The following is a 277,286-nucleotide window of genomic DNA, read 5'->3' on the forward strand; positions in this document are numbered from 1 at the left end:
TTCTTACAGTGTTAGCACTTTAAACACGTCTTCCGGGGAGGGGGTGAGCAAGGGCCCCAGGGCCCTGTCTGGGGCTTCCCCAAGTCTAGCCTTTTCATGATTCACTGTGAGTGCCCTGAGCCCTCGGGGTTGACGGGTTCCTGCTCAAAGTTATCTACCCCGCTATGGGACCCCAGCCCTGACTACCCCATCAGCAGGACCCTGACTGCCCCATCAGCAGGAAGCTGTTCGTCCTGTCCCATCCTCTGTTCTTTAGGGGATGGCCATAGTGGCACGTAACTTGACAGTGCTGGAAACCTTAGGGGGACATGGAAAAAGGAGGGAGATCGCATATCCCAAAACAACCCAAGAACACTTTTGAAAAGCAACATGGAAAAGATTGCAAATTAACAGAGTGCAAAGTGTATTTCTCCCTTCTTGATATCTTGTTTTGTAATTTTTCTCACGTTACTGCCGAGGACAGTGCTGAGCACGTGGTAGATTCTCAATAAACTTGACTGAGTGAAAAAAAAAAAAAAAAGAACCAGCTCCCATACCCTATGCTACTGTAAATCTCCAGTTTATACATTCACCCATTCCATACACAAGCTGAGGTACCTATATAAGTGTGACTTCCATGGAAGGTGCTAGGGATGCAAAGCAGGAGAGGATATAATTCCTGCTGTCAAGAGCTCAAATTCTCTTGAGTTTTCAAGGGGAAATCATTCTCTCGAAATTGCAGGGGGCATTAAACTCAGAGAGGACAGTATGAACAGAAAAAAACGGGCACATGAGGAAGAGCAGGGTGTGTGCAGACAGGCGGGGGGGTGTTGCTAGAGCACAAGCTGTGAGAGAAAGATGCTGCTGGAGAGGCTGGATGGGGTCCAGTCATTAAGCATCTTTTGATCTCAGAGGCCATGGGAGTTTCATCAAGGGCAGTTTTGCATTTTTGAGCGGGGGCCAGAAAAATCAGGAAACTGTTGCAATAGCCTAGGCAAGGGGTACTGAAAGCTAGTATTACGACGTTGGTATCAGGGACACAGAGGAGGGCACAGGCTGCAAAAACCTTGAGGTAAATCCAGTCAGCAAGGCTTTACACTTGGATATGAGGGTAAGGGAGAGAGTGGTGCCAAGGGCATGCTCCTCAGCTGGATGCCAGGGTAGGTGGAGGTCCCATTTGCTGAGCTGGGAGAGAATAAGAGGTGGCACAGAACTTATTCAATGAAGTTCTTTTTTTGTTGTTGTGTTTGTTTGTTTTTGGCTGCGCTGTGAGGCTTGCGGGATCCTAGCTCCCCAACCAGGGACTGAACCTGGGCCCTCAGCAGTGAAAGCGAAGAGTCCTAATCACTGGACTGCCAGGGAATTCCCCAGTGAAGTTTTTACGGAACTTTTCTTTTTAATATAAATGTATTTATTTATTTTTGGCTGCGTTGGGTCTTTGTTGCTGCACATGGGCTTTCTCTAGCTGCAGCGAGCGGGGGCTACTCTTCGTTACGGTGTGCAGGCTTCTCATTGCAGTGGCTTCTCGTTGCGGAGCACGGGCTCTAGGTGCGCGGGCTTCAGTAGTTGTGGCACGCGGGCTCAGTAGTTGTGGCTCACGGGCTCTAGAGCGCAGGCTCAGTAGTTGTGGCACGCGGGCTTAGTTGCTCCACGGCATGTGGGATCTTTCCAGACCAGGGCTCAAACCCGTGTCCCCTGCTCTGGCAGGCGGATTCTTAACCACTGTGCCACCAGGCATGTCCCTTTATGGAACTTCTTATGTCTGCGGTGCTCATGGGACGTGCCCTGGGTCCAAGAGTTTATTATATTGGCTCTGCAGTCAATATTTGGACATATTTACGTGCAGTATCATGGAGACAGGTCTGCACTGAAGATTTGGGCATCATCAGCGTACAGGTGATAGCTCAGATCATGAGGGTGGATGACATCTCTCAGGAAGAATATGAAGAATGAGAGAGCTATGGGCCAAGGAAGGAGCACAGGGGAAGAGTCCTATTTCAAAGGCAGGGTAGAGTAAGAGGAGCCCCTACAAGGACCAGAGAAGCTGTCAGGGAGGAAGGAGAACCATGAATGTGCTATGTTATGGAAGCTGAGGTAGGCAGCCCCTAAGAGGCCCCCGGTGACCCCTGCCTCCTGATACTCATGTGCTTGTGTGATCCCTTCCCCATGAATGTGGGCTGGACCTAGTGACTCACTTCTAATAAACAGAATATGGCAGAAGTGATGGGATGTCACTTCCAAGATTAGGTTATAAAAAGGACCACACTGGGAATTCCCTGGCAATCCAGTGGTTAGGACTCCATGCTCTCACTGCCGAGGGCCCAGGGTTCAGTCCCTGGCTGGGGAACTAAGATCCTGCAAGCCAAAAAAACCCAAACCAAAACAAAACAAAAAACACCACAGCTTCCTTGCCTGTGTAGTGCATGTCTTTCTTTTCCCCCATCTCTCCCGTCTCTCTCCTTCCTCCCTCCCTCCCTCCCTCTCTCTCTCTCTCTCTCTCTCTCTCTCTCTCTCTCCCTCTACTGGATCACTCACACTGGGGGAAACTAGGTCATGCTATCCATCACACACACACAACCCAAGCCTTCAGAAGAGACCACAACCCCTCAGCTAGGCCGCTCATGGATTTCTGACCTGCAGAAACTATGAGATAATAAATGTTTGTTATTTTAAGGTGTTAAGTCTTGGGTTGATTTGTTATGCAGAAGCCAAGGGAGGAAAGATTTTCAAGAGAGGCACTGGTCAGTGGAGTTAAAAACTGCAGATGAAGACTGAAAAACGTCCTTGGATGTGGCAAGAGAAAGTCATTAACAAGCTCGGTGCAAATGGTTTCGGTGAGTTGAGGACTCAGATGGGAGATGAAGGCTGGGGCTGACTGACGAGCAGGCGTGCACGGACATCTGTTGTTTCTGCCTGCCCAGCATCCATTTCCCCACCGTCTACGACAGCTCCCTGATTTTTCTCTGAGTAACCACCCATGGCCTACTGGATACGTACGATTCCATGAGACTGCGTCCGCCAGGGTGCCCAGCTGTCCACAGGCCAAAGGGAGGTCACATGACTCAAACTGCACCAATCAGAAGCTCTCCCTGGAATTTGAATTGTGAGCTTACGTGACAGGACGCCAGAACCTGGTTGGAGCTGATTCATGCAGCAGCCAGGGCCCTGAGGAAACCGCCATTCCTTCCTGCTCTCTCGATTCCCGCCCCTGCCCTGGATCCAGTCTTTTCTGAAGCCAGGTTCTTCGGTCATTCCTTCCACTGTGTGTGCCACCTTTACTTCCTTCTAACAAATTCCTTGCTTGCTTAAGCTAGCAAGTCAGTCTCTGTTGCTTGCAGCCGAAGAACCCTAACTCATACTTATTTTCAAGAATTTTGGGTGGGATGAGGAGAAAGACAAAGGACAGGCGCTAGAGGGAGCACAGAGTAAAGGGAGGTGGAGGTTTTTTGTTAGTTTTTTGGTTTTGGTTTTGTTTTTTTATTTAGGCTGCGCCGGGTCTTAGTTGCAGCACGCGGGATCTTTAGCTGCAGCATGTGGGATCTAGTTCCCCAACCAGGGATGGAACCCAGGGCTCCTGTATTGGGAGCCCAGATCCTTACCCACTGGACCACCAGCAAAGTCCTTGTTAGTTGTTAAAGTGGTAGAAATTTGCATATATGTATAGGCTAAGAAGAAGGAGCGAGAAGGAAGGACTGTTGAAACAGAGAAGGGGGGCTTCCCTGGTGGCACAGTGGTTGAGAATCTGCCTGCTAATGCAGGGGACATGGGTTCGAGCCCTGGTCTGGGAAGATCTCACGTGCCGCGGAGCAACTAGGCCCGTGAGCCACAGCTACTGAGCTTGTGCGTCTGGAGCCTGTGCTCCGCAACAGGAGAGGCCGCGATAGTGAGAGGCCCGCGCACCGCGATGAAGAGTGGCCCCCGCTTGCCGCAACTAGAGAAAGCCCTCGCACAGAAACAAAGACCCAACACAGCCAAAAATAAATAAATAAATAAATATTAATTAATCAAAAAAAAAAAAGAAAGAAACAGAGAAGGGAAGAATGATGGAGTAATATTCTGGGAGTCATAATGATAGGCGATGCATGGGTGCAGAGGCTGGACTATGGAGAAGGGAAGTAAAGGTGGGTGTGAATTCCTATAGGTGTGTGTAGGAAGCTGAAAGAAATGAATGACTGATTAGCCTGAGTTTTATTTGTTGAGACTGAAAGGGTAGGGTTGGGGGATGTTCATGGGAGCGTGGTGACTGAGAGAGGGGGTTGACCAAGAAGTCGGAGTGGCACCTATATGTACCACTTTGCCACCATTCTTCTCTGAGCCGATCTCAACCACCTGAACCAGGGTTAGGGATGTGCTGATAGATGAGGCAGAGGCCAGGGTGCACAGGAATCCAGAGCGTGCTGCTCATTTTCCATTTGCCCCTCCAGGTCCACCTCCACCCTTCTCTGCCCGTATGAACAGCATCATCCAGGCTCCCTTGCCCTCTGGCTTCTAACTGGGTCATTCTGGATACTTCATCTCCTACTCCCAGCTCTGGATCAGTACCGTGGTTTGTTTGTTTGTTTGTTTGTTTCTTGGCCATGCCACGTGGCTTGCAGGATCTTAGTTCCCCAACTAGCGATCGAACCTGGGCCCCTGGCAGTGGAAGCACGGAATCCTAACCACTGGACCACCAAGGAATTCCCACTACCATGGTTTTTTGTCCCTTTTCTTTTTTTTGGGGGGGGGGAGCCACGTGGCACGTGGATCTTAAGTTCCCTGACCAGGGACAAAACCTGCGCTCCCTGCATTGGACGCGCGGAGTCTTAACCACTGGACCACCAGGGAAGTCAGAGTACCATAGTTCTGAGAGTGGCTGCACCCTCCACAACGCTGACACTGCTCAGGTATGTTCCACGGTCTCACCAGGCTCCAGTAATATCATTTCCTCTCCTGACCCCTGCAGACCTCAGAGTGGTCCCAACTTCCCGCTGCCTTCACCTCCCTTGTTGGTTCTCTCAACCTGACCCACACTCTCTGCAAAAAGTCCCTTCATTAAATGATCTTTGAAATGCCAGCTGTGGTGCCCTCTGTTTCCCGCTGGGACCCTGACTATTAGAGAGCTAGCCAGAGAGATCAGATGGTCCAATGTGAGGCTCTGGCTGGGCAGGGAAGGGAGAGGAGCCAGGAGGGGTCTGGCCAACTGGCAGAAAACAGAGGGGTCAAGGAAGTGGAGCTCTCTCTATGAGTTGATGCTACAGGTGTGATGGCAGCGGAGGCCTGCCAGGCCTGGAAGGAAAGTGCTGGGATCAGAGCAGAGGATACTGGATTTTGAACATGGCAGATAGTACGGGGTTGTGGTTAAAACCAGGGATTTTTAATTTGGGACCCAGAGAGTGCTCTGTTACAATCTTGGCTCTGCCCCTTTACTAAATGTGCCACCCAGGGAAGTGACTTCACCTTCCTGAGTGTGTATCCTCATCTTTAAAATACCAACCCTACAGGTTTTTGGGATGGGTAAACGTGTAAACCGTTTGGCACAGTGCCTGGCATGTGGTATAAGTGCTCAGTAAATGTTCACTATGTGCACTGCCCTTCCGGGTCATGACTAAGTCCAAGGTGTGGTCATGGGAGTGGATGGCTGGCGTGGGAGGAAGGTCACCAAGGATGAGGTGGAAAGAGACCAAGAGGCTAGATAACTAGAAGAATGGGTCACCACACGGAGGTTACGTACCCCAGCAGAACGGCAGGGGCTGGGGTGGAGAGGAAGTCTGTGAGGATGTGCTAGAGTCTTCAGGAATGAGGGGGAGTAAGCAAGGAGTCAACAGATGTCAGTGAGGAAGTGGAACAGAGGGTGACAGAACCCGAGGACCTAAGGCTCAAGGAAGTCTGGGTTCTGTGAAGCCAGATTAGAGTTGGTGTCTGCCTCATCTCAGTTCCCACAGCCCCTCATACGTCCCTTTGAGATGCCCTCAGAGATCACATCCCCCACAAAGCCAGAGCATGTCAAGAGAGGGATTGGATCTGACCCATCCTATAGTAGCTAGAAGTATACATTGGTAAATGATTGTTGAATGATTTGGGGGTGAGGGAAGGAGAAAAGTCATGGGTAACATTCAGTAAAGGGGCAGAGCCAGGATTGTAACACAGGACTCTCTGGGTCCCAAATTAAAAATCCCTGGTTTTACAGAAACAGACTCATAGACATAGAGAACAGACTTGTGGTTGCCAAGGGGGGCTTGGTGGGAGAGGGAAGGATTGGGAGTTTTGGGTTAGCAGATGCAAATTATTATGTATAGAATGGATAAACAACAAGGCCCTACTCTATAGAATATGGAACTATATTCAGTATCCTGTGATAAACTATAATGGAAAAGAATATAAAAAAGAATGTATATATATGTATAACTGAATCACTTTGCTGTACAGCAGAAATTAACACAACATTGTAAATCAACTGTACTTCAATTTAAAAAATAAATTAAAAAATTTAAAATCCATGGTTTAAACCACAACCCAGTACTGTCTTCCATGTTCAAAATCCAGTATCCTGCGCTCTGACCCCGGAACCTGCCTTCCAGGGCCGGCAGGCCTCCGCTGCCATCACACCTGTAGCATCAACTCATGGAGACAGCTCCACTCCCTTGATCCTTCTGTTTTCTGCCAGTTGGCCAGACCCCTTCCTGGCTCCTCTCCTTTCCCTGCCCAACCAGAGCCTCATATTGGACCATCTTATTTACCCTTGACTTTGTTTCATTTATCTCTCTGCATACTCTTTACTTTTAATAACTTAATTTTTAAAAAAAAAAAGCAACCTCTTACTCAGTTTAAACAAATGTTTCCTGAGACCTTTCAGACATGGTACTCCACCTGTCTGGAATACCCTTGCCCATTCTATCCACCCAAAGATCTCCTACTCCTCATTCAAGAATGAGCAGAAATTAATCATGAGGGAGAAGAAAGATAAACCACAATGATATCCTACCACAAAATTAAAAGTGTCTGACAATACCAGGTATTGGCAAGGATGTGAGGCAAAGAGAACTCTCACTCAGTGCTGGTGGGACAGTAAATCGGTATAAACAATTTAGAAAAGAAGTTTGTCAGTGTAGTAGGCTGAAAAACGTCCCCCAAGGAAATTCTCTGGCAGTGGTTAGGACTTTGCCCTTTCACTGCAGGGGGCACGGGTTCGATCCCTGGTCAGGGAACTAAGATCCCGCAAGCCATGCAGCACAGCCAAAAAAAAAAAAAAAAAAAAAAGTCCATGGCTTAATGTCTGGAATCTGTGAATGTTATTTTATGTGGCAAAAAGAACTTTGCAGATGTGATTAAAGATTTTGAGATAAGGAGACTATTCTGGATTATTCGAGTGAGCCCTAAGTGCAATCACAAGTATCCTTATAAGGAGGCAAAGGGAGATTTGACACTGACAGAGAGGAGGCAATGTAACTACAGAAGCAGAAATTGGAGTAATGCAGCCACAGACCAAGGAATACTGGCAGCCACCAGAAGCCGGAGTAGGCAAGGAACAAATTCTCACGTAGAGCCTCCAAGGGGAGTACGGGCCTGCCAACACCTTGACTTCGGCCCAGTGAAGCTAATTTTAGACTTCTGGCCTCCAGAACTGTGAGAGAATACATTTATGTTGTGTTAATCCACTAGGTTTGTGGTAATTTGTTACAGCACTCATAGGAAACTAATTAGGCAGTATTGACCAAACCTGAACATACTCTTGCCCATGTCCAGAAATTCTCCAATTCTCCTTCCAGGTATATCCCAACAGAAATGTAAGCATTGGGCTTCCCTGGTGGCGCAGTGGACAAGAATCTGCCTGCCAATGCAGGGGACACAGGTTCGATCCCTGGTCCGGGAAGATCCCACATGCCACGGAGCAACTAAGCCCGTGCACCACAACTACTGAGCCTGCGCTCTAGAGCCCGTGCTCCGCAACAAGAGAAGCCACCGCAGTGAGAAGCCCGCGCACCGCAGTGAAGAGAAGCCCCCGCTCGCCGCAACTAGAGAAAGCCCACGCGCAGCAACGAAGACCCAATGCAACCAAAAATAAATTAAAAAAAAAAAAAAGTAAGCATTTCTTCACACACACACACACACACACACAAACGTAAGAATGTTCACAGCAACTTTATACAGTACAGCTCCAAACTGCTAACAACCCATTGTCCATCAACAGTGCAATGCGTGAACTACCTGTGGGATGGTCATACAATGAATACTATGCAGCAATAAAAATGAGTCAACTACAAATAAACAGAACGTGGAAGAATCTCACAGACACAAGGTTGAACAAAAGAAACCAGACACAACAGAAAACATATTGTATGACTCCATTTATATCAAATTCAAAAAGAGATAAAATTAACTATTTCATTGAGTGACATAAAACTAGAAAGTTAAAGAAAAGCACGGAATTATTACTGTAAAAGAAAGAATAGTGTTCCTAGCTAGGGGAAGAGGAGAGTTGTGATCAGGAGGGCGCACATGACAGAAAGGGGGTGGGGGGAATTCTGGGGTGCTGCTAATGTATGTCTTATCATGGGAGGCACGGGTGTTTTACAACAGCTTATTAACTGTACATTTATGTTTTATGCACTTTTCTGAATGTTATATTTCACAATTATATGTTATATTGTGATATTTGTTATATTTCACAAAAGTATCTTGGCGGGACTTCCCCGGCGGTCCAGTGGTTATGACGCGGCGCTTCCACTGCAGGGGCCGCGGGTTCGATCCCTGGTCGGGGAACTAAGATCCCTCATGCCGCATGGCAAAAAAAAAAAAAAAAAGTACCTTGGTGGCGGCGGTGGTGGTGATAATTTTTAATAAAATGAACAGGGAGCTTCCCAATCCATGAAGCTTTCCTGGGTCCCTCCATCCAGGGTCATCTGAGCACCCCCAGCCTCTGCTGCTTGTTCAGTCACTGACCACTCTGGGCTGTGACCCACGGTGTCCCAGTCTGGCTCACCCACCAGAACAGGAGCTGTCCAGAGCCAGCGCCCAGGCTAGAGTCCTCTCAGGATCCCCAGCAGGGGCCAGCCAGCCCAGGGCCGGGCAACCGGGAGGCCGCTCGGAACATGTGCTGCTGTGCAGGCACACGGGGCCTGCCTCACTTACCACCTCACGTTGTCATCGTCAGGGCCCCTGTGTGTCTGCTAGCAGTGTGGTAGGAGATGACTGCTGACCGAAAGAGGGCGTGGCTGACTCTGCATTGCCACTTACCTTTGACTCAGTCCATCTGTCTCTCTACGTCCCATTCAGGAATGTTCCCTAAGGCCTCCTCGAGGAATGTTCTCTGCCTGGAATGGTCCCTCTCTGCCATTCTGCTGAACTCCTACGCATCCTTCAAGAGCCAGCTCCAGGCTCCTCTCCTCTGTGAAACCATGGCCCGCCTTCCTCTGAGCTCCCACAGGCCCCTATTTCCCTTGGCTGCAGCCTGTCCATGTCCTGCCCCATAGAATCTTTCTCGACTTCTGAAGCTCTCTGATCTCCCTGGGTTGTCCTCTTAGCCTGGGTCTGACCCACTTAATAGGCCTCCTCAGGACTCTGTCAAACACCCAACACGGGCTCTGGCAAGCCCAGGCGAGCTCCCTAGCGCATGCGCTCAGGGAGGTTCTGGAAGCGCAAGACACTGCCTCAAGGTTCCCGCCACCGCCGGCTCTTGGCATACACTGCGCCCGCGCAGGCTCCCGCGGCCTCAAGGGTAGGCTCCCTTACTTCCGGCATGCACTTGCCATGAAAGACACACCCCCCTCCCCACCCCCGGCTGAAAAGGGTGGAGCGGGCGGGGCCTAAGGCATGGGGCGGGGCTTGTAGGAGGGAGGGCCTAAGGAATAGGGCGGGGCTGAGGCAGGAGGCGGGGGGCTTCCGCAAGGAACTGAAGCGGGGATGGGAGTGGAAGTGGGGGAAGGGCCAGGGCCTGAATCTTGTCCGCTAAAGAGGCTGGGCCCACCATTCGCAACCTGGAGGTTGGTGGGGAGACGCCCCAGGGCCTGAGGGAGAGGCGGACGCTGAAGTTCAGCTCAGGGTAGGTGAGGACAAGCAGCAACCCCCACCCCACAAGCACGGGAAGCCCCAGGTAGAGGAAGGCCCCAGATGTTGACAGGTCGTGAAAAGCAAGCCTATGTCCCATACCAGCCAAGGAGACTCCCCTAGTTGAGGGAAGGAGAGAGCACGTGGAAGCCCCCACCTGCCTTCCCAACCTGACGGCATCCACCAGCGGAGAGCTGTTTGCCACCTCAGTGCTTCTCTACTCCTGAGGCAAGTCACTTCCAAAATCCCTACTTCACACAGCTGGCTAAGTATTAAATAGATCTTATCTAGGTGCCCAGCAGACATTACCTCCCTCCCAGAGAAGGTAAATGGAGACAGTCTGGGATCACACAGCAACTAGATGGGTCAGGTCTTGACTCCTGGACAGGATTCAACTCCTAGACTTGCCACTGTATCCCTGTTTATCAACACAGGTCAGGGGGCCAGGACAGGTTCCCAGGCGTGGATAGCTGCATCCTTTCCCCCAAGAAAAGCCAGCAGTTGGGAATCCCTGCCCCGCCCCTCCCCAACTCCCAGCCCAGGTCCCCTTCTCGCCCAGGAAGGAAAGCCCCCAGTATTGTGTAAGAAACTTGAGTTCCTACACTCTTAAAACAAGGAGTAGGGAAAGAGCAAGAGGCCACAACCTCAGCTGTAGCCATGGGGCAGCAGGAAGTAGCGTTTGGCCTCAGGAGGAGAAACAACAGAGATCCCGATTTAAGATAAGTAACTGTCCAGAAGCTGTGAGGGGGGTGAAGAGCACCTGGAGAGGCTTCTAGGCAGAGAGCACTGGCTGCTGGTCCATTTGGTTTCCAAACCCTTGGGCTCTGTCGGCCTTGGAGATAGACAGCTGGCCCACCTCACCGAACTAGTTAAAAAATACCAGCACTCCCAAGGACATACAGGAGCGAAGCACGTGTGAATGAGGTTGGGAGAGTCTATGACTCCAAGGCAGTATTTCCTCCTTCAACAGATGAGGAAACTGAAGCCAAAAGGAGGGCAAGCCCATGGCAGCAGCCAGCACATGATGGTCCAGCATCCTGCCCACCCTCCAGCCAGACACCAGGCGAGGAACTCCGGGATTGGTACGGGGCCCAAGCTCTGATCAGCTCCTTCCTCCAGCCCATAAAGAAAGAGTACAGCCTTGATGCCCACCTATGCCCTATCCAGGGCAGTTTTATTGGTGTCACTCGTAAAAGGCCTTTCCCATCAGCCCCAAGCCTTTGCCTTCCCTTTCTGAGAAAGAAGTTGGTTCCTGGTCCTGGCCTCCTGGGAAACAGCACACTTGGTCTGATGCCGCTGCAACACATGTGTGACACTCGGTGCAGATCCATGTGCAAATCTGTGTCCAGCTTCAGGGAGCAGAAGGGGGAGATCCAGGTCTGTGTGTGGAAGCTGGGCAGAGCCCGGCTGGCTGTAGAGATGTGCGGGCAAGGTGAGCAGGCCCCAGATGCACCCCAGCTCCAGTGCCCACTGGTGTGGCTGAAGCTCAGGGTTTAGGGGCGGTATAATCAGAGATCCTGAGAGAGAAGCCCTTAGGCCAAAGCAGTTAAGTGGAACAGGCCAGGGCAGGAGCCCAGGAGAGATTTCAGAGGGGGCAGCGTGCGTGCATGCACACAGCCCAGGGTCAGGAACATGATGTGAAAGGGGCCTTTGGTGTGTGGCTATGCCTCCCTTCCTTTCGGATCTGCAGGCCTGAGCCCCTGGCCTCCTGAACGGAACGCACCTAATGGGCGGGGGGGGGGGGGGGGGGGGTTGGAAAGGAAGCTCAGCTGGAAGTGGTTTAGGCCTCAAAGCCCACATCCTGTGGGAGGGTCTATCAAGGGGCCTGGCTGTCACAGTCCTCAGAGCTAGTGGAGTGACAGTCCTCTAGGAGTAGAGATGGTCGACAACCTCCAGGGGAGAAGGTGGCCCAGAGGCTAGGAGGTGGGGTCAGTCCTGCCAGATCCAGGATCAGGAGGCCTCAGGCGAGCGCCTTCCCCCCTCCTCCTCCATCAGAAGCAGGCGGCGCCGGCCAGCCTCGTAATCGGCCTCGTCCACACTGACCAGCAGGCGGACAGCCTCCCGGCCCACGGCTTCACGCAGAGCCTCAGTCAGGAACACGCCCCGCAGGGCCTGCAGCAGGGCACCACTCAGGTAGTCACCCCAGAAGGCGTCCAGATAGGAGAGCTCTGAGAACTTGATGTCACAGACCACAGAGCCCAGGTCCCGTGAGCGCAGCACCGCCGTGGCCTGCCCAAACACGTCCAGCTGCCGTGCCAGGGCCTGGGGCCGCCGGGATGCCACGCCCTGCTCCAAGGCCGGCCCATGCTCGCAGTACTCTGCTCGCACCCTGAGCCGGATGTCTGCGGAGAAGGAGGGACTGGTCAGGGAGGGGCCGACACCCGACACACGGCGCAGGGGGGCCAGGGGGAAGAGGGGGACCGCCACCCTCCCTCGCTCCCTCCAGCCTCCTCCTGCTGCCCCTCACTGTGGGTTGCACTGCACCAGCCCCACATCCTTCCCCCTTCTGGTAACCACACCCAAGTACAGGTGACACCCTCACTCGGCTTCTCTCGTGGTCTGACCTGTTACCTCCTGACCTGGTGGCCTTGCTCTTCCCCTCACGTGCCCCACTCCAGCCTCACCACCTCCTCGCTGCTCCCCCCACCAGCAGGCAGGTTCCGCCCGGCCCTGCCTCTCCTTCAGCCCGGGGTGTTCTCTCCCCAGCGTCCACAGGACTTACTCCCTCACTTCCTACAGGCCTTTGCTCAGAGGCCACCTCCCCAATGAGCCTACCTCGACCACCCTGTTTACCACCACCACCCGGCCCCAGGATTCCCAGCTCCCCTTTCCTTGCTCCATTTCTTCCCAAGGCACTTATCACCTTCTAACCTACTCTAAGCTCTCCCTTACCGTCAGGCTTATCACCTGTCTCCCGCAATGTGAGCTCCCTGAAGGAAGGGATTTTTGTCTGTCTTGTTCACTAGTGTAGCCCCGTCACATACAGTAGGTACTCAATACACATTTGTGAAAGAACCAATGCACGAATGAATGGACTTGCTTTTTAAGTAAGCAGCTTTACCCCTCTTGCGTCCTCGAACAGGGAGATTCACGTGGGGTCAGTCAGATCCTCAGCCCCCCAACCACCAAGCAAGCACCAGGCCCAGGAGGCTCAAGGCTGGACCTGGGCTGGCTCTACTGCAAGCAGCAGCTCTCTTTCCACAGAGGCTGCCAAGAAGGTGGGCTGTTAAGCCCATAGCTGCTGGGGGCCGTTTTGCCACCAGGAGGGGAGAGAATGAAACCTACACAAGGCCAAGGATAGAGAGGAAAAGACTCCTGAGGTTCATCACGTGTGCCTGGAGCACCTGGATCTTCAGCTATAATCAAGTTCCTTTTTGCTTAAGCCAGTCTGAGTTGTGTTTGTCACTTATAACCCTGCCTACATCCACCCAAATGTGGTGGCAGTTCTCTGCAGGGGATAGGACATGGAACTTCCAAGGCTATCCCTGTAAATGTGACCTCAGGCATATCACCCCCCTGTGGGATTACTGAATTCCCACCTGTGAATCGGGCTACTAACAGAACTTCCTCTCCACTCACAACAAAGGCTATCCTGAGGATCTGCTATAAGCTGGAAATGACAAGCAGTAGAATCACACGAACTCATTTAATTCACAAACGACCCTGTGAGGCAGGCCCTACTGTCACCCCAACTTACAGATGAGGAAATGGAAGCAAGGAGAAATGATTTGCCCAAGGTCGCACGGCCAGGGAGTAGCAAGGCATGACAGAGGGCACTGACCCTCCCACGCCCCACAGAGCAGCTTCAGGTCAGTGGAGCTGATTCTAATCCAGGAGCCTTCAGGCGCTAGCTATGTGACCTGGGACAAGTCACCACCTCTCTGAGCCCAGGTTCCTGCCTAAACCAGGGGACAATCCCTACTGGAAAGCCTGTTCAGATGATGGTCCACCGATGGGTGCTAAAAAATGGCAGCCACCAGCAGCTCTGCTGTGCCAAACGCTTTGCCCTTGGAGATTCAGCCTGATCAGCCCTGTGGGGCAGGGGCCACGATGAACCCATTTGACAGATGAGGTAACTGACGCTCTGGGAGGGGAAGTGTCATACCCCTGACTCCTTTCACCTTTCAAAGACTGTGTCACCACAGAGCAGAAAGTAGAAGGCAGGTCCCTGCTTCCCCAGGCGACTTCTCAGCACCACCCACTTCCTCCTCCCACCCCAAACCCCAAGTGCTTCCTTTTTCTGCCTTGAAGGGAAGCTCACCCTCTCTGCTTGAGGCCCAGGAAAACCTACCTGGCCTTAGCCCCCAGGACTTCCCACAACACTCAGACCTGGCTCCCCCCACCCTAAGGATCAGATAAGACCTCTGGGCCCCCACCCTGGGCTCCTCTGAGTGTCTAGCCGTGCCCTCCGTGAACATGAGCCAGGAGGCAGGGGGCTGGGAGGGGCAGCACCTGTCCAAGGCCGCACGGGGCTGCTCAGTGGCAGAGGCACAGAGCCTGGTGGCGGAGAACGACAGACCTTGAGGCGAGTCCCGGCTCCGCCACTCTCTAGCTGTGGGGCCTTGGGCATGTGACCTCACCTCTCTGAGCCTCAGTTTCCCCATCTGAAAAACAAACAGACAAACAAGAGGTCCCTGCTGCACGATGGGGTCATGAGGATTAAATTAGGCAACTCATGAAGCATTTGACCCAGGGCCTAGACGCCAAAGGCACCCCAAAACAGGAACTGTGATTTCAACACTCACCTCTCTACCGCCACAGCCCCTGCCTAGGCCTCGCCCTCTCTCACCTGGGCCCCTGAGCCAACCTCCTCCCCTCCCCTCCTTCTTCAATCCCAGCTACATGCTCCCATACCCTGCCCTCCAGTCACAAGGGAAGTGGTCCCAGTACAAGCCTTACTCACAAAATGACCTGTCCACCTCTTCTGCCCAGAATGCCCATCACCCACCAAGGCCCGGCTCACGGGACCTGTGGCCCGCCCAGGTGAATCCCCTCCCAGATGGCCTTTCTCCTCAGCACAGACTGCTACTAGACCTGAGGTGGAAACTGTCTATTCACCCAGAGCCCACCGGGCGTGGTGGGGGTGGAAGGAGGACAGGATCAGGGGGGACCCTCATGTGTCCCATTCATCCTTCCATTCAACAGACATTTACTAAGTGCCAGGGACGGTGGGGAGACACGAGCGCCCCGCCACAAGTGGGACTGGAAGACATGTGAGCCCCAGTCGAGGAGCACTTTGCATAGGCCGGGCCCTACCCCGGTGCTTTCCCCGTCTTAACCCCGGAGTCCTCACAGCACTTCCATTATCCCAAATACAGCTGAAGACATGGCCCAACCTCTGGTCTGGAACACAAGAGGACAGTACACAGAAGGGGAGGACAGGGAAGCCCCACTGGAGAAAAGGAGAGACGTGCGTTATCTGAGCCACCACTCCACCCCGGCCCTGAATCACGGGCATCACGCACAACCTCTCTTTATTCCTCGCCAAAATAACCGTAGGTGACACGTATATAGTACTTACTGCACTACCTTCACACATTTCACATCTATCACATACACCTTCACATCTATTGACCTTTTTGATCATGCCTACAACCTTATGAGGCAGTGCTATTGTCCCCTTTTTGTAGATGAGGAAACTAAGGCACAGAGGATGAGTCACCGGCCCAAGGCCACACAGGCAGGAAATGGCAGAGCCGGAATTCCAACCGAGATGCCTGGCCCCAGAGCCCAAGCTCTTTTACCTACCCCTATCCTGTTTGCTGCCTCTCATACAACCAGACACAGAAGTCCATAATTAAAAGACATTCCAAGGGTCAGGAGAGGAAATTATAGAGAACGATTTAGATCGAAACAATCAGAGAGGACCTCTCTGGGAAATGACATTGGAAGTAAAATGTGACACAGGACAAGTAAGTCGAGACAGGAAAGCAGTGAAAAGAGAAGAGCGACTTTCCCAGAAGAGATCGGTGTGTGTGAAAGTCCAGAGGCAAAAAATGAACTTGGGGCGTTCACAGGCTGGGGGCCAGCATGGTGGAAAAGAGTACAAGGGGACAACTGGAGGCGCGGGGCTGACCGCGCCCTGGCAGGCTGGGGCGGGGAGTCTGGGGCCTCCTGAGCTGACCACACCTCTCTGCACCTCAGTGGCCTCCTCCATAGAACCACCTCACCCCAGTACCTGTTCTCATGGGGCCACTGTGAGGATTACACGGCTGGATGCAGGTAAAGGGCTGAGGCCAGTGTCTGGCACTCCTCTGAGTGCAGCAGGAAGGAAGTGGCCTCAGGATACCAAGCCAACTCCAGCTGCTCTGCAGAAGCAGCAGGGCGGTCAGAAAAAGAGCCAGGGCAGCACTCAGGGAAGGCTGAAGGTGGCTGAATAGTTTCCTCCGGCCAGGAACACACCAAGCATTTGTCAACAGTCCCTCTCCAATGGTAGGGAGATGCTCCCTGCCCCCAGGGCGGAGGGTGGGGCCCCGTCTTCCTCGAGAGGAGAGCTGCTCCCGCTTCCTGCACTCAGGTGGGCCCCAACACTTTTTTTAAAAAAATAAATTTATTTAGTTATTTATTCTTGGCTGCGTGAGGTCCTCGTTGCTGCGCACGGGCTTTCTCTAGTTGCGGAGAGCGGGGGCTACTCTTCGTTGTGGTGCGCGGGCTTCTCACTGCGGTGGCTTCTCTTGTTGCAGAGCACGGGCTCTAGGCACGCGCGGGCTTCGGTAGTTGTGGCACGCGGGCTCAGCAGTTGTGGCTCGTGGGCTCCAGAGCACAGGCTCAGTAGTTGTGGTGCCCAGGCTTAGTTACTCACAGCATGTGGAATCTTCCTGGACCAGGGCTCGAACCCGTGTCCCCTGAATTGGCAGGCGGATTCTTAACCACTGCGCCACCAGGGAAGCCCCCCAACACTCTCTTGTCCCTCTACCCGACACCTCATCAGTCTCTCTTCTGGGACAGAATGGGCCGCAGAGGGAAATGGGAGGGGCTTTCCAGTGGGGGATCAGGAAAGGTATGAGGGACAGGCCCAGGTGAGCAGGTGAGCAGCCTTCCGTGCCAGACCCTGTGCTGGGTGTGGTTGGAGGCCAGGGATGATTCTCACTCAGGTCTCCCCTCCGGGAGTTACTAATAGGAAAGGCTGGGGACACAGAGGACCTGTGCCCAGCAGAGAGAATCAGCCAGTAAGCTCTAAGGCACAGACTCCGCCCTCCAACGCCACACCAATACCAGCACCTCCTCTGGACTAAAGCCGGCCTCCTCTCCTGCTCCAGTCTTTTCCCCAAGGCACAGCCAGAGTCACGGTGTCACTGTAAAGTTCTTCAACCTTTCCTGAACTAATGGATGGAGGCAGTGAGCAGCTGCTGACACCAAGGGCAGTAACAGACAAGCAGCGTCTGCCTGCTTCCTAAAGGAAGAGCACAATACCACCTAGGAGGTGAGCTTGAAAAAAAACAGAAGGGGGGCTTCCCTGGTGGCGCAGTGGTTAAGAATCCGCTTGTCAATGCAGCGGACACAGGTTCGATGCCTGGTCCAGGAAGATCCCACATGCCGCGGAGCACCTAAGCCCGTGCGCCACAAGTACTGAGCCTGTGCTCTAGAGCCCTCGAGCCACAACTACTGAGCCCGCGTGCCACAACTACTGAAGCCCATGCAACAAGAGAAGCCACCGCAATGAGAAGCCCACGCGCAGCAACGAAGACCCAATGCAGCCCCCAAAATTAATTAATTAATTAATTAAAATTATTTAAAAAAAAAAAGAAGGGCATTTCCTGGCGGTCCAGGGGTTAGGATGCTGCACTTTCGTTGCCAAGGGCGGGGGTTCGATCCCTGGTCAGGAAACTAAGATCCTGCAAGCCGCACAGCGTGGCCAAAATAAGAAAACAAAAAAACAAAACCATCAAACCAGAATCTGATCAATCCTCTCCAGGCCCAACTACCAATTTTCAGGAAATACAGACGACAGGGGAACATGTTCTGTCAATCCTACCACAGAATGCAATCTGTAAAATCCAGTCTTTGGGAAACACTACAGGACAACTACTTTCAACAAATACAATGCAAGGGTGGTGGGGGAGAAATAAGAGGTGGTGGGGGAATCCTATAAATTAGGAGAGACTTAAGAGAACCAATATTTATAAGAATTAGAAATTTAAGCACTGAGCAGACACATGAGAGTAAGAAGTTATTGTTATTTTTTTGGTGTGATTTTTTTTTTTTTTTTTTAAGAATTCTTATCCTTTTTTTTTGTCTGCGCAGGTTGCAGGATCTTAGTTTCCCAACCAGGAACTGAACCCGGGCCACGGCAGTGAAAGCGCCAAGTCCAAGTCCTAACCACTGGACCGTCAGGGAACTCCCCAATTCTTATCTTCTAGAAATACACAGTGAAAAATCTACCAGTGAAATAAAAGGACACCTGGAACTGACTCCAAAACAACGTGGCTAATGAAACAAGATCAGCCACGACCTGACAACTGCTGAGGTTGGGTGCCGGGGAGCCAGGATTCGTTATGCTAATCTGTCTGCTTCTATTTCTTCTCCACAGGAAACACTGAAGGGAAAAAACGCAAAGCTCAGCCTGTCATTCAAGTCCTCCAACTGCTTTCCATCATTTAAAAAAACGCAAAGCCTGGCCCGTGGCTCCCAGGCTCTGCAGGTTGGGCCCCTGGTCACCTCTCCTGCCCTCACCTCCTGGCAGCCTCCCGCACTCCCTCTGCTCCAGCCCTGCCAGCTTCCTCTCGATCCCAGCACCACCACTGCCGTGTCCCCACACAGGCCTCTGCTCCTGCTGTCCCCTCAATCTGAAACACCCTGCCTCAGCCATCCACACACTCCTACCTCTCTTCCTGTCTTCTGAGAGGCCTTCCTAGACCACTCTACCTTGAAAATCCACCTAGAACTGCATTTTCCATCATTCTCTACTTGTTTCTCCTCACAGCTGACATCTGAAGTTTCTCTTCCTTCCCTTAGCCTTCTCCTCCCACCAGAACACAAGCTCCATGAGGACAGGGGCCTCCAGTCCCTTCTGCTGGATGTAAGCAGGTAGTCAATGCTCTATAAACACATGTGGAACAACCAGATGAGCAAACCCGAGCTCCAGCCCAGCCCTGCCACTCCGCACAGTGGGGGACGGCACCCGTACCCCAAGGGCCGTCTTGAGAACTCAAGGTGAGGTGAGGAGCACGCTCAGCACAGAGCGCAGTGGACGGCCCTGAGAGGGGTGTGCAGACTCAGAGGTCCTGTGTCTGAGCCCAGGATCCCCCATGGCCCCTGCCTCACACTCTTGGGGCCTCAGGAGTTCAGTCTGGTTCTCTCCCTCAGTGGGAGGCAGCTGCCTGGGGGTCGACCCCCATACCTATCACAGGGGAGGAGGCGGCAAGAATGGCAGACCCGTTCCTCACTCAGGTCTGGAGGGACCTCCTTCCACCCCTGGGACTAGGCCATCGCCATCTTCAAGGCAGAAAACCAGGGCCCTACCGGGGAAAGCCTCCCTCCGGCCCCACCCTGCCTGGTGAGTCAGCAGTCAGACCTGCACAGCCATGCCCCACAGCAAGAGACCGCCACACCCGGGTTCACAACCTCCCCACCCTCAGAGAAGAGACGGAGGCCTCCAGCAGCAAGACCCTGCCGGCCTCAGCCTGGCCTGCTCCCTAGGGAGGCAGTGACTCTCTAGGCCACCCAGCCAGGGGGTGGCTCTGGTAATTAACTCCTGACTCTGGGGAGTGGCACGACCAAACAGCCACCCCCTCAAGTGCGGGCTGTCTGAGGACTCAGGCTGGCTCCACTGGCCTGTTCCTCCTGAAAGCAGCCAGCACAGGCGTCTACAGCCTCATCTAGGGAGCGGCTAGGACCACCAGGGCCCGGAAGACCGCAATGGGCACCGCGAGGAGGCAGGCTCATGCGCTCTGGGGGCTGGAGGCTCTGCAGATGGCAGGAGGAAGCGCCCCGAGGCCAAGGTCTCCTGGGGGATGCAGAGCTGCCGCCACCTGCCCCTCAACCGTCCCTCCTGTAATTCCACCCCCACCCAGCCAGCCTGAGCGGCTCACCAGCTGATACCCTCTGTGACCAGAGCCTTGCCCAACTCAGAGGAGGGGGTACCAGAGGGGCATGTGGGAGTGTGTGAGAGAGCGTGTGCCCTACCCGTGCCTGTGTCCTCCCCTCAGGACCAGTGAGAATTTCTCAAGGGCAAGGTCTGCATGAGTCTGCATAGCAGAGTCCCCTAACCCACCCAACCCACCTGTCTGCAGGTACAGTCAACCCTATATCCAAAATGTTTATTTCCTTAAGTCCACCTCCTTCTCACCCTCTCCAGTGCCACTACCCCAGGCCAGACCTCTGCCTCATCCTTGTTGGACTGTGAAGCCCCTCCACTCATTTCCCTGCTTCCACTTTGCTGGATTTATTTCATGTGCACCTACAGAGCATGTGCTACATGTCCAGCCCTGTTCTAAGCACTCTGCAAATTGTAACTCATTTATTAACTGATTTTCCAGATGAAATCGGAGTTCCTTTAAAAACTGGTATCAGATCACTTCACTCCCTTGCTAAAAACCCTTGGAAAGCACTTGACTCATAGAATAAAATCTAACTCCCATCTGCTCTGAGGCCTGCCAGGCCCAGCTGCTCAGCCCCTGCCTGGCTCCTCCAACAAAAAATGACATTGAGGGCAGGGGACTGTCAGGAAAGGCTTCCTGGAGGAGGCGGCACACAACACAATCCTTCAACTATGGGCAGGATGTAGACAAGCGAGTAGGCAACAGAAAGGACAGGGATTCCACTGTGCTGTACAGATGCATGGAGCTGCTGCCCACCCACTGGGTGTCACACTCCAGATGAGGGCCCACTTCTCCCACCCTTCAGCTCCACTGGCTGCCACAGGCACCGCACATGCACTCCCAAGGCACGCACAGACACCTACCACAGGTCACTTTGCCTTCTGAGGTGGGCCCGGCTGGCTCCTGCTGCTGCTGGGGGGTGGCTGGACCCCCTCTCTGCCGCCGTCTGGCACCACCACTGGGACGGCCTCGACTCCGCCGCTGCCGTTTAGTTGGGGGAGAACCTGAGGAGAGAAAGATGGTGTAGGTTGAAGACCAGATGATGGGTGGAGCGCCAAGGTGGGTGCCCAAGGAAGCGCTCAAGGCTGGACTCCATGCTGTCAGACCCTGGGTGAGCCCCTCTGCTTCCTGGGCCCTAAGATGGCGAATAAGTACAAGTTAGCATCATCTAGAAGGACAGATGAGCACATCCCACCACCTGGCAGTCCCACTCTCAGGTGTGACCCCAGAGAAACCCTGACTACTCACACCAGGAAACAGGCAGGACAACAGTAGCTGGAGCTTTGTTTATAGTTCCTAACCACATAAACCTGAAAACAATGTAAATGTCTGGCAAAAGGTACACAGAGTAATTTCCACAATAGATTGCTTAATGAAATAAAGCAAGTGAAAAACAAATATCTACAGTTTGCTATGTTTTGTATAAAAAAGGAGGGAAAACAAGAATATATATATTATTTGCTATTTTTGCAAGATGAAACACTGTAAGGCTATGTCAGAAACGAATAAAATTGATTATCTATTGGGAGAGAGAAAGACACCAATGGGAATGATACTTCTAAGAACATCTTTTTTACATACTTTAGTTTTGACTTTGGAATCATGTAACTGTTTTACAACATACTCAAAAAATTAAAAGAGACAAAAGAAACAAACCATAAAATTAAACAGAAACAGAAACAAATGGATCTAGCTACATATAAAATCAGTAACAAGCAGCAGGAAAAAGAAGGATCTTAAGTAACTAGCAAGAACATTCTGACTGTAAACTCTCAGTAGGATATACTCTGAAAACAATTAGAACCACAAAAATATATTATGTTTCATTCAGTAGACACAACAGTGGTACTGACATTATAAATTTGAAGCTATTTCTTTATTGTTGTAAAATAAAGCAAAATAAGTCCATGTCTTAATGTTACCAAGAACCAAGATTTTCAGTGTAAGACAAAAAAGTCCTCGTAGGACTACTGAGCCCGTGTGCCGCAACTACTGAAGCCCGCGCACCCTAGAGACAGGCTCCGCAACAAAGAGAAGCCACCACAATGAGAAGCCCGCGTACCACAACGAAGAACAGCCCCCGCTCGCCGCAACTAGAGAAAGCCCACACACAGCAACGAAGACCCAACGCAGCCAAATATAAATTAATTAAAAAAAAAAAAAAGTCCTTGTAGGGAATTCCCTGGTGGTCCAGTGGTTACGACCCCACAATTTCACTGCTGAGGGCGCAGGTTCAATCCCTGGTCAGGGAACTAACGTCCCCGCAAGCAGCGCAGCCAAAAAAAAAAAATCCTTATAATGTTATGTTTGAATTGAAAACGCTAATATGAACTTTTATGAAAAGCAGTTTCTAGTTCTGTTCACTGTAAGCGCCTAAAAACAATGCGCATACTCAGCACCCAGATCTTGGTCTCCAAATACCGCTGCCTCTAAGAGAAACCAGGCTTCTGGAAACAGCTGATTCCAGGGCTGGGGAAGGGAATATACAAGTGAATCCAGGACATCTTGCAGTCCATCTTGCAGTCCTACAAAGCAGGAAGCACCCAAAGAATGATGGAGACACATCAAAAGGACACAGGACCTAGCCCATTTGAACATCAGGAAGAATAACTAATTGATTATAACAATAAATAAATAAGAACTCATGAGTCTATGGTGACACCCCTCACTAAGTAAAAAGAGAGGGGGAGGGATGGAGGAAAAGAGAAAAGTAAAACTCCTCTTGAGAAAATGCCAGCTAATAGACATAGGAAAGAATTAGAAAAACACCATTTCATGAACACCAATGTAATAACTGGTTCAGGCAGAGATCACCAGTGGCTGCTAAACCCACTGGGGATGCTGTTGGGGAACACGACATGCCAAAGGGTCATCCCACAGATTATTTACTAACCACGAGGGGAAAAAATATCTCTATACGAAGGACAAATACAGCAGACACCACCTTAACCAAGTGATCAAACTTGCTCACTCACAACAGGAAAACCAGGCCTCCTGATGTGCTCTAATGTGAAGACCACGGCATCAACCAAGGAGAATTCCAGCCAAAAACACGTAGCCTGAATCTAACCAACTCTCCAAACCTGATTCCCAAACTACAGGGGACAGATGGATAAGTTAAATGATACCATCAGGAAATTATTAGGCATATCCGGAAACAATCAGGACATTGTACAAAACAAGTGGCCTAGTCAATGTCATGGGGGAAAAAAGAAAAAGGTACAGGGTGGGGGTGGGGGGGTTCCATAGTAAGAGATTAAGGAGACTAATAACTGAATGTACAGCAACACAACTGTGAGTGGGTCCTGAAAGTGCAGACAATATTGAGAAGATCTGAAAATGGACCATTAGGATATCAGAGAATTAGTACTTATGTCCTTTCTTAGGTATGACAGTAGTCTTGAAGTGGTATCAGACAATCTTCTGATTCTCAGGAGATGCCTGCCAATTTAGGGGTAGAGTGTTCTGATGCCTATAATTTACTTTCAAAGAGTTCAACAAAAAAAGACGGAATTAGGGACTTCCCTGGTGGTCCAGTGGTTGAGAATCCACCTTCCAATGCAGGGGACACAGGTCCGATCCCTGGTCGGGGAACTAAAATCTCACATGCCACGGGGCAATTGAGCCCGCAAGTGCCACAGCTAGAGAGAAGCCTGCACACTGCAACAAAAAATCCCAAGTGCCGAAACTAAGACCCGACGCAGCCAAAAACAAACGAATAAATATTTAAAAAAAAAAAACAGAATTACATATACACGCACATAAAGCAAAACTGGCAAAATGTTAAAATTACTGAGTCTAGGTGGAAGATACAAACACATTCACTGTACTAATCTTTCAACTTCTCGGTATATTTGAAATACGTTTGAATGATTAAAAACTACGGGGAGGGGAGGAGAGTGGATAAATTAATTGCCATGGCAATTAAACAAAACCAGTTAGAAACCTAACATGAATAAATCTCAGAAACATGTCCAACAAAGACAGCCATGTGAAGAATGACACCCATGATGTGGGGCCATTTAAATGACATATAAAACCACAAGAAACAATTCCATAAGTTGTTTCTGGACACGTGCTTTTGCAACAACATACACACACACAAACACACAAACACAAAGCAAAAATGAGACAGAATCACCCCACGGGCTCCTTCCTTGATGGGTCAGGATGGGGTAGGTTCATCAGGGTTCAGAAGGAAGAGAGAGAGACTGCTGGCACGCCCACAGGGCTGGGCTCACCTGTCTCCCACTGACCCTGCTCAGCATTTGAAGAACTCCTTGACTGCTGACTGCGACGGCAGCCGCCCTCCGTCCTCTTTGAAGAAGAGCTGGACGTGCCATAGCTGGAGCGTTCTGGAGACACTGTGGGGAGAGACGAATGGAAAGAAGTATTCAAAGCCTGCGACTTCTCCCAGGCCCAGCCTCCAATTCCCACCCCCTTACCCCCACCCCAGAAGAAAGCCTGCCCCACAGGGTGCCTGAGTTCCCCAGAACTCAAAGCCCAGATATCCACTCCCTCTCAAACACCTGCAGCCCAGTAATTGCTCGGTGCCTCCCGGGGTAAAAGACTCATCACCTTCTGGGGCCACCCAATCCATGTCTACAGCAGCTCCAATTGTCAGTTATCCTGTACGCTGAGTTATGGTCAGGATTCCTGTAATGCTGCCTGCCCCCATCCGTCAACTGCCCCCGGCTCTCCCTGAGGCCCCGAAGAGTAAGCAGGCCTCTGCAGGGTCCCCAAATCTTCTCTTCCAGAGCCTGACCTCCAGACATATTTTTCCAAAAATGCTGTCAGTTCTGCACAAGGGATGCCTTTCTCCTGGTTACCCAAATCCCATGGGCTTACCCTGGGCAGGGAAGCTCACAAAACCCCTCCCTAAACTAGCCACAGCACCTCTAGTAATCCCGCCAAGGGCTCAAAAGCTCAAAGCCTATGCACACAAGGAGCTCTTCACCTTCTCAGGACTGCTGTCCTATAGGAGCACTTCCCTTACAAGGATTAAGGGCATCAACTCTGGAGACAAACCAGCAAGGTTTAAATCCTAGCTCCCACTTTCTAGCTGTGTTATCTGCAAGCTCCTATGTGACATGGCTTCTCACCTACCTCTCTGCCCTTACTTTGACCTCTGCTCCTGCCACACTGGCCTCTGATAATGCCAAACTCAGTCCTACCTCAGGACTTAAAAGCTTGTCTTTCCCTCTGCCTGGAATTTCCTACTCTGAGATCTATGCACCAGAGTGGCAGTGCAGCCTCAGTTCAAACGCCACCTTCTCAGAAAGGTCTTGACTGGTTATGGAATCTTAAGGCGGCCTCCTTTCACTCTGAAGCATTCCACTCCCCACCCTCTCTCTCCACTCCATGACTCTGTTTTAATCCTTCCATAACTACATCTAAAAGTAAATCGTTCAAATAAAATCATCTTCACATACAGAATTAGAAAAAGTAAATCGTTCATCTGTCTTAGAGTCTTGATACTCCCCCCAAATGTTTGTTCCTCATGGAACACTTTGTCAGTCCCGTCAAGCTGTAACTCCTGTTCCCTATTCCCCGGGGAACACAGGATTCAGCTGTTATATGTGGGCAATCTGCCTAACTTCTCCAACCTACTGCTTTCCCTGTACAGTGGGGACGGTGAAAGGACTTCCTCTTAGGATTACCGGGAGGATATAGGGTGATAGTACATATGAAGAAGGGCTTACTGCTGTGCCTGGCAAGAAGTAAGCCCTCTGTAAACAGACGCCACAAACATGACTATTGATGTAGCCAGATTCCACAAGCTCACCCCTCCCAATGCCATGCCTCCTCCCTCTTGTGTTTCTCATTGATACCCTGGGAGGAGGAAAGAGTGTGATGGGACACATACTGAGATGGCACTCTCCATATCAGACACCGTGGAGGCCCAGCGAAAGCAAGGCCCTCTCCCCACCGGAAGTCTGTCACCCTCCCATTCCACCATACCTGGCCAGCGCCTCTTGCGCGCCAGGTGTGGCAGCAAATCGTGACGGGACAGCACGCGCAGGAGTTGCCCCAGCAGCCGCAGGTTGCTCTCGTCGCACTGCCCGCGGCGCTCCAGCTCCAGCAGCAGCTCCAGGCCGCTGCGGGCGCGGGCCAGGCCGCCGGCGGCGCCGGGGACCTCGTCCAGCAGGAAGGCTAGCAGCTCCAACTCGCACTCGGTCAGTTGCCCGCCCACCACCTCGAACATACGGTGAAGCGACAGCATCCCGTAGTAGTCCAGGCACTCATCCTCCTCCCAGCTCGGGGCCGGGGTCGACCCGGACAGCGCCATACCCGGGGGAAGGGGGCGGAATAAGCTCAGAACGAGGGCCTAGAACACACACAGCGGGGAGGAGGCAGTGGTCAGCGACGCGGGGACCCGGACCTCACCCCCGCCAGTGCGTCTCCCCCTCCGCGTGCCGCCGGGCAGGGCCACCCTCACGTCTCAGCCGTTTTAGCCTCCCCCTTCTCCCTCAAGAGAATGGTATCGCCCGAGGTCCCCTAGTAACAGGTCCAGACGCCAGACCCCGCTCGTCCTCCGACCAGTCGGGCAGGCCCAGCCCGAATGCCCCTCCCCAGGTGGTATGTTCCGAACAAACCTCCCACCCGACTAAGTGACTCAGTCCGAACAAGCCTGGGGGCCCAACGCGGGGCACCCCGCCAAGTACCCTTTGACTATGGGTACTACTATCCAGACATGTTCCCTGGCTGCATCCAGAGGTACTGTCCGATCAGCCCCACAGCTCCACCTAAGTGGTACAGTCCTAAAGTGACCCTCTGCCCCCTACAATGGGACCGACCAAAGCAGCCCTTTGCTCCACACAGGTGGCGCTGTGCGAATCCGACCCCCTCGCCCTGTAAGGGTGGTACCGCCCTCTCCCCAGCACCCAGGTGGTCCGGTCTACCCGCCACCAGTAGCTTGTAGGCCTCTCCACATCCTCACCGAATTCCGGCGCCTCACGACTCCTGGGCGACGGCCGCAGCCACTTGTTTTGGATCTTTCTGGCACCTTCTCTATTATTACGCCTGCGTCACCTCGCTCCTCCTCCTTCCCCCAACTCGCGCAGGTGCGACCGCCACGCCCCTTAGGCGCAAGCGCAGAGAGGCTTCCAAGCCCCTCCCTCCGGGCCCGCCCCCAACCGTGACGTCCGGCCGCCCTGTACTGCGCCTGCGCAGAGCGAGAGTGGTTCTGCGTCTGGGCTGGATCTGGTACCATTTTGCCGGATCGCTTCTGCCGGTGACATAAGCTACAGGGTCCTTGTTGCCCTCACGACCTGTTGAAACTACTCATGTCACGGACTACAGCCCCCTCCTAATCACGACCTAAACGCCCACATTACCACTGCTCCCAGCTGCTCATGGCAAAGGACCACAATCACGACCGTCCTAGCTCCGAGTAGCACCCAGGTCCCTTATGATCCGGACTTGGACTCCCCTCTGTTAGACTGCCCCTTACTTCTTTTGGCGACCTACATCCCATCTGTGCCATCTCATGATCTCGACTGCAATCCCTCCTCATCCAACAGAAATTCCCCCATCTATAAGTTCCTTCCCCGATCAAGACCAAGACTCCCTCATCTCATCTTAGAAATCAATACCTCCTTCCTGATTACAATAGGTCCCTCCATCTCCACTGTGCACCTCCTGATGGCGTCCATCATGACTCCCCCATTACAGTCAGACTCCCCCCTCAAGGAACTCTAATGCCCCCCCCATAACCCCTTCCAATCTCTGCCCTCCAAGGTCACGGGGACTCCCAATAGCCCTTCTTTAACCTGCACCTGCCAGTTTCACTCTGGCAAGAGCAGGTCTCTATCAGGAGATTTGGCATCTGAGACTGCATGTCTGAGCACCGCCACCCTGCCCCCCACTTAGGTGACTCAGGGTCAGGGCCCGCTCGTGCCTTGAGACAAGGCCCCTCCCCGGACCTGTTCCCACCCCCGGAATTATCACCCTTTGGGAGGCGGAAGGCCTGGGTCCCGCCTAGCACTGGTTCAGCACTAGCTCTGCTTGGGCTGAGGCAGTGACCTCCGAAGAGTCCCTTCCCCTCTCCCTGATGGCAGTTGTCACCTATTGAAACCCAATCCTGGGCCGGACACACAGTAGGAGCCCAATAAGTGAATATCATTAAATCAACCAAAGAGGGTGAGGGAAGGGAAGGCAATTTTACAAACAGGGAAGGACTATCTATGTCCATGTTAGATGCGTTAAAGTGAGCATCCACGGTGTATCAGGCCCTGTGCTGACTGCTTTTACCTGTTTGATTTCATCCAATCCCCTCAACAGCCTTTGAGGTGGATGTGATTCAAGCCCATTTTACGTAGGAGTAAAAGTGAGGCCGAGAGAGGGGAAGTACCCCAAGTGTGTTTGACTCCAAAGCTGTGCTCTCAGAGATGCTCTGTGTCTTTAGCTATGAAATGACAGTTCTGTCAAGGTCTCCCGCCACCCAGTCCACTCCATGATCCTTGCTTTCCAGTGATGTTCACTTCTCTCCACTTAACTTTCAGACTTGGCGGAGGAGCGGCCCGGGAGAACTGCGCAGGCGCTTCTCCGAGCCCGGAGCCCCGCCCACAGGGCGCAGTTGTGTGCGTGGAGAAACTCGCCGAGCCCCGCCTAAGCGTCCATACGCAGGCGCAGGAGAGCGTGCCCCCCGCTTTCGGCTCTGATTGGTCGCCGCGGGTAAGGGCGGCGCCCAATGGGAGGTGTGGATAGTGAGGGGTCTCACACGCCTGGAGCAGAGGGTCTGTGTCAAGAGCGGCGGGGGCTGCAGGAGGCAAGAGAGACGGGTGAGGGCGCCGCGGGGCGGGCCGGGGAAGAGAACGCTGGGCTTACGGAGAGGGCGGAGGGAGAACGAGGGGGACCCGACCCCGGGGGTCGAGGAGCTTTGGGGCCTGCGCTAGGGCGGGAGCGACGCGGAGTGGAAAGAGAGTGCTGCTTCCTCTGTGCCCTGGAGCGTTGAAAGAGCGCCTGAGGTGTGCAGGACCCTACGTTTGATTGAGCTCGCCCGGCCCCCACCGTTTGCAGGGAACTCTCAGGTTGCGTAGTTGATAAGTCTGGTCAGAGAAAAGGGATGTGTCTCAGGAAAGTTGAACTTCCAGGCCCCTGGTGGGCTCTTTCTTGGAAGGACTTTTATTGGTCTACTGTATAAAAAAAAACCCATCCTTCCCCCCAATAATTCACAGTCCAGGATTGGGAAATGGGGAATGCAGACTAGGAAAGTCCAAATATCAGGTCCTTCGGGCCATTTTCTAGACATTTACTGGGTGCCTACTGGGCCTCGCTGGAGGGGAGTTCTCTGTTGGGAGTGGGGCTGTAAACGATGCAAAGTTGAACTGTCAGGCCCCTGGTTGACTGTTTCCAGGAAGGTACGTTATTGAATGGCTTTTGTGTGTCAGGGCCCGGGCAACTCAAAAATTAGTGGGGGAGTTGGAAAGTTTAGCTCTTGGGCTTTTAGTGAATCATTTACTTAAGGAGCATTTATTGGAAAGCAGCTGATAGAGAGCCCTGTGCTGGGCCTTGTTACTGTGGGAATTCACAGTCTAATAGGAGGGCTGGTCTGGTGGGAAAAGTGGAATGTGCACAAGGACAGTTAAACTCTCGGGGCCACACTTCCTGGAGGGAGCTTAATTCGTTCACCAAATCTACTCAGTGCTTATTATGGTGAGACCTCTGGGAGCTTAACATGAGCAACTTTTGTGTGCAGAGCTGTAAGCTGAACTCCACCTGCCCTCTGGCACTAACAGATGAGTTGAAGAAGAAATGGAGATGGTGGGGATTATATTTGGAAAATTACTGCTTAGGCTTGCATGGGCGGCAGTCATTTGCTGTAGGGACTCTGAGCCCCTGTTGTGTGAAGGGGCCTGGGTTGGGTTGAGCCCACACCTGTAGAGGGAGAGATGGGGCACGTAGAGGGAAGTTCAAAAGTTAAAATCCCTGTCCTTGGTCAGTGGCTCTGTTGGCGACAGCAGCCCCTACAATAAATCAGACCTGCCCTGCCGGCAAGCTCAGTCTGGTGAGGAGCACAGACTCTATCCCAAGTTCATGATATTTGCTATGATGGAGGTGGCACAGGATACCATAAGAACCCCAAGGAGGAGGGAGTGGCCACCACCCTGTGGATGTAGAGTTTGCTAGAAAAGAAGAGAGAACTTTGTTGGCAGAAGGAATAGCAGCATCAAAGACTTAGGGTCCAAAAACAACATTTCTGGAGAATTACAAGTAATGGTTCTATCTAAGCTTTACAAAGTACCAGGGACTTTGTGGTCAGTACTACTTTTAGTCCATTTCACAAATGAGAAAACAGTCTCTGAGAGATGAAGTAAGTGGTGGAGCTCAGATTCAAGCCAAGGGCAGTCTGGTCCAGAGCCTATGCTCTTAAACACCTTGCTACATCTCTCTGTGTGTAAGTAGATAGAGGGAAGATGCTGCACAGAGAGGAAACTGCACAGGCCAAGGCCAAGAGACCCCAAAAGACACATTCTGTGCTTGCAAAGGGTGTGACCAGTCCTCTGGGTAAGGAGGGTAGCATCAGAGGCCAGACTGAGAAGGGCTGTCTCTTTTCTGCAGATACCTGACCGCCATGGGGTGCAGTTCAGCTATAGGGTCGCAGGCTCACTGAAGACTGAGATATAAATATTGGATCCAGACTTGCTGATTGTTAGAGGCTGGTCAGTGATGGGATGGGCAAGGGAACTCCTGAGACATCCCCCCTCCCCTTGAGTTCCTGGTCTCACTAGGCACCCCCTTCTTTCTCCAGGTACTGCCTTCCACACAATGGCAGAGGTGGTGGCTGAGGCAGCTGAAGTGGCTGAGATGCCAACACAGATGTCACCAGGGGCAGTGGAAGTGTCAACACCGATGTTAGGGGAGAAAATGGAGATGTTAACGGAGGTGACTGAGATGACACCTGGGGAGGCCCTTGCCTCATCCCTCTTCTTCCAGTTCATGTGCTCTGAATGTGGCAGCCTCTACAACACACTGGAAGAAGTCCTCTCACACCAGGAGCAGCATGTGCCCACTGTCACAGAGGAGGAGGCGCTGACCACCCAGGACACTGGCCTGGAGCCGGAGCTGGTGCCAGGCACTGAGGATGGGCCTTTCCAGTGCGGTGAGTGCAGCCAGCTCATCCTCTCCCCCAGCGAGCTCCTGGCCCACCAGGATGCCCACCTGCGGGAGTCTGCAAGCCAGATCCAGTACCAGTGTGGAGACTGCCAGGAGCTGTTTCCCTCACCTGAGCTGTGGGTGGCTCATCGGAAGGCCCAGCACCTTTCTGCTGCTGCAGCAGCTAAACCTCCGGTGCCGCCTCCTCTGCCTCCCCTCCCCTCCCCACCTCCACCCCCTGCTCCACCCGAAGTCAGGATGGAGCCCTATGAGTGTCCTGAGTGCTCTGCCCTGTGTACCACCCCTGAGGAGTTCTTGGAGCACCAGGGCACCCACTTTGACTCCCTAGAGAAAGAAGAGCGCAACGGGCTAGAGGAGGAGGAGGAGGGTGAGGATGAAGAAGATGACGACGAAGAGACAGAGGACGAGGAAGAGGCAGCAGCAGAGGTTGGTGATGATGCTAAGGGAGCTGACAAGTCCACAGCCGGCCAGGCCCAGTGCTGTGGGGATTGTCCTCAACGCTGCACCTCAGCAGGGGCACGCCGGCGACACCGGCGGGCGTCCCGTGGCCCAGCGTCAGCGGCTCACCCCTTCCACTGTAGCCAGTGCCAGCGCAGCTTCAGCTCGGCAAACCGGCTTCTGGCTCACGGGCGGGCCCATGTTGGTGGCACACACGAATGTACGACCTGCTCCAAGGTCTTCAAGAAAGCAGCCTCACTGGAGCAGCACCTGCGGCTGCACCGTGGCGAAGCCCGCTACCTCTGCGTGGACTGCGGCCGTGGCTTCAGCACAGAGCTCACGTTGGTGGCCCACCGGCGGGCCCACACCGCCAACCCACTGCACCGCTGCCGCTGCGGCAAAACGTTCAGCAACATGACCAAGTTCCTCTACCACCGGCGCACTCACGCCGGCAAGAGCGGGGCACCTCCCACGGCGGCGGCGGTGGCGGCCGCCTCCCCGGCTCCTGCCGAGCCCACGCCCCCGCCGCTGCCCCCTGCCCCACCCGCCCAGCTGCCCTGCCCGCAGTGCTCCAAGTCCTTTGCCTCCGCCTCCCGGCTCTCCCGGCACCGGCGCGCGGTCCACGGGCCCCCTGAGCGGCGACACCGCTGCGGTGTCTGTGGCAAGGGCTTCAAGAAGCTGGTTCACGTGCGCAACCATCTGCGGACGCACACGGGCGAGAGGCCCTTCCAGTGCCATTCCTGTGGCAAGACTTTTGCTTCTCTGGCCAACCTCAGCCGCCACCAGCTGACCCACACGGGTGTGCGTCCCTACCAGTGCCTGGACTGTGGCAAGCGCTTCACGCAGAGCTCCAACCTGCAGCAGCACCGGAGGCTGCACCTGCGGCCAGTCGCCTTTGCCCGTGCGCCCCGCCTCCCCATCACCGGTCTCTACAACAAGAGCCCCTACTACTGCGGGACCTGCGGCCGCTGGTTCCGTGCCATGGCGGGCCTGCGACTGCATCAGCGGGTCCACGCCCAAGCTCGGACGATGACACTGCAGCCTCCCAGATCACCCCCTCCTGCCCCGCCCCCGCCCCCCGAGCCTCAGCAGACTATCATGTGCACCGAGCTCGGGGAGACCATTGCCATCATCGAGACGTCCCAGCCACTGGCACTTGTGGACACGCTGCAGCTGTGCCAGGCGGCACTGGGGGCCACTGAAGCGAGCGGGCTGTTGCAGTTGGACACGGCCTTTGTGTGACACAGCTGAAGAGCAACAATAAAAGAGTTTGGTTGCAGAATCAAGTGTGGGCACCTCTGGGGAGAAAGGGGGCCACGCCTTGGCAAGCCACTCTGGCGCCCACCGGGTGCCAGCATTCACCCTGGCCTCTTACCCACTGACTCCTCAGAATGGCCCCACCAGGCGTCACCTTTCTCTGCCTGAGGGGACGCTGAAGCTCTGAGACACGATATGATCTGTCCCGGTCACCCCACTGCGTTGCAAAGCGGGGTTCTCCAAGGCTCTTTGCTCTGCATCACCCTGGTGCCCAGCAACATCAGGTAACCTTTCGTGAGCCCCAGCCGTGTGCCAGCTCTGTGCTGGGCCCTGTCACATACCTCTTCACGTCCTCTGCTTTTCCCCCCGGCCCTAGCCTTCTCTGGACTCTGGGCTCCCAGGATTTGGCTCTGCCTGTTGGAAGAAGGCACCTGACTTCTCTGGGCTTCCTTGATCTCACTTTTGACAACGTGGAGGGCAATCTATAGGTACCCCGGTATTCAGCTGCAGGTGGGTGATGTTGGAAACCCAGGAATGAGTCAGACATGGGCTCTGCCCCAGGAGCCACGCAGTGTGGTAGGAGGAACACCCACAAATACAGATGGCCTTGCTCTCTGAATGTCTTGTTGATTTATTCAGCCTGAGTGTCCTAAGGCCTCCCTCCCGTGTGCTGGGGGCCAGAGACGAATCAGGCCTCTTCCCTGCCCAGGTGGGATCCCAGGGCTCAGCCCTGGGATATCAGCCCCAGGACCCTCAGGGTTGCAGCGGGGATGTGCAGGGACAGTAGGATCCCAGAGCAGGGAACAAACCTACGTGGTAGATCAGGAGTCAGAGGCTTCCTAGAGGAGTTAATCTTTGAAGAAAAAGTAGAAATCTGCTAGTGGAAGACGAGGAAAATATTCCAGGCAGGCAGCACCGCAAGGAGGGTGAGTTCTTGGTATACTTGGAGGTTGTCCAGTTATTGACGGACGACCAATAACAGCAAACATTTGACTGCCCGGCCATGGCAGGCACTGCGGTTAGCACTATACACGTATAATGATCTCAGCAGGCCTGTGAGGTGATCTCAGTATTATCCCAAGTGAGAAAACAGGGACAGAGACTCGCCCAAGATCTCATAGCTGGGCAGAGGCATTGGCCAAGACCTTTTAGCCCATATCTGTAAGTGATACAGCTGTGGACTGATTGTGACCTGAAACAGCTGCAGGGGCGGGCGCTCAGAGGAGGAGTCATGGTAACTGGAGGAAAAGTGAGCCATTGTCACAGAGCAATTGGAGTTTAAGGGGCCTCAAAAGATAAAACGTCTTGGGAACAGGAAGGAATCCCCAACCTTTTCAAAGGTTACCTGGGCTGACAATCCTTCCCTCTCCAAATGAAAGTAGATGATTTATGGCAGGTCCATCGGGAAGGCTTGTCTCAGGCCTCTGCAGACCAGGGTATTCAGACAGGTGCAGCAGGACATGGCTGCGGCTGAGCTGTCTGGGAGGGAGGCTGGGCAGAGGAGGGGCGGCAAGGCAGGGAAGGAGGGAAGCCTAGACCTGGGAAGGCCTTGAAAGCCAGGCTAAGAAGTTGGGGCACTGTGGGGGATGGGATGGAGTGAGGGTCATAGGTGGGGTTAGGGCTCCCTGGCATCAGGGTGGGGCAGGGGAAACTGGAGATGGTCCAGGAAGTAGAGGATGGGGCCAGACCTGGGCAGAGGCCATGGGGGTGGGAGGAGGGTGTAGGACACCCTCAGTGACCTCATAGCCCACTGGGTGTGAGCAGCCGAAAGGGGTCCCCAGGAGCCCGAGGTTAGCCCCTTGTCCAGACCAGCCCTCCTTCTCTTACCCAGTCCACTTGCTCTATGTGTTCATCCTACAAACAAGGTGACATCTGGATGGTGTTGAGCAGGGAGGGCCAGGGATTGCTCTGGGCAGTATACAGATGCCCCTGGGGCTCGCCTAAGCAGACAGCGGAGCCCAGATGCTACAGGAACAGTCCCTGAACACCCTCTGGGATATGTTCAAAACTCTTCTCCCTTTTTCTTCACAAATGGAGTCCAGTGGAGGACATGTCAGTTGCTCCTGTCCAGGCTCCCTTTTACCTCTAGGGCCTCCTGCCCTCGCCTACCATTGGCACCATGTGGAGGAGATGCCATTTTCCTCTGCCCATGGCCCCACCACCTGGCCCCAGCATGTTTTCAAAGCAAGGGAAAAAGCCACACTCTCTGCGACAGCCTTCCCAGGGTTGTCACTTCCCAGCATCCCTAAAGAGGTGGGCCAGGTGGGGCCCTGTTTAAGGCGGAAATGAAGGCTTGGGGAACTGCTAGGGTTTGGGCAGCTCCTCTGCCCCCATCCATGCCCACTAAGAGTCTATACCAAGGTTGTCTTGGCCTGAGTGACCCACCCCCCCATCATCCTGTGTCCCCCTGAAGTAGCAGGTAGCTCAGGCTATGAGATAGGGAGCCCTCTGTTCAAACCTTGACTTTGCCACCTGTACTCTGTGGCCTTGACCTATCTGATGGCCAGTTCTCTCACCAGTCACCTGGGAATGACAGTGCTTCCCTCCCTCAGTGGAAGCAGATGATTTGTGCTGCAGCGGATAAGCCAGAGCCAGCTCATCACATGTGCAGAGGAGGGCTGGAGCACAGGAAGCTTGGGCGCCGGAGCCAGGGCCAGCCTGGGTTCATCCCACCGTTCCCCTGCCTGAGATGCAGCCCACTCCTGTCCCAGGACAGCCCCCCAGGCACCTCCCTCACCTCTGTGAAAACAGGTGTCCAGACAGCAAGCAGGTTTTCATGCCAATAATTTATTGAACGGAGGTCTGTACACAGGCAAACCTTACTGTGAAAACTAAGACATCAGGAGCTCCCCCACTGCCCCTGCCCTCCAGGATGGGGAGAGGAGGGAGGAGGCCTTAGGGGCAGAGAACAGGAGGGGGGGACACAGCTGTTGGAGGGGAAAGGGCCAGGTTGGACGGTGCGAATCGACATTTTCTTTAAGAAAAAAATTATAACAATCTATTTACACCCGGGGGCCAGGGAAGGGAAGAGGAGGAGAAGGGCTGGTCTGGTTCTATTTACAAGGGATACAGGAGGGGAGGGGGGTTGGAGGAGGTGGAGACCTGGGGGGAGGGGAGGGAGCTGAGGGGGTAGGAGGTCCTCCTCCTCCGCCCGCCCCCTCCCCCCAATCCCCGGTCCTTCCTTCTCTTCCCTCCCCACAACCAGTTAAAATCCTCTTAAAAAGCCCACCACAGGGGTGAGGCTGGTGAGGGAGGGACTGGAGGTGGGGATAGGGACTCATTTACCTCTGCCCTCTAGTCTAGGGGCCCGGTCAGGGCAGGAGCTTGACAGGCTATGGCCCCCCTTCCCAGCCCCACCAGGGGCTCCCAGATGGAAGGGCAGTTGGTGGCGCCCTCAGGAAGAGTTAGTGAGGGGAGCTGTGGCATCGGTCGACTGCCAGTCCGGGCCGGTCTGAGCCTCACTTAAAGCTGAGGGGGAAGGAAGGAGCAGACAGTTAGCCTTTGCCTTTTAGCCCCCCACCCCCACCCCCAAGAGCAGGAAGCTGGTGTGAGATGCTACATTAGAAATGGAAAGCTGTCACTTTAGGTCTAGGGTTGCAAACTCAAATGCCAAAGGGCCAGGTTGGTCATTGAGTGACTCACCAGAAAGCCAGGCCCCACAGAACAGGGGGCAGCTGGAACTCAGCTCCAGCTGGTAATACTGCCCTGAGCAGAGGCAGGCCCACTGCTGCCCAGTCTTATTTTCTTCCCCAAGAGAAACAGGAAATCTGGATTTGTACATAAAATGGCCCCAGTTTTTTAATGTGAGCAACAAATTTAACTTTTTGTTTGTTTGTGCAGGCTAAACTTATGTCTTTGGTTTTCCAGTTTGCACTTAAACACAGATACAGGCAATAATGCCTCACAAAGGTGGCCATTCACATGTAAAATATGCTTTCTGTCAGAATGTCAACTATTTTGCAGGAAACGAAGGGGTTGTGAGAACAGAGAACAGACCCGTCCCCACCCCGGGCTGAGAAATGCAGCTTTAATGCTCAGAAGATGGCCCCCAACTTACCTTGTGAGGATGGGGTGAGGGAGGCAGTGCCCGCCGGGGACCTCAAGTGAGGAGGGATGAGAATGGCGTTGAGAGATGGTTGGATGGTGAGTTCTAGAGACAGGAATGGACATGCCTAGTCAGGGGACAGGGCACCTGGAGACCCAGTTGGGGATAGAAAGGGGCACCAAATAGGGACCCAGCTCTGAGCAAGGCCAGTTGCCTGGGGACACACGTAGCCACTGAACACTTTAAATGAAAAACTGGCAAGAGCCTAACACAGGAGATTGCAGAGTGCAGATGAAGTCGGTTTGGGTCTCCCGGAATCAGGGGCATTTCCTGAGCCCCAGGACTGCCTTGCAGCCCACCCTCAGCTCCCCACTCCTGTCTTCAACACCAGGCTCTTCACAATCTTTGGCTGCCCCTCCAACAACCCAGATCCCAGGCTGTGCCCTCACCGCCAGGACTGAAATTGAAGAGGGGGGGAAGTGGGCGGTTGTTGGGGAGCTGGGTTCCAGGACATCGCAGTTCATCAAAGAAGCTGTGGGCACAGGCTTCCAGCGGGGAGAGCCTCGAGGACGGTGTGTACTCCAGCAGGCTAGAGCAGAGCGCGATGGCCTCAGGTGGCGTTCGGGATTTGAACACCTTGGGGGGCGGAGGGGGCAGAGGTGACAAGGGTGAGACGCCCTGGGCCCTGGTATACTCCTGCCCACCTCCCACAAGCCCACTTTCCGCATGAGGCAACTGAGGCCCGGTCTCTGAGGGGAGGTCAGTTTGTATCAGATGAGCAACCCGCTCAGGTCCCATGACTGTGTGGGCCCTGCTGTGAGCGTGTTTCCCCACCAGAAAAACAGGACTCTTGTATTTACTGTGGGTCCTCAACTTTTAGAGTATGGGAGATTCCATAAACTTTGAAATGTGATGAAAGTTACTGACCCACCACTGAGCCATGACTCTAGCCAGGTCCCCAGACCGGTTGGCCTCCAATGGGGACCTCAGCCATGCTGCCTGAGCCCCTAGCCCTGCCCCACCTTTGTCCAGGGGTGAGCTTTAATCTGGGGGAACTTGAACTCCGTGTAGTTGGGGTTCATCTCTCGAATCTGTTCCCGGGTTGGTGTTCCCAGCACCTGTAGGGAAAGGGAGGGGTCTGAGCCAAGGCCCTTAGCGCTTAGCCCAATCCCTGCCCACCCTGGCCCTGCCCTCACCTTGATGATCTCCACCAGCTGGTCTACCCCACTGTCCCCAGGGAAGATGGGCTGGCCCAGGAGGAGCTCGGCCAGTACGCAGCCAGCTGACCACACATCTGAAGAGGAATGGGGCAGGGTCAGAACTACCATGCCCATCCCCTGGCATACATTCCTATCCTCATGGTCATCCTGAGAGATGCCAGGGAGCCCCATTTTCTCGGCTCAGAGAGGATGTGCCTTGCTCAAGGTCATACACAGCTTAGGAACATAGGAGCCTGACTTTGAACCTCCAAGTCTACCTGACTGCACTGTACTCTCCAACCTAGATGTTTCCATTGCCTCTCTCCACTTTGTGACCCCAATAAGCCTTTTCTCTGCCTCTAGCTTCAGAGGACAGATCAACAGGCCAAGAACAGGTACCTGTGTTCTTTGGGCCTCAACAAGGTAAAGCATTAAGTGGGCTGCCTTACTCACTTCTGGCCTCTATCCTGCCCTTGGGAATAGCTATAGGCCGGTAGTCACCCCTCCCTGGTCTGAACCTTGACCGCCACAGCACAAGTTCACATCTAGGGACCATGAAGTTTCCTCACACTGCTGATGACTGTTCTCTTCCAAACACTTTCACACCCTCTCCTAATGCCTGGAAGTTGGCGCTGTCATCCCCAGCAACAGGAAAGGACATGGAGGCCCTGTGAGCAGGTCACACCCTCATGATGGCAAAGCCTTACCTCCCGATTCCCCCAAGGTCACCGTCAGCCCCTCCCCCTGCCTGAGAAGAGAGGACTGACTGGGAGGTTCCAGAGCTGGTATGGACTCTGGAGTCAGGTCAGCTTTCAAAGCCCAGCCCTGCCCAGTCCCAGCAGTGTGACTGCGGGCAGGTGGCCTCACCACTCTAAGCTTCAGACTGCTCAACTGTAAGATGCACATGTGACAGCATCACCTTCCTAAATCTGAGGACTGGCTAAAAGAACAGATGTTAAGCTTTTATCACCGAGCCTGGCAGACGCACAGGAAGAACTCAAAAACTGCCATGACTGCTATTCCCACCCCCACCCTCCCTCAAATCTGACCGATGGATGAGGTGTAATCAGTGGCTCCGAAGATCAGCTCTGGGGCCCGGTAGTAGCGAGAACAGATGTAGGAGACATTGGGCTCTCCTCGGACCAGCTGCTTTGCACTGTGGGAAGACATGGGTAGGCAGGAGTCAACACAAGCCAAGGCTCGGGATCCCTCCTCGCCCCTTCAGCCACCCAGCACACCCCGGGTCAGGCCCACCTGCCAAAATCGCAGAGCTTGAGGACAGCAGTGTCGGGGTCCACCAGCAGGTTCTGGGGCTTGATGTCGCGGTGACACACACCCTGGGAGTGGATGTAGGCCAAGCTCCGGAAGAGCTGGTACATGTACACCTGGGGCAGGCAGGGGACAGCAGAACTCCAGCCCAGCTCTCCCCGCAGAGCACACCCCTGCTCCACCATCTTGGCCTGAAGAGCCCTTCCACCCACTCTCCCTGACTTGAAAACAGTTCGCTGCCCCTTGGTTCTCGAACTTTAGTGAGCACCAGAATCACTTGGCGGCCTTGTTAAAACAGGGACTGCGGACTGCTGGGCCCCACGCTCAAGAGTTTCTGATTCAGTAGTTCAGGATGAGGCATTTGCAACAAGCCCCCTAGTGCTGGTGCTGGTCCATACTTTGGAAACCATTGCTTCAAGCACACACTTCAGCAGAAGCCTGATGAATAAGACAGATACATCAGGAAGGCCTTCTTTTAAAACAGGCTGGGGAGCCTCACCAAAACCACTGGCTATAGGAAAGGCTCAGCCTCCTTTGCCCACCAGTCAAAACCACCCACGAGCCAGGCCCTCTCCAGCTGGATTTTCCTGCCACCCTCTTCCCTACTGACTAGGATGTAAGTGCCAAAAGAGCAGAGATCTTTGTGGTTCCATCACTGCTGCATCCCCCAGGGCCTAGACCAGTGCCTGGCACATAATATCTGCTCAGGGATGCTTCCTGGGCCCCCTCCTCCTCTGTTACCAGTGCCCTCGGCCAGAGATGCCACTTTCTTGCCCTGTGCCTGGTCTCCTCCCAAAATACTTCCTTGATCCTTCTCACTCCCAAAGCAGGCAGGACCTCCTGTTTCCAGAATCCCCTGTGCTCCTTCCAGTATGGCAGTTGCTAGTAGTTTTATAGTTCTCTGTGATGACACCTGTCTACCCTGTTAAACTGAGAGCTCTTCAGGAGCAAGGCCTGGGTCTCAGTCAACTGGGCCTCTAGAACTGCTCAGTGCTGGCCCCGGAACACAGGCAGCCACAGGACGCATTCAACAAACCACACCACTGCCTCCCAGGAAGCGAGGTCCCACAGCTCCCACCACTGGTAGAGCCCCAGGGCTCACCTAGGCCTGGGGTACTTAAAGCCAGCGGGAGGAAAAACGGGGCCCCATGCAACCTCCAACAAACTCGCACCCAACCTCCGCCTCCCAATGCAGCTGGCTGCTCCAGCCTTGTTCTCCACAGCATCCCTAGGCCCATTCACTCATCCATTCGTTCAAACACCTCCTTACGGATAGTAACATACAGGGCACGGCACCAAGCACTGGGGAATAAGCCTGCACAGGCGATGAATGAAGACTCTTGCGTTCTTGGCTCTGTGAACACTAACCTTCCCGCAACCCTGCCTCCTTCCCATCACCCCTCTGCCAAGGCTCCAAAGGCCAGGACTCTGACCTCATCGTCTCCCCTCTGCATTCTAGCTCCCCACCTCGATTCTGAGCTAACTCCACCAACACTAACCGGTACCAGTGAGCTCCCAGTATGGACCCAAGCGGCCTCCCCAGCCTGGTCAGCCTGCCTCCCTGATTGAGTCAGGCCTTGGGTTGGGCTGCCCTGCCTTTGGCGCGCTCCATCTCTGGGGGTATAGGGACAAGGGCAGGGAACGTGAGGCCTCCAGAGACCAATGTAAAACTTGGAGATGAGGGAAACCACAGAGGCAGGAGTGTCTGTCCGGAGCTCCTGGCTTTGTGGGCCTGGGCCCCAGCAGCCTGCCTGCCTGCCTACCTTGACATAGATGATAGGGATGGTCAACTTGGCCTTGGTAAAATGGCGGGCCACCCGGTACACCGTCTCGGGCACATATTCCAGCACCAGATTTAGATAAAGCTCGTCTTTCTGCAGAGAGCAAAGGAGAGGTGTGGGGCATTGTGAGAAAAGAGCAAGGAAGGGGGGGAGGGAGGGTCTGTGAGGAATAACGGGAGAAGAGACCAGCAGTCACGAGGAAGGCAGGCAGGCAAACGGGTGGAGTCAAAGTGGAGGACTCCTCCACACACTGAGGTCTCACCTTCTCCCCACTGGAGTAGAAAAAGTATCTCAGCCTCACGATATTGCAGTGGTCCAGCTTACGCATAATCTGCAGCTCTCGGTTCTTGGGGGCAAAAGAAGGCAGCCTCAGAAAACCACCAGCTCTCCCTGCCTCCCCTCCCTAGCACCCCTCACCACAGCTCTACTCCCCCACTCCTGCCAACAGAGCCAAGCAGCTACTCCCTGTGTCCCAGCTCCAAGGCCCCATGGCGCAGCCCCTAATTCCTCACCCCCAGCCCACTCCCCTCTCACACAAGCTGTGGGCTAAACTCAGACCACTTCTACGTGCTTTCTGCAGCCTACTTTTTAAAGATGTTTGATTTTTTTGCTGAGACTTACAAATCAAATGCCTTCACATATAATCTAAGTTTTCCAGCTTCTCTTGAAAAGTCAGATGACGTGGCCACACGAGGCCCACCTCCCTGCCTGGCGCAAGCAACGGCAGACAGGAAGTGGCCGTCCAGTTCACCCTGGTCCCCACTCCTCCCCACTGCTTCCTCTAGAGGCATCTGAGCCCTTGGACCCCGGCTTGGTTCCAGAGTCCCAGACTCCAGGCTTCCAATCCTCATCTTCCCAGGGGAATCCAGCCTCAACCTCTTCCCAGGAGACCCAGTCTCAGCATTCTTCTCTATTCTCTGTTCCCCTCAGGGCCTCAGAGCTCCCTATCCTCAGATCCCTCTCACTCCTGGGACTCAACTATCATCAAATTCTGAGCAGCACCCTGGAGCTCCCCTGAGAGTCCTCACTGCCCAGGACCTAGGCTCTGACCTGGTTCCCTTCAGCCTAGGCTCAGTTCTCCTACATCCAGAGTAGCCTAGGATCCAAAGGGCCTCTATTAGCTCACAGGGCACCTCTGTATGAATGAGGAAAGGGCCTCAGACCCTGTCCCTTCCTCAGACGGGACAGAGCCCCAAACCAAGGCATGTGCAGCACAGGCAGGATGTCTCCCTGCACCTGTCAAACCCTTGGGGCAGAGCTTGACCATCGCAAATATACTCATTAGCCCCACCAGCTTCCTTTCTCCTCTGGGCAGGGGTGTAACTTAGTGGTTAAGGTGAAGGGCTTGGGAATCAGATTCTAGTCTTGACCTTGGGCAATTCTCTCATCTGCGTCTCAGTTTCCAGTTTCCGCTTACTTAGAATGGGAATAACAACAGTACCTACTCTCAGACAATCTTTCCACAAGTTAAACTCACCTATAAAGCACTTACGGCAAAAGCCCAATAAAAGTCAGCTCTGGGCTCTCCTGGAATCCACATTCCCATCTTCCACACAACTTGCTCCCTTCTCCTCTGGCCCATGCTCAGATCCCCCGTGGAAGCCCAAGCCCAGCACTCTTGCTGGAGTTCTCTCACCAGTCATGTGCAGTCAAACCTCCTTGTCCCCGTTCCCCCCAAGCTACCTTGAACCTCTTGTCCTGGAGAACCTTCTTGATGGCCACCAATTCCCTCGTGTCTGCCAGCCGTGCCTGGTACACGACCCCAAATGAGCCACTGCCAATCACTTTGATGTCTGTGTAAGCCACCTCCTGGGAGCGCTCTGGGCCTTGGCCTAGAGTGGCTACCACTGTGGTCACCTTCCCACTGTCACCTGGGGAGCAAAGGGAACACAAGATCTACTGACCTTTCCCCTCTGGCCACCACCCCATCCTGGGGCTGTGAGAGGGAGGGGAGTCACTACAGGAAGCTCACTGGGGGGGTTCTTTGTCCCTTCCCCAATCTTCAAAGATGGCTACTGGATGCCTCCCAGTGCCCTTTCCCCTCTACCCTTCATGGAACCCCAAATCCTGACTCCTCCCATAGGAGAGGATACCGACACATAAAACCTCTTGCTGTTCAAGGGTTGGTGACCCCTAATTTCCACTTCTAGTAAGCAGCAAATCACTGGTCCCTCCTGATTTGAGGAGGCACCAACACTGCCAGATGTTGAATCCATCCACTATGAGCTAACTGCCTTCTGGTCCCTCCTCACTGGGGAAAGCCTGACCTAACCTCTTCTGCTTGAGAGCGGTAACCCTGAGGTAATTCTACTTTAGGAAAGCACTAACCTTTCTCACAGCTCAGGGTATAGTGATCTCTTAAGTCCTCCCTAAGTGGAACTGGTAACTTCACCACTGGTTTCTGGTGACAGAAATGAATGACTCCTCCAGTAATGAGTGCTAGTGCCCTAACTCTCACGTTGGGGGGACAATTAGCTCTTACCCAAATACTTTGGGGCTAGAAAAAAGCACTGGCCTGACCTCATCTGTGAGGTCCAAAGCCCCAGACCCCATCCTGTGTGTAACTGGTCTCTAATGAACAAGCACTTAATAGTGAGAATGGTGAACCTGATCTCTATCATCAGGGAGCTATCCCAGCCTCAGTGCTTTAAAGGAAAGCTATAATTTCCAATTCCATTCTGTAAACGGCAACAAAATTTGGCAGCATTCTTGGGGGATAGTGATCCCTCTTCTTTGGGTAACTGATGAAAGGTTCCCCAAAGAAAAGGGATCAATGATGAATCAGATCCATTCTGAGGGGCCAGTGACACCATCTTTTGGAGGGAGATGATCCTACATAGCTATTTTTCCAGAGCCAGTGACATCATTCCTCAGAATAATGAGATAGGTATAACTTCACATCTCTATTCTATGGGGTGGAACTGGGACCCTCCCCTGCCCTCATTCCATTTCTGTGAAAGGAGACCCACTGACCCATCTTTTTTGAATAATACTGACTATGGACTTGGTCTGAAAAGTATGCTGACTTCCAATCTATCCTCAAGAAGCAGCAATCATTAATTTCTACCATTGGGGGCACAATTCTACATATTACGGACAGGTAATGATAGTAGGCCTATTCTTTTAAAACGGAAGGTGACTATGTACCAGGTTTGGAAAGCCCTGGCCCTGTTCTTAGGGGACACAGCAAACGCAAATCCCTGCTTCTAAGTGATATTCACTCCAAATCCCCATGCTCTGAAGGGAAGCACATTCAGATCCCTCCTTCTGGATGATGATGATCTTATTCTTGTTCTCTTGGGAAACAATAACCCTTGAGCCCCATTTGCAAGCGACAATGACCCCTGATCCTGTTCTCGAATGGATGGCAACATCGGATCCCTGTTTTGAAGGCTCTCGGACCCAAGACTTCGGTACTGGAAGAACAGGAACCTGTGACCCCTGTCTCTTAGAGAATTACTAAATCTAATTCTAAACTCCAAGTGATGGTAACCCCCCCAAATCCCTTTCTCTGGGATGGGGGAGAGCTCAGATCCCAGTTTGGGGAGGCACAGTGACCTCGAGCTCCTCTCTAAGCATAAAGAAAAACCTGATCGACGTCTAAGTGACTTCAGGAATCCGATCTCCACCCGCCACGGGCGACGCTAGTACTCACGGCCCAGCTTCACTCCGGGCGGCGGGAAGCTGGTGCCCGCGCCGGGGCCGCCGCTGCCTCCTCCGCCGCTGCCGCTGGGGCCACCCCCGGAGCTCGAGGCCCCCACGCCCCCGCCCATGGCTCCGACTGACGTCTTCCCGCCGCCACTGCCGCCTGGGCCAGAAGCCGAACCCCCGGGGCCGCCGCCGCCGCCGCCGCCGCCGCCGCCTGGCTCCGCGAATGAGCTGGTCCGCGCCCGGCCCGAGCCCCCAGGGCCGCCCCCTGAAGGCGCGCCACCGCTCATGGCGCCGAGCGCAGGCCCAGGTCGCGGGGCTCGGGCTGCCCGGGTTGCCCCCGCCGCTGCCGCTGCCGCCGCCTCCCCCGGGCTCCGGCCTCTTCCAGGCCGCGCCGCTCGGGCTCCGGCTCCGGCTCCGGCCCAGCGCCCGCCGCGGGGCACGCTGGGAGATGCAGTCCGCCGACCCTGCGCGCCGCCGTCGCCGCTGTCGGCCCTCACAGAGAGCCGCGCGGCACGCCGGGAAATGGAGTCCGCAAAGACCTCAGAGTGGACCGCGGGGATGATAGGTCGCTCTGCACCTCGGGAAACACAGTCCTGGGCAATAAGTTGGCCGACTGTGCCCACAGCGGACCCTGAAGCACTTTCGGAAGTAGGATCAGAGTCGCACACTCACTCCATTGCGGCAACCGCGCGTCCCTAGGTGTGGCTCAGAAATGTAGTACTCCATCAATGAGCTGTGTAGACCTGATGCAATCCGGGAAACGGAGTTCAGTCGCTCACTTAGTATATTGGCTGTATGCCGACCAGCGCCAGGTGCACTCTGGGAAATTGAGTCGGAACCCGTGGACCCGCCGCAATCGGGCCGTGAGGCAAGCCGGGAAATGGAGTCATCGCCACGCCCTCACCGCATTGCAGGTGTGAAGCTACTCCCAAAGCACGCCGGGAAATGGAGTCCCATGTGATCCCTAAACCCCAAGTGGATACTGCAGTTCCGGAGATAGGCTAGGAAATGGAATAGCATTCCTCCTCCCTCGTTCGCTAGGCCGCAGTCCCCGCTGGAAAATGTAGTCAACACCGAGGCTTCGGAGCAGTTGCTACAGCGAGCCCTTTTGTCTTCTGGGAAATGGAGTTCAAGGCAGCCTTCCCACTGACTGAAGGGGAGGGATCTACCATGATCCTGAAGCATGCTGGGGAATAGTCCAGACCGGATTCCGACCGTTTGTGAGGCGAGACTGCAGAGGCTTGCCGGGAAGTGTAGTCTAATAGGTACCTTCGGGAGAGCGTGAGCGACAGGTGAAAGACAGTAGTCGCCTAGGGGAGACTGAAGAAAGTTTCAACGCCTCCTGCCCCGCCGCCAGGTCCCAAGAAAGAGCCGAAGTCTATCAGGGGCTGCTGGAAAATGGAGTGCAAACACTCCAAGTTCCAAGTTTCCACAAATCCGGAAGGAAAACCCTCCCCGCAAACGATTTAGGAAACAAAGTTTCCGGTGGTTTATCAGGACAATACAGTCTTCGGATACTGTCTAGCTTTTTCTAGCAATGTAGGTTGCACCAGCAGGCTGAGCCGAAGTTTGAAAGAAATGAAAATAGAATTTTTCTTGAACCCCCATTAAGCATTTTGCATCCTCACGCTTCCTAAATCACAGGATCCTGAAAGGCCCAAAAGAAGGAAGCCGGCTGCTAGGAGTATCCTTGGGTTTTGTGCACGCATTATATCGCCCCACTTATCGATTCATACCCGGAAGGACAGTAGCCCCAAAGCGCGCTGGGAAACAGAGTTCGTGTGTGTGTGTGTGTGTGTGTGTGTGTGAGTGAGAGAGAGAGAGAGAGAGAGAGAGAGAGAGAGAGAGAGAGAGAGAGTGTGTGTGTGTGTGTGTGTGTGTGTGTGTGTGTGTGTGTGTGTGTGTGTGTGTCCCGGAAGTACTTGGAACTAGAATGAAATCACCCTCCGCCCCTCCTGCCTTGTGGAATGATGGGAAATGGAGTCTCTAGACTTCACTTTAATCAGATCCTGTGATCACACTAATTGTCCTGTCTTTTCTGAAGCCTGAAGAAAGTCTCGTCCACTCGGTCTGTAACTGACCGCAATTCCCAGCGGACACAAACCCCTGGGGTAGGACAGACGGTAGCGCTAAAGCCTTTTCAAACTGCATTAACCAGAAGGCAAAGCGCAGTCACACGTCCGCTCTCTTCTCAATGAAGGAGGCTGCATCACGCACAGCCCAGAGCGGGTACTTCTGGGAATTGTAGTAGTTTCTCAGTCAAACAGTGTCTGCTGCCCTCTGGCGGCGGCTCGGAGTCCACAAGCAAAAATCCGAGTCAAGCCCCAAAGCCTAGGGAATCCTAAACTGGACCAAGAAGGTCTGCAAGGGCAGAAGAGCAGGGCGGAATAGCGGCGGTTACTTAACGGCCAGAACCCGTGGGACATGCGCAGTGGGCCGCGCGTGGGCAACCGCCAGAGGGGATTGGGGTCCGTCGGAGTCTGAGGGTGTCAGTCTGAGGGAATCTTACCTGAGTGTCTGTACGAGCTGAGAACGTTTGTTGAGGGGTGCTAGAGCGGGTTGTAAGTGGCTATGAGGGGCCTATGGGTGTCTGGAGGTGCTCAGGGGAGTCTTTGAAGAGGTGAACTGGTCTTCCTGGAGACCAGTGAAGTCAGAGAGGACTTGGGGTGTCTGTAAAAGGTCTGTGGGAAACTGTGAGAAACTACTGGTGACTGAGGGGATCTCTGAGGGATGGTTGAGAAGCATAAGGAAGGACCTTTGGGGGACTGTGGGAGTACTGGAGATTATCGGTAAGAAGAGGGTCTCTCATGGGATGAATTAATTGATTAAGTGTCTTGAGATCTATAAAGGGCTTTATACTTGGTTATCAGAGATCCCGGAGGATGTGGAAGGGAGCAAGGGTATGGTCTTGCGGAAACTGTGAATAGATTTAGGTGGGTCATTAAAGATTAGAGGAGCCTCTGGAATTTTCAAGACCAGATGCCACCTGTGACATCCCACTCAGCCAGAATTTGGGGCAGGAAGTCTGCTTGGGCTGTGGAATAACCTGGAGAGCAGTTCTGGAGCTGAGTGCTTTTGAGTCCACGATAGACCCGGTTTAGAGGTGCTTTGAAGGCGCTAGAATCAGGTGCTGAGACTACTAGTCAGGGTCCTCCCTCCTGCCTCCAATGATGACAGCCCTCTTTCTCCATCACGCCACCACCACCACCAACTCAGCTGCATCTATGTTGCCAGGAGACAGGCCTCATCCCAACTTCCAGAAATAGCCCAGTGGCCCCCACCCTAAGGGAGTGACTTACATCACCCAGGAGAGGGAGCAGTTGCCCATAGGCTGCCACGAGAGCCTCAGTTTCCTGCCAGTACCCCAGCCCTGGATCCTCTCTTCGCTGCCAGTGGGCATCATTTGGGACCACCCACCTTGGGCTGGCATGAAATGAGGATGAAATGAGAGTGGGTAGGAGTTTCCAGCTCCTTCCCCCTCAGAGTTACACAGGGTGATGTTTCACGGGGAAGCCAGTCCAACAGGCCCTGAGCCCTCAATTCTCACTCTATCTCTTAGCAGCTCTGTGGCCTTGGGGAACTCCTTCCCCTCTCTGGGCCTCCAGCACCTCACCTGCACTGAACGGGTTGCGCTGTCTCTAAGGGCACCTCCAGCCTGGATTCCTCCTCCTGATTCTTTCATCTCTGATTCAAGCTCTCCAACTTGGGCTTCTAGCCTTATGAGCTCACCTCTTAGATCCTATGATCTTGAGATCCTGGTCTAGGTCCAACGTCCTGGCTTTAGGAGGAGAACTCAGTTGTTGAAAGAACATGGGCTTCAGAGACAGACTTCACTTAAAGTCCTAGCTGGGCTTAAGGTCTTGGGCAAGTGATTTAAGTGAGCCGCTTGCCCCTACCTTGCTGGATGTTGGAGATAAAGCGCTGCACCTCCCAACTAGGTACCTGGCATACAGTAGGTCAATCAATAGCAACTATGATGAAGCCAGTCCCTTCTTAACTTGCTGGCGGAGAGTGTTTCCATGGTTTGATGAGAAGATCACTAAGGTACCTTGCAAGGTCTACATTTCAACAGCCAGCAAGCCTGTTGCCAAAGGACTCCCAGATTAGCTCATAAGCGCATCTAAGGAGAGTGACGTGTGGGAGAACATAAGAGGTGCGCAAAAGGAGCTCCATGGAGGCATGGCTAGGAATTCACAGAGAGGAAAGACATTGTAGGCAGGAGAGCAAGGGCCATGGCGTGGTGTTGAAGAGCCTAAGGGGCTCCCAAGGAGGAGCAGATCCCCCATGGAAGAGGGGAGCAGTCAGAGGGCCAGGGCATGCCTGAGACCTTCATCATCAGGCCCAGGGGTTAAGTGCCACCCAAGGTCAGGAGTTCATTTCCCAGGCCTGGATTTGCCCCGTTCAGATGGGGTTAGGCCCTCTGGCCATAGGTCCATTTGGGGGTCCAGTCTAGGTCCCTGTCCTTAAGAACCAAGCAAAGGCTGTTGCCCTGCAGTGGCTGCACCCAGCACCCAGGACAGATCACTGCATCCAAAGGTCCAAAGTTTTATTGTTTTGAATACATTCTCCAGCAGCCCCCAACTTCCCTCCCCCCAACCCTCCATCCCCAATACAGAATAAGGCTTGACCACAGACCCCCAGCCCAGGGGCCCCAGCTGGGAGGCAGAGGGGGCTTCCAGTTTGGTTTCAGGGCACCCCCTTCCCACCTGCCTGCCTACGGGCTAGTTCCTAGGAGCAGCTGGGGGTGAAGGGGTTGGACTGGCGCTGGGGTGGGAAGTAGGAGAGGGATAGCAGGCACTTGTAGAGATTTGTGGCCTATGGGCGGCACCCCTCACCCTCCTCCACCCCCAACCCCCCCCCAACAGAATTTTTGGTTCAGGTTCATCATAAAACGTTCCTCCCTCCTCTGCTGCAACCCTGTGGGGGGGTATGAGAAACCCAGGCACTCATGGCCCCTGGAGGGGCAGGGAAGGCAGGATCGGGGCTGAGGATGGCCGGGGGTGGAGAGGCAGAGAGGTACAGAGAACAGGGAGGGAGACAAGGCTTTACTTCCTAAGCGATTGTAATAAAAAAGTTCCTGGGCTTTGAGGCCAGAGCCTCAGTTCAAATATAAATTCCCCAGAATGGAGGTGGCCCCCTTAACTCCCCCCTCCCCCCTACCACTCTGCCCGGAGCTTAGAAACCCATAGAGACAGGGGACAGCCCCCAGCCCTGGGCACCCACCCACCCTCACCGAAAAAAAAAAAAAAAAAAGAAATTAAGTTTCATACAAAACATGAGGGAGGGGAAAGGGAGGAGGCAGGGAAGAGACGAGAAAGCTGCCCTCACCTCCAGGGAATGGGGGGGGGGTTAAGGCAGCAAAAGAGGCGGGGGGGGGGGTGGAGGGAACAGGGGTCCCCTGCCCACAGCCCTCAGGAATCTCGATGCTCCAGAGAGAGCTGGGCGGTAGCGTGCTGGAGGTCAGAACTCACCCGCCTTGGGGTGAGGGGCCCCCCGGCCTCCCCAGGCCCCTCCCCACGCACCTTCTTGTCCTCTCCCTCATCCTCGAGGCCCCCAGTGGGGCCCCCACCCCCACCCCCACCCCCCTCCAGGCGACAGTCTTCACTCCAGCGCCGTTTAAAGCGCAACTTGAGGGGCATGCATTGGGCTGCCCCGGGTGCCTCGCCGGGGTCGGGCTTTGGGGGTGCAGGGGGGGCACGAGGCGTCTTGAACACTTCCCCGTCTTCCTCATCCTCGTCGCTGATGTCAGTCACCTCCACCTCCTCTGACTCGCCTTCTGAGATAGGCTCCACCTTGATCTGGGGAGGGGGCGGTGGGGGGGGCGGGGGAGGCCAGCGCCCCGGCCCCCTCGGCCAGCCCGCCTGCGCTGCCACCGCCACCGAGGGCACCGCCACTGCCCTTGTCAGCGCCCGCCAGAGCCTTCTCCCCAGCCGCCCGCTGCCGGCGTCCCAGTGGGGGCGGCTGGAGCTTAAACTTGAATGGAGAGGAGGAGGAAGAAGAGGAGGACGAGGCTGAGGAGGGGACTGGCGGGGTCTCAGGTGCCATGGGCGGCAGCGGGCACTTGTCAGCGCGCTGGGGCTGCGGCACCACCAGCCCAGGGTAGTGCAGGAAGGCGCGGGGGCTGAGGTGGTAGTTGTAGACGCTTTGGGTGTGGGCCTGCAGGTACCGTTTCATGTCCTCAGGGCTGAAGGAGAAGTGGGAGCCTCCCCCCGAGCCGCTGGGGCCCCCGCCACCACTGGGGTACATAGGGCTCAGCGTGGGTGAGGGAGTGTAGGCCAGGTGGGTGGGTGTCATGGGCAGAGCCGGTGAGAGCTGAGGGGGCAGCAGGGAGCCAGGCCCGGCTAGAGGCGACACAGGGAAAGGGCTGAGGGGCTCAGGGCCACCCCGGGGCCGGGGGTAGACACGGAAGACACCAGGGTCATGGGGCAGGCGGGCCAGCGGGGGCCCGCGGAAGGCACCCAGCTCCGGGGGGCCAGGCGGTCGGGCCCGGGGGTCCTCTCCCAGTGGCTCTTCCAGCTCTGACGTGCCATCGCTACAGTCACTGACAGAGCCTCGGCCCAGGCGTCGGGCCACCACAGCCGAGAAGAGGGAGGATGAGGACGAAGAGCAGGCCGGTGGTGAGCGGGGGTCCTCGGTGGGAGACAGCACCTCGGAGGGCGTCGAGGGAGGGAAGCGGAAGTGGCTGCCGCCTGTCGGCACTGGCGGGGCGCTCTGGGGCACTGCACCCCCTGGCGGGAGAGGGGAGACACGATGTCAAGGCCCCCAGCCTCGCCTGGACATTCAGACAGACCCTGTCCTCCCTCTGAGGCCATGCTTACCAGCCCTTGTACTCACCAGCCAACCCCACATCGATGAAAGGGTAATTAACCAGCACCAGTTTGTTGAAGTTGAACTTGTAGGTGAACCGTTTCCCCTTAGTCTTATGCAGAATACGTTTGTTGTAATAATAGCTGTGGATGTAGAAACACCATCGGACGGTCAGTCACACGGGACCCAAGTCCAGACCCCGTACCTTGACACGTGTGAGAGCTGCTCGCAAAGGGCGACCAAGAAACATGGGCCACCCGAGAGAAATCAAGGTCCAGAGGGTGGAGACCAGCTCTCCCCTCAGTTCTGGGGCCAGACTAGAGGCCACGTCCCTGGCTGTATTCTCTCCTCAGGACACCTCGGTGTGACAAATGGTCTCAGAGAGGGGCTGGGACTTGCCCAAGGTTACACAGCTGCGATTTGGACCCGGAAGGCAAACCCAAAGCCTATTCCCATGGGCCAGGGGCTCCCAACCAGTGGGGGGCTGTCCACATCTGCCCAGGGGCATCTGCCCTCCTCACCGCAGGGCCCGGCTCAGCTTGTCATAATTCATCTGGGGCTTGCACTTGCGGACACCCCAGAGCCGAGCCACCTCGTCGGGGTCCTTGATGACGAATTCCCCGTAGTCCCCCTGCCAGGCGATGACACCCTGGTACTCCTCCTTCCGCAGCAGCTCCAGGATAAAGTGCCACAGCTGGATCTGCCTCGAGCCGGGGGATGACTCCGGCTTGTAGGCCCAATCCGGGAAGGCAAACCCTGGGGACAGGAGGCAGGGGTGCGGCCCCGGGTCAGGGCGCCAAGTCTGGGGCCCTGGGGCCCATCCCAGGGTCCACCCCCTACCCCGCCCTTAACGTGGGGAAATCCGTCTCCCCCTGCCAAGCCAGGACCTGGTTAGAGGGAGACAGTGTGTGTCTGTCTGTGTGTGAGGGGGGCTAGACAGGAGCTGGGGGGAGGGGAAGCTGGAGCCTGCTCCAGCGACACCGGGAGAAACAGGAAACCGTCGGCGGCGGGTCCCGGGGCCAGTGCCAGGGGGCCAGGCACCAAGCCAGGCCGGCGGGCAAGGCTGCCAGTGGGGGAGGGGCAGGAAGGGGCACACGTGGCCAGACGGGTTGGGGCTAGCCCCCCCCAGCCCACCCGCACTCCCGTTCAGGGTCAGTCACTACCACGCCGCCCCCCCCCCTGCCCCCCCGACCTTCTCTGTTCCCCTCCTAGGAACGTACACTGTCTCCCTCCCAAGACCTACCGGAGCCCTTACTCCCACCCTAGGCCCCGAGAGGAGGATTTTTTTTTTTCTTAAAAGGACCAGGAGGGGTGGGGTGGCTGGTTGACGATGAGGTCAGCGCTTGCACACACAGAGGCTTCTGTCTTCCCTGGAGAGTGAAACCCAGACTGTCTGAGAGAGCGCCCCCCCGCCCCCCCATCAAGCCCTGGACCCTCTGTGCTGCACTGCCCTACCCAGACCCGGGCGCACGGACCCAACCTGGCTGGAGGGCCTCAAGACTGAACAGGCACCGCTCACTGTAGCCTGCTCCCCCTCCTGCCTTCTCATCCTCAGCTTCTTCCCTGCCCACCTACCTACCCGCCCCCAGCATTAACCTTGGGTAGAGGTTGGTGGTGGGCTGGCTGGTCCCTAGAGGTGGTGGGCAGCCTGGGGGGGAGAGTTGGGGGGGCTGCGGTTGTTGTCATTTCCCAAACCCCCGGGTAATCAGGGGTCATCAATAATTCAGTACTAGGCAGCCGGTAATGGAGGGGCGGGAGGAGGGAAAGGGAGGAAGAGAAGGGGGGAGGCAAGACAGAAGTCCTGGTGCCACTAGAGGGAGAAGGCCAAGGTGGACAGCTAAGGATGGGCGGGGTCCCAAGTCCCAATCAGGCTGCAAGGGTCAGCCTCCCTCCCCTGGCCCTGCTCACACCCCAGCTCAAGCAGGTACCAACCAGGCCTGGGGCAACATGGAACCTCCCCCAAAGACTCCACCCAAGTCTGGAATCCAACAGGGGATCCTTCCCCATGGGGACCCAGGGGATCAGCAGTTCCTATTCCCACAGGGGCCACTCCCTCTAAATCAGAGCCGACTCTAACCTCTACTGGGACCCAGCTCCCTGACCCCTGGCCTTGGGGAGACTAGGATGGCCGGCATTCCCCACCTGGTCCCTGCCTCATTCAGAAATTCCAGCCTCAAACCAGCCCCTCAGGGCTCCAGGGATATGACCATATGACCTCCAGCTGGTCACAGACCCAGGGTACTGTACCAGCAGCCCCTGCTCCATTCAGAAGTGACAGCCCCTGACAACACCTTCCATGGACCCCAGCATCCACAGCCCCATCCCTCTCTTGGGAATCCAGGCGTTCACCCCTTTACGCTCACCCTGCCAGAGAACCCAGGTCCCAGGGTCTTGCTGAGGGCCCAGAGGTCCCTGGGAACCCAAGAGTCCACCCGCTCCATGTACCCTCCAACCTCCTCCAAACTCCTGTCTCCCTTCAGGGCACCAAGCTTTGCGCTCCCCCCCACCTAAACCCCAATCTGGCTCTCCGACTCGGGGTGGGGGCCGAAGCCCCTGAGACATCAGTCTAGAGCTGGGGTGTATACTGATTTCCACCCTCCCCCCAAAATTAAAGCCACCCTTCCCAGCCCACCCGCCCCAGCCTCCTTGTCCCGGTAACCAGGCAACGTGTGTGCAGCGACAGTCCTGGGAGCGGGGGAGCAGGAGGCTAAAAATAAACTTTGCAGAAGAGAAGGAGTGAGAGAGACTACATGCAACACAAAGGGAAGGGAGGTGGGGGGCTCTGGAAAGGCCTCAAGCTGCATTCCGGGGGCTGACCCAGGCCCCCTAGTTAAGCCCCCTCCCTGAACAAACCACCTCCCAGGCCAGAACCCTGGCTCCCACTCGTGGCAAGGGCCCTCCCTATTCCCAGGCCCACCCCAAAGCCAGCTTTCCTCATCGGACATGGCATACATGAGGGCCTGTTCCCAGCTTTGGGGGGAGAAGGAAGATGAGGGGTGACGTCAGGGTGTCTCAATGGGGCTCTGTTCCCCAGGCTTTGGAGCCAGGAGCCAGGCACGGGCAAGGGGAGCATGTGTGAGTGTGTGTTGTGTATGGGTCCACGTGCTTAAAACAGGGAACCACCCGGCCCGCACCAAGAAAGCTTGGGGGTGCAGGACCTCTGGAGCATGGGGGTACAGCGAGGCAGAGACAGAGCAGCTGACACTGAGAGAAGAGCTGAGGACATTGCCAGACAGGGTGGAGAAGAGGCAGCAGACAGGAAGGGCTGGGATGGCGGGGTCCCAGAAGGCACACCTGGGTCCCACGGAGGCGGGGTAGGGAATCTCCCAGACAGACTGTGGAAACCTGGGAGGGGGGGTTTGCAGAATTATTGGGCGCCCCTCAAATTCACATAACTGCCCAAACTTTTTTTAAAAGGACTCTGGGGGTCGGAAGGGAGGGGTAGTGGTAGAGGAAGAACACGCCGGCCTCCTGGGGGGCCCCACCACCTCCCCCAGTCCAGGCAGCCTTCGGTGGCGCCAGAGCCGGGAAGAAAACAGGAAGTGGGAAGCAGCCGCGGCAGAGGAGAGAGGGGCCGGGATGGAGGATCGGATGGAGGGGCGCGCAGCGGCCAGCCAGGAGGCAGATGGACCCATGGACCGACTGGGAGACCAGTACAGGCCCCCGCCCCTTCCCCCAGCCAGAGAACCCACACGGCGCGGCCCCAAGACTGGGTTGGGGGAGCGGCCCAGCTGGTCCCACCAGGCGAAGGCCCGTAGCAGGGAGGGAAGACGAGGCGGGGTTGTCTGGGTGCCTCGGCCCCCTCCTCCGGCGAGGGGAGGCTCCTGATGCCCCCAAGGCCCAGCGGCCCTGGAGCCTTTGGGAGCCAGAGAGTATGTGGGACGCACGTGACTGACCCTACTGCACTCCGAACCCCTGCCCCACGCCCAGCCCCCTCCTAGGCCCCAATCCCCAGGCGCCGGAGCCCGGCTCGGAGCCCTTTAAGAGCCGCCCCCACCCGCCGAACGACGGGGGGGCGGGGTGGGTGGGCCGGTCGGGGCACACACCCTCACACAGGAGCCCTAGCCGCGGCCGCCGCCGGGGGAAGGAAACAAGTTTGAACAGCGGCGCCCGGCCCCCTTCCCCCTCCCCCGTCCCCGCCCCGGGCCGGATTCCGACGGGGTAGACGGGCAGGGGGCGGCTGGGACCCCTCCCCCAGCGCGCTCGGGCGCAAAGTCCAGCCAGCGAGAGCCCGGGGGCGGCGGGGGAGGGGAAGGGGGAAAGTCCGAGGGGGGGGGTTAATCCTGCTGCCCCCCGCCCGCCGACCGGGGCGGGGGAGGGGAACCTTGGCCCCTTAAGGAGGAGCAAGTTGGCGGGGAAGAGGGGGGAGGAGGGAAGAGACGGCCGGTTGAAAGAGAAGAGCTGGATGAGGGAGGGGGGCGGGGGGGGGGAGCCTCCGCGTCCACCCCCACCTTCCCCACCCTCCCCAACCCCGGGTCCCCGGAGGCGAGGGAGGAGGGTTCCCAGGTCTCTCCCGAGCGACCTTAAAGCCGCGCGTTCTAAGGTCGGAAACAAAAAGTTCCTTTTTCGAACGTTCGGGCTGCGCTTTGGAACTTTGCGACTCGGCGCGGGCGGGGGAGCGAGGAGCCGGCGGAGACGGGCGGGGGAGGGGCGGTGCAGCCCGGTCCCCGAGTCCCGGGCTCCCCACTCACGCCCTCCTCCTAGAGGCCATCCTGTATCCCCCTCTAAGCCGGTGCGGGGCACGCATCGCGGTGAAGGTCACGGGCCGGACCGCGCAGCGCGGAACCTGGGATAGCGGGCCCTGTGGACAGCCCCCCCCGCACACACACACCCCGCACACGTCCCGGCCCCCAGAGTGCAACGTGACAGAGCGGCGGGGAGGAACCCAGCCACCCCCGTGATCCCGGGAGTAAGGGAGAGCCCAGCTTTCGGGGTCCAGGCAAGGAGAGAACCAGGACTCGCAGCACCCATACCACTGCGCCCAGAGGCAGGAATTGGGGGTCCGGTGCACACCCCCGCTCGCGCCGCAAGAAGCAACAGGTCTGGAGTGATTGGGGGTCCCCCGGAACTGGGGATCACTCGGGCTCCCCCAGAACCCTTCAGCCCCCCCAAAGTTTCTCCGCCTGGTTTCCCGGGGCAACAAGTCTCCCCCACACGTGCTGCCCCCGCCCCCACCTGTGTCCGCCGGGGTCTTCATGCTGGGGGGCCCGGGGCGAGGCGCCCCGACTCCGGGCCGCAGCTCCCGGCGCCCGCGCTGCCCCGTCCCGTCCCGAGCCCGTCGGGCCGCCCTCGCCGATTCACCCGGCCTCGCCTCTCAGAGCCTCTCCCCTCCCCGCCGCCGCCTCCCGGGTTAATATCGCACTCCGGGGCCGGGACGCCCACGCCCCCCGGCCGGCGACGTCACCGCCGCGTCGCCATGGAGACACTGCGCCCGCCCCCTCCCCGCGCACTCTCTCACACACACACACACACACACACACGCACGCGCGCGCACACACACACACACACACACACACACTCGTCGGCGCGCAGCCACTGAGGACCGGCCGGCTCTAGGCTTAAAGGGGCCGCGCGACGGGGGAGGAGGGATGGAGGGGGTTGGGGTGGGATGGGGTCCGGGGGGTCATGACCCTTCTCTGAGGCTCCAAGTCTGAAGATAACTTAAGTCCTCAGGACTCGCGACCTGCCGCCCCTCCTCCTCTCCTGCCCACTGCGGGGTCCAGATTTTCTTTGGAAGCCTGTAAGAGGGGTTGGGGGGTACCTTCTGATAAGTGTCAGAAACTTTTGTGAGGAGGAGTATGGACCTTTTGGGAGGAGGCAGAATTTTCTCTGCAGGGGGGCCGGGTCAGGACCTTGGAGGATGATCCAGACCACAGCATTTCCCAGGCTGGGCTCACCATGTCCCCCCACCAACAACCCTGAGCCTGAATGGGGGCAGCTGTCCAGGGGTGGGGTGGAATGGGTGGGAGGCATTTCCCAGCATCGGAAATAGGGAGGCGGCTGTGCCCTCCGTTCCTCCAGGGATGGGGTCTTGGCCTTCCAGATAGCCCCAGTCCCAACTGGGGAGGAAGTGACCAGAGAGAATGCACACGGGAGCCCGCCCCCCCATCCCCAGACTGCAGCTGTCCTGGGGACACGGCTGGCGCCGGAGGTACCCCCACCTCCACCTCCAGGGCAGGGGGTTCCGGGGATGGGGTCAGGATGCGAGGGGGTGAGCAAAGTCGGAACAAATGTGCTCCCAAAGGGGCACTGGGGGGTCGCCAGCACAGAGGAAGGCAGGGCTTAAGGATGAAGGCCAGCGCATAGGGCAGTGTTAAGTCTGTTCTCTGCAGCTGGGAGGAATGGATGGAGCCTGAGGCTTTGGGAAACAGGAAATCAGCAATGATCAGATGGCCAACAGTCGAGGGCAAATAGAAGCTATATTCACAGGCTGATCCTGGAAACAGAGTCTCAGAAAAGACTCTGAGGTACCAAAGGAAACGAAGTGGGGAGGGTGGGGGGAGATGCTCAGAGAGAGTGAAATCAAGAAGACAGGGAGAGACGAACAGGCCACAGAGAGGGAAGGCCTGAAGGGTCCGGCTCTGGGTGCTTAGGGCTTCAAGCCCAGCCTCTGTTGCTGGGTTCCTAGCGGCGTTAGAGCAGAACCTCACCAGTGCCTCAGAAGTCTCAGGCCTCTTCCTCAGGGAGACCAAGGCCTCCCGGGAAGCATCACCCTCCTGGGGAATTATGTAACCTTGCCTACGGACAGTGCAGCTCCCCCACGGATATTGTAACCCTCTGGGAGCAGTGTGGTCCAGCCATGATAATCATCATCATTGTTATTATAACAGCTCCCTCCCCAATTGCTAACGCTCATGATGTGCCAGGCACTAGGCCAAGCATTGTCGGGACATCTTCTCATTCAATCCTCACAAAACCCCAAAGAAGGGAATTACTATTGTTAGCCCCATTTACAGATTAAGAAAATGAGGCTCAGGAAGTGTTGGAGCCAGGATTCAAACCCAACCTACCCAATTCAAAATCACCACCCTTAACCACTATATTTTACTACCTCTTTTACTGCCCCCCCCCTCAGAAAAAGATGATGCAAAGTTTAAAAGATAATAGGTCTATAACAGCCTCAGTGACCTCCATACTCCCACCAGCAAGACAGAGACTGGGGTGGCAACCCAAACTCTGCTATTTCCTGTACGCGACATAGAGCAAGTGAATTTATCTCTTTGAGCCTCAGCTTCCTCATCTGTAAAATGGAGATAATAATAGGCCCTACATGATTAGGTTGTTGTGAGAAATCAGAGATTTGAGGTAAGTACGCAATAAATACTGGTAATAATTATTAGCAGAGTGAACGATATACCCTGTGAATGAGGTAAGCACCCCTCACCCTATAGACTCCAACTGTTGGCAATAAACACACAGCATTGACAGTGAAATTTCCTGTTAATGGCATAATCCTACCCTGACCCAGCTGGATAACTCAATCCCACAGTTTCTGTGAAACACAATCATAGATGGTGGCTATGCCTCACGGGAGACTCCCAGCCATCCACAGAGAATGGGAGTGCCTGGTGAAAATGGCGTGTCCACAGATATTATAACCCCTCAGGGGTCTGTGTGACTCCACCATAGAAGTGTGGACTGTCTCGGATACTTCAGTTGTCTTGTGAACACTGAAAACCACCCCCATGGATGGTGAACCCCACCATTCCTATGTGAAACACCTAGATGTTGTGAGCTTGTGATGGAAACTGTCCATCACCACTGGTCATTCCTTGAAGATATACCATTCAACCAAGGCCATGTGAACTCCAATGAGCAAGGACCACCCCCCCTTTCCTCAGTTCACTATGGAAAGCCTCCACAAATGCCCCTGGGGCTGGTAAAAAGCACAGCCTCTCACAGACCTAGGATGTGCCTGGGATGAATAGTGTAACACTCCATGGAGAAAACAACTCTGGACAGTGAGGACACCCCGACTCCTATGGACCTAGTAGTTCTTGTTCCAGTTTACTGTCCTGACACAGATAACATTTATCCTATTGTTGTCAGGCAAAGGCATGGACAGAACCTATCCCCACAGAAGTCACAACTCTTCACAGACTTCACACTTAGAAAGGAAACTGTGTGGACGATAAAAATCATAATTGCAACCCACCCATTACCCATATAAGCAATAATGAACCACTACTACTCTATTGTCATTCCCTTAGAAATAGTAGGACCCACCCACACTGTTTAGAGAGCAGAGCCACCTCAACAGTGTAACCATTGTCAAACAGAAAATGTAACCCCTTTATAGTATCACCCTTCCTCATCTCCCTGACTTGAAATGCTGAAGGGCCCCAGAGCTCAGTCCCAGGTCCTCTTCTTTTCTCGATCTACACCCATTCCTTTGACAATCTCCACCAGGACCACGGTTTCATATACCATCTCTATGCCGATTACACCCGAATTTCTATCTCCATCTCAGGACTCTACCCTGAACTCCAATCTCACATGTTGAACTGCCTCATCAGTGTTTCCATTTGGATTTCTTGAGTTTGCCAAGTCATAATGGTCTTCCGGAGCTCCCCCAAACTGTCCCCCCACCTCCAGTCTTCCCCATCTCAGGAAACTGCAACTCCATTTTGCTGGTTGCTCAAGCTGAATACCTTGGAATCATCCTTAATTCCTTTCTCTCATCCTACATCCAATCTGAAGGGAACTTCCATCAGCTAGCTCTTCCTTCAGCTGTTTCAGAATCAGCCACCCTCCCCTGCCACCACCATCCTGGTCTAGGGTCTCCTCACTGGTCTCCCTGCTGCCACTGGTCCCTATAGTTTGTGCTCTACGAGCAGCCAGAATGGTTTTAGTCAACCACATGACATCCCTTTGCTGCCCCAAACCCTCCAATAGCCCCTCTGCTCACTGGGAGTAAAAGCCAACCCCTTGCTTTTACAGCTCCTTGCCTGCAAGGCCCTTCCTTCCTGACCTCACTTCCCACCTTTCCCCTTCATTTCTTTTCCAACTACGCTCCAGCCTCTTTGCTGTTTCTTGAATATGCCAGGCATATTCCTCCCTCAGGGATTTTGCCCATGCTATTCCATCTGCCTTGAAGACTTTTCCCCCAGAGGTCTACATAGCTCTGTCCCTCATCCCTTCCAGGTTTTTACTTAAAAATCACCTTCCCAGGAATTCCCTGGTGGTCCAGTGGTTAGGACTCCATGCTTTCACTGCTGAGGGCACGTTGGGGAACTGTGATCCTGCAAGCCACGCAGTGTGTGGTCAAAAATTTAAAAATAAAATAAACAAACCACCTTCCCAATATGACTATGTCTGACCACTATATATACATATACATATACATATATATATATATATATATATATATATTTTTTTTTTTTTGGCACACCACGTGGCATGTGGGAATCTCAGTTCCCTGACAAGGGATCAGACCCCTGCCCCCTGCAGTGGAAACGTGGAGTCTCAACCACTGGACCACCATGGAAGTCCCTGACCACTATATTTTAAATTGGAGCCCCCTTCCTAGATCCCTGTGTCCCTTCTATGCACTATTTTTCTCCATAGCACTTAGCATCATTTGACATATATATTTCCATAATGTATTTGCTTGTCATTTGAATCCCTCCTCCATAATATCAGCTCTAAGAGGGCACGGATTTTTGTCTGTTTTGTTGCCTATAGCATCCCCAAGAGCATGGCAATCAATAATGAATGGATAAGCTCATCTTTGGACAGTGAACTCCCTTATGCCCAATGTAATGCCAATAACATGTAGCTCCATACACACAGAGAAACCCTCCTGGACAGTCGATGCCAGTGCAACCCCCTAAAGAGTATGAATCCCGATGTGAATCTCATAAACAGGGAAACCTCCATAAAAGGTGAACTTGTCCTACTCAATGTCAGTTCCACAAAGACAGGGACTTGATCCGTATTCTTCACATTCTTCATTGCTTTATCACCAGTGCCTAGACCAGGGTCTGTCATAAGAGTAGGCTGGTAATATGTATTTGCTGAAGTGAACTGAGTCTGCATACAGCTGGTATAACCCCACAACCAGATCCCATACAGACAGTGTCCGTAACTGATGTAAACCCCATATACAGTGTGACTCTCACATGGACAGTGTAAACCCCCAATAGACAGTGTAATGTTCAAAAACAGTGTGAACCCCAATATAGGCAGCATGGCCCTCATAAACCTTGTCCAGATAGGCTAGCTCTCATAAATGATCTGAGCCTCATCCAAAAGTACTTCATAAACCGTGTGGACCCATATAACAGGGCAACCCACATAAACGGTGTAAACCCCACATAGGCAGTGTAACCCTCATAAACAGTGTGAGCCTCATATAGATGGTGAGAAAGCAAATGAACAACGTGCACCCCCCCATACAATGGCTTGTCCCCTCCTTTTTTTAAAATAAATTTTTTTATTTTTGGCTGCATTGGGTCTTCGTTGCTGCACACGGTCTTTCTCTAGTCGTGGTGAGCAGGGGCTACTCTTCGTTGCCGTGCATGGGTTTCTCATTGCGGTGGCTTCTCTTGTTGCGGAGCACGGGCTCTAGGCACGCAGGCTTCAGTAGTTGTGGCTCGCGGGCTCAGTAGTTGTGGCTCACGGGCTCTAGAGCACAGGCTCAGTAGTTGTGGTGCATGGGCTTAGTTGCTCCACGGCATGTGGGATCTTCCCAGACCAGGGCTCGAACCCGTGTCCCCTGCATTGGCAGGCAGGTTCTCAACCACTGCGCCACCAGGGAAGCCCTTGTCCTCTCCTTAGTGTGCGCTACCACAGAGGCGGCATAACTTGTTTAACGTTGTGTGAATTCCTCTAGCAGTAGGGTCAATTCCCACAACTGGATAAACCTCAAATGCATAGTGTAGATAAGCATATAAACAGGATTACCTCGATAAGCAGTGTGAGCCTTCATGGGAATAATGTAGCCCCATAGTCAGCATGGCCTCATGCAGGACACTGTGTCCCCGCGTGGACAGTGCCACCTGCCTGGGTGGACCACTCTGTGAATAGTGTAGACTCAACCAAAGGGTGTAATAAGCCCCAATGTCACTGTCAGTTTTATTAAGTCATGGATAATGTAGCCCTTTCCCGTAGACAGGAAGAAACTCCCTGTCCCAGTTAAACCCTCTGGGCTCAAATAGAGGTGGCCAAATAACACACCTGGCAAATAAGATGTAAGAAGTACGGATCGAGTGGGGCTTCCACAAGGCTTCTAAAAGGTAAAAGATTCAAAGTGTCAAACCCTTACATCCCATATCCCTGCTTGGAACTTGGAGCGGATGGCAAGAGCTCCAGCAGCCACTGAGGCAGAGGAGCTAAGTATGACTGAAAAGACCAGAAGGTGATTCAATCTCTTCAGAGGTAAGAGAAAAATACATCTCTATTTTATTTAAGCCACTGTTGTTTGGATTTCTATTACTTGTGTCTGAAGTGAAATCTAACTGATAATGGTTATAAAAAAATTCACTAAAGTTGAAAGACTGTTAACATTAAAAAAACAACAACCCTCTGGGCTTTTGTAATTTTCATACAATTATACTAATCCCCCCAACCTGGAAAGTCTTCACTCTCCAATAAAAAGTTACCCAACTCCCCTTCAACACACACACGTATTAGGATAGTATGACTCCCTGAAGGGTGGTGTAACCCATCATCAACAATAGGCCCCAAATAAAGGCCAAGAAATGGTGACTTCTTGAATGGCAGGGATTTCCCAGAGTCCAATGCAGGATAAGGCATACAAAAATCACTGCTCCCATTTATTGAGCACATACTATGTGCAAGGCCCTAGATTCAGCATCTCATTTCATCCTCACCTCAACTTTATGAGATAGATATTCTAATGATCCCCATTTTTCAGATGAGGAGAGTGAGACTGAGAGAGGGTACAGGCCCAAGGCTACACAGCTAAAAACTGTTACAGCTGGGACATCAAGCAGTAGACCATAATGCCTCCTGATGGATTGATAAATGCCCCACAGATATGCTGAACCCTGGAATCCTTTCAAAAAGCACCACCACCAGCACGACTACAACACATACAAACTATGGACAGGTTACCAGTAAGGTTGTGACAGCATAGACTCTTCGGGTAGTGATAAGCTCCTTCTGAATAATAATAATCACAGCAATAGTTAACATTTTTGAGGATTTACCCTGCTAGAGACACAGACCTAATTGCTTTGCACATCTTAACTCATTACATCTTCATAACAACCCTATGCCATAGGATTAAAAAAAAAAATTATCCCATTACAGATGTAGAAATGGAGGCATAGAGGGATTAAGTGATTTGCCCAAGGTCACACAACTGGGAAGAAGCCCAGCTCAGTTTGACCCTGAGCAACCTGGCTAAGCCTGTGTTATTCTTCTTCCTGCAACATCACCCCCGCTCCACATGAAAGTGTAATTTCAATGAACTGTGTAAGTTAACTGTGTTTTATGTAATTCTTCCAGGGACAGGTGAAATAGGCCTTGGACAGTGTGGACTCCCACAGATGGGTCTCCTTTATGCATGGTGTAACTCGAATAAGCAGTGGGGGTTCCTCTGTGGACATTAAAAACACACCACGGCCAGAGACAATCCTGAACAGACAGTAGAGACCCCCTTTTACCCCCTGTGCTTCCTAGGCAGGGTGAATTCCTTCATGGAGAGTCCAGATCTCCCCATTGAGTCTAATTCTCCCTCACACCTGATGTGAACTGACTGTGGAACATGAAACACCATCCCAATCAATGGAAATCCTCCCCTCCCCACCCCGCCACCAACACAATGTAAGCTGTCACGGGCAATGTGAACTTTCACGCAGTATGAGGCTCCCCATGGCCGGTGTAATTAATCTCTTTCATATCTGTGACAGAGTTAACATGGACAGTGAATATCTCCACGCGTGGGGAACTTTCTGTGGCTGCTGTGAACCCCTTGTGGGACAGCACGAACCATTCTCCAAGGGTCTACCTAAGTGGGCTGTGGGAACTCTCTGACGAACATAAACTTTGCTCACACCCAACCCTTACCTAATGGGCACAGTATAAACAGCCCTGTAAAATTTCCCTCAACTCAGGGCCCACTCAACATGGACGTGCAAACTCTCTTTTAGAAGGATATTAAAATAGTAGTTATGACAGTATAAGATAGTATGTCATAACATAATAGCATAAGTAACAGTGTAAGATTCCTCTCCAGTGTGAACTTGTACAAGACAGTGAAATTTCCCCCCCCTCAAGGCAAACCTTCTGTGGACAGTGCATAATGTGAATCTCATGGATAACGTGAATCTCCTTCATACTCAGTGAATCCCATTGGACAAGGGATATTTCCCTCTAGCCCAGAGTGAACTGGCCACGTCACAGTATACTCTGTCACCGGTAGTGCGAATGTTACAGGCATTAAGAACCTGCAATAGGCTGGCGGCATTTTCCTCACACCTGGTGTGAATCCCTTGTGGATACTGCGAACCCATTAGACGCAGCAGGAGACGACGGCCCATTACCGGCTAGCCAGGGCAAATGCCATGTGCAGAGTACGGATGCACTGCCAACAGGTTCACAGCTGGTGTGAATCCCGTATCTGGGCAGGAGTAATCTACTACTGACAGGGCATATTCCTCTCCTCCCAACCCCCAGTGTGATCACCCCACCGTAAAAAAAAAAAAAAAATCTTGCTCCCGCCAGGTGTGAACACCTACAAAGCGTAGCTCTTCACGGAATGCAGTGTGACGCCCCATGAAGAGCTGTACTTCCCCATCTCGTGCCTCCCCCCACCCCATGTCTAGGGGGGCTGTCAGAAAACTGCGCCGCCCTAAATGTCAAAGTCTTGGAGGAGGTGGCCTGTCCTCAAGGCCACCAAGCCCCAGGCCACGCGCGGAGACTACTCTGCAGCGCGCGCCACACCGCAAGTGCTCGTTCTCTCCCCTCCCGGTGGCAACAGGGCTTTCCGCGGGGCCGCGCCAGACTTTCCGAGACTGTTGATTGGTTGTAGTCCCGGCCACCCGGCAGCCAATCAAGCGGGGGAAAGGTGACATCACTTATTCTCCTCCCCTCCCCCCCAACTTCCCTACTCCCGGCTACCGGCAGCAACAACCACGTGGGGGAGGGGTAAGAGAGTAGAACCCGGTGAGGTCATTGCACCGCCCCGACCGCTGCTGATTGGCTGCGGGCCTCGCGGGTGGCGGTTGGCTGCTCCTCGCACCTCCCCCTTGTGCCGCTACCGCCGCCACCGAGAGGAGCCAGCAGCGACGCCAGAGCCGGGAATCCGGGTGAGTCGGGGCCCTGGGTCTAAGATGCTTCTGGCGCCCAGTGAGACTCACGAGGAACTGCCCTTTCGACTTTTTCTCCTAGCACGGGTTCTTCGGAGCTCCAGGCACTCTGTCACATGGGAGTTGTAGTCTGCCATGTACTGTCGACTATGGGCCGGAGACGTAAGAAGACTACCATTCCCAGCAGGAATTGCGACTAGCCGGTCAACAAACGCTGAGGCCACGCCTTCTGAGCTTGCTCATTGGAGAGCCTGTCCCTTAGCCCCTCCTTCTTGCATTTCATTGGCTACTGTCCCTCGCAGAGGCTGGGTTCCGGCCTAGAGTGCAAGACGACTGGGTACTGTATTCGTCATTCTGCACTAAAGCGGACTGCGATTGGTCAATGCTGGTGTCCATTACTTATTGCGGGGCAGGACCCTAGGCTGATCAGGCGGTCGTAGGCTCAGGTTGGTGTCGGTCCCAGAGGGAGGCCGATCTTGGACTTTGGCCCCGCCCCCCAGCGCTGCCGAGTGGGCGCGATTGGTTGTGGCAAGCGTCGCTCGTCGTTGAGAGGCGGAGCCGACGAGGCTGCGAATATCTATTGGTCTAGGACGGCGCCGGTCAGCGGGGTTGTGGCCGCTGATTGGCTGGCTGCTCCAGCTGTTGCAGGTCCATTCACCATTTTGTGTGTTGGAGTAAAAAAAAAAGGGAGAAACGAGAGGGAGAGCCGGAGGGGGGCGGGGAGGGACCGGACCGGACCGAGCCGGGGCCACGGCCCCCCGCCCCGTAACCCCGCTGAGTCCGAGGTGAGGGGCGGGGCCAGGGTTGACACGGGAAGGGGGGATTTGGGGTGCTGGGGGCCGAGAGGGGACAGGTGGCAGGGACGGGGAGGGGGTACAGGGGAAAAGGGGTGAGTGGGGTGGTGGGAAGCGGGGACAGAGTGGAGGAAGTGGTGGGGAGGAGGAGTGACAGAAAAAGGGTGACAAGGAGGGGGTGGTGGGCAGAGAATGGGTAACAGGAATGGAGGGGTGACAGGACTAGATTAGGGTGACAGGGAGAGGGAGGGGACAGAGTTGGAGGGGGTGACAAGGAGAGGTGATGGGGAGAGAAGGTGACAGGTCCAGAGATGGCTGACATGAGAGTGACTGGGAGGAGGAGGTGACAGAGATAGATGAGGGTGACAAGGAGGGGGTGACTGAGGAGGGGGCCTAGGGCCTGTGAAGAGAGAGCTAGAGATAGAGATGGTGACAGGATGGGAGAGAGAGTGGCAGAGAAGCTGGTGCCAGGAGGCCTGTTGGGAACAGAGGACATGAGACCCTGAAAAGCCTGGGCCAGCCTGGGCTTCAGGAGTTACTGCTCAGATTCTGAGGGAGGTGAGGGCCCACAGGGCCTTGGGTGGGAGTTATCCAAAGAGGTGTGGACAGGAAGAGAGTAGGCCCCAGGGGAAAGAAAGAGGCTTGGCTTCTGGTGTGAAGAGGCTGGGCCAGGCAGCAGGGTCCAGGGGTGCCAGGCAGTGTGGTTGTAGGCCCTGGGTGGGGTATGCCCAGGATGGTGGCCCAGCAGGTCAGTGGGGAGAAGATGGTGGCGGCTGCCCAACTCCCGGGTACTTGGGTGCCTGCCCCAGTGTGAGAAGCCCCGGGCCCTCCAGCCTCTGCCTATGAGGACCCCAGGATTGGCTCAGAGAAGGGGCATCCTGGGACTGCAGGATCCTAAGGAGCAGCAGGCCCCAAGTGGGATAGGTCACTCTCCCATGAGGTCAGGGGTACCATGGGAGCCTGAAGACTGAGTCGGGGTGCCTCTGATTGTGTTTGGCTTATGGTCCTGGATCCCCCAACCCTCCCAGAGGCCCCTTTTTTGTCCTCTCAGGTTCTCTTAGTCACTTCACAGTAAAGTTTTTTCCCTTCTCTTTTCTCAGGGCAGCTTGAAAGGGGGCGGGCAGTAATGACTGTTCAGGAAGTGGGTGAGGTTGGCCCGCTGGGCTTGTCCTGCTTTCTTTGACCTTCTCCCACTTACCCCCACCTGGAGTCCGAGGGCATATTTGGGGGCCAGGGGGGCCCAGTCGGCTCAGCCACCCTGTCAGAGCCAGCCCAGTCAGGGCGGGGATGCAAGCAGACCAGAAGGGGGGTGGCTGGGCTTTTGGGTATCATGCTGGGTGCTGTGGGGGGAGGGGCAGGCTCCCATCCAGTGGGACAGCGAAACCCTGCGGTGTAGCGCTGTGTCCCACTGTGTGATGACGTGTGTGTGTGCCGTGTGTGTGTGTGTGTGTGTGCGCGCGCGCGCGTGTGTGTGCTTATGCACGGCCCTGTGGTAGCACTAGGTATGAGCTATTGCCCCAGACGTGCCCCTGCCTGTTCCCTGCCAGGATCTGGGGAGATGGCTATACCTGGCAGGCCTGGGGTGCAGAGCAGAGTGGGCAGCTGTCCCTTGGGACTCTTAGCTGCCCACTCCTTCCCACAATGCCTGGCCATGCCAGGCTGCCCGGGCAGGGGTGGGGGGTGGTAGAGAGAGGCTCACATCACAGCCCAGTCGCCTCCCTTTCTGTGACTGTGTGCCTGTGCGCGTGTGTGTGTGTGAGTGTGTGTGCTCTCTGGACAGTGACAGTGCGAGGATCATGTGACAGGCGGCACGCTGAAACGGTTAGGAGCACAGACTCTGGAGCCAGATTGCCTGGGTTCAGATCTTAGCTCTGCCATTTCCTAGCTGGATGAATTTGGACAAGTTGCTTGATCTCTCTGTGCCCCAGTTTCCTCTAGTGTAAATGGGACTGATAGTAGCATCTGCCTCTTAGGGCTGTTGTGAGGATGACATGGGTTAATAAAGGCAAGTTTAGCCCAGGGCTCGGCTCAAAGTGAGTGCTCCATAGACGTGAACCGTTAGTGCTTCTCACGTCCCCTTGGGGCAGTCAGAGTGTGTGCATGCACCTACTGTCCTCTGCAGAGGAAGCAGATTATGTGAGGGTCCCCAAGGAACCAGAGTGTATAGCTCAGGGGACATGAGTGCCAGTCTGTGTCTGGGTGCTGGCCAGGGGCCTACATGAGTTGAAGACAGCCAGGAAGGAGACCTTGGGGACCATGGAGTTGGGGCAGTGACCTCAGCAAGTAGGAAGTCTTGGGGGACAGTGGGTGTAGAGGTGTTCCTGAGTCGCTCCCAGTGAGCCTCGTCTGTCCTCTCACCCTGCAGGTGGACGAAAGATGAAACCAATGAAGAAGGCGTGCGCCGGCCTCCCAGGTTCTGGCAGCGGTGGCAAGTCCCCACCAGCCACCAGGGCCAAGGCCCTGAGGCGGCGAGGGGCTGGGGAGGGTGACAAGCCAGAGGAGGAAGATGACGAGGCGCAGCAGCAGCAGCCGGGGCCAGAAGAGGCTGAGGAGGGTGAGGAGGAGGAGGCCGAGCGGGGCACTGGGGCGGAAGGGCTGCCCCCAGAGCTGCACCCTGACGACCCGGCCCCAGGCCCAGCCGAGGAACCCAAGGTGGAGGGCGAGGCAGGCCGCTGGGAGCCCTCACTCAGCCGAAAGACGGCCACGTTCAAGTCACGAGCGCCCAAGAAGAAGTATGTGGAGGAGCATGGGGCTGGCAGTGGCAGCAGTGGGGCGGCTGGTGCCCCTGAAGAGCGGGCACGGACCCCCGAGGAGGCGGGCACCCCGGGGGTGCCTCCGCAGCCACCCACCTCTGCCCGCTCCTCCTCCACCGACACAGCCAGCGAGCACTCGGCTGACCTGGAAGATGAGCCGGCCGAAGCTGGTGGTTTAGGCCCCTGGCCCCCTGGCAGCACCAGCAGTGGCTATGACCTGCGGCAGCTGCGCTCCCAGCGGGTGCTGGCTCGGCGTGGGGACGGTCTCTTCCTGCCGGCTGTGGTGCGCCAGGTGCGCCGAAGCCAGGACCTGGGTGTGCAGTTCCCTGGGGACCGGGCCCTGACTTTCTACGAGGGGGCACCTGGCAGTGGTGTGGATGTGGTTTTGGATGCCACGCCACCGCCGGCTGCGCTGGTGGTGGGCACAGCGGTCTGTACCTGTGTGGAGCCCGGTGTGGCTGCCTACCGTGCGGGGGTGGTGGTGGAGGTGGCCGCCAAGCCGGCTGCCTACAAGGTCCGCTTCAGCCCTGGCCCCGGCTCCCAGCCGGGCCCGGCGGCCACCCCGCCGCAGCCGCCGCAGCGTGAGCCCGAGGACGCGGTGTGGGTGGCCCGCTCCAGCCTGCGCCTGCTGCGGCCCCCGTGGGAGCCCGAAGCCCTGCCGAGGAAGCCCCCGGCGGGTCCTGAGGAGGAGCAGGCCGAGCCGGGGGCCGCCCTTCCCCCCTGCCCTGCTGCCCTGGACCTCAAGCAGCCCGAGGATGCCGAGGTCTCCAAGATCAGCTTTGGTGGCCACCTGGGGGCTTGCGAGGAGGGTGAGGAGAAGCACCCGCCAGCCCTGGGCACCCCGGCCTTGCTCCCACTGCCCCCGCCCCAGCTCCTGTCACCGCCACCCAAGTCCCCAGCCTTCGCCGGCCCAGGCCGCCCTGGTGAGCAGCCCTCGCCCTGCCAGGAGGGGAGCCAGGGCGGCAGCCGCAGCAGCAGCGTGGCCTCCCTGGAGAAGGGGGCTGCACCGGCTGCCCGGGCCCGCACGCCACTGACAGCAGCCCAGCAGAAATACAAGAAGGGCGACGTGGTCTGCACACCCAATGGAATTCGAAAGAAATTCAACGGCAAGCAGTGGCGACGGCTGTGCTCGAGAGATGGCTGCATGAAGGAGTCCCAGCGGCGGGGCTACTGCTCCCGCCACCTGTCCATGAGAACCAAGGAGATGGAGGGCCTGGCGGACAGTGGCCCAGGTGGGGCTGGGCGGCCAGCTGGGGTGGCGGCCCGTGAGGGCAGCACCGAGTTCGACTGGGGTGACGAGACGTCTCGGGACAGTGAGGCCAGCAGTGTGGCAGCCCGGGGAGACTCACGCCCACGCCTGGTGGCCCCCGCGGACCTGTCACGCTTTGAGTTCGATGAGTGTGAAGCGGCTGTGATGCTGGTGTCACTGGGCAGCTCTCGCTCGGGCACACCCTCCTTCTCCCCCGTCTCTACGCAGTCACCTTTCTCGCCAGCCCCGTCACCCTCACCCTCACCACTCTTCGGCTTCCGCCCTGCCAACTTCAGCCCCATCAACGCTTCGCCAGTCATCCAACGCACTGCTGTTCGCAGTCGCCACCTCAGCGCCAGCACCCCTAAGGCAGGCGTGCTGACGCCACCAGACCTGGGCCCTCACCCACCCCCGCCTGCCCCCCGAGAGCGCCATTCCTCTGGCATCCTACCCACCTTCCAGACCAACCTGACCTTTACTGTGCCCATCAGCCCTGGGCGACGGAAGACAGAGCTGCTGCCCCACCCAGGGGCGTTGGGGGCCCCTGGTGCAGCGGGCGGAGGAGCCGCCCCAGACTTCCCCAAGAGCGACAGCTTAGACTCTGGTGTGGATTCGGTGTCCCACACACCTACCCCCTCCACACCGGCTGGCTTCCGTGCCGTGTCGCCCGCCGTGCCCTTCTCCCGCTCCCGCCAGCCCTCGCCGTTGCTGCTGTTGCCTCCACCTGCCGGCCTCACCTCGGATCCTGGGCCTTCCGTGCGCAGGGTGCCTGCCGTGCAGCGGGACTCACCTGTCATCGTCCGCAACCCGGACGTGCCGCTGCCCTCCAAATTCCCTGGGGAGGTGGGCGCTGGCAGTGAGGCACGGGCCGGGGGGCCTGGGCGGGGCTGCCGAGAGACTCCGGTGCCGCCCGGGATGGCCAGTGGGAAGCCTGGCCTGCCCCCACCTCTGCCGGCCCCTGTGCCCATCACTGTGCCTCCAGCTGCGCCGACGGCTGTGGCCCAGCCGATGCCCACCTTTGGCCTGGCTTCCTCGCCCTTCCAGCCGGTGGCCTTCCACCCCTCACCTGCTGCCCTGTTGCCCGTCCTGGTGCCCAGCAGCTACACCAGCCATCCTGCCCCCAAAAAGGAAGTCATCATGGGCCGGCCTGGGACAGGTAAGAGGTTCGGGTGGATGGGCTGGGCGAGGGCTCATTTTGCACAGGGCCCCTTGCTAACTGGCTCTCAAGAGAGGTGAGCTCCCCACCTTGGGTGGGATTCAAGTGGAGGCTGGCCTCCTTTCTGCACAGATGTTCCGGTGGGAGTTCACCTGTCAGGCAAGGGCGTGGAGTTTTTCTTTTTTTTTTTTTCCGGCCGCACTGTGCGGCAATCAGGATCTTAGTTCCCCGACCAGGGATCGAACCCGTGTCCTCTACAGTGGAAGCGCGGATTCTTAACCACTGGACCGCCAGGGAAGTCCCCAGGCGTGGACTTTGAAGGCTCAGTGCAGTGTTTCCAGAAGCCTCCTGTTGGGAATGTACTCTGAAGGGGTCCATCAGTCAGCAAACCTTTCCTGAGTGCAGGCTCAAAGCCAGGCCCCCACAGAGCTGATGGGGTAACAGAGATGATAATCATGATGACAGCTCGCACGTCTGGAGGACTGGCAGGGGTATCACCGTGACAAGCACTGCAAGTGGGTTATCGCACCTAATCCTCACACCCACCCCTTAACGTAGCACTCACAACATTCTGAACTCTGCTATGATTATGCTCATTTAGAGGAAACTGGGAATTTCCTGGTGGTCCAGTGGTTGGGACTCCATACTTCCACTGCAGGGATCCGGGTTCGATCCCCGGTCGGGGAACTAAGATCCCACAAGCCGCGCAGTGCGGCCAAAAAAAAAAAAAAAAAAAAAAAAATAGAGGAAACTGAGGCCAGGTTAGTAACTTGCCCAGGGTCACATGGCTAGTAAATCCTAGAGCCAGCCTTCAAACCCAGGCAGGTTGGCTCGTGACCAACCTGCCTGGGTTACTGATGGGAAGACTGAGGCTCCAACAGGTCCTTCGGCCAGGTAGTGGCAGGACCAGGACTGGAGCCCTCATCTTCACCGCTGCACCTGGGAAATAGCACAGGTGTGGTCAGTGCCATGGCGGGGAGCTGGGCGTGTGCTGGGCATGCTTCCAGATTTGAACCTAGTCTGGCTGCCCTCAGGAAAGGGTGTGTAAGCCGAGAGTTGAAGGATGAGTTGGAACCAGCAACCGTGGGACAGGAGAACCTCCTAGGAGGCCGTTGGGAAGGCTCCGAGGCCAGAAGGAGCACAGCTGAGGACAGCCAGAGTGGCTAGAGGGCTAAGGCCAGCGGTGGGGGGAGAGGCATTTCTGAGATGGTGCTGGAGAGCCAGCTGGCCTGGGCCTTGTCAGAGCAACTTTCATGGAGGGTGACAGACCCATCACTAGCCCCTTCCCTAGCATTTTTTTCTTATTTACTTACGAATTCACTGTTGACTGAGGCCCCCTCTCTGTGTCTGGCCCTATGCTGGCTGATGCTAAGGACACAGCCCTGTCCTCACAGGGCTCATGGTCCCTGGAGCAGACAGACCTGTCCCCAGATAGTAGCTGTCCAGAGTGGTCAGGGCTGGGATGGAGGAAGCCCAGGAGGCCATGTGAAGTCAGGGAGGACTTCTTGGAGAAGGGGCCAGTGAGACCTGCAGGGTCTAAAGTGAGACCTGCAGGGTCTAAAGTGAGACCTGCAGAGTCTAAAGTGAGACCTGAAGGGTGTGCAGAAGGGAGCCTGGCACGGCCGGCAGGAGGACCTTCAGGCAGAGGGAAGAGTGTGCAAAGGCCTTGAGGCAAAAGCAAGAATTTGAAGGAAGTTGAATCTGCAAAGTCAGGGGCTCTAGACAGTGGGTGAGTGTTGGGATGTGTGGCTGTGTTGGTGAGCAATACAAGGGTCAGATCATAGAGGGTCCTTCTAAGACTTGGGCACTTTATCCTGAGGGCACTAGGGAGCCATGCAAGGTTTTGAGCCGACCCAACCACGGCTGTACCATGAAGGGTGAGTTCCAGCCCCTGAGACCAGAGGCAGGGAGACCAGGGAGGAAGGAGTCTGGGCTGTGGATCTGGGTAGGAGCCGCTGTGTCTTGGTCTGGTGCAAAGACCAATATAGGAAGGGGCCCAGACCCTGCCCTCACTGAGCTCCAGCCCAGACCCGGGCAGAGGGACACAAAGGCTACGCTTGCCCCTCATGCTCATATACTGAGGTTGTGAGCTGTGTTTTTTGCCCCACCCCCAACATTTTTTACATTTGTTATCGTAGTTGATATGAGCAAAATTCCACAAAGTGGGCACAGCGGGGATTCCTATCCTTAGGCAGATGAAGAAACTGAAGCAGAAGGACTCCTACCATCCCCCTCAGCCCCCACCCCCGCATGCCTACAGCCCCCGACATTGCCCTCATACATAGCATCGGTCAGTCATGACCCTCACTGCTGCTGTGTGGGGAGGGATGGCATGATGCAGGTGACCTGAGACCTACCAGGGTGGTCCGGCGGGGGTGGGGGTGGGGTTCCTGCCACCATTTTCCAGATGCGGAAAATGAGGCCCTGACAGAAAAAGAGTCCTGATTAAGGTCACCCAGCCAGGGAGGGGCAGGACTGGGCCTTGAACCAGGTCTCTTGATCTCTAGATCACAGGAGTCTTCCTACTAGAAGTAACAGTAATAATAATTTATTGAGTACCACCCATGCATGTGCTTGGCACACTGCTCAGTAAGCGCTGACTGAGCCTTTACTCACCGAATCCTCACAACAACCCAGGAGATCAGCACGATTATTAGTTCCAGTAGACAGAGGAGGAAACTGTAGCCCGAGAGGCAAAGTGACTTGCCCAAGGTCACCCAGCTAGGAAGAGGGAGAGCCAGAGTGTGAATCCAGGCTGTCTGGCTCCAGAGCCCAGGCTCTTAAGCACTCTCAATTAGAATAATGAAAACAATAATAGTAGCCCACTTTACCGAGCATTTACCATGTGCCCAGCCTCAAGCGTGGGGCCATCTCATCGAAACCTCCTGATACTATGAAACAGGGATTACCAGCCCTGTTGTCAGGGGGAGGGGGGGAACTGCGGTTCAGGGAGGGGAGGCCCCTTGCTGGAAGCCACCTGGTCGTCAGAACTTGTCCAGTGCCTGTCCTGGCGGTTCTGAGCAGCGCCTCCCTGACTACACCCATGCTGAGGTATCCAGGCTGCCCTCAGGTTCCCAGCCAGCAGGCCCTTTTGTTCTTCTCTCAGAGGCCTCCCTAAACCCTTGGGAGGTAGGCACCTTGGGGCCTTCTCCCTCTGAGGCCCAGATAGGGCAGACTGTGCCCAGTGGAAGAGTGAGGCTGTAGTCCTGGCCCCTTCTGCCCGCCCATGCCAGGGCCTGACCCTCAGTCAGGACAGCAGGTGTGAGGGGGTGGCCCGGGGCAGCCTGCCTGCTTCTGCCCCCCGCCAGGCATTTGCTTCCGCTGGGGGACTTGCCGGAGCAGGCGGGCCTGCATTCTCTACATTCTATGCATGGCCGGGCCAGCCAGCTGCCATTGCCACCTCCCTCTGACTCTTCCCGCCTGCTCCCCAGGAGAGGAAGCCGCCCCAGGGCCTGCAGCCCTGACCCAGGAGGCCAGATGTCTCAGCCCTGTTTCTGGCATGGCCTGCCTTCCAGCTCCCAGCTCCCGCCTGGTTTCCCCATATTCACAGGCAGTGCCCCTTCTCCTGGGCCTGTCTGCCCATCTGCCTGTTTGAGCCACTGTATGTCTGTCTCTCTCGGGTTCCTATGTCTGTCTCTTGTCTAGGTCTCTGTTTCTGGCCCCGAGTCTCTCTCTCTCTGGACTTCTGTCTGACTTTCTCTGAGTCTGGCTCGCTATGCCTTTCCAGGTTTGTACCTCCTTAGACATCAGTTCTGGTCTGAGGCTTCATTCCACCTTCTTTCTGTTTGATTCCCCCATCTTGGAATCCTGTCTCTGGTCCAGCCTTGGCCTCTCCTCTGGCCCTCCTTCTCCCATTCTTTAGACAGACATGTTTCCCCCATCCTAGCCCCCACCCACACTCTGTGCACATCAGGTACTCTGTTCCTTTAAGTCAGTGGGTAGTTGCTAAGCACCAGATCTCCTGCTCCTTGGGGAACAGGTGGGAGAATGGGGAGTGTTGGGAGAATGTCTAGGCCTGGGAGCCCCCGCTTGTCCCTTGACAAATTAAATGCCCACTAATGTCCCTGAAACCTGCTGAGAGGTGTTGGGAGCCATCCTGCAGACCCATCACACCCAAGCACCTGTTCCCAAGACAGGCAGGAAGGCGGGGGCTTTTTGGGCCAAGCGAGGAGATCCGGCTGTGGGGGAGAAGCAGGAAAGCAGCTCCTGTGCCCACCCACCTGCTCGAGGGCATGACCCAGATCACCCTTACCACCACCACCCCCATCGCCTTTCAAGAGACACTTTGGTGCCAGCTCCATTTAATTGAGTCCCACGTGTAGTCCACCCCAACCAGTAGGACCTCAGAGACCAGGCAACATCCACCAACTATGCTTGGGTGTGTCGGGAAAATGAGGCCCAAAGAGGAGCCAAGAGTGTCCTGACTCCCCATATCCAGATCCAGATTCTGCTCACCAGAATTTGTTTTGTCTCAAACAGTGAACCCCTTCTCTCTCACCGGAAGTCACTCCTCATCCCTCTACCAGGTCCAGGCTGAGCAGCCCTGGGATAAGTGGGTGGGGGAGGCAGATGTGGATGCAGGCACCGGCAAGGATGAGCAGAGGGAGATACAGAGCCTGGGGAGGCCAGAGGAGAGAGAAAACTCTGGCTTAATGCGAGGCGATGAGGAAGGTTCAGGTAGGCTTCTCGCTGGAGGTGACATTTGAGCTGAAGCAGGAATGAGGATTTCAGGGTAGTGAAAGAAAGGGAAGGGCCATCCAGGCTTAGGCAGCCACAGGAGCAAAGGCCAGGAGGGGTGAAAGTGCATGACCTCTGAGTGGCCAGTTGAGGCTGGAGCTGACACGAGCCTAGTCTTGGCAGAAGGGTGCCAAGGAGGACAGGTCCAGCCAGGCCATGCTTGAATGTCAGCCTGTGGAGAGCCGAGAAAGGGTTTAGAGCAGAGGGAAAGGGTTGGATCAGGGTGTCAAAGATCCCTGGAAAGGAAGGAGACCTAGACTGGGAAGAAGAGGATGATTTGCGGGAGAGAGAAGAGGCTTTTTTGAGGTAGCAGGAGTGAGTCTTGGAAGAGCCCCCGGCGCCAGGCACTGCAAGGGGTCAGGCTGCCTCCTGCTGGCGGCGGGTGGCGGGGCTGCTGGCGCGCGCATGCGCAGCGGCGGGGTGGTGTGTGTGGCCCGCAGCCCCCGGCGCCCGGGCATTAATGGCTCCATTAGTGGCCGAGAGGGAGGCGCGTTAGCGGCGACGACGGCGTCTGGCTCCCATTACCACCGGCGGCAGCGGCTGCACCGCAGGCGGCTGGACCCTAGCCTGCCGCGCCGCCGCCTCCGCCCGCACCCCGTCCCCTGCCTGTTCCCGCTCCGCTTGGGGGCCTGGGACTGGGAACCCCCGTCTCCCCATTTCGGTGGAAAAGCTGATTTGTGAAGCCAGGCAGACCTGGGCTCGAATCTTGACCGTGCCACCTCCTGACTGCGAGATCCTACGCCCTTCTGAGCCTGTTTTTTGCGAAGCAGCCCGGGAAACGGTGCATCGGGGGCTTTGTGGATCCAGACGGGCACCCAGTCAGGGCCGCGCCCATTCCCGCGCCCCAGGGGGTAGGCCCGGGGCGTCGGGCCTCCGGCCTTCCCATTGGCCGCTGTCGCGCCCGCCGACGCCGATTGGCCGAGACTTGCTACCCTGGCCTCTGCGTCATTAACCCTTGCGCGGCCGCGTCCTCGGGCTGGGTGGGGGGACCCCACCCCCCCGCAGCAGACAGTTCGGGTGCCAGCTGACCCGCGCACCGCCGCTGCCCGCGTGGGTGTCAGCCCGGCCGGGTGCCCGCCCGCCCTCCCAGCACAAAGCGGCTTTGTGGGGCCCGCCGGGGGCTGGCTGGGGGCCAGGCGGCGAGTGGAAAATCTCGTGAGCTCGGGGCTGGGGAGGAGAGCGCAGGGCGGCGCCCCCTCCTCCGCCCAGGCAGTGGCCCCTCCCTCAGCCCGCGCGGACCAGCCCTCGCAGCCCCGGCGCCTGTACACTCCCCCTCAACCCCCTCTTCTACCCCCAAATCCACATCCCGCCCTCCATCCTATCCCGCCCATCTTCCAATCCCTGGGGAGCCTCCCCCGCACCTCTCGCTTGCCTCTCTTTCCCTTCTGGTCCCCCTGCCTACCCCAGCCCCACTCACTGACTCACCCTGGCGCTATTTTTAGGCCCCCATCCCTCCCGAGCAGCACCAGTCCAATCCTGGGCTCGTTCCCCAGGCAACCCTGGCCGTCTCCGACGCCGCCCGGGGTGGGTGGGTGGGTGTGTATGTGGGGAGCGGGTGAGGGGAGCTGGGGACACTGGGGTGGTGAGCCGAGGCGGGGACCCGGGCCTGGAGAGCAGGGTGGGGAGCCGCAGGCGGCAGGGCGCGGTGCCTCTCGGGCTCAGTAAACGGGGGCCCGTGAGTTCAGAGCATGTCTGCCTGTCCCTCAGCCTGTCAGCATCCCTGGCTGTGCGCCGCAGGCCTTTGGGCAGGCCTCAGCCTGTGCCACCCTGGGTGGCACTTGCTGTCTCCATCTGGGCTCCCTGTCCCCAGGCTGGGGTGGGGTGGGGCTGTGCGGGCTGTTTGGGGCCAAACCTTTTGTGGAGTTGGCTATGGGGTAGTGCAGGGGGTGGTTGCACCGTAGTTCTGCCTAGTACCTGCTTTGAGTGAAGGATGGCGATGCACCCCCCTCTCTGATGGGGCTGGGGCCCTGGTTTGGGGGAACTCCCTCAGACTTTTCCAACTAGGGAGGCCCCAGTTAGGGTTGGGGATGGCTAGAGAGATGGAGCTGTCTGGGGACAGGACCTGCTCCCTCTTCTCCACTCCTAATCACCCCCACTCAGGGTTCCTCCATTCCAAACAATGGAAGCTAAGTATAGGGCTGGCCCAGTGCCCAGGGCAGGGGGGGCCCTTCCCGCCCGGATTCCGGCCCCTCCCTGCTAGGCTGGGCCCCCACTTGGCTGTACCCTACCCTGTAAGGGGCCTCTTCCCATCCCTCCTATGTGGGCACTGTCTTCTACCAGATGTGCAACCCTCCCAGATGTATGGGGCCCTCTTTCCCTACTGTGCCAGGCTTAGCTCTTTTTCTCACCCAACAGAAGTGGGGGAGCTGGCAGCAGGGTTCCTCTGAGCTCAGTCCCTGGGCTTCATTGCAGTCGGGAAGGGGTTAACTTGCCAGTAGGTGACTCACCGGTGGGGAGAGGAGGGGGCAGCGGTAGGGAGATAGAGCAGGCCACATTGATTTCAGCCTTGATTTCTGCTTCACATTGCAGTCCCTGGGGCAGTGAGGTAATGGAGGGTCTGAGTCTGGGGCTGCATAGGGAGGAGGGGGCAGTCACCTAATAGTCCCTCTGTTGGTTTCTCCAGGCCCACAGCCAAGTGTCTGGCCCTGTAGTCTCTGGAGGTCAGAGGGCTACAGACCTCCCCTTCCCCTCTGGGCCCAGGTTACCCGGTTTTTGCCCCCTCTCCATGCCTTCATCTCTGTCTGTAGCTGCAGAAGGCTGGGAAAAGGGTTTGTCTGTGCCCGTCACTGATCCCACCTGTGTGGGAGCCCAGTCTTGGTGCATCTGAGCCTGTGCAATCTTTACCTGCCCAGGTACGACCCCACGCCTCTGCCTTTACTGGATGTGGCCTCAGGGCCCTTCTTGGGTGATCCAAGGCCTCTGCCTCTCTGCCTGGTGGGCCCCAGACCTTGCCTGTGTCTCGGTGTGTACCCTCTGACCTTTCTATAGTTCACCAGTCTCTCCGATACCATTGTCTGAACATATTCCCAGGCCTCTGTTGGGAGTCTCTGCCTGTGTCCACCCTGAGGTGAAATTTTCAGTAGTGGAAAGAGCACTTGAGTTGGAGTGCTGGGCTGTTACGTCCTGGCTGCATGATCTTGCACAATTTATTCAATTTCTCTGAGCCTCATTTTCTCATCTGAACAATAGGCATAATAAAGTGTACTTCCCTAGTGGCTGTGAGGATTCAATGCACAGGGTTATACATACAAGCTCCCAGCATGTAGCAGCCCCAGTGTTAGTTTCCTTTCTTCCTCTTGGCCGTCTTTTGGAAAGGGTGGCTCCCAGCCCAGAGTGGTGGCCCCCTGCCTTCCACTGTGAGGTAGAGGGTCCCAGGTGGCTGCTAAGTGTCAGGCAGGGTAGCTGAATCAATGGGAATGGCCATGGCACTTTGTATACCTGATGAGCCAGGGTACTGAAGTAGTTAGTGCTCACCAGGGTAAGTTTACATAGTGTTTGGGGTCAGTATGATGGCATTTGTGAGAGTTACCTGTGTTGGGGTTGGGGGGTGCCAGGAAGGCCATATGAGTGTGTGGTTGTGTTGGAGGGATGTAGGATGTGTGCTGTGGACAAGCAGTGGCTGTGATGAGGTGTATGAGATAATTCTGCCTGTTTGATATGTTTGTGTTTGTATGAGTCACATGGGCTGGTGGATGTGTATGAGGATATGCTTTGATGAAACACATATGACAGGGCATGTATGAAATGGGTGATGTGAAGAAGATGGGTGAGAACAAGTGTGTGTGATGGTGGGTGGGGAGTGATGGACGTTTAGTGTGGGAGGTAGTACATTTATGTGAGGTGTTCCGGGTGTGTGACTTCGTGTGTAAGACCGAGGGTACATGTGACCCTGGACTGTGTATGAGATAATGGGTGTGGTAGGAAAGTCTGTCTATGAGGAGTGTGTGTGTGTGTGTTTGTGACTGCTGTTGTGAGAGTTGGTGAGGGCTCAGGGGTGGCTCGCCCAATCCTACACGCAGTTTGTCTGCCCTGCGGGGCCGCGCGTGCCCAGGTGGGCGTGAGGGAGGTGGGCCGAGCCGCGCGTGAGCGTGTTCCTCGCGCGGACTGGACACACAAGCACCACCCACAGCCCCGGGCCTCTGCAGCGCGGCGCCCCGAACCGCCCCCCTGGCTCAGTGCCTTTACTGCAGTGCGCCCTCCCTGCCGCCCTCCTCCCACGGTCCCGCCCCGGGCCGGCTTGGGTCCAACCGGAGCCCGCCCCGCCCTGCCCTTATTTGCATATGACTGACGTTCCCCTGGGGCGGCCAATGGGGGCAGGCGCGGCGGGGCCTGACCCGCGCGCGGCGGCGGCAGCCAATGGGCTCGCGCGCGGTGGGCCGGGCTTGCGCGGAAGGCCGCGGGGGAAGCGGGGAAGGGGCGGGGGGAGGTGCGGCGGGGGGAGGGGAGCGCGTAGTAGTGGCGGGGCGGGGAGGCAGCGGCGGTTCGGCGCGGGGCTCGCTCGGAGCGCACGGACGCACGCACGCTCGTCCGTCTGCCCGCCCGGGGCCGGAGGCCGACCCGGCGCTGAGCCGCGGGCCCCAGGCCCGGAAAGGCGGGGCGCGGCGCCGGCAACCGGGGCGCTCGGGGCCAGAGCCGTTACCCGCCAGAGCTGCGAGGGAGGGAGGGAGGGAGCCAGCGAACGGGGAAGGGAGGGGGCCGCCCCCGCGCACGCGCGCCGCGCCCCGCCCCACCTGCCCCGCCCGCCCGGCTCCGCGCGGGAGGAGGGAGAAGGAGGGGGCGGCGCCGATGGCCTGGGTGCCGCGCGCCCCGTGACGGCCCCCGCGCGCGCCGGGGGGCGGGGCGGGGCCGGCGCGCTCTGACCTCCCCCCGCCCCCCGGGCGGCGGGAGGCAGGCGGCGTTGTGCGCAGGCGCGCCCGGCTGAGACCCCCCGCGTGGGGCGGCCGGAGGGGGGGCGGTGGGGGGGGCATGCGGCGACGGCCTCCAGCTCCCCCCGGGCCCGAGCGGTGGCGGCCGAGGAGCCGGCGGCGGGCGGAACGGCGGCGGCCGCTGAGGAGGCGCGAGCCCCGGCCGGGCCACCCCGTGCCGGACCATGTACTCAGCCCACAGGCCCCTGGTGCCCGCGTCCGGCGCGGCCTCCCGTGGCCTCGGCATGTTCGGTCAGTAGCGCCTGGGCCCTGGGACTCCAGGGGTCAAGGTGTCGGGGTGCTGAGTGCGGAGTAATGGTGATGGGGTTATAGTAAGAGAACGGTGGAGGCAGAGTAGAGGGGAAAGTTATAGAGCTCGGCTGGGCTCAGTGGTTAGTGACGGCAGGTGGGAGTGTAGTGGAGGGATGGGAGTGCAGAGTGGGGAGTAGCTGAGAACAGCTGTGGTGTTTAGGTGTAGGGTGGAAAAGGTATGTTGTCATGGGAGGTGAGAAGGGGTGCAGAGTACCTGGCTTCGGGACATGGATTAGAATAGGAGCAGCGTGAGACCTGCTGGTGCCAGGTGTGGAATAGAGGGAGAAGGGACTAGGGGCTGTGATTGAGTAGTGGGGCTAAGGACAGGTCTTGGGAAGGGAGTGAGGCACTGTTTGCTCAGAACAGAGTGACGTGTTGGTGGTTTGCTTTTCAGAGAGAGGAAGAGACTCAGGAACCTGGAGGGTAGTGCACTAGGGAGGAGTTCAGGAGGGACAGGACCAAAGGACTGTTCTCCCATTGTATACTGGGCCCTTTCTTTCCCACCCAGCAGAAGATGAGGGGGCCTGATGGGAAAGATCCTTGTGAAGAGAGGGACAGGTCCAGGTCTCTGAAGGCTGTCATGGGTTTGGAGGGCCCAGCAGGCTTTTGGGGCTCCAGTGCCCCCGTGCTAGTGGATGGAATCTTCACAGTGTTTTGAGTCCTTTTCTAGTGTGGGCTTCTTTGTTCGTCTCCTGTTGCCTTGATGTCTACTTTTTTGTTTTGTCAGCACCTCACAGAATCAGGTCTTGAGGTCAGTGCCTCACATAGGGGCTCCCCTAGGCCAGCCTTCTGAAGGCATTGGCGGGGGTGGGGGGGGATCAGCCTAGGTCAGATTGATCTAGATCAGGGGGAGCCTGGAATGATGGGGACCAGGGCTAGGGCGTTTCCCTCTTCTCTTCTTGGTCTTCCCCTAGCAGGGGCCTCCTCTGCTGCTTCCACTTCCCCCAGGGAGCTGGCAGTGAGTAGGAAGCCCACTCCCAGCCTGGGCCAGCCCCAGGAGTCCAGCCAGGGGTGGGACTCAGCCGTAAGGGGTGGGCTGGCTCCTCTACCACTCAGCTCCTGGAGCAGAAGGTTGGACCTCTAGGAGCAGCGCCCTGGTGAGGGAAGTACCTTCCTGTGCGTAGCCTTAAGGAAACACCTGGCCCCTTTGCCTTGCCTGGGCAGAGTCTTGTAATAATTCTCTCGTCTGTCCCATTGTCTGTGCCTTTTTGTCTGAAGAGTTTACCACACCCTTCCATCTTTTGGGGTAAGGGGGCTGGACACTACACTAGAGATAAGCTCAGGGGTATAGAGTGAGGGAGGCTGGGAGGTCTCTTCATGGGCAGTAGGTTCTCTTTGAGGAGGAAGGAGATGCTGGAGTCACCTGTGCCCAGCCTGGGAAAGGCAGGTCTGGCTTCCTGGGGTCTGTGGTAGGGGGGAGGGAGGCAAGGAGAAAGGCCTGAGACCCCATGTCCTGTGAGTAGTGGGGAGGGGAGGGGAAGGTGGGGAGGAGAGGGGAGGGTGGGGAGACTGGGCCATCTGCCTCAGGAAAGGAAAAAGGGAGTATGAGGCCAAGGTGAGGGGCTGTGTCAGACGGCAACACGGTGATAGTAATTGACTGAGGGAGGGTCTGCAGCCTTGCTAAGGTCTAGGGGCCTTGAGAGAGTGAGTTGGCAAGTGAACATGGCCTGGTTGGCGACAGGAGCCAGTCGTTTCTCTGGCCTGGTCCCTGGTGGCAAGGCTGGTGGAGGTGGAGGTGGGGGTGGAAGTGGGGGAGGGAGTGGGGTGTGAAGACCGTTTCCCTGCTTCTGTTTTCTTTCTTAAAAATCTAGAAATCTTTCAGGGAGGAGTTTTTTCTGAGTGATGTCGCATGCACGAGCCCAGGGGGCTCTGGGATTGAGGAAGGGGGTGTAAAGAAGGGGTGGAGCCACCTTGTCCAGGGTGGAGAAGAGTTTGAGTTGGGGGTCAAGGCCAAGCTCTCCTGCCGCACAGCTCAGCTGAGTCCTTCCCACAGTGTGGACGAACGTGGAACCTCGCTCTGTGGCCGTGTTCCCCTGGCATTCCTTAGTCCCCTTCCTGGCCCCCAGCCAGCCTGACCCCTCCGTGCAGCCAAGTGAGGCCCAGCAACCTGCTAGCCACCTAGTGGCCTCCAACCAGAGCAAAGGTGAGGGTTGGGAGGCTGTGGGAAGGCATGGGGATGGGGTCGAGATGGCCCAGGAGCTCTCTGATCTGCCTGCCGCTCTGTCCCCAGAACCTGCTGAGTCGGCGGCTGTTGCTCACGAGCAGCCACCAGGCGGGACGGGGAATGCTGACCCCGGGCGGCCCCCTGGAGCTACATGCCCTGAGAGCCCAGGGCCCGGACCCCCCCACACTCTGGGGGTGGTGGAACCTGGAAAGGGCCCCCTTCCCACCGCGGAGGAGGAGGCCCCTGGTCCTCCAGGAGAGCCCAGGCTGGACAGTGAGACAGAGAGTGACCACGACGATGCGTGAGTGCCCTGAGGCTTGGGACTGGGGAGGAGGGTGGAGTGGCCAGAGACGTGGCTCTCACTGCCCTGCCGCTCCCGCCACAGCTTCCTCTCCATCATGTCTCCTGAGATCCAGTTGCCTCTGCCGCCTGGGAAACGCCGGACGCAGTCTCTCAGCGCCCTGCCCAAGGAACGAGACTCATCTTCAGAGAAGGATGGACGCAGCCCCAACAAGGTGCCTCATCTCCACCTGTCCCCAGCTCACCCTGTGGCCGCCCAAGCCCGTCTCCCCAGTCCTAACCTTCCTGCTCGGGCCTGTGTCTGCTGCAGAGGGAGAAGGACCATATCCGGCGGCCCATGAATGCCTTCATGATCTTCAGCAAGCGGCACCGGGCCCTGGTCCACCAGCGTCACCCCAACCAGGACAACCGGACCGTCAGTAAGATCCTGGGCGAGTGGTGGTACGCTCTGGGGCCCAAGGAGAAGCAGAAGTACCACGACCTGGCCTTCCAGGTAACTCCGCCTCCTTTTGGCTCCTCCGCTTCCTCTGGCAGCGTGGGTGAGTGAAGGGTCTCCCTGCCCTCTCCTGCCAGGTGAAAGAGGCCCACTTTAAGGCCCACCCAGACTGGAAGTGGTGCAACAAGGACCGGAAGAAGTCCAGCTCAGAGGCCAAGCCTACAAGCCTGGGGCTGGCAGGAGGGCACAAGGAGCCAAGGGAGCGGAGCATGTCGGAGACAGGCACCGCCGCTGCCCCTGGAGGTTAGTGAGCCCTTTGGCTTTTCTGCCCTGACACCGACCTCCCCTTTGCTTGCTCACCCCCTTCCCCAGAAGCTCCTCTCAGCTTTATCTCTTTTATCTGAGGACCCTTATTCACAAAGGAACTGGTATTTATCTCTTGTGAGGGGGTCAGAGAGATCCAAATAGATTAGATTTCTGAACAGAAATCTTACTGTGAAGTGCCATTTGCTGAGCATTTACTATGTGACAGGCATCAAGAGGGGCATAATCTCTAGTATTCAAAAGCAAACCTAATATTCCAGATGAAGAAACGGCTTAGAGAGACAAAAGCACTTGCTTGAAGTCACTAAAAAACTAGTAAGTAGCAAAGCTTGAATTTAAACCCCAGCTCATCTGGCTCTCAAGACCACAGTTGGAAGCCCCTCGTTGGCTGCTTCTACCGACTGAGGGTGTTTAGTGTGCCCGGCACCATTCTGAGGCGCTTCTCTGGAGTGATCCTGTGGGTTTGGGCCCACGACTCTGTGAGGGAGGAGACGTTCCTTTTTCTCCGAGATGAGGGAGTAGAGGCTCAGACAGTCCACTGGTTATTAGCTAGGCAACGCCACACGTACCTGGCTCCAGGCTTTCATGCTCTCAGAAAGGCTGCCTCCCAGGGAGCAGTGGGCTTGCTCCTCGCAGCCCAAGAGGGCAGGAACCAGGGGAAATGCTGGCCTGGTAGGTGGTATCTCTTTTCTGCCAGGTGGCCCAGGAAGTCCAACCTGCTTCTGCCTGGTATCTAGAAATATCTGTGGATGGCTTGGCCAGCCTGGGTACTGGGAGGAGGCTTCCTGACTGCGACACTTTTTTCTTTCCACCCTACAGTGTCCTCGGAGCTCCTGTCCGTCACAGCCCAGACGCTCTTGAGCTCGGACACCAAGGCTCCGGGGAGCAGCTCCTGTGGGGCAGAACGTCTGCACGCAGTCGGCGGACCTGCCTCAGCCCGGCCCCGAGCCTTCTCCCACAGCGGGGTCCACAGCCTGGATGGCGGGGAAGTAGACAGCCAGGCACTACAGGAACTGACTCAGGTCTGGAGTGCAGGCCATGGGGGTAGGGGCGACGTGCAGGGAGGGCTGCCCACGGTGACAGCACTGGCTGAACTCTCCCTGCACTTCCCCTGCAGATGGTGTCTGGCCCTGCATCCTACTCTGGCCCAAAGCCTTCCACCCAATATGGGGCTCCAGGCCCCTTTGCGGCCCCCGGTGAGGGAGGCACTCTGGCAGCCAGTGGGCGGCCCCCACTGCTGCCCACCCGGGCCTCCCGTTCCCAGCGTGCAGCCAGTGAGGACATGACCAGTGACGAGGAACGCATGGTCATCTGTGAGGAGGAAGGGGATGATGATGTCATTGGTAAGCAGTTGCAGGGCCCAGAATCCTGTCCAGGGAGCAGCTGGCTAAGGTTTGGAGGGTGGGTGAAGATTTGGTCCAGGCCCTTAGGCCCCTTCTTTTTCTTCCCTTCCACGTTCGTTTGTGATTGCGGGCATGTTCAGTTCAGGCCCTACTGAGTAAGCCCAGCCCTACCCTCAAGAAGCCCCAAGCCTGACAGGAAGCCGGGAGGACACGGGCATGGCCGGGCCAATGGACACAGTATTAGATGCTATTACCAGTGTGCTCTTAGGGTCTGCTGGCGGGCAGGTGGGCAGAGCATTCTTGGACAACACTTGGAACAACACTTGTTCCTGGTGAGGAACAGCATTCCTGGACAGCACTTAACTGCTAACTCGGGGCAGAGCCGAGGCCAGAGCCAGGCTCCACACTGTCCCTCCTGGCAGCCCTGCACCCAGCCCTTTACCAGCCCTGTTCCCTCTGCTCTCTCAGCTGACGATGGCTTCAGCACCACTGACATTGACCTCAAGTGCAAGGAGCGGGTGACCGACAGCGAGAGCGGAGACAGCTCTGGGGAGGACCCAGAGGGCAGCAAGGTGAGGGCTTGGGACTTGCTGCTGTCTGGTCTCATGCATCCTGGGAATGGGGGGGAATGTTACTTCTCTGTACCTTGACAGAGGGGGAGATTAAGGCGCAGAGAAGGTGAGCTACTTGCTCCATGGGGAACTGGGTCTCAGTCTGGATGAGTGGAGGCCTTCGGCTGGCCTGGTTGCCAGGCGGGACGGGGAGGTTGGGATGGGCGGGATGGGCAGGGTGTGGGTATCCAGGCTCCCCTGACATGCTCGTGTCTCCCTTCTCCTGCCACTCAGGGCTTTGGTCGGAAGGTGTTCTCGCCTGTGATCCGTTCCTCCTTTACTCACTGCCGTCCATCGCTGGACCCTGAGCCCCCAGGGCCCCCAGATCCACCTGCAGGCTTCGGCAAAGGCTACGGGCCCACCCCATCCTCCTCATCCTCGCCTGCCTCCTCCTCAGCCTCAGCAGCCACCTCCTTCCCGCTGGGCTCAGGGACCTTCAAGGCCCAGGAGTCAGGTCAGGGCAGCACAACAGGTCCCCTACGGCCCCCACCCCCTGGAACTGGGGGCCCAGCAACACCTAAGGCCACCCGGTTTCTCCCCACGGATCCTGCCACCTTCCGGCGCAAGAGACCTGAAAGCGTGGGGGGCCTGGAGCCACCAGGCCCCTCAGTCATTGCGGCACCTCCCAGCGGGGGAGGAAGTGTTCTGCAGACACTGGTCCTGCCCTCAAACAAGGAGGAACGGGAGGGCAGTGGAGCTCGCATGCCCTCGGCCCCAGCCCCATCGCTGGCCTATGGGGCCCCAGCAGCCCCCCTGTCCCGCCCGGCCGCCACCATGGTCACCAATGTGGTGCGGCCTGTCAGCAGCACTCCTGTGCCCATCGCCTCTAAGCCTTTCCCCACTTCTGGCCGGGCAGAAGCGTCTCCAAATGACACAGCCGGTGCCAGGACTGAGACAGTCGCTGGGTCCCGGGCACCTGGGGGCTCCCCACTGGGCGTCAGCTTAGTGTATTCGGACAAGAAGTCGGGAGCAGCCACCTCAACAGCCCCACATCTGGTGGCTGGACCCCTACTGGGCACTGTGGGGAAGGCGCCTGCCACTGTCACCAACCTGCTGGTGGGCGCCCCGGGCTATGGGGCCCCAGCGCCCCCCGCTGTCCAGTTCATTGCCCAGGGGGGCCCTGGCAGCGGGACGGCTGCGGGCTCAGGAGCAGGTGCTGGGAGTGGGCCCAATGGGCCAATGCCCCTGGGCATCCTGCAGCCAGGTCCCCTGGGCAAGGCTGGGGGAATCACCCAGGTGCAGTACATTCTGCCCACGCTGCCCCAGCAACTTCAAGTGGCGCCTGCCCCAGCACCAGCCCCTGGGACCAAGGCAGCGGCTCCCAGCGGCCCTGCACCCACCACCAGCATCCGTTTCACCCTCCCGCCGGGCACCTCCACCAACGGCAAAGTCCTGGCTGCCACCGCACCCACTCCTGGCATCCCCATCCTGCAGTCCGTACCCTCCGCCCCGCCCCCCAAAGGTGAGGCCTGGGCTGCGCAGCACACGGAGAGGGACCACAGGCTTATTCAACTCCCTTGTAACTACCTGCTCCCTTGTCTCTCCACTTGCAGCCCAGTCAGTTTCTCCTGTGCAGGCCCCACCCCCGGGTGGCTCAGCCCAGCTGCTACCTGGGAAGGTACTAGTGCCCTTGGCCACCCCTAGCATGTCAGTGCGGGGAGGAGGGGCCGGCCAGCCGCTGCCCCTGGTGAGCCCACCCTTCTCAGTACCTGTGCAGAATGGTGCTCAGCCACCCAGCAAGGTAAGGGCACCTCGGTGGTGGCCCCGCCTGTTTCTTATTCTTCTCTTCCTGGGTGTTAGCCTCTGTGTCCCACGGTTTCTGTGTTTGCCTTTTGTTCAGTCTTTTCCTTTTCTCCCTTTTTGTCTCTTGGCCCCTGTCTTGCTCGACATCTGTTCGCTATCTTGATTCTGCTCTCCGTGTTTGTACCTTGTCCCTTCTCTGTGTTTCCTATCTCTCGCTGTCTTCTTTGCCTTTGTTTCTCCCTTCCCGTCCCCATCCCGATTTCTCTGTTCTGTGTCTCTGCTGAGGTCCAGCCTCCGAGGTCTTGGTCCTCCCCTGCCCCATTCTGGGTCCCCAGCTCACCTCAGCCTGTGGTGTCCTTGCCCACAGATCATCCAGCTGACTCCAGTGCCTGTGAGCACACCCAGCGGCCTGGTGCCGCCCCTCAGCCCGGCTACGCTCCCCGGACCCGCCTCTCAGCCTCAGAAGGTTCTGCTGCCCTCCTCCACCAGGTAATGGCAGTTGAGCCCTCATCTGGAGGTGAGTGCAGGGAAGGGGTTAGGTGGGGCCAGCTCACCTACACCTTCCTCTTTCCTCTCCCTGCGGCAGAATCACCTACGTGCAGTCAGCAGGCGGGCATGCGCTGCCCCTGGGCACCGGTCCTGCGTCCAGTCAGGCTGGAACAGTCACCTCGTACGGACCCACGAGCTCAGTAGCCCTAGGCTTCACCTCGCTGGGGCCCAGCGGCCCCGCCTTCGTGCAGCCCCTGCTTTCAGGTGAGGGGTGGCCTGGCAGGCAGCTGGGGACCAAGGGTGGGGCTGAGGCAGCTCCGGCCCTAACTCGGCCCCCTGCCTCTCCTCTGTCTCTCTCTCGCTGCAGGCCAAGCCCCATTGCTGGCTCCTGGCCAGGTGGGCGTGTCACCCGTGCCCAGCCCCCAGCTGCCTCCCACCTGCGCAGCCCCCAGTGGTCCCGTCATCACAGCGTTTTACCCTGGCAGCCCCGTACCCACCTCCTCAGCACCCCTGGCCCAGCCATCCCAGGCCCCCCCCGGCCTGGTCTACACCGTGGCCACCAACACCACCCCACCTGCTGCCACCATCCTGCCCAAGGGCCCACCGGCCCCCGCCACTGCCACCCCGGCCCCTACCAGCCCTTTCCCTAGTGCCACAGGTGGGTGTCGGGCCAACCGAGGGTGGGGTGAGTGGGGAGACCCAGGGGATGGGCTCCAGTCAGGCCTGGCTCAGCGAATACTCTCTTTACCAGCAGGCTCCATGACCTACAGTTTAGTGGCCCCCAAGGCCCAGCGGCCCACCCCCAAGGCCCCCCAGAAAGTGAAGGCGGCCATCGCCAGCATTCCCGTGGGCTCCTTTGAGGCAGGTGCCCCTGGGCGGCCAGGCCCTGCGCCCCGGCAGCCGTTGGAGCCTGGCCCAGCTCGTGAGCCCCCTGCATCCGAGTCAGAGCTTGAGGGACGGCCAACAACACCAGCCCCTCCACTGCCCCCAGAGACCTGGGCTCCCCCGGCCCGGAGCAGTCCCCCGCCGCCCCCACCTGCTGAGGAGCGGACCAGTGCCAAGGGCCCTGAGACCATGGTGAGTGCCCAGCAGGCCTGGGGGTTCCCTGCTGCTGGGCTCGGCCCCTCAGTCCCCTGCCTGCCCTTCTGTTCCACCCCTCTTCTGCCTCTGTCTGAACCGTGCCCTTGTGGGTCCTCCTCTGTCCTCCTGCCTGTCTGTCTGCATGACTGGGTCTTCCCCGTGGCTCTGTGTCTTGGCCGTCAGTGTTCATCTTTTGTATTTCTGGGTCTTGCCCAGGTGAGTCTGAACCCAGTGTCCTCCATCTCCCTGCCATCCTCACCCCAGGCCAGCAAATTCCCCAGCTCATCTTCAGACTGGCGTGTCCCCGGGCTGGGCCTGGAGAGCCGAGGGGAGCCTCCCACCCCTCCCAGCCCGGCCCCAGCTCCGGCCCCAGCCCCTGGTAGCAGCGGCAGCAGCAGTGAGGGCAGCAGTGGGAGGGCAGCTGGGGACACCCCCGAGCGCAAGGAGGCGGCTAGTGCTGGCAAGAAGGTCAAGGTGCGGCCCCCGCCCCTGAAGAAGACCTTTGACTCTGTGGACAAGTGAGCATGGGCTGGGGGACTTGGAGTGTGTGGGTTGGTGGCAGAGGGGGCAGCTGCAGGCTGGGGCAGAGGAGGTGACCCTGCCTGCTCTCCAGCAGGGTCCTGTCAGAGGTGGACTTCGAAGAGCGCTTTGCTGAGCTGCCCGAGTTTCGGCCTGAGGAGGTCTTGCCCTCGCCCACCCTGCAGTCTCTGGCCACCTCACCCCGGGCCATCCTGGGCTCCTACCGCAAGAAGAGGAAGAACTCCACTGGTAGGCGAGCGTAAAGCACCCAGGGTAGGTGGGGGACAGACCGGGGCCATCTCCACTGAGCCTGCTTCCATTTGACCAGACCTGGACTCAGCCCCCGAGGACCCCACCTCGCCCAAGCGTAAGATGAGGAGACGCTCCAGTTGCAGCTCGGAGCCCAACACCCCCAAGAGTGCCAAGTGCGAGGGGGACATCTTCACTTTTGACCGTACAGGTGCCGGTGTGGTGGCAGGCAGAGCTACGGGGGTCCTTGGGCCTCCAAGAGGGGTGGGGGTCTCAGGAACGGGGTTAAAGATGGGAGAGGTGGGGTGGGTGTTGCTGAGAGGAGGGACAGCAGGTCAAGGGTGGGTTCTGATATTCAACAGGCCCCTAAGTTGGTACGTGACCTTGGGTGGGTTCCGTCTCTAAACCCCGCTGTGAAATAGAATTCAGTGAGGGCGGAGTGGCCCCCCGGACAGTGGTGGAGGGCCAGGCTGCTGCGGAGGCTCGACTGTGCTCCCTGTGCTGCTCCCAGGTACAGAAGCTGAGGATGTGCTCGGGGAGCTGGAATATGAGAAGGTGCCATACTCGTCGCTGCGGCGCACCCTGGACCAGCGCCGGGCCCTCGTCATGCAGCTCTTCCAGGACCATGGCTTCTTCCCATCAGGTGAGCAGGTGTCGGAGTCTTGGGGGGCACTTGGAGGGGGCCTACCCACTCATCTCACCCTGCCCTCCCCACCACCCTTCTGTCCACAGCCCAGGCCACGGCAGCCTTCCAGGCCCGCTACGCAGACATCTTCCCCTCTAAGGTCTGTCTGCAGCTGAAGATCCGTGAGGTGCGCCAGAAGATCATGCAGGCGGCCACTCCCACGGAGCAGCCCCCGGGAGCCGAGGCCCCCCTCCCTGGACCGCCCCCCACTGTCACTGCTGCTGCCCCTGTCCCCACTCCCAGCCCTGCTGGGGGCCCTGACCCCACCTCACCTGGCTCGGACTCTGGCACGGCCCCGGCTGCCCCGCCATTGCCTCCGCCCCCAGAGCCGGGGCCCGGACAGCCTGGCTGGGAGGGGCCCCCCCAACCCTCACCACCCCCCTCTGGTCCCTCCACAGCTGCCACAGGCAGGTGAGGGGCTCCTGAGAAGACCCCAGACCCACAGTACTCCCCTCAGGACACGGACAGTATGTAGGTGGCAGGAATGGGGGGGCAGGATGGTTACCTCCTCCCCAGCAAAGCCATTGCGTCCTTTCCAGTTTGGGACGGAATGAGGCCTGCTCCTCTTGTCTATCCCCCTCCCCCCACAGCTCCCTCCCTGTGATGGGGGGCAGCTGAGGGGAAGCAGGGGGCACAGTCTCCCTCCACCGAGCCCCTGTACATAACCTGGAGTGTGTTACCTTCAGACCTTTTCACTTGTACTTTATGCAAAATGGCTCGTGTGAGGGCTGCAAGCTGGAGGGTAGTGTGGGCCTCGGGCCACAGGGAGGCGCCTGTGGAGTAGGGGGAGTTCATGTACCCCTTTTTTCCCCAGAGGGGCTGGACTCAGGTTAGTTTGGGGGTGGGGGCTCCTGCACTTTGCCACAGGCACGGGGAGGGTTCTCTCCCCACCCCCTCTGCCCTCCCAGCTTGGGTTGTACTTTCTAAGAAGGTGATTCCCCGACCCTGTCCCCATCCCCAGAACAAAACATGTTGATCATGTGCAATATTTCTTACTGTGCTGAGAAGCCGCAATGACCGAGATTAAAGCTGTTTAACACACCTGTGTGGCTGCCTGCTCGGAAGGGAGAAGGGATGTTGGTCGTACCAGTCCGACCCCCAGCTGGCCGTGGAGCTGGACTTCTCCCCCTAACCACCGTGAGGTGGGGGGTGCGATTCCAGGACCGTCCCTTCCCTACATCAGGGGGACGTGGTGGGCAGAGTCAAGATGCCTGTTCACCCGTCCAACACGCACGAGTTGGGGGAGGCCTGTGATGTGGTACTGCAGGAAGGGCAGTTCACCTCTGACGTTCCAGTTGAACGAGAGAGGTCTGAGCCAGGGGTGGCACTGGGTGGGGAGGCCAGTCAGCCCAGAGTACCATGCTGTCTCCAGTGACCCCTGCTGCCCTTGTGTGGCCTGAGCCAGCACTGCAGCCAGGCCAGAAGGAACCTCTCCTGGTTTACGCTTCTGTCACAGCCTGTGGACAGTGCTTCTCTGGAGAGAAAAATACCCATACGCTGTGTGGAGGGATGACTGCTAGGGGTGGGAAGGTCAGGAAGCTTCCACAGGAAGTCACACTTAAGCTAGGACCAGAGCACCAGAAGTTCCAGTCAGGGGGAAGAGCATGTGCAGATTGGAGGGCAGCTTTGGGTGGGCTTTGACTGTTGGGTCACCCAGAATTCTTGCTTGACCATAATCCTATAGGGTCATGTTAGCAAACCAGTTTCACTTCGTGTCTTACTGATTGGTCATGCCTGCCTGGAGCACCACTGTGATGACAGAAATCTGCCTGACTCTACAAGAGCCAGAGTATCTTGATGGATTGGTGTGGCCTGCCTTGGGTAGAGCTGCAGGGTCACAGACATTGGAGTTGAGATTCAGGTACCCAGAAGGGCTTGGCCATAAAGCAGAGAATGGGAGACTGAAGAATGAAAATTTAATGTTGCAGGGAGGCAGATGCTTAGGGTGTGGGTTCTGGCGGGGGAGCACCACCCTGTCCCTGGTCTTGGGCCAGCAGACGCAGAAGCAGGGAGTGCAGGGTCCGGCAAACAGGTGTGTACCCCAGCCGGCTGAGATGCAGGTAATCATACATGTCATGGTGGCTTATGGTACCATCTGAGTGCACAAAGCCAGGGTCTGCGTCCAGGAAGTGCGCCCGTGGGTGGCCAGCCAGTGCTGCCCGTACCAGCTCATTCACCTGTCGGTTTTTCTCGCGAAGTGGGTTGGGGTGCTGGCCCCGAGGAAGCAGGCCCTGAGGAAGGCAAGAAAAGTTGTGAGGAGGCATCCTACCAGCCTCTGGGTATCCTGTTCCCTGTGCCAAACTGTCCTCCACCCCCCACCAGTAAGTCCCCAGCTGCAGAATACACTAGGGATGGGAAGATGATGGTCTGAGACCTTATTCTAGAAGTGAGACCTTCTGGAAGTAACGGAAGCAAGATTAACCCTGGGAATGCCTGACAACTTTTGGTTCTTTAAGTGTCTTGAATTTCTCAACACCCCAGGAATCTCTAGCAGTCCCTTGGGCAAAAGGGGCTAATTGGTCCCTGAACATGTCCTTAACCACAGCCCCTCTGATGGGTGTAGCAAGCTTCAACATGAGATTTTGCCTTCAACCACTGCTCTGTGCTAAGCTGCCCAGGGGTCCCAGAACACTGCCGTTCTTCCCTTCCCATCCTCCCACTCTCTCACCAGCACCACGACCCGGGCCTGGGGCTGCCGCTGGTTCACCAGTTGCACGATGGCCTTGATGCCTCCAGCCACCTGCTCTGCGGTGTGCCCGTGGTTATTGGTACCCACCCAGACCACCACAATCTGTGGAAAGAGAGGCATGAAGCAGTGGTGAGGGGGCAGGCTAAGGGTGCTCGAGCTGCCCACCCAAGCCCTGCTCACCTTGGGCCGGATGTGTTCCAGCTCCCCGTTCTCCAGACGCCACAGCACGTGCTGCGTGTTGTCACCGCCAATGCCAAAGTTAAGTGCATGAAGAGGGGAAAAGAGCTCCCGCCAGATCTGTGGGCAAGAAGTGGTGTGGGCACAGGGGCACTGTCAGCATGGACCACCGCTCCCTATCCAAAGGTTAACCAAATGTCATCATGGAAGAGCCTTGCTTTACGGAAGCAGTCTGGTTAAATCTCACCTTGAGCAAACCCCAATATGGTCAAACCTCATTTTATGCAAACCCATTATAGTCTCACTTTCACAAAACCCCATGGAAGCAGGACTCCCTTCACGGAAACCCATTCTACTTGAGCCAGGCATGGAAACCCATTCCACTTGAGCCAGGCATCGAACCAACAGCATTCCAGTTGAACCTCACTTTGAGGAAAGCCATGGTTTAACATCGCTTAATGGAAAGATATAATTGAGCTCCCTTAGTAGAGACCTATTACCGTTGACCTTCACTTTGTGGAAATAACTATAGCTTTGTGGAAATCCATTAGGGCTGGGCACTAGTTTAAGCAAACAAAGAGCCTCATCCTAGGCAATCTTGCACGAAGCCTCATTTTAAGTCTCACTATACACAAACCCAGTATGACAAAGCCAGGACACACACTTCCTTCTCAGTAGAATGTGGCACATTATACTGAGATTCTGGGTGCCCGGCGCTACCTGAGGCTATTTCGGGTACCCCATACACCGCCTGGCCTGGGCTCTGGTCCAGGTCTGTCTGTGAGGGCACAGGCGGGGGTGGGGCAGGAGGAGAGGGACGGGCCTCACCTCGCACTGGTGCATTAGCTGGACTAAGGAGTCCCCGATGAAGACGACTTCGGGTTCTTTATCTTTGCTGTCGGCTACGAACCGATGGTGCTTTGGGGACGTAAAGGGGGAGTGAATGGCACGCGCGCTGCTGGGCCCGCCCCGCCCCGCTTCCTTAGGCGGCACCACGCCAAGTGCCCTCAGTTTCCCAATCTCGTAATGAGAGCGGCGCAAACCAGCTACTCTCTCAGAGCCTTCCCCCCTCCCCCGCCCCCAGCCCCCAGTCCCCAGCCCCCAGCCCCGGACTCCAAAGTATCGCGGGCGGGGTCGCTCACCAGGGACATCCAGCGCCCGTCGCCCTGCACGTCCTGCACCGGCGTGGGCTTGCTGGCTGGGTTCTCTTCTCCACTCATCTTGGCGCCGCGTCTCCAGCAGGATGAGCGAGCGCGGTCAGCCGGGGAGTGTTCCCGGAGGAGGCGGCGCCGCCACGCCCACCCCTACCCCTCAGGCAACAATGGACTGTCCCGAAGCCCGCACTCCAGCGGAGGGCGCGGCCGATCCCGGGCGCCACCTCCTCTCCGGGGCGGAAACCTTCACTTAGAGGAATTGCTTCCCCCACGGCGGCCGCGCAGTGGGCTCGTCCGGCGCTTCCTGCCCGGGCCGCTCACTCTCCGGCAGCGGCGGCGGCACGGGGCGTGGGGGGAGGCGAGACCATCCAGCACCCGTGGAGGGGAGGAGAGAGAAACCACCCTACCGTGAAAGCAGAGTGGGGAAAATCTAGCGCCCTTCCTCGGGGGAAGAAACCATTTGCTGTAGGGCGAGAAATGTGGGGAAGGAACCACCTACTGTGTGTGGGGGTGTGTGTCTGTATCTGTCTGTGTGTCTCATTCACGTGGTGGTAGGGGAGTGAGTGGACGAGTCCATGCTGGATCCTTGAGGGGGTGGCTCAAATGCACCTGGCAAGGAAGGGACGCTCCCATTTTCTTCTGACGTGGGGGAGAGAAAAGGAGGATGGAAATGTGAAAATTAGAGGCTCAGCTGTAAGGAGACACTCACGCTAAGGCAGTGCCAGGACTTTAGTGAGCCTATCTGCTCATGGGCCTCCCCTGCTCAAATTATGCCAGTTTTTGTGGCATGATTTCTAAACTATATGTCTTTGCATTACAGACATTACCCTGCCAAGAGGGTAGTGGAAGACGCAGAAAGATAAAGGAAATTAGAGATGCTGCAAGGCCCAAATCCAGCCTGGAGCCCCTCCCGCGCAGCTCGTCTTACAGATCTGTGGCCTCTGCTCCCCTCCCTAAACCTATGGCTGACCAACAATTTCAGCTGGGTGTGTCTGAGCTCCAAAACTTACATCCACAGCCAAGGCCATCTAAGGTCGCTGCCCCCCACCTCCTGCCCCAAATTAATCTCAGACCTCAAGTCTTCCCAGATCTCCCTGTTCTGGGGGACCAGGTGGGGGTCCCACACCACCCTCAAAGTCCTGGTCATATTCCTGTAGCTCCACTCCCAGATGGGATCTTCCTATCTATTCATTCCTTCTAGGTAGGTTGATACTGAGATATAGAGATGAATCTTATTTATTGTGTTTGTGTTTTGCCTCAATCCACTTGCCTGGAACAGGGCCTGACTCCCAGTATTAATACCAAGTACTATCTATGGCTGTTCACAAGTACTTGCTGAATGAGTATTAAAGGAATGGGTCAGATCCTGGCCTTGTCCCCGTGTGTTGGGGGAGGCAGATCCAGACACAAAGCTGAGGGAGGGATCAAGGTTGTGATTAAGGAATGCACAGAGGACCTCTGTGGGAGGAGAAAGAGAAGGACTCAGGGTGAGGGATTTCCTAGAAGGAGTAGTATCTAAGGAGTTAGGCTTTGAAAGATAGTGAAGGTTGGGCAAGCAATATTACCAGGTAATATAGAATATAGCTTATTAGGGTATGGGGAATACCCTGGCATAGCTTGATTTGAAACTCTGAGGGGGGAGCTCACTGGTGGCCTAGTGGTTAGGATTCCGGGCTTTCACTGCTGTGGCCGGTGTCCAATCCCTGGTCAGGAAACTGAGATCCCTCAAGCCACACGGCCAAAAAAAAAGAAGTCTGAGGGGACAAGTGTAGTGAGAAACAAAATTTACAGGCATCCATTCACCAAGCGCTGTTTTCAAATTGTATGTTGGCTCATTTCATACTTAACAGCAGTTATAAGAAGGAGAAGATACCAACTCCATTTTACAGATTAGGAAACTGAATCTCTGAGCAGTTACATGCTTTTCCGAGGTCACAGAGCTCAAATGTGCCTGGGCATTTGAACCTAGGTAGTGTAGCTCTAGAGCCTAGCTCTAAATGACGACACTATACTGACTCTCTAGGGATAAAGCCTGTGACTGCTTGGAGACTGGCTGTGTGTAGAGGCTACCATAGCCCTTCTCCCCCTTGGCTTCGCCTACATCTCCGCGCTCCAGAGAGAAAGTCCGCGGTAGATGTCTAAACCAATCAGCATTGAGGAAGGGGGCGGGCCTAGTTGACCTCACAGCCAATTGGTGGATAGGAGGTGCCTAAGGACAAATGAAAGAGGTTTCCGAATGTGAGGTCAGGAGGGGCGGGGCTATAACCTGCACTCAGGGCAGCTGGCACGTGCCCCTGGGCCTGTGCCTCTTGGCGTGGGGGTGGGGAGCCAAAGGGCGTGGGAGGGGCACGCGCATGCGTGCTTGCACGAGGCCCTGTGTGAGGCCCGGAAGAGCATCAGGCGCTTCCGGAGCTAGGGTCACCGCGGAAAAGAAGCCATTGTACCACACAGCCACGTGGAGTGGGCGGGGAGGGGGGGTTCGTTGGAGTCAGGAGAAGGTGAGGTGCCCTTTTCCTGCCTTGCCCCGTCCCCACCAACTGTACCCCCTTCCCTACCTCATCTGCCTCACGCAGCCTTGTTTCCTACCCCCTTCCATGACCAGGCCCCAGTCCCTGATAGCTCCTCTGTTGCCCTTTGTGTCCTCCCGAGTTATTCTCTGTTTCTCCAACTTCCATTCTCTTTCCTGCCTTTTTCTCTCTACCATCTCTCTCCACTTTCTGCAATCTCCAGTACCTCCTCTACCCCTGGATTTCTCCTCTGTCCAAAGTCCCTTTCTGGTTCACCAGATCCCTCCAATATAATGATCCCTTTCCCATCCCCCATTTTTTAGCTATTTCTTCATATCCCTGTTCTCTCTAACCCTTTCTCTATCCCCTGATAAATCTTCCCATTCAGCATGACTCCCTTGACCTCATCCTACTCCTATGACCCTGCCTTTTTTTCTGACCTTACCCTGACCAAGCCTTTTCCAGTTGCTCTCTACCAATCGCTTTGTCCATCTTGTGTCTCTAAATAGTACTCCCAGCTCATCCCAAACCATCTCTTCTCACTACTCACTTCTAGGTCTTTGACTTTTCTGCATGCTGATGACCACCCTGTCTTTATCTTCCAGGGCACCATGGACCCCAGGGGGCCAGCCCCCAAGCCTTTCCAGCGGCCTGAGAAACCTGGTCGTGTCCGCCGTCGGAAGACCAGGCGGGAGCTTAACGAGGCCCTGGCGGGCAGTCGCCGGCCATTGGCCCATCACGATCCTCCCGTGGCCAGTCGGGATCCTCATGTGGTCCTCCGGAATTCTGTGGTGCCTGCTGCCCCCAAGCTCGTGGTCATAACCCAGGGGCGCCTGAGCCGGGAGCACCGGGGTCTCTTCAACCACGAGGTGAAATCTCTGGACGTGGCACGGCTGCTTAGCAGTGGGTCCCTGGAGTCAGGCACCCCTGCACTCCCCACCAAGTCCTCCCCAAGCCCAGGCAGGGCCCAAGAACCAGCCCCACCGTCAAGGGGCAAGGAAAACCAGGTGCCTGGAGCCTCGGGCCCAGGCCCACCTAGTCCCCCCCAGCTCCCTGGCTTGGGGCAGCTGCTGAGGGAGCTGCAATGCCAGCTGATTCTGCCACAGGCCTTCCCCAGGAGGAACCTAGTACAAGAGGCCAGGGATGCCATCGTGGGCACCTTACAGGCCTGCCATGGCTGCGTGCCTGACCTTACTCTGGTGCTCCGGGGCTGCCAGCCACACTTGCCAGGTGAGCTCACCTCCTGCCCCCTGAGCTTCCTTTTCTTTTGTCTGCTCTAGCTCAGCTGTGCCCCATGCTTCTTTCCTCTGTGCCAGGGACCAAGCCTAGGGGCCCTGAGAGACAAAGGATGACACCCTCCTGGATCAACAGCCCTGAGGAGGCCCCAGGGGAGGGGAGGCAGAGGAGGCGAGAGGGGACAAAGGAGCTCACCTTCGCCATGTCTCACACCGCCAGCACTTCTACTGTGTACCGGGTGAACCTGGCACCACCTAAAGGTCCCTGGCCACCCCCATTGTCCCCATTGCCTTCGCCATCTGGGGCGGCCTGCGGCCCCCCAACAGCCTTTGATCTGCTGAAAAGCATCTGGCTGGTAGACACACCTCCCCCTCCCCGGCCCTGGGGGATTGGCCCACCACAACCCCTGCCTCAGCCACCATCACCCTTGTTGCCCCGAACCTCTGCCCTGGACTGGAGCCCCAGCCCCCCTGCCCCACTGCCCAGCCTCTCCTGGGTGGTGGCCCAGAGCAGCCCAGGGGCCTGGTGCTTTCCACCCATGAGACTGTACTGAGCAGGCTGAGGCTGGGTTGGGGGAAGGAATCCCATACTCTGATCACTTCAATAAAGTACCTTCCTCGTGATCCTCTTGGTTTTTAGTGAGTGGCTGGCCCAGGAGAGCAGCTTTTCCTAGCTCTGAGTTCTGGGTCCAGGGTGGAGGGGAAGGTACTGTCACTTGTTGCCTTCCTAGGGCCCAGGGGCCTTCAGTCAGTCTAACACATCCACCCACTGCAACTATGTGCTCGACTCTGAGCTCTGGTAATGCTGGGGCTCCAGAGTGAGTGAGACTGAGGCTGTGTCCCCAGGGGACTCCCAGTACAGTGGTGAACACAGACAGTTTCAGCCCTAGTGGTTGCATCTGGGAGAGAGAGAGGTGCAGGGGCTGAGAGTCCAAGGAGGGAGTCATGACTCTGCCCTGCTGATGAGGGAGTTGACATAAGACCCTTGTATTTTTTAAGTTTGGTAGAAACTTGCTAGTAGAGTAGGAAAAGAATATTTCAGGCAATCTAGAAATGCTCTTCTGTGGAACAACATGTGTAAGGCCTGGAGGAGGGCAAATAGGGGATGTGGGACCATTTTCATTCAGCCTATATCCCTAGGCCATGCTGGGATCTAGAGTGAGTCACGTCTGGGTTCTGCCTGTGAGAGGCTTCTGGTCTGGTGGGCACAGGAACAGTGTGTGTGCAGGATCCGGGCAGGAATGGCACATGAAGCCTGGATATGGCGATAGACTTTTTTCTTTGGGCTACAGTATATTTAACATTTTAGAATCAGTTATCTACTGTTACAAACCAGTGTGCTTGATTTGAAAAAAAAAGAAATTCTGGCTTCTCTCTCAAAAGAAAAAAAGAAAGAAAGAAAAGAAGGAGAGAAGGAAGGAGGGAGGGAGGGAGGGGAGGGGGGAGGGGAGGGAAGGGAGGGAGGGAGGGAGGAAGGAAACCTGGCAGCAGACCTACTATCCCTCCTGTCAACAACTGGCTGAAGCCAAGTAGCAGAGGCTCCTTTTTTGTGGGGTCCACACTCTCCTTTGAAAGCATTTCACACACTTACGTTTCCTGCTTGGCCTCCTGACTTAGAAAGTTTTTTAAAATGATATTTTGAGGAGCAGCAGATTTTCTGCAGTGGAGGGGGAGGGATGAAGCTGGAAATGTGTTGGAATCTGATCAGGAAAATGAAGCTGAGGGGCTTGGACTGTACTCTGTAAAGCTTTTCCAGGCCTCCCCATTGCCCACAGGGAAACCATAAAGTAAGTACCAGGGTGTAGGAGACTGGACTGGGAGGTCACACAGCTGTGACTTGGCTGAGGTTTTATGGGAAGGAAGTGGCAATGCTGGGATCTGAGCCCAAGCAATTGATTTCAGGGTCTGCTTGTGGGTTTCTCACAATACCACCTCTTCTGCCTCACAGCAGCTGGTTTCAGACCCTGGTAAGCAGTGACAGGGCAGGGTCAGGCAGCAGGGTGTAGTGGTTGTGGCTGAGGGCTCTCTGCCACCTTGGAGCTGTGTGACCCAGAACAAGTGGTTTGCCTACTCTGTGCCTCTGTGTCTCTGTAGGAACTTCACAGAGTGCATGGGATTTGTGGTGTTCACAGCTGGTGATGGCTGTTATGGGGGCGGGGATGGGCAGTCAAAGAGCAGTTTGGGGACTAAACTGGGGGGAGGTCAGGACAGAGCTGGGGCCTGGGGGTTGTGGGCCATCCTGAGATGGCAGTCTGGAGGAGGATACTCGGCTTGGGGGAATGTGAGTTCACTTTAGGACACAGGGAGCTGGAGGTACCAAGGAGATTCCCAGAGGGGAGGACTGAGGCTGCGGAGGCGTGGAGAGGATGGGAAAGGGGCGTCCCCTCCCACGGGGATTGGGAAGGGTCCAGGCCGGGTCATCCTGTGGAGGAGGGGGCAGGGAACGCGGCGCCCGGCGGCCCCTTTAATCGGGGGCGCGCGCCAGCCGGCCCGCGCGCTCTCGCCGCCGTCGCCGGGCCGGAGTGGGAGCCGGAGCGGAGCCCGAGCTGGGGCCGGAGCGGGTGGAATGGAGCCCCCGCGCGCGCCCGCTCTGCGCCGCCTGCTGCTGCCGCCGCTGCTACTCCTGCTGCTGCCACTGCACCCCCGCGCCCGCGCCAAGTATGTGAGGGGCAACCTCAGTTCCAAGGAGGTGAGCGCGCCGGGCCCTCCCCTGCCACCCGCCAGGCCCTCGAGGGACGAGAGGGAGGGGAGTGGGCAGGTGCCGCCCCGCCCCCTGCCGCCTCCCCCGGGCGGTCCCTGAGTGCTGCGCGGGGGCTGGGGTGGGGGGTGGGCAGGCACAGTGCGGGACTGGGTCTGGGTTGAGGCTGAGGGGGGCCATTGGGTCGAGAGGAGACTCGGGGATTGTAGGAGGGACATTGAGGTCAGAGTTGGGCGAGGAGGGGGACCGGGTTGGGAGAGTCGGAGTTTGGGGTGGGGGTGGGGGACGCCGAGGTGGTGCTGAAGGGACAGCACTTTTCACTGCGCATTGAGCCTGAGTCCACACTCCTGTTCAGGACCAGGAGAGGGCCGTTTGGAATACTCCCCAGCACCTAATGGTCTCTGGGACCACCGTGAGGGCATGTGTGGATAATTAGGGCAAAGCCGGTGGGATGGTATCCCTGATAAAAGGTGTCCAGGATGGGGATCTGGCCCTCCAGGGTCTTTCTCAGGCGCCTGGCAAATGGGAGAAGTGTTTGAAAGGAGGGGAAGAAACTTGGGGCGGCGGGGGGGGGCATCTGAAGGAGGAATCCTGGAACCAAGGTGAAAGGATTGCAGAAGAATTTTGGAGGTGACTTGGTCCCCTTACGCTTCTTGGGAAAGCAGGTATTCCAGGGTAGGGAAGAAAAGTTGGGGGGTTGTCTGTGGAGTCGAGGAGAGTTCTCAAGGGACTCAGAAGAGGGTCTGAGTGGGCCCTTTTTCCAGGACTGGGTGTTCCTGACGAGATTTTGCTTCCTCTCGGATTACGGCCGACTGGACTTCCGTTTCCGATACCCTGAGGTGAGCCTTCCCCAAGCACTCACCATGCTAAGGCTGGATGCTCCCTTGGCTTCCCAAGGCAAGGGTTACCCCAGCTCCCTATGCTCCCCCAACCCCCCAAATCTTTGGGTCTGCAGGCCAAGTGCTGTCAGAACATCCTCCTCTATTTCGACGACCCATCCCAGTGGCCAGCCGTGTACAAGACAGGGGACAAGGTGAAGTCTGTGAGGAGGGTGTAGGGGAGGGGCGATAAGGTTGAGGCTAGCCAAGGAGTGACCATGGCCCTGCCTCCCCTAGGACTGCCTGGCCAAGGAGTCGGTGATCAGGCCAGAGAACAACCAGGTCATCAACCTCACCACCCAGTATGCCTGGTCAGGCTGTCAGGTATGGGCCCAGCTTGCGGGGAATGGGCAGGTGCTGGAGGTCAAGGGCCAGGGGGAGGCACAGGCAGGCTTCAGCCTTCTTGCTCCTCCCCAGGTGGTGTCAGAGGAGGGAATGCGCTACCTGAGCTGCTCTAGCGGCCGCAGCTTCCGCTCAGTGCGTGAAAGGTGGTGGTACATTGCACTCAGCAAGTGTGGGGTAAGGGGCTGGGCCGGCCACCGGGGCCTGCCTTCTCCTCCTTGCCTTCCTGCCGACCCCCTCCCTGCCCAGGGCCCCCCTTAGGCCTCCACACTCCCCACAGGGAGATGGGCTGCAGCTGGAGTATGAGATGGTCCTCACCAATGGCAAGTCCTTCTGGACACGGCATTTCTCTGCTGATGAGTTTGGTGAGCATACGGGGACCCCAGATCTTTTGTGGGAGCCTGGAGCTGGGAGCCTGTTGAGGGACACCCATCCTGACTGCACGGTTTCCTCCTTCCACCAAATTGGCAGGGATCCTGGAGACGGATGTGACTTTTCTTCTCGTCTTCATCCTCATCTTCTTCCTCTCCTGTTACTTTGGATGTGAGTCCAGCACATGGGGTGGGGGGGAGAGATGGGAGAGGGGAAACAAGGTTGGAGGAGATGAGCTGCTCTCCCCTCCTGTCTGTGTACAGCCTTCCCCACCCTCCTTCCAGATTTGCTGAAGGGTCGTCAGTTGCTCCACACGACTTATAAAATGTTCATGGCTGCAGCAGGAGTGGAGGGTGAGGTGTAGAGTATTCCAACTTTTGAGTTCTGTGAGAGGAGGGCCTTAGGGCTCATGTACCTGGGCCTAAGCAAGGAGGGGCTGGGGGCCTGGACTCCTGGGTCCTGGGAGAGGAGGGGCTGGGGGCCTGGACTCCTGGGTCAGAGGGAGGAGGGGTCTGGGGCCTGGACTCCAGAGTTTCCTAGGAGGTCAGTGGGAATAAAGGGTCTAGAATCCTGACGGGGCTGAAGAAAGGGTTTTGGTCATCTGGATCATAGTGTTAGGGAACAGTGATGCCCTAAAGCTGCTTTCTGTCCTTTCCTCTCTCTGCCCATCCTCCCCTCAGTCCTGAGCCTCCTGTTCTTCTGCATCTACTGGGGCCAATATGCCACTGATGGCATTGGCAATGAGAGTCTGAAGATCTTGGGTGAGAATGAAGTGGGTCCAGGAGGGTGCTGGGGCTCCTCTCCAATTTGAGCCTGTGTCTGAGCTGCCCTCTCCTCCCTCCTACCAGCCAAGCTGCTCTTCTCCTCCAGCTTCCTCATCTTCCTGCTGATGCTCATCCTTCTGGGGAAGGGATTCACGGTGACACGGTGCCCGGGCTGAGGCGGGAGGGACCACTGTGGGGGGGTGGTGGCTGGGCTAGGGAGCAGGGCAGAGATTGGGCTGGGGGGGTGGCTGCCCCCTCCTCTCTTGACGGCCCCCACCCCTGCTGTCCCCCCTCACGGCATGCCGCCAGGGGCCGCATCAGCCACTCGGGCTCGGTGAAGCTGTCTGTCTACATGACCCTGTACACCCTCACCCACGTGGCGCTGCTCATCTACGAGGCTGAGGTGAGTCCTGCCTGCCACTGCTCAGGCTCTGCCCCGTCCTCCTCGCCCTTCAAAGCTTTTGGTGGCCTCTTCCACCTGTCTGCTAGCCCTTCCCCACATCGCGCTCTTCCTGGCTCCCTCTCTCCCACTCTGTGGTTTTCCGCCTTCCCATCTGTCTAAGTGCATTCCTCCCCTCTTCACCATCTCTGAGTAGCTCTCTTCCTCCTCCCTCTGTCTCTCACTGTCTGTCACATTTAATGCTCAGTGTCGTGATTAAGTTCAGGAGTCACACAGACCTGGATTCTGCTCTGGTTCTCCCACTTCCCAGCTGGCTAACCTTGGCTGATGGCCCCCATCTCTGGGCCTGTTTCCTCTTCTGTAAAATTAGGAGGATCTTACCTACCCCAGGGGACTTCTCTAAGGCTTTATATCACCTTGACTTTGGCCGAAAGTCTTCCTGCTTAGCCTCAGTTTCCCCTTCTGTGAAGTGGGGTGAAAATAAGAACTACTTCATCAAGTTGATGCCAATGGAAAAGCTTACACATGGTGCTGTTTAGCCCCCAGTGTTGGGCCCATGGTAGCAGACATATTCTCTATCTTTTCGCCCTCTCTGTCTACTTCTATATGCTTTCATCTCTATCTCTCATTCTCCTGCTGCTTCTGTCCTGACCAAGTACCTCTGCCCCCTGGGTACCTGAGGGTGGGGTCTGGGGTCCCTGTGTGGAGGGCTGGAGGCCAGGGCTATGACCAGCCTTCTCCCTTGGGTCCAGTTCTTTGACCCGGGCCAGGTACTGTACACGTATGAGTCGCCAGCGGGCTACGGGCTCATCGGGCTACAGGTGGCAGCTTACGTGTGGTTCTGCTATGCCGTGCTCATCTCCTTGCGCCACTTCCCAGAGAAGCAGCCCTTTTATGTGCCCTTCTTTGCTGCCTACACCCTCTGGTGAGACGTGCTGGGCCCCCAACCTGCCCCTGCCTTCCCCGGCTTCTCAGAAATGGCTGTTCCCAACTCAAACCCTCCTCTTGGAGGCAGATGGGCTTTCAAGTTAGGCAGCTGTCACCAGAGTCTGCCACTTACTCACTTTGTAACCTGGAAAGAATTACTTTCCCTAAGTGAAAAAAAGAGTGCCTCAGGTTACTTACCCATAAAGAAAGGCTGTCAGGGGTGTCTCCTGCAAAGGGTTATCTTGAGCATGCATAGGGCAACAGATGAGGGCTTCGAGTCTGGCACATAGTAAATGTCCAATAAAAGCCAGTTGTGATATTTTTTATTCAACATAACACAGCAGTAAAGTAGATGGATTCTAAGCCAGATTGCCTGGGTTTAGACCCAGTTCTAAAGCTTGTAAACTGTGTGACCTTATACAAGTCAATTAAATTCTCTCTGCCTCGGTTTCCTCACCTGTTTAATGGGGATGGAAGTTGTACCTGCCTCATAGAGTCACTGTGAGAGTTAGATGACCGTATATATGTGAAATGCTTAGAAACAGGTCTGGCATGCAGTAAGTCCTTAATTGTTTTTATCATATGTTAATTCATTCATCAAACATCTATTGATTTCCTATCAGGTGCCAGGATTGGGATGGGATAGAACTGAGTTAAATTCAACCTACTCCTTGCCCCACCCCCCAAATTTCCCATGCCAGTGGGATTCCTGTCTCCTTTTAACCTCTGGCTTTTGAAGGTCACACTGGCTTCCCTCCAGTTTGGGACCCACTTGGGACCTATGTGTGTGCATAGCAGGGTATTTGGGGCCATGGGGTGGGGTGGAAGGCAGGGACAGTGTCTCTACAGACCCAATACCTCCCCTTCAGGTTCTTTGCAGTTCCGGTCATGGCCCTGATCGCCAACTTTGGGATCCCCAAGTGGGCCCGGGAGAAGATTGTCAATGGCATCCAGCTGGGGATCCATTTGTATGCCCACGGCGTGTTCCTGGTGAGGCTGGGCATCCAGTTGGGGATGGGAAACCAATGGGTGGAGGATACATGAGGCTCTCCACGCCTGAGCTGCCTGAACCTTCTGTTCTGAGCTCTTGATCCATTTCCTTCACTTCATCCCTTTAGGCATTCAATAGACACTTATTGAGAGCCGGCTGGGTTCTGGCAGGCTATTCCACTGTATCCCCCAGAGTCCACCCTCTTCTATTCCTCTCTCCCACTTTTGTGTCCTGGCCTCTTCCCCCAACCCCACCCTCTTTCTTTGCCCCCCTCCCCATTTCCATCCTGACCCTGTGTCCCTAGACTCTCACTCGTCCCTTTTTATCCCCACTGCCTTCCCTAAGCCCCTTGGTCTCTCCTCCCCCCTCCCCCCCACACTCTTCCATCTCTGCTGCTCTATCACAGGAAGAAGCAACTGGGGTGGGTAAGGCTGGGGCTTCAGGGGGCCTAAGTCTGAATGGCAGCAGAGGGTTCGAGCACCAAACCTCTTCTTTGCCTTGGTTTACATCCTATCTGGCCTCCTGGCTGACAGTTCTTCTATCCATCCATCCATCCATCCATCCATCCATCCATCCATCCATCCACCATTCAACGGACACCTGTCTCGAACCAGCCTCTGTTTCATGCTGGGAACACTCACGTGCATTTATTTCGTCCTCTTGTTTAATTGGCAGAGCAACCCCAGACAGGATGGATAACCATCACTGAACCCACTATACAGAGAGGGGAAGCTAAAGCCCAGAGAAGGGAGGTGACCTGCCAGGCTCCATGGCCTTTGGTGGCGGGGGGCAGGGGGACTTTGAACCCAATCCTTCTCCAGCAGACCACAAGATCTGGCATAAGAAGGAATCACACAGGGAAATAGGCATTGCTGAAGACCCCGGCTCCTGACTCAAGGGGTCCACCATGTATTCTTTGCAGGGAATATACTGAGCCACTGAGGGAGGGGGCCAGGTCCCACATGTTCTACCCTAGAACCTTACGTACAGACTCACTTTCCCGGGACAGTCCCTCTTGAGGCTCTGTTCCAGGAAGTCACAAAGGGACAGAGAGAGGAGAAATGCTGAGAACCCACCACGTGCCAGGCTCTGCACCAGTGGTTTTCATTTCCACCCTCTCTTCATCTTTCCAAGTAGGCACTGTAACCCCTTTTCTGCAGTGAGGCTCTGGGAGTTTAATCAATGTGCCCCAGATCCCACACTCAGTGAGCTGTGGGGCTGGGAGGTGGGGTGCCCTTTCTGTTATACTTCACCTTCAACCAGTCTCCTTCCTAAAAATGCTCATGTTAGCTCAGCACAGCTCCACCTCTGGCACTCTACAGTTCTTTGGTTTCAGCTCCTTGTTCACTTATTCAGCAACTACCTTAGATGGACTGTGCTGGGCTCCCGTGTTGCAGTGCTAGGGTCACACCCGGTCTCTGCCCTCATGGCCTGCCAGCTAATTCAGGAGACATCTCTGCATTCAACCAATATTTATTGAGAGCTTGTATGTGTCAGGCACTGTTCTAAAGGTATTGGGGATTCAGCAGGGAAGAGAACAGTCAAGTACCTGCCCTCATGGAGCTAACATTCTAGAGTCTGTCAGTTGCTGTCCAATTGAACTTTCTGTGTTTATGAAAATATTCTACAATCTGTGCTGTCCCATACAATAGCTACTAACCACATGTGGCTATTGAGCACTTAAATGTGGCTAGTGTGACTGAGAAATGAAAGTTTTAGTTTAATTTTGATTAATTTAAATTTAAATAGCCACATATAGCTAGTAGCTATCATACTAGACAGAGTAGGACGCTGAAGCTTAACCATTCAGTGATAACTGGCTGATCAGGGCTCTGATGGAGGAAGCATCGGCAGAGTAGTAAGAGTTGTGATGGACGGGAAAGGTTAGAGGCCAGGGCACTGCGAGAGCTCAGGGGAGGCGCCTAATCCAGTTGAAGGGTTTCAGGGAAGCGGGGGATGTCAAGTGAAGGGGAATCCTCAGGGCCTCATGTTTATGGAGGCAGCTTGAGGCCTGGACAGTCCTTCTCCAACCTGCGCCTGCCCTTCGCCCCAGATCATGACACGCCCTTCGGCGGCCAACAAGAACTTCCCGTACCACGTGCGCACATCGCAGATCGCCTCGGCCGGAGCCCCAGGCCCCGGAGGAAGCCAATCCGCAGACAAGGCCTTCCCGCAACACGTCTACGGGAACGTGACGTTCATCAGCGACTCGGTGCCCAACTTCACGGAGCTCTTCTCCATCCCCCCGCCCACCTCCTGCGTAAGCCCCGCGGCCCCGGCGCCGGAGGAGCTGCTGGCGCCGCCCCTGGAGTACTTGACCCCGCTCCCGGCCCCTCCACCGCCCTCCACGTCCAGGCGCCTGAGCCCACCCCCTGCCTTTCGCACCCCCAGCACCCCAACGCCGCGCCGCGACCGTCCCCCGGCGCCCGCGCCCACCTTGCCGGACTGGGTCCTGGCGCTGTTGCGTACGCCCCCTCAGACACCCCGCGCGGTGCCCCCGCCGCCGCCGCCGCCGCCGCCCTTCCGCGGTTCTCCCCCACCTCCCCGGCCGCCGCCGGAGTTCGCCAGGCGCACCCCGACGCCGCCCCTTGAGTACCTGGCCCCACTGTCCAGGCGCCCCTGACTGACACCTGCGCCCACACCTCGGGAGGGGGGATCATCGGGGGAAGAGGGACGGGCCTTCGGGGCCGCATTTGCCCCCTGTGGGTCCTGGACGGCCTCTGACCCTGACCCCCCTCTCAGGCCGGGAAGCAGGTGGAGGAGACAGCGGTGGCGGCGGCGGTGGCCCCGAGGGGCCGCGTGGTGACCATGGCCGAGCCGGGCGCGGCCTCCCCGTCCCCTTCCTCTCGGTTCCCCAAGGCGGCCGACCCGAGCTGGGATGGCCCGACGCCGCCCTACCAGCCGCTCGTGCCCCAGACAGCGGCGCCGCACACCGGCTTCACCGAATACTTCAGCATGCACACGGCCGGGGGAACCGCACCCCCGGTCTGAGCACCCCTGCCCGCCCCTGCCCCATGGGCCGCGCGCCGGGCCCCGGCCGGACTCCGGCCGGGCTCCGGATCCCCGCTCTATCCCGGCCCCAGGGCTCTGCCAACCCCGGCCTTCCCAAACCTCCCCACCCCGCGCGCCCAGGTAGGGGTGCGTAGTGTCCCGCTCCCGCCCCTTCCCCCGACTCTTGTGCCAAACGGTCCCGCGGGAGCCGCTCTCCCCGTCCCCTCCCTCAGCCCCTGCCCCGAGCGGCACCGGATTCTGGGCTCCCGCTGTTCCGTGACCTCCGGCCCCCTGGCCCTCTCCGAGACCTCTGACCCCGCCGGACCCCGGAACACCAGTGACGATCGCCGGGACCCTGCCTGTTGACTCTCCAGGACTCCGCGACCCCGAGCCACCGCTCCCGGGACGGATGTTGTGAAGCTAGTCTCGACTCATACCTTCCCTTGGGATCTCTGTGACCTAGGACCCGTACTCTGTCCACCCTATCTCCATCCCGGAGGCCCTCCCTCAGGTCCTTGGCAGAAAGACTTTTTTCCCCTTCTTGCCAAAATAAAGAGGATTCGTTGAGTTTTTATGTTTAAGATGGGCTCTTTTACATCTTGAGAGTGCTCAGAGACGGGGCTGAGCAAGAACCGTTCCAGGCTCGGGACCTCAGTGCGCCCAACTGTGAAATGGTATCTTGGGAGGGGCCTGCATAACCTGACCTTTTGTTGACCCAGAATCTGGGAGCCCTGAAAATATGAATCATCATCTAGCAGAGTCCTCTTACTGTACGGCTTCTTTATTTTTACCTTCTCTTCCCCAGTTAGAGGCAGACGCGCCCTCCAGTGGCCGAAGCTTCGCTCAGCCACCTGCGCCGGGAGTTCGCGTTACGATTTTAGCACCGCGCATGTGTGATTCTCACTTCGCCAGCCAAGGAGGTCACTGCTGCGCATGCGTTTAGGGACAAATGGGCGGGGAAGTTTCCGGAAGTCTCCCTTTGTGGAGGGGTGGGATTGGATGCTCCGCAGTCCTCCCAGGGCCGCTCTGACCTGCGTCTCCGCGACTCTCGCCTCCTCTCCGTCCTCCCTCCCATCGCGGCCACTCGGCCCCCGCCCTCTCGCCCTCCAAGCGGGTCTTCCCGGGGCCGCTCTGGCCCGAGCGTCCCTTCATCTTTCTGATCTGGCTCATCCGGCTCGGAAGGGAGGCGCGGGTGGGTGAGCAAGGGAGTTCGTCTGTGGTGTCCAGGCCTGAGCCCCTGAAGACTGACTCTGCCCTGGGCACCCGCTCGCGCCCCGCCCCTGGCTGGAGGTGGGTCTCTCCCGGAGGACCATCCGGGCCAGGCCCGGCCCGCACTCTATGTAGGCCCCCGCCGAGCTGTAGAGCCCTTCGCCCACTGGGGACCCAGTGGTCTACAAGGTCCATTTCGGCCTGCAGCGGCCCGTTTATGAGGTCAGCCAGCGTATGGGGGCCCATGTCTATAAGGGACACCCATGGCCCCTAGGGGTCTGCCCCGTACGTAACGACCCCATTTACGGGGTTTTCCGTGGGTCTATAGGGCCCACCCCTCGGTTTCCAGAGCCCATCAACAGCGGAGGTTTCCGTCGCGGGGACAGCGACTCCTGGACCTCCCTGGTCTTCAAGGCCATGTCCCATCTATAGAGGTCGCATTTGCAGGTCTTCAAACCGGGTGGAGGGGCTTCTCCGGGTCTTTAGGACCCGTCCCTCTGTAAGGGTCAGTGCTGGAGACAGCGATGGCCCTGGGCCGGGCTCTGGCTGCGGCGCTGGCTCTATCTTTGGCCGTGCTGGGGCCACTGTCCCCTGGGGCCCGGGCAGGGGACTGCAAGGGACAGCGGCAAGTGCTGCGGGAGGCGCCAGGCTTCGTGACAGATGGTGCGGGCAACTACAGCGTCAATGGCAATTGCGAGTGGCTCATCGAGGGTGAGTGGGGCCGTGTGGGTCACACACTGGCTGGTGTGCTAATTCATCCATTTGTGCAATCTTGCATCCACTCACCATGTTCCCAGAACCGGTTCTGGTGCAGGCCCTTTGCTCTAAAATGCAGCCAGCCTAGGCCTTGCCTTGGAAGGCCTTGAAGTCTGATGGGGGAGTTGCACCCAGGCCCAGATGGACAATTACAAGCCAGAAGCATCAGTGAGGGGTATTCTGAGTAACTGTTAGAAACTCAGGCTCTGAGCCCAACCACCTGGCTTCAAATTTGGGTTCCACTTCTTACCAGCTTTGTGAATTTGGGCAGGTGGCTTCCTTCCTTTGAGGTTCAGCTTTCCCTTCCTGCAAGTGTGGATAGTAATAGTACTCCCCTCATAGGGCTGTTGGACTTAAATGAGAACAGGTATTTACTGTGCCTGGCACATAATAAATGCCCAGTAAATGGTCTTAGGATTATTAGTGTTGTTCTTTTTAAAGTACTTCAATAAAAGCATTTCTTTCAGTCATTCATGTGCCAGGCATTGTCTTTGCCTCTGGGACATAGCAGAGACCTCCACAGCCCCAGCAATCCCCGATGACTTGGGGCTTGGAATCCAGTGGGGGAGGCAAACATGTTAACAGACAGTCCAGTCCAGAGTGGTAGGGGCTGTGATGGAGGAACCCCACGGGTCTGGGGAGCCCAGAGGAGGTGCCTGACCTGTTGGGTGGGAGAGAGCAGAGAAGGCTTCCTGGAGGAGATGTCTGAGCTGAGACCTGAAGAACCAATAGGAATTAGCCAGGAGGAGGAGAAAGTCATTCCAGGAAGCGGGAACAGCCTGTGCAAAGGCGCCATCTCTACCCTCCTGGGCTCCCAGTCTAGTGGGGGAAACAAACCCACCCCCAGGGAGTGGGAATCCCAGAGATGACATCTGACTTAGCCTGGGCTATACCTGAGACCAGAGGCATGTGCAGGAGAGAGCAAAAGGGCATTCCAGGTAAGAAGAATAGCCTGTGCAAAGGCCTGGAAACAGGAGGATATGATGCTTTTGAGGAACTAGAAATCTGTGTGCTGGGACACAGAATCCAAGAAGACAAACAATGAGCCAGAGGTTGAAGGGTTGGGAGGAAGCAGGCGGTGTAGGACGTCGTGATTTTTGAGCTGTGTCCTGAGGGCAGTAGGGAGGTGGAAGAGAAATCCAAGACAGTGGCTGGAGAGGTCCAGGAAGGCTCCCTTGGCAGTGGATGAGGAGCTGGCCTCCAGGGAGAGGTGGGAGTCCCCCAGAGGAGGTCCTGGGCAAAGGCCAGAGGTGTGACAGGGTCTGGATCGTGCAGGGCCTCCTTTTGCAGCCTTTGGAGCTTGGTCTTTGTCTGGGGACACTGGGCATCTATGGAAGGTTTTGAGCAGGGGAAAGACATGATTTAATTTACGTTTTAGAAGATCTCTATGGCTGTTGTGTGGGGTATGGATGAAGCATGTTTTTTGGGGCGAAGTGTGTTGTCCCCAGCTTGGGGGCCATTCCTGTCTAGGGGATGAGAAGAGAATGGGAAGTGTGTGTATGTGTTAGGGGTATAAATCATTCTCTGGCTTTGAAGAGCTCCAGCCTGGTTGGGGATGGACACAGACATTTAGCCCCCGGTGTGCTCAGGGCTGAGACCGAAGGAGGTGCAGGGTTGGGTAGACGGGCCTAGGGGAGTGAGAAGACTCTGCTGGGAGTCACAGAGGAGGAGCCACCAGAGCAGGGTTCTGAAACATACAAAGGAGTTTACCTGGTGAGAAAAGGGAACAGCCTCTAGGAAGACAAAAGAGGGCCTGGTGGGTCTCAGGAGCCATGTCTAGGCTTGTCTGGTCTGGCTAAACTGTTGGCTGGGAGGAGCAGAGGGCACCAGAAGGAGGGGAAGAGGGGCCTTGAATGCCATGCTGAGCAGCTTTTCTCTTGGGATTGATGGGGAGCCAAAGGGGGATTTTGAGCAGGAGTGGGGCATGGCTCTCAGGCTGGGTCGGGGGTGGACTGGAGACTTGGTGTGCTCGTCTTGTGGGAGAGGATGAGTTCTGAACTGGGGCAGGAACTAAGGGGGTGGAGAGGCACAGAGAACACTGAGAGATTTGTGAAGTTTCACCAGTGAGACTTGGGGGACCGATTGGCTGGATGTTGGGGTAAGAAGGAGTCCAGGAGACTTCTGGACCCCCCTTGAGCTCCCATCCTTCCCAATGTCCGTCACCTCTAAGAACCAACATGCTCCCCCATCTATTAAAAAATAAGCAACTGACCCACTTACTTTTGTACCGTGTTCACACTTCATTGTGGCCAGTCCTCATAACATCCTCGTGAATAAGAGGCATATGCTTTTGAAAAGCAGGGGCATTTAGGGTCAGATCTCTGTCCAGGATGGTCTGGGGGTTAGGCCCATGTTGGGCAGAAACAGGAGGACTTGAACTTAAGGTGGAACGTGAGGAAGGCAGATGGTGAGCCGGCCCCTGGTGGGCACTTGGCAAAGATGTGCTTGTGATTCTAGGATCAGAGCTTTATAGTTTGGTTGTGGCTGGTAAGATTCTGGGAGGTCTGGCTGCCTGGCCTGACTGAATTGTTCTTCTGCGTTCTCCAGACCACAGCTCAGGGTCTATGTGTGATGTTCTTGGGGGCTCTGGCCAGAGCCTGAGGGAGAGCTGCCAACTTCAGTATTCTGTCTTGTGCATCTCTTCCTTCCTTCATCCAGTATCCAGAGCCCTTTCTCAATACCAAGCCCTGTTCTGGGCAATGTCGGGGAGGGATCCCCAAGATGAGTAGGCCCAGGCCCTGTCCTGTGGGCCTCCTAGGCTGCAGGAGAGACACACCTGGACACAGATGGTCCTGGCCCAGAGGAATGAAGGTCGTATTGGAAAGTGAGAACCTAGAGGGGCACCTAACCCAGCCAGGGGGCATCAGGGAAGGCTTCTTGGAGAAGGTGGGGAAGTTTGCTGGCAGGAAGGGAGAATGTGCTCTAGACAGAGAGAGGAACTTCTGCACAGGCCCAGCTCCTGATAGAGCTGTAAGCCGTGGGGTGATGTGAGACAAGTTGAGACTCCAAACACCAGGTTAGGGAGCTGGACTTTCTCCTGGAGATGGTGGGGAGCCATGGAGGGCTTTTGAGCGGGGGAGGGTAAGGGCCAGATGTCGAGCTGGGGAGATCCCTCAGGGACCCATGTCAGCGCAGGCCAGGAGGCCAGGAAGGAGGCTGGATCACTGGTCCTGGTGAGGGAGGACAAGGCCTGGGCTGGCATGTTAGAGTCACCATCTAGGGTCTTCATACCAGCCTTGGTGGCTGAGGAGAATTATCCCCATTTTACATCAAGGAAACTGAGGCCCAGAGAGCCCATGGAACTGGCCCAAGATCACACAGCTCGTGAATAGTGGACGAGCATCTCCAGTATGCAGATGGGTGTACTGAGGAGCATGGGTAAAGGGGCTGGCCTAGGGTCAGGAGCAGAGCTGGAACCCAGGTCTCCTAGTCTCCTCAGCCCACAAGCCTTCCCTGAGCCCCTAGTGGGAGATGTGGGCTGAGAGAACCTTCTGCAACCAGGACCTGGCAGAGAGCAAGAAGCACGACAGTGCTAGGAGTAGTAGCATTCTGAAGTGCTAGGCCGTATCATAAGGGCTTTAGGTGCATTATCCGTTCTGGCCTCCCATGTGGTCGCAGTGAGACCAGCGGGGACTGCAGTCATCTGAACGCTCACCTGGGCCGGGCTTCCGAGAAGGCTCCGTCACAGGGCTGGCAGTTGATGCGGGCTGTCAGCTGGAAGCTCAGCTGGGGTGACAGCTGGGACGCCTGCACACGGCCCCTCCACGTGACTTTGGCTTTTCATAGCATGACAGCTGGGTTCTGCGAAGGAGTATTCTACGAGGCCCAGGTAAAAATTGCAGGCTTCCTCTGATCTAGCCTTGGAAGTCCCAGAGCATCACTTCTTCTGGTTTGTATTGGCCAAGCTAGTCTCTGAGGCTCTTCCCAGATACAAGGGGCCGGGAGTCAGCCATCATCTCTTGATGGGATTAGTGGCCAAGAAGTTTGAATCGACCAGAGTGATTATATCCCCGTTTTAGGGATGAAGAAACAGATCCAGAGAGGTTAGCTGACTTGCCCAAGGTCACACAGCTAGTGGCTAGTAAGTGGCAGAGCCAAGATTGGAGCCCAGGCAGTCTGGCTCCAGAGTTTGTGCCCGTAGCTACTATTCAATACAGTAAACAGAGAGAAGAGACCCTGGGTGGGGACAGAGGGGAGCTGTGGTGCTCCAAGCTTCAGTCTTTGGCCAGGGGGAAGCAAGGGACCTCTTCCCTGAGAGCTCTTTTGAGCCCGGAACAGAGGACCCTCACAGAGGCCCTTTTCCAGCTGGGAGTATGCCTCTCTGCTCACGCCTGGACCGACCCTCAGGCTTGGGCATGTCTGAGGCTCAAGAATAAATGGGAAGTTCTGTGTGACCACTGGGATGGGGTTCCTCTCTCTGCACTTCAGTTTCCGCATCTGAATAGGAGGCGGTGTTCAGCCTGATCTCAGGGGTCCTTTCCAGGGATGATACTGTGATTTCTTCTTTGAGCTTCTGTCCCTCTTGCTGTCCCAGCTCTGACCTCCCTGGGCTGTGAGCCTGGGAGCCCCTTGAAGGCAAGGCCCAGGTCTGACTCATCTTTGGGCCCCCATCCCAGCGTTACGAGGAGCAGGGCTCGGTGTTTGTGGGGGGGGCTGCATGGAGGCATGGGGAGAGGGTCCACATCTGAGCCTGGCCCACCTGTTCTCACTGCTCAGCCCCGAGCTCCCAGTACCGGATCCTGCTGGACTTCCTTTTCCTGGACACAGAATGCACGTATGACTACCTGTTCGTGTATGATGGGGACTCCCCCCGCGGGCCCCTGCTTGCCAGTCTGAGTGGGAGCACCCGGCCTCCGCCCATTGAGGCTTCCTCAGGCAAGGTTGGTGGGGCCAGGCTGCGGGGCTGTGGCTGGAGGATCCGAGTGGAGTGTGCAGGGCAGGCGGGTGGATACACAGAGGGAAGCAGAAGGCGGGGGGCTTGACATCAGTCAGAAGGATACAGGGACAAAGAAAGGTGGAGAGAGACAAAGAAAGGAGATGGGGACCCCAGGGTGGGGTGGGGGCAGGAGTGGACCCCCTCCCAGTCCAGCCCCAGAGCCCTACCCACCTTGTGCCTGCAGATGCTGCTGCACCTCTTCAGCGATGCCAACTACAACCTGCTGGGCTTCAACGCCTCGTTCCGCTTCTCCCTGTGCCCGGGGGGCTGCTACAGCCATGGGCAGTGCCAGCCCCCGGGTGTGTGTGTCTGTGAGCCGGGCTGGGGGGGCCCTGACTGCGGCCTGCAGGAGTGCCCAGCCTACTGTGGCAGCCATGGCACCTGCGCCTCGGTGAGCCTGCCCCCGGCTGTGTCCCCCTGGGGCCCTGCCCTGTGATCACAGCTACCGCTCCCGTGTCCTAGACCTGACTCTGCCCCTGCCTGAAACAACCCCTGCCGTCCCATCCTCTCCCATGACGCTGACCCCGCCAGGGGCCCTGCTCCCTCCTACGTTCTCCTCCCTCTCCTTCCAGATCCCACTCCCCCCACCCGTTACTCCACTTCCACTCCACCTTCCCTGGGGGCCCCTCCTCTGCCTGAGCTCACTCCCAGCCTCACCTGTAGCCCGCTTCTCACCTGTGAACCTGCCTGCCTTCCTCGTGCCAGGCCTGACTCCACCCTCCCACCCAGCCACTCTGTCTGGCCTTGGGCCCCCAGCCACGACTTCTGACTTTTGACCACTGACCTTGGGCCTAAGCCATGCATATCCAGCTTCGGGACTGGATCACGCCTTGAGCCCTCCCTGCCTTGACCTCCGCGGATCTGAGCTCTTCCAGCCCAGGCCGACATTGACTTCATCAGTTTTTTTTTCTCCAACCTGTCTATCTGTCCTCATTTTCCTTTCTGGGTCTTTTTCTTTTTCCTTTCCCTTTTTCTGTTGGTCTGTCTTCTTTTCTCCTCTCCTCTGCCTCCCTCTGATTGTGTCTCTGTGTCCATCTCTTCCTGTCTGTTGGCCTGTCTCCTTCCTGTCTCTTTCTTTGCCTCTCTATCTTTATTTTTCCATCCTCTCCTTTCCTGTTCATCTCTCTCCTTCTCCGTTTTGCTCCATCTGTCTCACTCTGGCTCTCTCTCTGCTCCCTGTCTGTTTCTTTCTCTCTCTCTCTGTCCCTGCCTTTGTGCCCCCTTCCCCCCAGCCCCTGGGACCGTGCCGCTGTGAGCCTGGTTTCCTGGGACGCGCCTGTGACCTGCACCTATGGGAGAACCAGGGGGCTGGCTGGTGGCACAACGTGAGTGCCGGGGACCCCGCCTTCTCCGCCCGTATCGGGGCGGCTGGTGCCTTCCTGTCCCCACCGGGGCTGCTGGCTGTTTTCGGAGGTGAGCAGATGGGATATGAGTCTGGGGTCTAGAGGCCTGGCAGCCTGTGGCCAGGGCCTGAGACTGTCCACCTCTCCACAGGCCAGGACCTCAACAGCGCCCTGGGTGACCTCGTCCTGTACAACTTCTCTGCCAACACCTGGGAGCGCTGGGACCTGAGTCCTGCCCCGGTATGGACCCCACCTCTGCCCTGCCTGGAGGTGCCTGTCTACTCTGTCAGACCCAGCCAGGGCGCCCCAGAGTGACCCCATCACCCTGCACACCCCCAGCTCCTGCAGCGTGATACATGACCACCTACACCTCCCGCTTCTGCTTTTGTGTCTTTGATTTTCTTTCTTCTTCGTTTATCTTCCTTTCTGCATCTTACCTTTCTGTGTGTCTCCTGTCTCTCTTGGTCCATCTTTCGGTTTTTGTTTCTGACTCTTGGTCGTCTGCTCTCTCTCGGTCTCTCTGTCTCCTCTGTGGGTTATACCTCTTACTCTCTCTACTGGTCTCTGTCATTTCTCCCTGACTCCGCCTTCTCTTATTGTGTTTCTCTGTCACACCTCTCTTTTTATTCGCATGTGTCTGTCTTTCTGGGTCCGTCTCTCTTCTTTTCTCTCTTTGCATGTCTCTGTCTGTCTTTATCTCTGCCCCTCTCTCACCTTCTCTTTCTCTGTATCTCTGTCTCTCCATCTTGCCCTGTCTCTGCATCTCTCTCTGTCTTTCTCTTCCTCTGGGTCACCGTCTGTTTCCCTCTCCATCTCTGTCTCCTGGTCTCTTCCTCACAGGCTGCCCGTCACTCCCACGTGGCTGTGGCTTGGGCCGGCTCCCTGGTGCTGATGGGTGGTGAGTTGGCTGACGGCTCCCTCACCAGTGACGTTTGGGCCTTTAGTCCGCTGGGCGGTGGCCACTGGGAGCTTCTGGCACCAGCTGCTTCCAGTTCCTCAGGGCCGCCAGGCCTGGCAGGTCACGCAGCAGCCCTAGTGGACAGCATCTGGCTCTACGTGTCTGGTGGCCGCACCCAGCACGACCTCTTCTCCTCTGGCCTCTTCCGTTTCCGCCTCGACAGCACCAGTGGGGGCTATTGGGAGCAGGTGATTCCGGCAGGTGGGCGGCCCCCTGCCGCCACTGGCCATTCCATGGTGTTCCATGCCCCGTCGCGTGCCCTGCTGGTTCACGGTGGACACCGGCCCTCCACTGCCCGGTGAGTGACCTGCCCCACAACCCATGCCTTGCGGGGCCGGGCCTGGCCTAACGCCCTGGGCCTTTATGCTTCAACGGTCTTCGCCCGCTGATAGACCCCTGCAGTCATTCAGTCACCCCGTCTGTCACTCATTCACTCACTTGTTTATTCACTCATTTACTCCCCGACTCACACATTCTCTAGTCTGTCATTCAATCTCTTGGTCACTTGCTTCCCCACGCACTCCCACTCATCCAGTCATTTAACCAACCCCTGCTTGGTGTCTAGCCCTGGCTAGATTATGCAGGGAACCCAGAGATCAATCAAACCTGGGTCCTGCCCATGAGGAGCTTCTAGTTTCTAGTTCTGAGGGGATATAAATCCAGTAAAGCCAGTCTCAACTATGGGTGATCACACAACTCGTAAGAGCCCAGAGGAGGGAGAGAGGCCCTTCCTGCCTCAAGCTCCTCCTCTACCCCTCCCCTACAGGTTCTCTGTGCGGGTGAACTCCACCGAGCTCTTCCACGTGTATCGGCGCGTGTGGACCACCCTGAAGGGCCGGGATGGGCTTCAGGGCCCACGGGAGCGGGCCTTTCACACAGCCAGTGTCCTGGGCAACTACATGGTGGTCTATGGTGAGGAGGCGCCCCAATCCCACCTACCTGCCTGCCTGCCTGCCAGGGGCCCAAGGCTGAGCTGAGGCTCCCTGCAGGGGTGTCCTCACCTCCCCCAGGCTTGCCAGCTGTGCTCCTTTCCTCCTTTCCCAGGGGGCAACGTGCACACCCATTACCAGGAGGAAAAGTGCTATGAAGATGGCATCTTCTTCTACCACCTTGGCTGCCATCAGTGGGTGTCGGGGGCCGAGCTTGCCCCTCCAGGAACTCCTGAGGGTGAGTGGCCCCTCTGTTTCCATGAGGGGCTCCTGAGGGTCACGCTTGCTCCCACAGTGATACTGGGCTTTGGGCAGGAGCCACCCCGGTCCTTGTTGGGGTGAGCCCAATATCCTATCGGAGCTGGCCTCAGGAGGCACACCTGCACTAGAGCTAGGACCAGGGCATTGTTGCTATGGAGATGGGAGACATTTTCAGAAGCATCAGATCTAGGTTCCAATCCAGGTTTTGCCAATTATCAGCTGTCCCAGGGGACTGCCTACAAAGAAGCAACTTCTTCAAGGTCACACAGTGGGCAAGTGGCAGAACCAGGATGGCCATTCCTAAACAACCTTTTGTACAAAAACCATCATTTAATCTCTCTGCACCTCAGCTTCCCCCTCTGTAAAATGTAATAACACTTAAACCACTGGGCTGTTGTGAGAATAAATTGAGTAAAATGAAGTGAAGAAAGAAGACAGTCCAGTGAAGGGCCCAACACATTGTCCTAATAGCGCAAGGCCAGAGGGCTCACCTGGAGGGGGTGTGGAGAAGCCTTTCAAGCTCATTAGATCAGAGACTGCTTTGTGAATGGGAAGAAAGTCACAGGCCCTCTCCTCAGAAAGACACTTGTGTGCACAAACTGGGCATATCCTTTCAGGGGACTGTGGACTTCCCAGAGGCCCATCTGTTCTCCCCAGCCTTCTGAACAGAAGAGTGAGGACAAAGGACAAACATAAAAGAAGGGACAGTAACATTAAAGGGTTGGGCAAGAGGAAGGGTCCCCAAGGAGTCCTGTTTGACCATCAGGAATGGGGCTTCCCTGGTGGTGCAGTGGTTAAGACTCCGTGCTCCCAATGCTGGGGGCCCGGGTTTGATCCCTGGTCAGAGAACCAGATCCCACGTGCATGCTGCAACTAGGAGTTTGCATGCCACAATTAAGGAGCCAGCAAGCCGCAACTAAGGAACTGGCGAGCCGCAGCTAAGGAGCCCGCCTGCTGCAACTGAGACCCAGTGCAACCAAATAAATAAATAAATAAATATTTAAAAAAAAAAAAAAAGGAATAAAGCCTTAGCCTAGCTTTGGAGGCCTCCAATCCAGGGCTCCAGTGCTTCTCCTGTCCCTCCTTCAGGCCCCTTCACTGGGTAGGCCGGAGTGTGAGGTTTCTGGAGGCCTCTTCCTTCTTTGTAGATTTTGATCCCCTGGGCCAAGTCCCATACACTTACAGAGCATACAGGTCAGTAAGAGTGTGAGGGAGTCACCAATCACTGACCGCTTACCCGTCAGTCAGGACTCTTGGTTGTAAGTGACAGAAACCCCACCCAACCAGCTTAAGCAAAAAGAAGAATTTCTTGACTCACTTGAGTGAAAACTGGCTGCAGGCCGGCCTGGGTCCAGGTGCTCACATAATGGCATGAGCCATTTCTCTCCCCAGTTCTCAGCTGGATTTCCTTCAGTCTGTAGCAGGTTTGCCTTTTGTAGATGGTCACCAGCAGCCCTGGGATTATATCCTACCCCTTGAAAATGCCCAGAGGGAAGACAGTGCCTTTTTCCCAAGAATTGTAGCAATTGGGTCCCCTCCCTGAACTAGTCACTGACTCTGTCTTATAGGCCTGGGCTCAAGCCCGGCTGCTGCTAGAGGCAGGGACAGCTCGACTTGAGCCTTGTGGACTGTGGGTGGGAGGGGTGGTTTTCCAGAGGAAAGTCAGCGGCTGTCACCAGAAGGGAGGCTGTTGTCAGACAGACAACAATGGGTGAGAGCCAGGCAGCCTGCCCCACCGCTCCCCCAGGGCAAGGTTCCATGCACGGAGGAGGAGACCAAGACTCAGAGAAATCGGGTCTCCTGCCCAAGCCCACACAGCTAGTCAGTAGTTGATCCATGATTTGAAACCAAGGAAATGGTAGATCCAGGATTTGACCCCAAAGATCATGGTCTGTCTGGAAGGTGACTTGGGCAGCAGTGTGGGAGCTCCAGGAGGTGAGAGAACTAAGACTAGAGCAGGGCCAGGCAGGCTGGGAGGGTTTCCTTGGGCAAGTGGGGTTGAGGCACAGGAGAGTCAGGGGTGGTCCTCAAGGTGGGAGCCATGAAGGGGGGATGGGGGGGTCACATGTCCTCTGGGGGTCTGTATTCTCCTAGGCCGAGCAGCACCTCCCAGTGGTCGGTACTCACATGTGGCGGCTGTGCTTGGTGGCAGTGTCCTGTTGGTGGCAGGGGGGTACAGTGGCCGGCCCCGTGGGGACTTGATGGCCTACAAGGTGCCTCCTTTTGTGTTCCAGGCGCCTGCTCCAGATGTGAGCACTGGGGTGATAGGGAGAGGGTGGCTGGGGAGGAGGCAGCATGTTTCCCATGGTTAAGGGAGGAAGTTGGGGGGGGTCCCTGGGAGAAGGAGAGGAGGTCCCTAGGGCCATGAGAGGAGGGAGGTCAGTCCCCAGGTCCAAGGGAGGAGGAATGGTGGGTGGTCCCTGGAGCTGAGGGCAGAGGGGCAGTGGTCCCTGGGGCTGGGGGAGAAGTGGATAGGGGTCCTCGAGGTTCTGAGCAGTTGGGGTTCCCTGGGCTCATCAAAGCGAGCGAGGATGTGGGAGCAGGCCCCAGGTCTGAGGCGCCCCCTCCTCCCTGCCCATCTCTCTACAGTACCACCTGGACTATTGCTCCATGTACACGGACCACAGCGTCTGCTCCCGAGACCCGGAATGCAGCTGGTGTCAGGGAGCCTGCCAGGCTGCACCGCCTCCTGGGACTCCCTCGGGGGCTGTGAGTGACTGTCCTAGTACTCTGCCCCTTAGCACGGAGACCTGGTCCGCAGTGTCTTCTTCTGCCCAGACCTGCGCTTGGGAGACTCGATTTCACACCTAAGATCAGCATTCCTGACTACTGACCCTTGAACCTATGACCCTCTTCCCGATCCTTTTGAACTTACGTCTCTGTCCCTGGATCCCCCACCCCTGTCCTCTTGATCTTTCTCGTTCCAACTCAGCTTTCAATTCCCTTCTCCAATCCCCTGACCTTTCCGCCCCAAGCCTCCTGAATCCACAGCTTTTCCCAGTTCCCTTAAACCCCAGTGGATAGTGACCCCTGTCTTTCCCTTCTCTGCAGTGTCCGGCTGCCAGCTGCCTGGGCCTGGGCCGCCTCCTGGGTGACTGCCAGGCCTGCCTGGCGTTCAGCAGCACCGCCGCTCCTCCCCGGGGGCCCGGCGCCCTGGGCTGGTGCGTACACAACGAGAGCTGCCTCCCTCGGCCTGGTGAGTGTCCAGTGGCAGTGTGGGAGGGGGCAGCATAGCACCCCACACCAACCCCCATCTCCCGACCCTCCTGTCCTCACAGAGCAGGCCCGCTGCCGAGGGGAGCAGATCTCAGGCACCGTGGGCTGGTGGGGGCCCGTACCTGTCTTCGTTACCTCCCTGGAGGCCTGTGTCACCCAGAGCTTCCTGCCTGGCCTGCACCTGCTCACCTTCCAGCAGCCGCCCAACGCCTCCCAGCCTGACAAGGTGGGGAGCCAGGGGATGGGGCCCAGTGTGGAGTGTTGAAGGGCTTGGTCTTAGAGTTTTCATTTTTCAAATGGATCTTTATCACTCTTGCGTTCACCCCTTAAGTCTTTACGTGCAAGGGTCTGATTTTCCTTATTGACTTAAGAGAAGTTTTAACTGGTGAAATGCACATAACATAAAACTTACCATTAGTGACATTTATCACCTTCACAATACTGTGCAACTATCACCACTCTCTACTTCAAGAACTTTTTTTTTTTTTTTTTTTGGCTGCACTGCGCGGCATCCAGGATCCTAGTTCCCCAACCAGGGATCAAACCCGCGCCTGTGTGGTGGAAGCGCGGAGCCCTAACCACTGGACAACCAGGGAAGTCCCCAGAACATTTTTTTTTTTTTCTTAAGCTGCGCCGGGTCTTAATTGCGGCCCGCGGGATCTTCGTTGAGGCATGTTTTTTTGTTTGTTTTGTTTTAAATGTATTTATTTTATTTTTATTTAAAAAAATTTTTTTGGCTGCGTTGGGTCTTTGTTGCTGTGCGTGGGCTTCCTCTAGTTGAGGCGAGCGGGGGCTACTCTTTGTTGCGGTGCTCGGGCTTCTCACTGCGGTGGCTTCTGTTGTTGCGGAGCACGGGCTCTAGGCGCACAGGCTTCAGTAGTTGTGGCACGCGGGCTCAGTAGTTGTGGCACATGGGCTCAGTAGTTGTGGCTCGCGGGCTCTAGAGCACAGGCTCAGTAGTTGTGGCACACAGGCTTATTTGCTCCGTGGCATGTGGGACCTTCCCGGACCAGGGCTTGAACCCATGTCCCTTGCATTGGCAGGCAGATTCTTAACCACTGCACCACCAGGGAAGCCCTGTTTTTTTGTTTTTTTGTTTTTAGTTGTGGAATGTGAACTCTTAGTTGCGGCATGCATGTGGGATCTAGTTCTCCGACCAGGGATTGAACCCGGGCCCCCTGCACTGGGACCATGGAGTCTTACTCACTAGACCACTGGGGATGTGCCCCCCCAGAACATTTTTATAACCCCAAAAGGAAACCCCAGGTCCATTAAGTAATCACTCTCCATTCCCCTCTCCCCTTGGCCCCTGGCAACCACTAACCTTTTCCTTTTTCTGTATCTGGATTTGTTAATTCTGGATAGGTCATATAAATGGCACCATACAATACGTGGCCTTTTGTGTGTGACTCCATTCACTCAGCATAACGTTTTCAAGGCTCATCCGTGTTGTGGCATGTGTCAGAACTTTCTTCATTTTTTTTTTTTAAATTTTATTTATTTATTTAGCTGTGTCAGGTCTTAGTTGTGGCACATGGGATCTTTAGTTGCAGCATGAGGGATCTTTAGTTGCAGCATGCAAACTCTTAGTTGTGACCTGTGGGATCTAGTTCCCTGACCAGGAGTCAAACCCGGGCCCTCTCCATTGGGAGCACAGAGTCTTAGCTACTGGACCACCAGGGAAGTCCCAGAACTTCGTTCCTTTCTATGGCTGAATAACATTCCATTGTATGGCCAAGCCATGTCCATTCATCAGCTGATAACATTTGGGTTGTTTACACCTGTTGGCAAATTTATCCTTTTTAAAAAAATATTTTATTTATTTATTTATTTATTTATTGGCTCTGTCGGGTCTTAGTTGTGGCACGCGGAATCTTTCGTAGTGGCGTGGGGGCTCTTTGTTGCAGTGTGCAGGCTTCTCTCTAGTTGTGGCATACAGGCTCCATAGCACGTGGGCTCTATAGTTGTGGCATGAGGGCTCTCTAGTTGTGGCGCACGGGATTAGTTGCCCTGCGGCATGTGGAATCTTAGTTCCCCAGCCAGGGATTGAACTGGTGTCCCCTGCATTGCAAGGTGGATTCTTAACCACTGGACCACCAGGGAAGTCCCTCTTTTTTTTTTTTTTTTTTTTAATTGAGGTATAATTGACAAACAACCTTATATTAGTATTAAGCGTACAACATAATGAATTGATATTTGCAAATATTTCAATGAAAACCTATTTTCAATATGAGCGGAATTGCTGGGGTAATCCTATGTTTAACTTATTGCGGAATCATCAAAGTGTTTTCCACAGTGGTTCCTTATTAATTTTAAAAATAAGTATTATAGTCACATGGTTCAAAAACCATAACAATGGGGACTTCCCTGGCATCCAGTGGTTAAGACTCTGAGCTTCCAATGCAGGGGACAAGGGTTCGACCCCTGGTCGGGGAGCTAAGATCCCACATGCCGTGCACAGTGTGGCTAAAAAAAATAAAATAAAATAGAATAAATGAATCCTAGATAGTTAAGAACAAAAACAACAACACAATAAAACCCCACAACAATGTAAAAATTTGTTAAGTGAAAAGTCTCTTCCATCTACCCCAGTCCTCACCCCTCAGTGTGGGAAGCTGGCCTCAGCATCCCCCTAACTCAAGACCACCCTAACTCTCCCCAGGAGATCTATTTGGATTTCTTATATATCCCGCTGTTTACAACTATTCAAATACAAGTAAATGTGACATTTAATTATTTTTCTTTCTTGCACCAAAAGTAATATATTATCTACACTGTACTACCACTTCCCTTTTTTTCTTTTTTTTTTGTCTTTTTTTTGTTGTTGTTGTTTTTTCATTCTCTTTTTTTTTCTTAATGTATCCCGGCAAGCTTCCCATTAACAGAACTTAGGAAACACCCTCTTTTTTTTTTCTTTTTTAACAGCTTCATAATACTCTATTTACATTCTGATGCTGTAGTGTTACAGTTTATTTAAACAGTCTCCCATGATGAACACTTGGGTTGTTCACTCATTTACAATTACAAGAACACATACTAGCAGTAAATCACATAGTATGTGCGTCGCTTCAAACTTTGGAATTGGATCTGGACTCTTTTTTTTTTTAAACATATATACTGGTTCATTATATAACAAAGAATGTGATACATAGGATGAGGTCCAGAAGGGGCCTGAGCTTCTGTCCCTGGGGAGTTGGGGTGTGACACCCTCCTGGCACATGAATGTGTTTACTAACCTGGAAGTTCTCCAAACCCACTAGTTAAGGGATCTGGACTCTTAAGGGCTTAGGTGGAAAGATGGGGTGTTGAGGAAGAAGATGCTGAAAGGTCCAGGGTCTTGGAGTTTAATGAGAGGTGGAGATGAGCAGGGGCTGGGACCCTGTTGTCTGCTGTCTGAGTCGGAGTCCCAACTCTTCTCCCAGAGTAACCGTGGGCGAGCTATCCCCCCTGCTTCTGGCCTCAGTCTCCCATTTAGTAAACTAGGGAAGGAGATTGGGTTGCCCGGTCTTTTCTAGCTCTGATGTGGCTGGAGAGGTGTGAGGACCGTGGGGCGATGCAGAGAGGTCCTCATGCACGCCTCCCTCCTTGGCTGGCACAGGTCTTGATTGTCCGCAGTACGACCATCACCCTGACACCTAGCTCAGAGACCGACGTGTCCTTGGTCTACCGTGGCTTCATCCACCCACTGCTGCCAGGAGGGCCTGGAGGGCCAGGGGCTGAGGACGTGGCCGTGTGGGCCCGGGCCCAGCGCCTGCACGTACTGGCCCGGATGGCCCGTGGCCCTGACACGGAAAACATGGTGAGGGTGCCTGGGACATGCAGGGGGCTGTTTATGGTAAATATGGGGGCTTGGATGTGTGGTGGGGAGGAGGAATGGGGAGAAATCAGAGGCATGGGATCTATCCTTAGTGGCGGGAGGGCCCTGGGGTTTTCAGTTGTGAACAGAACGGGGTGGGGGGGGGTTTGAAGAAAGGGGAAGGTCTGAGTTACCAAGTCAGACTCCCCTGAGGAGGAGGTGGGTTGCTGGGAGGTTTAGGGGCGCTTGGAGGTTTTGGGGGTCTAAGAAACTCTGAGGCCCTCCTGGGAAGAGGAGGAGGTGGGTGCTAGGTGGTTTTGGGGCTCTTGGGGGTTTCAGGGGGTCAGTGTGGGTGGAAAGTTCTGAGGCCCCTGTCTGCCCCTCACCCCTACTTCAGGAGGAGGTAGGGCGCTGGGTGGCTCAGCAGGAGAAGGAGACGAGGCGCCTGCAGCGTCCAGGGTCTGCTCGCCTCTTCCCACTGCCTGGCCGGGGCCACAAGTACGCGGTAGAGATCCGGGGCCAGCTCAACGGCTCAGCGGGCCCTGGACACAGCGAGCTCACCCTGCTGTGGGACCGGACTGGCGTGCCAGGTGGCAGCGTGAGTACCAAGGTCCCCGCCTCTGACCCTACCCCAGCCCCTGGCCTCAGATGCCCTGGGCCACAAACTAACTCCCTTGACCCTGACCTCTTACTCCTTGGCTCTTGAACTGTGGGCCTCACCATGAACCCCCCCTAGACCCCAACATCCGACCCCCAGAGTCTGACCTGATCTCATATTCTGACCCCTGCCCACGTCTCTGACTCCTCCTGCCCTGATCTTGCTGACCCTGACTTCTGCCCTCCATACTTTGACCTCTAATCTCTGGATTTTCTCAAACCCTGATCCCCTTTTGTCTGGTGATGTCCTAAATCCTGACTTTCTACAGGCCCGAGTTCTCAACCTTGTCTCCAAACACTTAAGTCTTTAGCTCTAAACTCTAATCCCTATCCCAAACCTTGACTTGGAGCATGGGCCCCTGACCCTCGTATGACCCCCTCCCCCAGGAGATCTCCTTCTTCTTCCTGGAGCCCTATCGCTCGTCGGCCTGCACCTCCTACTCCTCCTGCCTGGGCTGCTTGGCAGACCAGGGCTGTGGCTGGTGCCTGGCCAGCGCGACCTGCCACCTGCGCCAGAGCGGGGCCCACTGCGGGGACCGCGGGGCCGGCGGGTCCCTGCTGGTGCTGGTGCCTGCCCTCTGCCCACTCTGTGAAGAGCATCGAGACTGCCACGCCTGCACCCAGGTGCCCACCAGGCCACAGTGGGGAGGTCTCGGCACGGAGTCAGCCAAAGCAGGCGACTGAGCAAGGGGGTGGGCCCCCCAGAGCTGGCATGGGCAGCCGAGGGGCCCTGTGGGCGGTGGTGGGGTAGACAGTTGGGGCCCTTGTCGTTTGTGAGCTGCGGAGAGGGGCTTGAGAGTCAGCTCCTGGCAGTCATGACTCTGCATATTGCAGGGGTCAGAAAACCCAACTCAGCACCTCTGCACCAGAGGGGCATTTATCCCCTTAGACACCAGAGTCCAAGAGTAGGGCTTTAGGCCTGCTAGGTCCAGAGGTTCAAACCGTGTAGTCAGCTGTTCACCTCCCTCCATTCCACGTTCTCGTTTTCCCTGGAGGTTCATTCCTTGGGAGTGGCAAGGGAGCCTCAGGGGCTCCAGACTTTTATCCCCCCACCCAGCCACTGGAGCCCCAAGGGGAAGGAGAGCACTTTCTGTCCCCACCTCACTCTCACCCCTCAGTTCAACAGAAGTCTCAAAAGTGCCTTCATTTGCTCTAGTTGGGGCTTGTGCCAGCTCCTGGACCAATCAATGAGGCTGGGAGGAAGGAGAGTATCCCCCTGCCCACCTCTGGACCCCAGGGATTGAATCAGCCCCACCTGGACCACATAAAGTGGTGCTACTGCCCAAAAAGGGAGTGGGTGCTGGTCAGGCAGAACCCATGGATGTCAGTGGCTGTAGCAAGGAGCTGGGCTTGGAACAGGGGTCTGTGGGCCCTGGCAGGCAAGGGAGGCAGCTGCCTGTTGAACTGGTGCTGGGAGACTGGCGCTGGGAGCCCCAGGGAGAAGGCTAAGCCGGGCTCTTCTTCCTCCGACCTCCCAGGACCCCTTCTGCGAGTGGCATCAGAGCACCAGCCGCAAGGGGGACGCAGCGTGCAGCCGGCGGGGCCGGGGTCGGGGTGCCCTGAAGAGCCTGCAAGAGTGTCCCCCGCTCTGCAGCCAGTGAGCGCAGCTGGGCCCAGGGAGGGGGTGCGTGATGGTGTGTGGGGGCCAGGCCGTGGGGTGACCGTGCCGCCGCTCCCCGCGCCAGGCGCCTGACCTGCGACGACTGCCTGGCCAACTCCAGCCAGTGCGCCTGGTGCCAGTCCACCCACGCCTGCTTCATGTTCGCCGCCTACCTGGCCCGGTACCCGCACGGGGGCTGCCGCGGCTGGGACGACAGGTGCAGTCCGGGGGGCAGGGTTCCAGGAGGGGAGGGCGGGGACCAGGGTAGCGGGGTGGCTCTGACAGCCCCACGCCCATCACCCTGCAGCGTGCACTCAGAGCCGCGGTGCCGGAGCTGTGACCGCTTCCTGACCTGCCACGAGTGTCTGCAGAGCCACGAGTGTGGCTGGTGTGGCAATGAGGACAACCCCACGCTGGGACGGTGAGGCAGGGCAGGGGCCTGGGGGGCGGGGCCGGGTGGGGGCTCTCCGCCCACCCTAATTCTAACGGCCTCTTTGTTTCTCTGCCCCTTTGCCTTTTTCCTACCGTCATCTCTGTTTTTCTCCCCCCTCTTCTCCTTCTCTCTGTTTCTCTCTCTCTTTTCTCCCTGCCATCTCTTTCCCTGTCTCTGTGACTTGTTTTCTCTCATCTTTCCTTCTGTTTTCTTTCTTCTTGTCTGTTTCTGTTTCTCTTCTGGCTCCCATTCACTGTATCCCTCTCTCTCTCCTGTCTTTTAAAATCTTTTTTTGTCTGGCTTCTCTGGGTTTTTCTCTGCCTCTCTTCCATTTCGCTTTCTGTCTTTCTCCGTATTCATATTTCTTTCTCTCTCTCTGATTGATCGCCCCTCTCTCTGTTACTGTTTTGCTGTCTCTGTCTCTTGTTTCTTTATCATCCCCGCACTCCGGCCCCGACCGAACCACCTTCTTCAACCTCCCCCCCCTCCCCAGTTGCCTCCAGGGGGACTTCTCCGGGCCTCTGGGTGGGGGTAACTGCTCCCTGTGGGTCGGGGAGGGCCTGGGGCTGTCTGTGGCCCTCCCTGCCCGCTGGGCATATGCCCGCTGTCCAGACGTGGACGAGTGTCGCTTGGGCCTGGCACGGTGCCACCTGCGGGCGACCTGCCTGAACACACCCCTCAGCTATGAGTGTCACTGCCAGAGGGGCTACCAGGGTGATGGCATCACATACTGCAACCGCACGTGAGTGGGGCATGAGTTTCCATGGAGATGTCGCCCCAGGGCTGGTGCATGCGGAGATGTTGGGAGGAAGTGATCATGGTGCTGGGCTGCCTCCCCAGTGAGCCTTGGGTTTTTGCCTTGCAGAGCAGGCCCTTATTAGAGTGATAGGGTCCTCGACGTAACACTAGTTACTGTGGAGACAGGTCACCCATGGACTGCAGGCCACAGGCTTCAGCGTTGCCATAGAGATAGAGGAGGACCAAGTTGAAAGGGGTTTTCACAGGGAACAGATCACCAGTGGTGATATTTGGTTACTATAGAGACAGGAGTTACTACATGTGATGGGGTTGCCTTGGAGACACGGCCACCCATGTAGTCCAGGATCTGTGGAACAGGCAGTAGCTTATGATGGTGTTGCCATGGAGATAATGGGGGTGGAGTGGGGTGAGGGGTGGATGCCTTGGGGGGCTCCAGGCCTGCCCAGTCCTTCCGCCACCCCTGCCACACCCCCTCAGGTGCCTGGAGGACTGTGGCCATGGCGTGTGCAGTGGCCCCCCAGACTTCACCTGCGTGTGTGACCTGGGCTGGACATCGGACCTGCCCCCTCCCACGCCTGCCCCAGGACCCCCCGCCCCCCGCTGTTCCCGGGACTGTGGCTGCAACTTCCACAGCCACTGCCACAAGCGGGGGCCTGGCTTCTGCGATGAGTGCCAGGGTGAGCAGCCCTCATCCTGAGCTCCTCGGGACTGGCCTCAAGGGAGCCTCCTTGGGGCTTCTGTTTTCTTTTGTCTGTGTGGGGTTCGGCGTCCCCTCACCCAGCTCTGAGTCCCTCTGTCCCATTGCCTGCTCCTTACCCCCAGACAGGTTTCGGTGCCACCCACCTCTCTGGCGGGCCTCAGCACTCCCTCTTGGGATTTGCAGTTGCTCCCCAGTCGGGGTTCCAGTTACCCTCCTTTGAGCCAGGTGGGGTTGGGGAGGGTCGGGCTCCTTCTCACCCTTGCCCTGACTCTGCATCCTGGCTGCTGGGGCCTCCACAGACTGGACCTGGGGGGAACACTGCGAACGGTGCCGGCCGGGCAGCTTTGGTAACGCCACAGGCTCGGGAGGCTGCCGGCCCTGCCAGTGCAACGGGCATGGGGACCCACGCCGAGGCCACTGCGACAACCTCAGCGGGCTCTGCTTCTGCCAGGACCACACTGAGGGCGCCCACTGCCAGCTCTGCTCCCCTGGCTACTATGGGGACCCCCGGTGAGCCAGGGGCCAGCCAGGCGGGGCAGGGTGGGGTTAGGGACGTGGTGGGATAGGGCAGGACTGGTCTGACGCTGGCTCTCCTCCATCTCCCCAGGGCTGGTGGCTCCTGCTTCCGGGAGTGTGGGGGTCGTGCCCTCCTCACCAACGTGTCCTCCGTGGCACTGGGCTCACGCCGGGTTGGGGGGCTACTGCCTCCAGGTGGTGGGGCAGCGAGAGCTGGGCCAGGCCTGTCCTACTGTGTGTGGGTTGTCTCAGCCACTGAGGTGCTACAGCCCTGTGCCCCTGGGACCCTCTGCCCCCCACTTACCCTCACCTTCTCCCCCGACAGCAGCACCCCCTGCACGGTGAGCACCAAGGGCACTGATTACAGGCCCACGTCTCCCCCACCCAGTCTGAATCTTCAGATGGACCCTGGCCCCCATGTCCCTGTTTTTTCATCCATCCAACTCCCAGCTCTATTCCTCCGACCCCTACCCATTTGTTCCTAAGCCCACAGACCCTCCCATTTCCCAGATTGCCTCCTGTTTCCTGGACTCCAGTTTCCCATTCCCCAGTCCAGGTATGGTAAATATTGGTACCTTGTGTGCCAACTCTGATCGATTGGTAGTGGCTGCCAGGATCTGTGTATTGAGAAAGAGGCTCCCTGCAAGAGTGCCTGATTGATTAACCATGTCTGTTATGAACACAGGAGTGGGAATGGTGGCCTCCATGCCACAGTTTGACAGTCTGCCCAGGTGGTTCAAGCAGCCTTTTCCCCAGTCTCAGATTGCCCTCTCTTCTTGAGCTGCACCTCCTCCCAGACCCCAAGCATTCCTCTTTCTCATCGTCATCATCCCCTGATCCTACTCTACACCTCTCCAGCTGAGCTATGTCCTGGCCTTTGATGGATTCCCACGCTTCCTGGACACTGGTGTCGTCCAGTCGGACCGTAGCCTCATTGCTGCCTTCTGCGGCCAGCGGCGGGACAGGCCCCTCACTGTGCAGGCCCTGTCTGGTATGGGGACTGGGGGAAGTGGGACCTCTGTCCTGGGCCGTCCTTTGTCCCTGTACCTTGCTACCTGAGTGGGCTCAAAACCCAGCCTGACTCTGCCAGCTGACCTGCTGGGAGACTTGCTGACAGTCCCTTGCCACCACCGGGTCTCAGTTTCTTCAGCTGAGAGGCAAATAGAGAGGGTTGTACCGGCTGGGTTGTGTCTCTGGGAAGAAGGTCCACGTGGGACATGTTTTAGGGACACACAGAACGTAGCTGGTGCGAGGGCCCCTGAGCATCTATCTCCTCAGCCCGCTGGTTCTCAACCAGGAGTGACTTTGCCCCTTGGGTCATTTGGCTATGTCTGGAGACATTCTGATTGTCATGACTGGGGCTGCTACTGGCATCCCGTGGGCGGAGGTGAGAGATGCTACTCTGCATCCTGCAGTGCACAGGCTATAGCCCCCACAACCAAGAATTACCAGGCCCCGTTACCTCAGCTGTGCTTAGTTGATGGAGGTGCACTAGAAATAATTTGTTACCCATGGCAGTTAAAGGGCCTAGGTTTGGAAATGCTTCTCTTCATATTGTAAATCAGAGTGGCTCCAAGGCTGTGAGAGAGAGGGCAGAGTTGTAGTCGGCCTGACGGCGATTGCACACAAGCCCAGACCCTTCACAGTGAGCAACTAGAGCTGAGGGGCCCTCGATTTCATTTCACTCAGCAAATGTTTACCTGCAGTAAGCTGGGCCTGAGCTAAATTCTGTGCACGTAGCAGTGAACAAGGGACACAGGCGCTGCCTTCACGGACTCACAGCAGAGGTGGGGAGTGACGAAGACCAGGGAACAAACTGTAGTCAGAATAGTGACACTTTTGGTAAGGGACGGGAGGAAATGGAAAGGAGTGGGGAGCCTGGCTTGTCTGGGGAGCTGGGGAGGGAGTCTTTGCAGAAGGGGGATTTCACGGTGTGGGCAAGGGGCAACTAGTTCAGGTGGAGGAATAGCAGATGCCCAGGCTCTGAGAACAGGAAGCGGGTCGGTGGTGCTGGAGCGAAGAGGGCCGGGAGAGTGGGAGGTGATGAGGTCAGAGGGCCTGCAGGCCACCCCTCTCTCTTTTTTTTAATAAATTTATTTATTTTTATTTTTATTTTTATTTATTTTTGGCTGCGTTGGGTCTTTGTTGCTGCACGCGGGCTTTCCCTAGTTGCGGCGAGCGGGGGCTACTCTTCGTTGCGGTGCGTGGGCTTGCCATTGCGGTGGCTTCTCTTGTTGTGGAGCCCGGGCTCTAGGCGCGTGGGCTTCAGTAGTTGTGGCACGCGGGCTCCGTAGTTGTGGCTCGTGGCTCTAGAGCACAGGCTCAGTAGTTGTGGCACACGGGCTTATTTGCTCCACGGCATGTGGGATCTTCCCGGACCAGGGCTCGAACCCGTGTCCCCTGCATTGGCAGGTGGGTCCTTAACCACTGTGCCACCGGGGAAGCCCCACCCCACCCCCCCTTTTTAAATATCACTTTACTGAGGCCTTGTGACAAGCCTCTGGACTCTCTCCAACAGGGCTGCTGGTGCTGCACTGGGAGGCCAATGGCTCCTCGTCCTGGGGCTTCAATGCCTCCGTGGGCTCTGCCCGCTGTGGGTCAGGGGGCCCCGGGAGTTGCCCTGTCCCCCAGGAGTGTGTGCCCCAGGACGGGGCCGCAGATGCTGGACTCTGCCGATGTCCCCAGGGCTGGGCTGGCCCACACTGCCGCATGGCTCTGTGTCCTGAGAACTGTAATGCCCACAACGGGGCAGGGACCTGTAACCAGGTACAGGTGAAAGAGGGCAAGCTGGGTGGGACAGGGAGCCGGGTGGGGGTAGTCAGGGCTCCTCCCCAGCTTCCTTCTGCTGTTCCCCAGAGCCTGGGCGTGTGCATCTGTGCTGAGGGCTTCGGAGGCCCTGACTGTGCCACAAAGCTGGACGGTGGGCAGCTGGTCTGGGAGACCCTCATGGACAGCCGCCTCTCAGCCGTGAGTTGTGGACGCCACTCTCCGGGGAGGTGCCGTGCAGCCCGTCTCCTGGATCATCTCCCCATTCCACTCCTGACACTACCCCGTAGACCCTAGACCCAGCCTGACGCTCTGTAATGACCTTACCTGAGCCCTCATATCCGCACTCCACCCACAGGACACCGCTAGCCGCTTCCTGCACCGCCTGGGGCACACTATGGTGGAGGGACCTGAGGCCACCTTGTGGATGTTTGGGGGCCTGGGTCTGCCCCAGGGGCTGCTGGGAAACCTGTACAGGTGAGGACTGCCCTGGGGAGGTGGGATACCTGAATGAGAAAAGGTTACCTCAGGGGACACTGAGATGTCTCTCACATAAGAGTCCCCTCGGGGGGGGGTGGTGCAGAAAAACCTCTACAGGTGAAGGATACCCCAAAGGATGCTGGGACACTTGTCGCAGGAGGCTGACCTCAGGGACTGGGATACTTATTTGGGTGGTGCTACCCCAGGGGATGGTAAGGTGATTGTCATAGGAGGGTCACCTTAGGGGTTTTGGGATACCTGCCAAGTGTGGGGGTGATCCCAGGGGATGCTGGGATACCAGTGTGTAGGGGGGGTCACCCAAGAGGATGCTGGTATGACTGTATAGTGAGGCTGCTTTTTTGCATCTTGGCCCCAGGTACTCAGTGAGCGAACGGCGGTGGACACAGATGTTGGCAGGAGCTGAGGATGGGGGCCCAGGCCCCTCACCCCGCTCCTTCCATGCAGCTGCCTATGTGCCTGCTGGCCGTGGTGCCATGTACCTGTTGGGGGGGCTCACGGCTGGGGGCGTCGCCCGGGATTTCTGGGTCCTCAACCTCACCACCCTGCAGTGGCGGCAGGAGAAGGTGAGCATCTCTCCCCTCCCCTAGTCCCCACAACCAGGCTCTAGCAAAGATGACCAAAGCAGCTCCTGCCAGCTTTGCCCCCAGAGGAAGAGGCTTCCTCCCGGGGCTCCAGCACAAGTCCCAGCATTGAATTTCATTGGCCACTCTGGGTCACATTTAATTCCTGAGTCAATCCCTAGCCAAGGGGACGTGAGGCTCTGGTCTCCAGGCTGGGGCACAGCCCGCTGTGGAGCCGGTACAGTCAGCCCCATGCAGCCAGAGTGAGAGCAGAGGAGCAAGGGCTTCTCAAAGGATCCCCAGGCTACTCCTACCTGAAGAAGTGACACTGAGCAGGCAGAAACAGCAAGAGGTCTGCTGCTCACCTGCCGGGACCATGGCTGGCGGGAAGGCCTGGGGTCTGACCGGCCCCAGGCAGCTCACTACCACCTTAGTGGTTCAAGGGGAGTTCGGGGAACTCTGAGCCTTGCTTCTACCCACAAAATGACCCCTGACCTCTGCCCCCCCACCCCCGTGACCTCCACCCTTCATCCCCGAGGCCCCGCAGACCGTGGAGCTGCCAGCAGTTGCTGGTCACACCCTTACTGCCCGCCGAGGCCTGTCTCTGCTCCTGGTGGGTGGTTACTCCCCTGAAAACGGCTTCAGCCAGCAGCTGCTTGAGTACCAGCTGGCGACCGGCACCTGGGTGTCCGGAGCCCAGAGCGGGACACCTCCCACAGGTGGGCCTGGGGACGGGGCGTGGCGGGGAGGGGGCGCTGCGCTTTTGACTCCCAGCCGTCCTCTCTGTCCACTCCTGTAGTCTGCAGTCACTGCCCCCACTACCTGTTGTCTCCCTGTCTACCCCCATCAGCCACCCACATTCTCAGGATACCGCCTTTTGAGAAGTTCAGTTTCTCTATATACCCCTCCCAGACTTCATGAGAAGCTGCCCACCTCCTGCCCAGTAGCAGTGGGTCACTTTTTCCCTCTTCCAGGTCCTAGATCAGTGCCCCTCAGGTATTTTCCTTTCTCTCTCTCTCCTTCTACATTCTTTGATCACCGTCCACAAGGTCATTCTGGTCACCGTCTCCCTCTCTTCTCTTTCCCAGAGTCTCTTTAATGGTTGTCCTTTAGAACCGAAGGGAGAGGGAGGGGTTGAGAAAGGCTTCCAGGTCTCTGGCCTCAGGGCCTGGTAGGGTGGTGGTGTGGTCTTGAGAGGGGGAGCCCAGGAAGATGGGGAGCATTCCTGATCACCAGCCCTTCCCCCAGCCTCTGTGCTCACTCATCCTCCGCCCCCAGGTCTCTATGGTCATTCCGCTGTGTATCACGAGGCCACTGACTCCCTCTACGTGTTTGGGGGCTTCCGCTTCCACGTGGAGCTGGCGGCCCCATCCCCTGAGCTCTACTCCCTGCACTGTCCTGACCGCACCTGGAGCCTGCTGGCCCCTTCTCAGGGGGCAAAGGTCAGGAAAGAAGGTCCAGACAGATGAGTGTAGGGGGCAGGAGGGAGGGGCCCCCCTTTCCCAGTGCCCCAGGGACTGGCTGAACCTTGGATTCCTAGTCTGCCTCCTTTCCAGTACCCCAAGTCTCCCCTTCTTCCCTCTGTGACTTGGAGGTAAGAATCCTAGACCAGGAGGTCAGAGGCCTGGGTTCTGTCCCAGCTCTGCCACACTCTGGGCGTGGCCGTGACAGGTCCCTCCCCTTCCTGGCCTCTCCAGCTGTGAAACGGGACACTGAGGCTCCTTGTGCTTCTGCCTTCAAGGCCAAAGGAGACAGTGTGTGGGAGAGCATGAAACCCCGGGTATGCTGATTAGAGACAATTGCATTTGCCATCCACAAACATATTCCCAAGCCCTTCTTGGGGCTGGACCGCAAGGGAGATGGAAGTAAGAGCCCCAGCAGGATACGCCCCGGCCCAGCTGGCGAGGTCACACAGGAAATGTGGGGCTCATCTCAAGCATCTGAGGCTGGGTTCCTGAGGAACTGCATGGGGTTTGGGGGTTCTGGGAGTTCAGGGAAAGGAGATGGCTGTGGAGACGGCTCTGAGGAGTGAGGGAGGCTTCCCGGAAGGAAGGAGGTGAGATTTGAGGAAGGTTAGGATTGGGTGGGCTGGAAGGGGCTGGGGCGTGGGGAGGTTCGGAGTGGCGGGTGAGCTGAGAGGGAGCACGAAGAGCGGACGACTGTGGGCTCTGACAGCCCGTCCTGCCGTGTGTCTCCCCATCAGCCCCGCCCCCGACTTTTCCACGCCTCAGCCTTGCTAGGGGACACCATGGTGGTCCTCGGGGGGCGCTCGGACCCTGACGAGTTCAGCAGCGATGTTCTGCTCTACCAGGTCAACTGCAACACCTGGCTCCTGCCCGACCTCATCCGTAAGTCCGCCACTCTCCCTGGGAGGCCCCGGGACGACCAGGGGGAGCCCTGGCCCTGTCCTGCAACTCTCACTCATTAGGGGTCATTTGGGCCCCTTCAGGCCCACAAGCGAAGCTCCTGTCCTCTCCACATTATCTAAGCACCCACGGAGACACCCTCCTTCTTTTTTCTTAGAAAATTTTAAATTCTGTTTATGAAGTAATGATAGTCATTGTAGATAATTTGTAAACTAGGAAGGAAAAAATCCCCCATAATCCCATTCTCTGGAGACAACGACTGTCATATGTGAGGGTGCTTCCTTCCAGTTCATAGGCTGGAAAGGGATTGTATCTTGCAGTTTTATTTCATTTGACAGTCATTGTAAGTGACTGACTCTGTGTGTGTGTGTGTGTGTGTGTGTGTGTGTGTGTGTCTGGGCCTGTCTCCTTTGCTTTTTGTTTCTCTCTCTGACCCTCTGTCTCCTACTCTCTTTTGCTCTTAATCTATTTTTTCCACTATTCTGTGGCTCTTTTTTTTTTTTTTTGAGGATTTAAAAAAATTTAGGTGAAATTCACATAACAAAATTAGTCATCGTAAAACGAACAATTCAGCGACATTTAGTACCTTCACAGTGTGGTTCAACCACCACCTTGGTCTTGTTCCAAAGCATTTTTTTTTTTTGGCCGTGCCACGCGGCATGTAGGATCTTAGCTCCCCGACCAGGGATGGAACCCACGCCCCCGGCAGTGGAAGCGCGGAGTCTTAACCACTGGTCCGCCAGGGAAGTCCCCGGGTTCCACAACATTTGTCTCTGTTCTTATTCCACTCTTTTCTGTTTGTGTGTCTCTCTCCCTCTCTTTTGTCTTGCTGTCTGTGTCTGATGCTCTTGTCCTATTTGGCCTTATCTACCTTCTCTCTGTCTTTCGTTGTCTGTCTCTGCTCTCCTTAGACTGTCTCTCCTCTCAGCATCCCTGTCTGACTGGTACCTTTGTGTGAATCTCTTCCTCGAGTCTCCTGCTCTCTCTCTCTGAACTTTCTGTCTCTCCCCAGGCCCAGCCTCTGTGGGACCGCCAATGGAGGAGTCTGTGGCCCACGCTGTGGCGGCGGTAGGGGGTCGCCTGTATATCTCAGGAGGCTTTGGGGGAGTGGCCCTGGGCCGCCTGCTGGCCCTGACCCTGCCCCTTGACCCCTGCCACCTGCTGCCCTCGCCCGAAGCTTGTAACCAGTCTGGGGCCTGTGCCTGGTGCCATGGGGCCTGCCTGTCCGGGGACCAGGCCCATAGGTAACCATGGAGACTGACAGCACGTGGGTGGGGGGGTGGTACTGGTGCCCTCCAAAGTGGGTTCTGTGCCAGGCCAGGCCTGTGGGGGAGGCCTCAGCAGGGTATGGTCTGGTTAGGAGACCAGCTCACATGGGAAAATGGGCAGCTTATCACAGGCAGGGGCAGGCTCGGGGACCTCACCGAGTGGGGAGCCCTGTTTGTGGGCTGGGGTTAGCTGAGTCTGACCTGGGCCCTAAATGACCCAGTCAAGTTTGTAGACCATGAGGGTTCAGAGGTGGGGCTGTATCTGGTGTATTTTAGAAACCATGTGAGTTGGGGAAGAACGAGATTGGAAAGGTGGGTGGGTCGGCTCAGACAGGGCTTCCAGTGCCTGTGGCTGAACTGGGCTCCGTCCAGCTCCAGAGACTCCTCGTCTGGAGTCTGGGAATCCAAACACATCAGGAGGCTGAAGGCGCCGTCCTAGGTTTAGCACAAACTAACTTGACTGCGCAGTTATCTTGCACTGGTATGAGGCTACTAACGGGCTTTGTTTTGTCCCATTGTATGTGTCACCATGTTTACTAGAGAATATTAAAGGGTGGGTGTGATTTTTAAGGTGCTCCCCCAGACTCTGCTAGGGGTATTATGTCACAGCGGGTGCACCCACTGCTTTTCTAAAACCTGGAAAGTTCTGAAACAGGTGTGCCTTCAAGGATTTTGAGTAAGGGATTATGGCCCTCCACTGTGGGTGATGGGGAGCCCCAGAAGGTTTAAGCAGGAGAGGGCAGGGGCAGGCTTGTGAAGGAGGGGGTGGTGAGGGGAGGCTGCAGGTGGAGGCCTGGAAGGGGGAGGCTTGAACTGGGCGGGGGGCTGCAGGGGTGGAGGAGGAGGGGATGGTCAGAGGAGAATTCAGGAGGCAGAGGCCTCGATGGCTGGAGGGCCAGGAGGACATGGGGTATCGTCCCGTGTCTCTGGCCTGGGTGATAGGTGGACGTGGGACCATCACCAAGTGAGGTGGGGAGGAGCAGCTTTGGGAGGCCTGTGCTGAGAGCAGTTTGGGATGCATATGTGGGGCCTGCAGGACGGTGTCCACGAGGCACCAGGAAGAGGCGAGGGTGAGGAGGAAGGGTGGGGCCTGGCTGAATGTGATGAGCCAGACCTCATGCCCCCCCAGGCTGGGCTGTGGTGGTCCCGCCTGCTCTCCAATGCCCCACTCCCCCGAGGAATGTCGACGTCTGCGGACCTGCAGTGAGTGCCTGGCCCGCCATCCCCGGACCCTGCAGCCTGGAGATGGAGAGGTGAATGATGGGGGTGGGGGTGGGGAAGGGGGCATGGCTCAGACACCACTGAGCTCTTCAGCTGGGATTGGGTGGCAAGAGCTGAGGCTGGAGGGATGCTGGGGGCCCCGACAACCCCGCTGAGCCCGTATCCCCCCGCCAGGCATCTGCCCCCCGCTGTAAGTGGTGTACCAACTGCCCTGAGGGTGCCTGCATCGGGCGCAGTGGGTCCTGCACCTCGGAGAACGACTGTCGCATCAACCAGCGCGAGGTCTTCTGGGCTGGGAACTGCTCGGAGGCCGTGTGTGGGGCGGCCGACTGCGAGCAGTGCACGAGGGAGGGCAAGTGCATGTGGACGCGGCAGTTCAAGAGGACTGGTGAGCGCTGAGGCCTGCTCCCCGAGAGGAGAGTCTGGGGGCCTGGATTCCTGCTCCAAGGACGCGAGGGTCTCAGGGGCCTGGTTTGAGGGAGGAGGAGGGGAGGGGGCTGGGGGCCCGGACCTGCTTCTAACCCGTGTGCCCCCAACCCCAGGGGAGACCCGCCGCATCCTCTCAGTGCAGCCCACCTATGACTGGACGTGCTTCAGCCACTCTCTGCTGAACGTGTCCCCGATGCCGGTGGAATCATCGCCCCCGCTGCCCTGCCCCACGCCCTGTCACCTCCTGCCCAACTGCACCTCCTGCCTGGACTCCAAGGGTGCAGACGGGGGCTGGCAGCACTGTGTCTGGAGCAGCAGCCTCCAACAGGTACTGACTGCCCCCAGCGGGGTGCGCGGTGGCCCTCCTCCCTGCTGCGCACTGACCTTTCTCCAGCCCCGCCGCCGCCGTCCTACGTCCGCCTCCATTTCCTTAGGGCTGGTCCCACCCGCACACTTTCTCTTTCTTCCCACTTTCTGTTCTCTCTCCCCTTCCAACATCTCTTTCTTCCCTCTTTGCCTTGTTCTTGTTGTGTTTTTTTTTGGCCACGTCGCACGGCCTGGGGGATCTTAGTTCCCTGACCAGAGATTGAACCCGTGCCCCCAGTGGAAGCATGGAGTCTTAACCACTGGACCACCAGGGAAGTCCCTCTCCTTGCCTTGTGAGTCTCCCCGTCATGTCCCAGCGCCCCCTTCCTGACTCCTCAGCCCTGGTGTCTCTCCAACTCTCAATTAAGCTCTCCTCGCCCCATCCTTCCCATGAGTCAATACCATCTCCCTTCTCCCTCCCACACCTTTCCACTTTCCTCCTCCATCTCTTTCTCTCTCTACTTTTAGAAGTTTTGGTTGTAAGAAACAGAAACCCACTCGAGCTGGTGGTATTATAAGGAACCGGGGGTATTTGATGTTGTCTGAAGGTAGGAAGTACTGTTGCTTCATCCTTCTCGGGCCGCCTGGTCTCTGATCTCAGCTGTTTTCTGCGCGTCTCCATCCTCTGGTTTCTCTCGGCTTGATCATCAACACACACCGCCTCAAGTGGCAGACCTTGACCCTCAGTCTATGTGACTTTCTTTTTTTTTTTTTGAAATATTTATTTATTTACTTATTTACTTGGCTGCATTGGGTCTTAGTTGCGGCCTGCGGGCTCTTTGTTGCGGCGCGCAGGCTTCTCTGTAGTTGTGGCACACGGGCTCAGTAATTGCGGCACGCAGGCTTAGTTGCCCCACGGCATGTGGGATCTTAGTTCCCCGACCAAGGGTCGAACCCGCGTCCCCTGCATTGGAAGGCGGATTCTTAACCACTGTGCCACCAGGGGAGTCTCTATGTGACTTTCTGATTCCAGAGACCACAGTCATCTCTGTGTTCTTCTGTTAGTTCACGTTCTCGGGGAAGACTTCAGCTCAGCTCACGAGTTAGATGTCCAGCCGTGGTCCAGTGAGATGTGGCCAGGGAAGGGAAGGAGCACTGCTTCTGACACGGCCATTCAGACCCACCCCTCACCCATGGCTGTGGTCTAGAGATGATTCTTGAACATGGGCATGGTCTGGGGAGGTACAGTCCACCCCTTGGCTGCCCAGGGCGTGCTGTCTCATAAAGTCCATCCAGAGATGCCTCTGGGAGGAATTCCCTGGTGGTCCAGTGGTTAGGACTCCGCACTTTCACTGCCGAGGACCCGGGTTCAATCCCTGGTCGGGGAACTAAGATCCCACAAGCTGTGCGGCACGGCCGAAAAACAAAACAAAACAAAAAAACCAAAGATGCCTCTGCCTGGCATGATTTAGCTGTCCCAGTGGCAGACACAGGCAGTCAACCCCAGCCCCACCCCAGCAGGAGATAAGAAAGCTTCAGCTACTGCTGTCATATCCAGAAACAGTGTCACTGGGCCAGAGTTGTGAGTCTGTCTACTCCTCATTCATCTTTATTGTGCAAGACTGTGCAAGACCCAACTGAGGTGTGATTACTCACCAGCTCACAACCCAAGAGCCTACACGAGTCTTTGGTAAAATAGGAGTGCTATCAACAGACCCTGTCTGGGGTGTTTTCCAACACCAACAACCAGTTCTCCAGTTCTCTGGACGCCAACTATGTGTTCAACAATTCAGTTAATTTCTGACACTATCTACCTGAGATCAGAGTCAGATCCCACAGGTTAAAGTGTTCAGTTCCACCAGACTGCTCCCACTTCAGATACCAGTCACAAATCCAGGCTAACTGGCTGTAAATTGGGGGTTCCTACCACCCCCTCTGCAGGTTTGATAATTTGCTAGAATGGCTCACAGAACTCAGAGAAACATTTACTTACTGATACTGGTTTATTATAAAGGATACAACTCAGGAAGAGCCAAATAGAAGAGATGAATAGGGCAAGGCATGCAGAGTTTCCATGTCTTCTCTGGACATGCCACCCTCCCAGAAGATGCATTCATCAGCATGGAAGCTCTCTGAATCTCACTGTTGTTGTTGTTTTTTTTTTTGGCCATGCCGCGCGGCTTACGGGATCTTATTTCCCCGACCAGGGATTGAACCCCAGCCCACAGCAGTGAAAGCAGAGTCCTAACCACCGGACCGCCAGGGAAGTCCCCTGAATCTCATTGTTCAAGTGTTTTTATAGAGCTCAATCTTTCCCCTGACCCCGGGTGAGTGGGTGGGGCTCTAATCACTTGGTTTTTCTTCTGACTCCCCTAAGTCACCCCGTTAGCATAAACTCAGGTGTAAAAGGGGTTCCTTACGAAACAGCAAAAGACATCCCCACTGCTCAGGAACCCCTTTTTGTGTTTTAGTAGCTCAGTACCAGGAACCGGGGACAAAGGCCAGATACATTTTTGTATCATACCACACCGTCCCATAGGAAGGTCGTCCAAATTAGATGGGAGAATGTACGTAGAGCGTGGAGCCCGGCCTGCTATTCAGTAAAAACTCAGTAACGTCCCCACGTTTGGCCCACTGGGAGGATTCCCAGCCTCCGCTGTCTGGGACACACCAAGAGGGTCAGTGCAGCGGCTGGGAGTGGGGGGTGCTCCCCGTGGGGCTCTCAGGGTGGCTGCAAGGGCAGAGGCCCCCTGCGGTGGCACCTCTAACAAGCAGAGGCCTCTCGTCCTCAGGCCTGGGGTCCTTCCGGTGATACACGTCCTCCCTAAATATTATTGAGATTTCCATTGTTTGTCTTTATCGGGATCCCAGGGACTGGGACCAGACACCAGAGAGCCTGCAGGCAGCTCAGGAGGTGTGAGGCGGGAGGGAGTGGTGGGGCGGCCGAATGGGGAGCGCGGAGCTGATGCTGCATGGGAGTGTCAGACGGCTGCTGCCAGATCTTCTGATTTCTGGGAAAATCAGTTAAAACTGTTGGCTCAGGTGTGTTAAAAACACAGATCAGTCGTAACAGGTGCGCAGACCAGACCTGTTGTGATTCCGCTCAAGGGCAGCCTTATTTTAAGTCAGGCATTGTTCTTCTGAATGCCTTTGGCCTCAGAGCCTGGGGCAGACAACAAGGTGCTCTCTTCCCCGCCTGGCTGGCTGGCTGGCTGGCTGGCTGGCTGGCTGGCTGGCGGCTTCCCTCCTTCCCTTTGTCCTTTTCCCAAATTCTTCATTGAGCGCCTTCCTTGTGCCGGGCACTTTGCTAGGCTGTGGGCATATGTCAGCAGACGAGCTAGGATCCTGCATCTCTTCCAGGAACACAGGAAATGCAGTTTATGGTATTGGGCAGAATCACATTTGGCCACTATGGGGGGTCCCAGCAGAAAGTGCTGAGCAGACTGGAGCCTCGGGCTTCTCTTGGCCCCCTTCCAGATTGCCCCGCTGTTTGCCAAGGGGTGCACTAAATTCAGATCTGGAAGCCTAACCTGGAGGAGAATTTGGCTCTGGCAGTTCAGCCAGGCTCGGCTCATCACCGGCGTAACCCGTAGGGACTCAGAGCTCCGGCCACAGCTGTCGGGGTTTTCTATTTCAGGACTGCATGGTAGCTTTGTTTCTTCCTAAGTGCTTCCAGACAGCCAGCCTAGACTAATCTCTTTCCTCTTATACTTTACTTAAGGCCCAAGCCGTAAATAAAATGCCCTCATACACTGAGGTAAGTTAGGAGTGCGAACCTCGTTGAGCACCGTGTCTGGGTCCCAGGACACGATAAGTGACGGTGTGTGTGAGCTGCTGTGCAGCCCCTGACCACGGACTCCTCAGCTTCCCAGCCCAGGGCGGGAGGATCCTGTTGCCCCGGCAGCTGGGTCCGTGTTCTTTCTAAGAGGCTGTGGCTGGCGCCCCGCCCCTGATGGCTCGTTTCCTTTTCCACCTGGGATCATTGCCTTTCTTTGATTGTAAGAAACAGCTGCATCCCAAGCCAGGTGGGTAAAGGGGCTCATCATGCCGACACAGTGGTGCCTCTTGTAACCCAGGTGGAGAGTGCAGCCAGGCCCTACCAGGGGCTGGAGATGGAGCCCGGAAAGCTGCCTGTCCGCCTGTCTTTGGGGTGTGTGATTCTCATCTCTGCTTCCTTCTGTCTCTGCTCTTTTCTTGCCTCTCTCTGCTCTCTTCGTTTGCTGTCATTTGTTCATTCAAACGGCCCAGCCAGCCCTAGTCTACACAGTCTAGTTTCAAGGATGTCCCTAGCCTGACTTCTGGTCTGAACTTGCAGTTACAAACGCCGAGGAGGGAGAATGTGATGACCCCAGCTGATGTCCATTTTGGTCCACCCGGTTGTGGCCAGCAGGGGTGAGATCTCTGAGAAGAGGGTGCAATCCAGGAAGATACCCAGGGGGTGTCTGTTTGATCTTCTTTCTCTGCCATTTCCCCTCCCCTGTAGTGTCTGAGCCCCTCCTACCTGCCCCTGCGGTGTGTGGCCGGAGGCTGCGGGCGGCTGCTCCGAGGACCCGAGAGCTGCTCCCTGGGCTGTGCTCAGGCAACCCAGTGCGCCCTGTGCCTGCGGCGGCCCCACTGCGGCTGGTGTGCCTGGGGGCGCCAGGATGGGGGCGGCCGCTGCCTGGAGGGAGGACTCAGCGGCCCCCGCGATGGTGAGACGGGTTTGCGGATGGGGTGAGTGGGGCTGGCCCCTGTCTGCGTTCTGACGTGGGGCCTGGTGCAGGGAACGTGGAGGGGCGCTGGGGGCCCTCCCAGGTGGCGCTCAGGGGAAGGGGGAGCAGGGGCCCGGGTGGCTAGGCGGGTGGTTCGGAGGCCTCCACAGTGAAGCCCTGTATCCTCGTGCCAGGGCTGACATGTGGGCGACCTGGGGCCTCCTGGGCCTTCCTGTCCTGCCCCCCTGAGGACGAGTGTGCAAACGGGCACCACGACTGCAACGAAACACAGAACTGCCATGACCGGCCCCACGGTTACGAGTGCAGCTGCAAGACGGGCTACACCATGGACAAGTGAGGCAGGCTACAGGCCAGACGGGGGGGCTTGGGTGGGGTTGAGGGGGGCGGGGCCAGGCAGACCGTGGGGTGGGAGAGTCTGTGGGGAGCGGTCAAGGACGGGGCATGGATCAAAGTGGGACGCAAGAAAACATAGTCCAAGGTGCGGAGGAGGGTGTGAGGGCGGGGGCTGGGTCGTGGAGGGCAAGGTTGGCCAGTTAGTTTAACAGGGTACCCTGGGGAGGGGGTCGTCGCCCCTGGAGGAGGCGCTGGGCTGGACCTGGGGCAGGGGAGTGATGCAGCAGACCGGGCGGTGGACTAGTTGTGAAGAGGGTGGGCTGGCCGGTGGTGGCCTCAGAGGCGAGGTGAGGACCGTGCGGACGGCTGGGTGTGCCTTTGGGAGGGAGCGGCCCGCTGCCCTGCGCTGACTCCTGCCCCACCCCTGCAGCGTGACGGGGCTGTGCCGCCCCGTGTGCGCCCAGGGCTGCGTGAACGGCTCGTGTGTGGAGCCCGACCACTGCCGCTGCCACTTCGGCTTTGTCGGCCACAACTGCTCCACGGAGTGTCGCTGCAACCGCCACAGCGAGTGCGCCGGCGTGGGGGCCCGCGACCACTGCCTGCTCTGCCACAATCACACCAAGGTGTCCGTCCGGGACCTCAGGCCCTCGCCCCGGGCCTCTGTGCCTTCAGCCGACACTCAGGCATCTTGAGCCTCCTTCCAAGCCCCAGTGAGCTAGGCACAGGGAGGAGGGGGCCTGGCCCTATCCCAGGGGAGTACGAGAGGACCCTGGGGACACCGTCTGGGTCTGTATCACAGAGGAGCCGCTATCCAGGGCCCTGGATAGCAGGACAGAATTAGTACTGGACCAGGGAGGGGGGATCATGTGGAGGAGCATCTGGAATCCTGTGGGGAAGGGCTTTCTGAGCTCAACACTTGGGGCTGAAGGGAGTGAAAGCCCCATCACTGGAGGTGTGCAAGTGAAGGCGGAGGGCTAAATGGCAGCTGGGCTTGGGACTGCCCAAGCCAAATGCCTGCGCCGTTGCTGCCCTCCCCTGGTGCTCTCAGAGCCTTCCCCCACTCTCACACCCGCTGTGACTCTTCACCCCCTCTGACCGCCCTGTCCCTGGTTTCCAGGGCAGCCACTGTGAGCAGTGCCTCCCCCTGTTCGTGGGTTCAGCCGTGGGGGGCGGGACCTGCCGGCCCTGCCACGCCTTTTGTCGGGGCAACAGCCAGGTCTGCGTCTCCAGGAAGGAGCTTGAAATGGCCAGGAGGGAGCCGGAGAAGTACTCGCTGGATCCAGATGAGGTGAAAGAGGCTGGGGTCCTGAACTCCTGGGTCTGAAGGAGGAGGGGGCCGGGGGCTTGGACTCCTAGTCTGAGGGAGGAGGAGGCTGCTGGGGTCTGGACTCCTGGCTCTGAGGGAGGAGGGGCTGGTCCATGCCTTTTTGTGATCACCCTGTCCTTCCTTGGCCAGATCGAAAACTGGGTGACAGAGGGTCCTAGTGAAGACGAGGCCGTGTGTGTGAACTGCCAGAATAATAGCTATGGGGACAAATGTGAGAGCTGCCTCCATGGCTACTTCCTCCTCGATGGGAAGTGCACCAAGTAAGTGGAAGGGGGGCCAGGAACCCTTAGCCCCGCTCAGTAGGAATAGCTCTGGGAGCCAGGCTCCTCTCCCCGGTCCTCTGCCCTCAGTCGGGAAAGGATGAGATCCCCTGAGGCGGGGGTTGGGGGCGATGAACTAGACTGAGGTGGGAGACCCTCTCCCTCAGGCCAGTGCTGAAACGCAGGCTACCGAGCAGCCCTGGTGGAGACTCTTGGGCAAAGAGAGAGGGCCCTGAGGGAGAGGCCTCAAGACAGGCTCCCCATTCCACCCCCTTCCTTCTGAATGGTCAGTAAGCCCTGGAGTCCGTCCATCCTGGGTTCTAATCCTGACTCTGCCACTGAACAACACTGTGGCCTTGGGGTCAACGGCTTGACCTCTGTGAGCCTCAGTTTCCTCTTCTGGCCTCATGGATTGGAGCTCATGTTTGCAGCATCCAGCCTGGGCGCCCTGTAGGTCATGGGAGCTCTATAACCCCTGTCTTCTTCCCTCTCTTCAGATGTCAGTGTAATGGCCATGCGGACACATGTAACGAGCAGGACGGGACAGGCTGCCCGTGTCAGAACAACACAGAGACGGGCACGTGCCAGGGCAGCTCCCCCAATGACCGCCGAGACTGCTACAAGTACCAGGTGCGGCTGGAGAAGCAAGTTATGGGCCAAGGGCCCCATGCCCAGAGGAGGTCAGAGCTGGGATGAGGTAGCCTGGCCCTGGCAGGACTGACAGCGTGGTTCCGATATCTGTGGTCATGGGGATCAAGGTCAACTTGATAGACTGTTCCTGAGCCCTAGTCAGTTTCAGGACCCGGGCGGTGATGCTGGGAACCCAGAAATGAGCCTCTTGTGGGCGGTGGGGGTGAGGAGACGGACTCCATTACAGATAGTCACAACTTAAAGATTACAGATGCCAGAAAACTCATCTCATAGTGGCCTAAGCAAAAAAGAAAATGTGTTGGCTCTCAAAACTGAGGTCTGGAGTCCACTTCAGGAATGGCCAGATCTGGGTGCTCACACAATGCAGTCAGGAGTCCTTCTTTCCCTGGATCTTGACTCTGCTTTCCTCTGGGTTGGCTTCATTCTCAGGCAAGTTTTTGCTCAAGTGGTGGCCCTCACCTGATCACTTGGGGCCAGTAGGGGATCTCATATTATTACTAATACCCATATGCAAATTCCCCTTGAGTCCATATCCCTTTTCTTCAGCTGGGGGGCTCCTGGAGCCCCCGTACTGACTGCCTGGTTGGTTACTGTGTTGCAGGCTCACCTCCCACAGAGGGGATATTCCATGTTCCTTCCTTGGAATACGGCTCCTACCACCCCACCCACCTACCTTCTCTCTAGTTCCAGAAGGAAGAGAGAATCCCTTGCTTGCCTCAGTCTCCCTACCCATCTATTGGCAAAGATGCGACTACACCCAAAATGACGACAGAGCTTCACAAGCCTTACTGACCCCTAACGTTTCCATCCAAGACCAGAATTTTTGCTTTCTTTCTTTTTTTTTTTTTTTTCAGCCTTGCCGTGCGGCATGCGTGATCTTAGTTCCCCAGCCAGGGATCGAACCCGTGCCCCCTGCATTGGGAGCTCGGGGCCTTAACCACTGGACCGCCAGGGAAGTCCCCAGAATTTTTGCTTGCTTGATGCATAATCAAAAGGCCCATTGGTCTTTGTCAAAACAGACAGCTTCAGAGCTTCATTCAGACCTCCTCCTCCAGCAGCTCTGTTGGTAGCTCTGAAACAGCAGTTTCTTTAGCTTCTAATGATAGCAGTAGTGGTTAGTATGTAAGGAGTGCCTGCCATAGATACAGTGGAGACAGCACAGACATGGAAGGCTCATGAAGGCCGTGCTAGGGCCTCGGTGAGCTGTGGGCATAAGAGCAAAAGGAGGCTCAGAGACTTGTCCCAGGTCAGACAGCTGGCTGGGTTTGGAGCTTGGACTGACCCTGGTCAATCCCAGAGATTGAGTGGTTTCCACTGGACTACAGGAATCAAAATAGCTATTATCCAGCCAACTCATTCACTCAACACCTGTTTACTGAGCACCTAATATATTCCAGGCACTGTGCAAGGCACTGGGACACAGTAGGGAACAAAACAGGCGAAATGTTGTGTCCTCAGGGAATTCATGGAGGAGTCCAGCAACCAACAAATGAATATGTCAGACATGCAGCGTGTGAGTGATGAGCAGTAAGGAGGAAAATTAAGCAGAAAGGAGGGCTAGGAAATGTTGGGAAAGGAAATGGTAGATACAGTGGCCAAGGAAGGCCTCAGTGAGAATATGACACTTGAGTAAAGACATTCAAACATGGGGGGCGGGGGGCGGGGGGCGGGGAAGGCAGGAGGGCGATCCAGGCAGAGACTCAACCAGTGCAAAGGCCCTGAGGCAGGACCTACCCAATATAGTCCAGAAACAGCAAGGCTAGCAGGCAAGGCTGGCTCGCCTGTGCTGGGCCTGTGATCTCAGTAGTGTTTACTATCCGTGTACAGAGGAAGAATCTCCAGTTCAGCAAGGTTAAGTCACTATTCCAAGGCCACACAGCTAGCGAGGAGGTAGAGCCAGGATTCAACAGAGCTCTTCATTGCTGTGCCTCAGAGTTCCAGGGGCCTTGCCGTTAGGGTGCTGTGGTCACTGGGGTGACACCAGGAACAGCAGTGCTGGAGCGTAGGATGCTGTTAGTGTCCACACTGTGTCAGGGAAATCCAGGGGGGTCACAAGGAAGCTGCTGGGACACTGTGGAAACCCAGGGCACGGGCTACTTAGCAGTAGGTACAAAATACCCGTCCTCCTTGGAGGAGAGCTGGACACGGAGTTCAGCTCTGATGCCCACCTCCACTCCCTCCCCTGCCCGCAGTGTGCCAAGTGCCGGGAGTCATTCCACGGGAGCCCGCTGGGTGGCCAGCAGTGCTACCGCCTCATCTCCGTGGAGCAGGAGTACTGCCTGGACCCCACGTCCCAGACCAACTGCTTCCACGAGCCAAAGCGCCGCGCTCTGGGCCCCGGCCGCACGGTCCTCTTCGGCGTGCAGCCCAAGTTCACCAATGTGGACATCCGCCTGACGCTGGACGTGACCTTTGGCGCCGTGGACCTCTACGTCTCCACCTCCTATGACACCTTCGTGGTCCGTGTGGCCCCCGACACTGGCGTCCACACCGTACACATCCAGCCACCACCGCCTCCCCCAGCCCCCCCACCCCCTGCTGACGGTGGGCCCCGGGGGGCTGGGGATCTGGGGGGACCCGGGGCCGGAGGTGGGCCGGCCACCCCAATGGAGCCACGAGTGCGGGAGGTGTGGCCACGGGGCCTGATCACCTACGTGACGGTGACGGAGCCATCCGTGGTGCTGGTGGTCCGTGGCGTGCGGGACCGGCTGGTCATCACCTACCCGCACGAGCACCACACTCTCAAGTCCAGCCGTTTCTACCTGCTCCTGCTGGGCGTGGGAGACCCAAGTGGACCCAGTGCCAATGGCTCGGCCGACTCGCAGGGCCTGCTCTTCTTCCGGCAGGACCAGGCCCACATCGACCTGTTTGTCTTCTTCTCTGTCTTCTTCTCCTGCTTCTTCCTCTTCCTCTCACTCTGCGTGCTGCTCTGGAAGGCCAAGCAGGCCCTGGATCAGCGGCAGGAACAGCGCCGGCACCTGCAAGAAATGACCAAGATGGCCAGCCGCCCCTTCGCCAAGGTCACCGTCTGCTTCCCGCCCGACCCTGCTGCCCCGGCCCCCGCCTGGAAGCCGGCCGGGCTCCCACCACCCGCCTTCCGCCGCTCTGAGCCCTTCTTGGCACCCTTGCTGCTGACGGGGGCCGGTGGGCCCTGGGGACCTGTGGGAGGGAGCTGCTGCCCACCAGCCATCCCTGCCACGACTGCCGGCCTGCGAGCCGGGCCTATCACCCTCGAGCCCACTGAAGATGGCATGGCCGGCGTGGCCACCCTGTTGCTCCAGCTGCCTGGCGGGCCCCACGCACCCAACGGCGCCTGCCTGGGGTCAGCCCTTGTCACTCTGCGGCACAGGCTGCATGAGTACTGTGGGGGGAGCGGGGGTGCTGGGGGCGGTGGGCACGGGGCTGGTGCAGGCCGGAAGGGACTGCTGAGCCAGGACAACCTCACCAGCATGTCCCTCTGACCCGTGGTGGGACCCTCAGCCACAGCAGTGGAGTCCCCTGAGGGGGCCGCCCTGGACTTGGGGCCCCTCCACCTGGGACACTGTGTCCTCAGAGACCTCTGGTTTCCTTCCCCTGGGCGGGGGTGGGGGTGTGGGGGTGTGGGGTGGGGTCCCCAGACAGGGCATTCTTTGTTCTGCATTCAACAATTATTTATTGAATACCTACTATGTGCCAGGCACTGTTGAAGGCACTGGGCAGAGCGGGAACCAAGACAGCCAAGGTTCCCTGATCTCGTGGGATTTAGGTTCTAGCGAAGGGAGACCGTCGGCATGCGCGCACACGCGCGCGCACACACAGATGAGTCAGGCCACTGCGAATGGGACGAGTGCCGTGAGGTGGCAACGGGACGTGGCTGTGAGGAACCTCGGGGCAGTCAGTTGGTCATTGTGCGAAGCTAGACTTTAAGAAGGAAACTGGCTGTGGGAAGAGCTGTGGGAAGTGGGATCCAGGCAGAGGGAACTGCAAGGACAAAGGCCCTGAGGCGGGAACCAGCTTCTGTTATTGGAAGGATCGGAAAGCTGGCCAGTGTGACCCAGACCAGGTGTGAAGAGGAGATGAGGTCAGGGGTCAGGCAGGGGGCGGATCACCCAGGGCCTGTGGGCCACACATAGGGTTTGGGGTTTTATTCTCAGGGCATTGGGCGGCCATCAGACAGTTTTAGGAGGGAGAATGACAGGACCCGATGTATTTAAGAGGTCATGCAGCTGTGTGGAGAGTGGACTGGAGACGGTGAGAGAGCGGCAGCGGGGGGACAAGAGATGGGCCAGATCAGGGAAGTGGCCGTGAGAAGAGGAGTCGGGAACAGGTGCAGGCTGTGGGTGGAAGGATGTGACGATGGTGTGGACGTCGGAGCGAGGGAGGGAAGGAATCCAGGCTGACCCCAACTTTGTGGCCCAAACTGTGGGTGGAAGGTGGGTTTATAAAGACCGGGCAGACTGGAGCTGTTGGGGGGAGACCAGGAGTCCAGCTTTAGACCTAAGATCCCCTTTAGAGACATCTCTTAGGGTAGGTCCAACCAGGGAAACAGAGTCACCCGGAGTATTTCAGCAAAGGGAGCTGAGTGCGGGGATTGGCCGTACTGGTGAGGGACGCTGCCGAGAAGAGATGGGACAGTGAGGCAGCCCAGGGGCGAGCCAGAGCAGGGTGCTGCTGCCGCCACCGCTAGGCTGGGGGGACGAGGCTCAGGCGGTGTTACCTGACCCCAGGACCAGGGTCACTGTGCTCAGAGGGGGCATAAGGAGACAAAGCCCCTGCCTGAGATGCCGCCCCAGGAAAGGCAGGGTTGGGTGGGGGACACCAGGGTTGGGAATAGAAATGGCAGAGTTTTCAACATACAGCTCTCTTCCCAGACAACGCTGCCTTGAAGCAGCATCTGGCCTTTCCCCAGGGCCTACCCTCACCCCAGCCACCACCTTGGACTTCTGAGCCCTTCTGCCCCTTGAGGACCGCCTCTGCCCCCCACCCCATCCTAACCATCTTGAACTTGGGACTCCTCCTTTCCCAAGACTCCATCCCTCAGCTGTTTTTTTGGACCCTGGGGAGCTGGGCCCTGTGTCTTCCTCTCCGTCTGAGACCATGTGTGCCATCAGAGGCCGTCTGAAAGAGGGGGAGCAATTAAAGCAACAAATAGTGTGGGGAAGATCCAGTGTCCAAGTGCTGTCTGTATGCAGCAGGTGGGCCGTCTTGGCTCTCTGACCCAGCACCTGAGAGCTGGTTAAATCAGATAAATGTCCTTATCTTGGTGCCCCCTCCAAGCCACGTGGCCTGAGCCTGGCTCTTCACTGTCTCTCCTGGCGGGGGTGGTGCCACTACAGAAGCTCTTGTTCCCCAGGAGGGATGAACTGAGGGGACATGAGGGCAGTGAGGCCTTTGACCCTTGCCCAGATCCCTGTCACAAGGAGACCCCTGCTCGTCTCAGGAAGGAAAACAGACTGCCTTGGTCCCAGGTTTGGGTTTTATTCTGGCCCCTGACGTAAGAGAATTCAGGCAGCGCAAAGACTGAGATGAGGCCCTAGCATGGTGATTCTTCTCTAATTCAAGTAGATTCTCAGCCCAAACCAAAAGCATCCTGGGAACCTTTATCCGCCAGTCCCCCGGCCAAGCAAGAGGCCTGTTGTGAGGGAAGGTGGGAGTGGGAGATCTCCATCCCATCAGTGGGCCTCGCTCAGTGTGGGAGTCTTGCTGGGAGCATTCCACAGTGTACTTACAACCCAGCCCCTAGGTACAGGCCGGCTGCTTCATCTGATACTGAGCCAAGGACATGACGATGTGTTGGATTTAGGGGGCCCGTGGGTCTCCAGTGTGGCCTGTGGATATCATAGTATTTTCAGACTTTATGAGCAATTTAAGGAATTTTCAGGGATTACTCTGCCCACACACGTTTTGCCTTTATGAGCTGATAGTCGTACCTAACCTCCAAGACGTGACTGTGAGCTTACATTTTACTGAATACTAATGCCAGATGGCTCGCTTGATATTTTCATGATCTTTCCAACAATCAACTCTATGAGGTAGGTACCATGTAATCCCCATCTTGCAGATGAGAAGACAGAAGTTGATAGACATTATTTAGCTGTTGAGTGACAGCTGCCATTTGAACCCAGACCTGACTCTCACATCCACGTTCCTGACCACCAGGCTCTTCCACCTCCCAAGGAAGGACTGCTTTATTTAGCATAAGTTGACCTAGCTGTCTCAGCGCAGAGTGGACACTAGGAGTAGGTGTTCCAAATGACCAATTTCTGCTCCGGACAAGGCAGAATTTCCCAACTGGGGAGCTAACTAGCAGTGGGACATGCTGCCTCAGGGAGTCCTGAGGCCAGTGGGGTCATCCCGCATAACCAGAAAAGAGTTAAGGTGGTTCTTCAAGACTCCTCCATGGGGGCTTCTCTGGTGGCGCAGTGGTTAAGAACCCACCTGCCAATGCAGGGGACACGGGTTCGAGCCCCGGTCCGGGAGGATCCCACATGCCACGGAGCAACTAAGCCCGGGCGCCACAACTACTGAGCCTGTGCTCTAGAGCCCGTGAGCCACAACTACTGAAGCCTGCGCGCCTAGAGCCCGTGTTCCACGACAAGAGAAGCCACCGCAATGAGAAGCCGGCTCACCGCAACGAGGAGTAGCCCCCGCTTGCCGCAACTAGAGAAAGCCCGCACACGGCAACGAAGACCCAACACAGCCAAAAATAAATAAAATAAACAAAAGTGCTGGCCCTCTGCCAGGTCCTGCTAAATGCTTAGGGAAAAAAAAAAGACTCCTCCATGTTGTGTTTGGACCCTTTGGTAAGGTCTCTTATTAGCAGTCACCCTGTGGCTTTGCCTTGCTGAGCAGAGCGTTTGCAATGACTGGACTTTTGCTCTGGGGCACAGAGCCACCTTCACTCCAGCTCCTATCACTGCTATGCAGATGCCCCACAGCACGTGTTCCTCCTTTTCCATGTCAGCCCCTCAGCGGTTGCCTCTCCCTGGTACCCGCACACCCGAATGCAAGGGGCTTGTGGTGAAGTGAGAGAAAGCCTGGACACGGGATGCTAGGGACCTGGATTCTAGCCCATGTGTGGCCACTGATGCCCTAGGGACTTCAGGAAAAGGGGAGAAATTTTACCAAGGGCCTACAGAACTCCAGCACTGTGCTGGGTGCTTGGCATGAGTCTTTTAATCTTCCCAACATCACAGCTGGGAGGTATGGGCATGTTCCCCCATTCTGCAGATTCGGAAGTTAAGTCCCTTGCCTAAAGCTCAGGGCAGATTAGTAGACGAGTCCAGATTCCGACACAAGCCTGTCTGACTTTCCATTGCCCCCATGTATTACCTCTAAAATCTCTTGCCTTTTCTAAGCCAACGTCTCCCACCTGTGATCACACATTGTCTCCACCTCTATTGGGCTCCACACTGTTCTGGACATATAGCCGTCAACAAGGTCCCTGCTCTCATGGAGCTGACAAGCCAGTGGGGAGCCAAATAATAAAAGATTCGGTATGTTGGAAAATGACTGGAAAAACAAGGCAGTGAAGGAGGGGGATGGGGAGGTAGGTACTTGCCATTTAATGTAAGGTGGAAGCGGGGGCCTCACTCTTTTTTTCAAAATTTATTTTTGGCTGCGTTGGGTCTTTGTCAGTGCGTGCAGGCTTTCTCTAGTTGCAGCAAGCTGGGGGTACTCTTCGTTGCGGTGCAGGGGCTTCTCATTGCAGTGGCTTCTCTTGTTGCGGAGCCCTGGCTCTAGGAGCATGGTTTTCAGTAGTTGCAGCACATCGGCTCAGTAGTTGTGGCTCGCGGGCTCTAGAGTGCAGGCTCAGTAGTTGTGGAGCACAGGCTTAGTTGCTCCGCGGCATGTGGGATCTTCCAGGACCAGGGATCGAACCCATGTCCCCTGTATTGGCAGGCAGATTCTTAACCACTGTGCCACCAGGGAAGTCCCGGGCGGGCCTCACTCTTAAGATGACATGTGAGCAGAAGTGAAAGAGTGAGCCATAGGGACATCTGAGGAAAGAGAATTCCAAGTTGAGGGAACAGCCAGTGCAAGGATCCTGACGTGGGAGCGTGCCTAACATCTTAAGGGAAACAACAAAGAGACTCGTGGAGTAGAGAGAATAAAGAGGAGGTAAGGTCACAGAGGGAATAAGAGGCAGATTTTGCAGGTCCTTGAGCCACCGTGAGGACTCTGGCTTTTACGACGTGCAGGAGGAGCCGTCAGAGGGTTCTGAGCACAGGAGGCATGTGATCTATTTCAGATGGCCACAGGGCTTCTCCGTGTGGAAGAGACTAAAAGGGTGGAGTTAGGGCAGGAAGCCCAGTGAGGAGGCACTGCATTTGTTTAGGCCAAAGAGGAGGGTGGTTGGAACAAGGAGGCGCAGTAGAATGGGGTGGAGGGAGATTCTGGATCTGTTCTGAAAGTAGAACCAACAGAATTTGTTGACAGTTTGGACACTGGGTGAGAGAGAAAGTGGGCAACAGAAGAGATGGGGATTGCCATTTCCTGAGATGAGGAAGACTGTGGGAAGAGCAGACTTGGGGGCGGTGGGGAATCAGGGGTCAGGTCTTAGACACGTTAAACTTAAGATGCTTATTAGACATTCCAAGTGAAGAATGTCACTCGATGGTTGAATACACACAGAAGAATAGCAAATAATACAAATAATATATTAATATTAGAATAGTTATAAATTATTACATAATCTAATAATATTAACAACAGTTTGTTAAATTGACTCTGGCCTTTCCATCTGTTCCATCTCTTGCTCTCACGGTAGCCATATGACATATTAGGGATTATCCTCAGAGGGAGAAACAGACTCAGAAAGGTTTATTAATTTACTAAGAGAACACAGCTGGTAAGTGGCAAGAGTCAAGATTGAATCCCAGGTCTGTCCAACTTTGAGACCCAAACATTTTCTAATCTGCTAGTTGCTTTTCAGTAAAGGGGGTGGATTGAATTGTATGATCTTTGAGTCTGCCTTTCAGCTCTAGAGAGTTTTAAACCTGACAGTTGTGTGCTTTGAAGACAGAGAGCCTCCACATCTGTTAGGATTGTATGCAGGCCAAGAGTCCATGGGTATTGAATGATCAGGGGGACTCTCCTAATTTTTTCTTTGAATGGTTATTACCTGGACAGTCCCCAGACAGCCTTTCTGGTTTTGCTTATTTTCAGGCTCTGCGCGGAGCTTCAGGTAGGCAGCTAGGGAGTTGGTGGTTTTACTTTGTTAGTGAGGACTCCCTGGCTTAGTGAGGGAAGAGACTTGCCAATGTCGTACGGAGCAGATCCGGGTCAAGCATCTGACTCGACTCTGGAACTCCTTCCACACCTAGGCATGTTCCCTGTGTCCCCGCCTCCCTCACCAAACCTCCTTCTCCACCCAGATTCCTTCCCTAGGACAAAAAGGATGTAGGCGGAATTGGTTTTTAGGTTTTTTTTTTTATTGTGGGTGCATTTCTGGTGGCGGGATAGGGCGGAGGGTTAGAACCTCCCAAGAGAAGGCGGAGGAGGGCAGGCGTGACGGGTGGAAAAGGAGAAGGGTGAGGGGAACGTCTTTACTCTCGGATCTTCAGTTCCCGCGCCATCTGACAGAGGGCGCAGGGCAAACAAAAGGTGAGGGCCGCCCAGTCTTTCCCGATAGAGCCCTGGAGGGTGGGAGAAAGAGGTTAGCAGCCCTAACTTGCATCCCAGGAGGCCCGCCCCCAGCCCTCGGCTCCTGCGGGTCGCGGGGCCGGCGCGCACCTGGATGTGGTAGCGCTCGCGCATGCCGGTGCGCAGGGAGTTCAGGCTTCCGGGCAGGCAGGGAGTGCCGCAGCACTCGCCGAAGTCGTCGGCGATGCGGCAGGCGAGGCACAGAGGGACGAAAGTGCCGCACAGACCTGGAGGGGACGCGGGGCTCTAAGGGCGGGGCCCACAGGGTGCCACCGGCCGGCTCCGCCTCGGGGAGGGGCGAGGCGGGGTCCGCGGCGCGCGGTTGAGGGGCCCAGAGGCAGCTGAGTGTTGGTGGAAGTGAGGGTCCCAGAGGGAATTAGGGGTCCGAAGAGTGGGGTTTCAAGACTGGGAAATAGGGTTTGAAGGGGGAGTTGGGGCCCTAAGGAAGACAAGTGAGGGTGCAAGGGGGACGTTGAGGGTCCCAGTGGAAGTTGGAAGGTGTGAGGCCGGGATCCTAGGGAGTGTCGGGCGTCCCAGGAAGGCATGAGGGTTAGAGACTGGGAATTCAGGGCCCAAGGAAGGAAACGGGGAGTGGGGTTAGTAGGGCGAGGAAGGGGCTGGGGGTGACCTTCGCTCCCCTCCCGCTCTTTCCCCGGGCTTGGGGAGGGAGCGGCGGGCACTCACAGATGGGCATGTCATTGCAGCAGTCCATGAGAGTGGTGTTCCAGTCACAGGGCTGGGTCTGGTAGCAGCTGCTGGCACCCTGGGGCTGGCTGGTCACTGGGTAGGACATGGCTGCGGAGGGGGGAGACGGGGGTCAGCGGGCAGCTTCGCAGCACCTCCTGGGCCCTTGCACCTATGCAGTCCGGGCGAGGCCACCAGGCCGCCCACTGAGGGGACACCACTGTGCCTCCCCCGTTCTTTATGCCACATCTGGGCATCGACACCCCAGTCTGTCCCTGTTGTTGGTGCCTCCTGCACAACTGGTTCATCTGGGGGTGGGGTGGGCGGGGAGCCTGCAAGTCTAGGGAAGGTTGGTGCCACATGTGGGCGTGGCAGAGACGTGCCGCCGCTTCCTCCACGCCTGGGCCTGGGGAGCTGGGTCCCTGCATGTCGGGGCTTCTGGGGTGCAAGTAGGCGCTGTCTGTCTTCGAAGCCAGGGTGCCCAGGGGAAGGAAGTGGCCACGTTCCGGGGGCTGGAAGGTTTGTGGTTCCATCCAGCAATCCCACCTTTGCCTTTCACGTTGTCGTGCATCTCAAATTGCATCTTGCTGGCCCTGAGGAGGTGGCCGTTGGGGACAGTAGAGGTGGCAGTGGTGACAGCGTCAGAATCTGTCCAAGGGATGCTGGATACTGGGGGAGGTCAGGGCAAGGGGCAGGGGCACTGGGGGCTGGGTTCTCAGGGGTAAGGAAGCTGGGGAGAAAGAGGCCAAATCAGCTTGCCGGCTAGGAGAGACGTGGGATAGGGTTGTATGGGGTTGGGGGCGAGAAACTCGCCCATCTCTGTGCAGCTGCCCACAGACCCCAGAGAAACCTCCTCATACCAGAGGCAGAGCTGGAGAGAAAGACCAAGAGACAGAGACAGGCAGAGTCAGAGACAAGGGGAGAAAGAGATCAGAGGTAGGTGCCTATAGAGATGCCACCAGTAACAGTCACACCTGCCCAGTACTCTTTTTCTGCAAGCCCATTTCACAGACAGCACACTGAGGCTCAGTGAGCTGAAGAGAAATGCCTCACATCTGATGGCCCAGCCAAGAGGGTTAGTAGAGGGGGTACTGGCCCCCAGAACTTCCAACTTCAACTCACAGCGGGTATTGAGAAAGACAGGGATGTCCAGAGAGGTAAACAGACACTTGTAAGGGGACAGAGAGATGTGAGTGGAGTTGGGTGGGGGGAGAACAGAGCAGAGGCACCAACCTTTGTGCAGAAGGCTGTGGGCAGATGCTCCTACCTGCAGGACTGCTACGGCGATGATGGAGACAGAGGTGTGGGTGACAACTGGGAACTGAGTTGCTTATATCTGGGCGGGCCACGTGGCCCTGGGTGGGGCTCTGACAGAGATGCCCAGGGAGCCAAGCCGGTCTGTCTGACCCGCTTCCCCACACTGGGACTTCCCCTTCCTCCTTCTCCATCCCTCATCCCCCTCTCCTGCCTCCTGCCTGGCCTCAGAGGACCAAGGAAATCGTGGGGGAAGGGGTCCAAGGATGAGGAGCTGGGAGTAGAGGTCTAAAGGGAAGTGGGCAGAGAGACCGAGAGATGGAGAGAGAAGGCTGAGGGGAGGTGCAAGGGGCACAGCTGTACAGACACCAAAAGAGAGGGAGAGACAAGAGAGATAGGGAGGGAATGGGAGACAGGGAGAGAAGGAGAGGCCCAGAGGGGAGAGAGAGACAAGGAAATTCAGAGAGATGGAGAGAGATAAGATGAGAAGACATGGAGAGAGAAAGAGATGCCGAGACAGACAGGCACAAAGATCTGGGGAGAAATAACAAGGGGGAGAAGAGATTCAGAAAAAAGACACAAAGATAGAAAGGTGGAGGGTCAGGTGACTGGAGGCGCCAGCCACTGGCCACACCAAGGCTTAGAGGGAAGGGAAACAGGCAGAGGAGAAAGGCCGGTGGTGCAGGAGAGTGCGGAGTGGGCTCCCATTGGGCCCCCTCCCACCATCCTTAGTGAGGTCCCGACTTCCCAGGGAGAAGGGGCTTTGTGCCCCCATTCAGGGCCACCGGGCACATGGGGGGCAGTGTGTTTTGGGGGTGACCCATGCTGGAACCAAAGTAAATAAACCCACCTCACCCAACTCCAAATTGGGAAGGGAGGAGGCTGGGGACTGAGAAACTTCTGGTTCCTGAGGGAGGTGGATGTGGTCTAGGACACTTCAGTCCTAACAGAGCAGAGGACTGGGGCCCCGGACGCCTGGGTCTGAGGGAGGAGGGGGCTGGGCATCCAGACTCTTGGGGTTAAGCTAGGCTGCATCCCTGCGTGGGGTAGGGGTCTTGGGATACCCAGACTGCTGGCTTCCTGGGAGATGAAAGAGCTGGGGGCCTGGAGACCTGAGTCACCAAAGTCTCCCCTCAACAGGTCTGGCAGGGTTGGAGGTGACTCAGTGAATGAAGCAGAATTAGAGCTGGGTGGGGTTCCCACCACAGGTGTCATTCCAAAAATGTAGGAGGCACCAGAAAATTGGGGTGTCGGCTGCAGAGAAGGTGGTGCTGTCACCACACTGGGTATGAGTATGGGATGATGAGGTGGATCACCCTGCTGGTCTGGGATCCCAGCTTTCCCCCCGCAATCCTTGATTTCCTGACACCACCCAGATGGCTTGCTGTCCTTGTCCCCAGACGTAAGGGCAGCACTCAGCGTCTTGTCTGTCAGTGTCCATCACTTGGTCCGGGAGCCTGCATGTCTGGGAAACATCTTCTGCCCCCTTCTGTTCTAGGGTCCCTGTCCCCCACCCCTCCCCCTCCCCCGTCTCCGCATCTTTGTCTCTCTGGCTCTGAATCTCTCCTTTCCTTCTTTCCTCATCTCTGCAGATCTGTTTCCAAATTTCTCCTGGTTCCCTGTCTCCTCATCTCTGAGTCTCTCTTCCCAAGCTCTGTGTCTCAGTGTCCTTATCCTGAAGTCTCTGCGTCCTATCTCAGCATCTCTCCCCATCCTGAGGCTTGCTCTATGGAGGCAGCCACAGAGCCCCATCCCCCAGCTGTCCAGACCATGGGCTGCAGGTGACTCAGGGTCAGACCCTAGGGCTCCCAAGATGACAACCTGAGTTGTCCTCAAGTTTCCTCTCCCAACTCTGACACAGCCTGAGGGCCCCAATTAGATAGATACAGAAACTCATGTACGTGAGGAAATCAGGACTGGGAAATCTGTGAGGTGGCCTGCTTGGGGGTGAGGAGGAGGGCAGTGGCAGGAAGAGGAGAGCTGGGGGCTGAGGAGTGAGCATGGCAGCGTCTCCAGGCTTCTGGCCTGCATCCGCCTCAAATAGGGTTGCCAGATAAAATGCAGGATGTCCAGTTCAATTAGAATTTCAGATAAACAACAAATACTTTTTTAGTATAAGTATGTCCCAAGTATTGGATGGAACATACTTATACTTAAAAAGTATTTGCTGTTTATCTGAAATTCCAATTTAACTTGGAGTCCAGTATTTTTATTTGCTAAATCTGGAAACTTACCTTCAAAGAGGGGAATCCACGTCCCTGGGTCTTTTCCCAGAACCCAGGAATCCCTCCTCAGACTCCAGGTCCCACTCCCACTCCTCTCCTCCCCTAGAATCCATGAATGAGGTACCCAGCCCCTACTCCCTCAGAACCCAGGAGTCCAGGCTCCCAGCCTCTTTCTCCCCAGAATTCAGGTGTCCAGGCCAGTTCAGGGTACAGTTGCCCAACGTGGGTTTCACAAGGCGGGTGGTGCCATCTATGGCACTGGCGGAACCGGTCTGGCTGAGCAGGCAAGTGAGGTGGCCCCCTTCCCATTGTAAGCCTGCTGCATCCTCCAGGGCCAGCCCAGCGGGGCTGGGAGCGGAACAGGAGGGACTCGGAGCTCTGGATGCGTCACCGTGTCTGGGTTTGGGTGTGTTGTATCCCTTTTGTGTGGTGTGTGCTTCTCTGGGTGCTGTGCATCTGTGTGGGGTTTGTCACAATGTGTCTCTCTTTGCGTGTTCCCGCATTCTGGGGTATGACATGTGAGGAGGTCTTTTCTATTTGCGTGTCTGTATTGCCCTCCTGTGATTCTCCTTACTGTGCATCTGTGTTTGGGTGTGGTCTCAGTTGTGAAAGTTCCCTAATTCTGACTAGATTAAGGCAGGAATTATTTTTTGAGTGGTAGCTTTGTATGCTGGACTCCAGAGCCAGAAAACCTTAGTTCAAATCTTGATGGCCTCTGAATGGCTGTGAAACCCTGGGCAAACCACTAAACTTCTGTGGACCTCAATTTTTCCATCTACAAGATGGGTTGCTGGGAATAGAGTTGCTGAGAGGATTAAACGAGTTAATCCATGTAAAGAATTGCACCTGGCCCATGGGAAACATTTTTGTGTTTATGGGGATGACGACGGTGCTCTAGTTGCTGGAGATACAATAGTGAATAAAACCAGGTCTTTGCTCATGGACCTAGTAGGGATTAGATGAATGGCCTGTCTATGGCTGGGCATATAACTGCATAACTGGGGTGTCTGTTTTGCATGAGGAATGGGATATTTCTTTGTGTTGTCAGTGCGAGCGATTCCACGATTGTGTGCCTATGTGTGTGTTTGTAGGTAATTGCACATGCCGTGTGTGGATTCTCTGCTTGTGTGGGTGTAAATGCAAGATCACACCAAGCGGGTGTTGTGAGGACACATGTTTGCTGTGATCTTACACTTCTGACTCTGAGGTGCCAGGGATGTGCCTGTATTTGGGGTCTTGAGAACTCATCTCTCAGCCACTCCTTTACATGCCCCGTAGGACAAGCTCATTTCAAAATGAGCTGCAGTTTCTCCCTAATGGGGATGGTGGGCCCAGTGGCTTCAGGAGAGACACCAGGGTGAAAGGGAAGGTGGGAGGAGACAGGTCAGGCCTGGGCGAGGATGAGAAAGAACATGATGGGAAAACAGAGAGAGATGGCGGATGGGGACAGAGGAAGAGCCACACAGAGAGATGTGGATGTTCGTCCGTCCATTCCATAAGCATTTGCTGAGCCCCTGCAATGTGCCAGGACCTCTGGCAGGCATTGGTTCAAGGTAGAGAGACCTAGAGGGACGAAGACCCACCAAGAAAGCTTTTGCTGCCCCAGGGTGGCCCACCTGCGTCCACAGTGGGCCTCAGTGACAGTTCTGAGTGATGGGGATGCAGCAATGGGGAGGGACAGAGAGGGACCTGCCCCTCTCCGATCCTCCCTGAGGCTGATCTGTCCAGATCAAAGAACATAGGCCATGGGGGAAAGGATCCTCCCAGGCCAGGGGCACCCCTGTGAATCATTTTCTTATCATCTCCTAATAGGATAATGACCCACCTGTACCCTCCTAATCACTATTTTCGACCTCAGTCAGGCCCAGCACCCACAGTGAGAAGGGTTGAACAAGCCTGGTATCTTGCGGTCGAGGAGGACATACCTGGGAGTCCCCATCCCTGGTCCTTCCTCCCCCAGGCCCCAGGAGTCCCAGACCTCAAGCCCCCACCCTCACCCCCTGGGAGTCCCAGCTCTCAGTCCTTCTTTTTTTGCTGTGTACCTTCTCTTCTCTCTCTGGGCCTGTCTGTCTTTATCTGTTTATCTCCATCTGTGTGTTGTGTCTCTCCTGTCTCTTTACATCTGTATCTTGATTCTCTCTCACTGGGCCTCAATTTTCTCACTTGTAAAATGGGATTAATAATAATAATAATCCAATCTCTTAGAGCTGGTAGGAGGAAGACATGAGATAGTTATGTAAAATGCTTAGCACAGAACCTGGGCCACAGTAAATCCCATACAAGTGAGTGTTATTATTTTTTATATATATATATTTTAATTAATTTATTTTATTTATTTACTTTTGGCTGCATTGGGTCTTCGTTGCTGCATGCGGACTTTCTCTAGTTGTGGTGAGCAGGGGCTACTCTTTGTTGCGGTGCCCGGGCTTCTCATTGCGATGGCCTCTCTTGTTGCAGAGCACGGGCTCTAGGCACGCGGGCTCAGTAGTTGTGGCGCACGGGCTTAGTTGCTCCGAGGCATGTGGGATCTTCCCAGACCAGGGCTCGAACCTATGTCCCCTGCATTGGCAGGCGGATTCTTAACCACTGTGCCACTGGGGAAGCCCCTATTATTTTTATTGTTTTCAGTATTTTAATCTCTCAGTTGGTATGTTTTTCTCTTTGTTTCCACATGAGTCTCAAGTCTCCTCCTGCTCTGGGTTCCTTTTGCACACAGCACCCGCCCCTGGGTTCCCTTTCAGGGATGAGGAAAGGGCATTATCGAGGCCAAAGCTTCCCCTAAGCCTTTTCCTCTTCATCTCTACTCCAAGCCCCACCTCAGGACCCAGAACTCTGGCCTGGGGACAAGGCCTGGCTCCAGTACAATACAGAGCCACATAAAGCCCCGAACCCCAAATCTGTCTTCCTTGGTCAGGCCAGTGACTCTTGGGATCCAGGAATCCCTGTCCCTAGAGCGTGACCCTTCAGGTTCCCAGCTCCTCCCTCCCTCAAGATCCAGGAATCCGGACGCTCAGCCTCTTCCTCAATCAGACTCAGAAGTCTAGGCTCCTCAGTCCCTCCTCCCTCAGGACCAAGGAATCCGGACTCTCATCCTCCCTCAGGACAGGATCAGTCCGTCGAACAGTCCAGCTTCGTGCAGCCGGAAACCTCGTTCTTGGTCCTTCTGCAGTCGACCACGCCCTCAGCTATCTCCCATTTCTGTCTTTCTAGAGGCGTGTCTGACACGCGAGCACTCCGCGGCAGTCGAGCTGTGATAAGCTACCCACGACGTCAGTCACTATCTTCCAGCCAATAGATACTCCGCCTCCTAACTCCCTGGGCCACTCAGGGCAGGGCGAGTTCCTTGGTAGGCGGGGCCCACAGCTCGAGTCTGACAGCGATAGACCCAGTCTCCCCGCCTGTCCTGCCAGGGTGTCAGGAGGCCGGGCCTTTGCCGGTTGGTGTTGGGGTTTGCTTCTTAGACGCTGGAGCGGCTCTTGAGTGGACAGGTTCTGCGAGGCTGTCCTGGTAAGCCCTTCACAGCACACCCAGTATTGGGGTTCTGGACATAGCTCGGACGGGAAACGGTGAGCCTTGGTGAGGCTTGAGGCGGAGCGGGGAGCTGGGTGCACAATCTAAGAAATTCATCCATCCATTCCCTTCCTCCCACCCTAAACTTGATTCTCGTCTGCCCCTACCCATCCTGCTCACCCATGCGTTCAGTCCTTCCTGCCCTCATTAAGTACCTCACTCACTGATTTCCTCATATAGCCACTCACTGGCACCCGCTCATTCACACACTCAGCCACCCATTACTTAAACATTTCCTGAGGCTTCCAATGTGCTAAGCCTCGTGCTGGGCGATGGTGGTAACCAAGATGAATCAGGCCTGGGCTGTGTCCTCAAGGAGGCCAGGTCAGATGGGAGGACAGACCCACATATTGATATGCAGGGGTGGGCAGAGGCAGGGGAGTCCAAGAGAGTCTTTTTTGGGTTTAGTGGGTCAGGAAAGGTTTCAGAGGAGGGAACCTCCCTCTTCTGACTCCTCCTGCCCTGCCTCCTTGATGTACCCCTGGAATGTCTCATGAAGACTTTTTTTTTTAATTGAAGTATAGTTGATTTACAATGTGTTAATTTCTGCTGTACAGCAAAGTGATTCAGTATATATATATATATGTTCTTTTCCATTACGGTTTATCATAGGATACTGAATATAGTTCTCTGTGCTATATAGTAGGACCTTGTTTATCCATTCCATATAGAATAGCTTACATCTGCTAACCCCAACCTCCCACTCCATCCCACCCCAATCTCTTCCCCCTTGGCAACCGTAAGTCTGTTCTCTATGTCCCTGAGCCTGTTTGTGTTCATGAAGACCTTTTGATCTGTGTGCAAAACAACCCTCAGTACCTCACCCACCTCTCACACGCCTGAGTCTCCTCCTAGTAAAGAGTCTCACTGTCCACCTGCTCCCTCATCCAGACCTGAGTGTCCCCTTCATCCCCCTGCCTTCCTGTAACCTCTGCTCCACCCTCAATAAGTCCCATTTATCCAGCCTCAGTTATGGCTCTGGGATCTGCTCCGCCCCTACTTCTACTCCTTACCTTCATGGCCTCTGCCCCAGCTCAGGGCTTGTCTTCCCTGTCCCCAGCCTCCTCTTTTGCTTCCAGGGCTCTAGTCTTGCCCTTTTCAGTCCGTTCCCCAGTTTCCCACTAGGCTCTTTCAGTGCCTGAGCTGATCCTGTCCCTCCCCTGCTCAAAGCCCTTCTGTGGCTCCCACTGCCCTTCATTTATAGTCCAAATTGCACTCCAGGCCCTTCACGATCTGCTGCTGACCACTCCCCACTTTGCACCTGAACTTCTGGCCAGGCAGAAGCCTTGACCACTGCCTGTTGGCTCCCACAACGTTGCGTGTTTCTTCTTCTTAGCAAACTTTTGCTCATCCTTGGATCACCTCCTCTGTGAAGGACTCCCTGACTACCACAGATGGAGCCTGCGGGGACTGCGACAGCCTGTGTCTGGGTCTCTCCCCACACCCTCCCTGAGTCCAGGGTCGGAAATTTCTTGAAGGCTGGCCCTGGATGGAAATCTCTGCTCCAAACTTAGGGCCTACAAAGGGTGAGGGACTGAGTGACTGTCACAGCTGGGTAGAGCTTGGGTTCCAGTATTTTGGGTGACCAGTTTGTTTCTGGTTTCCTGTTGGCTTTGCCCCAGTTCTCTACGGAGTTCTGGTTTTCTTTTCCTGGTGTATGCTGGGGCTGGGTTTGTAGAGAGGAGTAGCTGAGAAGCCAGAGTCCTGTGGCACTGTACCTGAATTAGGTCTGAGGGGAAGGTGGGTCTGTGTTAGTAGGGGGCGGTCCTGTCCTTCCTCACTAGAGAATACAGGCCCGGAGACCCCTCCTTCCTCAGGATCCAGACCTTGAGCCTCTGCTCTCCGGTGCCAAGTTTCTCGGTTTCCGATGCTGCCCCCTGGTGGGCGACCCCCCACCCACTCTATTTGCGAGAGGGCAAACTAATTAAATACTTTTATTTACAAAATACAAACAAAGCAAACCTTTCTGCAAAGTAGGGTCAGGCCCCGCCCCTGCGGCGGTCGCGGCAGCAGAAGGCAGTGGTGGAGTGCAGGTCTAGCTGTCTCGGAGACTGGTTTGTGGGCGCCCCCCTCCCGCAGGCCAGGGTCTTAGCTTTCGGGGGCCCTCGCCCCGCCCCCACCCTTGCCGCACCCTCGATTTAAGGCACAGCCCGCCCCCTTCCGGATGGGCCGGGAGCCGCGGGCAGGGGTCCCCGCCGCCCTTTCCGAGGCGCATTCACTACGGAGCCCTGCGCAGATGGGTACAAGAGGCCTTTAGTGTCGCCCCTCGCAGCCCCCCTCTCCCCACGTGGCCTGGCTCCGTCCCACGGCTCAGACCGGCGGGCCCGGCGGATTGAGGACGAGGCGGATGTGCTCCACACACAGCGCCGCGGCCTGCCGCGTCTCATGGCACAGCGCCGCCAGGCTCAGGAAGCCGTGCGGCAGGTCCTCCACCACGCGCAGCGTCACGGGCTGGCCCAGGCTGCGCAGCCGCCGCGCGAACATGACTGAGTCGTCCAGCATGGGGTCCAGCGCGCACGCCTGCGGGACGACGGGAGTGGGGCACAGGGGCAGGGTAGATGAACGCGGGGAAATACGTGGCCGTGGGGGTGGATAGAGGCAGGAGACATGGGGAGGGGGGCGGAGAGTCGGAGAATGAGTTTAATTGGCCTCTGCCTAGCTTCTCCCTTCCCCCAGAGACCCACCCTCTCTTTTCCCCTTCCCCGACTCTCCAAGCCCAGCGCCTGCCCCAGGTACTCAACACGACTCCCTTAGTCCACCCGTTGCCGGGCCTTCCCTCCTCTTCAGCCAGGCTTAGGCAGGCTTCCTCCATTCCCCCCACTCTGCCCCCGCTGGGGGCTCCCTTCCCCAGGTGCACCATTGCCCCGCCCTCCTCGCTCCTTGCCAGCTCCACCTTCCCTGTCTGGCACTCACCACGATGTGCACAGGTGGCAGGGTCTGCAGCATGCTGTCAGGTGCCAGCAGCGGTGACATGAAGGGATTCTTGACGATGGGCGACGAGTAGGGGGTCATCCGTTTGGCACCGTGGCTGGAGCGCCTGGGGTGGAAACCCTCAGGGAAGGCAGCACACACACCTTGAACTCTGTCCTTCGTGCTCAGCTCAGCCCCGGCCTCAGATTCTTCAGATGCAACCTCAGGCCGAAGTAAGAAGTTGATGGCTGAGGGTGTGGAGTGGCCACGTGCCTCCGCTGACAGTGACAGCTCTGGGGTGTCCGGTGTCTCAGAGCTGCCCCTTAGGCTCAGGTCATGCAGCATCAGGGCTTTGAGGGAGTCTGTTCCCAGTGGGCCCTCAGGCTGGGCCAGTGCTGTTTCAGACACACTGCACCGCATCGGCTCTGCGAGAGGAGCAGGGTTGGGGGGCCAGCCAGGGACACAGATAAGCCTGGCTCTGTTGGCTGTGTGTATGGTTGGCTGGCCGGGAAGATCATGGGAAGAGCAGTGGCCGGTGGAGGAGTTGCACCCTAGGGCTGTGGAGGCCTAGAGTGTTCCCCCAGACTCCTTCCCTGGGGGTGGGCGGGGAACTCCAGGATGCCCCAGGCTGCAACTCCAAGGGGGAGGTGGAAGGAGTCGCAGGTCTTGGAGGTGGAGCTGTGTGCTAATAGAGGGGTGTTTGTTTACTTCTGGGAGCCTGTTTCCTTCTCTGTACAAAGGGGATAAAAATAGCCCTTACCTCATAGGAGATGGTGAGAACTCAGTGGGATAATAAGATTTGGGATTAGGTAGTGCTACCCCTGGGGAGGTCACAATGTATCAATATTTATGTTTTATTACCAGGTGCCCAGTTCCAGCTGCCTCCCTGGCCCGAGCACGAGGCCCAGTCAACTTTTTATTGTCACTTGACACAGAGGGTATGAATGGATCAAAGTGGAGTAGTCAGCAGGCCCACACGGCTTGAAAGGAGGCTCTGTTCACAGGGAGCTAAAAAGAATCTTGAGGACATATCAGGTTCCTAGAGATCCCACATCTTTAGCCACGTACATATGCTCCCAAAAGTTCCTTCATGTTCACTTCATCTCTTCCCTTTGTTTCGTTTCTTTCGGCCACACTGGGCGGCATGCGGGATCTTAGTTCCCTGATCAGGGATCAAACCCGTGCCCCCCGCATTGGGAGCGTGGAGTGTTAACCACTGGATCCCCAGGGAATTCCCCATCCATTCCTTTTGAATGACCAGACAAGCAAGTGCCCAAATGATGCTAAAGGTATGCTTCAGGCCTGCCTGGTATACCCACCTTGGCCTCAGCTCCACTGATTTTATCAGACTCATGCTGCTTACCACTAGGGCCAGGACCTTACATTTTTCAGTTTTTTTTCCACTTGCCTTTATAAATCCATAAAGGTAAAACGCAAGACGATATGAAAATAACTGCATAGGTGCCCTGTGCCCCAGAGGGTCACTGGAACAGAACTGTTGGCTAGAGTCACAGGGCACCAGTCAGGGGACCAGCATCTTCAAGGAGCACCTACTGTGTGCCAGGTATTGTGCTGGGTGCTTGGCACAAATAGGTGTATGCAGTCCTTACAACAACTTTATGAGGCAGGTATTCTTATTGTACCCATTTCACAGAGGAGCAAAGCAAGGCTCACAGATACTGTGACCTGCCCACGTCAGCCAGCAACCAGCCAGTACCTGGTACAGTAGGGAGCTAGACTGGCGTGTGCGCCTCTAGACTGGCGTGTGCGCCTCTAGGGTTTGCTCTTGTCACCTTTCTCCTACAAGGAAACCGCCTATGCCCAATGGTCCATGTGCCTAAAATTCAAAATCTCTTTTAATTGTTTTTGGGTATATTTATTTGCAACCATTGGAATATCCTAATATTAAAAACTGAATTTAAAATAAAGCACATTCAACTGGAATGTTTTTCTGAATAACAGAAACTGTATCTACTTTTTTTTTGGCCGCGGCTTGCGGGATCCTACTTCCCTGACCAGGGATTGAAACTGCGCCCTCGGCTGTGAAAGCGCAGAGTCCTAACCACTGGACCACCAGGGAATTCTGTGGCAACTGTATCTGGTATTTTTTTTTTTTAATGTATCTACTTTTGAACATGCAATTTCTATTACCCAGAAAATACTATTGAAAGTGATTTGAATTGGTTGTGCTTTAAAATCCTTAAAATGTTAGGAAATGGTGGGAAAAAATGGATCCCTGGATGGAAGTGATTTTTGGCTGCCTGAGGGTCCTTCTACCCACCCAGGGCTGGGAATCTCCTCCCCTTCCTGAGGTCTGTCCAATCTTCTGATCTCCTCATGCCAGGGCCAGCCCCTGGAGGGGGTATATCCCCATGCACTTCTGTTAAAAGTCTGGAAAGAATCTAGGAGGGTTGGACTCCCACCGAAGGCCCAAGGGATTTGGGTGGGTTTCTTGGGACTGACAATCAGGACCCTCGGCAGGCCTTCTGAGTCATTCCCCAGGGTGCCTTTCTGAGAGAGGCTGTTTAGAAAGCTAAATCTTACAGTTCCTGGGATTCTGAGTTGACCCGGGGGACCAGAGTCCTGGAATTTCTAGGATGTGGGCTGTCGTGGACAATCAAGGCTTTGTGGTAGGGACTTGGCACAGATATGGGGCAGAGCCAGGAAGGTGATCTCTGCTTCCCTGAGGGCCCAGGGCACAGCCTCTTGCCTCCCCCAGGACTTTTGGTGTGCCAGGCTGTCCCTCCTGGCCACGCTGGATGGGTGTGTGAGGAAAGGGCGTCACTCACCTGCTATGGGCACCGAGTTCGGGTGGGACTTATGCCCGCTCAGCTCCAGAAAGGAGTTGAGCCACGAGGAGGCGCCCAGGCGGAGGTCTCGGAAGAGCAGGGCTGTGTCCCGCTGCACCAGCCCCATCATGCCCAGCGCCTTCTGGCCCGAGTCAGAGTGGTCCTCAGTCTCCCCACCTGGGAGTGTACGTGGGGGGCTGAGTTGGTCTCTTCTCTTTCTGGGCCCAGTCTCAACACCCAGAACCTCAGGCATCTGTGCCCCCAGGGACCCAGAATATCTGATGGCTTCAGCAGGAACAAGGAGTCTCAGATTCCCTCTCCTTCATACCCAACGAGACAGGGCTCTAGTCTCTGACCCCAAAGGACCCAGGTATCCAAGCACCCGCAGGGCCCCAGTCGAGTGGGTGTGGGACTAACCAGCATAGGCACTGACACACTTGGAGAGTATGCTGAGGGGCAGCAGGGGGTCCATGAGGCTCAGAAGGCGGGAAGGAGAGGCGGTCGCCTGCAGCATTGTGGCCGGGTAGGCTGCCATGATGCCATCTGGCAGCCGCACGCCATAGGCCGCTGCCCGAAGGGACACGGTGAAGCAGAGATTCCCTCCTGCGCTGTCTCCTGCGAGGCATATCCGCTCGCCCGTTGAGCCTGGTTTGGAGGGGGCTTGGTCAAGCCTGGCAGGGAGGAACTGGAGCTCTGGGCCAGGAGCACTGGGCTCTCAGAGGTCGGGTGTCAGGGGCCCAACCCCAGGGTCTAGCCAATTGCAATTTTAGACACTGGTAAAACTAAGGCAGGGATTTGGACCCATGTGGGGGATAGCGGTCAGAGGATAAGGCAGCCTTGGGACACGGAGAGGCCTGGAGAGCAGGAAGCTCTGGGAAGCTTGGGAGGCTGGAGGTCAGAAGCAAGGAGGGAGGGTGGTGGAAAGGGGAGAGCAAGGGCACATTTCAGGAGGGAGGGGCATCGAGGCCAGCAGATGGAAGCCAGGGTTCAGGCTGACTGCACGCGAGGGCCACGGGCCCTGTGCCCTGACGCACGGCCTCATCCTGTGCTTCCCAAGCTGTGGGAAGTGGGAGGTCGGAGGAGCTGGGAGAATGGGCTGGAGCGAGGCCAGGTGGCTGCCAGCACAGGACAGCAGTGGGTAGAGAAACGGGAGGAGGGAAGGAAAGGTCGGAGGCCATGGGGAGGTGGGGGACTAGAGTGGGCGGAAGCCGGAGGCAGGAGGAGGAAGTGGTTGAGATGGAAGGTGGGAGCACTGCGGCGGAGCTGGAGGAGTGGGCCGGGGGGACAAGCGGGGCGAACAGGCGGCAGAGGGCCGGGTGGCAGGAGATGGAAGGGGAGGCGGGGCGTGCAAGACTGAGGCCTGAGCAACTAATGGCTCATTCCCCCTGCAGCAGGCCGGGGCGGGCCCGGGGAGCCGGTGGCAGTGAGGGGCTCAGGCTCACCGAGGAGGGCACAGTGCTTGACGGCCCAGCAGTAGGCGTAGAAGCACTCCTCCAGCGCCCGGGGGAAGGGGGCCTCGGGGGCCAGGGAGTAGTCGATGGAGAGGATGGGGGCGCCCAGCTCCTGGGCCCAGCTCTTGAGGTAAGGCTCGTGGGATTTGGAGGTCTGGGCCACGAAGCCGCCGCCATGGATGTGCACCACCAGGCACCTGGAACGGGGTGCCTGCTGGGGCCGTGATCGCAGCTCCAGGCTCCTGGGGCCCTCGGACCTCACCAGCCTGCTGAGCTCCTCGCTGTCCTGGGGGTGAGGAACGAGGAGGTGGGTCAGGCCGGTGTGCTCTTCCTGGGCCTCACCCCACCAAGGGTATGTGCTCAGAGACAGGAGTCGGGGCAGGTGTGGGCAGTGAGAGGCAGGAGGACGTCTGGGGAAGGTGCGCCCGTGCTCCTCAGCTCTGTACCTGTTCTGGCTGAGGCAGGGACCCTACCTGTCCTTCACGCAGGTCATAGGAGATGAGCCTGACGAGGACGGGCCCGGGGCCTGTGTGGGCCAGTGGGGGTGAGATGGTGACCGTGACCTTGGGGTCAGCAGTCAGCGGCATTTCAAAGGCGGTGGGTGGCAGGCTGAGCAGGCGGCTTACCCTCACGGTGGCTGATGCCATGTTTGCTAGAGACTGGTGGGCGGGAAGAGAAGGCGCGCTGGGAGGGGCTGCTGGCAGGGGTTCCCCTCACACCTCCCCCCCGACCCCCAGTCTTTTTCCTCCCGTGCTATCCCTGGACCTGGAACACTGCAGAGGCCCGGGACGTGTCTCTGGGCCTCAGTTTCCCCATCATGCACCAGGTTGGGGCCCTCACCGTGCCCCGTGCTCACCGATAGCACCTGGATCTCTGTGATATTCCAGAAGGCTTTCCAGAAGTGCACGTCCAGGTTCTGTACGATCCGCTCAAACTCGGCCCCACGCAGCTCTGGGTCGATGGCAAAGCGGCCGCCGGTGAAGAGGGAGCTGGCTGTCACACCTGGGGGTCAGGAGGGGTGTCAGGGAGCCCCTGGCAGCCTCGCTGGGACAGCGGTGCGGAGGAGGGACAGGAGGGGAGGGGAGGCTGCAGGCAGGTCCCTGCAGGGACTCACTCAGGCCCGTCTCGTTGCGTTTGTAGTGCTCCCCGAAGGACACCAGCCCGATGGAGATGGTCTGCAGGAATGGCCGGATAGCAGGCGTGAACTGTGGAGACACGCCTCCAAGTCAGGGACCAGGGGTGGGCAGGAGTGGGGTGGGGCAGAGACATGGGGGGTAGATGTGGTCATTCAGCAAATATTTAGTGAGCTCTGGCTGCGTGCCAGGCACTGCTCTAGGCGCCTTCACGGAGCTGATGTTGTCGAAAAGACAGACAATACTCAAATAAAGGCATGCCATATAATGTGAAGTAACGATCGATGTTTGAAAAGACGGCAGGTGGAGGGGCCAGACTGATGATTAGGGGTCTGACTCCTCATACGGGTCTCCAGGAGGGGACCTGAGGAGGGACGGGAATGAAGCGAGGGAAGGCTGTTCCCTGCAGGGGGCGGGACACATGCAAAGGCTCTGAGGTGGCTCTGTGCTTGGTGTGATGATGCGTGTGGCGGGAGCAGAGTGAGCCAGGGGAGGGGGCAGGGGCTGAGATCAGAGAAGCAAAGGCAGCTCACGTGGGGCCTGAGGATTTGGATTTGTTCTAGATGTGGATGGAGCCATAGAGGGTGGTGAGCTGGGAGAAGGATGATGCAGGGATCCCTGAAACTCAGCGAGGACAGAGATGAGGTGACGCAGGCAGTGGGGGCCAGTTAAGGGGCAGCAGGGAGACAGAAATGGGAAAGGTCAGAGACAGGGCCCGAGATCCTGAGGCAGAAAGAGTCAGATGGGGAGACCCAGCATCTGAGAGGAGCCAGGCAGCTCAGAAAAGACAATAGAGAGACCAGATCAGAGGAAAAAGAAAGCCACAGAAGGCTGGGCAAGGGGCCAGCAGGGTTCTTCTGTTCATTCAGCAAATACTGGCCTGGGTCCTACTGCGTGCTAGGCACTGGGCTGGAGCAGGGGCTGAACGAGACCTAGACAGAGAGGGCCTCTGCCTCCTGGGGCTGGCATTTTACAGGCGCAGGCTGTCCTGCAACATGGCACAGCTGGGCCCTCAGAGAGGAGCTGTCAGGCATGGCCCTGCCCCTGGCCGGGGGCCCAGTGGGCCAGAGAGCACAGCCGGGCTCAGGTGGCCCTGGGTTCTCACTCCTGAGCCTCGAGGGGTCGGCCGGGACACAGGGAGGAGCAGGCTGGCCCAGCTGGGCCGATCAGTATTTGTGGATTCAGCTTGGGCGAGGGGAAGTTCCCGGGAAAGCCCAGGCTGGATTGGTGAGGACGGGCTGCCCCGCATGGAAGCAGAGAAAGGTGGGGTGTGGTTGGGAAGAGGCTGAGACTGCCAAGCTCAGCTACACTGAGGCTGGGGAAGGCCCAGAGAGGGTCTGAAGGGGTGCAGGGTTACACAGCTCCATATACTCCTGTTGGGGGTCCCAGATGTGGCTGGGGACTGTGGACCCAGCACTGACCCCAGATGGGGGCAAGTTGGGCCTTGGCTCTGAGCCTGGTGCTCCAAGTGCTTCCCAATTCTGAGTCCCCGAAATACTCTTCCTGTGAGTCCAAAGGCCTCAGGGCTGCTTCCCTGTCAGTTCTGAGATAAGCTGTGTCTCCCTGAGGGTGGTTTGGGGTGGGCAGAGGACAGGAGAAGGCCTGCAGCTGGGCGTCAGGGCCCCGGTTCAGGGAGGAGAGGGGCCACAACCAGGTCTTCCTCACTGCCACCAACTTGGATATGCTCCCTGGCTCTCCCTGAAACCTGAACATCTGGATTCTACTGTGCCTTAGGTGAGTCGATATGCCCAGGCTGACGTGGGTCCAGTTGAGAAGCTTGGGGCCCCTCCCCTTGAACCTCTGTAAAATGGGGCTGGCACCTTTCCTCCCTGCCTGCCAGGCCTCCGGTGGGGATGACTAAGTGGGACGTGCTCTTACAAACTGGCCTTGAGAACAGTACTGGCTACTCTCCTAGAGGGTCTCCAATGAATTCAGGTGCCAGACAGGTCACATAAAAGAGTGAATGGGGCTTCCCTGGTGGCGCAGTGGTTGGGAGTCTGCCTGCCAATGCAGGGGACATGGGTTCGAGCCCTGGTCTGGGAAGATCCCACATGCCGCAGAGCGGCTGGGCCCGTGAGCCACAATTACTGAGCCTGCGCGTCTGGAGCCTGTGCTCCACAACAAGAGAGGCCGCGATAGTTGAGAGGCCCGCACACCGCGATGAAGAGTGGCCCCAGCTTGCCGCAATTAGAGAAAGCCCTCGCACAGAAGCGAAGACCCAACACAGCCATAAATAAATAAATAAATAAAAAAAAAAAAAAAAAAGAGTGAATGAATCTCCTGAGTGTAGGACGATAGGGAGCAGTGGAGATCCTGGTGCAAGAAGCCATGCAAGTTAAAGATTTCTTCCTCCACGTTAGATTCGGCCAAAGGGCCACAAGTTTGAGACCCTTCGTGCAGTGCTGTCTGAGCGCCAGACGGCTTCCCCTTCCTGCATCTGCTGTTTGCTGAATCCAGTAACACAGACCATTGTGGTTCCTCTACTATGCTACTGGGCCTGGTTGGGGCCCACCGTGTGCCTTCACCATGGGCCCGGAGGGGCAGGGCAGGGGGCTCACCTGGAAGCCCAGGCAGCGGCCGTAGAAGCAGCCCTTGTGCAGAGTGACATACTCGTGCAGGAAGTCGGCAATGAACCTCTCATCACCCTCGAAGAAGAGCCTCCCGGGCTGGTTGGTGGCCAGCAGGTGCTGAGCGTAGTAGGCCAGAGCACGGAGCTGGGTGAGAGCGGCCAGGTAGGCCTCGAGTTCGGCCAGGTTGTGGCTGGTACGGAAGAAGATGCTGCGGCGGTTAGAGGCCACGTAGCGGGACTTGTGCAGCAGGTGCCCCAGGCAGCAGCGGGCTGTGTGCACCAGGCTGCGGTACCCGTTGGCCGGCGTCTCTGCGTCCAGGTCAAAGAGGTGTGCCACGCTCAGCAGGCGGCCCAGGGTTGGCTCCAGCCCCAGTGCCTGTTCCCGAACACCTGCAAAGACGCCTGACAGCCGCCGTGCTGTCTCCCCAGGGCCCTGGCTGGAGAAGAAGGCCATGTTGTCCTCTGCCAGGGTCACCAGCGACTGTGTCATTGTGCGCAGGTCCATGCTGTGCGAGAGCCGTGAGGCTGCGGGCAGGTCGGGAGGCACATTAAGGCAGGGCTGGATCAGCTGGGCCCTGGCGTCCAGGAGTCCAGGCTCTACCCCCTCCTCCCGCAGACTCACGTCAGACCACAGCCCCTCCTTCAGACCGAAGGATGGAGTCTAGGGCTCCAGTTCCTTCCTTCCTTGGGACCCATGAGTCCAGGTACCCACCTTCTCCCTCCTCAAGAGCCAAGTTTGATCCCTCAGCCCCCACCATCCTAAGACCCAGGAGTCCAGGCCCCAGAACCCTCTTCTTCAGGCCCCAGGAGTCCCTGTCCTCTCTTATTTGGGACACTGATTGATTCCTTAGCTCCAGCATCTGTCCTACAGCCCAGGAGTCTATGTAACCCTTTCTCCCTTCTAGGGACCCAAGTTCAGGCATCTGTCTCCATTTACTCTCCCGGGGCCCAGGACTCCCTCTAGGTTCTGAGCAGTCTGGACCCCCCGTTGGTCCCCTCTCTCAGGACCAGGAGTTCAAGCCCCCATCCTACCTCCTTCTCAGGTCCCAGGGGTCGCCCACAGGCCCTTGCCTTCTGCAATATTTGGGAGAGTTCAGCCCTCAACCCACCGATTCCCATCCACCTGGTGGTGTCCCAGGACCCTGGTCCCAAGCCCAATTCTCTTCCTGAACCCAGGAGTTCATATTTCTAGCCTTACGTACAGCTGAGGGGTCACTCCTGCCCCCTCCTGGTCCCTCCAGTCTGGCTGTGGAATCCCCTCCAATCTTCTCTGGGGGTCCCCAAACCTTGGTTCCACTCCTCCCCCAGCTGGATCCCTGGCCTTCAGGCCTGGCTTAGCTTGCACGGGCCGGCCCTGCTCCCTGCCTAGGATGGCATTCATCCCTGCCATTAACCTTGAACTCACTCTGCATCAGACTCTGTGCTAAGAGCTTTCTCTGTTTGCTCCTTTAGGTTCTCACTAACCCTCTGAGGCCCAGACTGCCTCGGTTCATGTTTCAGCTGTTATTAGGAGCATTCCCATCTTACAAGAGAGGAAACTTGAGGCTCAGAGGTGTTAAGTAAGGAGATGAAAGTTGCATTGAAAGCGGCAGAGCAGAAGTCAGACCCAGATCTCTGGGGCCAGAGCCGTTACTTTTGCTGGTCTCCGTCCCAGGGCTCTGGAGACTGGGCCTCTAGCTCTGGCCCTCAAAAACTTGCCCTGGACTAGGCCTGACTCCCCACACTTCAGGGTCCCCGGTTAGTCTTCCCTTCGGGATCCCTGTCCTGTCACCCAGGTCCTGGACAAGCTGTTCTCGCGCCCCTTGGCGGGGATGCTGCCCTCTGCTTCAGATACTCTTCCCTCCTGAAGCCCATCCAGCACCTTGCCTGACTCCCAAGTCGAGGGTCCCCTGATCCCCCAGAAAAAGGTGTCTCTTTTCCCTTCTAGGCCCTGGGGTTTGGCAGCGGCCACTCCTGTCTGTCAGCTGGCAGTGAACTCACCCCTCCCAGGCCTCTTCAGAGCTCCCCAGGGCTGGGACTGCTGACTGTGGCTAGTGCCAGTTGCAGCCTGGGGTGATAATCCCGGGGAGGGGCCCAGCCTGCCCGGGGTGTGGCCACCAGCTCCACCTCCCACCCAGAAAGGACAGTGAGAGCCCAGTGCTGTAAACAGAGCCTGGGGCCCGACTCCCAGGCTCCTCCTCTGGCTTTGAACCCTGGAGTTTGGGCCACCAAGGCCCTCTTCCCTCAGTCCCAGGAGTCCAGACCCCTAGTCCCCTCAACAGTTAGAAACTGAGGCATGCAGTTCCCCTGTCCCCTCCTCCCTTAGACCCAGAAGTCTCACCCTAGTCCTGAACAAAGTGTGCCCTCTCACCCAGCCTGGCTGCCCTCCTTCTCCCCAGGGTGGATTCAGGGAGCAAAAACCACCATGACTGATCGCAGCTCCTGCCCCCAGACTGGCCGTGGCACAGCTGGCCCCAGCTGGTGGGGAGAGAGAAGGCAGCCAGCCTTGCCTGTCCCTCCCAGGAGGACAACAGCTGATTAAGGGCAGTGCCAAGCTCAGCTAGGGACCCAAGCCACAGGTCCTGCCGTGTGGTGTTCCCACCCTGGGCACCCTGCACCTGCCACATACCCTTCCAGCCCATCCTGCTGTGACTGTCATTCCCACCTCACACATGGGAAACTGAAGCTCAGACACACTTCACCTTCGTTATGCCACGTGCTCCTTGCCTGGCCAGCTCCTTCTCACCCTCAGGACTCAGCTTCTCACCTCCTCCAGGAGGGCGTTCCCTAACTGCTTCTCCCCATCTAAGATGCACCCCCTACCACTGCTTTCTGCCATCATCTTTAAGCTGTTCTTCTTCCTAGAATTTTACATATTTTCAGTTTTCCATTTATTTGTTTCCATGTTTGTTGTTTGTGTCCCCCCAGGGGCAGAACCAGGCTTCATGGAGCTGTGACGCTTTTACAAGTGGAGGTGGGGCTCTTTAGGAAAAAGAATAGAAAACCACAAGTATGATATTAGGTACAGGGCCTTGGAAGAGGCCTGTGCAAATGAGAGGTCTCAGTGTCATGTGCTTGGCTGTAGGTGAATCCTCCCCTGTCACTCTGCCTGGGATATCATCCCCATGGGGGCATGGGGTGGCCCCAGGGTCCATCATGGGGCCTAGCACATAGCAGGTGCTCAACAAATATTTGAAGAAGGAAGGAAAGGGAACAGTCAGAGTGGGGGCAGGAGGGACTGGATGGGAGTTTGGGACAGGCCCACCCCTCCCCAGGACAAACAAACGGATGGACAGACAGAGGCCTCTGGAGGCAGCTCTGAGCTTGGTGGCTGTGACAACAGAACACCGGCCTAAGCCACTGGCCAGGTGATCCTAGATGAGCTCGCTCTCCTCATCTGGAAACTGCGCTTGGCCATCCTGCCCACTGAGGGCTGGAAATGATCTTCGTAAGCAGGACCCCACGGCGGCATTTCTGCTCGTGGTTTGCTTTGTGGTTCTCACTCAGCCTCACTGAGATGTGTATCGGGTCATTTTTCCATCTAACATACTGTACAATTTACTGTTGTGCTGTTTGCTTTCTGTGTCTGACACTAGATTATAGGCTCCCTATGGGCAGGGACTTTGTTTTGTTCACTGCTGTACCCCCATCCCTTGCTCATGCCCGGCACAGGGCTAGCGTGGTATTTATTGCATGGCTGCGGTTTCCCATTTTATAAAGCAGCTGTCATTTACTTCCTGTCTCTGGGGTAGGGCTCCTTATCGAACATGAGGGCACAGGAGACCTGGACAGAAGAAGTAACCTGCACAAAGCAGTGAGGAAGAGGCTGGATCCCAGGCGCTGCCCTTTGCCCTGTTCCAGGCGGCTCCCTGGGGGCTGGGCCGGATGGAGCAGGGAGGGTGGGATGCTGAGGTTGCCAGAGGCTTGCCAAGAATCTGAGGCAGAGGGCACTGGGGCAGGGGCAGGCCATCAGGGCCTTGGGTGAGGACTGGGGCAGAGGGAAGGGTGAGGGTCCTGCAGCCTGGGCACTAGCCCTTTGCCCTAAACGGTCACAGGACAACTGGACCCGGCCTGGATTTTGATCCCTGGGGACTGAGCAGGAGAGAGAAGGGTGGTAGGGAAGTAAGTGGGGGGAAGATGGAGGAAGGGCCAGGTATGGGGCCTGGGAGGGGCAAGGCCTTCTGAAGGGGAGAGGCCTGGGGGCAGATGCAGGCGAGGGGGCAGTGACCGTGGCTCTATCCCTGACTGTGTCTGCACGAAAGAGCAGACACTGCTCTAAGACAGCTGTGTGCCAGGCACTGCTCTCTTTCTGTGCTTTAGGCCAGGTAACTTGTTTCATCCTTTCCACAACCCGTGAGGTAGGAACCATCATGACCCATTTTGGCAGATGAGAAAACTGAGATGCAGAGAGGTGACATACCGCCCAGGGTCACCGAGCCAGCAAGGATGGCACAGCTTCTCTGCTGTGTTTCTGTGTGTATCCGTGTTGCTCCTTCTGTCATGTCTCAGCTCTGTGCTTTCTGGGTGGGCAGGTGTGAGTATGTCTTTGAGGTTCACATGGAGGTACATACATATGTAGGTTCCTGTCATGCCTAGCATTGGTCCCGGCCTGTGTTTGTGGGTGAGTGTGTCCACATTTTTTCTCAGTCTGTGTGTTTTCGTCGCTCAGTATGTCTGCAAGCATATTTGTATGCATGTGTCACGGCCTATCTGTGTTGCTCAGCCTGTGAGGGTTTCTGTGTCTCTATTTCTCTTGGCCTGTGAGATTGTGTGGCCATGTGTTTGTATGTGTATGGACGTATATCTTGTGTGTGTGTGTGTGTGTGTGTGTGTGTGTGTGTGTGTATGGTACCCATCTCTTCCCATTTGCTCCAGTTCGAACCCAGGGCATCAACATGGCCACCTCCCAGTCCCATCCAATCCATCATGAAGTCCTGTTTCCCCTGCCTCCCCTAGAAAGCACTGGAACCTGGCCCTTCTCCCACCTCCACTGCCCCTTTCTCTAGATGACTGTAACAACTCTTTCTGTGTCTCTGTTTTTGCCCCCTCCATGTCTTTTCCACATAGCAGCCAGAAGATTTTTCTAAAACTTAATCTGGTCACACACTCCCAACCCTTCAACACCTCCACCCTTGCTCTCAGGATAAAGAGAGTCTGAGCTCTGAGCCTGTCTGAGCCTTCCTGTGTGCGTCTGGAGCCAACTCCAGTTCTATCCTTGGCTAATGATGATGTCTATGGCAGGGAGGATGATGAGTCTGGGGGTCTCTGGGCCCGGGGGCTATGTCAGTTTCTTTTCTGCTCAGGAAATTCCCATAGGTCCTCACTTGGACTGACACATACTCCTAATCCAGCAAGGAGTTCATGTGTGCCTCTGCCCGAGGCTTGCAGCATCTCTGTTGGTCTGTCAGTGTTTCTCCAGCCCGCTGAGACCTGTAAATAATGTGACCCCCTAGGGAACCCAGGTGACAGCACTTCCTTCTCCCAAGTGAAGGTTAGGCTGTCCAAAGCCAACCCAGGGCCCCTTAGTCCTAGGAGTAGGAGTCAGGAATTTAGGTCCTAGGGCAGCCAGGCTGAGGCAGGCGGACTGACAACGAATGGATGATCGGATTGAATGAAGGATGGTGGGACAGGACAGTCTGAAGCTGTACTGCACCCCTCCTCCAGGCATTCCCCACTATAGGGCACCCCTTCCTCCTACCTGACTCACCCCTAAACTTCCTCTTTGGGCCACAGCTTCTATATCTCTTCTCCATTACCGTCTCAAGAGTGTCAGAGACCTGAAAATCGGCGTTTGAACCATCTCCCACGTTGAAATCACAAGGCAAGAGCTGCCACGGTCACACAGCGAATACGGAGCTAGAGCGGGAACCCTGGTTCGGGACACTAACATTCTGGACTCTACTCCCAAGACGGTACTGGGGCGTCCGAGAGTTTCTATGCTGGAGATGATATTTCCCTCTCACATCACCCGCTTCTCACAGTGAATTATCCCCGCACCCCCGCCCCGCAGGGCAGCAATGAGCCAGTCCACGGGCCCCCCCACTTCTTGTGGCAGGAGGTCAGTCCATTCAGTCCCCAGTTTCCCACAGGATGTCTAAGGTTCCTTCCGGCCTCCTCTCACTCACCTTTGGCTTTGCCTTTTCGCCACCGCCCGCGCCTTTGACTTTTGGACCCCTCTTGAACCTTCTTCGAGCCCGGAGCCCCAGCGGCCACCGGGAACCTCATTTCCCTGGCCAACTCCATCAATTTTCCGCGGTCCGGGCCCCGGGGCCAATTCCACCCACCTGGGCCAATTCCAGCCGCCAGTCACCGCCCCGAGGATCAATCCTCGCTACGTACCACCGTCGGGCCCCCACACCACCCAATCTTGGACTTGCTTCTCTCTGGGTCCCGCCCTCTGAGCAAGGAGAGCCGCCCTCCACAGTCGGGTCCCGCCCCCCACCGCTAGTGCCTACAACCTGGCCCCGCCCCCTCGCACGCATTAAAGGGCCCGCGACCAACAAAAAAGCATCCCTGGAGGCGGCTAAAAGCGTATTCGGTCAGAACTAGTGGGGAGTCCCACGGGGGTCACCCCAGTAAGTAAGCCCCGATGTTGTCACGTGTTGGCTGTCATCCTTGTCTTCCCACTCACCTTCCCACGTAGGGATTGTCTAGAACGCACCGGGTCTGCCCGCCGAGAGGTGAGCCGGGTGCCACTTATCCTCCGCCTAGCGGCGGGGAGCGGGCCAGGTCCTCGGGCAATTCAAAGCCGAGGCGGGACTGCAGTGCAGGAGGCGTGGCTCTGCCAGGGAGCCTTTGGAGGAGGAAGCCCCGCCTTTCCCCCCTGTCCTCTGTCTTTTAGTTCTCCTATTGCTCGGTTTCTTGGGATTCTCCTCTCTGCCCTGTCCCTGCCCGCGAGAATGGAAGGGAGGGGGCTGTAGGGTGCTCGGCGCCTGCGCACTAGCTCCAAGCCGTGCACTGGCCCGCAGGGAGGAGAGGCGAACGCGGGAACTGCGCGAACCTGGGAAAAGGCGGGAAACAGAGGAGGCTCGAGGCTCGCGCGTGCGCACACACTCAATTGTCTTTCTGAGGGTCCCGGAGAGGCGGCTTTGTCTGTGGCGGCGCTGTGGTGAAGGCGTACCTTGAGACTGGGTTCGGGAGGCCCAGGGAAACCGCTGTTTAGCACCAGAAGCACCATCCCGTCCCTCCTCCCCGCCGTCCCAAATCACACGAGCAGCTGTGGCACTGAGAGACACCGATGACCCTCTTCTCCTCAGTCCTGAGAGAGGCGGCCCAGCCCTTCCGGGGGACACAGGCCTCTGGGCTGAGACCCCCATTACCAGCCTTCGGACTAACCGTCCTCACAGCGCCCTCAGCTTCCGGATTGGGGCCGCCTTGTTTCCCCCCCTCTGGCTGTTTCACCGAGTCTCCCCACGTTCCCCGGAGAGAACTTGCGGGCCCCCCTTGTGCAGGGCAGGGCTTCTGAGCGCAGAGAAGGAGCTCAGGGCCCGAGCCTGCTCCCCGGGGGCACCATGGCCGGCTTCGGAGGAGGGGCGGGGATGCTGCCGCCAGCGGAGTCTTGTGCCCACGACCCGCCCACACCGCTCCCCCAGCTCTCCCTCCCGTCAGCGCCGACCTTGCCTGGGACTTGGGCGGAGCCCCAGCGCCTCTCTCAGGCGCCCCCTTCCTGAGATCACAACCCACGAGGCCATGGGCCCGGCGAGCCTGGGACTCCCTGGGGACGAGTGTCTTCCTGCCCACTGGACAACCCAGAGAGCTCAAGGGTCGCTCCTGCCCGGTTTTCGGCCTGGCCTGCGTGGACACTCGGCGAGGGTAAGGGTCCACGTTCAGCAGGGTGCCGCGGTGGCCCACTTGGTGCCCGCCCCAGAGCGGTGCTCGGAGTTGGGGGCCCAAGGGATGAGTACGGGGCCCTCGCCCAGGGCCTTTTTTAGTTTCTGTTCGATTTCCCCCAGATCCCCGCGGGGAGGCAGCCTGGAGCAGGGGAAGGAGTCAGAGGCTAGCTGAGGATCCTGGCTTGGCCAGCCCCTAACTGCCCAGCCTCCTGCAGGATCCCTCTCTTCTCTAGGGCTCAGCTTCCTCCTCCGTCAAATGGGGCTGTTGATCAGTGTCTGCCGGGACCGTTGCGGGGTCACCTGAGCTCACCTGACATTCTGGCAGGTCTAAGTTCTTCCTGACCAAATGAATGACCATCCCTGGGAGGCCCCCTTCCTCCAAGCTCAACTTACCTGGGTTCCGGTAGCGTCTGGGGTTCTGGCTGCTGGTTTTCTTACTGGGTAATGACGTCCCACCAAATCCTGACATCACTTCATAACCAGGTTTCCCCTTGGAGACCAGCTTCATTCCCTGGGCCACTGTTCCACCCCTCTTGGCTGGCAAATTGGTCTCTAACATGAACCCCAAATCTGATTCTGGGCCTGAATCTGTGACCCATTCAAGAAATGTCTTATGTTCTGAGGCCGGTTGCTGTATGAATGGTTCGTTTGGTTTTGACAGAAATTGCCACTCAGCCAAAGATCCCTCTTGGGATTTGGCTCCCTGGGCTGGAGCTGCGTGCTGGGCTGTAGGGTCTGACTGTCGCCTTCTCTCTTGGGACACCAGTTCCGTCTGGGCAGGTGGTCCATTTTGGGGTCCAGGTCCTACCTGGGCTCCAGCTCCCTCTCTCAATTCTGGCTCCTGTTGAGTTCTAGAATCTTTTCCTGGCCCAGGTCTGTGCTGTGAGGCAGCTTCCTGTTTCCTGAAGGGCACCCTTTGGATGGGAGGTGACTGCTGTGGTGCAGGCTCCTGTGGGGCAAGAAATTCCTGCTGCAAAGCAGATTTTTGCTGTGCTCGAGGTTCCTGCTGGGATTCAGCTTCATGTTGGGCAAGGGGTCTTTGCTGTGTAGTATGCTTCTGTTGGGTATCGGGTCCCTGCTGAGCCTTAGATGCTGGCTGAGCTGTGGGTGTCTTTTCTGGCCCAGACTCTGACTGGGTGATGGGTGCCTGGTGTGGCTCAGGTTCCCAGTCAGGCCTAGAAACTAACTTAGAACCTGGCTCCATTGTTGTTATTTCCCTGACGGGAGATGTTGATCTCCCAGGCTTCATCCTTCTCGGCCCCCACAGGCCTCTTTTGTCACAGATCCCTCACTGATTGCTTATGATGGCTCCTCCCTTTGGGTTCCACTACTTCATCCTGGCATCCCTGCTCTTCCTTTTTTAAGGCAGTTGGCAAGTGGCCCCCTACTCCTGTGCCAAGTGATGTGCTCTGTTCCTCCTGCTTTCAGAGGAGGATTGGGAACAGGAGGAGGCTGTGTGCCCAGCACACTCTCCTATCAGAGGGGAGGGGCTTGCCCTGTTGTGTCATAACTAGGACCCCGCCCAACTCACCACTCAGTTAAAATGCTGCTCCTCATAAGGCCAGCATCCCAACTTAGTCCTCTGTTCAACCTGGATGACAGAAGCCAGATTCTGGCTTGGTGTTTCTTTTCTTTTCTCCCCTTCTGATGTTTGAGGAAATGGTCAGAGGGGGAGGCAGGATCTACACATTTTTTTTTTTTTTTTTTTTGGCTGCTGCGGTTTGCGGGATCTTAGTTCCCCAACCAGGGATTGAATCCGGGGCCACAGCAGTGAGAGTGCTGAGTCCTAACTACTGGACCGCCGGGGAATTCCCAGGATCTACACTGTTTTAATGTTTTCCTCTTTATTCATTCTTTCAAATGGTTGCCATTTTATTTCCTTATATTATCGTTCTGATCATTTTACTCCCATGTTAAAAAAAAGACACCCTCTCATTTTTTCACTTGAAGCCCTTTTCAGGACCACACCATGTCTCTAGCTTTCAACTCTGCTTCTGCATATATGTATTCTGTAGTAGATTGGAAAGTTACAGAGTCAGATGACCATTGATGATGATGATGATGATGGTGATGATGATGATGATAATCATAAATACTGGAAGCATTTTACCTGCTAGGAAATTGTGCCAGGTTTTTTTTTTAATCTATATTGTCTTTACTAAGACAATGTCTGATTCATTGCTTTAACTCCTTTCTTTGCCCCACCTAGCTCTTAGCTCAGAAGGGTTTGTTGAATGAGTAAAGGAATAACAGGTTGGGCAGTGGAGAAAGATTGAGGGTGGTGTTGGGGAGAGGTGTGTGTAGAATCTGGATTAAGTTTAGAATTTACAGGGTAAAATGGGTCGACTGGATTGAACGTGAATTTCCGGACCCCTTTGAAACAAAATGATTTTGCTCTATTAGATTTAAGTATATTAATTGACTTAGGTTTGCTACTTGCCTGGTTGTATTTAAGGTCAGGTGGTGCCAGCTAGGAAACCTGGATTTCCTGGTTTCTTTCAGGTAAGTAAGCTTAAGCCTGGGTAGGTAGAGGGCACAGGAAAAGACCGTCAGGAGAAGGCATTAGAGGGAGCAATAATTTTGGTGATAATGCTTTTTTTTGAGAACACTAGAATGGTTTAGGGAGTAGAGACAGGGATAGGGAGCTTGAGGTGGGAGAAGAGCATCTTAAGGTGCGCTCACTGCCTTGTTGACTGAGAATGTTTCATCGGGAGGGTGGGCTCTCATAGCTCCTGTAAGGGCAGAGCAAAGCTTGCCAGCTGAGAAATTGCTGGCAGGCTCTGGAGGGCTTGGTTGGCTTCTTGTGGTGTCTTTAGTGTCCTAGGTTGAAAACAAAAGGGGGAGACTACTGTTAATGCATTTTTTAAATTTAATTTTTATGAGAGCTTTTAAAATGTTAAAAGTAAGACTCATCTAGTGGAAAAATTAAAATAAAACTTATTTATTTTATACATAATAGTTTGTTCTCCATATCTTTTTGTAGGTAAACATAATAGTTTACTTTAAAAAAATGAGCTTATACTATACATATTGTTTTGCTCTGTACCTTTAACAAATCTTTTACTATTGAACAATATTTTATTTATTTATTTATTTATGGACTGCATTGGGTCTGCATTGCTGCGCGCAGGCTTTCTCTAGTTGTGGCGAGTGGGGGCTACTCTTTTTTTAAAAAAACAATTAATTAATTAATTAAATTTATCTTTTGGCTGCTTTGGGTCTTGTTGCTGTGCGGGCTTGCTCTAGTTGCGGTGAGCGGGGGCTACTCTTCCTTGCGGTACGTGGGCTTCTCATTGCGGTGGCTTCTCTTGTTGCGGAGCATGGGCTCTAGGCTGTGGGCTTCAGTAGTTGTGGCACGCATGCTCAGTAGTTGTGGCTCATGGGCTCTAGAGCACAGGCTCAGTAGTTGTGGCGCACTGGCTTAGTTGCTCCGAGGCATGTGGGATCCTCCCGGACCAGGGCTTGAACCCGTGTCCCCTGCATTGGCAGGCGGATTCTTAACCACTGTGCCACCAGGGAAGCCCCTATTGCACAATATATATATATTTTTTAAATTTATTTATTTATTTGGCTGTGCCGAGTCTTAGTTGTGGCATGCGGGATCTTCGTTGCCACGTGCGAGATCTCAGTTTCAGTGTGTGGGATCTAGTTCCCTGACCAGGGATTGAACCCAGGCCCCCTGCATTGGGAGCATGGAGTCTTAGCCACTGGACCACCAGGGAAGTCCCTATCGCACAGTATTATACATCTATAGAAGTCCATAAAACTTATGTGTGCAGTTCAATAAATAGTTACAAGGAAGATATTCATGAAACTACTACCCAGGCCTAGAAATAGAATATTGCCAACAACCCTCCTCCTTTTCTGATTACTAACCTCTCTCTCCCCCTCACATTGGTAATCCCGACTTTTATAGTAAACATTTACTTTTTTTCTTTATAGTTTTACAACCTACGTATAAATTCCTAAATAGTTTAATTTTGACTTTTTTTGAACTTTATGTATATGAAATCAGGCAATAACTATTTTCTTTTGTTTTTTTTCTTTTATTCAACATTATGTTTGTAATATTCATTTATGTTGTTTTTTTATTGTTCATTCTCATAGATATATAATATGTGAATATAGTACTATTTATTTATTCATGGATCAGTTTTCAGTTTGGGGTAGTTATGAACAACGCTGCTATGAAATCCTTGTTCATGTCTCCCGCTGTACATAAGCAAGCATTCTTTTTGAGAATACATCTAAGAGTGGAATTGCTTGCTCACAAAGCTTAAACTTTAGTAAATAACCACCAGCACTTTTTCAAAGTGATTTAGCAATTTACACTCCCATTAGCAGGAGATGAGAGTTTCTCTGTTCTACTCTCTGCCAATACTTGGTATTGTCAGACATTAAAATTGTTGCCAGTCTGATGATATATAATGATCTCTGTTTGGGTTTAATTCATATTTTTCCAGTTACTAGAAGGGTTGAGTGCCATTTCACATGTTTATTAGCTACCTGGATTTCTTGTCTCTGAAGTGCCTATTCAAGTCTTTTTCCTATTTGTTGTGTTGCCTGCCATTGATATACAGGAATTCCTTATATAGTCTGAATAGTAATCCTTTGTTGATCATATATGTTGTAGACATTACTCCTACTCTGTAGACTGTCGTTTTATTCTTCCTTTTGGTTTTGTTTTGTTTTGTCTGTGCCACGCAGCTTGTAGGATTTTAGTTCCCTGACCAGGGAGCAAACCCAGGCCCTTGGCAGTGAGAGCACTGAGTCCTAACCACTGGACCTCCAGGGAATTCCCCATTTTATTCTTTTGATGATCAAAATTCTTAATTTCAATGAAGTCAGATTTATTAATCTTTTCCTTTATGACATATTTTTTGTATCTTGTTTAAGAAATCCTTTCCTACCCCAAGGTCATGAATATATTCTCCTACATTCCTTTGTCTTTCATATTTAGATCTTTAATTCACTGAATTTTATTTTTGTGATGGGTTTAAAATAGGGGGGTCTCTGCACCTTTATTTCACTTAATGTATTGTGGATATCTTTCCAATGAATACATAATGATCTACCTAATTATTTTTGTCAACTGCAGAAGTGCCCAATTTGCTTTTGATGAGTTTTTAAACTGAGGTATAATTGACATGTAACATTATATTAGTTTCACGTGTACAACATAATGATTCAATATTTGTATACATGGTGAAATGATCACAGAATAAGTCTGTTAATGATGAACATTTAAAATTTCATTTATTTGTCAATACAAATACTGGTATAATTGATATGCTTGTACATATATCTTTGAGTATGCATGCTAATATTCTATACTAGAGATTGTGAAGTGAGATCACTGGTTAAAAGGTACACACATTTAAGGTTTTTTTTTTTTTTTGGCCACGCCTCTCGGCTTGCAGGATGTTATTTCCCTGACCAGGCATTGAACCGGGGTCCTGGCAGTGAAAGCGCCGAGTCCTAACCACTGGACCGCCAGGGAACTCCCTGTTTTTGATAGGTATACTACCAAATTGTATTTTACCTCCATCAACAGTGATAAAGATCTTGATTTATCTTATTCTTTTTTAAAAATTTATATTTTATATTGGACTATAGTTGATTAACAATGTTGTGTTAATTTCAAGTGTACAGCAGAGTGACTCAGTTATATATATACATGTATCTATTCTTTTTCAAATTCTTTTTCCATTTGGGTTATTACAGTGTATTGAGCAGAGCTCCCTGTGCTATACAGTAGGTCCTTGTTGGTTATCTATTTTAAATATAGCAGTGTGTACATGTCAATCCCAAACTCCCAGTCTATCCCTCCCCCACCCCCCTTCCCTCCCGTAACCATAAGTTCATTCACTAAGTCTGTGAGTCTGTTTCTGTTTCTGTAAATAAGTTCATTTGTATCATTTTTTTAAAAGATTCCACATATAAGTGATATCATGATATTTGTCTTTCTCTGTCTGATTTACTTCACTTAGTGTGATAATCTCCAGGTCCATCCATGTTGCTGCATGGCATTATTTCATTCTTTTTAATGGTTGAGTAATATTCCATTGTATATTTGTACCATATCTTCTTTTTTAAAAAAATTTATTTATTTAATTTATTTATTTCTGGCTGCATTGGGTCTTTGTTGCTGAGCACGGGCTTTCTCTAGTTGCGGCGAGCAGGGGCTACTCTTCACTGCGGTGCATGGGCTTCTCATGTCGGTGGCTTCTCTTGTTGTGGAACACGGGCTCTCGGCGCATGGGTTTCAGTAGTTTGGCACGTGGGCTCAGTAGTTGTGGCACGCAGGCTCTAGAGCGCAGGCTCAGTAGTTGTGGCACAGGGGCTTAGTTGCTCCGTGACATGTGGGATCTTCCGGGACCAGGGATAAAACCCATGTCCCCTGCATTGGCAGGCAGATTCTTAACCACTGTGCCACCAGGGAAGTCCCCACCATATCTTCTTTGTCCTCATCTGTTGATGGACATTTAGGCTGCTTCCATGTCTTGGCTATTGTAAACAGTGCTGCAATGAACACTGAGGTGCATATATCCTTTCAAACCATGTTTTTCTCCGTGTATATGCCCAGGAGTGGGATTGCTGGATTGTATGGTAGCTCTATTTTTTTTTTAAATGTTTTCTTTTCCTATTCTTACTAAATATTTTTTTTTTAAACTTTTGGGTTTTATTTATTTATTTATTTATTTATTTATTTACTTATGACTGTGTTGGGTCTTCATTTCTGTGTGAGGGCTTTCTCTAGTTGCGGCAAGTGGGGGCCACTTTTCATCGCGGTGCGCGGGCCTCTCATTATCGCGGCCTCTCTTGTTGCGGAGCACAGGCTCCAGAAGTGCAGGCTCAGTAATTGTGGCTCACGGGCCCAGTTGCTCCGCGGCATGTGGGATCTTCCCAGACCAGGGCTCGAACCTGCATTGGCCCCTGCATTGGCAGGCAGATTCTCAACCACTGTGCCACCAGGGAAGCCCGGTAGCTCTATTTTTAGGATTTTAAGGAACCTCCATACTGTTCTCCATAGTGGCTGTACCAATTTACATTCCCACCAACAGTGTAGGAGGGTTCCCATTTCTCCACACTCTCTCCAGCATTTATTGTTTGTAGACTTTTGGATGATGGCCATTCTGACTGGTGTGAGGTGATACCTCATTGTAGTTTTGATTTGTACTTCTCTAATAATTAGTGATGTTGAGAATCTTTTCATGTGGTTTTTGGCTATCTGTATGTCTTCTTTGGAGAAATGTCTATTAAGATCTTCCACCCATTTTTTTGAGTGGGTTGTTTGGTTTTCTGATATTGAGCCATATGAGCTGTTTGTATATTTTGGAGATTAATCCCTTGTCGGTCGCTTCGATTGCAAATATTTTCTCCCATTCTGTGGGTTGTCTTTTCATTTTGTTTCTGGTTTCCTTTGCTGTGCAAAAGCTTTTGAGTTTAATTAGGTCCCATTTGTTTATTTCTGTTTTTATTTCCATTACTCTAGGAAACAGATTGAAAAAGATGTTGCTGCAATTTATGTCAAAGAGTTCTCTACCTATATTTTCCTCTAAGAGTTTTATAGTATCTGGTCTTAGCTTTAGGTCTTTAATCCATTTTGAGTTTATTTTTGTGTATGGTGTTAAAGAATGTTCTAATTTCATTTTTTTTATGTGTAGCTGTCCAGTTTTCTCAGCACCATTTATTGAAGAGACTGTCTTTTGTATACCCTTGCCTCCTTTGTCGTAGATTTATTGACCAAAGGTGCATGGGTTTATTTCTGGGCTTTCTATCCTGTTCCATTGATTCATATTTTTGTTTTTGTTCCAGTACCATACTGTTTTGATGACGGTAGCTTTGTAGTATAGTGTGAAGTCAGGGAACCTGATTCCTCCAACTCTGCTTTTCTTTCTCAAGATTGTTTTGGCTATTTGGGGTCTTCTTTGTTTCCATACAAATTTTAAGATTTTTTTTGTTCTAGTTCTGTGAAAAATGCCATTGGTAATCATTGAATCTGTAGACTGCCTTGGGTAGTATAGTCATTTTGACAATATTGATTCTTCCAATCCAAGAACATGATATATCTTTCCACCTGTTTGTGTTATCTTCGATTTCTTTCATCAGCATCCTGTGTTTTTTGAGTACAGGTCTTTTGCCTCCTTAGGTAGGTTTATTCCTAGGTATTTTATGCATTGTGATGCGATGGTAAATGGGATTGTTTCTTTAATTTCTCTTCTGATCTCTTGTTGTTAGCGTATAGAAATGCGACAGATTTCTGTGTGTTTATTTTGCATCCTGCAACTTTACCGAATTCATGGATGAGCTCTAGTAGTTTTCTGGTAGCATCTTTAGGATTTTCTACGTGTAGTGTCACGTCATCTGCAAACAATGACAGTTTTACTTCCTCTTTTCCGATTCGTATTCCCTTTATTTCTTTTTCTCCTCTGATGACCACGGCTAGGACATCCAAAACTATGTTGAATAAAAGAGGCGAGAGTGTCTGGTTCCTGGTCTTAGAGGAAATGCTTTCAGCTTTTCACCATTGAGTATGATGTTAGCTGTAGGCTTGTAATATATGGCCTTTATTATGTTGAGGTATGTTCCCTCTATGCCCACTTTCTGGAGAGTTTTTATTGTAAGTTGGTGTTGAATTTTGTCAAAAGCTTTTTCTGAATCTATTGAGATAAACATATGGCTTTTATTCTCTAATTTGTTGGTGTGGTGTATCACACTGATTGATTTGCAGATACTGAAAAATCCTTGCATCCCTGGGTTAAATCCTACTTGATCATGGTGTATGGTCCTTTTAATGTATTGTTGGATTTGGATTGCTAGTATTTTGTTGAGGATTTTTGCATGTTTGTTTATCAGTCATATTGGCCTGTAATTTTCTTTTTTGGTAGTATCTTTGTCTGGTTTTGCTGTCAGGGTGATAGTGGCCTCATGGAATGAGTTTGGGACTGTTCCTTCCTCTGTGATTTTTTGGAATAGTTTCAGAAGGATAGGTGTTAACTCTTCTCTAAATGTTTGATAGATTTTGTTTGTTGGGAGTTTTTAAATCACAGATTCAATTTCAGTACTTGTGGTTTGTCTTGTTCATATTTTCTATTTATTCCTGGTTCAGTCTTGGGAGATTGTACCTTTCTAAGAATTTATCCATTTCTTCTAGGTTGTCCATTTTATTTGCATACAGCTGCTTGTAGTAGTCTCTTATGATCCTTTGTATTTCTTTTTTTTTTGAATTCCTTTATTTTTATTATTTATTTATTTATTTATTTTTGGCTGTGTTGGGTCTTTGTTTCTGTGCAAGGGCTTTCTCTAGTTGCGGCAAGCGGGGGCCATTCTTCATCGCGGTGTGCGGACCTCTCACTATCGCGGCCTCTTGTTGCGGAGCACAAGCTCCAGACATGCAGGCTCAGTAGTTGTGGCTCACGGGCCTAGTTGCTCCGTGGCATGTGGGATCTTCCCAGACCAGGGCTCGAACCCGTGTCCCCTGCATTGGCAGGCAGATTCTCAACCACTGCGCCACCAGGGAAGCCCTGATCCTTTGTATTTCTGTGGTGTCTGTTGTAACTTCTCCCTTTTCATTTCTATTTTATTGATTTGAGCCCTCTCCCTCCTTTTTAATAAATTTATTTATTTATTTATTTATTTTTGGCTGCACTCGGTCTCCGTTGCTGCGAGCTGGCTCTCTCTAGTTGCAGTGAGTGGGGGCTACTCTTCGTTGCGGTGCGCGGGCTTCTCGTTGTGGTGGCTTCTCTTGTTGCAGAGCACAGGCTCTAGGCATGCAGGCTTCAGTAGTTGTGGCACGTGGGCTCAGCAGTTGTGGCTCATGATCTCTAGAGCGCAGGCTCAGCAGTTGTGGCGCACGGGCTTAGTTGCTCCACGGCATGTGGGACCTTCCCAGACCAGGGCTCGAACCTGTGTCCCCTGCACTGGCAGGCAGATTCCCAACCACTGCGCCACCAGGGAAGCACCCCCCTCCTTTTTCTTGATGAGTCTGGCTAAAGGTTTATCAATTTTGTTTATCTTTTCAAATAACCAGCTTTTAGTTTCATTGATCTTTTCTATTGTTTTCTTCCTCTCTATTTCACTCTTTCTGCTTTGATCTTTATGATTTCCTTTTTTCTACTAACTTTGGATTTCGTTTGTTCTTCTTTCTGTAGTTGCTTTAGGTGTAAGGTTAGGTTGTTTATTTGAGATTCTTCTTGTTAGGTTGTTTATTTGAGATTCTGCTTGAGGTGAGATTTTATTGCTATAAACTTCCCTCTTAGAACTGCTTTTGCTTTGTCCCATATGTTTTGGATGGTCGTGCTTTCATTTTCATTTGTCTCTAGGTATTTTTTGATTTCCTCTTTGATTTCTTCAGTGATCCATTGGTTGTTTAGTAACATATTGTTTAGCCTCCACGTGTTTGTGTTTTTTACAGTTTTTTTCTTGTAGTTGATTTCTAATCTCATAGTGTTGTGGTTGGAAAAGATGCTTGATATGATTTCAGTTTTCTTAAATTTACTGAGGCTCTCTTTGTGGCCCAGCATGTGATCAATCATGGGGAATGTTCCATGTGCACTTGAAAAGAATGTGTATTCTGCTGCTTTTGGATGGAATGCTCTATAAATATCAATTAAGTTGGTCTGGTCTAATGTGTCATTTAAGGCCTGTGTTTCTTTATTGAGTTTCTGTCTGGATGATCTGTCCACTGATGAAAGTGGAGTGTTGAAGTCCCCCCAATATTATTGTGTTAGTGTTGATTTCTCCTTTTGTGGCTGTTAGCATTTGCCTTATATACTGAGGTGCTCCTATGTGTGGTGCATATACATTTTCTTTTTTTAACGGTGCATATACATTTACAATTGTTATATCTCCTTCTTGGATTGATCCCTTGTTCATTATGTAATACCGTTCTTTGTCTCTTGTAACAGTGTTTATTTTAATTAATTAATTAATTAATTAATTTTTGGCTGTGTTGGGTCTTCGTTTCTGTGAGAGGGCTTTCTCTAGTTACAGTGAGCGGGGGCCACTCTTCATCACGGTGCGCAGGCCTCTCACTGTCGCGGCCTCTCTTGTTGCGGAGCACAGGCTCCAGACACGCAGGCTCAGTAGTTGTGCCTCACAGGCCCAGCCGCTCCGCGGCATGTGGGATCCCCCCAGACCAGGGCCCAAACCCGTGTCCCCTGCATTGGCAGGCAGATTCTCAACCACTGCGCCACCAGGGAAGCCCCAACAGTGTTTATTTTAAATTCTATTTCTTCTGATATGAGTATTGCTACTCCAGCTTTCTCTTGATTTCCATTTGCATGGAATACATTTTTCCATCCCCTCACTTTCAGTCTGTATGTGTCCCTAGATCTGAAGTCAGTCTCTTGTAGACAGCATATATATGGGTCTTGGGTTTTGTTTTTTTTTTTGGCTGTGCTGTGTGGCATGTGGGATCTTAGTTCCCTGACCAGGGATCAAACCTGTGCCCCCTGCTGTGGAAGCGCAGAGCCTTAACCACTGGACTGCCAGGGAAGTCCCAATACAGGTCTTTTTTTTGTATCCATTCAGTCAGTCTGTGTCTTTTGGTTGGAGCATTTAATCCATTTATGTATAAGGTAATTATCAATATGTTTGTTCTTATTTCCATTTTGTTAATTGTTTTGGATTTGTTTTTTGGGATGTTTTTTCTTCCCTTCCTCTCTTGTTCTCTTCTCTTGTGATTGATGAGTAACTTTAGTGTTGTGTTTGGATTCCTTTTTCTTTTTTGTGTGTGTATCTGTTGTAGATTTTTGGTTTGCAGTTACCATGAGGTTTTGATATATTGATAGCAGTCTATATATAAACAAGATTGTTTTAAGATGGTGGTCTTTTAATTTCAAATCCATTTCAAATATCCTGCATTTGTACCCTCCTCCTCTCATGATTACTGGTTTTGATATCATATTTATGTGAGGATGATTTCCTACCTTTATAGTATGTTTGCCTTTACTAGTGAGCTTTTCCATTTGTAATTTTCTTGTTTCTAGTTGTGGCTTTTTCTTTTCTGCCTAGAGAAGTACTCACAGCATCTGCTGCAAAGCTGGTCTGGTGGTGTTGAATTCTCTTAGATTTTGCTTGTCTCTAAAGCTTTTGATTTCTTCAATTTTGTTGAATCTGAATGAGAGCCTTGCTGGGTAGAGTATTCTTGGTTGTAGGTTCTTCTCTTTCATCACTTTAAATATATCATGCCACTCCCTTCTGGCCTGCAGAGTTTCTGCTGAGAAAATGGCTGATAACTTTATGGGAGTTCTCTTGCATGTTATTTGTTGCTTTTCCCTTGTTGCTTTTACTATTTTTTCTTTATCTTTAATTTTTGTCAGTTTGATTACTATGTGTCTCGGCGTGTTCCTCCTTAGGTTTATCCTGCCTGGGACTCTGTGCTTCCTGGACTTGGGTAACTGTTTCCTTTCCCATTTGGGGGAATTTTTCAGCTATTATCTCTTCAAGTATTTTCTCAGGTCCGTTCTCTTTCTCCTCTCCTTCTGGGACCCCTATAATGCGAATGTTGGTGCGTTTAATGTTGTCCCGGAGGTCTCTTAGACTGTCCTCATTTCTTTTTCTTTTTCATTCTGTTCTGTGGCAGTGATTTCCACCATTCTGTCTTCCAGCTCACTTATCCGTTCTTCTGCCTCAGTTCTTCTGCTATTGATTCCTTCTAGTGTATTTTTCAGTTATTGTATTTTTCATCTGTTTGTTTGTTCTTTAATTCTTCTAGCTGTTTGTTAAGCATTTCTTGTATATACTCAATCTGTGCCTGCATTCTTTTTCTGAGATCTTGGATCATCTTTACTATTATCACTCTGAATTCCTTTTCAGGTGGGTTGCCTCTCTCCACTTCACATAGTTGTTCTTCTGGGGTTTTATCTTGTTCCTTCATCTGGGATATATTCCTCTGCTGTCTCATTTTGTCTAACTTCCTGTGATTGCAGTTTCTGTCCCACAGGCTTCAGGGTTGTAGTTCTTCTTGCTTCTGCTGTCTATCCCCTGGCGGATGATGCTGTCTAAGAGGGTTGTGCAGGCTTCCTGGTGAGGAGGACTGGTGCCTGCCTACTGGTGGGTGGAGCTGCGTCTTGTCCCTCCTGGGCAGGGCCGTGTCAGGGGGTGTGTTTATTGGGTAGCTGTTTATTCAGGAAGACTTTAAGTAGCCTGTCTGCTGATGGGTGGGGCTGTGTTCCTACCCTGTTGGTTGTTTGGCCTGAGGCGTCCCAGCACTGGAGCGTACAGGCTATTGGCTGGGGGCAGGTCTTGGTGGGAAAATGGTGGCCTTCAAGAGGGCTCACGCCAATGAGTACTCACCAGAACTGCCTCCGCCAGTGTTCTTGTCCCCACAGTGAGCCACAGCCACCTTCTGCCTCTGCACAAGATCCTCTAATACTAGCAGTTAAGTCTGGCCCAGTGTCTTATGAGGTCACCGCTTTTTCCCCTGTGTCCTGGTGTGCACGAGACCCTGTGTTTACCCTCCAAGAGTTGAGTTTCTGTTTCTCCCAGTCCTTTGGAATTCCTGCAGTCAATCCCCACTGGCCCTCAAAGCCAGATTCTCTGGGGGCTCCTCTTCATGTTGCCAGATCCTCAGGCTGAGGAGCCTGACATGGGGCTCAGAACTTTCATTCCTGTGGTAGAACTTCTGTGGTATAATTTTCCAGTTTGTGAGTTGCCCACCCGAAGTGTATGGGATTTGATTTTGTCGCGATTGTACCCCTCCTACCATGTTATTGTGGCTTCTTCTTTGTCTTTGGATGTAGGATATCTTTTTTGGTAGCTTCCAGCATTTTTTTATCGGTGGTTGTTCAGCAGTTAGTTGTGATTTTGGTGTTTCTGTAAGAAGGGGTGAGCTCATGTCCTTCTACTCTGCCATCTTGTCTCCTCCTCTTGATTTATCTTATTCTTGATAATATCATAATATCAGTCAGTTTAAGATTTGCCAATATACTTTTTATATGACATTTAATAACAGACTAGGGAGCAATCAAATTCTGTTTGACACCATCACTGGTGTCATCTCCAAAGATCAATGGCCAGGTCCCCAACAGCCCCATCTCCCTCCACTTTGATAAGCAATGGCATTCTATCATTAAAGAATTTGGTTATACCTCTCTAGTTGTAAGAGAACTGTATTCTGCTTTTCTTGTCTTCCTCTTTCCCCACAAGTTGACATTGAGTAGAAATGGCTGAGGAGTGTGCTTATCCTGATCTTCATTTCATCTCTCTTATCTCTTCGCAACCCCTGCTTCAACCCTAGTTGATTCCACAGAGTGACTCTCGTTTAAGGAATGTCATTCTTTTGCAACTTACTGGTTTTCTTCACTCTGCCCTTGAAATGATCACAGGGACGTGGCTTCTTTGGCAGCCCGGGCACTGTCATGAGGTTTCTTTCAGGGGCTCTCAGGAATCAATCTGAAGTAAGGGGGTTGCTGCTTAGGAGGGTCAACAAGTTTGAGGGCTAGGACTTTACTTGCCATCTTCCTTGCCTCTTGATTCGTTTTCATACTGCAGTGGGTGTGGGAAAGGTTCAACCAAGAACAGTGGAGATATCCAGTTCTATGAGCACCAGGGTCTCTAAGTTGTTTGCCTGACCTGTATGGGCAAAGAATTTGGTGGCAGGTTTGGAGGAGGCATCAGGGTATCATTAGGGAGACTGAAAAATAAGGAATAAGACCTAGGTGTCTGCCTTTTAGTGGCTGCTTTACCTCAAGCAAGCCTTGCCTCTCTGATTTCAGTCTTGCCTGTGAGTAAAATAAGGTTGAGAATGGCATCCAGGAAGGTCTTGGAAGGCAGCCGTGGGTTGTTGGGGAAAAAAGGGTAAGGGAGAGGAGGCAGAGATTCAGCCAGCTCCCCCTGGACCTTGGAGGAGTCCAGCTCTTGCCTAAGACTCAGAAAGAAAATAAGTGTCGGTGCTGCATGTGATGGTCTTGTGGAGAGGGGAGAGGGTGAGGTCAGCTCAGATAACATCTGCTCCGGTCCAGAGGGACTCAGGGGAGCAAGCTGGGATGTTGATGGTGCACCCCTGTTGTCGATACTGGATTACTGACCTTTGCACTCATATTCTTGGGCGCCTTCTCAGAGCCACCTCCCAGAAGCCTGGCGTTGGTCCCTGTGGCCTCTGGTGACCCATGTCGGAAGGAAACAGATCATTTCCAGTCACTGGAAAGCAAAGGCGCCAAGAGAATTGGTCCCCTGTCATTGTGCTACCGAGGTCAGTGCAGCTCCATTGCTCTTCCTTTTTTACTCAGGGATCTAGGGAACTTCAAGAGAGGAGTATTTTATACGTATTTTATTTATTTATTTATTTAGGCCACGCTGCGTGGCTTGTAGGATCTTTGTTCCTTGACCAGGGGTTGAACCCAGGCCCTTGGCAGTGAAAGTGCAGAGTCCTAACCACTGGAATGCCAGGGAATTCCCTGTTATATTTTTTAAATTGTATAGTTCATTTATAATGTTGTGTTAATTTCTGGTGTACAGCAAAGTTATTCAGTTTTATACAAACACACACACACACACATATTCTTTTTCATATTCTTTTCCATTATGATGTATTACAGTATATTGAATATAGGTCCCTGTGCTATACTGTAGGACCTTTTTGTTTGTCTATTTTATTTTATTTTTTTTAAAGTTTATTTGGCTGCATCGGGTGTTAGTTGTGGCACGCGGGATCTTAGTTGCGGCATGTGGGAACTTTCGTTGTGGCACACAGGCTTCTCTAGTTGTGGCGTGCGGGCTCAGTAGTTGTGGTGTGTGGGCTTAGTTGCCCAGCGGCATGTGGGATCTTAGTTCCCAACCCACGTCCCTGCATTGGAAGGTGGATTCTTAACCACTGGACCACCAGGGAAGTCCCCTATCTATTTTATATATAATGGTTTGTATCTGCTAATCCCAAACTCCTAGTTTATCCTTCCCCCACCCCCTTTCCCCTTTGGTAGCCATAAGTTTGTTTTCAATGTCTGTGAGCCTGTTTCTGTTTCGTAAATAAGTTCACTCGCGTCATATTTTAGGTTCCACATATAAGTGATATCATATGGTATTTGTCTTTCTCTTTCTGACTTACTTCACTTAGTATGATAATCTCTGGGTCCATCCGTGTTGCTGCAAATGGCATTTCATTCTTTTTTATGGCTGAGTAATATTCCATTGTGTATATGTACCACCTCTTCTTTATCTATTCATCTGTCAATGGACATTTAGGTGGCTTCCATGTCTTGGCTATTGGAAATAGTGCTGCTATGAACATTGGGGTGCATGTATCTTTTCAAATTATAGTTTTGTCTGGATATATGCCCAGGAGTGGGATTGCTAGATCATATGGCAATTCTATTTTTAGTTTTTTGAGGAACCTCCATACTGTTTTCTATAGTGGCTGCACCAATTTACATTCCCACCACCAGGGTGGGAGGGTTCCCTTTTCTCCACACCCAAGAGAGGAGTATTTTAAATGGATAAGGAATTGAAGTTTAAAATCTGGCTTAGAGAAAAGCTTACCTGGAAGTAGGTCGAGAAAGAATGGCTTCTGGATGGAAAAGAGCACAAAAGGTAGGGGTTAATCAAGACCTTACATCCTCCCCCCATTAAAATCCTCAAGACTTAAGGAATGAGAGCAAGGAGTAGATTATTCCATTAACCAGTCAGGAACTTCACCTGACCTCCATGTTTGGTTGTATTTGAATCCATATTCCCAGTTCAACTATAAGAGGATGGTATTTACCTTTGTTCCTCTGGAACAAATCCATTCTGTTTTGACCTCCATTCAGGTCTGTCTTATCACCTGATGCTATCTTATTTGCATTTTGTGATACCTAAAATATTTTTATGACAATCAAGTATGATGTTTTATAGAGATTCTGGGACTAGAAATGGGCCCAGATGACGCTTCCTCTGTATAGGATTTGCTCATATTTCCTGCCAGACTTAATTATGCCTTCACATGTTTCCCCATCACATTTGAATGCAGCTGTATCATTGCACAATTACACTCATAGCTTGTTGTTTGACATGTGTTGTGGACTGAACTGTGTCCCCCTAAAACTCATTGAAGCCCTAACCCTTAATAACTCAGAATGACTGTATTTGAGGATAGGGACTTTAAAGAGATGATTAAGTTAAAATGAGGCCCTGATGGTTGGGCTCTAATCCAATCTGACTGGAGTCCTTATAAGGAGAAGAGATTTGGGCACACAAAGAGACACCAGGCATGGACATGCACAGAGGAATGACCAGGTGAGGAAGCAGTAAGGAGATAGCCATCTGTAAGCCAAGGAGAGAGGCCTCAGAAGAAACCAAAGTTGCTGACACTTTATCTTGAACTTTCTAGCCTTCAGAATTGTGATAAAATAAGTTGTTGTTGTTGTTTAAGTCTCCTAGCCTGTGGTATTTTGTTATGGCGGTCCTAGCAAACTGAAAATCTTTCTCCCTCACTAGAGTCTGAACCAATGGCTCAGTAGTCATTCAGCTACAGGGCTCCTGACACATGGTAGACACGTGGTAAATGTTTGTTTGATAAGAGGATGGACAGGTTGTCCAGAGAGGGCCCTTAGAGCAGCATCTGGTTCAATCCAGCCCTATTTCCCAGACTCTTTCTGCCCTTTCTGTCACACAGATGGAGGGTGTTGCATCATTTCCCTACTTGCTGGCTTCCAAATGTTCTCATGTGCTGTTTTGAGTGGTGTTAATTTCAACAAGCATGGCCCCTGCTGTCTAAACTTTTCTAATATTTTACTCTTGCCTGACCTCTACTTCTGGTTCTGGAGAAAAGCCACAGAATACTGGAGCCAGAAGGTATCTCGGAGATGAGGTATCTTGGAACACCTTCACTGATGAGTTTTTCTTCTTCATTTTTAAAAAAAACTGATCTTCATTGCAGTATAATTGCTTCACAATACTGTGTTAGTTTCTGTTGTGCAATAAAATGAATCAGCCATATGCATACATATATCCCCATGTCCCCTCCCTCTTGAGCCTCCCTCCCACTCTCCCTACGTCACCCCTCTAAGTTGTCACAAATCACTGAGCTGATCTCCCTGTGCTATGCTGCTGCTTCCCACCAGCAATTTTACATTCGGTAGTGTGTATATGTCGATGCTACTCTCACTTCACCCCAGCTTCCCCCTCCCCACCCCATGTCCTAAGTCCATTCTCTATGTCTACATCTTTATTCCTGCCCTGCCACTAGGTTCATGAGTACCATTTTTTTTTCAGATTCCATATATATTCATTTTTAATGGGACATAACTATATTAGAGAAAATTTGTTAAGTCCAAAATAAACTTTACTCTTACCAACTGTTGGAATTTTAGTGTGAATACGATTTTTTAAATATAGTGATAACCACAGTATGTGAACGAATTTCTTTTTGTTCACTTTATAAGCTTGTTCCCATGTTGTCTTACAACATTTATAACAGACATTTTGAATGACTACATAACACTCCCAAGTGTTACTTTTCAGATTACTTTTTTAAAAAAAATTTTTATTTATTTATTTGGCTGCGCCAGGTTTTAGTTGCGGTACGTGGGATCTTCATTGCGGTGTGCGGGCTCTTAGTTGCAACATGCAAGATCTAGTTCCCTGACCAGGGATCAAACCCGGGCCCCCTGCATTGGGAGCTTAGAGTCTTAACTGCTGGACCACCAGGGGAGTCCCCAGATTACTTAATTGTTCTCTCATTGTTGAATATTTAGATTGTTTTATTTTTGGATATTGATAAATTTCTTTGTAACTGTTTTCTAAATGTTGGATTTCTGTCTTGGGGAAGATTTCCCAAGTGGAATTACTGGGTCAAAAGTTAAGAACAGTTTTATGTTTCTTGATATCTTTACCAAGTTGCTTTTAAAAGAGTTGTACTAATTAACTAAATCACTGTCCCTTTTATTTTCAGGTGAGGAAACTGAGACCCAGAGAGAGCAAACGAAATGCCCAAGTTCACAAAGGTAATGGTGACTCATCTGGAGCTAAAATCCAGGTCCAAGACTCCTACTCTGCTGTTCTTTCTGCAGCCCTACATGACCTAATGTCATGGTGTAACTGAAAATGAAGCCGTTACTATAGTATTATGTCCCCCAAACGTCAGGCATTTTTGGACCACCTTAATGATTTTTGCTATAGCTTATACCACCTCTACTATTATTTATTTCATACTTTTTTCTTTAAATAAATTTAATTTACATAACATCTTCATTCTATGCAATATTTTTTGTGAGATTATCCGTTTGATATATGCTTAGATTTTTTTCTAACATGCATTAAAATAAACATGTAACTATTAAAGTAAAAACTAATTTATGTTCTACCTAAAATCAGTTTTGGAATATATTGATACAATGTAATAAGCATGGACTTTATATCCAGGCAGACCTGGGGTCAGCTGCTTCCTCTGTCAGTTAACTCTGTAGTCTGGGAGAAGTCACTTAGCTTCTATGATCTTTGGTTCTCTGGTTTGTAAAGAGTGGATATTAGTATCCACCTTGCAGTGTTGTTAGGAATAAAGGAGCTACTGGGGGCCTGGTGCCCAAGTAGGTGTTCGGTACATGATGGTTATTATTGTGGTTATTATTGCAGACTTCTAGTTATTTCCCAAAGGGTGTGTCTATGCTGGAATGTTTGTCTTATTGCTTTCTGCTGATTTGCATGTGTAAAGAAGTAACTTCCACTTGTTAGTTTTTGCAATAGATCTATTATTTTTTGACTTTCCAGTTCTATTACATATTAGCTTTGTGACTTTGGACAAGTTGCTTAACTTTTCTGTGCCTCATTTGCCTAATTTATAAAATGGGGCTAAAAAAAGTACGTTGGTGTGTGTATGCATACATCTGTCCACCAGAGGGCCTCGATGCAATAGCCCTTGTAGCAATGGGCAATACCTTGTGTCCAAGGTTTGTGTATATCATTCTCCCCTGAAAGGAGCCGTGGCTCTGAGGAGAAATGGCTGACTCCAAGGACAGGGAAGGAAAGTAGAAGATGAGCTTGGAACATCTAGTGGTGTCAGAAAGTCAGAAACTGCTAAAAATAACCCCCTATATGTCAAAATGATGCAGAAGCCAACTTGAAGAAGTTCTTAGTGGCCGGTTTTGGGACAATATGAGTGACTTTATAAATAAGGATAGTAATGGATTATAATCCACAAATACCCCTGAGAATTTACTTATATAAATAAATAATTGAATACCTGAATAAATGAGAGAGAAGGAAGAGCTCTTTCTTTTTTTTTTTCCCCTTGGCTGCACCACACAGCTTGCGGGATCCTAGTTCCCCAACCAGGGATTGAACCCTCGCGCTTGGCAGTGAAAGCATGGAGTTCTAACCACTGGACCACCAGGGAATTCCCCGGAAGAGCTCTTTCTTATAGTAGAATCCTAATTAATACATTTAGAAGGAATGTTGGAAATAGAAAATCACCATTTGGCTAAGACTATAGTAATACCTGTTGTAGGCGAGAATCATCAATGGATTTTAAAAATTAATGGGCAAAAGTATGACGAGAAGAAACAGGCTATTTGCATAGTTTCGAAGTATCTCTCCACAAGATACTTATTAACTACAATGAGAATATAGTACCTTTATGGACACCGCCTTAACTAGTGTTCAAACTTAACATCACGCATAAATGAGTATTGTTACTGTGGGCCTCTGATGTGCTGAGAAGGCAAACGTCACTTCTGTGGTGTTCTTGCCAAAAATGCATAATCTGCAATTAGTCATGAGGAAACATCAGATAAGCCCAAGTTGAGGGATATTCTATAAAATAACTGACAATACTCTTCAAAAGTGTCAAGATCATGAAAGACAAGGAAGGCTGACAAAGTACCCTAGATTGGAGGAGACCAGGAGAGATGATATATTTCTTCAGTGTAGGATCCTGGATTGGATTCTGGATCAGAAAAAGAATACTAGTGGGATGAATTGGGAGATTGGGATTGACATATATATATATTAATATGTATAAAATAGATAACTAATAACCTACTGTATAAAAAAATAAAATAAAATTCAAAAAAAAGAACACTAATGGGATGATTAGCAAAATCTAAAAATTTGTACATTAGTTAATAGTACTGTATCATTGCTAATTTTCTGGTTTTGATAACGATATTATGGTTATGTATGATGTTATTTGAAAAAAACTGCATGAAGGAGATATTGGAACTCTGATTATTTTTACCATATTTTTGAAGTCTGAAGAATGAAAAGTTAAAAAAAAAAGACATCAGGGACTTCCCTGGTGGCACAGTGGTTAAGAATCCACCTTCCAATGCAGGGGACATGGGTTTAATCCCTGGTCTGGGAAGATCCCACATGCCGCGGAGCAACTAAGCCCATGTGCCACAACTACTGAGCCTGCGCTCTAGAGCCCGTGAGCCACAACTACGGAGCCTGCGTGCCACAACTAGTGAAGTGCATGTGCCCTAGAGCCTGTGATCCGCAACAAGAGAAGCCACCACAATGAGAAGCCTGTGCACCGCAACGAAGAGTAGCCCCCACTCTCCGCAACTAGAGAAAGCCCGTGCACAGCAAGAAAGACCCAACACAGCCAAAAATAAATCAATAAATTTATTTAAAAAAATCGTATCAAAAACAAGCAAACGAAACAAAAACCCTAGGGATAAGCTTAACCAAGGAGGTGAGGTGAAAGATCTACATGCTGAAAACTATAAAACATTGATAAAGGACATTGAAGATGATTCAAAGAAACGGAAAAATATCCCATGCTCTTCGACTGGAAGAACTAATATTGTTAAAATGGCCATACTACCCAAAGAAATCTATAGATTTAATGTGATCCCTATCAAAATACCCATGACATTTTTCACAGAACTAGAACAAATAATCCTAAAATTTATATGGAACCACAGAAGACCCTGAATTGCCAAAGCTGTCCTGAGGAAGAAGAACAAAGCTGGAGGCATAACCCTCCCAGACTTCAGACAATACTACAAAGCTACGGTAACCAAAACAGTGTAGTATTGGCACAGAAACAGACACATAGATCAATGGAACAGAATACAGAGCCCAGAAATAAACCCACACACCTACGGTCAATTAATCTACAACAAAGGAAGCAAGAATATACAATTGAGAACAGACAGTCTCTTCAACAAGTGGTGTTGGGAAGACTGGACAGTTACATGTAAATCAGTGAAATTAGACCACTCCCTCACACCATATACAAAAATAAACTGAAAGTGGTTTAAAGACCTAATATAAGACATGCTGCCATAGAACTCCTAGAAGAGAACATAGGCAAAACATTCTCTTACATAAATTGTAGCAATATTTTCTTAGATCAGTCTCCTAAGGCAAAAGAAATAAAAGCAAAAATAAACAAATGGGACCTAATCAAACTTAAAAGTTTTTGCAGAGCAAAGGAAACCATAAACAAACAAAAAGTCAATCTGTGGAATGGGAGAAAATATTTGCAAACAATGTGACTGCCAAGGGGTTAATATCCAAAATATACAGACAGCTCATACAACTCAATATCCAAAAAACAAACATTCCAATCAAAAAATGAGCAGAAGACCTAAATAGACATTGCTCCAAAGAAGACATGCAGATGGCCAACAGGGACATGAAAACATGCACAACATCTCTAATTATTAGAGAAATACAAACCAGAACCACAATGAGGTATCACCTCACACCAGTTAGAGTGGCCACCATCAGAAAGTCTACAAGTAATAAATTCTGGAGAGGGTGTGGAGAAAAGGGAACCCTCCTACACTGTTGGTTGGAATGTAAATTGGTGCAGCCACTATGAAAACAGTATGGAGGTTCCTTAAAAAACTAAAAATAGAGTGACCGCATGATCCAGCAATCCCACTCCTGGGCATATATCCGGAAAAGATGAAAACCCTAATGAAAAATTACATGCACCCTAATGTTCATAGCAGCACTATTTACAATAGCCAAGACATGGAAGCAACCCAAGTACCTATCAAAAGACAGTTGGCTTAAGAAGATGCGAAATATATAGATATAGATATAGCTATATACACACAAAATGGAATATTACTCGACCATAAAAAGAATGAACTACTGCCATTTGCAGCAGCAACATGGTTGGATCTAGAGAATATCATACTATGTGAAATAAGTCAGAAAAAGAAAAATATTATATGATATCATTTATATGTGGGAACTAAAAAATAATACAAATGAATCGATATACAAAATAGAAACAGACTCACAAACATAGAAAACTTATGGTTACCAAAGGGTAAGGGTGGGGAAAAGATATATTAGAAGTATGGGATTAACAGATCCACACTGCTATGTATAAAACAGATAAGCAACAGGATTTACTGGGAACTATATTCAATACCTTGTAATAACCTATGATGAAAAATAACCTGAAAAAAAACCCCAAAACTGAATCACTTTGCTATACACCTGAAACTAACACAATATTGTAAATCAACTATACTTCAATTTGAAAAAAAAAAAAAAAAAGAATTGAGCCCGGCCACCACCGATCCCCTCTGCTTTGTAATTGCGCCACCTGGAAGCTCAGTGAGCTTTCCTCAACTCGTTGCCTTTTTGCCTTAGTAGCTACTTTACTCACCTGATTGACTGAACCCTTACTAAGTTCACATTATCAATCGTTGACTCGTTACAACAGTTGTACATGCTAAGTGGTATTTTATTCATTTTAAGATGATAAACCTGAGGGTGAAGAATGTTAAGTATCTTGTCCAGGGTTGCAAAGTAAGCGACGGAGCCAGGATTTGAATCGCTTGAATTCAAGTCTGAGTGTCAAGGTCCAGGTGAGTCTAAACGTGTCGCCATGTTTGAGAATTATTGGTAGAGAGCACTGGCTCCACTGGGCACTGGTTCCCCCTCCAGGGGACATTTGGCAATGTCTGGAGATATTTTTGGCTGTACTAACTGGGCGGGGGAGGGTGGTAGGGGAGAGGCTGCTCTTGGCTTCTAGCAGGTGGAGGCCACGCGGATGTTGTTAAACAGGTTACAAAGCACAGAGCAGCTCCCCCTCCTTACAACAAGGAGTTATCCAGCCCTAATGTCAGTGGGGCTGCTATGAAACGCGGGTGTCGAGTCTCCTAAGGGCAACATTTTGAACTCAGAAACCTGAGGATTTATTCTTTCACTTGGCAAATATTTACTGAGCACCATGTGGGATAGCATGAGGGACATGGAAACAATACACCGATTGTGCCAGAGGGGAGGTTACAGTGTAGAAGGGCAGGGGTGGAGGTGGGAGAGGCACACCAACACTTCAACTTAAGGTAGAACATGAAAAGGGCAGAGAGTCGAGTTAGGCTTAAGCTTGTTCACAGGAGGGAGGGGTCACATATGGTCCTGGGACGAATCAAGGGAGGCTGTGGGAGGAGGTGGCTTGGGGTGGGTTTTGTGAGCAAAGTTGAGCTGGTGGGAAAGCACAAGAGCAGCTCGGGAGCAGCCCGAGGTCTAGTTGAGCAGAGCACAGAGCACTTAGTGCGAGGAGGGCTGGACTGGAAAGGCAGCTGTGGCTGGAGCTTGGAATCCAGGCTCAGGACTCTAGCCTTGGTGTCTGTCATAGCGGTGGAAAAGCCTTCCCTTCCAGAATGGTGGTCTAGGCCCCAGGTCTGGGGGGCCCAGCAGCTTCCAGAGAGCTCTCTCTATAGGGAGGGAATGTTGGACATTGGGGTGGAGTCAGGAGAACTCCTGATTTTAGGACAGAGTTGATGCTCAATATATAACAAAGCTATTTCACCTCAAAGTAGCCCTTGGGGAGATGTTCCCCTCGAGTGGAGACATAGGTCGGGGTGAGGTCTCTTCTGCACAGCTGTTCTGCTAAGGGCTAGGCCACTTCAGCTGTAGTGAAAAGTGGAGCCGATTCGGAGCCCCTAACCCAGGGTCTGCTTCCCAAAGGTGAGTTGTTCAAACAGGGCTTGGTGTGGCTACAGTTTCAAACATGGGTGCTACCTGGTGGTGTGATTTTTCTAGTTTATCACCATACCGTGAAATAGCATTAAAAATAGTTGGGGCACGTCTGGTGCACTGTAAAGAATACAATCGAGGATGACTTATTGTCTGTGGATGTACAGTTGCCTTCAACACCCTCCCACCGCTGCCTCCAAGCCTGGCCCTGGGGACATTCATTACTCTCTAGAACAGGGATTGGGGGCAGGTGAAGCAGCAAATCTCTGTTGGGCCATTATTTTTTTCTCCCCCGCCAGCTACAGTTGCAGACACTTCCATGCACACGGGCCTCTTTAACTTTCACAACACTCTTTGGATTTATGTACAGTTCTTTCCTTTTTGTAAATGAAGAAACGGGCACTGAGATAGGCTAACTTGCCCCTAATCCCTGTAACCTAAAGGGGCTACATTTTACTGCATGTGTGGTCATGTTCTTTTCTGTTTTGCCATGTTTCTCCCCCCTCTTTATCTTTCATAGAAAAAAAATTTTTTTTTACCTGGATTTGAGCTGCTGTGGACCGTGGACACCAGCATTAGTGGCAGCAACAGAAGGAGGGAAGAGATTAGAACTTTCATTTCAAATGTTGGTGCTGCTGTGCGTTGCTTGAAGAGTGTGTGGAAGGTTCCCAGGGAGAGGGTCCCGAGTTCTTGGAGTGGCTCAGGCCGTGCGTGGTACGTGGCTTGGGGGTCTGCGCTTTACTCCCAGGCCAGTGTTCCCATTAGAGGGCGAGAACGGCCAAGTGACGTTGGTCTCGTTAGGTTACTGGGCCATGTGATTTATGGGAATCTGGAAGGTAAAACTGGCCAAAGAGAAGGAGTGAAGCATATTCTTCGGAACATGAGAGGGTGACTGATAACTTGGCAGCAGTTCTCAGCCCCTCCCCTCCTCCCTCCCGCCTCCCTACCCCCCAGTGCGCTATGATTTCTTCCCCAAGTCTTTTTCCTTGTTTGAATTTCCTTATACATGTGAGTGACATTTTCTAGCTTAGTATCTGTCAGGAAAGAGAGTGCTAAGGGCTGGCAAAGAGAGAATCACACGGCGTGTTTCCCCTCTGTCCTCCCCACTCCCGTCCTTGGATCAGCAATAGCAGTGTTGTTGTTTGGGAAGTTGCCGTGTCCCCACTGTTTACAATTTCCTCCAAATCTGTGTCCACATAAAGAGGGAAGCAGAGAGGATCAAGGAGGAGAGGCTCTTCTCTCTTGCTCCGAACCCTGGCCTGGGGCACTGGGTCAAAGCAGGCCTCCTTGTTGTTGGTCAGGCAGGTGGCTGTGGCCTCGTGGCTCCCGCCTAAAGGAGAGGGAACTGGGTTGGTGGAAGACCCTCAAGGCTTCAGGTCCAAGAGGGTTCGAGAAACAGGAGCCACAGTGGGGAAGGTGTTTGCCCAGGCTGCTGGGGCTCTTGTTTCAGACCTTGTTTGGAAACAGCCCAAAGTGAAAGAAGGAGGTGATACTGAGGCTGGGACCTGGGACCCTTTGCTGCAGTGCTGCAATGTTTGAGCCTGGACACACCTCTCCTGGAGCAACAAAATACAAAGAAACTGTATGGGACTAAAAATAACTGCATGCACTGGCAGTTGGGGCAAATTCTTGACAAAAGATAGAGACCAAAAAACCCAACTGCCACTTTTGAAGAGCCCAGAGCAAAAGCAGGGGGTCGGGAGCAAAAGCAGGGTACTGTGAATGCCCCCTGCACACAGTACCACCTAAGGAATGGGGAAACCACCTAAGCTACCCCTGCAGCCCGACCCCTGGACACACCCCTACCCTCACCCCATATAAGGAACAAGCTCACCCCCACTCAGGGAACAAATGAGCAAGGGAACCTGTTGTTTGTTCTTGTTTCCCCCGGCTGCAGCAGGGGCCCCAATAACCCCTTGCCTGAATTTCTTGTCTGGCCTCTGATCAATTTCCATTGATTAAGGAGGCCAAGAACCCTGGTGGGTAACAACATTACTTGGAGCAAACATCAAGGGTACAGAACATCAGCACTTACTAAACCTTACTAGTGCACGACTTGATGGGAAAGTAAAGCACCCCCTCAGGCTCCATGTGTGTGAAAAAAAATTTTTTTTTTTCTGGTAAGGGACTGCACTTTCACATGCTTTCTAACATAGCAGGCCTAGTTAAAGGGTTACAAAAATATCATTCAACTCAACAAACATTTACAGAATACCCACAAAGTGCCAGGCCCTACATAAGTTCAGGAACGTAAAAATGAACAATTAACAGCCCCTGTCTCAAAAATCCCCACCCAATTAGCTGCATGCTTCTCCTCGGCCCTGCCCTCCTCTCTGCCATCCACCAACACAAATCCTACCCCACCCTCCAGACCCAGCCCGAGTTCCACCGAACCCAGAGTCCGCTGAGCTACTCACCGTCCATGGTGAACTGCTGCCACTTCTGAAACTTGGTAGCACTGTATCTCTAGGTTTTATGAAGTGTGTGTCATCTCCCTGGCTAAACTTGAGCTTCCTGAGGACAGAGACCATTGTTAGAATTTTCCAGGGAGGAGCCACATCAGTGGTTTACATCAGACCAAGCGCAGACCGAGCCTCCAACTCGAGGACAATCTCCACTGCCTAGCACGGTGCCTGCCGCCTGCAGACGCTTTATAAAGTTTGTAGTAGCAAAGTCTACAGTCAACTCTCCAACATGTCCATAGGCAGAAATAATCTGAAATTGAGAGGGTAAGAATGAGCAAACAAAAACTACACCTGGCCTCTTCCCTCCTCTTGGCTGGAACAAAAGTCACACCACCTTTACTCACTCCTGCCTGGAGGAGCCAGGGAGGACTTCCTTGTTAACTTTCCCCTCAGCCCCATAAATATCACCCAGCACTTAAGCCCAGACTCCCGCCGTCTTTGATCCCATTTCCTAAAGTCTCTGGAATGAGTCATGTTTAATAAGTGCTGATGTTTGGGGCAAGAAGAGCCAACCCTCCCAGCTCCTTAACTGGTGAGAAAGGTAAGATGAAGTGCATTTACAGATTTTGGCCACAGGGTGGCAGCACTGCCTAAGTGCTGGTATTTCCGAAGACTCCCCAGACGTGGGCGAGTAGGAGATGAAGTTAGGATCAGGAAAAGGGCACAAGGGAAGTGACTAGGTAAATTTTTTTTTTTTTTTTTTCTGCGAAGTGAGAGACTTGAGTCTCAAACCATTGCATTTTAGAACTGGAAGACACTTTAGAGAAGTGTCTCAAACTTTAATGTGCTTATAGACAGATCACCAAAGAATATTGTTCAAATACAGATTTGATTCTTCTGGTGGAGCCTGAGATTCTGCATTTCTCATAAGCTTTCGGATGATGCCGTTGCTGTTGGTTATTGGACCACACTCTGAATAGCAAAGCCTTAGAGGTCATGTAGATTAATTCTCCTTTCCCCCAATTTATGGATGAAGAGAGGCAGAAGTCCAGAGAGAGAAGGTGCCTTGCCTGACATAGCCATGACTTCAGCACTTAGCTTTCTACATCTCAGCCCAAGCTTCTCACTCTTAGTCCACTTCCTGCCCCACTATATCGTGTGGCCCCCTTTCCTGTTGTGGTGGCATCTCTGTAGCTTGGGAATCAGAACTCTCACTTTTACCACCATTTGGTTTAATCTTTGCTCGAGGCATCACTTTGGTTACTCCCTTATTCGAAACCTTCAGTGGCTCTTCTTTTACCACAAAATAAAGTTCAAATGTCTCAGTCTCATTTTCATGGCTGTACCACATGTGGTCCCACTCTTGCAAGCTTACTTAAATCCATTGTTCCTTAACCCTGTGTTTCCTCTGTAGCTTTCCCTGCTCCTTCCTGTTCCCTAAACATACTGTGTTCAGTCCTCTCTCAGTGGTAGTGGTACTGGCATGGGCTTGGAGTTAGATATTCCTACTTCCTAATTCCAGATCCATCGATGACCTTGGCAAGTTACTTCACCTTTCTGAGGACCAGCATCCTCCTCTGAAATAACCCCTAAGTGGAGTAAATAAAATAACATATGCAAACCCACTCTCATTTCTGAAATCCTTTTCAAAACTTGCATCTACAGTGGTGCCTTACACTTGGTTCTCTGTGTTTGTGTTTCTCTTTGTCTGTTTCCATGAGAGTTAACCAGTCAAAGATCTAACCTGAATCCTGCCTCTTTTGTGAAACCTTCCCCAGCCATTCCTCACCTAGTTGAGCCCACGCTTCTATAAGTTATTTCATCTGTCTATTAGCATTTTATTATTTGCCAGCCCTTTCAGTGAGACCCCATAGCGAGGCTTCAGGGATAACTGGCTGGGTAAGAATTGAGGGATAATGAATGAACTCTTGTTTTAGTATTCGCTGAGTTTTAGAGTACTCCCTGCCTTTCCTTTTGTCACTTATTGCCTAGCAGCACCAGATCCTGGTAGTCTGTGAATTCCTTAGGGCTAGTTCTTGTCAGGCTCCTTCCAGCCTCTGCATTTTGGGTAAGTTGGTGTTTCCCTTTGTATGTTATTGAATGGCCCCTCCAAGGAAGGGGTTGATGAAATCTCTTTCGGGAAACCCCTAGAAAATAACGATAAGGAAGTAGAGCACAGTATAATTGCTTCAACAGCCTGGTGACAGGAGATGTGTACACTTTCCTATTTCATGAAATTTTTAACGAAGTCCTTACTCTCTTTTATTTCAGAAGAGATTAAGGACAAAAGACCAGGTGGGGAGGGCAAGGTCGTTTAAGGGAGGTCACATACCTCTGACCTAGATTCTGTGAATTATTCATTCAACTGTACCCGAAAGTGTTCATCTTTGCATGTGTGGTCATATATTTATATCACGTGATCCATGATTCCCTCCCTCAGTGGCACTTAGGAGCTCACATCAGGCTCATGACAGTACAATTATATGGTGTGTGCTTTCACTGCAGCAAAGGTTTCTCTGAGGTCTGGAGAGAAAATAGACCAGGAGGGCTGGACACTTTACCTAAGCATCCTGCCTTCTCTTTTACGGGACAGCAGTCTACTCACCCATCACTTTCTCAATCAGGCGATTTTTGGCCTTTACTTCCCCCTACCATGGGTTCATGCCAAAGTCCAGTTATGATTATCTGTGCCTGGAACCAGCTGTTGTTTTAAAAAGAGAGGCCCAAGGAATGGCTTCCTTGCTGATTTCCAGAATTCTAATCTTCTTGTCTCAGCTGGTGGTTTCCAACCCTGGATGCTAATTAGAATCACCTGCAGGACACCTAAACCTAGCAACCCCTGTGCCTTATCCTCAGAGAGGCTTTTTTGATTGGTCTGTGGTGTGGCCCAGGCCCTGGTAGTTTTAAAAAGCTTCCAAGCAAAATAATAGTCATTTCAGAGTGGAGGGAGCAGGAAGGGAAGGGTATCATAGGAAGAAGGAAAAGAATTTGAATAAATGCAGACATGGGAATGTAAAATGTGGGTTCAGATCTTACTACATAGACCAAGGGAGCAGACAGGGTCATACTCTGGGGATTTTTGAATGGCAGCTTCAAAATTTGAACTTCATCTTAACAGATGACAGGAGTCACTAAAAAGTTTTGAGCCACATTAGCCAAGTGTTCAAAGTTAACATCACCAGTAATGAGATAATATCATGGGCCTGGTATGGGCTGAGAAGGCATAGCACCGCTTCTGTGGTATTCTTGCCAAAATTGCATAACCTAAGTCTAATCATGAAGAAATATTAGATGATCTCAAACTGAGGGTCATTCTACAAAATAACTGGCTAATACTCTTAAATATGTGAAGGTCAGGAAGGTATAAGGAATTCTGAGGAACTTGCCCAGATTAAAGGGGATTTAGGAGACAAAACAACTAAATGCAATGTGGTATCCTAGATTGGATCCTAGTTCAGAGAAAGGGCATTAGTGGGAAAGATGATGAAATTTGAATAAAATCTGTAGATTTGTTAATTGATTATATCAATAATAATTTATTGATTTTGATAATCTCTGTGGTTTTACCTACAGCATTAATATTTGGGGAAGTTGAGTGAAGGGTATATGGCAACTCGGACTATTTTTGAAACATTTTTGAATGTCTAAAATTATGTTAAAATGAAAAGTTAAGAAAAGAAAAGCAAAATAAGAAGCTTCCAGGTAATTAATGAGTTTCCAGAGTTGAGAACCACTTTCCTAAGTCATCTTGCCTAATACTGTCAGAGTAATCTTGCTGAAAATGCTTTTTGTCATGTTTATGACTTTCTCAAAACTTTTTAGTGACTCCTGTCATCTGTTAAGACGAAGTTCAAATTTTGAAGCTGCCATTCAAAAATCCCCAAAGCATGACCCTGTCTGCTCCCTTGGTCTATGTAGTAAGATCTGAACCCACATTTTACATTCCCATGTCTGCATTTATTCAAATTCTTTTCCTTCTTCCTATAATACCCTTCTCTTCCTGCTCAGCCTCCTGAATTATTTTTCATCCTAAGGTCTATTTCAGATCCTGTCCCTTCACTGAAGTCTTTTATGAGTATTTCTGTTAGAAGCAGTCATCTTTCCTCTCCTTGAATTCTGGTAGGTAGGATGGTGTGGAGTGAAAACATGAGCTTTAGATTCAGAAATATGTGAGTCTGAATCCTGGATCCACTTCTACCAGTTCTTGGATAAGGGACAAGTTAACTGATCTTCTTGGAGTTTTGGTTTCTCATTGCCAAATAGGAATAGTACTAGTACCTGCTTTAAAGGGTCGTTGTGAGCCTTAGATGAGGTATAAACATAAAGGTCCCAGCACACAGGAGGCGCCTTCCTCCTCTTGTTCGTAGCTCAGTTGTCCTCACAGAGATGGTGTGTGGTGACAGGCTCTTGTCAAAATTTCCTCCAGAGCCTGTAAAAGATATTTGTGTCTGGTCAGCACTAAGATGACAGACACACTTGAACTGAATTGAGTGCGTGAGTCTTCAAGCAATTCAACTGAGATTTTTTACCCTGGAAGCCAACTCAGAAATAAGTGACCTATGGATAGAGGAATGTAACCCAACGGGGTGGGGGCAGGTAGAGAATGGGTTAGAAACATTGGGAGAAAGCTCTGATGCCTCCCACACCCACCTTTGCTCTCAGCAGGACAGCACTGAGGAAGTAGACTCCTTAGTAAGACCCCCTGAACCATGAGTCCTGCATAGCAACCCTTCACTAATCCATTCCTTGCCCAAGTGATGCGTACACAGGTGTCACGTCCCCTGTGAGTTGAATACTTTCACCTTTTCTGCTCCCTCTACCCACACAGCTCAGTGTTGGGTGCTGTGGTTCGGCCCCAGGTCCCAGGCCCCTACTACGGGTCTAAGAAGTCAGGGCCAGGACGTGGGGCTGAGGAGGAAGTCAGAGGCCAGCAGGCACTGAAAGAGGCAGGTGGGGCTGCCATTGTTCAAAGGCCACAAACTGGGTGTGTTTTATGACTGTTTTTGCATTTGGAGTCTCCTCTCCTTTGTGATCATTCCAGGGACTCTCCGTCCTCTTTTTCCTTCTCATTACACATGGTTTTCTTAGTGCACCCCTTATATGGCCAGAGAATGTCTGTGCAAATGTTGCAGGAAGGGGGACCCCTTCCACGGCCTGAGAGTGGGCTCTTGTCTAACACTCAGAAATGAATTGTCTGAGGAGACACACGTGCTGTTAAAGCAAGAGACTTTACTGGGAAGGGGCACCTGGGCGGAGAGCGTCAGGGTAAGGGAACCCAGGAGAACTGCTCTGTCATGTGGCTCACAGTCTTGGGTTTTATGGTAATGGGGTTAGTTTCCAGGTTGTCTGTGGCCAATCATCTTGCTTGGCCCATAGTCTGACTCAGGGTCATTCCTGGTGGCTCACGCATCTATCTCTCAGCCAAGATGGATTCCAGCGAGAAGGACTCTGGGAGGTTGGTCATCTCCTCCCTCTTTTGGCCCCTCCCGAATTCTCACCGTTAGTTTTCAGAGGCAGCACCATGTTCCTTATCAGGACCTCCTGTTGTGAGACAACTCAGGCAAGCAGGCCTGGGGCGGGGCTCTCGGTCAATGGTTTCGGTCAGCAGTTTCCTAACACAAATAGTTGACAATTCAGTAAAAATGACTTTTCATGGGAACGACGAACCTGAGCCTGTTTCTTTCCCAAGGAGATTGAAATTCATAAAAGCTAGCTCTTATGAAGGGATGTGTAATTGTGAGTGTAATGTTAGGGAACAGATGTGTAAGTCAAGGGCAAGACAGAAAACAAAATGCTGTGTTTGTTGAATCCTGAAAACAGAGGGGGCAAAATCATTCTGAAAGGTGGATTTCATTCAGGAGACCTCAGAAATCTTAGAGTGTCCTTTGCCCAGATTAAATAATTAATATTTAATTGAGTGAGAGATGAAGTTAAATTATGGAGTTGTACGATGCTGGGTAAATATTAACTTCTCTGTCTCAGTTTTTTTAATCTGTAAAAGCAGAGATTTTTAGTGAAGACTCTACCTACGTATAAAGTCCTTAGGATAGTACCTGGCACGTGGTGAGTGTGAGTGAGTGTGAGCTATAATAATTATGGGAACAGGCAAAGATGCCACCCTGGTTACCTGGGCGGGGAGGCATCTTCTAGCCAGGGTCCTGGCAGGCCAGCTGGAAAAGAAATGGCAGAGGGAGGTTTACCTTCCAGGAATGGAAGGATTAGGTAACTCATAAACAACGTTCTGGAAAATGTCTTAGAGCAAAATGTCAGGAATACCCGGAGGGTGTATGGCTTGGGTCACCGTTATTGTCCCTGGGAGTCTGGGAATGTGTCCTAGAGTTAAATGGTTTCACTGAAAGCCAAGCCTAGAAACAGGCTTCAGGGGATGTCTTGCAAAATGCACTCATTTGCTTAAAGAGTTCCCTGTTGTGGCCAGGCATTACTTTTGTCTGTGTACTATCCTTATTCATAAGGTGTAAGGGAAAGACTGAAAAAGGATAAAATAAAGAAATGTATGTATAAATTAACAGGGCAGAATTAGGACTGGCAGGTGTAAGTTACGAGGACGTATATAAAAGCTTCATGTGAACGTAAAAGGACTTTTTAAAAAACAGATCTCTCCGTATAAATATAAGTGAGCTATCTTGAGTGATATCAGATTCCATCCAAAGAAGCACTGAAGCAGAACCACAGGAAACGGATGTGTGACCATTTTAGCTAAATGGTTAGACTGCGTCACTGAAGTGAAAGGAGATGAAGGAGAAAATGGACGAGGGTGAGAGAAAATGGGATGGAAAAAGGCACGGGTTGAAAGGAATGTTTACTGAGGGCTCATCACGTACCAGCCTCAGTGTTTAATGCCTTAGATATCTCACCTACTCTTTTACTGTCATTTCCTAATGCAGTAAGAGTTACCCTTGTGTTACAGGTGAGGAAGAAGAGGCTAAGGGAGGTGAAGTGACTGGTCCAGGGTCATCCAGCCAGTTAGTGACAGAGCTAGTGTGTTTCACCTCGAAGCTTGTGCTCCTGCCTCAGCATCGGAAGAAAAGTTATTTCTTTCATCAGCGTCTTATAGTTTTTGGAGTACAGGTCTTTTGTCTCTTTAGGTATGTTTATTCCTAGGTATTTTATTCTTTTTGATGCAATGGTAAATGGGATTGTGTCTTGAATTTTTTTCTGATCTTTCATTGTTAGTGTATAGAGATGCAAAAGATTTCCTTGTATTAATTTTGTAAACTGCAACTTTACCAAATTCAGTGATGAGCTCTAGTAGTTTTCTGGTAGCATTTTTAGGATTTTCTATGTATAGTATCATGTCATCTGCAAACAGTGACAGTTTAACTTCTTCTTTTCCAATTTGGATTCCTTTTATTTCTTTTTTTTCTCTGATTGCCATAGCTAGGACTTCCAAAACTTTGTGGAATTAAAGTGGCGAGAGGGCATCCTTGTCTTGTTCCTGATCTTAGAGGAAATGTTTTCATCTTTTCACCGTTTTGTATGATGTTAGCTGTAGGTTTGTCGTATACGGCCTTTATTATGTTTAGGTATGTTCCCTCTATGCCCACTTTCTGGAGAGTTTTTATCATAAATGGGTGTTCAATTTTGTCAAAAGCTTTTTTTGCATTTATTGAGATGATCATATGGTTTTTATTCTTCAATTTGTTGATGTGGTGTATCACATTGATTGATTTGTGGATATTGAAAAATCCTTGTATCCCTGGGATAAATCCCACTTGATCATGGTGTATGATCCTTTTCATGTATTGTTGGATTTGGATTACTAGTATTTTGTTGAGGATTTTTGCATTTATGTTTATCAGTGATATTGGCCTGTACTTTTCTTTTTTTGTGGTATCTTTGTCTGGTTTTGGTATCAGTGTGATGGTGGCCTTGTAGAATGAGTTTGGGAGTTTTCCTTCCTCTGCCATGTTTTAGAACAGTTTCAGAAGGATAGGTGTTAGATCTTCTCTAAATGTTTGACAGAATTCACCTGTGAAGCCATCTGGTCCTGGACTTTTGTTTGTTGGGAGATTTTTAATCACAGTTTCAATTTCAGTACTTGTTATCGGTCTATTTGTATTTTCTATTTCTTCCTGGTTCAGTCTTGGGAATTTGTACCTTTCTAAGAATTTGTCCATTTCTTCCAGATTGTCCATTTTATTGGCATACAGTTGCTTGTAGTAGTCTCTTACGATCCTTTGCATTTCTGTGGTGTCAGTTGTAACTTCTCCTTTTTCAAATTGAAGATGATACAAACAGATGGAAATATATACCATGTTCTTGGATTGGAAGAATCAATATTGTCAAAATGACTATACTACCCAAGGCAATCTACAGATTCAATGCAACCCCTATCAAATTACCAATGGCATTTTTCACAGAACTAGAACAAAAAATCTTAAAATTTGTATGGAGACACAAAAGACCCTGAAGAGCCAAAGCAATCTTGAGGAAGAAAAATGGAGCTGGAGGAATCAGGTTCCCTGACTTCAGACTATACTACAAACCTATAGTCATCAAAACAGTATGGTACTGGGACTTCCCTGGCGGTCCAGTGGTTAGGACTTCACCTTCCAATGCAGGGGGTGCGGGTTTGATCCCTGGTCCTGGAAGTAGGATCTCACATGACCTTGTGGCCAAAAAAACCAAGTCATAGAACAGAAGCAATATTGTAGCAAATTCAATAAAAGACTTTAAAAATGGTTCACATCAAAAAAAAATCTTAAAAAATAAAAACAGTATGGTACTGCACAAAAATAGAAATATAGATCAATGGAACAGGATAGAAAGCCCAGAAATAAACCACACACCTACGATGAGTTAATCTGTGACAAAGAAGGCAACATTATATAATGGAGGAAAGACAGTCTCTTCAATAAATGGTGCTGGGAAAACTGGACAGCTACATGTAAAAAAATGAAATTAGGACATTCTTTAACACCATACACAAAAATAAACTCAAAATGGATTAATGACCTAAAAGTGAGACTGGTCACTATAAAACTCCTAGAGGAAAACATAGGCAGAACACTCTCTGACATAAATAGCAGCAATATCTTTTTTGATCTGTCTCCCAGAATAATGGAAATAAAAATAAAAATAAACAAATGGGACCTAATTAAACTCAAAAGCTTTTTGCACAACAAAGGAAACCATAAACAAAATGAAAAGACAACCTACAGAATGGGAGAAAATATTTGCAAATGATGTCTCTGACAAGGGATTAATCTCCAAAATTTACAAACAGCTCATGCAGCTTAATATCATCAAAACAAACAACCCAATCAAGAAATGGGCAGAAGACCTAAACAGACATTTCTCCAAAGAAGATATACAGATGGCCAAGAGGCACATGAAAAGATGTTCAACATCGCTAATTATTAGAGAAATGCAAATCAAAACTACAACGAGATATCACCTCGCACCAGTCAGAATGGCTATCATCAAAAAATTCACAAACAATGCTGGAGAGGGTGTGGAGAGAAGGGAACCCTCCTATACTGTTGGTGGGAATGTAAATTGGTGCAGCCACTATGGAGAACAGTATGGAGGTTCCTTAAGGAACTAAAAATAGAGCTACCATATGATCCTGCAATCCCACTCCTGGGCATATACCCGGAGAAAAACATGGTCCAAATGGATACATGCACCCCAATGTCCATTGCAGCACCATTTACAATAGCCAAGACGTGGAAGCAACCTAAATGTCCATCGACAGAAGAAGGGATAAAGAAGATGTGGTACATTTATACAATGGAATATTACTCAGCCATTAAAAAGAATGAAATAATGCCATTTGCAGCAACATGGATGGAGCTAGAGATTGTCATATTGAGTGAAGTAAGTCAGACAGAGGAAGAAATATCATATGATATCACTTATATGAAGAATCTAAAAAAAATGATATAAATGAACTTATTTACAAAACAGACACAGACTCACAGGCTTAGAGAACAATCTTATGGTTACCAGGGGGGAAGGGTGGGGGGGTATAGTTACGGAGTTTGGATTGTCATATATACACTGCTATATTTAAAATGGATAACCAGGGATTTCCCTGGTGGTGCAGTGATTAAGACTCCGAGCTCCCAATGCAGGGGGACCGGGTTTGATCCCCGGTCAGGGAACTAGATCTCGCATGCCACAACTAAGAGTTCGCATGCTACAACTAAGGAGCCTGCGAGCCGCAACTAAGGAGGCTGCCTGCAGCAGCTAAGACACAGTGCAACCAAATAAATAAATTAAAAGAAGAAAAAATAATAAAATGGATAACCAACAAGTACCAACTGTATAGCACAGGGAACTCTGCTCAGTGTTATGTAACAACCTAATTGGGAAAAGAATTTGAAAAAGAATAGGTACATGTATATGTATAACTGAAAAAAAATTTTTTTTTAAATTAAATTTTTAAAAAAGAAGAAAAGTGAAAGAGGAGGAAGGCAAAGCAAGTTTTGGGTGTGGGTAAAGTTTAGGCAGATAATGGTCCTCCCCAAATGTCCGCATCCTAATCCCTGGAACCTGTGAATGTTACTTTATTTGAGAGAAGGGACTTTGCAGATGTGATGAAGTTCAGGATCTTGAGATGGGGAGAGTATCCTGGATTATCCAGGTGGGCCCGATGTCATCACAGGAATCCTCATAAGTGACAGAGGGAGGCAGGAGAGTCAGGGTCAGAATGATGCAGCGTGAGAAAAACTCCACCAGCCATCACTGGCTTTGCAGATGAAGGGGGCTGAGCACCAAGGAATGTGGGTGGCTTCTAGAAACTGAATCAGGTAAGGGAGTGGATTCATTCCTTGGCTCTCCAGAAGGAATGCCATCCTGCCAACACCTTGATTTTAGTCCAGTGACACCCATTTTGGACTTCTAACCTCCAGAACTGTAGGAACAGGGGAAAGAGTATATCGTCATTGCATTCCAGGAGGTTACAGTATGCCACCCAGAAAAGGAGACTGGAAGAAATATGCCAAATTGTTAAACAATGATTAAGTCTAGATTATGGGTAGAAAATGGAATATAGGTGGTGCTTTATCTTTTCATACTGTATCTTAATTTTCAAAAATAAAAAATTAAATATCATTACTTTGTGATGTTATAAATAGGGGTACGTTCAACGAACTGTGGGAGCATGGAGAGGGAACCACTACTCATCTGTCTGTGGAGCCCCTTCCCGCTCTCTGAGAGAGCATGACATTTGAGTTTGCTGAGGCCAAAGGCAGAAGGAAGGATGTTACACGTAGAGGAACAGCTTGCGCCAGGGCAGGAAGGGAGGAATGATAGACTTTGTCTGGGGCTGAGCACGAGACTTTGTTCTTCAGTCTAAATGTTCAATCACTTCAAAGGATCAGACCCAAAGGAATGAATCTCTAGGCATCAAGGAATATGGTCAGAGATGGCTTAGGGGGCGAAACAAGACATTCTGGCAATTTGAAATCATATCAAGTAGCTTCAGACTTGGTGGCTGCGGAGGATGTGCTCATGAAATAGTTGTTGTTTAAGGCTCAGGCTTTTCTGCGTTTCCCTCCTCCTGTTTCTTGCACTACTGAGGTGGGCAGGTGGGAAGTTTCCAAATGAGTCCCCTGTATTTTGCAGGAGGGTACGTTTCCTTTGTTGAGGGATAGGGTTGGTTTTTTGTTTTTTGTTTTCTTTTACTTGTAATTAGGGAGATGATGGAGTAGCTTTCTTCTCTGTTAACAGTCACAATGGAGCCATCAAATCTCATCCTGAGCCCTCTGCCTTCCAGGGAACCACTCCTTTTCCTGGCCCTCCTAGACCCTAGGAGACTCAGAGGCCTATGTGAGAAAAGAAAAGCAAAACACTAAAAAACAAAAACCAGGGGTGAGTAAGGACTGTTGTAGTGCCCTTATTTTCTTAAAGTATGTGTTTCTTTCTCGTTTCCCGCTTCTCCACTCTGATATTTTCAGGCCAAGTCCTGATCTCTGGGCATAGAACTGGTTTCCTTGATCCTGCTGTGGTTTGGTTCTGCCCATCAAAACAATAGGCCTATTTTTTTCCCTATAGTCAAAGGCCCTTGTGTTTGTCCCCAGGAGTTACACCCTGAACTGGTGTCACAGTTTGAGCTTTCCTGTTCTGTTTCTTCCAGGTCATCTTAGAATCTGCAGGCTTGTGAGGTGTGGTAGGGGGTCCTGATTTGCATCCAGGGAATGGGGAGGGTTGTGGGGATCCCAGACAGCTGTGCTTGGGAAAGATTTCTAGGCCTGTTGGCAGGAGAAGCAGAATTGTGGGCCAGGGAACCTGCGCCCTGGGACTGGTGACTAAGCTCTGACCTTGAATTGGTAGATTTACTCTTCTAGGCCTTACCTTTGCCTGCTGCAAAATGAGGAGATTTGACTAGATGAACTCAAGCCCTACAGCTTGAACGCCCTCCCATGCATTTTCTTTCCTCTTCCTCATTGAAATCTGTATCATCCCTTCGGGACCCAAGGATCTACCATCAGATAAAATAAATTTGACTAATGCCTGTATGAGAGGGGACCCACTCCCAGATATCATGTAACCGGTTGCTGGTTTTTTAGGATAGAGTGAACGGGGTGGGTGTTTTTGGCCTGGTCTTATTTGGGGCTCTTTTTGGTGGCAGGAGGGGTAGCGTTGTATGAAACAGTGAAAGTCTTGATGAGGAACAGCCAAGGAGTTTGGACTCTCATGAGTGAGGAGCTACCAGAGGTTTTTTTGTTGTTGTTTTTTAAAAACTTTAATTAATTTATTTTTGGCTACATTGGGTCCTCGTTGCTGTGCGCGGTCTCTCTGCAGTTGCAGTGAGCAGGGACTACTCTTTGCTGCGATGCGCGGGCCTCTCATTGCGGTGGCCTCTCCTGTTGTGGAGCATGGGCTCTAGGCGCGAGGGCTTCAGTAGTTGTGGCACATGGGCTCAGTAGTTTTGGCTCGCGGGCTCCAGAGTGCAGGCTCAGTAGTTGTGGCGCATGGGCTTAGTAGCTCTGTGGCATGTGGGATCTTCCTGGACCAGGGATTGAACCCGTGTCCCCTGCGTTGGCAGGCGGATTCTTAACCACTGCGCCACCAGGGAAGCCAGCTACCAGAGTTTTTAAGTGGAAGCAACCTGGTCAGATCTGCGTTTCGGGGCCTGCTCTCTGGCAGCTGTTATGTTGGGAGAACTGTGGCTGTGGAGAAGTCCCCACGAGAGTCTGAGATCTGTAGTGGGAGAGCAGAGGGCACGGAGATCAGGGGACAGGAGAGCTTTGTGAAGAATTGGCAGGCCTTGGTGAGTGACCAGAGAGGAGAGGGTGGTGAGGAGGGGGCCGGAATATGAGCGGCAGCTGCGTCCAGTTTGGGCTCTTGGGTGATGAGATGTCATGAGCCCGGAGAGAAGTATGAGCGGTGGCTGCCTAGGGACCGAGATGCTAACTCAGATTTGGATATATTTAGATAAGATGCCTGTGGACTGTGCGGGTGGAAATACTGTGTGGGCAGTGGGGAGAGGTCTACAGGGAGGCTGGGACTGCAGTGAGTGAGCGGTGGAGGCCGAGGTGGAGAAGAGGGAGCGAGCCCAGAGGCTATGCCTGTGCCGTACCGCTTGGCCTGGTCTCCTCGTCAAGCGTCCAGGGCTGACTTCTACTCTTCATCAACCTTTTCTCTGTGATAGGGGTGACTTTTCAGGGTTTTGGTCAGATAGATATTCTTCACCTGGGGTCACATCCTAACCGCCTGTAAGTCTTGTGGAAAATGGGAGCTGTTAGTCGACGAGGGGGGGAGGTGGAGAGGGGAGGAGGAAAGGAAGGACTTGTGGAGAAGATGGGAGAGAAGGGCAGGCACTCCAAACACACTATAAAGCACTGTAACATTCATTATGAAAACACAGAGCACAACGTGAATGTAAGGTTTTGTTGAGAGCACCATGTCCATGGGCAGAAGAGGGAGGGGTGAGACTGGGAGGGCAGAGGGGAAAGAAGTATCTTAGAAGGATGAAGCTAGTATCTAGGCTACTAGGTCTAGAAACCTCCTTGGAAGGCTACTTTTTGCTGAAAGATTACTTGACCTGTCAATTTCTTGGGAGTAATGAGTTTTATATGTACATATTGCAATATGAACTCCTAACAGCCAACAAATTCAGCCTGCTTGCTAATAATTACAGTACAATTGACAACTAGTACCACTAGTCATGTACTAACAGAACAACTAATAGTCATCAAACATTGTGTGCTTACTGCAGGCCAGGCAGTGTGCTACAAACACTTTAACTGCAGTTGCACGGTGGTTTCTCTCAGGCCCGGCCACACTCGATGTGGAGGTGGAGCTTTCCGTGAGGTTCAGTGAGATGACCTTACTTGATCTTCACAAGGGCACATGCAGTGGGTACTTTATTAGCCCTTTTTTACAGATGAGGGGACTAAGGTGCAGTCTGTTGCCCAGGGCCTTGCAGCTGCAGTGCTTGAGCCAGAACTTGAAGCCAGGTTGCCTGGGGGACTTTCTACTTGTGCCCTAACCACAAAGCAGTCCTGTGGGGCAGTGATGAGGCGGGCGGGACTTCTCATGGGGTGGTCCTCAGATCATCTGCATCAGAGTTACCTGGGATGTTTGTTAAAAATTCAGATGTATAGGCCTCACCTTGGAGCAACCAAAAGCAGGACCTCAAACACTGATAGTTGAGACTAACTGAGTTGGGGCTGGATGTCTGGTTCTGGAAGGCAATGGAATCCTGCCTTCTCCAGCCACCTGCAGTTTGGGTCTCGTCCCTCTGTAAGGTCGACACTGTAGTCTCTGCTTTCTTTCTTTCTCTGGGCCGTTGGAGGGGTACATTCCGTTCTGAGAATGCGTGAAATCGTGCTGATGTTTATGCTAGAGGAGGCATTTGGGGACAGTGGCTTTTATTCCCATTTTCCTTTCACCCTTCATTTGCTTCTCTCCTCACTTATAGCCCCTCCCCACCCACTCCCCCTCAGCCATCTGTCCCGGGTGGCTTACCACCTGTGTGGGACCAGACTGGGGGAGGGCGGGGCGCCATCTGTGTGGTTTGGTGCTGGGGGGGATGAGCGCTGGGACAGGAGCAGTTTCACTGTGGTTCCTCTCAGGCCCGGCCGCCCTCGATGTGGAGGTGGCGTTTTCCATGAGGTTCAGCTGCTTCACCCCACGAGGAGCGGGCACATGCTGAGGGTTGGGGATGGTGGAGTTGAAGCCTGGCATGTGAAGTGGAAATCCTGTCACCCACACAGAGGTCTGCGTGCTCCCCATCTTTTCTGAAATGGAGGGTTAGTCTCCCTCAGGGCCCTGAGCCGGGCAGTGCAGATAAACAGGAGGAAATATGAACCATCCACTACACGTTTGGAGGGCTGGTCCAGTTACACTGCCTGCCTTGAGTGAGGACAACTGAGAGTTTATAGAGTTCAGTTTTGGGGATGTTCACACATTGGGTCCTTGGGGACATCCAGAGATGGGGCAGGGCCCTGGGCTGGGAGTGAGGAGAGCTGGTTCTGAGTCAGCTAAGCGACCAATTTCCTTTGTTACCATGAGAAAGTCACTTGCTCACTCTGGACTTGATTTTCTTATCTGGAAATTGTTGGATTTGGGTGAGATCATCTTTGCTCTCAAGTTCTGTTTCTGTGATTAGTAGCAGGGAGGCCAGGGCAAGTGTGGCAGAGCCCTGAATGCTTCTTTTCTTTTGGTCTCACGTGCCTGCGCCCCACCAAACGAGCAGGTTGTGAGTTCTGTTTGTGCCTCTTCTTGCACAGCCCTGTGTCTCAGTGGCCTGAAGATGTCCACTGTGGGTGTGGTGAGGAGAGTCTGTGGAGCCAGGAGCCACCCTGGCCCTGGGGAAGCAGGGTCTAGTCGGTGGGTTTCCTGCCACTTCTGAGAGTTCTCCTGTTTTGGGGTGATACGACTTCCCTTCCCGTTCTCTCATCGCCTCCTCAACCTACCCCTGAGCATGACATTCAGTTTCTGGAGTGGGCTATGACTGCTAACTTTCCTGGCTGTTTCTTTCCTGCCTGTGGTTCCCTGAAACATATAGCAGGAAATTCATTTCACAGCCACCAGCTTCTCTACTTCATGTTTTTCTCTTTCCCCATAGAACCTGACAGAACACACATGGGTCAGAGGGACACACGTGCGTGCTCCAGCTCCCAGCATTCGTGTACAGTGAATCAATATTCTTAATGTTGTCTGGGGGCCTGCATATCACATACGTGAACCCGTGTGGAGTCCTAGTGTCTTCTCTGTTGCTGCCACTTAAGAGCTGAGGGTGGGGGCTACGAATGAGCAGCAGAGTATTACATGTACCTGGGTGTGTGCATGTGGGGCAGAGTGTGGGGTCAATGGCAGTGATGGTGAGAAGAAGTGATTCAGGAGCTGGGTTTGCTCTTTATGTTTCTGCTTTTTACTCAACATACCGGTCACTTGTGTTGTCAGAGGACTGATTAAAAAGGTGTCAGAAATTTCCTGAATGTGGTCTGAAATTCACTTTGTTTTATTCTTGGTTGTGTAATGTGTGAGGGTGTGGGGAGTGGAGGATGAAACACCAGGCCTTCTTGAACAGTCTGAGGTCGGCTCTCAGAAATTAGATGTTGAGTATTTAGCCATTACCACCCATGGATTTGGGAGTAGGACCCAGAGGATTTGAGAGCTTCTGTGACCGAGGAGTCATCCTGTTCTGGGAAGGTTAGAGGCACACTGACAAGCAGGAAACAGGCCACATTTGTGGCGTGTTTCTAACCTATATTTAGGCATTCCGACCTTTAAAACAACTTAATTTCACTGATACTGTCACCTACCTACCAACTGCCAGGTGCTGAATATTCAAAGCTAAATGTAATTCAGTCCCTGTCCTCAGGAGCTAGTAGTTGGTCTTTTCTTGAACCAAGGCTTTCTGGGCCTAGTTGCCACGGTTCCCAAATGTGTCTCACTAGGAAGCCTTTGGAGACTCTCAGGACCAGACTGATGAGGTCAAATGCTGGAGCGGCTGATGGAGAAGACCATTCTCATGGAGCAGGAGCCCAGCTCCTTGTCCTTTCTAACCCTCCTTTTCAGCAGCACGGTGACCACAGGAAGTAGGAAACTGGACTCCTTATGAGATGCTGTGATAGGTAATGCGGTGGGGATGGCAACTCGATTGTCCCTCAGCTTGTCTCTCGGCTCCTCGAGACACGAGAGCCTGCCACAAGCATTGCCAGAGATGGAGAATGAGTGTATGTTCCTTGGGGACTTGGAAACAGGGTTTGTTAGCCACTGTTAAGAACAATAGCAGTGGGACTTCCCCGGTGGCACAGTGGTTAAGACTCCGCACTCCCAATTGCAGGGGCCTGGGTTCAATCCCTGGTCAGGGAACTGATCCCACATGCATGCTGCAACTAAGAGTTTGCATGCTGCAACTAAAAGTTTGCATGCCACAGCTGAGTTCGCATGCCACAACTAAGGAGCTGGCAAGCCGCAACTAAGGAGCCTGCCTGATGCAACTAAGACCCGATGCAACCAGATAAATAAATAAATAAAATGTAAACAAATAACTCAATAAATAAAATAAATATTAAAAAGATTAAAAAAGAGCAATAGCAGTGAGAAGTCAGGGCAGTGTGAGGCCTTGTGGAATTGTCTCTAGGGAACCACACTTTCTTTACCTGTTCAGGACAGGAGGATGGGCTGTAGCTAAGGGTGGGGTAGAGAGAAAGATGCACAAAATGCTCAGAGGAACTGGTGCCAATTTTTTTTCCTGAGGCTCCCATACTAAGCTCATATCCCCTCGACCATACCAAGGCACCAAGTCAACTTGGGTAGGACTTCCCCTCTCCACTGAAAATCCATTCTGCTAAGGCTTCATGGTGCCCTCATGTGACTTCTTTTCCCCTTCAATACTGTCTTGGATATTCACTTTAGCCTGATGTACTTGTGTAAAATCACTGGGGTAGGGTGAGTGAAAGTTTTCCAGACCCCACATTCCTAGGATTGGCTCTGGGCCTTGCACATTTCTACTTCTCCAGGATGACTCTAGGAACTTAATTAAAACCTGGGTCCTACTGTGTCTCTTTCACCACCCAGCTGCTCCCTAAGGACAGTTTACCAAGAGACAGAGACAGGGATAGAGACACAGACAGGGAGAGAGACAGAGAGAGGTTTCACACACTGGGATGTGTCAGGTGTCCATGTGCCTCTGGAAACAGGTAGACCAGGCCTGGATTTAAATCCATGCTTTGTCCTTCATTAACTGTGTGCCCTTGGCAAGTGACTTAAGCTCTAAGAATCAGTTGCTACATCCGTAAAATGCAGAGGATGCCCACATAATAGTTACTATAGTAGCCAATATGTATTGAGCACTTTACACTTAATTGAGTTAATCCTCATACGTTTCTAGGAATTAGTTAGTAGGGTAGCTGTCATTTGTCAGGTAAGAAATTGAGGCACAGAAAAGTTACCAGGTCCAAGTTAATGTAACTTGTAAGTGGTGGAGCTGGGATTCTGAGTTTGGACAGTCTGACCCCAGGGCCTGTGTTTAACTACTGCAGTAGACTGTGTAGCTCACAGAACATTAACAAGAATTAATTGAGAAGAACACTTAAAGCCCTGGGTATAGTGCTTGCCACACAGTAGGCACTCAGTAAATGATAGCTGTTACCACCGCAGGGGAGAAACCTGCTTCCACGTCGGCATGTGGAAGATGTGGTCCTGGGTCAGGGCGAGGCGGGAGAGACACAGGGCTTCCTGCCAATCTGGGGTTTGCACAGTGTCAGGGCTTCTTCCAACCCACTCTGTTAGACAGGGCTTTTGGCAAAGTCTTGTCCCTGCAATCCCAAAGTTGTCTGACAGGCCCCGAAAGGAAAACACAGGAGCTGAGACTAGGTGGCCATAGGGAGGGGCTCCCTCCCAGGGAACCAGCTGCTCAAGAATCACTTTTCTGACTCTGCTTTCCGAGGAATTTGGCTTTTCATTTCCTGCCATCTTACGCATTTGGTCAGGGCTCCCAGATGAACTACCTGTGAAACAGAGTGGGGCTACTGCCTGGATGGGCACAGGGTGAAGGGTTAATACCATGAAGCTCAGGGGACCCTGCAAGGACCCTGGCAAACGCAGTGTGCGCTCAGAGGAGGGGTGTATCAAGCTTGCTATGTTTCTTGTCATGTGTACCCTGGCTCCCCACCTGGCCTGAGACCAGCTCGGTCAGCAGTGAGCAGTTCCAGCCCACCCATCCTCGCAAAGTGCCAGCCGGGTTAGGGGCAACGTGGCTTATGACTAAGGGCTTTTCGAGGCTGGGGGACCTGGATTCCCTTCATGGCTCTGCCACTTCTTAGTTGTGTGACCTTGGCTGTTTATTCATGTTCTCTGAGCCTCAGTTTTCACATTTTTTAGAAAAATTGTGAGGATCAAATGAAATACCATTAAACAAAGAACCTAGAATAGCAGCTTCCATACGGTAGGTGCTCAGTAAATGTTCTCAGTCACAGGTAGGTATGGTGACTGGGAATGTGGAGAAACATAAAACACAACCCTTGCCTTTAAGAAGGTTTTAGTCTGGGTGGAGGGAAGGGTAATAAGACAGGTGAACATAGAAACCAGAGTGTCAGGACTGCATGTAATTAAACACAGGCCAACAGGTGTAATGGACGGTGAAGCGCTTTGGGAGTTCAAAGGTAGGAGAGCTGCCCCATGGGCTAAGCTGGTCAGGGAAGTCTTCCTGAGCAAGTGAACCTTACATGTGTGGAAAGGTTGGAGAGGGAGGTGGGGGGACATTCCAGGAAAATATCTGAGATGAGGCCAGGTAGCGTAAGTGCAAGGGATGGAGAAGAAACCAGTTGGATTCAAGGGTCTGTGGGGGAGATTAGAGGGGGAGGAGGTTCAATAGGTAGGTTGGAGTGGGGTGTGAAGGCTTTGAATGTTATGCTAAGGAGTTTGGAATTTATCTGAAGGCTTATTTTAAATTAATTAATAAATTTTTAAAACATCTTTATTGGGGTATAATTGCTTTACAATGGTGTGTTAGTTTCTGCTTTATAACAAAGTGAATCAGTTATACATATACATATGTTCCCATATCTCTTCCCTCTTGCATCTCCCTCCCTCCCACCCTCCCTATCCTACCCCTGTAGGTGGTCACAAAGCACTGAGCTGATCTCCCTGTGCTATGCGGCTGCTTCCCACTAGCTATCTATTTTACGTTTGGTAGTGTGTATATGTCCATGCCACTCTCTCACTTTGTCACAGCTTACCCTTCCCCCTCCCCATATCCTCAAGTTCATTCTCTAGTAGGTCTGTGTCTTCATTCCTGTCTTGCCCCTAGGTTCTTCATGACCTTTTTTTTTTCTTAGATTCCATATATATGTGTTAGCATACGGTATTTCTTTTTCTCTTTCTGACTTACTTCACTCTGTATGACAGACTCTAGTTCCATCCACCTCACTACAAATAACTCAATTTAGTTTCTTTTTATGGCTGAGTAATATTCCATTGTATATATGTGCCACATCTTCTTTATCCATTCATCTGTTGATGGACACTTAGGTTGCTTCCATGTCCTGGCTATTGTAAAGAGAGCTGCAATGAACATTTTGGTACATGACTCTTTTTGAATTCTGGTTTTCTCAGGATATATGCCCAGTAGTGGGATTGCTGGGTCGTATGGTAGTTCTATTTTTAGTTTTTTAAGGAACCTCCATTGTTTCCGTAGTGTATCTGAAGGCTTTTGAGGACGGCAGTGACATTGATATTAAGACCCTGATTCAGTGACTTATTCTTTTAACCTCTCTGGGCCTTAGACCCCTTATCTTTAAAGGAAGGAGTTTGGACCGTGTGATTGTAAAGGAGTCCATGATTCAATGATACAGGAAGATTATTTTGGTGATAAAGTGCAGAATTGGTTGGAAGGGAAAACTGGAGGTAGAGGTATTATTTAGGAAGCCAGTGCAGTACCAGGCATGAAGCTTGTTGTTGCCTCTTGAAAGAGACTCCAGGTGTAGGTAGGGAAGGTCTTTACTGTATGTTTTAGGTACCTTGACATTCTAACTCTATACCAATTTGAGTCCTGCAAGATGCCTCCCCCGGAGACACCCACTCTTGGGGCACCTGGGGAAGTGGGGAAACTGGTAAACTGTTCTGGGAAAGGAGTGATTATTCGGTGGGCTTCAGGTTTATATCATTCCCCTTCTGCAGTAAACCGAGAAGGGCAAAATAACAGTAGTCCCTTATTGTTTGTCTTTAGATGTTGTGTAGAGTTTACAAAATAATGTCACAGGCATTATCTCCTTTCCTTTGCACCAGAGTCTCCTGAGGGGAGTTAGGCAGTGCTCCCTCCATTTTCTGGGTGAGGAGAGGCCATAATTTCTCAGTGTCTCGAAACTAGGCATCCTCATTCTACGTGGAGTTACGTTTTCCTGCTCCATGTTCCTCAGGCAGCAAATAGGAGCTCACTTCTTCCATTAATTAATTAATTCACCTCATATGTGTTAAGTGCCCAATAGGCATCGGGTACTGTACTAATTTGAGTCCACAAGAGAGCATATATTTAAGAAAAAATACTTTTTTTTGCTGATTGTAAAAGCAATACATGTTTATTATAGAAACTTTGTAAAGGTAAAGATTTTCCTCATCACACCACCTGGAGACATGGATGTGTTTAGACTTTTCTTTGCCCATTTTTCTATTTACTGAGATCACACTAGGTATATAACTTTACTGATTTTTTTTCACTTGTTGTGATTTTTTTTCATGTTATTTAAATTTTAACAAACATTTAAAAATGAGTGTATAACATTATATTAATGAATGATTCACAACATAATAATCTCCCTATTGTTGGGCATCTGGGTTATTTCCAATTTTTTTCTCTTTTAAATATTGCTACGGTAAACTTCTTTGCATTAAGTTTGTTTTGCATTCTTGTTATTTCCCTAGGCTTTATTTCTGAACATGAACAGATAATTTGGTCAAAGGAGTTACTTGGGCTCTTGACAGATAATTGCCACATTGTTTCCCAAAACTTGTTAGAATTATCTGTAATTGCATTGGCATTATATGAGTGAAGGTGAGTTTTGAAGTAGGAAAAGAAGCTGTTTTCTATTGTTTTGGTAAGGGTGGACATGAGGAAGACCTCTGGAAGATGAACCTGTCATTGGAGCCTGGCCCCAATACTGCCCTTGGTGAAAAATATTAAGACACCCTAAAGCAGGGGTCCCCAATCCCCGGGCCACGGACCCCCACTGGTCCGTGGCCTGTTAGGAACCCGGCCACACGGCAGGAGGTGGGCGGCGGGCAAGCGAGCGAAGCTCCATCTGTATTTACAGCCTCTCCCCGTCGCGCGCATTACCGCCTGAGCTCCACCTCCTGTCAGATCAGCGGCGGCATTAGATTCTCACAGGAGCGCGAACCCTACTGTGAACTGCGCGTGTGAGGGATCTAGGTTGCGCGCTCCTTGTGAGAATCTGATGCCTGATGATCTGAGGTGGAGTTGAACCGGTGATGCTGTGCTGGGGAGCGGCTGCAAATACAGATAATCATTAGCAGAGAGGTTTGACTGCACAGAGACCATAATAAATCAATTGCTTGCAGAGTCATATCGAAACTCTGTCAGTGAGTGGCAAGTGAAAACAAGCTCAGGACTCCCACTGATTCTGCATTATGGTGAGTTGTATAATTATTTCATTATACATTACAATGTAATAATAATAGAAATAAAGTGCACAATAAATGTAATGCACTTGAATCATCCTGAAACCATTCCCCTCCGTCCCGGTCCGTGGAAAAATTGTCTTCCATGAAACCGGTCCCTGGTGTCAAAAAGGTTGGGAACCGCTGCCCTAAAGGATAGAACCGTCCTTGACAAAGATCAGGCTAAGGCATATATTCCACAGAGGTTATTTTCTCAAAAAAGAGGAGAAAAGGTGTGTTTCAGGCAGCAGAAGAAATTCCAAGGCCTCAAAATTAGAGTGATTTCGGGGTAGGGCAAAGTAAGCTGCTGCCAGGTAGCCTCAGGTGAGGCTACAGTACAGGAGAGGAGCCTAGAGTACAGAGAGGAGGGCTCTCCTCCCCCAGTGATCAGGGCCAGCAGAGTGTACGTACAGCATCACCCAGGGGTTAATGAAAGGGAGGGAAAAGTAAGTCAGGCCAGTCCCTTGGGGAGCTGGTCAGGGGCCTGAGCATCCAGATCTGTTTTCCAAGGAAGTTCAGACAAGGCACGAGGTATCCAGTGAAAATTCTCTAGCTAGCCTTCAGTTTTACTTGGCTGACAATTTCTATCTTTAAAAAAAATTCTTTTGTACTTTTCCTTTTCTTGTTCCTGTTGTTAGTGCCTACTGAAAAGTTAGTCAGACTTGGCTGAACTAAGTAGAAAAGATTCATTCTTACCTAGACACCATAACTAGGGTGGTTGAAAGAGCAACTCTAGAAAACAGATGGTGGTCCCATGGCCAACCCATAGCCCTTTTTTTAAACTTTAATGGCACCTTTTGCATTGTCATTATGCCTTGTTCTTTATGTGAGTACATATTTACTTACCCTCTTCTGAAAGCAGCTTAAGGATAGAAACTACGTCTTTGTTTCTGATTTTTTAAGTATTTGGCAAGATTCTACTTACACTTTAGGTAACCAATGAATATTTATTACATTGAAGATTTTTCCATGTGTCTCACACTTGGATTCTAGCCAATGCTTGGTACTTTTCATTCATTCAATCCCTAATAAGTATTTAGTTTCCTGAATATCTACTAGATACTAAGCATATATAAAGTACTGGGTATACTAATTGGAATAAAAACTAAGGCTTCTAGTGGCCCTTAAGGAGCTCATAGTCTTGTGAGAGAAAGAGTCACTAAACAATTACAGAACAGAGTGTTGTGATTGAGGGACAGATGAGATGTTATAGGAAAACAGAGGAGGGTCTCCGAAATCATCCTGGGATGAGGGTGGAGGTGTTGAGTAAGAGAAGGCTTTTTTTTTTCTTTCTCCTTTTTTCAAGAGCTAAGCTCTAAAGGAGGAGTAAAAAATGAGGGAAGAGCTTTTCAGGCAGAGGGAATATCATGTGTAAAGTCAGTGATGTGGGAGAGTACCTCTATTCAGGGAATGCAGGTGGTTGAGTATGTTGTAACAGAGTACAGAGGGTGGTGGTTGGAAATAAGCAAGGAGCAGACTATGAAAAACCTGACATGCTGGGTGTAGATTTTGGATTTTATCCTCAAGGTGATGGAGAGCTGCATCTAGATTTGAGGCAGGACATTGACATGATCAGATTTGTGATTTAGGGAGATCACTCTGAATACCAAAGTGGCTAACAGATTGAGTCAATGAGCTGGGGGAAGATGAGCTAAAGCTTGGACAATTTAGCAAGGGAAACCCCAGGAACGTGGTAGGTTGAGTTAGCTGTGATTGCTGCTTCCTTCTTCTCTAGGCTACTCTTTTCCATCTGTAGGGACTAGGTCTTCAGTACCTGCTATAGCACCCGGTAAACAGGAGGCATTTAATAAATGCTTCTTAGATAGCTCACTCCTCTTTGTATCTCTCAAGCATAACCTGATGGCTGACACAGGGAGGTGTTTGGTTCGTGTTAGGTAGCTCCACTGCTGTAGCTTGTGCTAGCAGCTACTGAGCCCTGATTTGAGTGTAGGTGGGCACCCTTTTTTTTTTTTGGGGGGCACCCTTTTTCCTGTGGTCACAAACCAGGCAAATTTGCCTTGCAGGTTAGAACTGACCTGGAAGATATATTTTGCATGACCCTTCTCAAGATGTCTCCAAAGACATTCTCCATCTTGTGATGAGTTTTCGTTCCAAAGTAGACATGAGAGAGGCTGGGACCTAAGACTTGGAACCCTTTGCTGCAGAGCTTGCACCTGGACAAATGTCTCCTCAAGCAACAGAATACAAAGAAACTATAAGGGACCAACAATAACTGCATGCATGCACAGCTGGAGCAGATAAGCAACAACAAGATCCAAAAAGACCAAAACCTAACTGCCACTTCTGAGGTGCCAGGAGCAAAAGCAGAGTACAGTGCAAGATCCCTGCACACAGCACCACCAAGGGGGTGGGCAGACCACCTAAGCCACCCTTCAGGCCTGACCCATGGTTCTGCCCCTACTCTCACCCCATTTAAGGGACGAGCTTGCCCCTGCCCCCCACCCCAGGGAGCGAGCAAGGGAACTGGTTACTTGTTCTCACTCCCTTGTGCAATTCCCAATAAAGCCTTGCCTGAATTTCTTGTCTGGCCTCTTATCAATTTCCATTGATTAAAGAGTCCAAGAGAGTGGAGTTATTTGGTGGGGCTAATGGCAGACTCTGAGAGGGCTCACGCCAAGGAGTACTTCCCAGAATTTCTGCTGCCAGTGTCCTTGTCCCCATGGTGAGCGACAGCCACCCCCCGCCTCTGCAGGAGACCCTCCAAGCTAGCAGCATACAGTTGTACCCTGCTTCTAAATTCATTCTAACGATCACTTTTGATTGGGAGGGCAGACAGCAGAAGCAAGAAGAACTACAATTCTGCAGCCTATGGAAGGAAAACCACATTCACAGAAAGATAAACAAAATGAAAAGGCAGAGGACTTTGTACCAGATGAAGGAACAAGATAAAACCCCAGGAAAGCAACTAAATGAAGTGGAGATAGGCAGCCTTCCAGAAAAAGAATTCAGAATAATGAGAGCGAAGATGATCCAGGACCTCGGAAAAAGAATGGAGGCAAAGATCGAGAAGACACAAGAAATGCTTAACAAAGACCTAGAAGAATTAAAGAACAAACACCTGGAAGAATTAAAGAACAAACAAACAGAGATGAACAATACAAGAACTGAAATGAAAAATACACTAGAAGGAATCAATAGCAGAATAACTGAGGCAGAAAAACAGATAAGTGACCTGGAAGACAGAATGGTAGAATCCACTGCCATGGAACAGAATAAAGAAAAAAGAATGAAAAGAAATGAAGACAGCCTAAGACAACATTAAATGCAACAACATTCACATTATAGGGGTCCCAGAAGGAGAAGAGAGAGAGAAAGGACCCGAGAAAATATTTGAAGAGATTATAGTTGAAAAATTCCCTAACATGGGAAAGGAAATAGCCATCCAAGTCCATGAAGCACAGAGGGTCCCAGGCAGGATAAAGCCAAGGAGAAACACACCAAGACACATAGTAATCAAATTGACAAAAATTAAAGACAAAGAAAAATTATTGAAAGCAACAAGGGAAAAACGACAAATAACGTACAAGGGAACTCCCATAAGGTTAACAGCTGATTTCTTAGCAGAAACTCTATAGGCCAGAAGGGAGTGGCATGATATATTTAAAGTGATGAAAGGGAAGAACCTACAAGCAAGATTACTCTACCCGGCAAGGATCTCATTCAGATTCGATGGAGAAATCAAAAGCTTTACAGACAAACAAAAGCTAAGAGAATTCAGCACCACCAAACCAGCTCTACAACAAATGCTAAAGGAACTTCTCTAAGCAGGAAACACAAGAGAAGAAAAGGACCAACAAATACAAAACCATAACAATTAAGAAAATGATAATAGGAACATACATATCGATAATTACCTTAAATGTGAATGGATTAAATGCTCCAACCAAAAGACACAGGCTGGCTGAATGTATACAAAAACAAGACCCATATATATGCTGTCTACAAGAGACCCACTTCAGACCTAGAGACACATACAGACTGAAAGTGAGGGGATGGAAAAAGATATTCCATGCAAATGGAAATAAAAAAAAAAGCTGGAGTAGCAGTACTCATATCAGGTAAAATAGACTTTAAAATCAAGAATGTTACAAGAGACAAGGAAGGACACTACATAATGATCAAGGGATCAATCCAAGAAGAAGATATAACAATTATAAATACATATGCACCCAACATAGGAGCACCACAATACAAAGGCAACTGCTGAAAGCTATAAAAGAGGAAGTCAACAGTAACACAATAATAGTGAGGAACTTTAACACCTCACTTACACCAATGGACAGGTTATCCAAAGAGAAAATTAATAAGGAAATGCAAGCTTTAAATGACACAATAGACCAGGTAGATTTAATTGATATTTATAGGACATTCCATCCAAAAACAGCAGATCACACTGTCTTCTCAAGTGCATATGGAACATTCTCCAAGATAGATCACATCTTGGGTCACAAATCAAGGCTCAGTAAATTTAAGAAAATTGAAATCATATCAAGCATCTTTTCTGACCATAATGCTGTGAGATTAGACATCAATTATGGGGAAAAAAACATAAAAAACAAAAACACATGGAGGCTAAACAATACGCTACTAAATAACCAAGAGATCACTGAAGAAATCAAAGAGGAAATCAAAAAATACCTAGAGAAAAATTACAAGAAAAACACGACAATCCAAAACCTATGGGATGCAACAAAAGCAGTTCTAAGAGGCAAGTTTATAGCAATACAAGCCTACCTCAAGAAACAAGAAAAATCTCAAATAAACAATCTAACCTTACACCTAAAGGAACTAGAGAAAGAAGAACAAACAATACCCAAAGTTAGTAGAAGGAAAGAAGTCATAAAGATCAGAGCAGAAATAAATGAAATAGAAACAAAGAAAACAATAGCAAAGATCAATAAAACTAAAAGCTGGTTCTTTGAGAAGATAAACAAAATTGATAAACCATTAGCCAGACTCAAGAAAAAGAGGGAGAGGACTCAAATCAATAATATTAGAAATGAAAAAGGAGAAGTTACAACAGACATGGCAGAAATACAAAGCATCCTAAGAGACTACTACAGGCAACTCTATGCCAATAAAATGGACAACCTGGAAGAAATGGACAAATTCTTAGAAAGGTATAACCTTCCAAGTCTGAACCAGGAAGAAATAGAAAATATGAACAGACCAATCACAAGTAATGAAATTGAAACTGTGACTAAAAATCTTCCAACAAACAAAGTCCAGGACCAGATGGCTTCACAGGTGAATTCTGTCAAACATTTAGAGAAGAGCTAACACCCATCCTTCTCAAACTCTTCCAAAAACTTGCAGAGGAAGGAACACTCCCAAACTCATTCTATGAGCCACCATCACCCTGATACCAAAACCAGACAAAGATACTACAAAAAAAGAAAATTACAGACCAATATCACTGATGAATATAGATGCAAAAATCCTCAAGAAAATACTAGCAAACAGAATCCAACAACACATTAAAATGATCACACACCATGATCAAGTGGGATTTATCCCAGGGATGCAAGGATTCTTCAATACATGCAAATCAATCAATGTGATATACCATATTAACAAATTGGAGAATAAAAACCACATGATCATCTCAATAGATGCAGAAAAAGCTTTTGACAACATTCAACACCCATTTATGATAAAAACTCTCCAGAAAGTGGGCATAGAGGGAACCTACCTCAACATAATAAAGGCCATATACGACAAACCCACAGCAGACATCATTCTCAATGGCGAAAAACTGAAAGCATTTCCTCTAAGATCAGGAACAAGACAAGGATGTCCACTCTCGCCACTATTATTAAAGGAATCCAAATTGGAAAAGAAGAAGTAAAACTGTCACTGTTTGCAAATGACATGATACTATACATAGAGAATCCTAAAGATGTCACCAGAAAACTACTAGAGTTAATCAATGAATTTGGTAAAGTTGCAGGATACAAAATTAATGCACAGAAATCTCTTGCATTCCTATATACTAATGATGAAAAATCTGAAAGAGAAATTAAGGAAACACTCCCATTTACCATTGCAACAAAAAGAATAAAATACCTAGGAATAAACCTACCTAGGGAGACAAAAGACCTGTATGCAGAAAACTGTAAGACACTGATGAAAGAAATTAAAGATGATACAAACAGATGGAGATGTATACCATGTTCTTGGATTGGAAGAATCAATATTGTGAAAATGACTATACTACCCAAAGCAATCTACAGATTCAATGCAATCCCTATCAAATTACCAATGGCATTTTTTACAGAACTAGAACAAAAAATCTTAAAATTTGTATCGAGACATGAAAGACCCCGAATAGCCAAAGCAGTCTTGAGGGAAAAAAGCGGAGCTGGAGGAATCAGACTCCCTGACTTCAGACTATACTACAAAGCTACAGTAATCAAGACAATATGGTACTGGCACAAAAACAGAAATATAGATCAATGGAACAAGATAGAAAGCCCAGAGATAAACCCACGCACCTAAGGTCAGCTAATCTATGCCAAAGGAGGCACGGATATACAATGGAGAAAAGACAGTCTCTTCAATAAGTGGTGCTGGGAAAACTGAACAGCTACATATAAAAGAATGAAATTAGAACACTCCCTAACACCATACACAAAAATAAACTCAAAATGGATTAGAGACCTAAATGTAAGACCGGACACTATAAAACTCTTAGAGGAAAACATAGGAAGAACACTCTTTGACATAAATCACAGCAAGATATTTTTTGATCCACCTCCTAGAGTAATGGAAATAAAAACAAAAATAAACAAATGGGACCTAATGAAACTTAAAAGCTTTTGCACAGCAAAGGAAACCATAAACAAGACAAAAAGACAACCCTCAGAATGGGAGAAAATATTTGCAAACGAATCAACAAAGGATTAATCTCCAAAATGTATAAACAGCTCATGCAGCTCAATATTAAAAAAACAAACAACCCAATCCAAAAATGGGCAGAAGACCTAAACAGACATTTCTCCAAAGAAGACATACAGATGGCCAAGAAGCACATGAAAAGCTGCTCAACATCACTAATTATTAGAGAAATGCAAATCAAAACTACAATGAGGTATCACCTCACACCAGTTAGAATGGGCATCATCAGAAAATCTACAAACAACAAATGCTGGAGAGGGTGTGGAGAAAAGGAAACCCTCTTGCACTGTTGGTGGGAATGTAAGTTGATACAGCCACTATGGAGAACAATATAGAGGTTCCTTAAAAAACTAAAAATAGAATTACCATATGATCCAGCAATCCCACTTTGGGCATATACCCAGAGAAAACCATAATTCAAAAAGACACATGCACCCCAATGTTCATTGCAGCACTATTTACAATAGCCAGGTCATGGAAGCAACCTAAATACCCATCAACAGACAAATGGATAAAGAAGATGTGGTACATATATACAATGGAGTATTACTCAGCCATAAAAATGAACAAAATTGGGTCATTTGTAGAGACGTGGATGGATCTAGAGACTGTCATACAGAGTGAAGTAAGTCAGAAAGAGAAAAACAAATATCATATATTAATGCATATATGTTGAACCTAGAAATATGGTACAGATGAACCGGTTTGCAGGGCAGAAATAGAGACACAGATGTAGAGAAGAAACGTATGGACACCAAGGGAGGAAAGTGGTGGGGCAGGAGGTGGTGGTGGTGTTGTGATGAATTGGGAGGTTGGGATTGACATGTATACAGTAATATGTATAAAATGGTTAACTAATAAGAACCTGCTGTAGAAAAATAAATAAATAAATAAATAAATAAAGAGTCCAAGAATCTGGATTGATAACAGAGAGCGGGTCCTTTAAGATAGGAAATGTGTGTTTTTTTAATTGATTTTTTCTTCCCCTGACTTAATCACAGTGTATGATACATAGTAGGTTGTGATAGAAATTTGTTGCATGAATTTGAAATTAATTGTTTTGAACTTGAAATATGTTTCATGAAATATGTTGTAAATGTTGATTAGGTTGATTCCGCCTCAGAAGGCTTTTACATCTATAGCCTAACAGGGGTAATTGTGCATATTGAAGGCCTGAGAAAGAGAGCAACTCTAGGAGGTGGGAGAATTTAGCAGAATGGAAAGTAAGTTACTTCTCAGAAATATTTAGCAGTTGAACTGAAACAGTTTCAGAAAGGTGCTGGGCCAGAGGTAGGTTCTTACAAAGTCCTAATGGGGAGATAGGGAAGCTCTGTGTTCCCTTTACCAGCTACCCTTATACAAATGGCTTTCGATTTTCCTCATACTCTTTAAGATTTTTTAAAATTGAAGTATAGTTGAGTTACAATATTATATTAGTTTTGGTTGTACAGCATAATGTTAAGTATTTTTACAAATTATACTCCATTAAAAGTTATTGTAAGATAATTGCTATAATTCCCTGTGCTATACAATATATCCTTGTTGCTTTTCTGTTTCATACAGAGTAGTTTGTATTTCTTAATCCCATACTCCTAATGTGTTCCTCCTCATTTCCCTATCCCCTCTAGTGACCACTAGTTTGTTTTCTGTATCAGTGAATCTCTTTCTGTTTTGCTATATACCTTCATTTGTATTAATTTTAGATTCTACAAGTAAGTGACGTCATGTAGTATTTTTCTCTCTGTCTGACATATTTCACTAAGCGTAATATTCTCTGGGATCATCCATATTGCTGCATATGGCAGAATTTCATTCTTTTTATAGTTCACTAATACTCCATTGTGTGTGTATGCATATATATATGTGTGTGTGTGTGTATATATACACACACACACACAGACCGCATATTCTGTGTCCGTTCTTCTATTGCTGGACAGTTGGATTGTGTCCATATCTTGGCTATTATAAATAGTGCCACTATGAACATTGGGGTGCACATATCTTTTTAAAAAAAAATATATATATATTTATTTATTTTTGCCTGCGTTGGGTCTTCGTTGCTGCATGCGGGCTTTCTCTAGTTGTGGCGAGTGGGGGCTACTCTTCATTATGGTGTGCGGGCTTCTCATTGCGGTGGCTTCTCTTGTTGCAGAGCATGGGCTCTAGGTGCTCAGGCTTCAGTAGTTGTGGCACGTGGGTTCCGTAGTTGTGACTCACGGGCTCTAGAGCACAGGCTCAGCACACGGGCTTAGTTGCTCTGTGGCATGTGGGATTTTCCCGGACCAGGGCTTGAACCTGTGTCCCCTGCATTGGCAGGTGGATTCTTAACCACTGCACCACCAGGGAAGTCCCCGCATGTATCTTTTTGAATTAGTGTTTTTGTTTTTTTGGATATATACCCAGGAGTGGAATTGTTGTCTCATATAATAGTTCTATTTTTAGGTGTTTGAGGAACCTCTATACTGTTTTCCACAGTGGTTGCACCAATTCACATTCCCACCAGTGTACAAGTGTTCCCTTTTCTCCACATCCTCACCAATATTTGTTTTTGTAGCCTTTTTAATGATAGCCATTCTTTTTTTTTTTTTTGGTACTGCTTGCTTTTATTTTATTTTTATTTTTGGCCATGTCACATGACATGCAGGATCTTAGTTCCCCAACCAGGGATCGAACCCATGCCCCCTGTAGTGGAAGCACAGAGTCTTAACTACTAGACTGCCAGGGAAGTCCCAATGATAGCCATTTTGACCTGTGTGAGGTGATACCTCATCCAGGTTTTTATTTGCATTTCTCTAATAATTAGCAACATTGAGCATCTTTTCATATGCCTGTTAGCCATCTATTTGTCTTCTTTGGAAAAATGTATATTCAGGTCTTCTGCCCTTTTTTAGATTGGGTTGTTTGTTTTTTTGATATTGAGTTGTATGACTTGTTTGTATATTTTTGGATACTAACCCCTTGTCAGTTATGTAATTTGCAAATATTTTCTCCCACTCTGTAGGTTGTCTTTTCGTTTTGTGATTGTTTCCTTTGATGTGCAAAACTTTTAAGTTTAACAAGGTTCCATTTGTTTCTTTTTCTTCTATTTCTTTTGCCTTATGTGACAGACCCAAAAAACTATAACTACGACTTATGTCAAAGAGTGTTCTGCCTATGTTCTCTTCTAGGGATCTTATGGTTTCAGATATTACATTTAGGTCTTTAGTCCATTTTCAGTTTATTTTGGTGGAAGGTGTGAGGAAATGTTCTAATATCATTGTTTTACATATAGATGTCCAGTTTTCCCAGCACCACCTATTGAAGAGACTGTCTTTTGTCCATTGTATATTCTTGCCTCCTTTGTGGTAGATTAATTGACCATACAGGTGCATGGGTTTATTTCTGGTCTCTCTGTTCTGTTCCATTGATCTATGTGTCTGTTTTTGTTCTGGTACCATTCTGTTTTGATTATTGTAGCTTTGTAGTATAATCTGAAGTCTGAGAGGGTGATTCCTTCAGCTTTGTTCCTTTTTTCTCAAAATTGCTTTGCAATTCAGGATCTTTTGTGGTTCCATATGAATTCTGGGATTGTTTAAAGTTCTGTGGAAAATGTCATGGGTATTTTGATACAGGTTACATTAAATCTGTAGATTACTTTGGGCAGTGTGGCCATTTTAACAATATTAATTCTCCCAATCCAATAGCACAAGATATCTTTCCATTTTTTTGTATCATTTTAATTTCCTTCATTATTGTTTCATGGTTTTCAGATTATAGGTGTTTCACCTCCTTGTTAAGTTTATTCCTTGGTTTTTTTTTTTTTTGATGTGATTTTAAATGGGATTTTTTTTCTTTCCCTTTCTGATTGCTCTTTATTAGTGTATAGAAAAGCAACAGATTTCTGTATCTTAATCTTGTATCCTGCAACTTTGCTGAATTCATTTATTAGTTCTAATAGTTTTTTGGTGGAGACTTTAGGGTTATCTACATAATGTATAATTTCATCTGCAAATAGTGATAGCTTTAACTCTTCCCTTCCAATTTGAATGCCTTTATTTCTTTTTCTTGTCTGATTGCTATGACTAGGACTTCCAACACTATGTTAAATAGAAGTTGCAAGAGTGAGCATTCTTGTCTTGTTCCTGAATTTAGAGAAAAGACTTTCAGCTTTTCACCATTGAGTGTAATGTTAGCTGTGGGTTTGTCATAAATGGCCTTTATTATGTTGAGGTATGTTTCTTCCCTGATGACTGTTTTATCATGAATGGTTTTGAATTTTGTGAAATGCTTTTTCTGCATCTATTGAGATGATCATGTGATTTTTATCCTTCCTTTAGTTAACATGGTGTATCACATTGATTGAGTTCTGAATAATGAACCATCCTTGCATCCCTGGAATAAACCCAACTTGATCATGGTGTATGATCCTTTTAATATACTGTTGGATTCAGTTTGCTAATATTTTGTTGAGAATGTTTGTATCTATAATCATCAACGATATTGGCCTTTAATTTTCTTTCTTTTTTTTTTTTTGTAGTGTCTTTGCTGGTTTTGGTATCAGGGTAATGGTAGCCTTATAGAATAATTTTGGGAGTGTTCTGTTTTCTTTAATTTTTTAGTATAGTTTGAGAAAGATAGGTATTAGCTCTTCTTTGTATGTTTGGTAGAATTTACCTCTGAAGCCATCTGCTTCTAGACTTTTGTTTGCTGGGGGTTTTTTAAATTACCAATTCAATTTCACTACTAGTGATTGGTCAGTTCAAAGTGTTTATTTCTTCTTGATTCCATCTGGGCAGGCTGTATGTTTCTAGAAATGTGTCCATTTCTTCTAGGTTGTCTACTTTGTTGGCATATAACTGTTTATAGTATTGTCTTATGATTTTTGTATCTCTGTGGTGTCAATTGTTATTTCTCCTCTTTCATTCCTTATTTTGTTAATTTTGCTTCTCTCTCTTTTCTTCTTGGTGAGCATGGCTAAATTTTTATCAATTTTATTTATTTTTAAAAAAGCCCCAGCTCTTGGCTTACTTTATCTTTTCTATTATGGAGGGGTCTCTATTTTATTTATTTCCTGTCAGATCTTTACTATTTCCTTCCTTCTGCTGACTTTGGGCTTTGTTTGTTCTTCTTTTTCTAATTCCTTTTGGTGGTAGGTTAGGTTGCTTATTTGCGATTTTTCTCGTTTCTTCAGGAAGGCCTGCATCACTATAAACTCTCTCTTTGAACTTCTTTTTCTGCATTCCATAGATTTTGGATAGTTGTGATTCCATTTTCATTTGTCTCAAGGTATTTTCTCATTTCCTCTTTTATTTCTCATTGTCCCATTGTTTTTTTTAAACTTTTAATTTCATTTTAGAGGATAGTTGATTAACAATGTTATGTTAGTTTCAGTTGTACAACAAAGTGATTTCCTTATACATATACATGTATCTATTATTTTTCAAATTCTTTTGGTCCATTGGTTTCTTAGTAGCTTGTTTATATGTGTTTGTTCTTTTCACATTTTTTTCCTGTAATTGATTTCTAGTTTCATACCATTGTGGTGGAAAAAATGCTTGATATCAATTCTATCCTCTTAAATTTGTTGAAACTTGTTTTGTGATCTAGCATGTGATCTATCCTGGAGAACATTCCATGTGCACTTGAAAATAATGTATATTCTGCTGGTTTTGTATAGAATGTCCTGTAGATATCTATTAAGTCCGACTGGACTATTGTGTCACTTAAGACCACTATTGGGACTTCCCTGGTGGTCAAATGGTTAAGACTCCACGTTCCCAGTGCAGGGGGCATGGGTTCAATCCCTGGTCAGGGAACTAAGATTCCACATGTTTCAGGGCATGGCCAAAAAAAGGAAAAAAAGACCACTATTGCCTTATTGATTTTCTGTCTGGATGATCTGTCCATTGATGTAAGGGGTGTTAAAGTCTCCTATTATTATTGTTTTATTGTCAGTTCCTCTTTTTATGTATGTTAGTTTTTGCTTTATATGTCTAGGTGCTCCTGTATTGCATACATATATGTTAATGAGTGTAATATCCTCCTCTTGTATTGATCCCTTTATCATTATATAGTGCCCTTGTTTGTCTTTTGTTATAGCCTTTCTTTTAAAATCTGTTTTGTCTGATATGAGTATTGCTACCCCCACTTTCTAATCATTTACATTAGTATCCCCTCACTTTCAGTCTGTGTGGGCCTTTAGCTCTGAAGTCTATCTCTAGTAGGCAACATATAGACAGGTCTTTTTTTTTTTTTTAAATCCAATCAGCCACTCTATATCTTTTGATTGGAGCATTTAGTCCATTTGACATTTAAAGTAATTATTTATTACCATTTTACTACTCGTTTTCTGGTTGTTTTTGTAGTTCTCTGTTCATTTATTCTTTTTGTTTCTTCACTTGTAGTGTGATGATTTTCTTTAGTAGTATGCTTGTGTTCCTTTCTTTCTAGTTTTTGTGTATTACTGTAGGCTTTTTTTTTTTTAATTTAGACTGCTTGGAGTCAGACTGCCTGACTGATTTATTTATTTATTTATTTATTTTTGGCTGTGTTGGGTCCTCGTTTCTGTGTGTGGGCTTTCTCCAGTTGCGGTGAGCAGGGGCCACTCTTCATCGTGGTGCGCGGGCCTCTCACTGTCGCAGCCTCTCTTGTTGCGGAGCACAAGCTCCAGATGTGCAGGCTCAGTAGTTGTGGCTCATGGGCCTAGCTGCTCCGCGGCATGTGGGATCTTCCCAGACCAGGGCTCGAACCCGTGTCCCCTGCATTGGCAGGCAGATTCTCAACCACTGGGCCACCAGGGAAGCCCTATTGTAGGTTTTTGATTTGTGGTTACCATGGGGTTCACAAATGTCAACCTATAACTATATCTATTTGTTTCAATCTGGTAGTCATTTAAGTTCAAACACATTCTTAAAGATCTACAGTGTTTTACTCCCCTCCCCAACATTTTGTGTTTTTTGATGTCATATTTTACATCTTCATGCTTATCCCTTAACTATTTATTCTAGTTGTAGTTGCTTTTTACAATTTTTTTGTCTTTTAATCTCTGTACTGACTTATTTAAGTGATTGATCCTCAGTCCTTATGATATAGTTGCCTTTCCTAGTGGGATTTTTCCTTTCCTATAGATTCTTACTTCTTTTCCACTTAGAGAAGACCCTTAAAATTTCTTTTAGAGTAAGTTTAGTATTGATGAACTCTTTTAGTTTTTGCTTATCTGAGAAATACTTTATCTTTCCGTCTATTCTAAATGGTAATCTTTCTGGGTAGAGTATCCTAGGTTGTAGGTTTTTCCCTTTCAGCACTTTGAAAATATTGTGCCATTCCTTCAGGCCTGCAAAGTGTCTGCAGATAAATTAGCTAATAGCTTTATGGGAATTCCCTTGTATATGACTCTTTGTTTTTCTCTTGCTACCTTTAGAGTTCTCTCTTTATCTTTAACTTTTGCCATTTTAATTATGATATGTATTGATGTGGATCTATTTGGGTTCATCTTGTTTGCCACCCTCTGTGCTTCTTGTACCTGGATATCTGTACTGTTCTTCAGGTTTGGGAATTTTCAGCCATAATTTTCTCAAATACATTTTTGATCCCCTTCCCCCTCTCTCTTCTCTTTTGGGATCCCTATAACGTGAATGTTGGTATCCTTAATGTAATACCAGAAATCTCTTAAATTGTTTTCATTTCTCAAAATTTGTTTTTCTTTTTGCTGTTCTGATTGGGTGATTTCCTTTATTTTATTTCCCAAATGACTTATGTGTTCTTTGGTATCACTTAGTCTGCTATTCATTCCTTTATTTATTTATTTATTTATTTGGCTGTGCCAGGTCTTAGTTGTGGTACACAGGATCTTTGTTGCAGCATGTGGGATCTTTAGTTGTGGCATGTGGAATCTTTAGTTGTGGCATACGGAATCTTTAGTTGTGGCATGCAAACTCTTAGTTGCGGCGTATGAGATCTAGTTCCCTGACCAGGGATCGAACCTGGGCCTCCTGCATTGGGAGCATGGAGTGTTAGCCAGTGTACCACCAGGGAAGTCCCTGCTATTCATTCCTACTAATGTGTTTTTAATTTCATCTATTGAATTCTTCATTTCTGATTAGGTCTTTTTTATATTTTCTACTTCCTTGTTAAAGTATTCACTGTGTACATCAATTCTTTTCTCTAATTCAGTTAACATTTTTATTACCAATTCTTTGAATTCTTTATCTGATAAATTGTTTCTTTCTGACTTATTTAGTTTTTCAGGGGTTTTCTCTTATTCTTTCAATTGAGAGTAGTTCCTCTGCCTTTTCATTTTGCTTAACTTTCTCTACCTCTATGAGTTTAGGTGAAATAGATACCTACTGTGGTCTTGAAATGGTGTTCTTGTGTGGGAGCATCCCTCTATAGACTGCATGTACCCAGTACCTTTGGTGGGAAAACTGGATTTGACATGGACATAAGTCATGTCTTGCCTCTGAGTGTGCTGGTATCTATAACCTTTGTAGGGTGTGGGGCTGGAGATGGAGGGGCTACAACTGGAGCCGGGTGTCTGATGGGACTTCCCCTCTGCTCAGTGGCCATCACTGCCCTATTGGAGGTGGAGTCTGATACCAAGTTGCTGGAGAAGAAGCTGTGAGGGTTGGCCTGAACTGGCTCTGTTCCCTTTAAGTGTATGTTTTTCACTCTCCCCACACTGAGACCCCTGCCCCAGAGCAGGGGAGGGCCAAAGCAAGTGGGGCTCTTGCGAGCTCTTGGCTTGCACTGGCCACAGACAGAGGTCCAATGCACTGCCTGTGCAGACGCCTGTGGTTCTGCTCTGACATGGCTTTGGTTGCAAGTCCTCTTTGTCCCTCACAGCTGGTCACTGTCCCCAGCCTCTGCTACCCCTGCTGTGTTGTAGAACCACTCTGCAAGGCAGGTGGGGCCTATGTGGGATCTCAGCATGTATCAGGGTGAGCTGTGGTGGAGTAGCTGCCCTCAGAGATCTGGGCTGCTTCTGCGGAACTATTTGAGTAAGCGCCAACAATGGCCACCACCACCCCACACAGACTCTGCCCTGGGACTAGGTTGCCTCTGTGTCCCATGGTTGATTCTTTACCAATTCTTTATCACTGAGGAATTGACGTAAACAAATTTCTCTGTCTAATGTAAGCTAACCAAAAAATGCACAAAGTCTAAACACTCCAGTGTAGGGTAATAAAGCTCTTCTTGGGTTTAAATGGAATTGGGAGACTTTAATGTCTGTTTCTGCCCATTTCCACTCCTACTTCACTTCATCCTGGACCACACAGGGCTGGGTGACAGCGTTACCCAGAAAAGCTTCAGCTGGGGAAGGGGGTCTATTAGCTGATTTTAGTCATAATTAACACAGTGCTTACATCTCTGGAATTTATTGTTCCCTTTTTGTTACTCTTTCCTTTGGGTCTTCTTTTTTCTTATCTACAAATCTCTGCCACCATTTACACTCCTTTTCCCCCCCTAATCTTCCCTTTCTCCTTAAACTCCTAGTTGTATTAAATTGTTGTTCAGTCCTATGTTAAGACAAAGTTATGAGACTCAAGTGAGTTATAGGATTCCTTTTACAAGTATATCATATCCAAATAAGTATGGGTACCTTAAAAGTAGTTGTCCTAGTTGGCTACCTTTTTATTCCAAAAGTTCTGTCATTACTCAAAATATTTTAGTCACTTATGTAGAGTTGCTCTCAAAACTAGTCTGAGCCCTACAAGAAGACCAGTTTCACTTCCTTATAATCACACTGAGTATTTTAAGAGTCCTGCCACTCTGCTTTTTTCCTTTGTCTTCCTGTTCCCAGTTCCCCTTTTCCTTGACTCCTCTAGTCCTCCAGCAAGAAGAGTTCTGGGTTCAGTGGGGCTCAAAGCACAGGGCAAGGCTCATCGTCATAGAGAGCCCAGGCAGGGAAGGGAGGTTGGCATGGTTCACAAGACTTTGACCTTTAAACAAAGCATGCTTACCCCGTTCTTTTTAGTCTGTCCTTTCCAGTGTCCCATTTCTGCTCTGTGATCCCTCCCCAAACGTTATAAAAGAAAAGAACCATCAAATCCTAGGGCTGGGACATGGCCTTGAATCGTCCAACTCTTAGTGGTAACTTGGGGAGAATATGTAGGGAGAGACCCTTCAGAGAGCCCATTTCCTTCTGCTCTCAGGTAGTTAGTTAATGTTCTACCAGCACTTCCCACTCATGGGGAGACCAGGATCATGTTCCAGCCCCAGATTGCTGCTCAGGGCAGAGGGCACTTTGTACAGACAGTTACGATTCAAGAGAGACCTGCATCTGAGCTTCATACTTCATCTTTAGAGTCTATATGTCTGTTGTCTTGTGTCTTCTGAGTTCTCAGACTCTGGATCTTCCTCTCTAAGTCTCTGCTTTGGAGGGTAATTGAGGATGTCTACTAGTGGGGGAGAAAGAAATTATTTTGCCCAGCAAAAATTAACATAAAACTGGACTCCCGGCCCATTGTGCCTCTCTCTCCTCCCCAGAAATTTCTGACTACCCCCAAACCCTAGTGAGGTGTTAGCTGATTATTACTAATATGTCTATGGGTTCTCCTCAGTAGTGGGGCTATGTTTGAAGGCTTTATGTTCTGGCTACCATCTTACTTGCTTTTCTCTTTTCCAGAGACATCTACTTCTCACAAATAGGTGTGAGGCCAATGGTCTATAAATTCATCCTCCTTTCACCCTTTATTAGTTGCAGAATAAGTGTTGCAGTGTCTGTTTAGATAATACAGCGGTGGGGAGAGAGATAAAGGAAGCGTTGGATCACCTGCTAGGGGGTGGACCAGAGATCACCATTAGTGAATGAACATCTCTGGAGCAGAGTAAGGGACAAGGTGCAAACAAGGAAGGGAAGTGAAAGGAAACCAAAGAACTGTAAGAATTCAGGGTCTAATCCAGAGAAGAATAAATAGGGGCCTAGACAGAGCCTTTGGGTGGTCCCAGCCCTGCTGCCTGAAAGAAGAGTTGCCTGATTGGTGCCTGTAATGGCCATGACCTTAGGCTACGTTCTGGGCTGTAGAGATCAATAGACATAGTCCCTAATTTGCAAATATACAGTCTAATCAAAGAAGATAAGTAACAAATAGAAATTAGATGAGATTTTCAAGATGTGTGGTATTGTGGGCTGGGATACTGCTTCCATCACTAACAGCTAATGTTTATTCTTCACTCATTTTTTTCTTAACTCTTTGCACATGGTTTAACTCATTGACTCCTGACAACAGCCCTGTGAAGTAGGTATTGTTATAATCTGCATTTTAAACGTGAACAATCTGAGGCACAGAGACATGACAGACAGCTTGCCTGAGGTCTCACAGTAGGGACTCAGGAGAAGGCACTCCAGCACAGCTGGTCTGGCTCTAGAACATGTGCTCTTAAGTAACATAGCCTCTAGTAAGTCATCCGAAGAGTGTGCGGAAGCTCTGTGGCTTCACATCCGCATGCCTTTGTACCTGCTTGCCTGCCCTTCTGCCTGGAAGACTCTTCCTTGTAGACTCTGATCAAGGGAGCCACTCATTTGACATCTTGTCTGACTCCTTCTGCCTATTCCAGGGCAGTCACTGTCCTCAGAGCTGGACTAGCAATTTGTGTAAATTTTGTTAAACTACTTAGCAGTCTATTTGTTGGAATATCTGACTCTTGTGTTATAAGCTTCTGGAGAGCAAGGATTTTTTGTCTTGAAAATTTCAAATAGTTGCAAAAGTAAAGCTAATAATACAATGAATCTATGTGTACTCATCATGCAGCTTCAGCAATTATCATTTCATGGTCAACCTTTTTTAAAAAATACTTATTTATTTATTTGGCTGCGTAGGGTCTTAGTTGAGGCATGTGGGATCTTCATTGCCACATGCGGGATCTTCGTTGCAGCATGTGGGATCTTTAGTTGCGGCGTGCGAACTCTTAGTTGCAGCATGTGGGATCTAGTTTCCTGACCAGGGATTGAACCCAGGCCCCCTGCATTGGGAGCGCAGAATCTTAGTCACTGGACCACCAGGGAAGTCCCCTTCATGACCAATCTTGTTGCATCTATACTCCCTTCTCCAAATCTGGATTGTTTTGAAGCAAATCCCAGATATCATATCATATCATCTGTAAATATTTCAGTTGTGTTACTAAAATACAAGGGCTTTTTGAAAAACATCATCAAAGTACCATTGTCACACTAAAAAGTAGTACTTCCTCAGTACCATAAAATTTTCAGTATTTGAATTTCTGCAATTACCTCAGAATTTTCCCCTTTCCTTCCCTTCCCATTTTTTGTTACTCCTTCATTTCTTTTTTGTCTCCCCCTTTTTTTACAGTAGAATTTTTTGAATAACAATCCAAATAAGGGCTTTATTTTATAATCATCATGTGTTCTCACCAAGTGGCTTAGTGCTTGACATATAGTACATCCTCAATAAATGATGTTGAATAAATGAATCATCGGAAGTCTATAAAATGTCCTGGTTGAATTAGTGCAGCCTTACTGTAACTTTTGGTTGGTTTATTGGGATGACTTTTGGTTTCTGATAACTTTAGTTAGGGGTTAACTTCGGTGCTAGCTCCTATCAGTGCCTGTGAACATTACTAAAGGTTTGAGGGCAATGAATGCACCTGTGACTCAGATTTACAGGCTAGCAGGAAATGGGCCATTGCTTTCTTGTCTCTGTTTTTTGTCTTTAGTCTCTTGTAATATCAAATTGAGTTTGGACCGACCCTGTTTGGCTTTTTTGCCATTTCTTCAGAACAGGGGCCCTGAAGGAGCTCCCTGAGAGCATGATCAGCTTTCATATGGTGCTGTGGTAGGCAGCATTCTAGGATAGTACCCCAAGATTTACTCCTAACCCCTGGACTGTGAATATACGATGAGTAATCATGCATGTGATTGTGTTACCTTATGTGGCAAAAGGGATTTTGCAGATGTAAATAGGGTTACTAATCAGTTGAGTTTAAGTTTAACAAAAAAGATGATCTAAGTGGGCTTAGTGTAATCACAGGAGCCCTTTAAAAGCGGGCAGTTTTTTCCAGCTGGTCTCAGAAGGGGAAATCAGAGAGATTAGAAGTGTAAGAGGGATTGGATTTAAGGGATGTTCTCCATCACTGAGATAGGGGAGGCCTCATGCCTAGGACCTGAAAAGGTCCTGTAGTAGCTGAGAGTGTTTGTAACAGGACAGTGAGGACCTCGGTCTTAAAACTTCAAGGAACTGAATTTTGCGAGCTAAAAAAATGGGTGTTGTTTTAAGCCACTAAATTTGTGGTAATTTGTTTTGCAAAAGTAGAAAATTAATACGGGTGCTTTGTACTTGATAGGTTGAATTAGCTGCTCCTTTGTTTATTTTATTTTTAAAAATTCAGATAAAATTAAAATCCATTAAAAAGCACACAGATCTTAAGTGTACAGTTTGATTTTGGGTAACTGTACACACCCATGTGATCACCGCCTGAACTGAGGTGTAGAATCTTTCCATCAGCCCAAAAAGCTCTTGTGTGCACCTTTATAGTTAATTCTACCCCACTACGGTGAATTCTAACACCATTAATTACTATTGCTTAGTTTTGAACTTCATTAAGATGACATCATAGAGCATGTGCTCCTTTGTGTCTGGCTTCTTTTGCATAGCAGAATGTTTTAGAAATGCATTCATCTTATATTAGTAGTCATTTGTGCCCCCTCCCCTTTTTTAAAATTCCTATTTAATATTCCGTTGTATGGATATACCAGTCTGCTTATCCATGCACACGTTGATGGATATTTGAGTTGTTTCCACTTTTTGGCTATTATGAATAATGCTGCTATGAACGTTCATGTATAACTCTTTGTGTGGTTACCTGTTTTCATTTCTCTTGGGTAAATACCTGGGTGTTGCATTGCTGGACTGTATAAGTGCATTTAAATGTATAAGACAATGCCAAACTCTTTTCCAGAGTAGTTGTGCCATTTTATGTTTCTACCAGCAGTCTGTAAGAATACCCGTTGTTTCCCATCCTCAACAACACTTGGTATCATCAGTCTTTCATTTATTTATTTATTTTTATTTTTAATACATCTTTATTGGAGTATAATTGCATCACAATACCGTGTTAGTTTCTGTTGCACAACAAGGCGAATCAGCCATATGCATACACGTGTCCCCATATCCCCTCCCTCTTGAGCCTCCCTCCCATCCTCCCTATCCCACCCCTCTAGGTCATCGCAAAGCACCGAGCCAATCTCCCTCTGCTATGCTGCTGCTTCCCACGAGCCAACTATTTTACATTCGGTAGTGTATATACGTCGATGCTACTCTCACTTTGCCCCAGCTTCGCCCTCCCACCCCATGGCATCAAGTCCATTCTCTATGTCTACCTCTTTATTCCTGCCCCGCAACTAGGTTCATCAGTTGATTGATGAACCTAGTTGCGGGGCATTTTTTTCTTTTTTGGATTCCGTATATATGCGTTATCATACGGTATTTGTTTTTCTTGTTTCTTTTTTTTGGATTCCATATATATGCGTTAGCATATGGTATTTGTTTTTCTTTCTGACTTACTTCACTCTGTATGACAGACTCTAGGTCCACCCACCTCACTACAAATAACTCAATTTAGTTTCTTTTTATGGCTGAGTAATATTCCATTGTATATATGTGCCACATCTTCTTTACCCATTCATCTGTCGATGGACATTTAGGTTGGTTCCATGTCCTGGCTATTGTAAATGGTGCTGCAGTGAACATTGTGGTGCGTGTCTCTTTTTGAATTATGGTTTTCTCAGGGTGTATGTCCAGTAGTGGGATTGCTGGGTCATATGGTAGTTCTATTTTTAGTTTTTTAAGGAACCTCCATACTGTTCTCAATAGTGGTTGTATCAATTTACATTCCCACCAACGTGTAGGAGGGTTCCCTTTTCACCACACCCTTTCCAGCATTTATTGTTTCTAGCTTTTTTGATAATGGCCATTCTGACTGGTGTGAGGTGATACCTCATTGTAGTTTTGATTTGCATTTCTCTAATAATTAGTGATGTTGAGCATCTTTTTATGTGCTTCTTGGCCATCTGTATGTCTTCCTTGGTGAAATGTCTATTTAGGTCTTCTGCTCATTTTTTGACTGGATTTTTTTTTTTTTTTAATATTGAGCTCCATGAGATGTTTGTATATTTTGGAGATTAATCCTTTGTCTGTTGTTTCATTTGCAAATATTTTCTCCCATTCTGAAGGTTGTCCTTTTGTCTTATTTATAGTTTCCTTTGCTGTGCAAAAGCTTTTAAGTTTAATTAAGTCCCATTTGTTTATTTTTTTTATATTTCTGCTACGCTAGGAGATGGGTCAAGAAAGATCTTGCTGTGGTTTATGTCAAAGAATGTTTTTCTTATGTTTTCCTCTAAAAGTTTTATAATGTCTGTTCTTACATTTAAGGCTTTAATCCATTTGGAGTTTATTTCTGTGTATGGTGTTAGGTAGTGTTTTAATCTCATTCTTTTACATGTAGCTGTCCAATTTTCCCAGCACCACTTATTGAAGAGGCTGTCTTTTCTCTATTGTATGTTCTTGCCTCCTTTGTCATAAATTAGGTGCCCATATGTGTGTGGGTTTATCTCTGGGCATTCTATCCTGTACCATTGATCTGTATTTCTGTTTTTGTACCAGTACCATACTGTCTTGATTACTGTACCTTTGTGGTATAGTTTGAAGTCAGGGAGCCTGATTCCTCCAACTCCATTTTTCTTTCTCAAGATTGCTTTGGCTATTCGGGGTCTTTTGTGTTTCCATACGAATTGTAAGATTTTTTGTTCTAATTCTGTGAAGAATGCCATTGGTAGTTTGATAGGAATTGCATTGAATCTGTAGATTGCATTGGGCAGTATAGTCATTTTCATAATATTGATTCTTCCAATCTAAGAACATGGTATATTTCTCCATCTGTTTATGTCATCTTTGATTTCTTTCATCAGTGTTTTATAGTTTTCTGAGTACAAGTCTTTTGCCTCCTTAGGCAGGTTTATTCCTAGGTATTTTATTCTTTTTGTTGCAATGGTAAATGGGAGTGTTTCCTTAATTTCTCTTTCTGATTTTTCATTGTTGGTGTATAGGAATGCCAGAGATTTCTGTGCATTAATTTTGTATCCTGCAACCTTACCAAATTCATTGATTAGTTATAGTAGTTTTCTGGTGGCATCTTTAGGATTTTCTATGTATAGTATCCTGTCATCGGCAAACAGTGACAGTTTTACTTCTTCTTTTCCAATTTGTATTCCTTTTATTTCTTTTTCTTCTCTGATTGCCGTGGCTAGGACTTCCAAAACTATGTTGAATAAGAGTAGCAAGAGTGGACATCCTTGTCTTGTTCCTGATCCTAGTGGATCAGTTTTTCACCACTGAGTATGATGCTTGCTGTGGGTTTGTCATATATGGCCTTTATTATGTTGAGGTAGGTTCCCTCTATGCCCATTTTCTGGAGAGTTTTTATCATAAATCGGTGTTGAATTTTGTCAGAAGCTTTTCTGCATCTATTGAGATGATCATATGGTTTTTATTCCTTAATTTGTTAATGTGGTGTATCACATTGATTGATTTGCATATATTGAAGAATCCTTGCATCCCTGGGATAAATCCCACTTGATCATGGTGTATGATCCTTTAATGTGCTGTTGGATTCTGTTTGCTAGTATTTGTTCAGGATTTTTGCATCTATGTTCATCAGTGATATTGGTCTATAAGTTTCTTTTTTTGTGATATCTTTTTCTGGTTTTGGTATCAGAGTGATGGTGGCTTCGTAGAATGAATTTGGGAGTATTTCTCCCTCTGCAATTTTTTGGAAGAGTTTGAGAAGGATCAGTGTTAGCTCTTCTCTAAATGTTTGATAGAATTCACCTGTGAAGCCATCTGGTCCTGGACTTTTGTTTGTTGGAAGATTTTAAATTATGGTTTCAATTTCACTACTTGTGGTAGGTCTGTTTATATTTTCTAATTCTTCCAGGTTCAGGCTTGGAAAATTGTACCTTTCCAAGAATTTGTCCATTTCTTCATGGTTGTCCATTTTATTGGCATATAGTTGTTTGTAGTAGTCTCTTATAATCCTTTATATTTCTGCAGTGTCATTTGTGATTTCTCCTTTTTCATTTCTAATTTTATTGATTTGCATCCTCTCCCATTGATGAGTCTGGCTAAGGGTTTATCAATTTTGTTTATCTTCTCAAAGAACCAGCTTTTAGTTTTATTGATCTTTGCTATAGTTTTCTTCATTTCTATTTCATTTATTTCTATTTCATTTACGTTGTTCTTTCTCTAGTTGTTTTAAGTGTAGGGTTAGATTTTTTATTTGAGATTTTCTTGTTTCTTGACGTGAGATTGAATTGCTGTAAACTTCCCTCATAGAACTGCTTTTGCTGCGTCCCATGGGTTTTGGGTCATCGTGTTTTTGTTGTCATTTGTTTCTATGTATTTTTTAATTTCTTCTTTGATTTCTTCAGTGATCTCTTGGTTATTTAGTAGCGCACTGTTTAGCCTCCATGTATTTGTGTTTTTTACAGTTTTTTTCCTGTAATTGATTTCCAATCTCATAGGGTTGTGGTCGGAAAAGATGCTTGACACGATTTCAAGTTTCTTAAATTTTCCGAGGCTTGATTTGTGACCCAAGATATGATCTATCTTGGAGAATGTTCCATGTGCACTTGAGGAGAAAGTGTATTCTGCCACTTTTGGGTGGAATGCCCTATAAATATCAATTAAGTCCATCTGTTCTAATGTGTCATTTAAGGCTTGTGTTTCCTTATTTATTTTCTGTTTGGATGATCTGTCCATTGGTGTAAGTGGGGTGTTATAGTCCCCTACTATTATTGTGTTACTATCTATTTCTCCTTTCATGGTTGTTAGCATTTGCCTTATGTATTGAGGTGCTCCTATGTTGGGTGCATAAACATTTATAATTGTTATATCTTCTTCTTGGATCGATCCTTTGATCATTATGTAGTGTCCCTCCTTATCTCTTGTAACTTTCTTTATTTTAAAGTCTATTTTATCTGATATGAGTATTGCTACTCCAGCTTTCTTTTGATTTCCATTTGCATGGAATATCTTTTTCCATCCCTTCACTTTCAGTCTGTATGTGTCCCTAGGTCTGAAGTGGGTCTCTTGTAGACAGCATATAAATGGTCATATTTTTGTATACATTCAGCCAGTCTGTGTCTTTTGGTTGGGGCATTTAATCCATTTATATTCAAGGTTATTATCAGTTTGTATGTTCCTATTACCATTTTCTTAATTGTTTTGGGTTTGTTTTTGTGGGTCTTTTTCTTCTCTTGTGTTTCCTGCTTAGAGAAGTTTCTTTAGCATTTGTTGTAAAGCTGGTTTGGTGGTGCTGAATTCTCTTAGCTTTTGTTTGTTTGAAAAGCTTTTGACTTCTCTATCGAATCTGAATGAGATCCTTGCTGGGTAGAGTAACCTTGGTTGTAGATTTTTCTCTTTCATCACTTTAAGTATATCCTGCCACTCCCTTCTGACCTGCAGAGTTTCCACTGAAAAATCAGCTGATAACCTTATGGGGATTCCTTTGTATGTTATTTTTTGTTTTTCCCTTGCTGCTTTGAATATTTTTTCTTTGAATTTAATTTTTGTTAGTTTGATTAATATGTATCTTGGTGTGTTTCTCCTAGGGTTTATCCTGTATGGGACTCTCTGTGCTTCCTGGACTTGGGTGACTATTACGTTTCCCATGTTAGGGAAGTTTTCCACTATGATCTCTTCAAATATTTTCTCAGACTTTTACTCTTCTTTGTCTGGGACCCCTATAATTTGAATGTTGGTGCATTTAGTGTTGTCCCAGAGGTCTCTGAGATTGTCTTCAACTCTTTTCATTCTTTTTTCTTTATTCTGCTCCTCGGCAGTTATTTCCACCATTTTGTCTTCCAGCTCACTTATTCGTTCTTCTGCCTCCGTTATTCTGTTATTTATTCCTTCTAGTGTATTTTTCATTTCACTTATTGTGTTGTTCATCTCTGTTTGTTCTTTAGTTCTTCTAGATCTTTGTTAAACATTTCTTGTATTTTTTCAATCCGTGCTTCCATTCTATTTCCGAGATTCTGGATCGTCTTTATTATCATTACTCTGAATTCTTTTTCAGGTAGATTGCCTATTTCCTCTTCATTTATTTGGTCTTGTAGGTTTTTACCTTGCTCCTTCATCTGTGACATATTTTTTTGCCATCTCTCTCTTTTTTTTTTTAATGAGTGGGATTGTGTTCTTGTCTTACTGGTTGCTTGGCCTGAGGCTTCCAACACTGGAGTTTGTAGGCTGTTGGGGAGAGCTGGGTCTTGGTGCTGAGATGAGGACCTCCGTGAAACCTCACTCTGATGAATATCGCCTGGGCTCTGAGGTTCTCTGTTAGTCCAGGGCTTCCAACAGGGAGCTCTCACCACAGGAGCTTCAGCCTGACCCCCAGCTTGTGAACCAAGATCCTGCAAGCAGCGGGGGGTGGGGGTGGGGGGGTTGGCAAAAAAAAAAGAGAGAACAATAGCAAAGTACAAAATAAAATTAGACTAGGAAAATAACAGATATGTCAGAAAGAATATAAAAATAAAAATATAGAAATATAGATGAATCAACAACCAGAAGGTGCAACAGTACCACAGTAGTAAAAAAGAAGAGGAGGGAAAAGAAAAAAAGAAAAAACAAAGGGGGAAAAGGCCTTGGCTGTGGAGGGCGGGACCTAGGCAAGGGTGAGGTTTGGGCAGTGGGCGGGGCCTATGCTTAGGACCCATAGGGCTGGAAAAGGCCCTGGGGGCTGTGGGGGGGTGGGGCTTAGTCTCAACAGAACAGAAGGGCCCCAGGCGTGCCCCCCACCCCTGGTATCAGAGGGTGGGGGACCTCACCTGGGAGCCCAGCAGGCTTCCTGGGCTTGAGTGGGCGGGGCAATCGCCCTCTGCTCGTCTCCTGCTCCTCCCAGAGGGCCCCTCCTGCCTGCCTCTCCTGATGTCCCCCATCTCCCTCCTATGCCCCCGAGGACCCACGTGGCCTGGAGAGGGGTTTGGAGGACAGGGGATCCGCCTGCGAACTCAGCAGGCTCCCCAGGGCCCAAGTGGGCAGGGCAAACGCCCTCCGCTCCTCTCCCGCTCTTCCCGGAGAGTCCCTCCCACCTGCCTCTCCTGATCTCCCTGGCCTCAGGGGTGCTGATCTTGTCTGGCCTTCACTTCTCCTCCCCCCTCGGTCCCCCTACATCCTACCGGTTCACTCTGGGGTTCCTCCCGTCTCCTTGGGGGTCAGAGTTCCCCACCAGTGGCCGGCAGGCGCCCCAGTTGTGGGGAGATGCTAACTCCGCTAACTTCAATGCTGGAAGCAGCACTTCCAGCAGAGGTGTTGAGGGCCTGGGTCATTTAGGTGTATGGGAGTGGAGAGAATGACACAACTGAGAGATGTTAAACAAGGAATCAACAGGCTTCGACGATGTATTGAATCTAGAAAATGAAAGAGCAAGGGCTGAGGAAGCAGTGGTGTCACTGAGAGGAATGAGTGACCTGTGGGGGAAAGCCAGTTCAGATGGGGAGCAATTTCAGAAGGTATTTGGATGTGAGTGTCATGAGTTCTGGGAAGTAGAACCGGCTAGAGATATAGATGAAGAAGCCACCTGCAGAGAGGTCATGGAAGCTGTGGAAGGAGGGTGGTGTGGAGCGAGACAAGCAGGTCTGAGTAGGAAATCTGCCGTCGGGGTGCAATGCACGGGGGGGCTGGTAGGAGGAGAGTGTCCAGAAGGAAGAAGTTGTGTGTGGTCTCAGATGCTGTAAAAGTGAACAGTGTGAGGACAGTGAAAGTACCTTTGAATTGGCCGAGAGATGGGTGCTGATAATCTGCCGCTTCCAGGGGTCTTGGGAAGGGAGCCAGCACTGCAGAGGGCCAGGAGAAACCATGGCATGAGGAAGGAGAAAGACAGCACACGTTTCAATTGCTTGGAAGTGCAGGAAATGATAACAGGCTAATTAAGGAGTGAAGGTTATCCAGGTTAGAAGAGCTCTGACCCTCTGAGGGGCAGAAAGAAAGGAACAGGGTACAAGGAGGAGGGAGGGTGCTAGAGAGATTTCCATACCCCTGAGACCATGGAGACTGTTGGAGTGAAAGCTGTATCGCTGCATCTGATTCACTGGAGCCATCTGCGTGGGAAGTGTGATTTGTCCCTAGTAAAGAGTCCAGGAGATCTACTCACGAAATCATCTTCTGTCCCAGAGGAAGACAGGCAGTTTCTTCCAGGCAGGTTGGAGCTGTGGCTTGTTGCTCTAGATGGACTTGCTTTGTTAGCAGGTGTGCAAATGAATTTAGCGAATTCTCTGATCACTAGATCAGATACCACGTGGACTTAGAAACAGGCTCACGCTGACTCCCTGTTAAGCAATTTCTGTTTCTTCTGCCTGTAAGGAAAACATTGTAGAAAATAGTACCAACTGTGAGGCAGCATCTTGATGCCTGATATATAATTTTTATTATAAATATAGAGCAAATTTTACAAATAATTCAGAAGCGGCCTTAGCCAGGCAAAATTAAATTACACAGAATAGCGTGGATGAGGGGAGGTATATACAGTCTGTGTCAGGGTTAAAAAACCCTGAAAGAGGTTCCTGAGTACAGAGAACTCCCAACCAACCCTCTCTGAGGGGGCCAGTTCCACACAGCATTAGATCAAGTAATGAATATGGAATGAAACCTTTCTCTCAACAGCCTCAAGGAGGTTCCATCCATGCAGAAGGAGGCTGGGTGGGAAGTAGACGTGCCTCTCTTTCTCCTGCCCTTCCTTTTTATGCTGACACGTTGGGTCTCAGAGACCCCATGGGAGAAAACAAGTTTCAGAGGCTTTCACGGAGCCGAGAGCTGAGTTACAATCCTCCCCTTGTGTCCTAAGGAGCATCCGCACCAGTGCAGCGTTCTAGGTTGTAAACGATGCCAACTGCGTGGGTGGTCGCGTTCCCTTCAGGTGCTCCTGCTTCTCAAGAACCAAACACACCTTAGCAGAGGCCAAGGTTTCCTGAGAAGGTGAGTGGGGCAGATGGAACGTGCACAGGCAGAAGCACGGAATAGAACGGTGCTGATGGTTGGTCTGAGATGCCTAGAAACTGAGCGAGATCCATTTCTGGCCATGAATGTAGAAAACTGCTTCTTCTTATCTTCTTTTTGGAGCCCCTGACATAAAAGGCTTGAGGAACTTCTGGCCAGAGGGACTTGCGGGGTTTTGGTGGCTTCTTTCACCTAAGGCAGTCAGATTGGCTTACACAGCAAATTAAGTAAACATAACCCCTTTCACATAAGCAAACAATTACAAAAATTTAAATGGCGAATGTCTCAGAAGGAGGGAAAAAACCCAATACCCCAAACTGTACATTCTTTAACCATTATTTAAATAGTCTCTGCAGGGTAACTTTCTGATTCCTTTCCCAAATCCCAGCCGATTGTCTCTGTTAAGAGCTGATTGTCCTCTAAAGCAATAATCCCTCCATCTCTGAGCATTTCCTTTAATGAAGCCCATAAAGTTATTAAAACAGTATGTGCATTTTTTACAGTTTCCATTAGGATTCACTTATGGACTTTGAGAAGTTGTTTTCTAGTTGCTTCTAGTAGGTTCTCTGAAGACAGGCTTTCAAAGGTTTAGGTGGTATTCTAGCTAAGTAGTAAGTTGTTTAGCCCTGGTCCTGCAGGTAGACGACCCTGAAAGTGGACAAAGGTATAGAATTTCCCAGTTCAGAATTGGTTATGTATGTGTTTTCCTGTGAATGGTGGGTTCACACCGGGCTTCAGAGAGCAGAAGTTTTTCCTTTTCCTCTCCTTTTCTGGCACATGCATTTCAGTGGATCAAGGACATCATTTTCCAGGTTATGGCAAATTCAAGTTAAACTCCAATGTGAAAGGACTGGGGTGGGAAGGAATGAGTGTGCTCTGAATAGGCAAGTTTAAAACCAGTTTAGGTCAGGAAATGGGGAGGCGTGGAGGTTCTGGCAACTCTCTCCCAAGGTCTGCTTTGCCAAAGTTCAATGACAGGGAAGGTTGGGTTTCCTACAGACCTCCTCCTGGATGTACCTTTTCATCTACTGACACTGAAGGAAGGGGCTGTGACCCGGCAGCCAGGATGTGCCTCATTAGGGATGAAAAGAGGGGGAAAGGCACTATTCCCATTTTCCCTGGAGGGCAAAGGGATCTCCTAGGGATGGGGATGAGAAGCTTGGAATAAGTGCAGCGAGCAGGACTGGTTGCATTACTTATTTTTCACTTCTGAATAAACTGTTTCTGTGGCTGATGGGGAGGCTGAAGTTGGTTTCTTTGATTCCTGGGCATTGAAGTTCAGGGCAGAATATGCAACTTCGTCAATCTGAAAGGAATGAACAGCAGTCAATTAAATCAGTGTCATAGGCCAGGCCCTCACCTTGTCCAGTGTGATTCAGCACCACATGCTTTCACCACTTTGAAACTTTTAGTTCAAAGAAGTACTTTTATTACCCATTTTCTCTGCTTACTAACATCCTATTGAATGTTCGTTAGAAGAGATAGATTATGGAATGCTACAATGGAATATGATGATACAACAATGAGAATAAATAAACGACAAAGGCACACAACAATATGAATGACTCTCACAAAACAATTTTGAATCAAAGAAGCCAGACACATGTATACACTGTATTTTTCATTTATGTAAGTGCAAAATCAGGTAAAACTAATCTAATGCACTGGAAATAAGGATAGCCATTACTCTTTGGAGGGAAGTAACTGGAGCGTTTTTTGTGTGTGTTTGTTGGGGGGGTTGATTTTTTTAAAATGATTTGGGCGCTGTTTACATAGGTATGTACAACTCGTAGAAACTTACACATTGTTAAAATATACTTATGATTGAAGCATTTTTCAATATAAATGTATATTCTATTGAAGGTTAAGATGAGAAAAATTCAGTACAATTATTAGAAAGTAAAGGAACTAAGACCTCAGATCTATTAGACTGGAAATTACCATTTGATAGTAAGAGCAGGGTCAGATTGGAGGCAGAAGAGGGAGAATGATCTAGTGCCTTCCTTGAGCTGGGCATTGTGTCAGGTGCTTCACCTTTGTTATGTCATTTAATTCCTTGAACTTCTCTTTGAAGGAAGCAGCATGTCCATTTTACACATGAAAAAGCCGGGGATCAAAGAGGTTAAGTTACCAGCCCAAGGTCCCAGCCAGGATTCAAGTTCACATCTTGCAGTGAGGTAGACTGGTGGGGGCAATACTTCTTTGTTTGTTGCTGAAGTGAGGAACTTTGACCCAAACTTGATGTCACTTTTGTATCTTCAAGAATAACCCATTCTACACAGAGATATTTCCATGAGAAAAGGAGCCAGTGAAACTGGCTGTGCTTACCTTGTTAGGTGAATTGTCAGAGTGGCCCTCACCTAGGGAAACAAAGGAGAGTTATCAACCCATGAAAATGCAGAACTGACTTATTGCCTCAGAACGTGGTGTTCCTAAGCTGTTGTACTTCTAGCTGAAGGAGGTGGCAGGTGGTGAGAGGGTGGGGTGGGAAGGTGGCCCATGATTAAGACTTAAGGAATTCGCTTCCCTCAGTCTGTGGTCCAGACCCCAGGGCATTAGACCAAGGAGGGGTGGGGAGAGGCCTCAGTGCACTTCTGAAGATTTCTTCCAGTTCACAAGGCCCGAGTTTTGCCCAGGTGTGTGTCTCAGCCGCAGGCTCCAGCGGCAAGGAGGGGCATTGAGGCCCACAGTACCCAGAGCACCAAAGGCAGGGAAAGCCTCACCAAAGGAGATGCCCGCATCCGTAATAGAGGCAGGAGGGAGAAGGAGGTAGGATGAGGAAAAGGCTCCTGGAAACATGTCCATCTCACGGCCTGCCTGACTTGCCTGGCCTAGGAGGGGTGAGTGTCTCTCCCCCAGCTGTGTCTCAGGGGAATCTTTTGCAGCAGGAAGGGTGTGAGGACCTATGCCAGTTGTAAGACTGGGAAACTGAGATCCCCTCTAATAATTCAGAAGGTAGGGATTCACTTGGAAATCCAGGATTCCCTGCTAGGGCAGAGTATATAGTAGAACATATGAGCTCTCACGAGGTGAGCAGGTTTACTTACTCTGGTTGTGGTCTGAGGATTTGTGCTCCATGAGGTCTCGCTGGTCACTTGCCCTAAATAAATATCAGACACCGTGACTGCTATTCCCAGGCACAGGGTCTTTGCTCCTTGAATTAGGAAGGACACTGTCAGCATGATTCCTTGGGGCTCCTCAATGTTCATGTATACCTTGGTTGGTCCTCTTTCCTCTGAGGACCTCCTTCTTCAATCTACCTATCATCCCTTCTAGTGTTTACTCCTCTCCTGCTTACTGGCTGTTCACATTTAGGGCCATTCATGCCAACTGCTTCTATTTCTACCCTGACACCTTTCCCCTTTTATAGATAGATGCTGTTTTTTTGTCACTTTATTTATTGCCCAGGAGGCCTTTGGTTGTTTCTGCTTTTCTTAGGTTCTCTTCCTGTCCTGTCCCTCTCTCCTCCTGCTACTGTTGTCGACAGAGCACAGGACTCCCTTCCTCCTGCTTCTTTCATTTCCTCATTAGTTTTCCTTCTTGGACCTTAGCTTCCCTGACTGGGGACAGAGGAACATAATTGGTTCTGCCCCCTCTAAACCAGATGGGGATGGGAATAACTATGTCCAAGAGAGAGTAGGGCACAGGAAGCATGAAGACCAGGGAAGAAGAGACCCACAGGAATTAATGCCAAGAAGAAAGACTTTAGGAAGCATGAGGAGCAGATCCAGGTCCAGAGACAGAGATGAAGTCTCCTCCCCTCTCCCGAGCATGGCAGTTAGCCTCGGAGAAAGCAGAACAAGAGGAAAGGCATCATACCCTGCAGTTTTTCTGAGGTACAGAAAATACACCAAGGCTTTTGTCAGAGCTATCCCAGCCAGGACTGCAATCACGATGCCGGCAATAGCACCACCTGAGAGGCCAGAAGAACTTCCTTGTGTTGAATCAACTGTCATCGAAAGAAAAACAAAGAGTCAATGAAGGTGACATTATTTTACAGTGGGGGGTGCTCTGGAAAATAACTCTCAATATGAAATAGTCTCGACTTGTTCCTTCAAGGAATAAAATTTCTGTGGAAGGTTGCTGTGAGGTGACTAGCCGACTATATTTTTGTAATTTTTTTCTCTCTGACTGTATTTCTAGGTTGGTGGTTGGACATGCCTCAATTCTAGGGCAGCCTTTCTGCACTCAGATATTTTTGAAGGCTTTGGAAATGGAAGAAGCGCTGATGGCTATTTTTCTATGTTATAGCTTCCCATCTTTTCATGATTACATCTTTCTCTGGGTGTGGCCCAGGTGTGGCCGCCATGAATATGTGCCTGTTAGGTGTCTTGGTGGGGATTTATTGATGGAAGGCCCTCTGAATTCACTGCCCCTCTGCACAGAGACCACCCTTCACACAGGTTCCCAGCAGAAATATGAAATCAATCCCAATTCTGCGAGAAATGATTTTTTTGTGATGGATGACTTTAGTTCAAGGACTCCTCACCAGATTTGCAGACACTCTCTTAGAACTGCACTGCAGCCTAAAACTTCCTCCTTCCCTTTCTCCTTCTCAGGGATCCAATATGCATCATGGTCTGAGGACCCTCCCGGGCTCCTCCCACTCCTGCCCCACTTTCCTTCACAGGCATTTTTCCCAATGAATGTCTTGTATGTCTAATCCCATCTGGGCTGCATCTCACGGGGTGAAAACTAACATACTAGACATGAAACTTTGCACTCAACTCCTTTTTTTCTCTCTTCCATATTTACTCAGCAACATGTTCCTATGGGTCTTTTGTGTTATGCCTTCCTACCTTTTGCCTCTTTGTTCTTTTTTATTTCAGTTTTCCTCACCATTCAACTCAAAACTGAAAATTAATCCTAATGTTAGCTATTGTTATGATGTACTTACTATGTGCCAGATTCTGTGCTATATATAATATTTCCCATGTATCTCATTTAATTCATATAATAACCCTGTCAGATAGACACTATTTCCATTTTACAGATGGAAAATCTGAGGCTTCCAGTAGTGAAAAACCCAAAGTCATATGGCTAATAAGAGGTGGATCTAGAGTTAGGTAGTCCTTGACTCTAGGAGTACCCAATTTCACATAGCCTAATGATAATAGTAGTAATTATAGTAGCTAACATTTTTGGAAAATTTTTCCTTTGTGTGTATTTTGCTGTGGATTTAATTGAATATTACATTAAATCTGAAACAAAACCATGAAGCAGGTACTTTTATTGCAATTTTCAGTTGAGGAATCTGAGGCTCAGAGAAGTCAAGAATCCTGTGCAAGAATTTATAATTGTAAATGCTTACATTAAAAAAGTAGATCTCAAATCAGCAACCTAAATTTACAAGTTAAGGGACACACAAAAAAAAAAAAAACAAGGAAAAAAACCAAACAAACCAAAGCTAGCAGAATGAAGGAAACAATAACAATTAGAATGGAGATAAATAAATTAGAGAATGGAAAAACAGTAGAGAGAATCAATAAAACCAATATTTGGTTCTTCAAAAATATTAACAAAATTGACAAATCTTTAACTAGATTGACTAAGAAAAGAAGAGAAGATTCAAATTACTAAAATCAGAAATGAATGTGGGAACATTACTACCAATTCTACAAAATATGAGTACTATGAATAAGCATTTGGCAACAAATTGGATAACTTCTACAAAATGGACAGATTCCTAGAAACATGAAAGCTACCAAGATAAAATCACAAAGAAATAGAGACTATGAATAGACATATAAAGTAAGGAGGTTAAATCAATAAAAAACACTTGACAAAAATCCACTAACCTTTCATGATGAAAACACTCAAACTAGGAAAAGAAGGAAACCACCTCAACATCATAAAGGCCATATATAAAAAACCCACAGCTAACATCATCCTGAATGGTGAAAGATTGAAAGTTCTTCCTCTAAGGTCAGGAACAAGACAACAATGCCTGTTTTTTCCACATCTATTCAAAATAGTACTGGATGTATTAGCCAGAGCAATTAGGCAAGAAAAAGAAATAAAGGACATCCAAATTGGAAAAGAAGAGTAAAATTATCTCTGTTTGCAGATAACATGACCTTATATGTAGAAAACCATAAAGATCCCCCAAAAAACTGTTAGAACTAATAAACAAATTCATCAAAGCTGCAGAATACTAAATCAACATGTAAAAATCAGTTGTTTCAGGACTTCCCTGGTGGCGCAGTGGTTAAGAATCCTCCTGCCAATGCAGGGGACATGGGTTCGATCCCTGGTCCAGGAAGATGCCACATGCTGCAGAGCAACTAAGCCCATGCACCACAACTACTCATCCTGTGCTTTAGAGCCTGCGAGCCACAACTACTGTGCCCACGAGCCACAACTACTGAAGCTCATGCACATAGAGCCCGTGCTCCGCAACAAGAGAAGCCACCGCAATGAGAAGCCCATGCACCACAATGAAGAGTAGCCCCTGCTCGCCGCAACTAGAGAAAGCCCGCGCACAGCAACGAAGACCCAATGCAGCCAAAAACAAAAATAAATAAATAAATACTATTAAAAAAATCAGTTGTTTCTATACACAGACAATGAAACATTCAAAAAGGAAATTAAGAAAATTTTATTTACAATACTATCAAAAATAATGAAATATTCAGGAATTAACCAGGGAGGTGAAAGATTTATACACTGAGAAACTATAAATAAACACTGCTGAAAGAAATTAAAGAAGACATAAATAAATGGAAAGACATTCCATGTCCATGGATTGGAAGACTTAACATGGTTAAGATGACAGTACTACCCAAAGTGATCTAAGATTCATCGCAATCCCTATCAAAATTCCCCAATGACTTTTTTTTTTTTTTCTGAAATAGAAAATCAGCCCTAAAATTCATATGGCATTTCAGGAGACCCCTAAAAGCCAAAAAAATCTGGAAAAAGAAGAACAGAGTTGGAGGACTCGCATTTCCTGATTTCAAAATTTGTTGCAAAGCTACATAATCAAAAGTGTGGTACTAGAATAAAGACAGACATGCACAACAGTGGAACAGTAAGCCCAGAAATAAACCTTCGTATATATGGTCAGATGACATTGACAAGGGTGTCAAGATGATTATATGGGAGAGTCTTTTCAACAAATGGAACTGGGAAAACCAGATATTTATACAACAGAATGAAGTTGAACCCTTACCTAACACCATATACAAAAAAATTAACTCACAATGCATAAAAAAAATCTAAACGTGAGAGCTAAAACTAGAAGAAAAACATAGGCTGAAAGCTTCATTACACTGGATTTGGCAATGATTTCTTGGATAGGAAACCAAAAGCACAAGCAAGGAATAAAAAACAAAAATCAGTAAATTGGACTTCATCAAATTTAAAAATTTTATGCATCAAAGTGAAAAGACAACCCACAGAATGGGAGAACATATTTGCAAAACATATATATCTGTTAATGGATTAACATCCAGAATATGCAAAGAATTATTACAACTCAACAACAACAACCAAATGTAAAAATGGGCAGAGGAGGGCTTCCCTGGTGGCGCAGTGGTTAAGAATACGCCTGCCAATGCAGGGGACACGGGTTCGAGCCCTGGTCCGGGAAGATCCCACATGCCGTGGAGCAACTAAACCCATGCACCACAACTACTGAGCCCGCGAGCCTAGAGCCCGTGCTCCGCAAGAGAAGCCACCGCAATAAGAAGCCCATGCACCGCAACAAAGAGTAGCCCCCACTCGCCGCAACTAGAGAAAGCCCGCATGCAGCAATGAAGACCCAAGGCAGCCAAAAATAAATAAATTAAATAAATAAATTTTAAAAAAATGGGCAGAGGAACTGAAGAGACATTTCTCCAAAGAAAGAGTCTCTTCAATAAGTGGTGCTGGGAAGACTGGACAGCTACATGTAAAAGAATGAAATTAGAACGCTCCCTAACACCATCCACAAAAATAAACTCAAAATTGATCAAAAACTTAAATGTAAGGCCGGGCACTATAAAACTCTTAGAGGAGAACATAGGCTGAACACTCTTTGACATAAATCGCAGCAATATCTCTTTTGATCCAGCTCCTAGAGTAATGAAAATAAAAACAAAAATTGACAAATGGGACCTAATTAAACTTAAAAACTTTTGCACAGCAAAGGAAACATAACAAAATGAAAAGACAACCCACAGAATGGGAGAAAATATTTGCAATCGAAGTGACCGACAAGGGATTAATCTCCAAAATATACAAACAGCTCATGCAGCTCTATGTCAAAACAACAAACAACCCACTCAAAAAATGGGCAGAAGATCTAAATAGACATTTCTCCAAAGAAGACATACAGATGGGCAAAAAGCACATGAAAAGATGCTCAACATCACTAATTATCAGAGAAATGCGAATCAAAACCACAATGAGGTATCACCTTACACCGATCAGAATGGCCATCCATCATCAAAAAGTCTACAAACAGGGGCTTCCCTGGTGGTGCAGTGGTTACGAATCCTCCTGCCAACACAGGGGACACGGGTTTGAGCCCTGGTCCGGGAAGATCCCACATGCCATGGAACAACTAAGCCCGTGTGTGCCACAGCTACTGAGCTGCACTCTCGAGCCAGTGAGCCACAACTACTGAAGCCCGCACACCTAGAGCCTGTGCTCCGCAACAAAAGAAGCCACCGCAATGAGAAGGCCGCGCACCGCAATGAAGAGTAGCCCCCCCTCACCGCAACTAGAGAAAGCCCGTGCACAGCAACAAAGACCCAACTCAACCAAAAATAAAATAAATAAATAAATAAAATAATAATTAAAAAGAAAAAAAGTCTACAAACAATAAATGCTGGATTGAGTGTGGAGAAAAGGGAACCCTCCTACACTGTTGGTGGGAATGTAAATTGGTACAACCACTATGGAGAAGAGTATGGAGGTTCCTTAAAAAACAAAAATAGAATTACCATATGATCCAGCAATCCCACTCCTGGACATATATTTGGAGAAAACCATAATTCGAAAAGATACATGCACCCCAATGTTCACTGCAGCGCTATTTACAATAGCCAAGATATGGAAGCAACCTAAATGTCCATTGACAGAGGAATGGATAAAGAAGATGTTGTACATATATATACAATGGAATATTACTCAGCTGTAAAAAAAGGAATGAAATAATGCCATTTGCAAAAACATGGATGGACCTCGAGATTCTCATGCTAAGTGAAGTAAGTCAGACAGAGAAGGACAAATATGATATCACTCGTAAGTGGAATGTAATTAAAAAAAAATGATACAAGTGAACTTATTTACAATACTGGAACAGACTCACAGATTTCGAAAACAAACCTAACAAACAAACAAACAAAACAGAGGGGAAACGTCCAGGGGAGAGGGAAAAATTAGGAGCATGGGATTAACATATACACACTACTATATATAAAATAGATAACCAACAAGGACCTACTGTATAGCACAGGGAACTCTACTCAATATTCTGTAATAACCTATATGAGTAAAGAATCTGAAAAAGAATGAATATATGAATATGTATAAATGAATCGCTTTGCTGTACACCTGAAACTGACACAACATTGTAAATCAACTATACTCCAATAAAATTTTTTAAAAGATATACAAATGGCCAATAAGCACATGAAAAGATGCTCAACATCACCAATAATTAGGGGAATGCAAATCAAAACCACAGTGAGATATCACTTCACACCCTTTAGAATGGTTATTAAAAAAAAAAAAAAACAGGGCTTCCCTGGTGGCACAGTGGTTGAGAATCTGCCTGCCAATGCAGGGGACACGGGTTCGAGCCCTGGTCTGGGAAGATCCCACATGCCGCGGAGCAACTAGGCCCATGAGCCACAATTACTGAGCCTGCGCGTCTGGAGCCTGTGCTCCGCAACAAGAGAGGCCGTGATAATGAGAGGCCCGCGCACTGCTTTGAAGAGTGGCCCCCACTTGCCGCAACTAGAGAAAGCCCTCGCACAGAAACGAAGACCCAACACAGCCATAAATAAATAAATAAATAAATAAACCCAAAGTTAAAAAAAAAAAATTATAAAACAACAACAACAACAACAGCAACAACAGAAAACAACAAGTGTTTGCAAGGATGTGGAAAAATTGGAACTTCTGTGCATTGCTGGTGGGAACGTAAATGGTGCAACCACTGTGGAAAACGGTATGTCAGTTCATCAAACAGTCGAACAAAGAATTGCCATTTGACCCAGCAAATCCACTTCTGGGTGTGTGCTCAAAAGACTGAATGCAGGGATTGAACAGATATTTGTACACCCATGTTCACAGTGGCGTATTCACAATAGCCAAAAGGTGGAAACAATTTAAAAGACAATCAACTTATGAATGATAAACAAAATGTGGTATATACATACAAGGGAATATAATTCAGTCTTTAAAAGGAATGAAATTCAGATATATGCTATAACATGCATGGAACCTTGAAGACATAATGCTAAGTGAAATAAATCAGACCAAAAAGGATAATTATTATATGATTCCACTTATACAAAATAACTAGAATAGTCAAATTCATAGAGACAAAGAAAGTAGAATGGTGGTTGCCAGGGTTTGGGTTGGGGGACTGGGGAGTTATTGTTTAATGGGTACAGAGTTTTAGTATGGTAAGTTCTAGATGGATAGTGGTAATGATTGCACGAGAATATGAATGTACTTATTGCTACTGAGCTGCAGTCTTAAAAATGGCTAAAATCATATATCTTATGTATATTTTACCACATTAAAAATGGTAACAGAAAAAAAAAAACAAACAAGAAGAATCTTGTGAAAGTCACACTAAAATGCCAAACTCAGGATAAGAAACTTAAGTATATTTGCTTTAGAGATTAAGCTTTTATCTATTTTGCTATCTGTTTACTGTAATGGTCTCTTATTTGATATTCTGCCCCCTGTGACCTCTATCCATTTTGCACACCGTTTGTAGAGTAATTCTCCCGGGAAGATGTAGCATGGGGCGAGTGGTCACTTACATTTCACATCCAGCCTGAGGGGGTCACTTTTGCTGGAATTGCCCGGGTTGGAGACCTCACACTGATAATCCCCGGCATCCTCCCTCCTGACGGGGTTGATGGTGAGGGTGCTGTTGTCTGGGGACAGCTTCATCCTCTCTGTGAGCAGTAGCCTCTGGCCATTGAAGAACCAGCATATGGAGATCCCAGTGTCATTTGTGTGGCAGGTCAGGACCACGGTATTCTCATGTTCTGTGACTGTGGTGTTGCTGGCTTCGATGGAGGGCTGTGCCACTGGGTCTGTGGAGAGACAGAGGGGTGACTGACTGAGAATAGGTCAGGGGCCTGGGGCCACGCTCCTTCCTCAGAGGTCTCAGCCACCCCCGGGGCCCAGTGAGCTCTGTAAAGGTGACCCAGAGGATGGCCCTGACCCTGTGATCAAGGTCATGAGGCTATCTTCATTGATGATCTGTAAGGAGAGGGCTGCAACTCCTCTCTGAAACCCAGATACCCCAGGATGACCCCTGACCAGTCTCCCCGGACAGCTCTGTAGTATCGGCACCAGGAGCGTCTTCTCAGCCCATATGTCTAGCATCTTCAACATCAAGTGGGATTTTTCATCAACTTTCATTGACCTTTTTCCACAATTTTCTTTAACTTTAAAATAATTCAGGTCCCATTCCTTATATACACTTCCGAGTACACTGGGGAAGGCAGGCTTGCCAGCTCTGTGCATCTCTGGGGCCAAGGGAACTTTCCATAAAGTAGGGGAGGCATCTACTTCCTGTTAAATAATTTCTTAGACTGGCCCAACATAGTCTCCTGGACTGTAGAAGGGTTAAGTATCCCTCTGAGCCAAGGACAGTCTTGTTTTAAAATTCCCCAACAATAACTGCCCCTCATTTTCACTCATCCTGAGTCTGAGACATTAACTATTTCTCCCATCAGAGGATGGTGACCCTGAGCCTCTCAAGACAGGAGCAGCTGTTGCCTCCCAGTCTTGGCTCAAGGCTGGGCCTGCCCAGATTTGCCTGGGACAGGAAGTCATGGCCAGCCTGATATCCAGGGGTGAGGGTCCATGTACTTGGACCTGAGAGGGATGGGTGTGGTGTGGCCTCCGGCAGTGGAGATTCAGTCGGGCTGCCTGGGGCACATAGGAACAGAGGTTACTCACAGATGACATTCAGGGTGAATGGGTCACTGCGGCTGACACTCACTGGGTTCCGAGTTTCACACATATAGGGTCCTGTGTCATTCCTTGTGACATGGAATAAAGTGAGAGTCCTGTTGTCCTCAGACAGTTCCAGCCTGGTGCTGTTGGGGAGGCTCTGATTGTTGATCCACCACACGTGGGATGTGTTCGGAGTCTCAGGGCCACATGTTAACACTACAGTGTCCTCCAGCTCCTTGGGGTTGGAGTTGTTGCTGGTGATGACGGGTTTGGGTAACACCGCTGTGAAGACAACAGAGAGAACATTGCCCCTTTTATACCTTGATTCCTCCAATGTCATCTTCAATCAGAGTTGGCATTTCTCACCTTTGAGCCAAACTGAGTCCTTAAAGAATAAGGCAGGTCTGTGTATCACAAGACAAATGCATGAACATCTGAACTCAGAGAATATAAGGCCACCTGATCTATGTCTGAGAGAAAGCACAGACTTCCTCAAGTGTCTGTCATGTATCAAGGTTTGATAGCAGTAACATAGGCCTGGAAATCAGAGACCCCTTGCTTCCTCATTTAGTTTTTTACTGACCAGGTCACTACCTGACTGACCTTGGGGTGTTCACCTGGAACATGCAGGTCCCGAGACCCTTCAAGCTGCACAGACCTACATTGCCTGGCGGAGATGTGTTTTCACTGAGTCCTCGATTTCCAAGGTTCCCTAGAGATAGGTAATGATGGGCCATCCCATAGTCCTTAAACCCCAAGAAGACTGGGCAGCATGGCCTGGAACTGGGTGTTTGAGCAGAAATAACACACGGGACGACCCAGAGCAAGCCTGGTGGTCAGTCCATTATTCAGGCTGCAGGGCCATGAGGTGGGGCAGTTCTGCACAGGTGTTAAAGGTGATTGACAAGACAGTGACCCCATAAAGGCTAGGCGAGTCCAAGGAATGATTAGAAAAGAGTGAGGGGGAGGGACTTCACTGGTGGTCCAGTGGGTAAGACTCTGCGCTCCCCATGCAGGGGGCCCGGCTTCGATCCCTGGTCGGGGAACTAGATCCTGCATGTATGCCCCAACTAAGAGTTCGCATGCCGCAACTAAGAAGCCCGCCTGCCACAACTAAAAGATCCTGCATGCCGCAACTAAGACCCAGCCAAAATAAATAAATAAATAAATAAATAAATAAATAAATATTAAAAAAAAGAGTGAGGGGGACATGCAGGAGCTGGCTGGCTTTGGCAGCAGAACCAATGTCTCTGCCCTTAGTCTTGGACAGAATTGATCGGGGAGAGGTCTGAGTCTCTGTTTTATAAAGAGAGGAATGATTTAAATTAGTAGAAACGTTCTGTGTTATGTTAATAACTTTAGGAGAAGAGGTCCCTGTCACCAATTTCTGTGGACAGTCAAGCAAATGGGGAGGAGGCCCCACTGGCATGTGGCATGTTTTCTTTTCTTTTCTTTCTACCTCAGGAAACACAGCTAGAGCTGGATCAAATTTGTCTGAGTTGGGCCAAGTCTAAGTGAAAGGACAGTGGCTTGGGCACCTCATCGTCGGAGAGTGTCCCACCCTATGATACAGGTGCCATCATGAGGACACACGGGCAATGAAATAGGCAGTAAAGCAGTCGGATGGCACAGGGTCTGTCAGCCCCACCCTGGGAAGGTCTCGGGAACCCCTGAGAGGAACGGGAGGCCCACAGAAGGACGAGAATGTGAGTCACAAATCAAAGAGGTGAA

General features: G+C 51.8%; 12 protein-coding genes across 37 annotated transcripts in view; 5 read left to right on the forward strand and 7 right to left on the reverse strand.

Moving 5' to 3' along the window:
- Nucleotides 1–11,147: 11,147 nt before the first annotated feature.
- Nucleotides 11,148–27,186, reverse strand: DEDD2 (death effector domain containing 2). The gene is made up of 5 exons (XM_036832530.1): nt 26,983–27,186; nt 26,004–26,370; nt 24,284–24,406; nt 20,906–21,046; nt 11,148–12,344 (listed from the first exon to the last, which is right to left on the reverse strand). Exons 2-5 carry the CDS (start codon nt 26,329–26,331, stop codon nt 11,953–11,955), a joined length of 984 nt encoding a protein of 327 aa, XP_036688425.1. The 5' UTR covers nt 26,332–26,370; nt 26,983–27,186; the 3' UTR covers nt 11,148–11,952.
- A 181-nt stretch (nt 27,187–27,367) lies between these two features.
- ZNF526 (zinc finger protein 526) lies at nt 27,368–33,474 on the forward strand. Of its 4 annotated transcripts, XM_036832525.1 has the most exons (3): nt 28,774–28,825; nt 30,606–30,706; nt 30,796–33,474. In XM_036832525.1, the coding sequence occupies exon 3, from the start codon at nt 30,813–30,815 to the stop codon at nt 32,838–32,840; it is 2,028 nt and encodes a 675-aa protein (XP_036688420.1). In that variant the 5' UTR covers nt 28,774–28,825; nt 30,606–30,706; nt 30,796–30,812; the 3' UTR covers nt 32,841–33,474. The 4 variants fall into 4 exon arrangements, with proteins under 4 accessions (XP_036688419.1, XP_036688421.1, XP_036688420.1 ...); XM_036832524.1 differs by lacking the exon at nt 30,606–30,706 and having other exon boundaries at nt 27,368–28,825; nt 30,796–33,460; XM_036832526.1 differs by lacking the exon at nt 30,606–30,706 and having other exon boundaries at nt 28,767–28,812; nt 30,796–33,460.
- Nucleotides 33,475–35,622: 2,148 nt separating this feature from the next.
- Nucleotides 35,623–45,547, reverse strand: GSK3A (glycogen synthase kinase 3 alpha). 2 transcript variants are annotated; one of them, XM_036832528.1, is made up of 12 exons: nt 44,805–45,547; nt 42,833–43,020; nt 41,412–41,495; nt 41,132–41,242; nt 39,354–39,484; nt 39,149–39,255; nt 38,097–38,194; nt 37,923–38,018; nt 37,350–37,536; nt 36,913–37,005; nt 36,498–36,622; nt 35,623–36,323 (listed from the first exon to the last, which is right to left on the reverse strand). In XM_036832528.1, the coding sequence occupies exons 1-11, from the start codon at nt 45,085–45,087 to the stop codon at nt 36,537–36,539; spliced, it is 1,464 nt and encodes a 487-aa protein (XP_036688423.1). In that variant the 5' UTR covers nt 45,088–45,547; the 3' UTR covers nt 35,623–36,323; nt 36,498–36,536. The 2 variants fall into 2 exon arrangements, with proteins under 2 accessions (XP_036688423.1, XP_036688424.1); XM_036832529.1 differs by lacking the exon at nt 36,498–36,622 and having other exon boundaries at nt 44,805–45,542.
- A 3,790-nt stretch (nt 45,548–49,337) lies between these two features.
- On the reverse strand, nt 49,338–56,938 carry ERF (ETS2 repressor factor). Its single transcript, XM_036834310.1, is given in 5 exon segments — nt 49,338–50,619; nt 50,621–51,528; nt 51,635–51,750; nt 52,129–52,363; nt 56,783–56,938. Coding segments are annotated over 5 exon segments (1,689 nt in total). The 5' UTR covers nt 56,805–56,938; the 3' UTR covers nt 49,338–50,211.
- An 8,874-nt stretch (nt 56,939–65,812) lies between these two features.
- On the forward strand, nt 65,813–92,772 carry CIC (capicua transcriptional repressor). 9 transcript variants are annotated; one of them, XM_036833174.1, is made up of 21 exons: nt 65,813–65,883; nt 69,043–71,835; nt 83,782–83,931; nt 84,019–84,253; nt 84,338–84,467; nt 84,563–84,745; nt 84,826–84,991; nt 85,832–86,034; nt 86,130–86,355; nt 86,824–86,927; nt 87,201–88,428; nt 88,520–88,707; nt 89,077–89,198; nt 89,296–89,462; nt 89,566–89,856; nt 89,950–90,275; nt 90,495–90,796; nt 90,892–91,046; nt 91,126–91,257; nt 91,558–91,689; nt 91,779–92,772. In XM_036833174.1, exons 2-21 carry the CDS (start codon nt 69,054–69,056, stop codon nt 92,144–92,146), a joined length of 7,590 nt encoding a protein of 2,529 aa, XP_036689069.1. In that variant the 5' UTR covers nt 65,813–65,883; nt 69,043–69,053; the 3' UTR covers nt 92,147–92,772. The 9 variants fall into 9 exon arrangements, with proteins under 9 accessions (XP_036689069.1, XP_036689067.1, XP_036689071.1 ...); XM_036833172.1 differs by lacking the exon at nt 65,813–65,883 and adding an exon at nt 66,545–66,668; XM_036833176.1 differs by lacking the exon at nt 65,813–65,883 and adding an exon at nt 66,545–66,668 and having other exon boundaries at nt 90,895–91,046.
- An 853-nt stretch (nt 92,773–93,625) lies between these two features.
- PAFAH1B3 (platelet activating factor acetylhydrolase 1b catalytic subunit 3) lies at nt 93,626–96,087 on the reverse strand. 2 transcript variants are annotated; one of them, XM_036833933.1, is made up of 5 exons: nt 95,740–96,087; nt 95,426–95,515; nt 94,601–94,717; nt 94,400–94,522; nt 93,626–93,962 (listed from the first exon to the last, which is right to left on the reverse strand). In XM_036833933.1, the coding sequence occupies exons 1-5, from the start codon at nt 95,815–95,817 to the stop codon at nt 93,672–93,674; spliced, it is 699 nt and encodes a 232-aa protein (XP_036689828.1). In that variant the 5' UTR covers nt 95,818–96,087; the 3' UTR covers nt 93,626–93,671. The 2 variants fall into 2 exon arrangements, with proteins under 2 accessions (XP_036689828.1, XP_036689829.1); XM_036833934.1 differs by lacking the exon at nt 94,400–94,522 and having other exon boundaries at nt 93,631–93,962; nt 95,740–95,940.
- A 2,782-nt stretch (nt 96,088–98,869) lies between these two features.
- Nucleotides 98,870–100,063, forward strand: PRR19 (proline rich 19). Its single transcript, XM_036834700.1, has 2 exons — nt 98,870–99,488; nt 99,575–100,063. The coding sequence occupies exons 1-2, from the start codon at nt 98,870–98,872 to the stop codon at nt 100,045–100,047; spliced, it is 1,092 nt and encodes a 363-aa protein (XP_036690595.1). The 3' UTR covers nt 100,048–100,063.
- Nucleotides 100,064–101,993: 1,930 nt separating this feature from the next.
- On the forward strand, nt 101,994–110,437 carry TMEM145 (transmembrane protein 145). 7 transcript variants are annotated; one of them, XM_036835075.1, is made up of 15 exons: nt 101,994–102,182; nt 102,956–103,030; nt 103,147–103,224; nt 103,307–103,393; nt 103,487–103,588; nt 103,692–103,776; nt 103,883–103,954; nt 104,047–104,136; nt 104,464–104,544; nt 104,632–104,710; nt 104,857–104,950; nt 105,700–105,872; nt 106,744–106,864; nt 108,919–109,125; nt 110,090–110,430. In XM_036835075.1, the coding sequence occupies exons 1-15, from the start codon at nt 102,060–102,062 to the stop codon at nt 110,168–110,170; spliced, it is 1,548 nt and encodes a 515-aa protein (XP_036690970.1). In that variant the 5' UTR covers nt 101,994–102,059; the 3' UTR covers nt 110,171–110,430. The 7 variants fall into 7 exon arrangements, with proteins under 7 accessions (XP_036690970.1, XP_036690971.1, XP_036690967.1 ...); XM_036835076.1 differs by having other exon boundaries at nt 104,068–104,136; XM_036835072.1 differs by lacking the exon at nt 110,090–110,430 and adding an exon at nt 109,608–109,986.
- A 461-nt stretch (nt 110,438–110,898) lies between these two features.
- On the forward strand, nt 110,899–152,207 carry MEGF8 (multiple EGF like domains 8). Of its 2 annotated transcripts, none has more exons than XM_036834101.1 (41): nt 110,899–111,776; nt 116,538–116,701; nt 116,942–117,148; nt 117,990–118,170; nt 118,252–118,340; nt 118,941–119,356; nt 119,825–119,970; nt 120,103–120,225; nt 122,343–122,497; nt 122,838–122,957; nt 123,300–123,444; nt 123,527–123,690; nt 127,063–127,263; nt 127,658–127,858; nt 128,305–128,541; nt 129,396–129,514; nt 129,603–129,734; nt 129,825–129,938; nt 130,444–130,692; nt 131,187–131,386; nt 131,709–131,919; nt 132,017–132,266; nt 132,784–132,916; nt 134,444–134,691; nt 134,782–134,892; nt 135,050–135,168; nt 135,548–135,755; nt 136,291–136,471; nt 137,031–137,194; nt 137,956–138,100; nt 139,131–139,362; nt 140,516–140,639; nt 140,782–140,995; nt 141,150–141,364; nt 145,826–146,033; nt 146,228–146,387; nt 146,818–147,010; nt 147,505–147,675; nt 147,844–147,974; nt 148,472–148,604; nt 150,818–152,207. In XM_036834101.1, the coding sequence occupies exons 1-41, from the start codon at nt 111,590–111,592 to the stop codon at nt 152,084–152,086; spliced, it is 8,370 nt and encodes a 2,789-aa protein (XP_036689996.1). In that variant the 5' UTR covers nt 110,899–111,589; the 3' UTR covers nt 152,087–152,207. The 2 variants fall into 2 exon arrangements, with proteins under 2 accessions (XP_036689996.1, XP_036689997.1); XM_036834102.1 differs by having other exon boundaries at nt 136,300–136,471.
- A 5,809-nt stretch (nt 152,208–158,016) lies between these two features.
- CNFN (cornifelin) lies at nt 158,017–160,274 on the reverse strand. Of its 3 annotated transcripts, XM_036833334.1 has the most exons (5): nt 160,167–160,223; nt 159,480–159,526; nt 158,934–159,044; nt 158,340–158,476; nt 158,017–158,242 (listed from the first exon to the last, which is right to left on the reverse strand). In XM_036833334.1, the coding sequence occupies exons 2-5, from the start codon at nt 159,514–159,516 to the stop codon at nt 158,153–158,155; spliced, it is 375 nt and encodes a 124-aa protein (XP_036689229.1). In that variant the 5' UTR covers nt 159,517–159,526; nt 160,167–160,223; the 3' UTR covers nt 158,017–158,152. The 3 variants fall into 3 exon arrangements, with proteins under 3 accessions (XP_036689229.1, XP_036689232.1, XP_036689230.1); XM_036833337.1 differs by lacking the exon at nt 159,480–159,526 and having other exon boundaries at nt 160,167–160,274; XM_036833335.1 differs by lacking the exon at nt 159,480–159,526 and having other exon boundaries at nt 160,201–160,219.
- Nucleotides 160,275–167,902: 7,628 nt separating this feature from the next.
- Nucleotides 167,903–185,867, reverse strand: LIPE (lipase E, hormone sensitive type). 4 transcript variants are annotated; one of them, XM_036833338.1, is made up of 10 exons: nt 185,039–185,867; nt 176,824–177,359; nt 174,247–174,337; nt 173,989–174,134; nt 173,606–173,791; nt 173,124–173,418; nt 172,099–172,326; nt 171,682–171,858; nt 168,896–169,317; nt 167,903–168,502 (listed from the first exon to the last, which is right to left on the reverse strand). In XM_036833338.1, exons 1-10 carry the CDS (start codon nt 185,847–185,849, stop codon nt 168,293–168,295), a joined length of 3,102 nt encoding a protein of 1,033 aa, XP_036689233.1. In that variant the 5' UTR covers nt 185,850–185,867; the 3' UTR covers nt 167,903–168,292. The 4 variants fall into 4 exon arrangements, with proteins under 4 accessions (XP_036689233.1, XP_036689235.1, XP_036689236.1 ...); XM_036833340.1 differs by lacking the exon at nt 185,039–185,867 and adding an exon at nt 182,939–183,190; XM_036833341.1 differs by lacking the exon at nt 185,039–185,867 and adding an exon at nt 178,815–178,856.
- Nucleotides 185,868–262,838: 76,971 nt separating this feature from the next.
- The window catches only part of CEACAM1 (CEA cell adhesion molecule 1), a 17,709-nt gene continuing 3,261 nt past the window's right edge, over nt 262,839–277,286 (reverse strand). Inside the window, exons 3-8 of the mRNA XM_036833342.1 lie at nt 275,559–275,837; nt 274,406–274,684; nt 267,240–267,369; nt 266,468–266,520; nt 265,749–265,780; nt 262,839–264,726 (exon numbers count right to left, since the gene is read on the reverse strand). Of these exons, the coding sequence (XP_036689237.1) occupies nt 264,613–264,726; nt 265,749–265,780; nt 266,468–266,520; nt 267,240–267,369; nt 274,406–274,684; nt 275,559–275,837 (887 nt within the window). The 3' untranslated portion in view covers nt 262,839–264,612. The remainder of the gene's footprint in view (nt 264,727–265,748; nt 265,781–266,467; nt 266,521–267,239; nt 267,370–274,405; nt 274,685–275,558; nt 275,838–277,286) is intronic.

Source organism: Balaenoptera musculus, chromosome 19 (assembly GCF_009873245.2).
Source record: "Balaenoptera musculus isolate JJ_BM4_2016_0621 chromosome 19, mBalMus1.pri.v3, whole genome shotgun sequence".
Taxonomy (NCBI): Eukaryota; Metazoa; Chordata; class Mammalia; order Artiodactyla; family Balaenopteridae; genus Balaenoptera; species Balaenoptera musculus.

Excerpts from the sequence above, each read along its gene's own strand:
- DEDD2 (XM_036832530.1), bottom strand. The coding sequence starts at position 26,331 with ATGGCGCTGTCCGGGTCGACCCCGGCCCCGAGCTGGGAGGAGGATGAG. Across the intron at positions 24,407-26,003 it reads GCGCAAGAGGCGCTGGCCAG|TGTCTCCAGAACGCTCCAGC; the intron begins GTATGGTGGAAT and ends CTCTCCCCACAG. Across the intron at positions 12,345-20,905 it reads AGAAGGCAAAGTGACCTGTG|ACATCCGGCTCAGGGTGCGA; the intron begins GTAGGTGTCTGT and ends CCTTCTCCGCAG.
- ZNF526 (XM_036832524.1), top strand. The coding sequence starts at position 28,735 with ATGGGAGGTGTGGATAGTGAGGGGTCTCACACGCCTGGAGCAGAGGGT. Across the intron at positions 28,826-30,795 it reads GCAGGAGGCAAGAGAGACGG|GTACTGCCTTCCACACAATG; the intron begins GTGAGGGCGCCG and ends TTCTTTCTCCAG.
- GSK3A (XM_036832528.1), bottom strand. The coding sequence starts at position 45,087 with ATGAGCGGTGGCGCGCCTTCAGGGGGCGGCCCTGGGGGCTCGGGCCGG. Across the intron at positions 43,021-44,804 it reads GCCCGGAGTGAAGCTGGGCC|GTGACAGTGGGAAGGTGACC; the intron begins GTGAGTACTAGC and ends TTTGCTCCCCAG. Across the intron at positions 37,006-37,349 it reads CTTCAATTTCAGTCCTGGCG|AACTCACCATCCAACCATCT; the intron begins GTGAGGGCACAG and ends TCCTGTCTCTAG.
- CIC (XM_036833174.1), top strand. The coding sequence starts at position 69,054 with ATGAAACCAATGAAGAAGGCGTGCGCCGGCCTCCCAGGTTCTGGCAGC. Across the intron at positions 84,468-84,562 it reads ATGGACGCAGCCCCAACAAG|AGGGAGAAGGACCATATCCG; the intron begins GTGCCTCATCTC and ends TGTCTGCTGCAG. Across the intron at positions 84,992-85,831 it reads CACCGCCGCTGCCCCTGGAG|TGTCCTCGGAGCTCCTGTCC; the intron begins GTTAGTGAGCCC and ends TCCACCCTACAG.
- PAFAH1B3 (XM_036833933.1), bottom strand. The coding sequence starts at position 95,817 with ATGAGTGGAGAAGAGAACCCAGCCAGCAAGCCCACGCCGGTGCAGGAC. Across the intron at positions 95,516-95,739 it reads ACGGGCGCTGGATGTCCCTG|CACCATCGGTTCGTAGCCGA; the intron begins GTGAGCGACCCC and ends ACGTCCCCAAAG. Across the intron at positions 93,963-94,399 it reads AGGCCCGGGTCGTGGTGCTG|GGCCTGCTTCCTCGGGGCCA; the intron begins GTGAGAGAGTGG and ends TGCCTTCCTCAG.
- PRR19 (XM_036834700.1), top strand. The coding sequence starts at position 98,870 with ATGGACCCCAGGGGGCCAGCCCCCAAGCCTTTCCAGCGGCCTGAGAAA. Across the intron at positions 99,489-99,574 it reads CTGCCAGCCACACTTGCCAG|GGACCAAGCCTAGGGGCCCT; the intron begins GTGAGCTCACCT and ends CCTCTGTGCCAG.
- TMEM145 (XM_036835072.1), top strand. The coding sequence starts at position 102,060 with ATGGAGCCCCCGCGCGCGCCCGCTCTGCGCCGCCTGCTGCTGCCGCCG. Across the intron at positions 103,589-103,691 it reads TTGCACTCAGCAAGTGTGGG|GGAGATGGGCTGCAGCTGGA; the intron begins GTAAGGGGCTGG and ends CACTCCCCACAG. Across the intron at positions 103,955-104,046 it reads CCTCTCCTGTTACTTTGGAT|CCTTCCCCACCCTCCTTCCA; the intron begins GTGAGTCCAGCA and ends GTCTGTGTACAG.
- MEGF8 (XM_036834101.1), top strand. The coding sequence starts at position 111,590 with ATGGCCCTGGGCCGGGCTCTGGCTGCGGCGCTGGCTCTATCTTTGGCC. Across the intron at positions 138,101-139,130 it reads GCTCCTGCCCGACCTCATCC|GCCCAGCCTCTGTGGGACCG; the intron begins GTAAGTCCGCCA and ends GTCTCTCCCCAG. Across the intron at positions 147,975-148,471 it reads CTCGATGGGAAGTGCACCAA|ATGTCAGTGTAATGGCCATG; the intron begins GTAAGTGGAAGG and ends CCCTCTCTTCAG.
- CNFN (XM_036833334.1), bottom strand. The coding sequence starts at position 159,516 with ATGCAATTTGAGATGCACGACAACGTGAAAGGCAAAG. Across the intron at positions 159,045-159,479 it reads CGACAACGTGAAAGGCAAAG|CCATGTCCTACCCAGTGACC; the intron begins GTGGGATTGCTG and ends CCCCCTCCGCAG. Across the intron at positions 158,477-158,933 it reads CTGCAATGACATGCCCATCT|GTCTGTGCGGCACTTTCGTC; the intron begins GTGAGTGCCCGC and ends CGTCCCCTCCAG.
- LIPE (XM_036833338.1), bottom strand. The coding sequence starts at position 185,849 with ATGGAGCCAGGTTCTAAGTTAGTTTCTAGGCCTGACTGGGAACCTGAG. Across the intron at positions 173,792-173,988 it reads CAGAGATCCAGGTGCTATCG|TCTCTAGCAAACATGGCATC; the intron begins GTGAGCACGGGG and ends CCCGCCCACCAG. Across the intron at positions 173,419-173,605 it reads ATGACCTGCGTGAAGGACAG|GACAGCGAGGAGCTCAGCAG; the intron begins GTAGGGTCCCTG and ends CCTCACCCCCAG.